Here is a 243793-nt window from a genome sequence, read left to right as displayed (position 1 = left end):
TCTCCCCCTCCAATTTCCCCCCTTCATTTTTCCCTTCCTACTATCTTCTTCTTCTTTTTTTTTTTTTAACATATATTATTTGTTTCAGAGGTACAGGTCTGTGATTCATCAGTCTTACACAATTCACAGCGCTCACCATAGCACATACCCTCCCCAATATAATGTTTCTTGGTATGTTATTGACACATGAAAATTTAATTGCTCCCTCTAACTGCTATGTAGAAACACAGGGCACACAGGCGTGGCTCCAAGGAAATTCTTGCTATGTTTCTGCAATACGTATGCAATTTTCTAGAAGTTTTTAATAGAATCTACGTATTAGGTTAAGGAAGTTCCCTTCTATTCTCAGCTGGCTGAGAATTTCTGTTATGAATGCTTTTGAAATGTATCAATCCACAAAGAGATCTATTGAGGAGATTGTGTTTTCCTCCCTCATCCATTAATACATTAAAATCACATCACGTGTAAAATCACATCGCATGTAGGAAGTGATTTTTGAGTGTTAAACCACCCTTTCATTACAGAAACAAATCCAATTTAGATTTTGGAATTTTTCAAGACCTTTTTTAAATATCTTATTTCCTTTTCTAAGTACACAGGAAAACTCGGGTGTTTTGCTTTTGAATGTTGGTGTTCTTTGGTTTTTACTTGATGAGCTGGTTGAGAAGCTGGATGGGGAGTTCCAAGGGGCACCACCTGACATCCTGCTTTGCTGAACATTAGTCCGGGACCGGAGGCAGCCCTGCCTGCTTGTTGTCACTGTGTGTGACATCGGGCAGCAGGAGATCAAGCAGGCCCCTGGGGCAATTCTGTCCAAGTCACCCAGCGCTCAGCTCGTCCTGTACACGCACGGATGTCCAACACAGGAAGTGCCCTTCTGCCACATTCTCTTTCAATCCTTAGGAAGCACACCTCATCTTTTTAAAAACAGTCAACAAATGACAGCTGACTCCTCACCTTTCCAAAAACTTAGGGGAGGAAAAAAAAAAGCAGAGTGGATCGGACTTAAAGCTCTAAATCTAGACATTTTCCAGGCTTTACATTTTTCAGCTGAATTGAAGAATGCTAAACTATATACAGCAATGTATAATATAACATGAATATAAAAATGTATTGAATGGCTTTGGAAAGATTGGCAAGAATCAAAACATTATCAATGAGCAACTGAGTGCTGACATGCATTCCTTTTTTTTAAAGAGTTCCTCTTCTTGTTACCAAGTTTTAAAATCAAATGATGAATACATGCCTGTGTTTAAAAAGCCAAAGAGTGACAGGGGATGCCCGGCTGGCTCAGTCGGTGGAACATGTGACTTGATCTCTGGGGTGTGAGTTTGAGCCCCACGTTGGGTGTAGAGATGACTTAAAAATAAAATCTTTAAGAAATAAATAAATAAAATAAAAATAAAAAGTCAAACAGTAGCAAATTTACAAATAAAGAATAAGCTCCCTCCTACCACATTTCCCCAATTTCAAAAGCTTTAGGAGTGGAAAATCACACTTTCCAGTTCCTCTCCATCTTTGCAGAGATTGACAACGTATTTGCAAGAGAGATCAGTTGATTGGTACATTGACAGATCAGTAGCCAAATGAATGGTTCTGTCTCTTCACACTAGACAATTCTGTGTAAGTCTGAATTTAAGTTTTTTTTAAGGTTTTTTGTTTTTGTTTTTGTTTTTTTAGTAATCTCTACACCCAGTGTGGGGCTTGAACTCACAACCCCAAGACCAAGATTCACATGCTCTTCTGAACCAGTCAGGCAGACAGGAATTTAAGTTTAAATGTAGGTTTGTACCTGACATTTTGAATGTTTCCTCTGACATCTCCTGTAACTTGTGGAAGTCATATAAGAACATGAAACTTATCAGAGAAAGACATGTATCACATGACCTCACTGATATGAGGAATTCTTAATCTCAGGAAACAAACTGAGTGTTGCTGGAGTGGTTGGGGGTGGGAGGGAGGGGGTGGCTGGGTGATAGACATTGGGGAGGGTATGTGCTACGGTGAGTGCTGTGAATTGTGCAAGACTGTTGAATCACAGATCTGTACTTCTGAAACAAATAACGCAATATATTTTAAGAAAAAAGAAAAAGAAGAAGATAACAGGAGAGGAAGAAAAGGGGAGTATGTCAGAGGGGGAGACGAACCATGAGAGATGATGGACTCTGAAAAACAAACTGAGGGTTCTAGAGGGGAGGGGGTAGGGGGATGGGTTAGCCTGGTGATGGGTATTGAGGAGGGCACGTTCTGCATGGAGCACTGGGTGTTATGAACAAACAATGAATCATGGAACACTGCACCAAAAACTAATGATGTAATATATGGTGATTAACATAACAATAAAAAATTAAAAAAAAAAAGAACATGAAACTTGCATCCACAGAACAATCCTTCCCAAAATTAAAAATTATTTACAATCTGGCATTTGCCATGAGTGACCGACATCACTTTCAATTGCATCAGTTAAAAATGAAGTTGCTCATTAAACAACAACAACAACAAAAAAATGAAGTTGCTAATAGTATAAATTTCAGTGACCTAATAAATGAATTTGCATGAAAATGAACGAGAAAACCTGAATGATGACTTAAGATATCCCATAAACAAATTACTATTTATTGTGTTATATAAAATTTTGGCATCAAAAATGTGATGTTTTGCAATTTGTAATTTTAGGTTAATACTCAACTATCTTTCTTACCCCTATTTTATAAGTAATAACATATTTTTGTTATAAAATATATAATTTTTAGTTATAAAATATATATTTTAGTGATTTTATCATCACTTTTTCCTGCTTTTTTGAACAAAGGACCCTGAGTTTCTGTTTTGTAGTGGGCCCTGTAAATCATGTAGCTGGTCCCTGTTGGAAGGTTTGTTGCACTGTAAAGACTCACAGACCCATCCCAGCGTGCCTGAGCAGAGAGAGCGGGAAAGTGCATGGAGTTTGACCTGTGTCCCCTCGAATGTGGGAAGGAAAGATATGAAGGTGGAGCCTAGTGCCTACTCCCCACCAGCAGGGTGAGGGGAGACAGGGTAGCAGGGGAGAAGTCTCTACCCCAGCCATGACAAACTAAGGATTTATGAGCTCCCCAAGTAACAGAGCCTGGAGGAATTCTCAAGGCTAGAGCCACCTTGAAGGGCCCCACCTGCCACCTGCCAGTGTGATAGAACAAAGAGGCTGCGGGTGGGCCCTGGGGGAAGAAGCTTAGGAGGAGAGCCACAGAGCTCTGCCAAAGAGCACATCCCCCAAATCAGGAGCGAAGCAACACAGAAGGTCCCACGAGATCGCTCTGAATAACCACATCTGGGACCCATGTGAGGGATAGGCTTTAGGAGACATCTAGAGAGCTGCCCTAATGGGAAAGTGTTAGGCAAGAAAGAAGTACTGGGGTGTCACTGATGAAGACTTCACCCCTCTCTTGCTAATCCCCTCTTTTGGCCAGAAGGACTTGAAAAGTTAGGGGATCTGCCCATGCCACCCTTCAGGATGGTGTGATTACAGAAAAATAAACTGTCTCCTGTTCATTCCTCCACTGAGTTCATGGAAGAAACCAGTTACATATGTACCTTAATGCACACATTTTTTTTTAAATAGAAATAGATCTGGTGCTACCCTATATTTTCATATAATAACATATCTTAGAGCTGGTTTCAGTACCCAAAGGGTTGCCTTATTCTTTTTGATGCCTGCATAGTATTCCACCTATAAATGTACCACAATTAACATAACCTGTCCTCTACTGATGGATATTTCATTGTTCTCCAGTCTTTTGCTGTAAATGTATTCCTTTCAAATCACAAAAACATGCATTACCTTCTTTAGTTGTACATCACTGAAAGAAAAAAAAACTGCATTGTGTGAGTCCTTGATTCATTTGTACAAAACAGCAAGGCTAATTTGTCCAGCGAACTCTTCATTGTTCCTGGGTTTTTACCCCCATGTCGTGCTAATCTAGCATTTGATGGTAAAAGAGAGTTGAATATGGCCATCGCTTCTTTGTCACTTATTAGCTTGGTGACCTTGAGTACATTGTTTAAATTTTCTGAGCTTCCATTTCTTTCTCTTTGAAATGAGGTTAATAATTCTTACCTGAAAGTGTTATTATAAAGAATAGAGATGATCTTTGGAAAATATGGAGCCTATGGTATGTGCTCAGTAAAGGCACGCGTTTTTATAAGTGTTGTTCTTGTTTGTGTGAGGATGTGTCTTCAGTGTAACAAATTATTAGCTTTGGTTTGCTTTTCCATCACTCATCACTCACTATGCATCTTGGCTGCCTTTGGCAAGGATACAGTTTTGAGGAATATAAAGATTTTAATAGTAAGCTAAGCAAAGGAAGTTGAAGGGGGAGATAAAAGTGTTTAAAGGTCATGTGGTTCAAAGGTAAAGAAAAGTATTCCTCTCTATTAATATCAATCACTCATTCTCAAAGTGTGTTTTGAAGATTCCTGGGGCGTTGGGGCATCTGGGAAGTCAGTAAGTTATCTTAGTAACACTAAGATATTATTTGCCTTTTTTCACTCCTGTTCTCTCACAAGTGCACAAAGCCTATGTGATGTGTGATATCACCACTGATTGAGTGTGGAAGCAGATATGAGAATCCAGCTGTCTTCTATCAAGCCAGACATCAAAATGTGTGTGTTTTTTTTTAATGTAAATCAATGCCTCTCTTCCCCTTGTTACTTTGGTTTTTTGGAAACAGAAAAAAATATGGTATTAATGTTAACATGTAATGGGCTTATTATTTTTAATGAATTAATAAATATTTTGAACTCTTCTCAGTTTTCATTTCTATCACACTAAATAATGGTAGATATGATTCACATGAACAATAGCTCTTTGGGGTTTTCAACAATTTTTAAGTGTAAGGGGGTGGGTCCAAAAATTCTGAGAGCCATTAATATAGTTGACATTTACTCATGATACTAGTTACATTTGGGCAATATCACTGTTCAAGAGAGACAAGAAAATGACACTTATGAAGAATTAATGGAAAGCTAATTTTTGCATGATTTTTCAATTATTGATTCTCTAAGTCAGTCAGTTGGCAAAATATTCCACGAGCACCTATTATGTAGTCAAGCATTGTTCTAGATGCTGGGAGAAGAAACATAAGACCCTGCTGTCACACTAAACGAGAAAAATATGCAGCCAAGAATACTATATCCAGCTAGGCTGTCATTGAAAATAGAAGGAGAGATAAAAAGCTTCCAGGACAAACAAAAACGAAAGGAATTTGCAAACACGAAACCAGCCCTCCAAGAAATATTGAAAGGGGTCCTCTAAGCAAAGAGAGAGCCTAAAAGCAGCATAGATCAGAAAGGAACACAGACAATATACAGTCACAGTCACCTTACAGGCAATACAATGGCACTAAATTCATATCTTTCAATAGTTACCCTGAATGTAAATGGGCTAAATGCCCCCAATCAAAAGACACAGGCTATCAGATTGGATTAAAAAACAAGACCCATCAATATGCTGTCTGCAAGAGACTCATTTTAGACCCAAGGACACCCCCACATTGAAAGTGAGGGGGTGGAAAACCGTTTACCATGCTAATGGAGACCAAAAGAAAGCTGGGGTGGCAATCCTTATATCAGACAAATTAGATTTTAAAACAAAGACTGTAATAAGAGATGAAGAAGGACACTATATCCTACTTAAAGGGTCTATCCAACAAGAAGATCTAACAATTGTAAATATCTATGCCCCGAACATGGGAGCAGCTGCTTTTATAAGGCAATTAATAACAAAAGCAAAGAAACACATTGACAACAATACAATAATAGTGGGGGACCTTAACACCCCCCCTAACTGAAATGGACAGATCATCTAAGCAAAAGATCAACAAGGAAATAAAGACTTTAAATGAAACACTGGACCAAATGGACTTCACAGACATATTCAGAACATTCCATCCCAAAGCAACGGAATACACATTCTTTTCTAGTACCCATGGAACGTTCTCCAGAATTGATCACATCCTAGGTCACAAATCAGGTCTCAACCGGTACCAAAAGACTGGGATTATTCCCTGCATATTTTCAGACCACAATGCTTTGAAACTAGAACTCAATCACAAGAGGAAAGTCGGAAAGAACTCAAATACATGGAGGCTAAAGAGCATCCTACTAAAGAATGAATGGGTCAACCAGGAAATTAAAGAAGAATTAAAAAAATTCATGGAAATGAAATTTCAATTTCATTGAAAAATTCAATGAAAATGAAAACACAACTGTTCAAAATCATTGGGATACAGCAAAGGCAGTCCTGAGAGGAAAGTATATAGCAATACAAGCCGTTCTGAAGAAACAAGAAAGGTCTCAAATACACAACCTAACCCTACACCTAAAGGAGCTAGAGAAAAAACAGCAAATAGAGCCTAAACCCAGCAGGAGAAGAGAAATCATAAAGATCAGAGCAGAAATCAATGAAATAGAAACCAAAAGAACAGTAGAACAGACCAACAAAACTAGGAGCTGGTTCTTTGAAAGAATTAACAAGATTGATAAACCCCTGGCCAGACTTATCCAGAAGAAAAGAGAAATGACCCAAATCAACAAAATCATGAATGAAAGAGGAGAGATCACAACCAACACCAAACAAATACAAACAATTCTAAGAACATATTATGAGCAACTCTATGCCAGCAAATTAGATAACCTGGAAGAAATGGGTGCATTCCGAGAGATGTATCAACTACCAATATTGAACCAGGAAGAAATAGAAAACCTGAACAGACCTATAGCCACTAAGGAAATTGAAGCAGTCATCAAAAATCTCCCAAGAAACAAAAGCCCAGGGCCAGATGGCTTCCCAGGGGAATTCTACCAAACATTTAAAGAAGAATTAATACCTATTCTCCTGAAACTGTTCCAAAAAATAGAAATGGAAGGAAAACTTCCAAACTCATTTTATGAGGCCACCATTACCTTGATCCCCAAATCAGACAAAGACCCCATCAAAAAGGAGAATTACAGACCAATATCCTTGATGAACATGGATGTAAAAATTCTCACCAAATACTAGCCAATAGGATCCAACAGTACATTAAAAGGATTATTCACCATGACCAAGTGGGATTTATCCCTGGGCTGCAAGGCTGGTTCAACATCCGCAAATCAATCAACGTGATACAATACATTAACAAAAGAAAGAACAAGACTCATATGATCCTCTCAATAGATGCAGAAAAAGCATTTAACAAAGTACAGCATCCTTTCTTGATCAAAACTCTTCAGAGTATAGGGATAGAGGGTACATACCTCAATATCATAAAAGCCATCTATGAAAAACCTACAGCGAATATCATTCTCAATGGGGAAAAGCTGAGAGCTTTTCCCCTAAGGTCAGGAACGCAGCAGGGATGTCCACTCTCACCACTGCTATTCAACATAGTATTAGAAGTCCTAGCCACAGCAATCAGACAACAAAAAGAAATCAAAGGCATCCAAATCGGCAAGGAGGAAGTCAAACTCTCACTCTTTGCAGATGATATGATACTGTATGTGGAAAACTCCAAAAGACTCCACCCCAAAACTGCTAGAACTCATACAGGAATTCAGTCAAGTGGCAGGATATAAAATCAGTGCACAGAAATCAGTGGCATTCCTATACACCAACAACAAGACAGAAAAGAGACAAATTAGGAGTCGATCCCATTTACAATTGCACCCAAAACCATTAGATACCTAGGAATAAATTTAACCCAGGAGGCAAAGGATCTGTACTCAGAAAATGATAAAATACTCATGAAAGAAATTGAAGAAGACACAAAGAAATGGAAAAACGTTCCATGCTCATGGATTAGAAGAACAAACATTGTGAAGATGTCAATGCTACCTAGAGCAATCTACACATTCAATGCAATCCCCATCAAAATACCATCCACTTTTTTCAAAGAAATGGAACAAATAATCCTAAAATTTGTATGGCACCAGAAGAGACCCCGAATAGCCAGAGGAATATTGAAAAAGAAAAGCAAAGTCGGTGGCATCACAATTCCGGACTTCTAGCTCCATTACAAAGCTGTCATCATCAAGACAGTATGGTACTGGCACAAAAACAGACACATAGATCAATGGAACAGAATCGAGAGCCCAGAAATGGACCCTCAACTCTCTGGTCAACTCATCTTTGACAAAGCAGGAAAGAATGTCCAATGGCAAAAAGACAGTCTCTTCAACAAATGGTGTTGGGAAAATTGGACAGCCACATGCAGAAGAATGAAACTGGACCATTTCCTTACACCACACACAAAAATAGACTCCAAATGGTTGAAAGACCTAAACGTGAGACAGGAGTCCATCAAAATCCTAAAGGAGAACACAGGCAGCCACCTCTTCGACCTCAGCCACAGCAACTTCTTCCTAGAAACATCGCCAAAGGCAAGGGAAGCCAGGGCAAAAATGAACTACTGGGATTTCATCAAGATAAAAAGCTTTTGCACAGCAAAAGAAACAGTCCACAAAACCAAAAGACAACCGACAGAATGGGAGAAAATATTTGCAAATGACATCTCAGATAAAGGGCTAGTATCCAAAATCTATAAAGAACTTATCAAACTCAACACCCAAAGAACAAATAATCCAATCAAGAAATGGGCAGAAGACATGAACAGACATTTTTCCAAAGAAGACATCCAAATGGCCAACAGACACAGGAGAAAGTGCTCCACATCGCTCGGCATCAGGGAAATCCAAATCAAAACCTCGATGAGATACCACCTCACACCAGTCAGAATGGCTAAAATTAACAAGTCAGGAAACGAAGGATGTTGGCAGGGATGCAGAGAAAGGGGAACCCTCCTACACTGTTGGTGGGAATGCAAGCTGGTGCAGCCACTCTGGAAAACAGTATGGAGGTTCCTCAAACAGTTGAAAATAGAGCTACCATATGATCCAGCAATTGCACTACTGGGTATTTACCCCAAAGATACAAATGTAGGGATCTGAAGGGGTACGTGCATCCCAATGTTTATAGCAGCAATGTCCACCATAGCCAAACTGTGGAAAGAGCCAAGATGTCCATCGACAGATGAATGGATAAAGAAGAGGTGGTATATATACACAATGGAATATTATGCAGCCATCAAAAGGAATGAGATCTTGCCATTTGCAATGACGTGGATGGAACTGGAGGGTGTTATGCTGAGTGAAATAAGTCAATCAGAGAAAGACATGTATCATATGACCTCACTGATATGAGGAATTCTTAATCTCAGGAACAAACTGAGGGTTGCTGGAGTGGTGGGGGGTGGGAGGGAGGGGGTGGCTGGGTGATAGACATTGGGGAGGGTATGTGCTATGGTGAGCGCTGTGAATTGTGCAAGACTGTTGAATCACGGATCTATACTTCTGAAACAAATAATGTAATATATGTTAAGAAAAAAAAGAAGAAGAAGATAGCAGGAGGGGAAGAATGAAGGGGAGTAAGTCGGAGGGGGAGACGAACCATGAGAGACGATGGACTCTGAAAAACAAACTGAGGGTTCTAGAGGGGAGCGGGGTGGGGAGATGGGTTAGCCTGGTGATGGGTATTAAAGAGGGCACATTCTGCGTGGAGCACTGGGTGTTATGCACAAACAATGAATCATGGAACACTACATCAAAAACTAATGATGTAATGTATGGTGATTAACATAACAATAAAAAATTAAAAAAAAAAAGACCCTGCTGTCATGGAGCTTACCTTCTAGACAGAGGAGATAGTAAATACGTAAACAAATAAACAAACAAGGTAATTTCAGGTTCTGAGACTGTTTTGAAGTAAGTACACAAGCTAATGTGATCAGAATCCCTGGGAATGGGAAGCCTGAGTGGGTCAGTTGGTTAAGTGTCTGACTCTTGATTTTGGTTCGAGTCGTGATCTCAGAGTCAGGGGATCCAGCTCTGTGTGGGGCTCCAAGCTCAGTGCAGAGTCTGCATGAGATTCTCTCTCTCCCTCACCCTTTGCCCCTCCCCTTCCTGCTCATGCTCTCTAAATAAATAAATAAATAAATAAATAAATAAATAAATAAATAAATAAAATCTTAAAAAACAAAAGAATCCCTGGGAGTAGAAGGAATTGGTCTACGAAGTCATGGGAGATTGCATGCCTGGGTCAAGAGGACCTAAAAATCTATACTATGTTCATGGATTGAGAGAAAAGAAGAAGCATAGCCTATCACACAGAGCCAATGCACATAATAGTGCAAAATAAATGATTCCTGTCCTTGGTACGGGATAAATCTCTTTTTAAAAACCAACTCTCCCACCATTCCCTGGGAGTTGCAATTCTTTCAAGAGCTCAGGAGAAAGAGATCCTATCAGGAATGCCAGTGGAAGTTAGTGTTGATGTGCTCTGGGATGAAAGACAGAGGCAGGCAGAGCATTCCAGAGAGTGAGGTCAGACAAGGGTCATCTGTAGATAGAGGCTGACTTAAACCTCCACATATGGGAACAGATGCCTGTGGAGAAAGAAGAGATGAGGGCCTAGGAAATAGCTACCTTAAATATTTTAAGATACGTTCCCGTACACTTGATATCTTTCCTAAAGGCTCTTCCACAGCCTCTGGAGCCAAACTTCTATAAAAAATTAGAAACACACCAAAGGACGTTTCTGACCACAGAGAAGTCCGAGTCTTACCTACCTCAGAGACGCAGCAGTGAAAACTCTCAGTCTCGTTTTTGTAAAACATGCCAGCTTTCTGTTCCTCGTGCATATTTGCAATCGATAAGCAAAATAGGAGATCATGTAGATAATAGGTACCAAAATAAACTGGTGCGTTCAGCTTTAGCCAATGAGCATTTGCCAGTTCAGGTTTCCATTTATAACGGAGGTTCTCACTCACCAGCAATGTGGGACATAGGGCTGCTGCAGCCAGCTCCAAGCACACACACCAGCCTCCTTTCTAGTAGTGTTCCTAAAATCAAAGCAATACTCCAAACATCAAACCAGAACATTTCACTCCAATCCTTCACCAACTGACACATTTTTCACTACATCTTACCTCCTCTCGTGGCTTCAGCGACTATATCTTCACCCGTGAACCTGGATCTCTCTCTCTCTCTCTCAATCCCATAATAGCTACCCTATGCCCAGATGTGCCCATATACCTACCCGATGCCCAGATATGCCTTTGAGACATTCCTTCTTGATGTCACACAGGATCTTCATGGTTAAAGGAATGACTTTGTCCTTTGTGTCGTTAGTTATGTGGTTAGCACCCATTTTCACCCTAACAAGAAACCCGCCCAATGGAGTGCCCCAGCTGAATTGAAGCTGGAGTATAATCATGTCCGGGTGCAGCTGAAGACCATGTTGCAGCATCAATAGGTTTCAGCTAGGAGAATAAAAGAAGAATAGAAAGAACAGGCCAGAAGGGGCAGCCCAGGGCCGGCTTCAGATATTATTCCCTTGACTTGGCCCCGTGGACTCACATTTCAGCTTTATATGTTGAAGCTGACTGAGTGTCTATAGGATACAAGGCTTTGTTGCCCAACTGGCAGAGCATGACCCAGGATGGGCGTAGGAGCCTTGAAAATACAGCATGACTTTGGCTCATGGCGCGCGCTGGGGAACCCAGGACTCCTTGGGTGTCCCAAGAGTTTACAACTTTGCAGATATGGCATAAAAACTCAGTGTTTTTCACACCCATGGGGATGGCTAGAGCAATTATAAAAAGATTGAAAACAGAAACTAACAAATGTTGGCAAGGACATGGAGGAATGGGAGCCCTTGTACGTTGCTATGGGAACGTAGTATGTTTCAGCCTCTGTGGAAAGCAGTTTTTCAGTTCCTCAAAAAGTTAGGGGCCCCTGGGTGGCCAGTCGGTGAAACGTCTGCCTTCCGCTCAGGTCATGATCTCAGGGTCCTGGGATGGAGCCCCGTATCGGGCTCCTTGCTCAGCGGGAAGCCTGCTTCTCCCTCTCCCTCTGCCACTCCCCCTGCTGGTGCTCTCTCTTGCTCATGCTCTCTCTCTCTTTCTCTCAAATAATTAAAAAAAAAAAAATCTCAAAAAAAAGTGAAATATGGAATTACCATGTAATCCAGCAATTCCACTCTGAGATATATATATATATATATACCCAAGAGAACTGGCAACAGATACTCAAATAATCACCTGTACACGCAGGTTCATAGTAGCACTCTTCACAATAGCCAAGAGGTAGAAACAACTCAAATGTCCATCAGCTGACAAATGGACAAATAAGGTGTGGTATATACATTTAATGGAGTATGATTCAGCCATAAAAAGAAATGAAATCCTGACTGACACAGGCTATAACATCCATGTAGGATGAGCCTTGAAAGCGTTATGCTACATAAAAGAAGCCAGACACAAAAGTTCACTTATTGTATCACCTCATTTATAGGAACATTTTTTAAACATATTTGACAAGATAGTCCTCAGTGCTTTCATTGATCATACACAAGACATTTCAGGCAGGGTGCAACATCTCAGCTTTAGATTCACAGAATGCTAGAGTGGGAAGTAATTATTTTGTCCAACTTTTCTTAAACTTTGGGTTCTCCAAAATACTGGGGGCAGATAAAGTTGTAGGTAGAGACCACCAAATTCGCCCAGTCGATGCTAATTTTCTTAACTTGGTGCAGCAAGGGAAAGCGTACACACCAGTGAACCATAGGGTATCTCAGTAAGAGGCTCTAGGAAGGGGCTTCTCGTAGGGTTTGGGTTTGCACTAAGTGATTCTAAGGTGAGAAGGGTAGGGGAAGAGACATCAGGCCAGGGTTGGAGGTGGTCATGAAGTGGGTGGTTTAATAATTGGGCATCTCACAAATCTCTGTTCAGCGGGTGGGAGGGATGGAGTGAGTCTGCGGAAGGCATTGATAAGAAAGACTTAATCACTCAATGTTAGTCCCTTTGTGGCCTTGGGAAAGACACTGTTTTCTGTTGGCTTTTTGCTGGCCTCATTTATGACTGTTGGGAACATCACAGTCTGCTTATCAGGGCTGACTTTCACTTTCTTGGGTCCCACAAGAAGTTAGCGGCTGTTCCTAGAAGAATGAGGTCTATATAAGCCTAAAAAGAACTTGTTAAACAATGTTAAACGATACACTGGGCTTGCTGGAGTTTTTAAACGCGCTAAAGGGAACTGTGAATCTACCAAGACACCTTTCATTTATTTTCAGCATGACTCCCTGAGAGATTCTGTTCAAATATAAGTCAAAATGCCCAGTGGTTTCTCGTCCCACATGCCCAAGCATTACTGTTCTGACCTCTTCTCCTCTGCATTCACCCCCCCCCATCTCTTCCCCTCTTGTCATCCTCACCTCCTCCATGCTCCTCCTGGCCAGAATGCTTTGCCCCACACGTTCCCTTCTCTCCTTCAGGTCTTTGTTCAAATGGAAGCCCCCAGTGACACCTTCCCTGCCCACTCTTCATCAAACCCTCCCCTCCCCCACACCACCAAATGCTTTATTTTTCTTCTTGGTACTCATGGCCATCTGAGATACTCTCCACTCTATTTTTCTTGCCTGTGGTCTCTCTGCCCATTTAAGCAGGGATTTTTATTTATTTTTTCCCCATGTTGCATCCCCAGGACCTAGACCCCTGGCAGGCACATAACAGGCACTGAATAAAAATGTGTCAAATGAATGAATGGGCCAACCTCTTCCAAACTTCTCCTTCTGCAAGAGAGTGGTGAGTGAGGCCTCTGTATTTTCCGTGTACAGAAGGTAAAGAGGTTTTGGAAGAACACATGGTAAGTCTGAGACTCTTCTTCCAGGGTTTCAGGATAAGCTCCCCACGTCTTCTCACTCAAGCCAGTCTCTCCTTCAAGGTCCACCCACCAGGCTGGAACTGAACACCACATGTCACTAGATGGCACTGTTCACCAAGAATCATGGGATTCTCGGCCCTCTCTCTGGCTCCCCTAAGGCCTTTGAAATCACGTTCCCCCCAGAGATGAAAAATTCTAAGGAACGGTTACCGTTCTTCACAAGGAATGGTTACTGTTCTTCACACCAGCTCTCTAGACCAGGAAGAAACCCAGAGCCCTAGAGCCCCACTTATTAACTAGCCATCCTCGCCCATGAGCACAAGTTAACACTTTACCTGGGAGCAAAAGATGTTTCTAGATATGTCTAGTATAGTACCCGTGGCGAATCTAAGCAAAGCTTTGGCCCCCTTTGAAAAGCTCCAGGCTTGATGCCTTCCCCTTGCACTTGGCCTGTGGCCCTCTTGGCATAATGCTGCCTCCACATCTCCACCCTTGCCTCTCTGTCCCTTTAGAGAATGGTGTACAGGTTAAGATGCCAATTCTGTCGCGGGCTTTGAGGCACCGCATTCTGAGAGGAAGCATGGAATGAGAGGGGACCCGGAAATGCGGTGGAAAGGTGATTGCAAACCGTATCTCCATCACAGACTGCCCCAGGACCTTGAGCAACTTAACTGCGACATCTCTCAACCTTGGTTTATGCAACTGGGTGATGGGGATAAAAATCTCCAGGACAGGGCATAGTAAGCATTAAATGAGAAGATGTATGAGGCTTCAAGCCAAGCTTTCTATAAAGCTTTGCTTTCCATTTCCTTTCCAGATGTCACCTATATTCATACTCTCAAACTTAAGTCGGGGGGGATTGGGTTGACCTGACGAACACTTCTCTAGAATCCTGGCTGGCCTTAAGATGGCCCAGTGAACAAAAGTTCCGTGATCCAACCTCTCTACATTGCCTTGACTAATAGACCGTTAGCTCAAGGTATGTCTGCAAAGGCACACATAGAAAGCTACTGTCTTCTTGAATGTTAGCCAATGAGCAGGTATTTATGGAGAACCTGTGATTGCCTCAGCATTTTAAGATTCTTCTGGGGGGCGCCTGGGCGGCTCAGTCGTTGAGCGTCTGCCTTCGGCTCAGGTCATGGTCCCAGGGTCCTGGGATCGAGCCCCGCGTCGGGCTCCCTGCTCCGCGGGAAGCCTGCTTCTCCCTCTCCCACTCCCCCTGCTTGTGTTCCCTCTCTCGCTGTCTCTCTCTCTCTGTCAAACAAATAAATAAAATCTTTAAAAAAAAAAAAGATTCTTCTGGAAGCAAAAATAAGAGAGATGGCGGAGAGAATGTAGACAAGGACTCCAGTCCACTCTTTAATGAAATACCATTGTTTCTTGCTCTTGAGAGGAAATATATAAGTCAAGAATACTAGAACGGTTGTTGGTTTTTGCCCCCCATCCTCCCTTTTTTGACTCATTAAGCCAGATATAGTGGTTCCATTTGGGGAGCAAAGGCACATTATAGGGACTGTTTATTCACTGCAGCCTGCTGTTTAGCCATACCTCTGGCTGGGTACTTCCTGTTTGCCAATCTGATGGATCACCTCCTTTCCCAGAAATCACCCTGCGTTCCAAGCCCTTACCTCCTACCCTAGAATAGTAAGGTAGGGCTGACCCCTTGAGCCTGTGACACATCACCCTTCCCTCTCCGCACCCCCAAGTCTTACCTATTTTGCATTGTCCCCAGGCCCTTCCTCCTTCATCCTTTTCTCAAAGTACTACCATTCACTCGTCCATTCTGGTTCTACTCTTTCTCAGCTCGCTCACGTTCTGATTGCTGAAACGTATCGGAAAAGGAAAAGGAGCTTATTTCCTATGACTTGATTTTATAAAAATAGAATGGGTTTTATACAAAGAAGGGAACAGGATTGGTATTTGCTCACCTCGTAGTTACTCTTATTATAGACAGTTGGGTGTTGTGGGCAACGATATTGGGTGACATGAGGGTTGCATCAGACAGGATGTGTCATTTCCAACTTCCCCTGTCATTGCCCTGTGCACTCCCCAATCAAAATTTTAAAATTACAACCTGATTGCTGCACAAATGGGAAGGCTTCCCATCAGCTGAATTGTGGCCTGCAATTTTGTATTACCAAGGATACTTAATTCCCAAGCTCAGCTTTATGCTTCCAGATTTTGCTGATTTACCGTTTCCCTAGAAATAATAGACATTTTGTCTGGGAAAAGATAGACACTTAGGCGTTTCAATTGGAAGAAGGACAAAAAGCTGAAATCTTGTTTTTCTTGTGGTAAAGTGTTGTAGTCCCCTCTTCCTCCAGAGAGTCTCTGCTTCTGTTATTTGGTGTTGAAATTTCTGTTCCAAGAATGTGGAAGGATAAGGACGCCATCAACCCAGCATTTAAATCAGGAGTTTCCTCTCCCACAGAACCTAGAACTAGAACTTAGAAAAAGAAAAATCAGCCTGACATTAAATGAATCGAACACCTCTGAATTTATTTGTAGCATTTTCTTTGGATTTTTTTTTTTTTTTTGAGGGTGGAGCCTCTCAAAGAGACTGCTTATGCCTTGAACGGAGGTCACACACTGGACCTCCACAAACCACATCCAGCCAGCCGGTATATTTAATTTGGCCCACACAGTGTTTTTTTAAAAATAAGAATTGGTCATCAACATTTTAAATTTTTACATAAAATATAGGTTTATGTAAAATAAATATTTATTTAAAATTTATTTATATAAAAATACAGATTTCTGTATTATCTTGGGAAAAATAAAACCAGATGAGGCAGCTCTGGGATGTTATTTCCACATGGGTGGTGGTGGATGGTGAACCACTAACTCAGTGGGAAACATCCAAGGGGAATCATTCATGGGAAAGATGGGGCTGGGAAGATGATCAGTTTTTACCTGTATCTCTAGGCCTGAACCGTAATCCCAATCAGCATTCAGTTCTGCTATGTCAACATGTAACTAATTGCATCTTCCTGAATACCTGCCCAAGCATCTAGTTTCTGAAAGCAGTGCCATGAGCTTCCACCTTCCTAACCATGGAATCCCGATTTGACTCTTCCCTCCTCTTCCCTGCCACACCACCCCTCCCCCATCAGCCACCGAGTTCTGTGGTTTATTCTCCCCAAACTTCACTGAGCAATGTGCTAGCTATCAGCCACACTGGTACTTAAAATGTGGCTAGCGTAAATTGAGATATGTTCTAAGTGAAAAGGATACATTGGATTTTAAAAATTATGCTAAAAAATAATCTAAACTAGCTGATTAACACTTTTGCATTGATTACCAATTAAAATGAGACTTTTGACACATTGTGTTCAATATACTATTAAAGTTCATTTACTCATTTCTTTTTACCTTTTCTAAGGTGGCTTCTAAAAAATTTAAAATTACAAATGGGGTTCACATCTGTGGCTGACATTTTCTTTCTTTCTTTCTTTGGCTCATTATCTTTCTTTTGGAAAGCATTGCTGCAAAATATCTCTTCATGTGACATGTTAGTGGTGCTAATTATAGCTACAATGGCAATCATATTACAATATATAAGTATGAAATCAACATGCTATATACCTTAAGTTTACACAATGTTATATGTCAAATATATTTCAATAGAAAAAAATTTCTCTTGGGTTTGTCCTAACCTTCCTAGCCTATATCTCACGTCCCTTCACTCCTAGAATTTCACATTAGTCTAGGCTTTTCCCCCTTTTAATCTATTCTGCACACCCTGGCCAAGTTTATCTGCCTAAAACACTGCTTTTATCATGAAACACTCCTGCTCAAAAACTAACACCAGCTCCCAACTCTAGCCCATAAAGCCTAAACTACTGAGAATAACAGCTTCCACTATAAAAACCTTATTACACACTTTATTTAGTTCTCCAAACAGCCCAGCACCTAGTCTACCAGACTCCTGGTTTTCTAAATGGGTGAGCTGGGAGTGGTAAGGAGAAGCACCTTTGATCCAAGAGGTAACAAAAATGATGCAGTTAAAGCATCCAAACAGAAGCTGTTTTCACTTAGGATGGTTTATACAACACCTCACAATCAACTAAAGAGCAACCAACATCTGTGGATCTACGAGCTGAACTATTTTTACATCATTTGAGAGAAAGAATAATAGCATTGAGTGAAGAAACTGTTATATTTGCACTTCAGAAAACCCAAACCAGAAAAGCTTACATGAAATAGTGCTCTTCACTCATCCATTATAGGTTCGTATACACACATATGTATATATAGCTTTGTCACAAAATAGATAAATTTTAATTATGCCAATTTGAAATATTGTGGCATAACAATTAAAATGTCATCTCAACTTGAAAAGTATGAGTTAAAAATTCATCAGGAATTATATAAATCCAAAACCAGCAGAGCTACTGATTTATAAGCTGTGTTGGGTATTCTACATGGCAACATGAATTTAACCTGGGAAGAGAGACTCTTGTCAGGATTCATGTCAAATATGTGAGTTTTGAACTGTGCCATCTTCGAGATCTCATCCCTTTCACCAAATACACCACCTTACACACATTTTCTTTCATTTTTTTTTCAACTACAGATCAAATGGATTTTGCCAAATTTTCCAACAGAGTGGTTTGGTGCACCGGTCTTGATACCAGACAAATCCACCTTCTACCATTTGTTGTCTTACTTTAGACAGGTTATTTAGCTGTTCAGTTGACCCTTTATAAAAAATTGGGTATAAAACATATTTTCCCGTTTTATAGGAATTCAACGAGATCATCTACACAGTTAAGACAGTTCTTGGCATGTAGGAAGAGCTTCTCTACTGCAGGGAAATCGGTAAGATAACCAGATCTGTCCGGCTTTAGCATCTCCATTTTAAAGAAACTTTTCTCTAAGCAGCTTGAAGACTCTACAGAAGGGCGGGGCTTTGGCGTCTCACGCTCTCTACTAAACTCTGTAAGTTTAATAGACGGAGAGCTACTCGTGACCGGGGTTTGGGCGGGGTGGGACCAAGCGCGTCAGCCCGCCGCCCCCGCCGCCCCCGCCGCAGCCCCACGGCAGATGCCCAGAGGCCAACAGGTCGCGCCTCAGCTGCACTCATTCTCTCCATCTCCCGCTTCGCAGCATCTGGCAATGACAACACCACCACGTGGCCTGCAGCCTTGCGTCACGCGCCTTCGCCCAATGGAGAGCAGTCTCACCGGGCTGGGGGCGGGGCGCCACCGGGGCTGGCCCTCCCGCAGCTGTCGTCAATTGGCCCAGGGGGCGCCGTGGGCGTGGACTCGTAGCCAATGGCGGCCGGGCGTGGGGCCCCGCCCCCTCAGAGGCTTAGGTTTGGCTTGGACCCGCAGGAGGGTCCTGGCCGGGCCTGGGCGGAGCGGAGCGAAGCAGGGACGGGGCGGGGCGGAGGGGGACGGGACGGGGCGGGGCCAGGAGCGGAGGGGGGCCGGCGACCCGGCCCGCCGAGCCGGCGCCAGCGGGCTGCTGAGGTGGCTGTCGCCGGCTCGGAGCTGCGGCTTCCCCGGGTCGAGTCCCCGATGGAGGCCGAGGCGGCGGATGGCCCCCCGGGCGGGCTCGAGGCGGCGCTCAGCTGCTTCTCTTTCAACCAGGACTGCACGTAAGCAGCTGGGGAGGCGGGGGAGGAAAGTCGCGACCAGGGGTCTTGTCCTGTCGGCAACCTGTGGCCGGACAGGCATGGGCCTACGCCCCAAGAGGGCGTCGGCGGCCCGGCCCGGGCGGCCCCGGACTGGCTCGGTCTGGGGGGCGGGGGGCTCCCCCTCCCCCTGTGGGTGTTCGAGCGTCCCCAACCCCGCCGCGGGCCGAGGGCCAGGAGCGGCCCGCCGAGCAAGAAGGGAGGGAGTTCGCGAGCGGAGTGGGGCGGGAGAAGGCGATGGAATCCAGTGGGGGCAGAGGTTAGCGACCGGAGTGGGGGTCTGGGGAAGGAGGAGAAGCCAAAACAAAGGAGAGGGGAGGGGAGGGGGGAAGTTGCGAGTTGACCCAAGGCGAGGTTGTTGGGGCCCAGGAAGATGGGAATCCAGGAAAAACTTTCCCATTTGTCCTTGAGCATCTCAACGTGGCATCTGGGCAGGGCCTGGGACAAAGAGGCAGCCTATCCCTGTGGCCAGGCCAGCCCCTGTCCGAGCCCAGCCTAGGGCATCTCGCCTGCCGGCTAGGGGTGTCAGAAACCTTTCCACCCCTCTCACTGTTTCCCGTAGCGCCCCCCTCGGCCAGGCAGCATCTCCTTCTCCGAGTCCAAGAGCCCTTTCCCGGGCCCAGGCTGCCTTCTCTGAGAAGCACGAGCTCCAGTTGCTTATTGAGTGGACTTTTAATGTTTCACTTCGATGTGCACATTTGGACTTTGGCCAGAGAGTGAGTTGCAGAACTGTATTGCAGACATCTCAAGGATTCACTCCCTTCGAAGCAAACGCCTGTTTCCTTCCCTCTTTTCAGAGAATTGTTAGACACCAGTCCTGGGGACCATATGGAATAATCTCTTTGGAATGTGCACCCAGAGCATCAAGCAGGGATGACCGCTTTCCAGTTTCCCACTTCCTGCTGTACCAGTTTCTGTTGTGTTCCTTGTTTGGAGGCGGCTTCAGGCTTGTGCTTTGGCTGCCTGTGACCGGGCTGTGCTAATATTGAACATTCAGTGGTGTAATTAAGACCATGCTGTACCATAAGTAACTCTGGCTTTCATTCCCTTTGTATTTCTGTTTAAAAACACCCTATGCCAAACAATATGCCTTTGTTCGAAAAAACTATGTGTAATCGGATAGCTGGACAGCTTGGTTAGATGAGTGACTTTGAAGCTTTTTTTTTTTAACCATAATCGACAATAAGAAATACATATTACAACATCCCATAATACCCACATACATAGAATATCCCTGAAAAGTGATTCATTAAATAGTGTTTACCCCTGCTATGTGTGACCCCTTCTCTTAAAGGTATTTGTAACTCACTGAACTGTATTTAAGATCAGCTGATGGGTTGAGACCTACAGTTTACAGAAATGATGGTGTAGATAAAATTCTGACATTTTGTAAGTAGCATTTTGCAAGAGAGAATGGCTGTTGAAATAAGTGCCAGAAGGTTTTCCTTCCCAACTGAACACAGGACAAGGAGGGGAGTCAGTTTGCTTACTGGAAGTAAATGTTTTAAATTCTGCTTTGTAACATTGTTTATTAGATTTTTTTAAAGAGATGTTGATTTTTTACTCTAGCTGAGTCCCAACTTTCTATAGCAGTTGGGTAAGAATGTTATTTTCAAAGCTGTTGGGTGCCTGGAAAGTTAATTTCCTTGTCTCTACTGTCAGTTCTGTTTTCTTGGATGAAGGCTCTGCTGGACAGCTCTGTCTCACCTATAAATAAAAGTTTTTGTCACAGTCAGTTGCTTTGAGCCAGAGAGGGTATGACATTGGATTTTAAAATAAGTCAAGCCCCTTACGAATGCATTTAGGAGTATCAGTGTGTCTTTTTCTCTAAGTGCAGGCTGAGTTTGGAATCCAGTATTATAACTAAACTTCTTCGATCATACTTCACGTTTGGCACTGTGCTAGACACTTTGGGTACATTTTTTCATTTGATTGGCAGTATGTATTTGTCCCAAGCCCTATTCCTGTGAGAGGTGATGAGAGTTTTTTTCCTGCAGGAAGGCCCTATGAATTAAATAAGGTTGTAGTTTGAATTCCTTGATTCGGCATCTTTTGTGGCCATTGATCATTTTAAACATGATAGTAATCACACTGCCATTTTCTCATGTATAAAATCCTTCTGTTCTAGGAGCAGGGCTTATGTTTGAAAATTATTTTAAATTGCCAAAAATCTTTTGGTTCATATCACAAGACCCTACTTACGTTTTTTTCCCCTTACTTGCAAGCTTTAGAAACCTCAGTTTGCTACTAAATGTATCTGTATTTATGTGAAAAAGTCCATGTGAAAAAAGTTTAAAACCAGCAATCTCTATGGAGTGTATTTTAAAACACTTTTTTTTGAATCATAGGAATAAAAAGGAGGTTTTTAAAGTTGAGGTATAACTGACATACAGTATTATATTAGTTTCAAGTGTACGACCTATTGTGATTCAACATTTGTATACACTGGGAAATGGTCACCACAACCAGTCTACTAAACATCTGTTAACTTACAAAATTAATGCAGTATTAGCTACTGTATTTCCCATGCTGTACATTAGCCCCCATGATATATTTATTTTATAACTGGAAGTTTGTACTTCCTGATCTCCTTCACCAATTTTGTTCCCCCCCCCCCAATACCCCTCTCATCTGGCAACCACCAATCTATTCTCTGTAACTATGAGTCTGGGTTTTGTTTTCTTCTGTCCATTTTGTTTTTCTTAGATTCCACATATAAGTGAAATCATGTGGTATTTGTCTTTCTCTGTCTGACTTAGCATAATACTCTCATCCATGTTGCTGCAAATGGCATGATTTCATTCTTTTTATGGCTGAGAAGTGTGTGTGTGTGTGTGTGTGTGTGTGTGTGCGCGCGCGCGCGCGTCTTTATCCAATCATCCATTGATGGACACTTAGGTTGTTTCCATATCTCGGCTATTGTAAATGATGCGGCAATGAACATAGGGGCGCATATATTTCTTTGAATTAGTATTTTGATTTTTCCTCCAGAAAGATACCCAGAAGTGGAATTGCTGGATCATAGGGTAGTTATATTTTTAAGTTTTTGAGGAGACTTCACTCCTTTGAGGAGTTTGCATTCCTATGCATAGTGTATGAGGGTTGCCTTTCCTCCACATCCTCGCCAACACTTGTTATTTCTTATCTTTTTGATAATAGCCATTCTTACAGGTATAAGGTAATATCTCATTGTGGTTTTGGTTTCCATTTCCCTGATGATTAGTGATGTTGAGCGTCTTTTCATGTGCCTGTTGGGCTGTCTGTATGTCTTCTTTGGAAAAATGTCAATTCAGATCCTCTTCCATTTTTTAATCAGGTTGGGTTTTTTTTGTTGTTGTTAAATGAATTTATATATTTTGGATATTAACCCCTTGTTGCAAATATTTTCTCCCATCCAGTGGGTTGTTTTTTCATTTTCTTGATGGTTTCCTTTGCTGTGCAGAAGCTTTTTAGTTTGATGTAATCCTATTTATTTCTTTTTGCTTTTGTTTCCCTTGCCTTTGGAGTCAGATCCAAAAAACATCTCTGAGACCCATGTCAAGGAGCTGACGGCCTGTGTTTTCTTCTAGGAGTTTTATGGCTTCGGGTCTTACGTTGAAGTCTTTAATCCATTTTGAGTTCACACTTGTGTATGAGTATCAGATAGTAGTCCAGTTTTATTCTTTTGCCTGTAGCAGTTTTTTGCAGTTTTAAGATGCTGCTGGCTTGCCTCTCCAGTTGCTGTTTGTCACCATTAATGCTGTAGTTCTGGGTGCCAGACCCCAGTTCTGGGCACGCTGCTGCTCTCGTGCAAATGTCTAGCACACCACTTTGGCCCCCCCGCAGGTTGGAGGGCTGGGAAACAGAAGCGTCTCCCTCCCCGTTAGAAGTTGACAATAGTCTCCTCTCCCTATGTCCCAAGGGATAGCAAATGTTTGGGTACAAAAAAAAAATTTCAGGGAAAATCATGTGACATCCTCTTTTTAATTTTTAGGCTAATGAACAAGAGCCTTGGCCATCCAGGCTTGCCCCAGTAAACTGCTAATATTCGTATATGCTTACCTGTGAAGAACAAATCTCACCTTTGCCAATATTTGCTTTAAATGAGGAAGCTGGGCTAATTTTTAGGTCCACTTAGGACTATTTTAAGGTCCACTTCAGCTCTGACATCCCATTTTCCCAGGGTGGAAGTGCTCAAGGTCAGACTGCTTATTCTGAGTGTGCTCTGGGTAAGATTTTGCTCATCACTGAAGTGTTGAGGGCAAAGCAGGAGAGAGCTGGATGGGGATCACAGCTGCTGAACAAAATTGACTCCTTTGCTTTCATCCTAAAGCCAAGGAAACCTGGGTTTACACTCTGTCTTTTTTTTTCCTTTAAAGATTTTATTTATTTATTTGACAGAGACACAGCGAGAGAGGGAACACAAGCAGGAGGAGTGGGAGAGGGAAAAGCAGGCTTCCCGTGGAGCAGGGAGCCCGATGCGGGGCTCGATCCCAGGACCCTGGGATCATGACTTGAGCCGAAGGCAGATGCTTAATGACTGAGCCACCCAGGCGCCCTACACTCTGTCTTTATCTATTGGTTGAAAGTGAAAAAATAAAAAAACAAGTTGTTTTTTGGGTTTTTTTTTTTTTTTTAGCCCATATTGTTCCAGATGCATGTTTAGTTGTTGTTTTGTTGGTTGGTTGTGATACTAGCTTTGTGGAACATGGTATAAAGCAGAGTTCTCAACCCTGGCTGCACATGGGAGTACTTGAACTAAAAAAAGAAAAAGAAAAATAGAGAGAGGAAGAGAAAGAGAGAGAGATGGCGGTGGGAGAGAAAGAAAGAGAGAAAAAGAGAAAAAGGAAAGAAAGAAAGAAAGAAAAAGAAAGAAAGAATCTGATTAAAAAGCTCAAGGTTGGAGGAACAGGAGTAAATAATCATCAGTATTTTTTAAAAGCTTCCCAAGTAAATTTAATGTACATCTGGGGATGAGAGCTACTGGTATAAAGTATCTGGGATGTTTTCATGGAAAGCAATGAAAGGATGCATCCATTAAATTGTACTTACTAATGACTATGCCTACTCTGATAGTGTATCTATTTTTTAAGCAAAACAAAACAAAACCAGGAAATAGAAAATTTACCTCTTGGTAAAGTACCTCTCAAACAACCAGAAGACCCCTCATCGTGTTGGGAGTAGCTCCAGGATGAATTTTCTTAAGCATTCCATTTTTCCTATTTCTGCCCAGTTGGGAAAGCATAGTCGCTGGTAGGTTTGACATTTCTTTTGATGAGTTTCAGATCTCTTACCCATCTGAGTCTGTGGTTGTCTTTGCCCTTTTCCCTTTTAATGTACCTGCCCACCTGACAACTATTTAGATAGTTATCAAATACCGAAATACCTGAGGATGGATGTTTGTCCACTATGAGCCTGGGAGGAAAGGGAATGTCTGTCTTGGGCAGCTCTGTTACCTGGAGTACAGTACCTCTTGTCATTCCCATGCTGTCATTATCTTCCACAGATCCCTAGCAATTGGAACCAAAGCCGGTTATAAGCTGTTTTCTTTGAGTTCTGTGGAGCAACTGGACCAAGTCCATGGAAGCAGTAAGTGTGTGTGTGAGATCTCAGGGACACCAAATCCTCCCTCTAGACTTTAATCTGTGGTGCTCCTGAGCTGTCTGCATTTTTCTCCCTTAACTGTCAAACTGAAGGAGTCAGTATTTTTCAGGTTTAAATATAAATCATTGCCTCCACTTGGTTTAAAAAAAAACAACCCACAAGTAAGCCCTTAGATTTGGCAATATCTTAGGTAACGTTTTCTTTTTATATTAAGAAATCCTTGGTTTGAAACCATAATGTTGACATTTCTTCATATACTTTTATGCCCAGCCATCAGTTTTTATAATTGTCAAACCGGAAGGTCACTTACGATTTTTTTTTCGCCATTATATTGGCATAGTTGAATATTGTAACACTCATGGTCATGGAAGTATTTTCTTTGTTTTAATAAAGCAGTATGATCCCATTTGCATAGTTCATACTGAAGATGTTGAAATACTTCTAGTGGATATCACAAAAAAAATGCAGCTTAGAAATGTGACTCTCTTATTTTCTCAGGGTAAGTAATAATTTATGCCATCATAATAGTGAAGAATACACAATCTTTGGATTTCCTGGAAAGAAAGTGGTTTGGTAAATAAATACCTTGGGTCCCTAATATATTTGTAAGATATTATTTTTATTACACCATTTTCGTGAATACTTCGCTCTGTATCTGTCCTATGTCACTCCCTATGGGACCTGCCTACACACAAGGAAGGCACACGTACAAAAAGAATGCTCTCAGAAAAACACTGAGGTGTCTACCTATGGGCGCTCGGAGGTTTACTTATTTACCTTCTTCCGGAGTATGGAAGTACTTCCCTGGTCATGACGCAGATGTCCAGATTGTCTTCCACAAGAAAGGGATTGCAGAGAGGGCCAGGGAGCACAAAATGAGGAGGGGTTACAATTTAATTAGGTTGCTGTCCCCACCCTGCCACGGCCATACCCGTAGTACCTCTCAGCAATAGGGACCAGAATTCTGAAAGCAGAGGTTCTCCAGAGTAGACACGCCTTTGAAACCTCTCGTGGAGAAAGGGTAGATTGAGATTGTCCAAACCTCCCAAAAATGTTTCCCTGAGCAAACAGTGGTGCCTGAGGGCTGATTCTACCTCACAGAGGGCATCCAGGGAAGCTCTGGGAAGACCTGACTTTGGGTTCTGGTCACTAACGTTTTCTGTAGGTGTTGGAAAGGGCTTTGGAACTGCTACCTTGGGAGGCAGATAAAGCTTCACGGTGGGGGGAAGGAAATCATTGTAACGGAGGGCACCCAGTAGCTAGACCCCAAGGCCGTTGGCTGACTGCAGGGGAGGCTGAAATCTGTGTGGCCACGGGCTGCTTTCCTTCCCAGCCGAGATCCCGGATGTCTACATCGTGGAGCGCCTTTTCTCCAGCAGCCTGGTAGTGGTGGTCAGTCACACGAAGCCACGGCAGATGAACGTCTATCACTTCAAGAAAGGCACGGAGATCTGTAATTACAGCTACTCCAGCAACGTCTTGTCCATAAGGCTGAACCGGCAGGTATGTGGGGGAGATCTCTCGGGTTGCAAGGCTTCTGCTCTATGGGCACCCAAGATAAAGAAGATGAGTATCTTTAGAGACGAACATTTCTAAACCACACATCCGATTCCAAAAGCGATTCTAAGACTCGGTTGGGCCTACTATCACGGGGACATGGTGAGCCTACTCCGGGCACCAATTTCAGTGGTGTGACCTCCCTGGTCCTTCTGCCTCGTGTCCCTTCTTGAACACTGGCCCCTGGTGGAGTGAATCCTCTTCTGCTGGACACAGGCTGGGTGGAAATCTGGCTCTGACACCGTCCCGTGAGCTACTTCGTGGGCACTGAACGCAGAAGAACATCTCTCTCTGGTTTGGGCCCTGGATGGTGGCGTCCACTGCACACAGGCAGCAATGCTTCTCAGAATGAAGCCCCTGAGGATGAGCGTGTCCCCCGCCGCCCCAGGCTAGCTCTGAAGGCAGTTGTAAAACTGCCCTTCTCTTGCTCTGTCCTTGAGCTTTCCCAGTGATCCAGGTTCCCAGGCTCATGCTCCCACCCTTCTTTCCCCCAGCTCACTCTTACAGATCTTACTTGTAGTGGTTGGTTGGTTGGTTGGTTTGAAGATCTTTCTTTCTTTCTTTCTTTCTTCCTTCCTTCCTTCCTTCCTTTCTTTTTCTTTCCTCTTTTCTTTTCTTCCTTCCTTTCTTCCTTCCTTCCTTCTTTTCTTTTCTTTTCTCTTTTCTTTTCTTTCTTTTCTTTTCTTTTTTTTTTCTTTTCTTTTTTTTCTTCTTCCACAGAGAGAGAGCCCAAGCAGGGGGAGCGGCAGGGAGAGGGAGCCCGATGCAGGGCTCAATCCCAGGACCCTGGGATCATGATCTGAGCCAAAGGCAGACACTTAACCAACCGAGCCACCAGGCGCCCCAGGAAGGATTACTCTTATCTAAAATACACAATACATTCTCTTTAAAAATAGAAACTCTCCTTAAATAGGGGCACCTGGGTGGCTCAGTCATTAAGTGTCTGCCTTTGGCTCAGGTCATGTTCCAAGGGTGCTGGGATCTAGCCCCGCATTGGGCTCCCTGCTCAGTGGGAAGCCTGCTTCTCCCTCTCCCACTGCTTGTGTTCCCTCTCTCGCTGTGTCTCTCTCTGTCAAATAAATCAATAAATTCTTTAAAAAAAAATTCTCCTTAAATAAATATTTGGGGATATTAGCAAAGTTTCCCTTAAATCATTAGATTTTAAATCCTATAAGGGCAGGCACTGTATCTCTTGTGGTCACTCCTGTGGCCTGGTAGGAAAGGCAGTGCCTGGGGGAAAAAAGTGCTCAATGAATATCTGTTTCCCGACTGCCTGTTAAATAAGTAAACAGAGAGATTCTTTATATGACCGTGCAGATCTTTCTATTTAATTAAAGATTCCCAGGATGGTGGAGGTCATTGCATTCATCAAGGACAACGTTTTCTGTCTTTTTACCTAAGCTATTAAATGCTAATAATTTTTTTTAACAAATGAGACAAAGTGCTCCTTCGGTTTATAAGAGGGAAGAGATTGTTTCTTTGAGTTGGCCGACTACTTTGATTGGATACCCACCTATGTCTATATAAAGCAGTGTGGTAGAAAAAAGCCGGAGAAGTAGGATGTGGGGGTATTTAAGTAAGGAGCAGGAGTAAAGAAGGAAATAGGTCCAGGCTCTTGGCCAGGGAGGGAAAGGCATTTGAGAGTTTTCGACTTGAAGGTTTTTAAGCCCAATTCTTGGCTCAAGGGCTCTCTCTGAAATCTGTCGGTAGCACATTAAATTTCATTGCAAAACTTTTTATTTTTGCATACAGTGATAGCCGATATATGAAAATTAAATCTCTGTTTTTGGCACCTGATTATCTTTTTAAGATTGTTCTAGCCTGGGGCGCCTGGGTGGCTCAGTCGGTTAAGCGTCTGCCTTCGGCTCAGGGCATGATCTCAGGGTCCTGGGATCGAGCCCCACGACAGGCTCCCTGCTCAGTGAGGAGTCTGCTTCTCCCTCTGTCCTCCCTCTGCCCCTCCCCCTGCTCATGTGCTCTCTCTCGCTCTCTCTCTCGCTCTCTCTCTCAAATAAATACATTTTTAAAAGTCTTTTGAAGAAAAAGATTGTTTAGGCCAAAGTCCTATAAAAATCAGAACCCTCAGATAGTATTTATAGAATTTATTTCTCTCATTTCTCTCTTACTTGCTCTCTGACATTTTCATTACCAAAGGGGACAAAGGATTACTCAAGGGTCTGAGTCTGCTAGCCTTTCCATGCCACCCTGTGCTCAGTATAACATCCATGACTTTTGCGGTTCTCCTCCCCCAGCTCCTTAAAACGTCAGTGCTCCTAGCGCTACTCAGCTGTCAATGGCCAAGTTCATTGGAACCCGCTCAGATACCTCTCTCCTTCTTAGCGTTTCTTCTCCTAAGGAGATGATTTGAAACAGGTCTGGAACGTGTTTGGGGTTTGCTTTTCTTAGAACATCCAAGGCTCTGGCCTTGGCAGCTTTGGGGTTGGGCACCTGCTGCAAGCCCCGTGCCGGGCCGTCGTCCCTGATGCCCGGGCTCTGCCGCCCCCTGCAGGAAATGAACGGGAGTGAGAGCCGCGCGTCCTGCCCGCGGTGGGGTTCATGGGGTCTTTGGGCAGTGGGGTTCCTTTTTTAAAAACAACAGGAAACCATCAAAGATTTGTGTAGGGAGTTTTGAGCAGAGAGCATCCCTATTTTCTTTTAAATACATAGAAAGGAAGACATTTAGTAATTATGGTATTTTCCACTCTCAGTTAATGTTATGCCCCTTGTCCTTAATTGAGGAAATGTATTGAGGTATGAAGACGACGCACCTGATATATTTCCATATGTAAACTTTGACAGTGCTCCGACCATCTGTTCTGAGGGGCCCTGGTTATCCAGATGAACATTCCCTGGATTGAAGCCTCTGGAGCAACATCTAAATCTGGGGTGCTTGAGGGCAGATGCTATCAGTATTTTTATAATCACTCAAAGGAGTTATTACTTCTAAATCCTAGCAGAGTTGATGAGAACCAAGGTGACCGGGACCGAGCAGAATTGAAGCCCCACCCAGGGTTCTGCTACGATTGAAAACTGGTTGCTAAAGAGCAGTTTCCAGGGTCATGCTGGCCCTGGAAGTGTGCTTGCACATGAACTTGAGACATGGTGCCTCCTTGCTCCCCCTCTCTGTATTCTGTTTCCCTCCTATTTAAGTCTTGTCCATGGCCAGCAGGGATGGCCTGAAATTCACCGACTGGGCCGCATGGCAGCTGGTGCTGTGACAGCTGGTGGGACAGAGGCAGACAGACGGGGTGAGCTGGTGTAGGGGCTGTTCCTACAAGAGGCATGCGCTGAGGACCCAGTGTCCTGGGGATTGGGTGTGGGGACACGGGAGGACATCAGAAACCTAAGAACGTAGGCATAAGAGTACTAGAGTCCAAACCATAGACAGTGCTGGCAAAAGACAAAGTGATCAGGTAAATCAGGGAATATGTTTCACAGAGAAACGCTAATGTTTGCCATCAATTTTTTTTTACATTTTCTTTTTCTGCTCGGTAAAAGTGATGGTCTCCATTTTTCTGAGCTGTGAGAAGTCATACTGGGAAAACAGTAGGGCAGGCTTTTCCCTGGAGGAGGGCCTACCAGGGTTTTTTGTAGCATTTTTAGGTGCCTTCCTTTCCCAAGTGTTGTCTTTTGGGATAAAAGGATCTGACCTGAAAACAGAGGCTCTCAGACTCAGGTGTGCATCACAATGACCTGGGGTACTCGTTTCAAACCTCCCAAACCAGAATTTCCAGGGAGAGGCCAGGCCTTGCTCCTCAGGTGCTCAGCTGGCTCATCAAAGCCTGAGAACCACTAACTTAGAGGAAGCTGAGTCAGGCTTGTGCAGGGCCTGTGGGCAGCTGCTCGGGGTGAGGAAAGAGCCGCCCAACCAAAAAGTCCTTCCCGACCCACAGCCCCTCACCGGCACCCAGCATCCGCACTTGGACTGAGCTATGCATTCCGTTCCTTTGCACACCCAACGTCAACCCTGTGGGCTGTTTCCACTTGGTAGAGAGCATGGCCATTGGGAAGCAGCTCTGCACCTGGCAAGCCTCATTTGAAAAGGAAGAGAAGGGCCTCCCTGCACTGGAGAGGGAAAGGAGCTGAGCCTGGGGTGGGGTGGGGGGTGGGGGGGGTCACTGGAAAGATCACAGGGGAGGGGGAGGGTGCCCTGGGGCTGGGGGTGCACATGAGGGCAGAAGGGCTTTCCGATTCCCTTTACTAGGGCTTGAGAGAGTATGCGGAAGTGGGTCTGGAGAGTTGAGTGGAACGAAGGTAAAGTTGGCAATTCTTGGGAGGGAGTAGAACCTAAGATTGGTGGTACGGAGGGAGTAAAGAAACCCATGCCTGTGTAAGACAGAGACATCGTTATGAACATTGGAAAGGGAGCCTGTCTGACAGGAATAGGAACCAAAGAGGTTACCAAAAATTGTCCTAAATGGCAAAGGGAGTCTGATGAGGAAGTGTTTGGGAGTCCCTGTTCTAAAGAGGGGAAAGTACCACTCACACACAAAATCTCAATTTCTTTTTTTTTTTAAGGTCTTATTTAGCCGCGCTCGCGCATGAGTGGGGGCGGGGAGGAGCAGAGGAAGAGGGAGAAGCAGACTCCCCACTGAGAAGGGAGTCCAACACGGGGCTTGATCCCAGGACCCCTGGATCATGACCTGAGCTGAAGGCAGATGCTTAACCAACTGAGCCACCCAGGAGCGCCCCCCCCCAAAAATCTCAATTTCTAAATGAAAATTTTTAAGATCTTGTATTTTATGCTTCTATTCAGGTGGCTGACGTGTGTGTGCATGCGCACTTGTGCATACCTAAACGTAATCTTCAACTCGATCATCAAAATTCTTCCACCTTTAGGCTTAGAAGCAAGTTAGGGCTCACATGAAAGATGAGTGATTTCTATTGCAGAGGCTGCTGGTGTGCCTGGAGGAGGCCATTTACATACACAACATCAAAGACATGAAGCTGCTGAAAACTATCCTGGATATTCCTGCAAACCCAACAGGTGAGCTCCAAAGTCAGGGGAGATGCACCCCATCCCCAAATCTCCTACCCAGCTGCTCCTTTCACAGGCTGGACTCCCCCCTCAACCGAAAACCCGAAGCAGTATTCGTATGGGTTTCGAGTCTCAGTGGTGTTTTACCTTGGAGGTTTGTCTTTATGGTGGCAGATCCCAGTTATGTTAGGCTGTGCATCCTTCAGGACTGCAGCCTTCGAGAAACCCCTTTCCTCTGGGGCCCATTCTCTGCAAATGTGTCAAGGTGCTTAAGGTAGGCGTAGGCGATTTCGTGCATCTGATATTAAAAGGTGTTTACCCCTAATTATTTTCGGTGGTTGTTCAGTACAGAGTAGGTGTAATAATTAGAAGCAGGTTTTGACTTGGTGTGTCTGCACGAGTAGGAGAAAGGCTCCGAAGAATGTGTTTTATGAAGCTACAATGAAATCTCTCTACTTGGGTGATGTGCTAGGGTACTGGTCTTCACTAAATCCCTCGGATACCACACTGTTGAACCAGTCCCCCATGTGAGACTGGGATTAGATAGGATTTGGTAGATTGCAAGAGCAGATGATGTGTATGAGCTCACTAAGCGAGCACTAAATGAGAAAGAAGCTTGGTTGTGTGGGAGGGTGGGGGGTCATCACACCAGAGCAATTGGTGTGAATTGAATTCCAGTTTAGTATCGGTCAGTAACTGCTTCCATTCACGGCAGTCTCCTAATTCTTTGACTTTCACTGAATGTCAAGGTCTGTATGGCCCAACCCAAGTCACTGAGGCTTTTTGGGCCTCAGAGTTTTTTACCTGTAAAATGGCGTGGGAATACCCGTCTCGCAGCATCAGCTGGGAATTACAGGAGCTCATGTTTGTGAAAGTGGCCAGCGCACAGCCCGCCGTGCAGTAAAATTTCCTATTCCTGCTTCCCTCCCCTCTTCTCTGTCTGTATGATAAATCTCAATTATATAGAGACCCTCTTTGCTGTCGACCTCAGTGCTTTAAAATTTCAGCCACGAAATAATATATTTTCAAAGATCAAAGCCATTGAGGCCGTTAGAAAATTCTGAGGTGACTTTAAAGCGTATTTCCTAAAATGGAGGATGGTAAGTGAAGGAGCTGCGGATGGTCGGGTTTTGTTCTAGGCGTGAGGTCGAACTGGTTTGCAAAGGTACAGTACTGAAGAGGCACTATGTGCCCCGGCCGACAGGGGGTGCTGTCGGGTGCAGCTAGGGCATGCAGCCCGCAGGGCCCCGGAATCTAGCCACACCAGTCCCCGGAGACAGGCACTTTGCAGGGCCGGGACCCAGGGTGGGACTGTGGGGTGCAGACAGCGGAAAGGAAGATGTGCTCTTCTGCGAGGGCAGGCAGGAGAGGTGCTGCCGACTCAAAGCAGAACTCACAGCAGGAGTGGACCTGAGCTGGACCTTGATGGATTTGGACAGGGACCATCCAGGTAGCCAGGAACCTGGAAGCTCTCTCAGTTCTTCAGTTCTCTGGGAAGATAGGAGTCGGCATAGTCAGGGCCCTGCCCAGTGGAGGGGCCGGTGTGTTAGCGCTGCAATCGCTTTCCTTTGCTTCTGCTGCCACACGATCACCCCACGAGACAGCTCTGCCTGCCTGAAGGACTGGGCCCTTTCCTCCCGTGAAAAGCAATTTCTCCCCATCTACTCTTAATTGCTAGTAAATGGAGCTGTTTTCCTTAGCTCAGAAAAGTCACTGGTTGCCTCTTTCTTTGCAGTTTAAACAGGGAGAAAAAAAGGTTTGAAAGGGTGGGCCTTTTTGTATTTTAGAGAGAACGGGTATTATTTGTAAAGGAATAATTTTATCTCGAGAAAAATTAGAAACGGTGGGAGGTGTTTTCTCCGTCTCAGATAAACGTTATGAATGGATTCAAGGACAGAGCTAGCATTTCCTTCTGAAAGACCACAGGCGGGTTGAAAGACCAAAATATGTCTTCTGACACCTTTGATGTTCCTTGGAGAGATACAGCCGAGACTTTTTCAAATCCTGAAATTTATAATTATCATATCAACTTCCACTGAGCTCCCTTTGTTCTCCAGTAAAAGAGAGATGATAATGGTTATCCCACGAGTTATTTTGGGGAGGATTAACTGAGGGCAGGCAGCGAGCAGCCCCCCGGAGAGCAAAGATTAGGCTCACTCCCTAGCCCAGCCCCTGCCTGGAGGGCAGCCTGACCATGGTCAAAGTTACACTTGCCGGGACAGGACCAGTTCCTCGCTCAGCGGACTCGGAGCTGTCAAACCCAGGAATGTAAAATTTTCAGAGACCAAGAGTCTCCTTTATTTGTTCCCATCCTCTCATTTATTTTCTAAACGAAAACATAAGACGGAAATTCGGGCTCTTGATTTGATCAGGGCTTCATGGGTACACAAGGGGAACAGAGTCCCTTGTCCAACTGGCTGGAGCACACCGATGCTGAGTGGATTGTAACCTAGTGAATTATAAATAAATGATACACACAGAGCTCTACCATGGCTTCGCACTGGTATCTACTGCGGCTGTAAATTTCCTTCCTTGTGTCTGTGTTGCGGCCATTCCCGCTGTTTCCTTTAAAGGGTTTGGCCAGACGGAGCTCGAAGTTAATTTCCTGCCAGCACAGCATCTGTGTGTTGAGCAGTGAGGGTGGAGATCTCCACACAAGTTCAGCCAACTGCAGACCTCGGCTGTGCCATAATCTTAGGACCTTCTGCAGAATCCCGAGGGAGCCATCTATAGCACCCAGCAGTGCGTGTAACAGAACAAAGTAGCGGTTCATTCCCCAGCCAGGGCTCTCTCTGAAAAGGGCAATACAGGTGGGGTAAATGGCTCTTGTTTGCAGTCGCCTAGCACACTTGCAAATACAGAGATTTCCTTCTATTTTTGAAAATTGGAAAGCATCTTCTGAGACGTTAATCAACCTAGGGGGAACTGCAATGTATAAATCACTGTTAACTCGCTTTAAGTTTGTCAAGTCGTACTATAAATACCAACAATGGGGATGATTTAGAATCATAGGACTTCCTTCTGATTCCAGCCGATGCTCCCATTGGTTCTTGCCCTGATAACAGGCACTTCTGTTCCAGCTGCAGAAGAATTACAGCCAAACAATTTCAGGGAAGTTACAGCCGGCAGTGATTTATGAGAATGTGTGTCAATTTTAAAACAAATCCAAAAGCCATTTCAAAACCTGATTCCTCTATAGAAAAAAGACTGGAAGAAAATAGGCTCAAATACTGAGAATAGTGAAGAGCCTCTGGATTTTAGAATAATGAGTGCTTTTTTTTTTCCTCTTACTTTATATTTTTTGGACTCTGCAAATCTTTTACACTATGACTTTTCTGTTATAAAATGATATCAGAGACAAAGGCTTATTTCCTTCCCGAAGACGGCTTTGTGTGACACCTGTCATGGAAACAGAAGACAGGTAGAATCGTAATATCCAAGCCTGAAGCAAGCTCTTGATGCTTTCCTCGGGGGCTTCCAGAAGGAACAAAAATGCATTCTTGTAGCTGGTTGGATTTGTCTGAGAACTGGAGCATAGGAAATCGAAGGAACTCATGGTGAGCATTTCTGGGGACCTTCATTAAGTCTGAGAAGGTTGGTGTGTAGGATCCCTTGGCTAAATTCAGGTGGATTGGCAGAAGTGCAAGCCTGGAGGTGAAGCTCTCAGGTAAGTGGTTATGTGTCAGAGTCCGCCTGTGCTGCATCATCCTTTCCCTGTTAGAATCTAGTGTCATCCCCCTCTCTGTTAGACACTACAGAAGGTTCGAAAAGTTTAAGCTTTTCTTCCCTTCTGGGATATTTACACGCGAACAAAAAAAGCTTGGAAGGTCAACTCACACCTGTCAGAATGGCTATTATCAAGAAGACAGAGATCCAAAGCGCTGGCGAGGATGTGGAGGAAAGAGAACGCTCGTGCGCTGTGGGCGAGAATGCAAACTGGTGCGGCCACTGCAGAGCACAGGACGGAGGTTCCCCAAAAAATTAAGAACGGAACTACCACATGACCCAGCAATTCCACTTCTGGGTGTTCATCCGAAGAAAATGAAAACAGTAACCCAGAAAGATAACCTGCACCCCCATGTTCAAGGCAGCACTATTTAGAACAGCCAAGACATGGAAGGGCCATGTCCACTGAATGAATGGGTAAAGAAAATGTGGTATATATGTATGTACAGTGGAATGTTATGCAGGCATTAAAAAAAAAAAAAAAGGAAATCTTGCCATTTGGGACCTTGAGGGCATTATGCTAAGTGGGCGAAGTCAGACAAAGAAAGACAAATACTGCAAACACTGGATAATTTCACTTAAATGTGGAATCTTCAAAAAAAAAAAAAGATACAAACAGACTGGTGGTTGCCAGGGGTGGGGCGTTGGGTGGGGGGGATGTGAAATGGATGAAGGGGGTCAAAAGTTACAAACTTCCAGTTATAAAACAAATAAGTCACGTGGATGTAATGTCCAGCATGGTGGCTATAGTTGATAATACTGTATTGCATATTTGAAAGTTGATAAGGGAATAAGTCTTGAAGAGCTTTCATCACGAGAACAAACATTTCATGACTGTGTATGGTGATGGATGTTACTTAGACTCACTAGACTGTCACTCCCTCGAGACACAGTATAGACAAATATCCGATCATTAGGTCATGCATCGGAAGCTAATATCATGTTGTCTATGTCAGTTACACCTCAGTTAAATTAAAACAAACAAACAAACTACAGGGCAACTGGAAGTTATCTGTCCAAGCTTTCTGCTCAAACACCTCCTCGTTCTCCCTGCCACAAAGATGGGCCTTGATATTTTCAGAAGGAGGATGTAAGTAAATGAAGATTTGGCATCTTAGAATGTTAAAGCTGGAAAGATCACTGTAGGTAGCCCCCTCATGTCATGGATAATAAACAGGTGAGCCTCAAAAGGCCACAAATAACCCAGCCAGAGTCCTACAGTGGATGGCAGACCTGGATCTGGACTCTCTGTCCTCAGCCCAACTCTGCCAAGGAAATATTCTTAAAACCCTGCCTTTTTTTTTTTTTAACAGCTTTGTTGAGCTATAATTCACATGCCATATGATCTGCCCATTTAAAGTCCACCATTCAATAGCTTTTAGTATATTCATAGAGTTGTGTAACCATTACCACAATCAGTTTAGAACCTTTTCATCACCCCAAAAAGAAACTCCATAGCTCTTAACCACCACCACCACCACCACCCCGTGTCCCCAGCCCCAGGTAACTCTAATCTACTTTACATCTCTCTAGATTGACCTATTCTGGATATTACATATACGGGAATCATATAATATGTGGTCTTTTGTACCAGGCTTCTTTCACTTCCATGTTAAGAGCATGTATTTGTTCTATGTCTAATAATATTCCATCATAAGGACATTATTTACCCATATTCACTAGTTGATAGATGTTTAGGTTGTTTCTACTTTTTGACTCTTATGAATGATACTGCTTTTTATGTGGCTGGTGTTTTAATTTCTCCTGGGTATATATAGAAGTAGAATTTGGGGCTTATATGATACCTCTGTGTTTAACCTTTTCAGGAACTGCCAGACTGCTTTCCAAAGCACTGCCCCATATTACATTCCCAGCAGCAGCGTAGGAGGGTTCCAATTATCTGTCTTTTTAATTATCACCATCCTAGTGGGTGTGAAGTGATACCTCACTGTGGTTTTGATTAACACTGCTTTTTTTAAACCTACCTGCTCAGAAACCTCCAGCACGTACCCACTGCATTTGTAAGGTCTTAACTCCTTGGTGTGGTCCTCAAGTCCTTCCCCAGTTGCCACGTCCAGTCTTGCCATCTCTTCTGCTATGTAGCCCTATGGGAACCCACCAGGCAAGCCAGCCCAACCTCCCCTGCTCTTCCCTTCTGTTTCACAAGACCAGAATGCCTTCCGCCTGCTAGCTGCTCTTGAAATTGCACTTGGATTGCAAGGAGCCCAGATAAGATGGAGAATTGAGGTTCCCAGAGCAAAACTGGGAAGATATGAGATTCTAGACTCTCTCCCTAAGGCTGGGGCTGAGAGGGATCCTGTGCAGGCAGGGGTTACAGGATGCCAGAGCATGCAGGTGAGGGCTCTGTGCTTAGTCACTTTTCTCCCATAGTTCTGTGTGGCAAGTGATAAGAGCAGAGCCCTGGCTTTGTCCTCATCAAAGCTAGGGAGTGGGAAGGAGGACCTTGGTTTCAGTTCTCAGTGTTGGGTTTTCTTCTCTGCTCCTCCTCCTGGCAGATTAGGTTGGGTACATTTTAGCCTGATGTCAAGTTTTTCTTATACCTGTAGAAGAAACCTGTTTAATAGACTAACTTGTGGGGAGCCTGGGTGGCTCAGTCGGCTAAGTGTCCAACTCTTGGTTTCCGCTCAGATCTTGATCTCAGGGTCGTGAGTTCAAGCCCCGAACTGGGTTCTACACTGGGCATGGAGCCTACTTTAAAAATGTGTGTGTGTTTGTGTGTGTATACACATATACACTAACTTGTAACAAAGATGTCAATTGCTTTTTTCATTTAAAAAGATGTCTCTCTTGCCTAATCTCAAAGTTCTTATTCTGATAATGCTTTTGGTTCTAATAATTCCTTGAATTCACTTCTGTCACACACACACACACACACACACACACACACACACACACACACACACCTACCTCTACTATTAATCCAGACCATTGCTGTGAAAATGCTTTACTTAAATACTTTTAGAACTCCCCCCCACTTGAGTCTCCTTATAAACGAAAATGATTTATGTCGGTTCAGTGGTGTGACTGGCTGTTTACTCTTCCAGAATATTGTCAAAGCACCTTAAATCCAAAATGTCCTCTTTCTTTAGTTTGTTTCAATGGCAGACCTCCATCTTAACTGAAGATCCAGCCCTCAAATGAACTTCTGTCTCTAGAGCTGCTCATTTCCCTTATCAAAGCAGACATTTGGCTTAGAAATGGACAGTTTCTAAATATGTCCTTCCCCCCACCCTCCACCTCCTGGGTTCTCCAACTTGATATTACCGGCCAGCCGCGGGTAGTCACCTGCAGGAAGGCTAAGTTCACAGTAGGAAGATTTATTGCCAAGAAGAGTAAATTCTCTCATAGCCTTAGAGAGTAATGAAAGAGAAATAGATGTTGTTTCAGAGCCCTGTGGCAAAACGTGAGGAAGAACTTTTCAGTATTCCGAGTTCTGACTGCTTTGCTGCAGAGAAGACCCAGCCAGTGTCAAGTGTGAATTTACTTTATGGGATTCCCTTGATCACGAGAATAATCCACCTAAAGCTCGGCTAAGCCGTTCCTCCCCTCGCCAGTAGGTGGCGCTGTAGCCGCGCTGTTTTCAGATGCCCTTTCCAGGCCCGATCTCTCCCGGGGAAACTGCTTTTCATCTGCCGTCCATTCTTTGTCAGGTCTGTGTGCCCTCTCAATCAACCATTCCAATTCGTATGTGGCCTATCCTGGAAGCCTGACTACAGGCGAGATCGTGCTTTACGATGGACACTCCCTGGTGAGTTGGCAGCTCACCCGGCCGGCTTCACAGAGCAGGGCGGGATTGCTGCGAGAAGTCCCGCGAGCTGTGTGCAAGGGGAGCCGAGGCAGCATCACTCGGCATCACTCGGCATCGGGCGTGCAGCTGGCTGTCATCTTCCCGAGGGCAGGAGGAGGGATAGAAACAGAGGCAGAATCTAGGTAGACCAGAAAAGGACATACAGCTATATGGCCTGGTGGAGAGGGAGGGAGACACAGGGAGCCCAGCAGATGAGGGAGGGCATCTCGGAAGAAAAGAGGAAGGGGAGGGAGAGGAAGTGTATCTTCTTGCTTCCCCAGCATCAGTATTCATCTTCCCTTGTCACCAACAGAAAACAGTCTGCACGATTGCTGCCCACGAGGGGACGCTGGCAGCCATCACCTTCAATGCCTCGGGCTCCAAACTAGCGAGCGCTTCTGAAAAAGTGAGTGCACTCGCCGTGCCTTCACCAGGCTCCGCTGTCGGGGCCCCGCTCTCTGGGCTCCGCCGCCGGGGCTCCGCGGTCGGGGCTCCGCGGTCGGGGCTCTCCTGTCGGGGCTCCGCTGTCGGGGCTCCGCTGTCGGGGCTCCGCGGTCGGGGCTCTCCTGTCGGGGCTCCGCGGTCGGTGCTCTCCTGTCGGGGCTCTGCTGTCAGGGCTCCGCTGTCGGGGCTCCACGGTCGGTGCTCTCCTGTCGGGGCTCCGCTGTCGGGGCTCCCCTGTCGGGGCTCTCCGGTCGGGGCTCCCCTGTCGGGGCTCCGCTGTCGGGGCTCCGCTGGATGGCTCCCTTGGGGCCCAAGATCTGATGAGCTGGGCCTGGGGACAAGGACTGGCTAGTCCCCAGCCTACTTGGAATCCATTTCCGAGGGGGAACCTCTGCCCCGTGCATGCTGTGTATATGGATACGTATTAACTCAACAGACAAAGGCCTAGGCTATGCGAGATACAAGATACTTGACAGAGAAACTTGTGGTGTTATTGAGAAGCGTGCTCGCACAGGTTCCCCAGATACACCCTGAGGCTGCATTTCATAAACCGTGTAAACAACATGTTGTGCTATTTAGCAGGAGAGATTGATCTCTTCTGACTGGAATGGCCAGGAAAGGTGATCGAGTTGAATTTCAAATGTCGTGAAAAACATATGGATTTTGAGAGGCTGAGACCGAATATTCTAGGAAGCGCAAGCATTGTGAGCGTCCACACACACAGAGCCTTGGGTAGGGCGGGGAGGGAAAAGGGAAACCGTGTTTCACACATGGTCCAAGAATTACTTCTATGGCAATATACACACAAAAAAGCCTCTGTGTCCAACACTCTGTGCTTCCCCGTCAGAGACAGATGTTCTGGACCAATAAAACAAGGTCCTTTCGGAAGGGACACCTGCATCTGAAGCCATTAATGGTGTGAAATGTCCCCTTGCTCTCTTTTCCAGGGCACCGTCATCCGGGTGTTCTCTGTACCTGACGGGCAAAAGCTCTACGAGTTTCGCAGAGGCATGAAAAGGTGTGCGTTCACTGTGAAACCCGTTTTACTGTAGCCGCCCAAGTCCCGCAGGGGACGGCTGGTGGCCATCTGGGGGGGGGGGGGGCGGGAAGGGAGGAGCTTAACTGCCTGAGACGCCGTGCAGGGGTGCTTAGTAGACCTGAGAACACGGCCGCTCTCCTAGCACAGGACCTCAGCCACAGGAGCCCTTTGTTGATGTGCGAGGGCAGCTAGCAAAGGAGAAGTGAGAGAGAGAGAGCAAGTCACCATCCAAAAGTAATTCGTCAGGTGTGAGGGGATGGGACCCTAGGGGCTGTAGCATTTTGCCTCGGGACCGATGCACAGAGCTGCTGGAGAGCATCCAAGATGACAGGAAGGGGCCGTGCTTTGTTTCTTCCCCGCCCGAGACTGTGACCCTTTACGAATCTTCCCAGTGTGAATTTCTAAATATGAATGACACAATGTCCGGGGGATTTTAGAATACCTAGACTCTCCAGGACACACTGAGTTTTCTTACACAGCTGGTTTTGAACTGGACAGCAGTCACCCTCACCTTTCTGGCTCACGAGTCTGTCTCTGCGTCACTGTGCTCCTAGGTACGTGACAATCAGCTCGCTCGTGTTCAGCATGGACTCACAGTTCCTCTGTGCCTCAAGCAACACCGAGACCGTGCACATCTTCAAGCTGGAGCACCTCACGAACAGGTCAGACGTCAAATCCGCGAGGGCCAGAGTGGCCGGCCTAAGTGATTTCTGCTCTCTCCGAATGCCACGCGCTCGGCCTTCCTGGCTAGGTCTTCCCCGAAGGGGTGGTGTCATGCCCTGAAGCACAAAACCCGGGGCCACCCCACCCCCACAGAGTTCACACCCTGGCTCTGCCCTTGGCTGCCCCGTGCTAGGAGACCCAGGCAGGTAACTCAGTGTTTCTGTACCTCGGCACAAAATGATCACCGATGCTTCTTGGGCTGGTTGTGAGGACTGAGTGAGTTCTTGAGCTAAAGTGTTCAGTGGGGTGCCAGGCACCCAGGAGACAGTAAGAATCGGGCGGCGAAGCGCTGGGACAGTAATCTGCAAATCCCCGCCACCCTGCCCACCACCGAGTGCGGCGCCTGGGGCCGGAGCGCTGCGTGCCTTCAACTGTGGGTATTCCTTTCCTCTTGCTGCCGCACCAAGTGGCCACGGGCTTCATGGCTGAAGGCAGCACACACGTTCATTATGTCACAGTTTGCTAGCCCAGGACGGCTCGGCCGAGTTCTCCGCCCAGGGTCGCCCAGGGCGGAAATCCAGGTGCCAGGCAGCGCTGCCCTGATCTGGAGCTCCGAGTCCTCTTCCAAACTCAGTCTTGTCCCTGGTGAGAATTCTGGTCCTTGCGCCGGTGAGGTCCCCGCATCCGGAGTGGCCCTCTGCTCAAGAGGCCACCCGCTTCCCTACTCACGAAGCCTTCAGTCCAGCAATGCCGCACGGATTCCTTCCTGTGCTTTGGATCGCTCCAGCTTTGCCTTCTGCCTTCCTGGTCTGCGGCCGGGGGGAGAGACCTCTCTGCTTTCATGGGGTGCTGTGATTAGATCAAGCCTCACTGGATAATCTCGCTGCCTCCAGTGATCGGAGCCATAGAACATGATGCAGTCACCGGATAGCTCCTTCGTCACCGTCAAATGTTTTAGGGATCAGGGCATGGGATCCTAGGGCCTTTCCTAGGAATTCTGTGGTAGCGTGTGAGCACCGGAACCCAGCGGTCACTACCTGCTGTGTGCATGCGCACGCCTACCCTTGGAGATATCTCACACTGGAAAGGATCCTCCTTCCCCGCCCCCCACCCCACCGTCATTGTCCGTGGCAGTGTCACCCTGGCCAGCCCTCTTCCCAAGGTCAAGATCCTGCTTCTGGTAGCATAGCAAATGCTTCAGACGCCCCATGTCTCCTGACTCCTTAGTGCCATGATGGGAAATTGAAACATGAGGTGTTAGCGATGAGCTCAGTGACACACGGAAGGCAGGTGGTGGAGTTAGCGATGACAGTGACTCGTATGTTGATAGAGCGTTATGTAGTTTATAGTCTTTGCACACACTGCCTCCCTCCGTTCCCCACAAGAGTCCTGGAAGGCAGGAGTAGAAGTTTCATCCCTGAGGCAGCTGGGCTTCAGAGCAGTTCCACGTGTTGCTCAAAGCCCGTCCCTGCCTACAAGTCCCAGGGTCCACATGGAAGTGCCACGCTTTTACACCCCGCCAAGCTTCTAGAGCTGCTCCAGAGCAGAAAGTCCAGGGGCATCTAAGAAATGTCCCAAGGACTTACACGCTGGGTTTCACAATTGTGCCAAGAGAGGCCCCTCTTCTGTAACTGAAAGAATTCTGCTCCTAACGTGGTAGAACATCTATGAGAAAGAAACTTTTTCCACCTAATTTCAGGATACGCTGCCCCGCCTCTCTTCTGTGTGTTCAGTATAGCAGGTCGGTCCGACATGTACCCCGCTACTGTTATGTATGTATTAGTGTGTGTCTGTCTGACACCCATACCTGGCTTCTGTCCCCCTTCCTCTGAAACTCCATCCAAGGGCACCAGCAACCAAGTCAGTAAGTGCCAAGGATTTTTCAGGCCTGGTTCCGTCTTCCCTCCACAGGCTAGTGCAATGCTCTTTCTCGGGAAACCTCATCCCCCCCCACTGGTGTCCGAAACCCCAGGGGCTGCTTCCTCCCGGCTCCTCAGTCTTCCTGGAACCCCGTGAAAGTCCCCCCTTGTTCACGGGCATCCCAGAGCTCAGTGTTTGTCCTGTAGTTCTTCTAACCCTGCACGGTTTCCCTAGAGCTTTGATCTGTTTTCTGGACTTTTCTATCACTTTTCGGACAGCTTGTAAAACGTAAGCCCAGATCTCTTCGGGAGCTGTTGTGATAGTTGGGAGCACAGGAGGGCGGCTGGGCTGCTAGGATGCCCTTCAATCCCGAGGCGCCGTGACAGAGGGCCCCCAAGCCACTGCTTTAGCCCTGTCTGCATCTGAGTTCATTATTAGGGCTTCAGACCGGAAGTTGCCATTTGAACTCATTTTCCTGCCCAGGCTCTCCGGTTTCCGTCAGTGATCCAGAGAGCTGGGAACAGCCCCTTCCTCCCCCGAGTGGCTCTTGACCTTCCCCTTGGCCATCCATGAAGTATAAGCCGCCACGATGGCTCACACTGGCCTCCGCCGCCCCATTCCTCTGGCTGCTGCCCCGAACCGAGCCTTGAATGTCTCCTGTCTGCTCGGTCATGTCTCACTCCTTCTGGGTTCTCCTTACCAGTCCGTCCTGTATCTTCTCAGGGGGCTAGTTTTCTGGAAGTGTTCCTTTAAACCTGACCCTCCCTCCTCAGAAACCGTTACCCCCTGCCCCTCAGCTCTGGGAATAAAGTTCCAACTCCACCAGCCTGGCGTTCAAGAAGGCCCCTTCCTGGTGCACCTTACCTGCTGCGCGGCCTTCCCGCCTCGGGCACCTCAGCCAGACCAGCTTGGCCGTGGCTCCCAGAGGCCCTGCTCACCTGCCTCTATCCGCGGGGCCCTCCTGCCTTCCTGTCCCACCACACCCCACAGCTGAGCTGGACCTGCCTCCAGAGCCCAGCCCCGTGGCCACCAGCCCCAGAACACCCCCAATCAGTGCAGACACCATCCTATCAAATAGCGTCTGCCGTGGGCCAGGCACGATGTGAGCCGTTCGGCTGGGGGTCACCTGTTCGGTGCTCATGGCGGCCCTGCCAGGTGACGTGTTCACTGACTGAGGTTATCCCAGTTTCCCAGAGAGGAAGATGGGAACTGGGAGGCGAAGGAACTCCATCCACCTCTCCCTCCTCATGGTTCTGGAGTAGCTCCTACCTGCACCCTCCACGTGGCACCTCACATTTTATATCTCTGTGCCGTGTCTGCCCCAGGAATGCAGAGCCTAGGCAGTATGTGTCTTTTTAAATGCCACCCCTTGGCACAGAGCTCCAGGGCAAGCAGGACAGGTATGTTTCGTGATGCTCAGGATCACAGATTAATGGTGGAACCCCTAAAAGGGGCCCTCGGTTTCAGATGGGAACATCAAGGCCCAGAGGGGTTTGTTCAGAGACCACCTAGCCAGTTGGTAAACAGAGTGAAAAATAAACGCCGTGCTTCTGAGCTGCAGCGTGCTCACAACAGCGTGCAGCCTTGGGCCCTGTAGACAAGTGGCCTCGCAGCAGGTGCTCCCAGGAGCGCGTGTGGCCACCCTGGTCCCTGATGCGCCTCCAGTGTGCGCAGCGTGAAGGCAGGGGTGTGCTCCCACCCATTCCCACCTCTCAGTGACAGAGCAGCCAGCCCCCTGTGTCCGGCAGACACCCTGCGATGGAGTCTGATGGCTGCAGGGGACGCACCAGCTCCCTCTGAATTATCTCCACCACTGGGAATCACTGGGGCCCCGGGTGGCTTCAGGGCTGTAATCAAACACCGCCCAAAGCACCTTGCCCGGAGGTTTGCTTCCCACTCAGTCTGGCTAGGGAGGCCTTGACCCTGAGAGCACTCTGTTCTTCCGTGCGCCCGGGACAGGCCTGAGCTTCATTCTCAGAGTCCAGATAGCCTTCCCATCTCCCTTGGCCCCCTTCTGAGAAATCTGGAAATCAGACTAATCATCGCATGCAACTTCTTTAATGTAGGGAAGCGGTAGCATGGGGAACCTCTTAGCAGCTGTGCAATGGCCCTTCCGAAGGACAAACGAGCCCTCGATGCCCTTCTGGCTCTGCCAGCACAGTACGTCCCGAGCTGTTGCAGTGGGCGGAATGTGACGCTGAGGCCCGGTTCCTTCCTGTTGCAGTGAGCGCAGCTCTGAGCTTGGGCCTGCAGAGAGTTGGCTCGATGCCCAGGCCTGCGGGGCTGTCTCACCTCCACCTGTGCCTTGCTCCCCCAGCCGACCAGAAGAGCCTTCGACCTGGACTGGCTACATGGGAAAAATGTTCATGGCTGCTTCCAACTACCTCCCCACCCAGGTGTCAGACATGATGAACCAGGACAGGGCCTTCGCCACCGGACGTTTGAATTTCTCTGGGCAGAGGAACATCTGCGCCCTCTCCACGTATGTACGGCCCCGCCCACCCCCCACCGGCAAAAACTTTTCCTGTCTGTTTGCCCCGAGCACGAAATCCCCAAACACGTGCAGGGAGCCAAAGGACAGATGGCCAGGAGGAAGGGTGAGCAGACTCGAAGCCTGCCGTGTAAAGTCGGCGGCTTTTCCTCCCCGGTCGGCATGCGCGTTCTAGGGGCGGGGCGGGGGGCACGGCAGGAAGTTGGCATGGGAACCCCAACTTTCTGGTGATAACGACACTGTCTTGAAAGCAGTTCCCATTCTTAGATAACTCTGTAACAAGGCTCTAGTTCCACGGTCCGGCTTCAGACACCTCTGGGCTTGGCAGATACTTTAAGTGGTTTAAAGGAGTTTGTTAAAGAAGCTAAACATTTTTTTTTTTTAATTTGATCAAACTAGCCAGCTACGCGGTGAGCCAGTTTTGTCCTTTGTCCTTTCTGTCACCATTAAAGGCGGGAACCCACGTAAGCCAGGGGCTGTGTCCCGCTCAGGTCAGCGGAGGCTTTTGCTGGCAGTGGCTTTTCACAGAGGAATAGCATGCATGCACCTCCTTTTGTCTCATTCCCACAAGTATTTTCAAAGACAAGAAATAATCCTCGAGGTAGACCACCAGGGTCAGAATGCCGAGAAATAGCCAGACACCCAGAACCGGGGGCCCGCGGGCTGGGTACGGGTCTCTGATGGCAGGGGAAGCGGCAGGGGAGGCTTCGCACTTGAAGCTGCTCCGTTACCCGGCTCTGTTGTCATCACGGCGCATGTTTCTTTCCCTTGGCTCTTAGGATCCAGAAACTGCCGAGGCTGCTGGTCGCATCATCCGATGGGCACCTTTACATCTACAATTTGGACCCTCAGGACGGAGGAGAATGTGTCTTAATCAAGACCCACAGGTGAAGAGACTGGTTTTCACAAAAGCCTTTGAAGAGCTGGTTGGGGCGGGTTGTCACGGGGCCAGGAACGATGAGCTTCAGGGCGCTCGCTTGTCTTCCTCCCTGGCCTTCTCAGGGGCAAACCTCGAGAGGGCGCCCGCTTTGTGCTGGGCTCAATGTCAGGCGCCCTCACCACCCGGGACGCTTCTGGAAAAGCCCTCGAAGAAAGGGAATGTCTCCCTGCGGCCTTTTCTCATACATAATGGGTGCTCAAAAATGGTGCCCAAACTGAATCGAGAAGTTCTCTTGATGTCTGTGACCGAGAGCAAGGCGACCTCTACCTGCTGTGACAGGACAGCACCAGCTGCCCCTGCCCCCTCGGCCTCGGAGCACCCCCCTTGCGAGCGTGGCTTAGCGTCCTTGCCAGGTGCATCAGCAAGAGCCGAGGGCCGATCTTCGCTCAGTAAATATAAGAGAAAGGGGTCATTGTGAAGTTGCGTGATTGACCCCTGGCCGTTCAAGGTCACTGGCAGGTCACGTGACCCAGCAGTGTCCGTCTGGCTCTATAAGCTCGAGTGGGCAAGCCTGAGCTTCCTAGTGCTTTTCCTTCTGGCCGTACCCTGGATATGTGATGATCTCTCTTTTCTCCTCCTTCCCCTCGCACCCGCCCCCCCCCAATTGCTGCAATTAGCTTGCTCAGCTCAGGAACAACAGAAGAAAATAAAGAAAATGACCTCAGACCTTCATTACCTCAGTCTTACGCAGCAACTGTAGCCAGACCGAGCACCTCATCCGCCTCCACGGTGCCAGGTGAGTGGCTGTGGGGGGCCTGGCCGGGGCCTGGCCGGGGGGCGCCACGGGGGCGCGTTTCTCACAGCGCTGTCTTCTCTGTCACCTGTGGACGGAACGCTCTCCCTGAGCCACTTACCTCCTCCCAGGGGCGGCCACAAGAGCAGCCTTTTAAAGTCAGGTCCCTAAACCTGGCAGGCAGAGCCCAAAGTTGTCGCCTGCCCCACAAGTAGGGTCAACCGTTGGTCTCTCTGAGAACTGCCAACAGGTGGAGAGTTGGAGGGGCCTGCGGTAGAGGGTGAGTCAGGACAGCCCCCTCCGGGGGCACAGAGGCCACACCTGGTGGGGATTTTGACTCATCTGAAGCAGTCTCTCCGTTCACAAAGGCAAAGGCCTCCCATCCAAGTACTAACCAGGCCCGACCCTGCTTAGCTTCCAAGCAAAGGCAGCTTCCCGTGGCTTCCCTGGAGGTCCCGCCCCGGGGTCATTGCGTAAGAACAGTAGATCGTGGGGGCTTCTCTCATGTCTCATTCTTGGTTTCCAGGTTATTCTGAGGACGGCGGAGCCCTCCGAGGAGAGGTTATTCCTGAACATGAGTTTGCGACGGGACCAGTGTGTCTTGATGATGAGAATGAATTCCCCCCTGTGAGCATTAGGAATCCCTAAAAGAGTGGCTCAGTCTGTGTGCTTAGAAGGAAACGTTCACCTCGGGCAGGAGGCGAAGTCACTTTCCCTGTTCTCTGGCGCTGTTAACAGCTAACCTCCCCTCTAACAGCCAGAAAGCCATAGCGGGTGCCCTATGCTGCAGGCCCCACAGACTAGCCGGCAGGTGTCAGGCTAAAGCCAGCAGCATTCGAATAACCGAATACTAATCCAGGGAGTCTCAGCGGCCTCACTACATTCGGAGGCCTGGAATCCTTAACTTGGCTTCCTTGGCAGTCTCTGTGCTGCTCACAGGAGGAATTCGTGCCTGCATAAACTCCCGTTTTCCTGAGGCTCCTTTAAGGATGTCCTTGCAGAATACTGCTGCCTTGTTGCTAAAGACGGTGATCTAACAGGGCTGGGTCCGCTGTGCTCAGCAAGCGAGCTAGACCCCCACCCTCCTCCAGCTCTCACGGCTCCCTGGGCTGACCCCAGGCTCCCTGCGGCCATGTGGAGGGTGGGAGGCTCAGTGGAGCGCTCCCCTGCCTTTCCCTGCATCCTGCTTCAGCGGTTCTGGCAGCCGAGTGCCCTCCAGGTTGGCCGGGTGCAAGGCTTGGCTTCTTCCAGCATCCCCGGCCGAAGAGCGGATTCTCGCCCTGGGGGGCTGCCAGGGCCTCCTTAGCTTCTGACGCTTCAAGCTTCCATTTCAAGCAACACGCAGACGGCTCTCATGAGCTGAGGTTAGAGAGTGGCACGGATAAACCGAAAATCGTTTGGACTTGGAAGCCGTGTTTGGGCCCAGACTTAAGAGAGCTGACCGAGTCACCCTCCTGGAGCCAGACTGGGCGCTGCCTCAGGGCCCGTTAGGTCCTGGTCTGTGGTGTTTTCTCCTGAACGTTATTTCACGTCAGTTGAAATTCCATTTGCAAAAGGATGGGGTGCAGGCCTAGTTTCTTTCTTGTATAAGTCCTGGGACAATCTGGTAAGCCCAGTCAGCTTAAAAAAAAAAAAGGCTGTTTTGGGGCCCTCCGTGCATGACAAGAGGGCTGGGTTTGGGATTGCCCATAAAGGCTCCGTGGATTGCAGCTTGAGATTTACAATTCTGGCTTTTAACAGATTGCCAAACCCAGTGCCAACAAGTCCAGTTTATATTTTAGGGGAGAACAGTGGTTCTTTAAAATACTCATTATAAATATAAAAATAGCTGTTGGCTTGCTGCCTCCTGATAAACCAGTTGTTTCGCCTTTGGGTTCTCATGCCCCGACTAGCCATAAGGGGAGTTCTTCTGTGCCCCCCAAAAGTTGGCGGTCATTTACCTGAGGTTGTATCTTCTAGGAACCAGAGCAGAGCAGATGCAGTGGGGATAAATTGTCCCACTCTGTCCGGGTTTAGAGCCTTCACCCACTAGGTTCCGTTTCAGTAATTTTGGTGAAAGTCTGTGACTGCTACAAAAGACTATTAGGTTATTAATTAGATCCTTAACTGTCATCAAAGTAAACCCTACAGCCTCTTGTACTTACGCAATTAGAGTACTTCAGATACCGGCTTTCAGGAGGTGGTCCCCTGCCAAAGAAAACCTGTATAAAATAATAGGTACACTGTGTAGATCATTTGTTTGGAGTCAAAAAAAAAAAAAAAATGGAGATGCTTAAAATCTAGTGGTAGAACTTGTCGAGAGGCCTGTTCACCTAAACACTGCCAGGAAGCTGGGTATGAGCCACTTGTCCTGTCTCTCTCTTAAGGACCAAACGTGTGAAAGTTGGTTTAACTTGCATCCGGGATTTTTATTTAGACACAAGGAAGGCTTCCTGCCAGTGAGAGCATTGATCACTGAATGAGATCCGTGTTAGACCCTAGAGCCGGTGGTTGGGGTCATGGAGGCCCTCAGACCCCAGCCCTGCCCTCCAGCCTCCAGGCAGACGGGGAGAACAGGACCGAGCTTCTGCACGCTCCCGATGTCGTGGCAGATAGCCTTCTCCGTCTCACTACACGGGGGTCAGAGGCGTGAGGGCCACGGGGATGTCTTCTCGACACGGACCATCTCACGCCCTCGTTGGCAACAATGTCCAACGGGAGAGGAGGTGCCGTCCAGCTCCTCTCCTTGTCCTGTTCTGCATCAGTATGCCTATTACGGGTACCGGGCCAGAATTCACACCTCTACCCACATCCCTTCAAAACTTCCGGGATTGTGAAAGGGTCTTGGAGTCTCAGCTTGGTTTAAATCACTTCTCTTTCGGTTCAGATCATGGGCTTGCCCGGCTAATCTCATGAGGGGCTCCCCGGGCCTTTGCCTTCAGAACACAGGCTTTGCGAGTGGGTCTTTTTTTTTTTTTTTTTTTTTTTTTTAGTATACTCACACTTCCCTGGATATGATCACTCTTATCTCCTCAAGATTTACTTTGCTCCATAAACAATGAGAGAAGAGAATTGATCATTTCTGGTACCTTAGAAAGGTGCCATATCCGGGAAGCAGTTTTTATCGCAAGAACACGCCAACCTTTACAAGTCTGCGTATCCCCTGACACTAGTCTTATTCTTGTGAGCAAGAGAAAGGGAATTGGGACCAAGGGTATTTACTGACTTTTTAATAGTGATTTAGCAGTCCGTGTTTACAAGTAAGATGAGCCTTTAAAAAAAATGCATATGCATATAAATACACATACACACATATTTTATACAGAGTATTTTTTTGAAACTGTGCCATACTCATTTGCACCTAAGTAAGATGGGTGGATTTTCTGTGGCCATTGAGTGAGGGTCAGTCTGTGGACATACGGAAAAACTCTGCAGTGCCCAGCCTCCCCCCGCTGACCCCACATGGGCACAGATCTGTTGATAATGCAGCCTGCCTAACCGCCTCTTCCTGGAAAGAGTAAGGCCATTCTGTTTTGATTTTGGTAGATAATCTTGTGCCGTGGAAGTCAGAAGGGCAAAACGAAGCAGTCATGATGAGAAGCGCACCTCAGAAATCAGGACACCCCCTATCAGGTGGTTTTGGAGAAAACAAGGAAGGTGGAAGAATGGAGTACAATTGTGTGTGCACAAAGGGGGGCAGGTGCCACCGCTTAAGCCACGGGACATGGTTCACGGCTCTCCAAGCTCTCCTCTGCCCTGGTTGCCAGTGGGTACAGGAGGCGCTATATACACATCCTGCTATTCGAAATATGTTACAACCATAGTGTCAATGCTAACTAACCATATTGGTCTATAACCGGAACTTTATATGTTAAAGGGCATCCTTTTGAAATGTATGCCATGTAAAAATGTACTTATAGGAAATCTCTTTGAATTGTATTTCTTGTATATTACATACATAGAGACTGTTTTCAGCCAGGCAAAGTATTTTTGCAGTGATGGCAATAAATCATTTATTACCTTTGAGTCCCATTTAGGATGCTAATAATAAAATCATGGCAATGCATTTTTGAGGTTTTAAATTTTTATTTCTTACTGGTTTTAGGAAGCAGGAAGGATGCCTAAAATCTTTAGAATACAGTCGTTTGATCTTTAACAGGGGTGGAGGGAGGCGTGCAGGGCCCTGGATTTATCTATGGGCTCTTCTGTGCTGAGACCCGGAAACATCTAACTCTGTCCTAAGTCTGCATCCGTGCTACTCAGGGCACCCCCCAGCAGTCACCCAGAAATGGAGCATCTCAGGCCCCACCCAAGACCTACTGAGTCAGAGCCTGCCCTTCCACGAGCTCTCAGCTGACAGGTATGCATATTAAAGATGGAGAAGCAGTGCCCTAGATCCCAGCTGGGATGAACCTATCCTAAAGCGACCAGCCAAACTGGGTACAGAAAAAGGAAACTAAAATGCATTTAGTGCCTGTGCTGTGGCAGGTCATGTGGCAGGCATTTTCGTAAATCACCTTTTGTCCTCAAAATCAGCTCACAAGCTAGGTTAAATAATCGCCCACGTTCAAAAGCCAGGGTCCTGAACCGGGGCTAACTCCAAAGCCCGGGTGCTCTCTGCTTGAGCTCCACATGCGGGAGGGACCGCAGGGGGCGCAATGCAGGGGCTTCGGGCCCAAATTCTGAGACTTGGTTTCTACAGCATCTGGAGCTGGAACTTGCCCTCCCTTCCTGACATCTTCTGCCTGGGAGAAAAACTGGTCCTCTGGCAACGGCAGGCGACGTGGTGGGGATTGCAGCAGGGGGTCACGGAAGGATCACGAGTATAATCCGCTCTGGAGGTGTTGTCACCAGCAATGTCTCGGAGAACATCTGCAAGAACCTCTCTGACCTCGGGCACTACGCCCTGGTATTCGGCACTACGTCTGTCTAGAGGCACAGCTTCCGCAACATCATCTTCTAGGTTAAAAATCAGGGGAGGCTCATGATGCTGCTCAGGCCCCACATCCCCATCACAGGCTCTGGCTCCGCCTAGAGGGAAGGTGACAGCAAATACCCCATCAGACCCAGCTTTGGCCTTATACTGGAAAGAGGAGAACTGTGATTGATTATACAATAATCCAACCATCCCAGGACCTGAACATTCAAATGATTGTTCTGCCTGTCAAAGAAACCACCTTGAGATTTTAGGTGCTCATTCCAGTGATGCTCCCACTGGCCAGAAGGACTTCGAACTTCTCCCGGACTTGCCTTCAGAGCCGTTACGACGGCCAATCAGGGATCTCTCGTCTCCACCCTTTGCGAGGAAGATTTTTTTTTTTTCCGAACATTGATTTCTTGAACACCAAAATCCTCAATTTGGTGGACTGGGCAGGGAGGCAATGTGAGTAATTTCACTTTGGGTTGCAGTTGAGATTTGTGTATGAATTCGAATCTGGCTAGGAAGGCAGCCTCAGGAGAGGAGTAACAAAAATGGAGTCATGGGCCACATCCTTAGCTGTTGATGATTCAGGTGACTTTTTTTTTTTTTTTTTTTTTTTTTGCCTTTTCCTTACAAAAAGTAGTTAAGGTATCTGGCAGAAGTTAATATAATACAATTAAATAAACAAAAGGAATCCAGGCAAAGGACAGCCATCGGAAAGACAGCAGTTCCTGAAGCCTACTTTGCCTCTGAGCTTCCTAGCAGCCAAACAATAGGGTAGAATCTTATCAGTTACTCAGGGGAAGCCAAGGTCTTTCGGGCCCTGAGGTATGAGAGAAACTTTTCCAGGAGCTCCTCCTCCAGGGAGAGAACAATGGGCAAATCACACAGCCTTTAGGCAGCCGTCCTTAGTGGTCTTCCTCCTACGGGTGACATTCAGGTCGTTCAGCAGAACGTTAAGAGTCCCTGTCTTTGCCTAGAATTTGGAGTCCAATTTGGCTCCTCTTCACTGGCAGTAAAGGGCAGCGAATGAGGTTTGCAATCAGTCAAACAAGGGCTGGGACAGACGCCTCTTATGAAAATGTAAGACTTCCACTTAGAGGATCATGGAAGAGCTTGCATGGAACCAGCCCTCCTATGGATAACACTTCTAAATTCTAGGCAATACATTTAGGGAAAAAAAAAATTGAAGGCACCAGCAAATGACCAAGGCAGGCAGAAACCGAAAAGAAGTTGATCATTGAAAGACAGAGGCCACAGGGGGTTGGGTCTGCGTCTTAAAGAGTTTCCCACCCCGCCTAGAGACACCCCTCAGCCTGTGCAGCAGGGAGCAGCTAGATCCCAGGGAGAAAGGTGTCATCTCTTTGGCTTGAGGTGTCCGGGGACAGAGCTCAGGGCTGCCAGAATGGGGGAAAATGGATGAGTAGAAATCTCAGGAAGGAGGAGGGAGCCAGAGAGGAAAAGCCTCAAAATCCGTGGATAAACTCCCTCCACATGATTCTCTAATCTAAGGTAGTAGATGTCAAGACATGTCATTTATCCAAAACAGTTTTAAGTAATAAGGATGCGGATTTTCAAAGAGAAGGGGAAGGGAGAGATCAGAACAGGTCCCACCCTTCCGCCCCAACACAAACCCAGCTGTTGAGAGGTCCGTCCTCCCCATCCTCATGCTCACGCTCCTGGGACTTTGGTGCCTCCTCAGAAGAAGAGACCTCCCCTCCCCTGGGTATCATAATTCCCGTCCGATTGAGATCGTTTAAACGGTTCAATTACTTCATAGTCACATTCAGGATTCCGATCCTGTGGTGCCAAGGGCTTTCTGGCAGGGCTGTGACTTCTGAAATTAACTCAGCCTGGAGAAGCCATACCTCTGAGATAATGTAATGTAAGGACTGTAATCTAGAAACTTTCCCATCTGAAAGCATAACAAATATCTGACTGGTTTGTATTTTAGGTTTTGGAGGATCAATGATTCTTGTGGCATTTTTAAGATCCCTCAAGTTATGAACTCAAAGAACTTGTTTTGTTTTTATGCCACATTTTCTTCAGGATCACGTATTTATACTCAGGGAAAATCATTTCTTTACTATATAATTCTTTGGAACGCTCTAACACGAAACAACTGAATCAAATTGGAATCTGCACCAGGTCCCGGATTTTGTTTTATTTTTGTTTTGTTTTTCATTCACTAAAAGAAAAATGTTAGGGTCCCTACGAGGTATGAGATGCTGTGCTCAGCACTTGAAGACAACAAAAACAAAATATCTTTACAAACCTCAAAACTAGTAGGGGAAATAAAACATGGACCCCCTCCAAACCCCTCCAAAAAACCCAAACAAACATGTACCCAAATGACTGGCATGTATGGCAGAATGTGATCATTATCAGTTTTTCCAAATCATACCCAGCCGGGAAGATGAGAGAGAGTTTTATGACCGGGGTACTAGAATTTGATGTGAGGCCTTTGCAGCTGAGAGAGGTTTTGATATGAGGCCAAGGAAGAAGGTCGTTGCTCTTGGAGAACTGACCCTGGAAAAGTGTGGGGACCCAGGCTGGAAGGACCCTGAACTCAGTGGGCAGCAAGAAGCCACTGGAAGATTCTGAGAACCATCCTGACCCAGTATCACATTTCTACAATATACATTTAAGATGGTCAGCGAGTGAACCAAGATGCAGAGAGACTTCTGTCGGTTTGCTAACTCAACCTCTCAAGTCTATTTTCTGAAACAGTCTATTGTCCAGTAAATTACACTTTAAAATATCTCTGAGCTCCCATTTCATGTTCAGCCAAACTGGCATTTAAAGCATAACAATGGAATGAAACATTCTTCGGGTGGAAAGGAACTGTGTTAAGTGTGCTGACTAGTTCCGAGCTTGCTAGAAATGTCAGCCAACGGTAGAAAGCCCTTGTTTTCCTATTTGTGGGGGCAGACAGCCTGTGCTGGGGGGCCCTTGGGTGCTGAGAGCTCCCTGAAGGAGGGCGGCCCACACTCACTCCTGGAGGCCTCAGGGAGGATCCGGGCAGGGGACACCAGACTCACCGCTGATGTAGAAGGCCTTATAGCGCCCCAGGCGGACCGTCTGAAGGGCTCCATACTCTCCAGCCGCCCCACTGTTGGGGTGAAACAGCACCTGAGAAAGAGGAACAGAGCTTCCTAACCAGGCAGCCATGCTGGATCCTCCCTGGAAAGCATTCCTTTCTCTGTCATAGTGTCTGGCCCACCAGCCCCACCCCACCCTGGCCCGAAACAGTGACCAACACGGGCCTCTGGGCCACACCGGCCAGCCCCCCGGGGGGCCTCCATGAAGTAGCTATTTGGCCAGTTAACTAATCAGAGTGGGCTGCCGCTGTGGTCAGATTCCTAGGCCTGGTACCAGCTACAGAATGCACAGGGTCCGGGGCAAAATCAAAGTGAGAGAAAGCTTGTTCAACATTGAAGAATTTCAAGATGGCACAGCACCTGCTCTTGAAACCAGCTGCAGGGCTGTCCTAAGTGCAGGGGGCGGGGGGATGTGACTGCGCCGGGTCACACACCTGCTGGGGCCCCAGCCCTCAGGTTCAAGACAGGGCCTGGGGACCTGCCTGTCTCACAGATCTTCCCAGGGATTCTGACACAGGTGTCCCTCAGATCTCCTTGGAAAAACGGCTTCTTCAGCATCCAGTTGATTTTCTCGCTCTCCCTGGAGCAAGGGTGGCATAAGAAGGCATCCTCGAGGGGACAGCTCCGCATGATTTCTCCAGAACTGGGCACAGCCTAACACGGATGTCCTCACCTTTGACTCAATCCCACCCCACTCGGACTGAGGAAATCCTCCCTCACCAGGCCATCGATGAAAGAATCACCCTACAGAGCGGAAGCATAAAATTCGGGCTTTGCCAAGGGCGGGATCTGGTAGAAAATAAATGACCGGTGTCCTTGGTCAGTTGGTGGGTTTGGGCTGCAAGCGGGAGACCGCCCTGGTATGAATCATGACCGATATATATCACTGGAAAGGCGCTTATGTGATTCAAAGTTTCCATGGGGCTTAAAAAAAAAATGAGAAACATCTGTTGGAGCAGTAAATAGCTGTCCCCCCAAGTTTCCCGGCTCCGGGAGGATGCCGAGGGCGGGGCTCCTCCCACACCTGCAGCTTCCGTGCTCTGCTCTCGTGACGGTCCCCGCAAGGCCCCCAGCCAGCGTGATGACAGCAGGCTCCTTCCAAACAGGAAAAGAAGTCGTAACTCAAAACCCACTCTTCTGCCAGGCCTGCAGGAAGCCAAGCCCGTCACTGCAGGAGGCCGTTCAGTTTCCTTCTGGAGAAGGCAGGAAGTGGGGGACTTGGAAAATCGTCTTGTCCACCGACCTAAGACGCACTCAGACATCCAGGAAGTGGGAGTCGCGCTCCGCTGGTTCAAATCATGGACATGATTTGAGCCTCAGTCACAGACACTCCATCAGGGTGGGCTGCCACGTCCAGGATATTTATGCAGCGTTACCAGAGGCAACTTGCAAAATCCAAGAGGAAAAGGAAGCAAAATTTCAGGTTGGCTCCGGCCGAAACTGGGATGGGTTTTGTTTTCTTTCGTGCAGACTGGCCAGGGCGGTCTTGTTTCTATCAACAGAGGAAGAAGGTTGGCAAATTTACACATGAATCACCGCGGAAGATGGGTCCTCTCCCCGGGAGGGGGGGGGGACACCCTGTCCGAATTTCAAAGATGACTTTATCTTCTGCAACCACAGTGCACCTTCTTCATTGCCTTTCCTACCTGTTTGCTTTGTTTCATTTTTGTTTTGTTGTTTTAAGCAGGAGAGCATCTCCTTGGGCCCGGGAGGCTGGCGTTATGTCACACACACACACACACACACACACACACACACACACACACACACACACGTGTGCACGTGCTGGTGGGGCTGCAAAGCTCTGTCTCCAAATGTGGCCAGCCACTCCGCATGGTGGCTTTCACCGCTAGGGGCCTCCCTAAGAGAAGTGATGGGACTTCCAGAGCCTGCAACCCAGCTCCCATCTCCTGGATGTATGGCCTCCAGGGAGGTGCCACGTCTTTCAGGACCCACAGCTGTCCCAGACTGGTTTGGACCGGCAGATGCAGAGCCATTAAAGAAGCCTTCCCTTTGTTGACAATCTGTGGACTTGGTGGCGACCTGGAGCTGCGGTAGGACTTGACCCGTGGGGACGTGACAACGTCCAGCTTCCATTCGGGACTCAGGCAAACACAAAGTGGGATACCTGAGGTAGCCTCCCTTCCCCCTGCTCGTGGTTACCCTCAGTGCCCAGATGCAGACCCAGGAGCAAGACCGCGGCAGGCTGGTGGGGGATGCTACGGGTTTTAAACACCACCTGACGTCCCTAGCGACCTCAAAGGAGACAATGAGAAGACTGTTCTGTAGGAAAACTCGGTAAGCCCGTAATTTGCCTTTAAGTAAACCCTCCACATCAGGCCAGTGGGCCTGTGGCTCTAGGTGGCTTGAGCTCTTCAACTTGCGGTTACTTCATTTGCAAAACAGGGAAGAACCCCATTGCTGAGCGTTATTTGCATACTGTTTTTCAGATGATCATCTAGGAGTTACTTCGAGCTTCTTGAAACTGGAGTGGTTTTCTAAACCACGCCATGTTAGAACCCTCGTAAGCCCAGGACCCATCTAAGTGTGAACACAATTAAAGTGTATTTCTTAAAAATTCCATGGGGAGCCATGAAGGTGTGTATACACATACGCATATGGATGTATAGCTGTAAGATCGATCACTCACTCTACCTCCTGGCCTCTCTTCAGCAAATTCAAGATGATCTACTCTAGTCTTTTCAGCAGGTGACCGGAAAAGACCAGACTCAGGGCCAACAATTACCTGTGTTGCCCTCAAACTCCAAATAAACTTATCTCAAGCGTCTTCACAAACACTGTGGGAATCTAGCGCTCTAGGAGGCTGGGTGGGGCCCGAAGGTGCCAGCACCCGAGCGCTTTTGCTTTAGAAGATACCATCAGCGGCTTCCGGTAAGCAGTGCGTGGTGGCTGTTTCCTCCTGGGCCCCGGGGTGTGGTCAGGGAGCCGACCAGCCCCACTAGAGCTGCGTCCCCACACATCATGGGTCCCCACGAAAACCCCCAACAGTGCTGTGGCTAGTGTCTCGTCTTCCTGCCTGGTTCCCGGGCCCACCCCCGTCCGCCACTAGACCAGTAACTGTGAGGCCCTGAGCCTGGGCCTCGGTGACTCTGCACAAAGCAGCAACTAGAGAGAGAGTGAGTGCTCTCAAGGCTGAGAACGGAAGTAAGCGTGAAGGAGCTGGCTTCCACAGGCAGACCAACCACGTCAAGGAGCCTGGAGTCCTTGAAGCACTTCCTGGTGACCCCAATTATTCTATTAGTAGCTGTGGTAATAAACACTCGGGAGCACCTCTCCACTGACGTCTTCCATAACCCCCCAGGGTCACATACTGCAAACCTCCAGCCCAAAGGCGGAAACCATCTTCCTGCTGCTTTACTGCCGCTCAGCCGTAGAGCTCAGCCTGGAAGGGTCTGCAGCTCTAGAAGGTTCCATATTGCAGGAGAAGCCATGCTTCTTCAGAGGGCTTTTCAGGCATGTCTGACAAGCCCCAGAAACTGCATGAACGCTCACAGAAGCACGGGAGGCCCTCTCGGGGCCACAGTGCTGGCCTGCTGCTGGCCAGCTGAGGGGTGGGGGTAGCTTCAGTGACGGCCACCGTACATCTGAGCAGCATTTGAGTCACTTCCATGTGACCCTCGGTAAAGACATAAATAGACCCTTTGATGTGTGGGTCCCAAACTGAGAAGCCATGTGCTCGCCAGGCCCTACAAAGGGGTTTGGGGTTCCCTCCACCCACTTCCTCTTCCTTTGGGTGAAAGGAAAACACACGGAAATGACATGGAAAGGCCATCGGGCCCAACACTTCCTGGCTGTCACTGCCCCTGAGCGCCTCAGTACACACAAGGAGGGGACCCTGTGGTGCAGGGGCTGCAAAGTCACAGGCCAGGCCCTCTGGGAGCTGGGGGGGGGGGGGCAGGTGGGGAAGGTCAGGGGCATAAAGCCCTCGTTGGCACTGCCATCCAAGAGCTGTTTCGTTTATGTGTCTGTTCATTCATTTGTTCATCAGATCCACGTTGACTGCATGCTGGCTGGGTGCCAGGCACTGTGATGTGCACTGAGAATTCTTGGTGAGATCCTTGCCTTCTGGGAAGTTCCATTCTAGTTGGGGATCCCCACGATACACAAGTCACTCACACTACTCAGCCATCTCATCCAACAAAAACGTGCCAGGTGCCTACGATATGTCAGAAAACTTAGTAATTATGAAAAAAATCCTGTGTTATAGGGAATCAGCACGCCTGTATACCCGCTCTAAGCCAAATTGTTAAATGTAAGTCTGGATTGGCAAACTGGATTGCTCGTAGGGGAAGAGGGGGAGAGGAGTGGAAAGAGAGGTTTGTCTCAAAGAGGTCGTCCATCAGACTTTCTCAAACCAGGCCTGGAGCAGCCACCTCCATGCATCATCCAAGGATGGTTCTCTTTGCACAAAGGTGGCCCTGGATGAGAGGCAGCAGGCCAATCTCCTGAAGAGCCTGAGCAGAGCACACACCTCCTCTACTTACCCTGTGCCCAGTCTGCAACCAGCCAAAGAGCACCTCAGACGCATCCAAACCGTCAAAGTGCCGGTCCTGGGGCAGGCTGGCCCCAGCCAGAGCTACCACAGTGGGGAAGATGTCCAGCACACTGCGGGAAGAACAAGACAGCGTTGGCCCCAACTATTCCCAGACTCTCCCTGGCCACACCGTGGTCAAGGCCCACCCAAACCAGCCCAGACTGAGCACCCACATCCTCCTTCATGGCCTGTCCCCCTCTGTTTGCCTCTCCTTTCTTCAGGTTCCACCTGGATTTCTGCTCCTGGAAGAGGCAGAATGGCACAGTGGTTGTGCACTCAGACCCTGTGGCTGAGAGTTACCTGGCCTCAAATCCCAGGGTTGCATCTCTCTGGCTTCTCAATGCCTCAGTATTCTGTTCTCTAAAATGGACATGATGATAATAGTGCCCACCTCACGGGGTACTGTGTGGATGAGACACACAGAGATGGCATGTAGAAGACCTCTGAACGGACTCACTGGGTGTTTCTGTTATAGTTATTCACAAGAAGGGCACCTGGGTGGCTCAGTTGGTTACGCATCTGCCTTCGGCTCAGGTCATGACCCTAGGATCCTGGGATCAAGCCCCTCGTTGGGCTCCCTGCTCAGCGGGGAGTCAGCTTCTCCCTCTCCCTCTGCCCCTCCTCCCTCTTGTGCTCTCTCTCTCTCTCAACTAAATAAAATCTTTTTAAAAATCAAAATAAATTATTCACAAGAGCCTCCCTATGGACCTATCTAAGAATGAAGGGGTTCTACCTGTCACCAGTTAAGCCACAGCCACTAGCTGAGAGGGGACAGAGTGTGACAGGTACCTGCTAGAGAACGTTCACTTCATTATTCCTTCCCTGGGTCTCTGTGTCACAAATATTTAGTCTTTGTTTAAAATGCCATGGTACATGAAACATTCCACCCCTTTATCTCAGTTACTTTTTCCCCATTACAAAACAGTAAATGTTTACGGTAGGAGAAAAAAAAAAATAGAACATCCAGAAACATAAAAGACGGAACAATGCACGAATAGTGCATTACCCAAAGCTAGCCACCGTTACCATTTTGGTGGATTTTGTTCATGCGATTTTTTTTTTAAGTCATGTGGTACAATTTTACTTTATTCTAGGGCACATCTCCTGCCAGCCTGCTGTGCTTTGTCAGAAAAAAAGCTCTCCAGCATAAACCAATAGACTGTCCTTTCAACAAAGCTGTTTAGATCCAAGGGCCAGGCCAACTGAGTCAGTGGGCTGTGATGCAGTCAGGAAGGCAGGGCCAAGGCGAGGGGTACTCCCCCGGAGAGAGGCCCTGGTTTGCCTGAGGCTGGGCACAGCACCGAGTTTCAGGCACACTTTTAGGGAGGCCTCAGAGGACACATCTCCCACTGTCACCACCCTGAGGTTCCGGGAGGGGTTCTCTGCCCAGCAAGAGGGGCTGTGTGGGAAGGGACTGAGCTTCTGCCCACAGTGTGGCTCTGCCTACAACCCCAGGGCAGAATCTCTCCCTGGACGATGGCATAGTGTTTCTGGTTTGCCTTCAGCTTTCACGGTTCACACAGCTGGTGGCTTATCTCTAGAGATACGTGTTCCAGGAGGTGGCATCCCACATGGGCCAAGTCAAGGAGTGCTGAGTAAGCACTAACAGAGTCCAGCACAGTCCAGAAACCTGTCCAGAGTCCAAGGATCCTGGGACAAACTGGGCAGCACAGACCACTGCAGTGCAGTCTGAGAAGGCCATGGTGGCCGGGGGCTGTTGGTTCGAGCTTTCTCTAAATTGCACCCCGAAGGGAGACCGGCGTCACAGATGGGTCACATCAATGAGCCAGAAAAACGGGATCTGTGTTCGACTGGAACCTATGGCATACTTTCTCTTTCCATCTTACGTTTTCTCCCCGGTATCAGGAGGCTTCACATCCTCTAATGGAAGAAAGCATGAAGTCTAATGTTCTTGGGACCCTAGCATCTCAGAATTGGTCAAGGTCCTCAGAGGTACCTTGCCCACCCAGAGCATAAAGAAAACCTTGGCCCATGAGAAAATCTTCAACATCTCTGATGACTTGCCAAACCAGCACTGACTGCCAAGCCCAGGCTGTCCCCCAGTCTTTCCTTCCGTGCTGGGGGAAGCCAAGCCCCCGAAGTTAGCCCTGGAAGAGGGAGAGATTCCTGGGCACTCACGGCCCCCGTGCCATCCCAGGGCTCGGCCCCCAGCTGAGGCGTGAGCGTAGAGAAAATGTCGGTCCTACACCAAAGGAAGCCCAGCGACTCCCAACCTCAAAACCCACCCAAGAAACTGGTCCTGAGAGTCTTTAAAGAGACATTAAAAAAACCCAGAACCTACATTTTCAAGTTTCTGCGGCTGATGCTACTTGGGATGGAGGCTTTGTGCAGGGCCACATTCTGACTTTTGTGGGCTCTTTGTGGGCCCTGTCTTCCATACAAAATATTAAAAATTCGAGTTCACAACCGTGTTGACAGAAAGATGCATAGGGAAACAGTATATATTAAACCATTTTCTTCAACCTAAAAGTTCTTTTTTCTCCTTCTGATTTTAGAAGAAATTAAAAATCTCCTGCGTCCCTAAAAATCTCATGGGCCTGGCCCTGCCCCCCACCCCTGCCCCGGACTAAGGGACAAGTCGGCCCTGCCTTCTGGAGGGAGGAAAACCCACTTCCCTGGGCCTGCGCTTTCTCTGCACAGTGACACAAAATGCTGCCATCAGAGTGGGCAGGGGGCCACCTTTGCAGGTTCTGCTGCCCGTATGAAAATAGCTTCTTTCTTTCTTAATATGGCCTCAGCCAGCCCGAGCACTGAAAGTTGTCCAGAGGGAGTACGCGTGCTTGTGTTCCTCTCCGAGGTGTTGCCACAGGAACCTGGGCGCGGAGAGCCGGCGATGGGGACAATGCCGCGGGGTCCGGCCAGCCGAGTACAAGGGCTGCCAGGAGCTCGCCCAGGCAGCCCAGCAGCAGCAAAGGACAAGTGTGGATGGGAACTGGGGCTGGGCCATGCTGGGCTGTGCTGCGGGGAGAGCATCCCAGGGCAGAGGGAAGAGCTGGGAAGGGAAGAGTTTCCTAGAAGCCGGAGACATTATAACTGGGGTAAGGTGGTGTGATCTGAAGACGGGAAGCACGAAGGGCAAGGGGGATGCCAAGGTAAGGACCGGGGGTGCGTGGGCCTGAACGCAGAGGGAGAGGACCGCAGAACTTCCTCCAGGTCACAGGAGAGTGGGAACCGTCCCTAGGACGGGGGGGGGCAGCTCCTTGAAACATTTAGTTGCAAGTTTCTTCCTGTTGTAATTCCATCTTGCGAGCCCTGGGAAAAGTAGGAACACACCCCTTCCTGGCCTGAGTCACTTGGCGAATGGTGGAGGGGCTGCAGCTTCCCCCAGGGCCCTGTCTCAGGTCCCTCTTAGAGGCAGGCAGACCCCACAACACTGTTTCCAGGCAACACGGGGGTCCCAGAGTGTCAGGAGCCCCCACCACAGAGCATGCACATCCGCTACCCGGCAGAGCACAGCTAGGAGCGGGGTGGGTGTGAGACCTCTCCCCATCTCCCGCTCCACCGCCCACTGCCCACGGGAAAGAGTGGGGGACTTTGAAAGGAGGTGTGTGGCTAGACCTTGCCCTCGTGGTGACACCTAAACCACAGGACGCTGACGCAAGCATGGTCTTCTTGTAGCTTCGACTTCCGGGACAGGGCCTCGGGACAGGACAGAGGCAGGCGAATCACCCTCCCACACAACTGACAGCACTTCGGGTATCCCAAGAGAGCCACCAGGCACCCCAGGGGACTATCTGCTCTCCCCACTGAACAGAACCTTTAGCTGTTTTTCCAAATGAGATCTGGTCACCTTGTACTTGGCCTAGGAATCTCTGAGGCTCTGTTCTGAACAGAGATGGCAGGCTCCCAGCTCAGAGATGCAGAGCACAAACTTCACCTCTTTTCACCAGAAATCGCATTAAAACTGGTTCTCAACCAGCACAAGTCTGTCCTTCCCAGGCGTACCTGGTGCTGCCTGGAGGCCCTTTGGTTGTCACGACTGGTGGTGGAGGGGCCACTAGCATCTAGTGGGTAGAGGCCAGGGACATGACTCGACATTCTACCGTGCACAGGGGAGTCCCCCACAGCAGAGCATGATCAACATTGCCAGGGTTGAGCTGCCCCGCCTTAGAGCCTGAGGTTCAAACCACCGGGCCCTTTGATGGACGCTGCCAAAGCCCTGCCCTCCTGAGGGTGAGTTAGCTCCTAACCGTCAGGAACTTTCTGTCTGGTTTGCTCACTACTCCATCGCCGGTCCCTAGAGCAATGCTTGACCCACAGCTGGACACAACCATAAATATTTGTTGAATAAAGGAATTCCCCTCACTCTGTTATTGTGTCCCTGGGCTTTGGAGTTCAGGACACGTGTGAGACCTTTCTTTGACCTCGTTTCGTCACATGGGTGTGCAATGGAAGAGTCACAGTGTCTCTGAAAGGGAACCAACGGAATTAGTCTGCACCCCTCGTCCCTCGTCCCCCACCCCCAACGCACGCTTCACTCTTCTGTATTCATGTGAGTATTTAGATCAACCTGTCTCTTCTCATCATGGCTCAGGGCCACCAGAACTGAGGTGTAAGGAACTCTGGCCTTAGCTCTGAATGGCTCAGGGGAGTTATCTCTGTTCTGGAAGATCTATATCCCCCCCCCGCCGAGGAATCAAGTGCTAAGCACTCTGGGTGCTAGCGCCTGGTTGGGCGCCCAAGGACAGGAAGTATTCTCATCAGTTTCTTGAAAATGGGTCATAAGGCTCTTCTCCTTAGAACGAACCCTGAAGGAGTCATGGAAGAGACACCTGATGGCCCTGTGTCTCTGGCAGGAAGGACACTCCACCCAAATTAGCTCTACACGGATGGACTTATGGAGGGAAACAGCAAGGGGGTGAATCCTACGGAGACAAACTTCCCTGCTACAACTAGGTCAACTTTAACACCCAAGAAAATATCCTATGGGGAGCTGATGGGGTGTTATCAGTCTTGTCCTGGTAAAACGCCAGGGGCCCCCAAACAAATGTTATCTTGTGCCAAGACTTGCTTTTTTCAGTCACCAAACTATTCCCTAAGTCATTTGTCCCCTCTGAGGCCCTGAATCGTTAACGCGATGGTGCACTGTTTTTGTGGTGCTGTGGTTGACTGTAGGTACAAAAACCCTTCTCAGATGAGAAGCACGCGCTTGGTTTTCGGTGATGGAACTTGAGAGATTGCCCAGTAATTCGTGCATGTGCGGCCCAGCCTGTGAACACTTGGCCCGACTGCACCAAGTCAGCCCCATAAAAAGCAGCCCGTCTGGCCCTCTTCCCAGCCGGCCTGACATCAGACTCCAGCCCACGCTGTTGCTGTCACACCTGCTGGCAGCACCCCCCCCCCCCCCCCCGCCGACAGCACGCTGCCCCCTCCTGACTGTATTGTACAGGGCTGACCTGGAGTCTTGGGGGCCCCCAGGCTGCCAGGGATGGCGCCTACCCCCCCCCCCGCCGCTCCCCCACCCCGGCCATCAGAGCTGTTTACCCTTGCTTTCCCCTGGGCTTTGGTCTTTCCCACTGCTCCCCACCAGGTCCGGGGATGCTGGAAGGAGCCCAGGAAGCTTGTTTTCCTCTGTGAGGCTGTGTTCCTTAGGCCACAACCCATTCAGCTATTGGAAGAGCCTAGCAATTCCATCTCTAACCAGACAAAAAGCTCTGAGCACATGAGCAGCACCCAGGCCCCCTTGTCAGTGAACACAGAGCAGAACCACGGAGAGGAGGTCCCCATCCGAAGGAGTGGCAAGTTCCCGTCGTAAGTCTCAGTTATGGAGGGCTGCAAGCAGCTCCTCTCAGAATGGCACAGCACAGCCGCGGGCCGTGCCAAGGAGACTCAGGCTCCGGGATCTGCCTTCATAAGGAGATAAGGGCGAGGGAGGGAGACGATCTTATTTACAGTCATCCTTCTACTTAAGGGAGCAGCCCGTGAACTCACCCCACTGGAGAAGCTTCCCTGCCAGAGGTAGGAATGGCCTCACCTACAGTCCATTCTTTCCTTGCCAGCCTGGTGGGGCCACCTCCTTCTCCCTCCCCCTCCAGGGCAGGTGGACACCTAGATTCCTTTCTTGGGCCCCATGATGGCTGGTGACACGCTGGCTTCACACGGGCGCCCTGCAGCCACCTGCCCTACCCCCGAGGATGGAATGGTTTCAGTGGTCTATTCCCTCCCTTCAGCTGAGCCCAGACCCAAAGGCGAGATGCGGATGCGAACCTCTCTGCCCCCACAGTGTCAGCAGACACCACCCTGGCTCGGCATCAAGACCACGAAACCCACCCAGTCCCCTCTTCACTCCAACATGATCCCCAGAGGACGGCCTGCAAAGAGCCACTGCGGCTTTAACTAGCACCGGGGATTGCCTACCGGGAGATGGGAGCTGTGGCACTCAGAGCTCTGGGGGTACCTGGTAGCACCTGGCCAAGGCAGGTGGCCGAGGAGGCCGCTCTCCTTGAGGTATCTACCACTGAGGCGTTGGTCCATGATTTTCTTGCTCTGCATCCCAACATTTCAAGAGAGTCTGGGTTTCATACCTTAACAAGGCGGTGCTGGTGACATTGACAGGAACTCTGCCGGGCCAGTAAGCCAGAGCGGGGACCCGGTGCCCTGCTTCCCACGTGGTCTGCTTGGCCGGACTTCCCCCTGTGACGGGACACATACAGTCGGTTCTCCGGGACCACGGTCCTTTCCTAAAGGCATCCTGAGAGTCTCAGATCACTCCCACAAAGGAAGGACTTCTTTTATAACCAGCTCTTTTTACCGCTCTAGCTCACATCTCTCATTCCATGTTCTTATTCTTATTCTCCTGGATTCAACATAGGTAAACAGTTGCTTCTGTCACTCTCTATTGAACCATGTCACTTTATTTTTTTCATGACAATTCTAATACTTTGAATTGTCTGGTTTGTTCATTGACTCGCTGATGGTATAGCTCTACACCATGAGACTCCATCAGTCTCATACACCCAGGACATAGTACATATTTAACAAACAGGTTGTATAAAAAGGACTTTTTTTTTTCTTCCTACTGATCATAATGTGACTGTTTAGGATTTAAAAAAAAAAAAAAAAAAGACAATTATTTGAAAAGAGAGAAAGGCTGCCAACTCCCCCAGCTATTTAATCTGCTCAACGCCCAACAACTGATCTGGCACAGACTTTATTGTTGTATTTTGGTTTTTGCTTCACTTCGTTTTGTTTTTCTTTTGAGTTAATGAGTCGTTCTTGTGTCGTGGAGACAGCATTAGTAATAGCTCGGACCTCTTGCCTCTTGGCGGGGGGCGGGGGGGGCGGCTGGGTCGGGTAAGAACAATCTATGTGCAATCTATGAATTTCCGCTTTGGTAATTAAAGGAATTATTTTCGTAACCACGAAGTCAAAAGTGACCACCAATATAATGATGACCAGCGGGCTGGAAGAGATGAGGTCATGTTTTATGGAAACATCCTGAAATCATGTAGCATTGAATTAACCATGACCATCCCCACCACTCCCACACACACCCCACCCTCATCCTAGATGAGCCAAGGATTCCACAAAGTTAGCGTGTAGAAAGCCCTTCCAAGGCAAACACTGTATGTGGCTCACACATATCGTGGTCATGCAACTTCCCCATGTTTGGCTGGTGCGAATAGGAAAGCAGTGATTATGGGCGGGATGGGGGCTACGAGACCCAGGCGTCTGTCGCTCTGTACTCACACAGCTGCAAACAGAACCTTTGATGTCCCTGGCCCAGCACACCCCACCGGAAATGCTCGGCATTCTTAGGATTTTCTCATAACCAGCTTTGGAGTCCCCCAAGTGTTGAAGTAAGAAACAAAACATAAAACAACTCACGTCTATAGACTGTTTATGCTCAGGGGTGTGGGACTCTCGAAACCAAGTGGAGTTGGGCAGGCTGAATGGGAAGCGCTCGGCTCTTTGTGGAGAGCCGCCCTTCCCATAAAGACGTACAGAGCCCACTCTCAATTTTTCACGCACATGGAACAGGGAATCCAGAGCTGCAGCAAGCCTGAACCGCACTCCCACGTGGCTTTGGAATGCATAACTCATGCTGCAGCTCAAGGCCAAAGAGCAGAGAGGAAGCATCCCCGACTGCATGTGCTAGAGCCCTGCAGATAATTCTACCACCCCCACGCCCAGGGACGGGCATCTGTATGGAAGCTGGTGGTGGGGGGGCGGAAAGATGGGTGAAAATAGGGAGCCTGTTTTTTGCATATCCACGCTGCACAAAATTCAAACAGACTCTCTTCATTTCTGAGGCCAGATGCGAAGGACAAGTGAAGCCTCCAGTTGGAAGAAGCGAGCCCAGAGTTCCAAGGACAGTCATGCAGGAGACAGGAGTGAGTGAAGGCATGGGGGGGGGCGGGGGCTGGGGCACCAGGGCTGGGTCTCTGCCTCCAGCATGTTTCCAGAAGAACAACTAGCACCTCCTTAATACTTTTGCTAATTGGCCTTCACCACTAGGGGTTCTGTTGTGCGCCATGACCTTTTGTGTTGCTCTTTTTCAGGCAACTGGTTTTCCTAATTCGGTTTTCAGAGAAAAAAAATCGCTTGATACATTTGCCTTATTTCAGCAGCGGGTTGAAAGCTGGAGGGATTAGGAGGAATCCAGCCAGCTATAAAAAGTGTGTGTGTCCACAGAGTGGACAGTCCACACGGAAAGATTCTGGAGTTAGGAGAAAGCGGATGGCTGTGTATGGCCACTTGAGGAGCGACCCCCTCTGGGTCGTCAGGACTGGCCAGCCAGTGATGTCTGCACTGTGGCTTCTGGCTTTAACAGGAAGACACAATTACATATTCCAGCCAGACCCACAGATCTCCTCCTATAGCGGAATTTTATCTTAAAGGAGTCCAGAGTGTGAGTAAGCAATTATAAAAAAGATCCACCTTGTTGAATCATGACATTGTACACCTGAGACTAACAGAACACGGTATGTGAATTACACTTCAATTGAAACAATTTTTTTCTTAAATCCCCCTCAGCGTGGAATTGTCTCGCTCTGAATCCCAGTATCTCATTGGCACTGCTAGGTGGACAAAATTTAAAAAGATTCCACTAGCATCCTCGGTGGGTCCCCAGAGTTGTGGCATCTGATTATCAGAAACATCTAACAGTGTTTGTTTCAGTTTATCTGCACTAGCTAAGGCTGAGTCCCAGGATAGCTGCCCCTGGTCCCCCAGTACTCTGCAGTGATACCTGCTCCCACTAGTGGAAACTCATTCTGAGTAAAACATGGTAATTACAGTAACAATAATATCTCCCATTTATTGAGCCCTCCCTAAGTACCAAGTTAAAGTACCTCTAAGCATAATGCTAAGTGCTTCCCTGCACTGTCTCATTTAATCCTAATGACAACCTTGCAAGTTAGGCACTATTATCCCCATTTTTTAGATGTAGAAACCGAAGCTCAGAGAGGTTAAGTCATTTGCCAAAGGTCACACAGCTAGCAAATGCCAGTGCCAGGATTTGAATCCAGGTCTAACGACAGAGCCAGACCCTCACCCATTATTCTAGGACAGTGGCTCCCACCCATCCCTGAATGCATATTCGGATCCCTAGGGGGGCTTCTAAAAAACACCTAGGCCAAGTTTCCTTTCCCAGAAATTATGACTTAATTTGCCTGGGATGGTACCTGGACATTAATATCTTCTAAAGATGATACTTAGAAGTTCACTCCTGGTGACTTAATGTAGAGAGAGCCCATCTAGGACAAGGGCTCTCCTGGTGACTTAATGTAGAGAGAGCCCATCTAGGACAGGTCACTCCTGGTGACTTAATGTAGAGAGAGCCCATCTAGGACAAGGGCAAGGATACCGGGTAAGGGGCAAAATCAGGAAGTGGACACAGTGCGTTTCAAAATTAGATGTGGCTTATCTCCAATTTTAAGCATAAGTTTTTGGGTTTTTTTAAAAAGATTTTATTTATTTATTTGAGATAGAGAGAGCACGAGCAGGGGGAGGGGCAGAGGGAGAAGGAGAAGCAGACTCCCCACAGAGTAGGGAGCCTGATGTGGGGCTCCATCCCAGGACCCTGGGATCATGACCTGAGCCGAAGGCCGACACTTAACCGCTTAACTGACTGAGCCAGCCAGACGCCCCTAAGCATAAGTTTTATATTGCCCACACCTTTATACCTTTATGCTGTAGGATCATAAATGTAAGCCTATTAGCTACAGGAAGTGAGCATAATAGCTAAGTCCATAAATTGAACTTCTATGCACTTTTTGATTTCAAATTAAACTTCTGCGCACTTTTTGATTTCAAAAGCTCTTCGTCACTTCAGATAAACCTTAGTACTTTGATCAGTGGCACCGGCACATTACAAGTGTTCGTGACATTTGGCTTTCTATGGAGAAATGCATGTCTTATGGGCGTGAGAACACATTCTAGTGCACTTGTGGTTAGTTATGACTCTAATTAAGGCAGAACCTCTTACTTAAAGCAATAAATATTTAGCCTCAGCAACCAAAACATAAACAGAACCATGATTCATGAATTTGCTTTCTTCTTCTTCCCTGGCTGCGGAAGTGAAGTGGCATTCCATGATGCACTGAGGACAGGGAAGGCCGAGGAAGACTCACCCCCCACCCCACCCCACCCCCCGCCGCCCCGTGCGCTGGGAAGTAGAGGTCTTTCCCAGGAAGGACACCCTGCCATGCTTCACAGAGTCACAAAGGCAGCCTGGCCAGTAAGGAGGTTCGCAAAGTTCTCAGTACAGAAGAAGCACCGGAAGGGCCCCCAGAGATTCTAACTTAGTAAGTCTAGGGTGGGGCTCTGATTCCAGGTGATTCTGATGCCAGTGGTCTGAGGACCGGAGTCTGAGAAATATTAGCAGGGGAAGTAGGAAGATGAGGGTGCCTTTGGAGTCAGGCAGGTCTGGGTGCCCTTCCCTTCTCAACGTGTGGCCTTGGGCAGAATTCTTAACCTCCCTCAGACTCCATCTCCTCAGCTGTGAAGGGGAAAAATGACTGCACCTATCTCATGGGGTGGTGAGTTACAGAAGATAATGCATATAGGGTGCCTGGGTGGCTCAGTCGGTTAAGCGGCTGCCTTCGGCTCAGGTCATGATCCCAGGGCCCCAGGATCCAAGTCCTCTGTGGAGCTCCCTGCTCAGCAGGGAGCCTGCTTTTCCCTCTGCCCCTCCCCCCCTCATGTGTGCATGTGCACGCGCGCTCTCTCGCGCGCGCGCTCTCTCTCTCTCTCTCTCACATGCGCTCTCTCTCTCAAATAAATAAAATCTTAAAAAAAAGATAATGTAGATAAAGTTCTGAGCCAGCTCCTTTGGCATAGTGCCTGCCGGCAGTGCCCAACAAATGCCATCCAAAAAACCAAAAACAAGCAAACAAACAAAACTACCTAGAGAGAGAAAAACAGCAGAAGTTGCACACACTAAATCCGGCCCTCTGACAGTTGGAATTGGCACAAACAGTGTTTTCTGGACTAATTTTTAATAGACAGGGCCCTCTCTCCAGTTTACTGAATCCCTAACACTGCCCACGACTTCGGAAAACAAACATGCTTTCGTTTATATTACCTGCCTGGCATTTGTATTTGTGACTTGGGTAGAAGGACAGGCCTGTCCTGAGCAGTGTGCATTCTATAACCTTCTAAAGAAGCAGGCTTCGTTTCTAAATATAAATACGTGTCCTTGCCAAGGATACCCATAGCACACTAGTTTTCTAGAAACATAGGGCAGACCAGCCTCTGTTTGGAGCGAGGACTCTGGCTGGCCTGGGGTGGCCTTGAGCACAGTGATGGGGACATTCCAAGCCGGGTGGCCAATGTCCCAGAAGGAGACACAATTTGACTTCCACTGGGTCCCCACCAGCTGGCCCTGCCCACCCCCCTCCCCTCCGCCAGGGCCAAGAGCCAACATCCCCTGTCTCTCTCTCCCTCACCCAGCCCCACCTCTGACCTTTCTGCACCCCACCCCGCCCCCAAGCAGAACAGAAGGCCCAGGATGCGGAGCCTGCTTCCCAGTGGGAAAGCTTATGCAACAACCTGATAGCATCAAATTACAAACAACCAAGGTCTCCTAGAAGCTGAGGATGCCAAATTCAACAGAATGTTTCCTCATCACCAAGGGGGAGGAAGGAACAGTTCTGCTCTTCAAATAAAACAAGAAAAGATTTTCCAGACAGAGGAGCAGTCAGTTAGGGGACAAACAAGGTGCTGGTTCTGTCCGGGGTAGGAAATAGGTCTGGAGTGGGGAAGGGAGGGACAGCTCCTGTGAGCCAGGGCCGCCCTGGGGCCCCGGGGGGCTCCACATCAGCTGTGCGCATGCCCCTCAAGGCCCTCTTGGTTTGAGAGGAAGTAGGGGCGCTCTGCTCTGTCCCCAGCCCCCTGGTTAAGTTTCTCCTCAACCCTGCAGGGCGCAGGCCAAGCCCAGAGGAGCATCCTCACTCCTGCACAGGGTGAAGGGATGGCTCCAGGAGACACTGCCTCATCCCATCAGCTGAGCAAGGCGGCTCGGCCAGGAAAGGAAAGGGAAGACAAGGAGGGGGGCCTCGGGCCCCGGGAACAGGGGAAGGCAGCGCGTGGCCTGACGTAGCAGGCTGGCTACGGGGAGAAAGAAGCAGGGCTCTGGGTACTGTTTGTCCTACTCTGTTGCGAAAACATTGACTGCCTTCTCCCTTTCATCTGCTCTCAAGACCGGCCCCTTACAGCAGGATGTGCAGGCATCCCACTGAAGAGGAACCTGGATGAGGAGGAGCAGGTGGTCCAGAGGGACCCCCAGCCTCCCTCCTGTGACCTGAGCCCCCTTGCCTCGCCCCTTCCACCCCAGGGCTCTCTCCCCCAAGCAGGGAGGAGGAGGAGGAGGAGAGCTGTGGAGGAGCCGGAGGGGAAGCTGGTTTGGAGAATGAGGAAGGGGAAGTGTTTACCCCTAGGCAAAGTTCACCTTCAGGCTTTCCTGAGAAAAGAAGAGAATGGCATCCGGCCCCCTCCCCACCGAGAATTCAGTGCTGTGCCCCACCCCACCCCCAATTAAGCTGAATGTGTTTATGCCTCGCCCCCCAAAAGAGTGTTCTCTCTCTTTTTTTAAGTTTATTAATATTATAATGTTATTTGCTATGAATAGGTTAGCTCTGTTGGATCAGAGGAAACACACACACATGATTTAGCTGTGAAAATTTCCATTTTCTGGTCCTATGTAAAAGCAACATCTAGAGCAGCAGAGAGAGGGGGAAAAGTTATATTTTCAAAAATAGTTAAGCCAGACTGTTTCCTGGAGATACTTCATTCATGTTTCATCCTCAGATGCTACTGGCTATTTCTGGTAGGGCCAGACATTAATACTGACCAGTTTAGCTTTCCTGACTGTTAACCAACTATCCCACAAGGAACCGGACTTGGGCTGAAGACACTGTGATGACCCTTGGCACACACATATTCCAAAATATGTGCTCCAAGTAAAAAGATCCACATTCACCAGAGCATGAAATGGGGAGACTGCAATCCAGCTTCAGAGCAAAGCTTCCCAAGATGGAGGCTCAGAACACTTGGAGAGGCATCCATATGTTATTTAAGTTGCTCACGGCCTTCGGTGGGGCTAGACACGAACACTGACCGGTTTAGTTTAGTGAACACTGACTGGTCTGGTTCAGCAGGGAATGAGGACATGGAGAATCATGGGGGTTAGGAGCGGACACACACAGGGCTGGGTGCCTCGTGGGCAGTACCGCAGTTGATTCTCCCAGCCGTCCTGCGAGCGGGGTCTACAGCCCCACCTTACAGGGGAGGGAACTGGGCTGTCCAGGGGAGGGGCCCAGTGGGCACGGATTCTTAAGCTGAGTCAAGACTCGAGCCCCAATGGGGCTTCCAAAGCCCTTAGCTCCCTCCACCTCTCCATTCTGCCTCCTGCAGATTCAGAAAGATTCACATTGTTCCACGGGCGAAAGATTTTCTTTGATGACCATGGGGTCCAAAGAAGCAACACAGGATTTTCCAGACGGCTGAGCAGTTAGCTGGGTAAAACACGGTGTGAGTAACAACCATCATGCAGGCTGAGTAATGAGCTGGTGGAAGTCAAATGACACGGCCCCCTTGACCAATGGCTGGCCTTGGAAAGCCCTCTGCCCTGCTCCACCTCGGTTTCCTTGTGTGGCCGACAGGGTGGCTGGAATAAAGATTGCTGAGGTGTCCTCCTATATTGCTGGGGACTCTGTCACCTGCTGTTCTCATTTATCATCCAGGGCTTGGTGGAAATGAGTCTAGTCTTGCCCCCTCCCTGCCCTCAGCCCCGCTGATGTAAGAGGGGTCTTTTAAACCTGAACAAGGGGCCGGGAAGAGTTGGAGAAGGGGGGGGTGGGCAAGTGTTGAAGGTGCATGCAGTTTTCACTGGGCGGTGGGGAGAGGGGGAGGGAATGTCTGGGGATTCAGCAGAGGTGATGGCTGCACCACGCAGTGAATGTGCTCAGTGCCACTGAACTGTATACATCAACAGGGTTAATCTTATGTTACAGAATCTCACTTCAAATAAAATGGAATCATGTCGCCTTTACTCATAAAACCTTTCCAAGATTCCACATTTCTTTAGAATTAAGGCCAAAATGGTCTGAACGAAAACAAAAGACCCCTGACCCCCAGGCCTGGCTCTCCCTTTGGCCTTGCCTCCCCCTACTTTATCCACTCCCGCGAGCTCCAGACAGCCCTGGCCAGGCTGCTCATGGCCCCCTCCCCTGCGAATCCCTAGCTGTGGCCTACTCATTCTTCAAAACTCAAACCACTCAGGGAAAGCCTTCCTGTCTCCCTCTGGTGTGGGTGAGATGCCCTTGGGCTCCCCTTTATCTTGGACTCCTTACCCCGGATTACAATCTCCTGCCTCAGTGGAGGCTCCCAGCACTGTCCAATGGAAGTGCCTCCCATGATGGAAATGTTCTCTATTCGCACTGTCCAGTATGGCAGCTACCAGCCACATGTGGCTTCTGAGCCCTTGAAGTGTGGCCAGCGTGCCTGGCGTACGAGACGGGGTAGCTCTCGACAGTGGCACTCAGATTTTAACCTGCATCAAAAAATCACCCGGAAGGACACAGTAAAACACAGATTGCCAGGATCCCTCAGAAACTGACTCAGCAGGTTCGGGGAGAGGTCCTAGAATTCACGCTTCTAACAAGTTCTCAGGTGGCGCTACCGCTGCGGGTCTGGGACCATAATGACTACTGGTCTCAATCTGAAAGTTGCAGACTCATACGGTTTCCACGTGGATATTCCGGCTTGGTGGCTCCAGGGGCTGATCCCTGGACCAGCCACCTCAGTGTTGCCTAGGAGCCTGTTAGAAATGCAAAATGTCCCTGGCCATCCCAGATTTACTGAGTCCAAACTGCAGGATCCCCAGGGGACTGTCTGCACATTAAAGTCTGGGAAACACTGCTCCAGACCGTCACTCCTTAAAGCCAGGGGCGTTATTGATCTTTGCGTCCCCAGCACAGAGCCCGACGCGGGGCTCGATCCCCCCACCCTGAGATCACAACTTGAGCTGAAACCAAGAGACAGACACTTAACAGACTGCGCCACCCAGACGCCCCTCATAACTGCGCTTCTCCCGGGGCAAAGTACTTCCCTCAAAGAACAGCCCCGCTCCCCATCGCTACACCTAATTCACTATTTCAGAACTGTCTCAGAAAGGGGAGAGAGACAAGGTAAGGCCTACATAGGAGATCAGAGGTCATCCTAGGGAACAGAGAGCTATCCACAGAGGAGCCTCCTACTGACGCAGGTTTACCCGCCCCATCCGACGTCTCCATAGCCTTCTGGAATTTGACCCTGGAGAGTCCTGACTCCAGGCTCTTTCCAATTGAGCACTGAAGCCAGGAGCCTGGGGCTGAGGGTATTCCAGGCACTCCAGGTACGGAGAGGAGCAATTATAATCAGCTAACGCAAAAAAAAACTGCTCCCAGCTCCCACCTATCTCTCTAGCCTGTTGTTGCAAGGACGAGGCACATTTACACCTCCTCTAATCCTGGCACCTTTTTCTCCCCGTTTCTCCAGAGAGTGTTCCTGACCAGGACCGGTCAAAGAGGTCAATAAGTATGAAGAGAAACAATGGATGAAGATGAAGCCGGCTGGTCATGGGGCAGGTTAGGGGGAGGTGGCACCCAGTTTTCCTGACCCCCAACTCGGAATCTCCAGGCACAAGACCTGGCCACAGACGCTCTCACCTGTGAAGTTCTCGAGGCATCTGATTGGACCGACACCAGGTTAAAGGTGACAAATAAAAATGAATGATCAGCACTTCCTTCTCGCCACCAGCCATGAGATGCACGAACGTTCTAGTTTCTAGGTAACTACAAATACTCTGCCAGACTTATAGGAAAAGCAGTTTGTGTCCTCTGACCTGGAGACTGTGGAAGCCATAGCTCTGGAGCTGGGAAAACCTGGCCCAGGGAGGGGGGGATCCCCCCAACCCCACCTCTCAACCCCTGGGACACAAGCACCTTCCAAAAGATTTATTTTAATCCTTTAGGACACAAATAAGACCACTTTGTTGCGAGAAAAAAAATCACAGGTAAACCTTCCTTCCCCCACCCAAAGGTAATCACTGCTAATCTTTCGTTAACTTTTGATACCTCTCTCAAGACTTCTTCTGAGAATTGGTATGCTTATTTTCATATAATAAAATCAAACTTTATATATTGCTTTGTAACCTGCTTTCCTCACTGAAAAGTATCTAAGGTAAATGCTTCCAGGTCAATAATATGCATCATTTCAGCGGTTCCTTAGAATGTCCTTAAATGTGCATATCACCATTTCTGTACACACTCCTCTCTTGCTGGACACTTGGGTAATGCCCAACTATTTTTTTTTAAACCGGTATGATGACCATACTTTCATATGTATCATTGTGCACCTGCCTAATCAGGAAGAACTCAGGCATCAACAGGCATATTTTCCAAGCCTTTGGTCCTTATTGCCAAACTGTCCCCAGCCCAGCAGCTATCTTAGAAAGTGAGGTCCTGGGGCACCTGGGTGGCTCAGTCGTTAAGCGTCTGCCTTCGGCTCAGGTCATGATCCCAGGGTCCTGGGATCGAGTCCTGCATCGGGCTCCCTGTTCAGCGGGGAGCCTGCTTCTCCCTCTCCCACTCCCCCTGCTGTGTTCCCTCTCTCGCTGTGTCTCTCTGTCAAAAAAAATAAATAGAATCTTAAAAAAAAAAAAAGTGAGGTCCTTGGGGGGCAGCTTTCCCAGAGCACATGGGCACTGAGCTGGGGGCTCAGGGAGGTTTAACTGGAAAGAGTGTCATGTGGTGGGGAGATCACTGACTTTAACTTGGGGAGCAAGCCTGGCTCCCTCCTCACAAGCTGTGTGACCTTGGGCAAGTTCTTAGCCTCTCTGAGGCTCTCCTTATTCATCTGTAAATAGAGGTGTTACTACCTACCTTCCCACATTGTAAGGTTCAGGGATAATGTGTATAAAAACCTTGCGTATTTATGCCCTGGATGTTTCCTGAATGAATGAAATGATTCATGGTTGGAGGGATGGAGAGACGACTGAAAAAAATAAAAAAGGAAAGCCAAGAAAGCAAGGAGGACAAGCAAGGGCAGGGGGATGAAAGTCAATATTAGTTGGAAGGTCCATGGACTGAGGGCCCGTCCCCTGAGGGAGTCCAGGGGCAGTGGGAGGCAGGAGGAGAGAAAGGGGTGGTCCAGGCTCAATAGAAACTCTCATCTCTCAGTTTATTTCTTCCCCACGAGCTGGCAGCTGGTGATCAACTTGTCTGTGTTTTGTAATGCTGGCCAGAAGGCCTACATAGGAGTTGGTCATCCCAGAGACAGACCCCACAGCCCGACCTAGGCTCAGCAACCCCTGCGGGATGCACCAACCCCAGCCGAGTCCCTACCTTGATGAATTTGCCACGATCCAGTAAAGGGACCCACGCTACCTGCCAGCTCACACTTCTGAGCCCACGGGCCATTGTCTCCTGGAAACCAAAAGAAGCAACATGTAGCAATCAATAGGCTCGTGGACGCTTTTGCCGATTCTCCCTCCCTGATCCCATATCCCTGTCTCAGTAGGAGAAGAAACTGTAAAAAAATATGATCCCTGCCCCTGAAGAATGACCTGTTATATGAGGCCTGCCTCTGCTGGGCTCTTAGAGAGGTGGGATTTTCCCTGCTCCAAGCTAGCCCCAGGGTGAGGTTCTCGTCTTAGATACTATTACCTTCTCACCTAGTTTTACAACTGTCTTAGCCCTGCGGCTCTTTCTTGAGCGCCTAGGATGCACCCCACGCTTCCCTGACGTTATCTCATGACTGTCCAACACGCTATGCAGTGGATGCTATTGTGAGCTCAGTTTTGCACAGGAGGAAACAGGCTCAGAGAAGGTAAAGAGCCTTTTCCAATAGTAAAGGACAGATTCAGGCCCGGGTCTCTGCCTGCCCTGAAAGCAGTGCTTTCATCCCGGGACCCACAATGCCTCAGTAGGCCCTCTAAACAGCTCACTAGCTCTGCCCACTCAGCCAACAGGTGACTGGTGACAACTGGAGTCTTTGGGACCGGGAAGACGGTGAGGAGGAAACCTGAGAAGCACCCGAGGACTACACAGGTTTGCAATGTCAAAGTCACTGCCCAGATGGCCCTAAATCAATACAGAGGAGGCCAGCAGGGTACCTGCTATCTCTGCAAACTTTTCCAGCGGCTCAGCCTTGGAGGCCCCAGTGGGCAGGTGCTCAGCACTCAGGCCAACAAACACTAGCAGGACGCCAAGTTCAAAGCAAGCCCCCTGCCCTGTGAAAGAGGATCGCTTAGCCGGATTCTGCTCTTCAGAGGGGGCGTGGGCAGGGTTATCCATCAGATCTCAGTGAGCTGGCTGGATGTGACTACTTCACCTGTAAACCAGAGGAATGTGTTTTCTTTTGCTGTGCGGTCAACTTTGTCCTTGATCTGGCCCACCAGGCTGTCCATCTCCCGGAGACCTGCGCCATATGGCCTTCGGCCCCGTGGGTCTGCTGAGAGCTGCGTTCTGGATAAGGGCACGTGCATGTGGGCCAGGCCCACGTATAGCAGGAAGGGCTTTCCACTGGTGCTGAAACGGGAGAGGCAAGAGGTAATTCTCCAGAAGGCTCTGCTGGTTTGTCCAGGCTCTCCATGTCTCTCCTTTGCCTCATAGAAGAGCCGCAGAACGCCTTCTGCCCCGGGAACTCAGGAAGTACACATCAGTCTACAGCCCTACAGGGGCATGTGGAGGTCATCTGGTCAGCCAGTTAAAAACCGGGAGTCATTGCAATAGTTGAAAACCGTCTCTGCTCTTTCAAAGCATCCAGGCCATCACATCCCTTCCCAGCCTCGGCCCTTTCCAGAAGATGCATGGATGACTCGCATTGATCACAGGCCATTCCAAGGACGCACGTGACCACCGGGAATATCTAGATCAAGGCCCTGTTAGAGACCCGGGCTGCTGGCTGCCCCCGTTCTAACCCTGCTGATTCCGCTCTGGGGCGGGGAGAGAGCCTGGGGGTCTCTGCTTCCTGTTTGTCCCCCTCCTCAACCCCTAGGCAAGGAACAGGATCCAGCCAGCCGCGGAACTCCAGCCTCGACCCTCCAGAAGCAGCAGGAACCTTCATGGAGCCCCCTCCCACAGGCCACACCTTCAGGGGAGGGTGTCTTTGGGGGGACCAATTAAGTTGGTACAGAGAGGTGATAGAAGTGTGGGTCTTTTTTACACCAGCTCCCCCAGAGATAAGATTTTCAAGCTGGCCCTCGATTATTTAGCTTACCCCAATTTACACCACCCTGCATCAAGTCCTCTGAGTGCTCCCCGGCTTGGCCTCAAACCGCGCCCTGCGGATCCCCCTGCGTCCCGACTCCCGGGGCCCCCTAATCGGGACTGTGCGGTACTCAGCTCTCGTCATCGACAGCCATAAAACTCAGGACACAAGTCCCACAACAGGGGCCTCGACTCCATCTTAACCAACAGTTTCTCTGCGACATTTCTAGGGTTGCGTTGCCCAATGCAGCGGCCACAACTCACGTGTGGCTGTTTAGGTTTCAAGGAATGAAAATTAAATAAAACTAAGAATTCAGTGTCTCACCTGCTAATTCACAGATGAGCCTTGAAGACGCTAGGCTAAGTGAAAAAAGCCTGGCGCCAAGGGACAAGCACTATAGGATTCCACCGAGAGAAGGTCCCGAGAGTGGTCAACTTTGTAGAGATAGGAAGTAGAACACTGGGTACTGAGACCGGAGGGAAGGGGAAATTGGCATCCAACAAGTACAGAGTTTCAGTTTGGGATGATGAAAAAAAGTTGTGCGGACGGATAGCAGTGATGGTTGTATAACAACGTGAACGTACTTCACGCTGCTGAAATGTACACGTAAGAAGGTAGATTTTATGTCATGTATATTTATCACTATATGTGCATATATAAGAATTCTATATATTATGTGATATATATTATCTATTTAGTTCAGTGTTTCAGTTGCCCAAGCCGACTATTTCAAATGCTCAGTAGCCACAGATGGCTGGTGGCTACCATCTTGGACAGCACAGATAGAGAACATTCTCATCCTTGTGGAGAGTCCCATTGGATAATGCTGACTTAGTGTCTGTTGCCTGCTCTCCCGGGGACAATAACGTGCAGTCGTATAAGCTGTGTCCTGCAGCAGGACATCCTGCTGACAGAATGACTAGATGCCTAATTCCAGCCCACGGTCCCCTGGCCGACCTAGGTGCCCCGGCAGAGATGAGCAGCCACCCAGAGGGGGCGCCTGTTTCTAACAGGTAGATACCACACGGCAGTGGCATGCGGGCTGGAGCTGGCTCCAAATCCAGGAATTTCGCAAGCCAGTTGTTACACATGGCCACCATTAAAAATTAAACGATATCAACTTACAATGAAATAAATCACGTGAACAGCAAAAGTCCTAAATTCTTACGATTTATCGCATCCTGATTACTCCACGTCACTTGACTATTATGCATGCGTGCTCTTGAGATTATCTGTTGTATCTGTGGTGCAAATGCCATCCGACCGTGTCCTCTAGCGCACCTCTTAACAACTCCACATTCAGTGACATCGTGTCGGTAGCCTGAAATTAGCCAACGTGAGACTATTCACACCACAGAAACGGGCAAATGTTCCAAATCAGGGCCTTTTTCCCCCCCGAGTGCTGGCTGTTACTTATGTACCAGGTTGCGGGGCGGGAGAGGTCCTACTGCCCACACTTTGTCCCATCCCCGTGATTATGCTCTAAACTCCCACCCGTTATCAAAGTCCCGTCAGCACCCCAGGCCAGAGGCTAAGAAGCATGTGCAAGGCTGAGCAAAAGCAGCACAGACAGACAGAAAGCACAACCTCTGGAGACCTGCATCCAAATCCCTGGGATTTTTATTTCATGGCTGTGTGACCCTGGGCAATTAACTTCACCCCGGTCATCTCTACAACGGGGACGATTATACCTCCCCGACAAAGCTGTGGTTATTAACAGTCTATAGGGAGCACTCAATAAATGGTAGCCTTTTCATGGACAGTTCTGAATAATACATGATGCGTGGTGCTCAGGGATGTACCTCTTTACCTGCATCCTGATGCCATGCCAGCATTCAGAAAGATAGCCTTGTGCGAAAACCACACACACTGGTTCCCTGGGCGCAACTATCCCCCAAGCCAGCCCTTCAGTATGCTCCTGTGCTGTACATAAAAATAATAATATAATAATGAAGAGCAGAGGAAGTCTGCTGCTTTCTAAAAAAGAAAAATGCTGTTTATAAGACAGTATGATTCCATTTTTGTTAAATATATATATCCATATATATATATATATATATGTTTATGCACCAGCACAGAATGAGGCTGGAAGAACTTGCTCAAATCTACCAAAAGGGGTTATGTCTGGGGTGTGGTATTCAGGGTGGTTTTTTAGATTTCTAAAGGGGACACATATGATTTGTGTGGCAAAATGAGTGGAGTAGTGAGCAGAGAAGGAAAAAAAAAAGTTAGATGTCAGAGACGACATTCCAGGAGAGAGAGGATGGGGCAGGGTATGGTGGTGCGCTGAAGATTAAAACCCAGGACAGCAAAATCTGGACAAAATCATCTGATCTGAGATAGAAAGACCTCTCATGAAAGGTCCCCAGTGTGCACTTGGCCAGAGAGCCAGACCTGCAGGTGGAACCAGGAGGGGTAGGCATCTGCCTGGTTAGCTTCCGGCTTGGACAAGGGGTCTCTCTGGAATGGACTTGCCTACACATTTCTCCATCTTTCTCTGGGCTTGCGTGGTACAGACACCGTTCTCAAACCCAGACGTGAACCCAGTTCCCTGTTTAGAAGCACACGGGGGGCTCCGTTGCAGCCAAACCCAGCAGCCCAGCACTCGAGGCCCCAACCCAGGTTGGGGCCCCTTCCAGCGTTACCCTCCTTCCTGCTCACAGACTCTTTCTCTATATGCCAACTTCCCAAACACCTCACCTTCTGCCTTCCTATGCCTTGGTCATGCTATTCCTCTCCTGGCAGTAACTTCCTGGCATCTTGCCTAAAAACACTTACTCAATTCTTAAGATCCAGCTCAAAAGCCACCCACCAACACGCCTCCTCCGCTCCCAGGTCTCCCACGGATGGCCTCCTGCTCCCTGCCCCTGTCTCCCCTTCCCTCACCGTCCTCATCAGCACTGATAATACAAATCTGTTTCCCTACTAGCCTGCGAGCCACTTAAAAGCAAGAACTGCTCTTATTCACGTCTGTATCCCTAGCACAGCACCAGCACATCTATAGGGCAAGATAAAGTCACTCACTCACTATTCACTCCTTCAGGGAATGTTTATTAAGCTCTAACTAGGCCCCAGGCACCAGGGATAGAGCCATGAACATGATCGATAGGATTTCCACCTTCTTGGAGCTTCACAATGAACTGGAAACAGGAGAGGAAAGTGCAACTAAAAAATGAATCAGGTCTTTATTTACAAATTAGTAGGAGTGATGGAGAAGAACTACATACAGGGGTGCTGTGGGATGGTGTAATGGGGGAACCAAGCCGGGGTTTGGGGTGAGGCAAGAGATCCCTAAGACGGTGAGGCCTACAGGACGGTGGGGGGGGGGGCGGTGGGCTACAGGTGGGCTGTGCTGGTGGCCACTGGGGGCAGGCGGAACAGCGCTGGGGAGAAGCTGCAGGAGAGAAAGAGTCCAGGCCCCACTGCCCCACTGTTTCTTAGCTCCTTCTCTGCCTCACTCTGTATCCATCAGAGCACTGGCACAGAAGAGAGGGGAAAGCAGGGGGTGGGGGGAGTGGGCACGAGCTTATGGCTGAACCCGGAGCCCTGCTGCAGGTGGCAGGTTGGTGGGTACAGGTGGGCGCTGGGGGAACGGAAGGCGCGGGGCAGACCAGCAGGGGGAGGGCAATGCGAGGGCGGGATCGAGGAGTCAAGTCCGGGAGGGAATCAAGGCCTTGATGCGGGTCCTTGGCTCCCGTCCAGACCGGCAGGGGGGCTTGTCTGTCACCTGTGTATTTCTGGGACCTAGTTCTGAATGATGAATGCTCCGCCACATTGACCATGCACTCTGATTTCAGATATCCTAAGCTATTGCTCAAGCCTGGGCCCAGCACACTCATCCTTGTCAGGCCCCATTTCCCTATTCAGGCTCAGTGTGCTGTCCCAGACCCTGGGGGGCAAGAGGACCGGCAGCTCCATGAGCCCGGAGCCCATGACACCTACTCTCTCCTTTTTTTGTCGGTTAAGAGCTTGGCCTGCTGTTTAAAACACCCAGATCAAGGGTTAGTTTTGGGCATGCTGCCAGGTCAAGGGTCTAAATACAACCAAAGATCTAAGTAGAAACTTTCAAAGAGTCTAGGGATGGCTTCTTGCCAAAGAGAAGCAGGAAACCCTACTCTTGGGACTCCTGATAGTTTTGACACACAGGCCCAGGTTTGCGGAGGGCCTGGCCCTGGGGGCAAGGGTCATAGAGGAGGCGTGCAAATCTAGGGGCCCTTTCTTGCTGATGCTCCAAAAACCATGGATGAATTGGCAAGTCAAATCCTAAAGAAATCAGCGTGCCTGAGGATTCTTTTCTGTAAGGTTAAAAGGCAATGGGATTCATGTGACTTTTCACTTAATAACTAATTAATAAATTAGCAAACTCTTCACCTTTTTCATACGGTAAGGAGGCTGTTCGTGGATTTGTCTGTCTTGGAAGTGATTAGTTAACTGGTGGGTGACCAGCCCCGTGCCCACGTGAGAGCATGAAGCAGTCTCTCGTCCCCAGCGGGCTGCCACTCCTCCTCTGAAGGCTCTGTGCTGTCCCAAGCACGGAGGACTGAACTGTCCCCACCAGTCACGAAGCATCCACCTGTCCCGGGGCACAGGGACCTGAATCATCTCGAAGCTCCAAGGAGCACAGACGTGTTCAACCCTCCAAATGGGAGAAGGGGATTGCCTGTTTCATATCAGCCACCTGACAAAAAAAGCCAGTGTTTCTCAGAAAGCCCCGAAAAACTTTTAAGCTGGGACCCCTGAAGCCCCAACAGGCTGCTCTCCAGATTTAGGCCGTAAGTAGGTTTTATTATCGAGAATAAACTGCTACCTCTGCTCTGCCTGTTGCCCTGCTCTCTAGAAACATCTGTGGTTGAGCAAGGGGTTGGGGGGATTCCTGTACATTCAAAGACCGATATGCTCAGTGAGGCACAGGTGGAGTCCATTTTTAATTCTGCACAGGCAGACAGGCATGCGACACGTTTTTTCTTGCCTTCTTAGGCTAAGGCTGCAGGGAATACCAAAGAACCTGCTGGAAGATGTCCCACCTCCCTGGAGGAGTCTGCAGTCTTAGGAGAAAGAGGAGCTGAGCATACCCAGGCTCATTAGAGGTCAGAGCAAAGGCAGCTGTGAAGGGTCAGGGTGAGGCCCAAGTGGGCGAGGCGGGGCGACCGTGGGTAGGCACAGGCCTGCACCCCACCGTCTGTGCATGCGCACCCAGGGGTGCGGCTGGGTTCTGCTTTTAGTGTTTTGTTATTTTTTTTTTTAAGATTTTATTTATTTTTTTTGACAGAGAGAGAGAGAGATAGTGAGAGAAGGAACACAAGCAGGCGGAGCAGCAGAGGGAGAGGGAGAAGTCTGTCACTTCCAAGACAGACAAATCCCGCTGAGCAGGGAGCCCAATGTGGGGCTCGATCCCAGGACTCTGAGATCATGACCTGAGCCGAAGGCAGATGCTTAACGACTGAGCCACCCAGGCACCCCTGTGTTTTGTTATTTTTAATGAGTCATTTCTAACATTTAAAGATGAGGAGAGTTCACACATGGACCGGGTATCTTGTGTGTCCTGTGAAAGAGAAGGATCTGACAGTCTTGGCTCCCATCCCCTAAAGAAGCCACAGACAGCCGGAGCTAGGCAGCAGCTGCTCTCTTAGAGGGGGCCGGTGTTTCAAGTTCGCCACAGGCCCTACCACTCCCTAACGCCTTACACGCAGTCTGCTTCCCTCTGGAAGCTACCAGGGCCCTGTAGATGCTGGAATTTGTAACCCCCGTGCATTATATTGAATAATGGCCCCCAAAGGTATCTGGGGTCTCATCCCTGGAGTCTGCGAGTGTTACCTTTTACGGCGAAAGGGAAACATTGCAGATGCAATTGAATTAAGGATCTGGAGATAGGGAGATTGTCTTGGATTCACCTGGAAGACCCTAAATATAACCACAAGTGTCCTTAAAAGGGGGAGCAGAAGGAGATTTGGCTACAGAAGACAAGAAGGCAAAGGGACGACAGAAACGGAGATTAGAATGGTGGGACCCTTAGCCAAGGGATACAAGCAGCCACCAGAATACGGAAGAGGCAAGAAACATTCCTCCCCTGGGACCTCCAGAAGGAGACAGCCCTGCTGATATCTTGATTTTAGCCCCATCAGACTCATTTTGGCGTCCAGCCTCCAGATATGGAGGAGAATAAGCTGCTGTTGTTTTAGCCAATAAGCCGGTGGTGAGTTTGGTACCACAGCAGGACGAAGCTAAGCCACTCGGCCCACAAGTGAATCAACAAATGCTCTGAGTGCCCAGAACACAGCAGCAGGCCCTACCATCTGGGAGCTTAGAGGAGAGGACAGAATGACAATGACAACAGAGCATGATCTGAGCCAGGGAAGGGAAAGCTTCTGTGAACTCAGGGAACATACCTGCAGAGCTTCTAACCCAGGCCTGGAGATTCCAGGGGAGACTGTTCTCCAGTTTCATTTACAGGGAACATGCATGCGTCCATCTTTGTTGGGCAGAGGAACTCCAGCATGGCTTGGAGGGGCGCTGAGGCCAGGGGGCATGGGGGGTGGGGGCCGGGGGCCAGCCCCAGGGGGCCAGCCCCAGGGGGCCAGGGGACTCTTACCTTGCATGCTGGATGAACTGGGTCGCTTTCTCGGCATATTTCTGTGCCAGGCCACTCAGGTTCACAGGCTGCTCCACGATGTTGAGGTTTTCATAGAGAGGAAGGGCTACATCAGTGTAACAATCCCTCTCAAGGTTCCTGTGTGGAAACCACAGACGGTATTCTTTTCCACCACCTACGTAGCCGCGGTGTCGAACAAGATGCTTTTATGCAGCAATGCACATGAATACAAAACACTTAATAACCTGGCCCCAGATGATTTTTCCCATCTGCCATTTCCTCCAGTGGAAAACCAATAAAATACTTTCTTCCCTTTCCTTCTAACAGAGATTTATGCTCCTCGGACAAGCCTGGCCACTTTGCAAAGCTCACAAAGACATCCGTGAGCTACAGACGTCATTACTCCCATGTTGCTGCAAGAGAAGCTGAGGTCCAAAGAAACTAACTTACTCAAGCGGGGTCCCAAGGCCAACCAATAGCCGCCATCCCTGGCTCTTTCTGCCGACCTCCCTAAATGATGACTTCTGTCTACGGGGCGCAATGCTGGGTGCTTTCCTAGGTCAACCATCCAGACTTGACATGACCTGACGGCTGACCGTAACCCAGGTGGCTGGGGACAGTTTATACATTTCAAACCATGTTTGGGGGATTTGGAGAAGCTTTAGCCACTGGAAAAAGTGGGAGTCAGACCAGTTATATCTCCTGGAAAAAACCAAACTCAGCCCACGGTCTTAAGAGCTGGAGATGAATCTGACCCGTGAAGGCCCCCACATGAGTGGCTGAGTAATGACTTTGGCCATGACCCGTGGGTGAGTTACCTAAGTTCTCAGAGCCCCAACTCTCCTTATCTGAAGCATGCCCCTGCCCTCTGATGAGGTCCTGGAAGGACGAAAGAAGACAGTGAGCATTAGCACTCTGCCCGCTGCCCAGCATACGAGCACTCCACCAACACTTAGCCCTCCGCCGTGGCCGCCACAGAGCAGAAGCTCAGAACCATGGCGGGGGGGACATGGGGGGGCAAAGGAGGGGACGGGAGGCATCTCAGGGAGGGAAACTGTCCTCGTAGGGCAGGGAAGGACTGGAAAGAGAAGAAAATCCCCCATCACACCTAGATGCATACACTCCCCTTCCAAAAGCTTAGGAGACAAGGTCAGACTGGGGTAAATAATCAAGGGCCACTATTTTTGGAAAAGGGAAGAAGGATTATCACCGTACTAGGCATCATAACGCTAACTTCACCGTCCGTGTCAAGTTTTTCAGGTTGTTATGACTTGGGGCAACTCCACCGTCACCTACAATCTCTCCCCTTCCCCCACCCCTACTAAGCCGACCCTTTTTTTTCCTCTTTGATTTAGCATGGATTTAAAGGGGCCTGGATGACATATGGCAGGCCACGATATGGCCAGGTGTGCCCACAGCGGCCCACGGGCTGTAGCTGGTAGGGAGGGCAACGAGACAAGCTATAACTTCACTTCTCCCATTGCCACATGCACGCGAATCCCCTGTGCAGCCGGTGAAAACGCAGACCCATACCTGGGGCCTGGGGGGAGCAGGGGTCTGAAATTCTGCTTTTCTTTTTTTTTTTTTTTTTAAGACTTTATTTATTTATTTGACAGAGGGAGACACAGCGAGAGAGGGAACACAAGCAGGGGGAGTGGGAGAGGGAGAAGCAGGCTTCCTGCCGAGCAGGACCCTGGGATCATGACCTGAGCCGAAGGCAGACGCTTAACGACAGAGCCACCCAGGCGCCCCAAAATCCTGCTTTTCTAACAAGCACGCAGGTGATAACCACGCTGCTGGGCCGGCGACCACAGTCTGAGTAGCACGTGGGCTCTGGACTCAGAGGGACCCCGACTGAGATCATCACCTCTACCTCTTACAGCTGCAGGGTGACCTGGGCAAGCGGGTCCCTTCCTGTACCTTTACAGGTTCCTCATTCTAAAATCAGGATAAATACCTGCCTCACACAGTGGTCATGCGGATTGCAGATAAGCATGGAGAGTGCCTAGACTGGAACAATCCTCAATACGTGGCCATTATTATACTGACTATTGTGTTATTAATGAGCCAGCGGAGACTTGCCTTCCCCAGTGGCTCCGACACCTGTAACCTTATAAATAACCACAGCGCACGGGCTGAGCAACCAGAGCACCTGGTGTGTGCTGCTTTATTGCCTGAATAAAGTTTAGCACCTTTTTCGGATAATAAAGGCACTGCATGCTCACTGCAGAATATTTGGAAAATACAAGGAGAAAGAAAGAAGAAATGAAAACCCCTCAGTCCCGCAACCGGAGGGAATGCACAGTTAGCACTTCAGCTTATTTCCTTTGAGTCCCGCTCAGTAGGGCTGTGAAGGTATGGATACGGAGGTAGCTAAGAGCACCTTGCTGATGGCTTGTTTCCTGCTTCTTTCACATACTAGTATGTCCTGAGCATCTCCCCATTTCAGGGAAGAGGATTTTCAAGCATCCTGTGGAGTGACGGCATGGCATTTCGAAGCCAGAATGCTGGCTTCTTTGCCAGGGGAGGAGGGCGACGAAGCTTGTAAGGAGCCCTGTGTGTTTTCTCCCTCTCTCTGTCCCGCTTATGTCCAGTGTCTAGGCCGGGCGAGTGGCCCGGCAGCGAAGGCAGCAGGCAGAGGTGGAGCAAGGCCCCACCTGGGTAAGTCCAAGGCAGCACCAGCCTCTTCCCAGGTGAGCTAAACAATAAAATAATTTTGTTGACCTCACCTTTGCTAAAGGTTTTCTTATACTGCATGCGAATAATGCATTCAAATTTGCACTAAACATACTCTTTTTTTACTGGCTTAGCTGTCTCCTGTGGCCTTCCTCATTTACTCCTAATGGACTACACCCTGGGGACCTCACTTTGCTCTGGAGCCCACTGCCAGTTGCTTGGATGGGATTACCTTGCTGGTCGATGGCCCCGTGGACACGCTGGACAAGGAGGGTGGTTGCAGCCCGGGGTATCCGTGCAGCCCATATCATGGCTGTATGGGATTCCAAAGTAGTAACCAAAACCTGGAAGGGAAGCAACCGGTGAGCACCCCCACTTGGCTTCTGTTCTATGAGCCTGCATTCTTACACCCAGGACAAAAATTTAATTTTCCATGATTTAATACTGCAGCGCTATGGAGTATGCAATTAAAAGAGGATTTGATTAATATCCCTTTGTAGTATGCAAAGAAAACACTTTGCTGGGTTCTGGCTGTAAGACTAGATTTGCAAAACGTCTTGGGATTAGAGTTAACCCAGAGTGGGAGGAAACGGAGAGAAGTATTGCACAACTACCGTCCCCAGGGCACTTATGAACACATTCAATAAGTAGGTGGTGAAAATCAAGTACATGAATGGCACTGTAAGGAATAAAATAGACTGCCCTCAAGGGCCCGAAGGGGACGTAAGAGATAGAGATTAAACTATAAGAGGTCTGGATGAGGGTAATGGAGTTCCAGGACAGTGCGCCTCGGCAAGGGTACAAGCAACAGGAGGGGATACAAATGAACTCGGAGATAGGAATCAAGAAACCTCGAAGTGCCCAAGCCAGCAGGTTTTTTGAGACCATCTGGTCCAGGGACACAAATGTATGGCAGGTGCTCTCTCTTCTCAGTCCCAATGGCAGACACCACAAATCCAAAATGGCACCACTTCCTGCTGAGCAGGATCCAGTCTCAGGATCCATTCCCCACACCAGCACAGGTCTCCAGAAATATGCACGCAAGGTGTCAACACCCCAATCTAGTTCAACCTCCTCATTTGTCAAGAGGAAACATCACCAGGTGGGAAAAGTATGTTCTGTGGTCATTTTTAGTGGAATAGCCAGGTCTTCACTTCCTTCACCTGCCACTCTTCACAAAGCACATATGCAAGATGCCAGGGAAGTCCAATTGAGAAACGGGGCACAAGGGAAGAAAGGGGGAGGAAGGAGCACCAGAGAGGAGGAAGGAGTGGCACAGGGTGTTGGCCGGTGGGAGCCCGAGGCTGAAGGCTGGTTGCAGGCTGATTCTCTAGAAACCGTTCCCCAAATGCAAATATCTTCAGACGCTTACGTTCCCCCATGTCTAGGAGAGAGCACTGTGGCCTCTTTCCATGGAGCTAGAGGGAGATATTGGGGCGGAGTGGGGAGGCGGAGAAGTCTACAAAATAGTCAGAGAACCACCTTTAAGGAAAAGGCCACCCATTTGCTTGTAAAATAGCAGGAGCAGCTGGGATGCAAGCGCCAGGGAGGGACTGGGGAGAAGCCTGAGCAGCTGAGATAATGATAAATCACTTTCAAGAGAAAGCCTGTGGGTCCCCATCTGAAATGGGAGAGGCCGGTCGGGGGATAGCAGAAGCAAAAACCACAACTTTGGAAAGCCATCAATAATTCAGTGAATTGGACATTCAGAGAACGCACCAATCAGCAAACTGATTTTCAGATAATTGGCTCAGGCAGCTTGACCTTGGCCTATTCCCCAAGGTCAGAGAGTCAAAAGTCTGAAGCAGTGAACAGCGGCAGGAAGAAGGTAAGGGGGAGGCTCTCTGCTCCTCCCCGTTCGACAGACAGCCGCGTATTCTGGTGCAGTGCCAGCCGCGTCCCTGACACACGATGGTGAAGGTCAGAGTGAACGGATTTGGCCGTATTGGGCGCCTGGTCACCAGGGCTGCTTTTAACTCTGGCAAAGTGGATATTGTCGCCATCAGTGATCCCTTCATTGACCTCAACTACATGGTCTACATGTTCCAGTATGATTCCACCCATGGCAAATGCCACGGTACAGTCAAGGCTGAGAACGGGAAGCTTGTCATCAATGGAAAGTCCATCTCCATCTTCCAGGAGCGAGATCCCGCCAACATCAAATGGGGTGATGCTGGTGCTGAGTATGTTGTGGAGTCCACTGGGGTCTTCACCACCATGGAGAAGGCTGGGCTCACTTGAAGGGTGGGGCCAAGAGGGTCATCATCTCTGCTCCCTCTGCCCATGCCCCCACGTTCGTGATGTGTGTGAACCATGAGAAGTATGACAACTCCCTCAAGATTGTCAGCAATGCCTCCTACACCACCAACTGCTTGGCTCCTCTGGCCAAGGTCATCCATGACAACTTCGGCATCGTGGAGGGACTCATGACCACCGTCCATGCCATCACTGCCACCCAGAAGACCGTGGACGGTCCCTCTGGGAAGCTGTGGCGCAACGGCCGAGGGGCTGCCCAGAACATCATCCCTGCTTCCACTGGTGCTGCCAAGGCTGTGGGCAAGGTCATCCCTGAGCTGAACGGGAAGCTCACTGGCATGGCCTTCCTTGTCCCCACCCCCAACGCGCCCGTTGTGGATCTGACCTGCTGCCTGGAAAAAGCTGCCAAATACAACGACATCAAGAAGGTGGTGAAGCAAGTGTCAGAGGGCCCCCTCAAGGGCATCCTGGGGTACACTGAGGACCAGGTTGTCTCCTGCGACTTCAACAGTGACACCCACTCCTCCACCTTCGATGCCGGGGCTGGCATTGCTCTCAACGACCACTTTGTCAAGCTCATTTCCTGGTATGACAATGAATTCGGCTACAGTAACCTGGTGGTGGACCTTATGGTCCACATGGCCTCCAAGGAGTAAGAGCCCCCTGGACCACCAGCCCCAGCGAGAGCAAGAGGAAGAGAGAGGCCCTCAGCTGCTGGGGAGTCCCTGCCCCAACTTATCCCGCAAAACACTGAGAATCTCCCGACCTCCACCATTTCCATCCCAGACCCCCTGAAGAAGGGGAGGGGCTTGGGGAGCCCTACCTTGTCATGTACCATCAATAAAGTATCCTGTACCCAGCCAAAAAAAAAAAGAAGGTAAGGGGGAGCATCTCCTGTTTGGGTTTATGGCCTCCTTCCGTGAACCCACTGGACAATTTTTACTTCTTACCACACTGGACATGTCTGGAACTCCCAGGGGCCAAATGTTTCCTGAGACGTGGACACCGAGGGGCTCATGATGAGAAAGCCAAAAGGGCTAGCAGACACCAAGGCGGGGGGGGGGGGGCAGGAAAGACGCCAGGAGAGAAGAATGTGGACCCATGGGAGCCCTAGGTCCCCCAAATGCACCTCAGTGACGCTATGAATGAAGATGTCCTAATTCAGAAGGGGTATCTCCCTGAAGCAGGATGGCTTGAGCACTAGTGGAATCCTTTTACATCAAGATCTTTACCTTCTGTCTCCCAGGTAACAAGTCCCCCAAAGAATTCTTACCACGGAAGTTGGGGTGATAAGAGCCATGGTGTCCGAGATGCCATTTGCCTGCAGGAAAGCAAGAGAGAGACTTTCAGAGGAATCCCCACGGGTCTCCCAGTGCCTCTGGGGAGCTGAGCACATACGCAGTCCTCCACCCGTGTTGCCCTTTGCAGAGGACAAGCAAAGAGAGGATGCAAATGCTGTGTGAAAGTCAAGCCTCACTCTCTGGGACTGAGAGGGAGCCCACAGGGACACAGAAAGCAAGGATGACTCAGGACCTACGCAGGAAAGCACACAGAAAAAAGGAAGGCAAGCCTTTACTGGGGGCCCAGAGACGCCAGCAGGCTGAGCTTCTGCCCCTCAAAGAGGGTTCAGTGCCCACAGCAACCGCACGCTGCCCATTGCACCTGCGCTGCCCTCCCGTGCCCTGCAGGGGCCCGGAGGACAAGCAAGGGCCCCAGACAGCCTTGGAGATGCCCGGTTCCCTCCTGGCTTCGTCATCTTCCTCTCTGGCCACGCTCAGCAGCCCACGGAGGCTGGACGAAGACCACCTCCCCCTTCCCAGGGCTGACCCTGGGAAGAGACGCCCGCCTGGACGTGCACGGCTGCTTCTCGCTCTGCACATGTGTTTGGTGCGGGAGAATGGGCGATGTGCGGTGGAAGCTCTGACCATGTTTGAACTCTCGGACCTGCTCATTCCACTCTGAGGAGTAAAGACCCCAGGGAAACCACCCACGAGGCAAGGGGCAGAGAAAAGAATGCGGTCCAAAGATCTAAACAGTGCCAGCACTGAAAAGCATGTAAGGGAAAGAAAGAAACGAGCAACAGTGAGAGGATGGCCAAGTAAATTATTTACATGGCCTCGACAAAACACTACCAAACTACCTTTTAGAGACAAATGCATGTAGGAAAAGGTAATAATCAGGGAATCCAGGGAAAGGGCAGATGAACGTCTATTATTCCCTTTTTGCAACTGCTCTGTAGGTTTGCGAAAAAATGTAATATAAAGCAGAGGGAAACGGATTAGGCACTATGTGGAATGCTTGGATTAAGCATTACATGGAAATCCAAAATTATATTAAAGTGTTTAAGTTATTTCTAAAATTATTAAAAGTATTGCAAATATGTAAAACTGTATTACATAGAAATATAAAATAACAGGAAAGGGGTTCAAAGGAGGACCAAGGGGTATGTATGCCGGTGGTAAAAACACATGGCGGTGGACCAATGTTAGAAGCGAAGTGTGGGTGGGGCAAAGGGGCTTGATATTCCCTGGTGGGGTTTTTATTTTTCCCGTAAGCATGCTTATAGGGAGTTCATGATGTCAATACATGGATGCGGCTGAACATCCTCTCTCTAACATGCAATGAACGGTGAGGGGGAAAGGGGGGGCAGCTGAACGGTTAATATATAATCAGTGGCTCCCTTGGAGTTCAAAGGCATGAAGAGGGGAGGGCAAGCGAGATCCAGCTCAGCTCAGGAAGAACCCGGCCCTCTGCTGCCTCATGAAACTTGAGAGTCAGAGAGCCCCAGGGGCCAAACCCTTCCCAGCTGTGAGCATGACTCGGACGCAAGTGATGGGGCCGCCAAGCGTACTCAGCCCACCGTGGGGGCTTCACAGTGAATATACCTCGGGGTACGGGCAGAAAGGGAATGAAAAGACAGGATCCTAATCTGGACCTCCTCCCACTGGGGCTTGCCCTCCTGGGACAATGAATGCTAAGCTCCAGTTTGACCTGCTCTAAAAGCATGTCGGGCTCCTCGACCCAGAGGAGGAGGCGGGGCCGACACCTGAACCTGGAGCCTCCAGGCACCAATAACACCCTTCCTCACCACTTCACGAACGCATGGTGGAGGGAGGCAGGAATTCCACTGGACCCAGCTCTTGCGAAGGCAGAGTAACAAGCACCTGCAGCCCGAGGCTGCTGTTGGCACTGCTGCGTTGCCTTGGCCTCTGAGGGGAGGACCAGCAGTGAAGCAAAGCATCGGAGCGAGGCTGGGCAGTCACACCTGTCTGGACGCATCCGCTCCGGGGTAGGCAGCACTGAACCCGTCCCCTCACCTGGCGGAAACTCGGTTTCCTCACACACATAATGGGGGAAATCATCCCCTCGGAACGCATCTCCGGACCCTAATGCGAATAAACAGCCCAGGGCCAGGCAGGTAGGAAACACTGAATAAGAGGTGCCTACAGAAATAAAAGGAAAAAAAGCTGCGTACCTACCCTGCACCCCTGCCCGCACTCACCCAGCTAAGAGAACCCTGGTTTTGTTCCGGGATCAGAGACGCGTGCCCCAATCCGAGTCCTGAGCCCAGTCTCCCAGCCTTCCTTGCGGCGGGGCGTGGCCACACAAATCCACCAATAAGAGGTAAGTGCATTTCCGCACCGAGGGGTGGGCGTGTCCGAGAGAAGATTTGTTTTCCCGGTGGACGTGAATAAATGAGGCCCGTGCACCCTCTCCTCTGTTTTTCCTTCCTTGAAGGCGAATTATGGTGAATGGGACTGAAGCCGCGCTCTTGCAGCCAAGAAGCAACAGGCACGAGGACAAAAGCTACTTGTACTATGGATAGCGGAGCAGAAAAAGAGAAATGGTTTCCTGGAGCCGCCGAGCCAATGAAAGCAATCACTCACCTCTCAGCTTATTATAACGGGAGGAAAATAGCTCCATATATGGTTTAGTTCCCTGGTAGGGTCTTTTCAGTGACTTAGAGCTCAAAAAGCTTTCCGACCTTATACAGCAGGAAATAAACAAAAAGCAGACGGGAGCAGAAGAGGTGGCAGCATGCTGGGGCTACACAAACACAAGGCAGGCACCGCAGGAAGTGCTGTGGGAGATGGGGGTCCCCCGGCTGCGGGGCTCCAGTGGTACCTATCATCCCAGTGACGTAGCCAGCTTGCTGCAGCACCTCCGCCAACGTGGTCTCGTTGAGCGGCAGACCCCCCACAGAGGTGACCGCAAAGTTGTGCGTGACTCCATTGCGAAGGCCAAGCCGGCCGGTGAGCAGGGAGGCCCGAGAGGGCGAGCAGGTGGAGGAAGCTGCGTGGAAATCCACAAACCTGCACAGAAAGAAAAGGGATTGGGCTCCTTCCATCCACAGATAGCCAAACCAAGAGAAGTTCAATTCCTACCCAGTTCCCAGGACGCCAGTGCTGGGAAAAGCTCAAAGACGACCCCTTGAACGGACAGGTTAGGAAAATGAAGCTCAGCGAGGTAATGCAACTAATTCAGGGTCACACAGCTCATGCAGACTGGTTTGATCTGGTATATTTGGTGGATCTTCTTTATCCGAAAATTCCATATTTCGAATTCATCGACTCACTGAAACCCAACTGTATCTCCAAAATCAATACTCATGGTTTTGAACGGTCACTCATGGACATTCCAAGATGTTCTAAAACTTTGTGTTTCCCCACATGCACATCCCTACCTGAGGTTGACGAAGGTGACCTTGTTTTGGCTCTCATACAGTGAGCAAATGTCCTTTCCACAGTCTACTGAATGCTATAGTTTTTGCATTTTTGTGCTTTCTGTTGGTGATTTTGATGTTTAAAATGGCCCACACACATAAGGCTGAGGGCTGGCTACTTCAGCCTAATAGAGACGTGATGTGCCTTATGGAGAAAATACAAGTGTTAGATTAGCGTCATTCAGGAATGAGTTACAGGGCTGTTGGCCATATGAGCTCGACGTTAATAAATCAAAAACTATATTAAAGAAGATGTTTTTAAACAGAAACACACATAAAACAAGGTTCCGTGCTGATCTGTTGACAAAAACGTAACCAGAGGCTTACAGGAACCGAACTCTATCGATCTGGTAGGAACAAGTGTTCAGTATTCCTTAATTCAGTGTTCTCCGTGACTTTATAGAGTAACTACTGCCAGTAACAAGAACCAGCTATATATATTACACATGACTGGATGCTCAATCTTTTTTTCTGGACACTGTGGAGAAATATAAAAGAAGTCTAGCCATTTTCCTGCCATCAGGAATGTGATTAAACTTCATGTCACTAACATAAATGGGGCAACCGACCTTGTGTGTCTCCTGATAGTATGATACGAAGTTGATCTCATCGAGGATTCTTGTCAAGAACATTTAACCTGAATCTAATCAGACCTCTGGACCTAATTTCCAGGTTATAGGAAATGTAGCTAATAGAAGAACAAATTAAATGACACCACAAGGAAATAATCTAACAAACCATTCTACACATCCTATGACAACTGGTGTAGTTCTTCAAAAAGTCAATATCCGAGGGAAAAATGGGATGGAGGGGGGATATTCTCTACTAAAGAGACAAACCAAATGTAATACATGATCCTTGACTGAATCCCAGTTCAAACATGCTAACAGCACAATTGGGGGCTAATTAGGGAAATTTAATATGGACTGGATATAAGATGACATTGGGTGATCATTGTCCATTTTCTTGATTATGGCCATGTAGAAGAATGTTTTTGTTCTTTTCTTTTTCTTCCAGTTGTATTGGCATATACATTGTATTCACTGAAGGTATACAACATAATGATCTGATACACGTATATATTGGGAAATGATCACCACAATAAGTTTGATGAATGTCTATCACTTCCCATAACTATGATTTTTCTTTCTTGTGATGAGGATTTTAAGATCTCCTCTCTTAGGGACTTCCAAACATACAATACAGTATGGTTAACTAGTCACCATGCTGTGTATCACATGCATAGAGACTACTTATCTCATGATGAGGAGTTTGTACCTTTTGACCCCCTTCATTCATTTCCCCCCCGCACCCCACCCCCACCCCTGGCAACCGCCAATCATTCTCTGCATCTGTGAGTTTGGTTTTTTTAGATTCCACATTTACATGAGATCATATAATACTTGTCTTTGTCTATCTGATTCCCTTTACCTAGTATACTGTCCACAGCCATGTTGTCACACATGGCAGGATTTCCTTCTTTTTTACAGATGAATAATCTTCTGTTGTCTATGTATACCACATTCTTATTACATTAGGAATATTTTGTTATTACATTAAGGAAGTTATTACATTAAGAACGGTTTTATTCTCAAGAGATACATGCTATGGTGTTTATAATAAAAGAGCATGTCTGCACTCTTCAAATGACTCAGGAAAAACACCACCACCTTATTTACAGATAGTACAAACAAAAATGGCAAAATGTTAATAATGGTGGAGTATACTGGTGTTTGACTATTCTTTTCACTTTCTTTTATGTTTGAGATTTTTTAATATTAAAGGTTAATAATTAATGTTTAATATTATAAGTTTCAAAAGGATGACAACCCGGAGTCTAGAATGAGCAGGGCAGTGGCAGGATGGGTGGCCGGCCTGAGCAGGAGGGTAGGGAAGGTAGGGAGGGGCAGCTTAAAGTACAGCTCGGCGTGTCGGAACCACGCGTGTCCAGGGTGCCTGGAGCCGGGTCCCCCTGCTAAGCCGCCACCCTGGGCAGAGCGAAGCCCAAGGTCCGGTGGGGTAAGGGCCTGGCCCACAGATGCCAGGTCAGCAGAGCCAAGCAGGGCTTGGTGGCTCGCCCCTCCTCTCCGCATCTGACCCATCCTCACCCAGCAGCCGAGGGCAGGCCTTAAAGTGCCCCCTCTGACCACTGCTTAATGAATGAAATGATTGCGCTCTGCTCCCTCATGGCCCACCTTTTGGGCTTCTCCTTCCCTCCCCGCCGTGCGCACCAGCACACAGTCTTCGTCCAGGTCTGCAAAACGCCCGCTCCTTCCCAAGGTCAGCCTCCCCCTGGCACACTCTCCCCGATCTTCGCATGGGCTTTCCTCCCCGCCTCGGTTTTCCTGCAAGGGGGCCACTTCTGTCCTCTAATCAGGCACCCCCGGGGCATACTTGGTAGCACTGACCCCAACTCCAATTATCTGGTATGTCTTTGTGTCCTTTCATTCTGGGCCATCCTCCATCCATGCAAGCTCCCTGTGAGGGGGAAGAGGGCTTGGCCTACGTTGCTCATTGCTTGCTGCTCGCTGCTTATCTCCAGCTCCTAAAACAGGACTCTATAAATACAGGGGGAAGGGAGAGGAGAGGATGGGGGGAGGGGGAGGGGTCTTTCCTTCCCAGCAACTTCATTGAAAATGTAACCAAACCTCAAAATAAGCATCATTGGGAAGTGTGATGGGGGGCAGGGGGGCTCGCTGAGCACATTCACCAAAAGTTGTAAAGCTAACGTGCAGGCACGGAGGTTGCAAGCATAAGCATCACGCTGTGAAGCGTCACAATGTGAAGAGATAGGACATCAGGGGACCCACGGGAAAGCAACGGGATGAGGTCACAGAGAGAAGTGCCTGTTTAGACACTCCCTTCCCACACACCGCAGAGCCTGGCTCACCACCTGCCCCCTACATTAGGGCCTCAGGTCTCCACCATAACCCCACACCTGGACGGTGATGGCCCCCAAACCAACTGAAAGCAGCTCTAGACCAAGACTGGCCACTTGCCCAGGGGAGTCCACCCAGGGCCGTGCTTCCTGGCGGGGGGGGGGGTGGGGGGGTGGGCGCGGGCTTAGGGCAGCCTGGGGACATTTCCTTGTTTTCTGTGTTCTCCCAGAGGCCAGCCTGGGGCAAGAAAAGGGGGAAATGCATACAAATCCCTGCTTCTCTGAGCACACAATTCTTGCAGAAGACGTGTTTAAAAGGGACTCCACCAGCAGCCTCTCTCCTGCTGGCTGCCAGGTCCAACTGGACTAAAGAAAGCCCCAGGAGTCTGTAATGTTTCCACACCCCTCCAAGACGCCCTGGGGAGCTCCCCGCAGCCTGCTCACAGTGGACAGGGAGGGCCCTGAACACCCTGCCCTTCACACTGACCTTGGCATTTGCAGGGGTGATGGCCCTGGAGGGCAGTCAGGACTGCAACGCGGGTCAGCAACACAGTGGTTTCCTCCTCTCTTGTTCCTTTCCCTTTCTCTCTCTCTCTCTCTTTTAAAGATTTTATTTATTTGTTTGTCAGAGAGAGAGAGAGAGAGAGAGAGCACACAAGCAGGGGGAGTGGGAGAGGGAGAAGCAGACTCTCCGCTGAGCAGGGAGCCCGACGCGGGGCTCGATCCCAGGGCCCCAGGATCATGACCTGAGCCGAAGACAGATGCTTAACGAACTGAGCCACCCAGGCGCCCCTTTCTCTCTCAAGCCTAGGGATTATAACGAAAAACTTTTAACCTCTTACAAACTAATGACCAGGTGACCCAGCGATTCCACCACCAGGACTCGGATGCCCCACAAGAAGTGGAATCAGGGACTCAAACATGTACTGCCACGTTCATAGTCACAGCTGCATTATGCCCCATGGCTGAAAGGTGGAGGGGGCACAGTTGGCTATCTGCGGGCGGGTGGACAGACAAAATGTGGCCCATCCACACGCTGGGATACTGTTCATCCACGAAAGGGAACAAAGAAGCAATGACACCTGCTACAACATGGACGAACCCTGAAAACATGAGTTTAAGAAGCCCATCACAAAAGGCCATATATTGTACAGTTCCCTTTATATGAAATGCCCCAAGTCAGTAAATCCACAGAGATGGAAAACAGAGGCTGGAGGGAGGAGGGGCTTCGTGGGTATGGGGTTTCCTTTTAGGATGATGAAAATATTTTGAAACTGGATAGGGATAGTAGTTGTAAATATCACTGAGTCGTTCACTTTATTTTTTTAAAGATTTTTATTTATTTATTTGAGAGAATGAGATAGAGAGAGAGCATGAGAGGGGAGAGGGTCAGAGGGAGAAGCAGACTCCCTGCTGAGCAGGGAGCCCGATGCGGGACTCGATCCCGGGACTCCAGGACCATGACCTGAGCCGAAGGCAGTTGCTTAACCAACTGAGCCACCCAGGCGCCCAAGTCGTTCACTTTAAAATGGTTAATTGGGGGGCACCTGGGTGGCTCAGTCGGTTGAGCGTTTGCCTTCGGCTCAGGTCATGATCTCAGGGTCCTGGGGTAAGGTCCCACATCAATGGATCAGGCTCCCTGCTCAGCAGAGGGTCTGCTTCTCTCTCTGCCCTTCCCCCGGCTTGTGCTCTCTCTCTCTCTCTCTCAAATAAATAAATAAAATCTTTAAAAAAAATAAACTGGTTAATTTTATGTCATGAGAATTTCACTTCAATTAAAAAAACAATCCAAATCTTACAGACAAAGAGGAAAATGCCAGATTCTGGCTGAACAGACCCACGAAGCTAGGTGTCAGGTCTGCAGTTCTTCAGATGGGAAAATACTCATTTATAACCCAGGTGGTGATCTGTCATTTCATTCAATTTAGTCCCAAACTAATGATAAAGCAGCAAGCAGGGGCAGATCTGTGACAGATGCTGAGGAAGGACAGAAACAGTCCCCGTCCTCAGTGACCTTACAGTCTAGTTTCTGAACAAAAGCCTTACAGGTCATTTCTACTTTCCTAGGAACGGTTACACCCACGTACTTAGCACTAACTTTGGGCACGGCCCTTTACGAGGGTTAACGCATTTAACACGGCAGCCCCAGGATGCGCTGTTGTAAGCACTGCCGGTATAGATGGGGAGACTGAGGCAGCAGGACCCACGGCTGGACACGGTACAATGCCTTGTTCCCCAGGCACTCTGCTCCGTGCCGGCCCCCAGCCTTACACGGCACAGCTAGGTTTCCACGGGCAGTCTTTAAACTCAGGCCCATCCAATTCCAAATCCCCTGTGTGTGCCACGTAACCACACTGCCTCCATTAAGAAGTCCAGAGCGTGTCTGGAAAGCCGAAGCGAAGGGGCTGGGAGTGCCCACTCCACGGGCCTGACTTCGGAGGACACCCACCCCGAGAGACAGAGCGAGGTTTTTAAGCAGAGAAGAAACGTGCCCAGTCCCTCAGACTCAGGGGAAGGGAGGCAGAACAGGGCGGTGGCCCAAGAAGAAATTTCAAGGCTTCACCCAAAGACTGGTGTGGGCCACACACACATGCACACGTGCGTGCACAGGCACACACATCTCCAAATGCAGCTGGCTGTGAAATGAGAGAATTGCTAACTGGGCATCAGAAAAGCTCCTTGAAATAACATGACAAAACCCTGATATGATCAGTCCAGGTTTGGCCCCGGATCCTCCCATCCTGAAAACCTTTAAGAGAAAAACCAGACACCTGAACATCTGGCCTCCGTGGAGTCCTGCCTGAAAACAAGAGACCACACTCACCAGCTTTGACATCTCTTGAGCAAGCCATGCTTCTGGGAATTCATGTTTCCAGAAAGACGAGTTCTGCACGGGGCTTCCTCGGCTCCAGACATCCTCAGCCCACACCAGCGGGTTCCCCACAGCCTCCCCTCCAGAGAACTCACCCCGAAGATGGCTACACAGGTGCTGAGTGAGGCCTTTCTGCAGGCCTCAGGGAGCCCAGGGGCTCTGGCTTCCCACCCTCCCACACAACATTCCTTCCTGACCCTCAGTCCCCTGGGGCTGGAAGACGCATTCCGGCTTTCCCTGCCCCAATCCCTATGTGCCCATTTCCCAGGCACGGGCTTCTCCAAAGCACCCCTACCTGCCAGACATCCTGGGGCCCCAAGGGTCCTGAATGGCACAGGCAGCCAGCAACTCCCACTCCTCAAATTCCAAGCCAAGTTCCACCTTGCAGATCACACTGTTGCTCCCAAGACAGACACTCATCTCCGCCAGGCCTTTTCTGTTCTCTTCCTCCCAAGATTGAAGCTCGTGACCCTCGCAGCCCCACTTCTAAATATCCGTCCCTTGTAATAATTCTTATCGCTCACAGCTCCTGCGTATCAAGCACTTACTACAACCCAGGCACTTGACATCCATAGCAGGTGTGAGCTTCTGTTAACCCTGGATTCATCCGTTCTGTAAGCTCTGTGCAGGCCGGCCCAGGCTTGTTGGTGCCATCTATTTACTACAACAGAACCAGCTGCACAATTCGCAGGACCCTGTGCAAAAGAAAACAAGGGAGCCCTTGCTCAGAATTTACTAAGCACTTCAAGATGGCAATGACAGAGCTTTAAACCAAGGGCAGGGCCCTCCTAAAGCACGGGGCCGTGTGTGCCTGCACAGGGCACACGCCCATAGAGCCGGCCCTGCCCAGCCACATCAGTTCAGTCTAGGACCCCAGTCGTCCCTTGGCCCACCGGGCTTCCCAGAGCAAGAAGATAAAGGCCCACCAGTCTTGGGCCCCAGACGTCGCTCCCATGGGGTACGTGTTGTGTCCTCTGCCAGTCTCTGCAAGTTTAGCTGGTTCTGCACACCCGCTCCTCCCCTTCCAGTCTTCCCTATGTCAGGAAATAGTACTGCCTCTCACTCGGCTACTCAGTCCAAAGGAGTCATCTTGATTCCTCTCTTCCCTCCCCCTCCACAGCCAAACTATTAGCACGCTCCTGAGAAGACTCCACTTCCAAATATCCAGAATCTATCCATTTCTCTCCATCTACCTGCTAACATCCTCGTCCAAGCTACTATCATCTTGCACCCAGACTACCACCGTAGTCCATATTATAGTCTCCCCAGGGCCGCCATGTTGTATAACCCCAGGGGATGCCATTCACGCTGTTGTCCGGAGTTGAGCAGTGCACCATCTGTCCAGCTGTATGTGGCCACCCTGCTCCCCACTTCCATTCCTGCTCCCAATTCCCCCTCCCTCCCACCCCCATTTGCCATGGGGCAGCCAAAGTAATCTCAAAAACTGCTTTTCAGCTAACATTCATTTCTGGCCGGAAGCCCTCTCATGGGTTCTCACCACAATCTAAGTAATTCCCAAGTCATTATGGTGGCCACCAGGCCCTCCATCATTGCTGCCCAGCTCGGGCACTGGAGCCCACAGAAAGGGCCAAATGGGCCACAGGCTTTCCAAGATCGGGTTCCTCTCAGTCCCAGGAACAGCCAGATGGGGCCCCAGGCAACTGGAGGCCCAGGGCAGTCTTACCCCAGCCGGGTGTGTGCTCTGCCCAATTCCAGGGAAAAGCAGTCCTCTGAGAGCACAACGCGGAGATAGCCCTTGGGGTCGGGCGCCCAGCTGGTCACCTCCAACCCCGGGGAGCCTCAGTGGAGATCAGCCAGCCGCAGCAGAGCTTGCTGGGGGAGCTACGGGGAGGAACGCACGGCCCTTTCCAGTGGGCTGCTCACACTTTAGTAGAAGTGTTAGGACATGTGGATTAAAAGACAAAGCCCCATAAGAGAAATACAAAGCAAGCACTGTGGGAGGCAGAGTGATAGGAAGGGTAAACGTGGACAAACGAGGGTGTGTTAAATCCCAGCCTCCACTCCCTCCAGTGTGAGACTAGACAGGTAACTTCATGTTGGCCTCAGTATCTTCCTCTGCAAAATGGGCGTAACACCACCTGCTTCACCAGCTTATTTGAGGGATTCGGTGGGATGATGTGCACAAAGCACCTAACAGAGCTCCAGGTAGAGAGCAGGCTTTTAAAAACTCACGGTAGTCAAGGTAATTGGTGCCATGACTCGCTACATGGGGGAAGAGAGAACATTCCAGGTATGCAGGAGAGCACTGCCCTGGGCACCAATGGGTGGGACTCGGGGGAGGTGTGGCCCTTGGCTCCTGCTCACACTCCCCAGGCATCACCGTCCCTGCCACACGCATGTCACACGTCACCCCGGCCTCAGTGCGCACAGCACCAAGCTCAGCATCCTCCCTCTAAGACCCCTGTGTCTACCTTCCTCCTGGTAAACCCGGCTGGGACTGAGACATCATCTTCAAGTCCTTCTTTGCCACTTCCCACCTCCTTCAGCTCCTCCCACTCCCAACAATGCCACCCAGGATGTATATAGTCGTTGTCCCTCGCCCAGATCACTTCAGTGACCCTCCAAGATGCCAGGCTCACTCGCCCCAGCCCATGCTAGCAAGCAGACCAGTAGTGGGTCATGCTAACCCTGGACCCCAAGTCTTCAGTGACTTCCTTCTGCGTGGCCTCAATAACCCAACAGGCTCTGGCTCAACCTACCTCTTCAACCTTCTGAGTCCCTGCTACCTGACGTGGGTGGAACTGTGTCCCCCCAAAAGATAGGCTGAAGTTCTAACCCCCGTCCCTCAGAATGTGACCTTGTTGGGAAATAGGGTCACTGGGGATGTGAGCGGTTAAGGTGAGGTCATGCTGGGTTAGGGCGAGTCCTTCACCTCCTAGGACTGGTACCCCGATAAGAAGAGGAGAGAGACAGCGAGGAGCACGCCACAAGAAGACACAGAGACGCACAGAGGGAAGGTGGTCACACGATGACAAAGGCAAGGGATGGACACCGCCATGAGCTGAGGAATGCCAGGGGCTACCAGAAACTGGAAGAGGCAAGGAAGGAAAATATCCTAGAGGAAACACGGCTCTGCCAACATCTTCATTTATCGCTTCTGCGGCTGTTATAGGATAGGAGCCCAGAATGTCACAGTGAACAACATCAAACCCTGCCCTCAAGTCGCCCGAAGTTCAGTAAGGGAGGTGGACAATCCCAGCGTGTGAGAGAGCTCCAAGAACAGTAAGCACAGGGTGTTCTGGAAGCATGCAAGGTGTGCATACATGCGTGTTGAGGAAACAAGCACTTCTCAAAAGAAGCTACACGTAAGCTGAGACCTAAAGTATAAATAGGCATTAGCTTTATGTTTGTCTTATCATAATAAAAATAGCTGCCATTTATCAAGGGACTACCACCCCGATCGTATTGCATGTACGATTTCAAATGCCTAGGATTCCCATTTTACAGATAAGGGAGGTGAGGCAGAGAGAGTTTAAGCAGCTTTCCCAAGACCGTGCAGCTGGTATGGGTGCAGATGCACCTTACTCTGTCCAGTCACTGTGCCGTAGGCAAGACCGTACAACCCTATATTTGGGAAACGACAGAATTAGAACTTGAACCCAGGCCTGCCCAACCAAAATCCCATGCTCTTTTTACTCCCTTTACACCTGAGAGAAGGCTGGCCGGAACTGGGCCAATCCAGAGGTCAGTAAGATAAATCCAGAGGAAACTACCTAAGATAGGTGACTAGTCTTGGGCTAGGGAGGTCCTGAGACTCACCTCTGGTGGTGTCAGCCCCAAGAGCCTGACTCACATCCACACAAACCATGTGAGCCTAAGAGAGACACCGGAATGCCTGTCTCCAAACTAGCTCCAGGGATGAGGGCAGGAACCACAGTGTCAGAGGGATCAACAAGTTTCCTTCCTGGGCATGAATTACAGGGGAAATCAGAATCCAAAGTTTGCCTTGGTAAGCATGGAGTTAATTAATGCTAAGAGAATTCTAATGGATCACAGAAAAATCCTTGAGTTTGCTAAACTTAGGGAAATTCCGTCCTCTGTGGACCAAGCATTGTCAGTGGGTCTGGGCTGCACAAAGGCTGTTGACCACAATTTTCTTCCCTGGCACTCGGAACTGAAAGCCCTAAACTCTATATGGTGGTATTTGCAGGTGGGGGCTTTGAGAGGTAATTGGTTTTAGTTGTGTTCACAAGGGTAGAGTCCCTATGATAGGATTAGTGTTTATATAAGAGGAAGAGACCAGACATCTCTCTCTCCCCCCTCCATGTGACACATAGGGAGAAGGGGGCCATCTGCAGCCAGGAAGAGGGTCCTCAGCAGAACCCAACCACGCTAGCAACCTGATCTTGGACTTCCTAGCCTCCAGAACAGTGAAAAATAATTCCCATTGTTTAAGCCACCCCTTCTATTGTATAGTAGCCCCAGGGGACCAGTACACATGGGCAGAGCCCAAAACGCATTGCCTAGATGTTGTCCCTGCTTGCCTGTCTTTCACGACCATCCTGGGGACAGGCTCTCCGTGAACACACACCACCTCCCTCGTGGGAACAGCTTTCATGCATTTCTACGGCATGTGGAACTTCAAGTTCCTCCCCAGACTGTGGGTTCTGTGAGGACAGGGTCGGAGTTGCAAGAGCAGCTCCAAACAGTGTGCCTTGGTGACATGGAGCCACTCCAGCAAAATCTGGTGGGCGAGGAAACAAAACTTGAAGAGCTCATTTGGTTGGAAAACATACATTCGTCTGTTTTGCCCAAAATCGCTCAAGCTGATGCTCTTGAGGGTTCACTTCTTTCCCCACCTGTGTGAAAGTTCACATAGCTTAATGCTCAGAAACAATCTTCTCTCCCTTATTTCCAAGTCTCTGGGGAGCCCTGACTGTACCCTCACCACACCGCCCCCCAACAAAACCCTCACAACAAACACCCCATGCGGCCCAGTGAACTGACCTGCCCGTCACCTTTCCTCTCTCCCAGCCTCTGTCTCTGTTCGGCTGAGACTAATTAATAAGTGATAAAATGGTCTTGCTATTTGGAAAGCTCCTTTTGTTTTCTCCCAAATCTATCTGGGCAGGCTCAGGCCAGTTCACCAACAGGGGTCCTAATTAAAGTCTGAAAATACATTGTAAAGGCAAGCTAGAAGTAGAGAGCCAGACATTACAGCAGCCTGTTCAGAGGAAAATCAACGCAAATTAAGCCACAGCCAGACAGAAACCAAAGCAACTTGCCATCACATAAATTATGTGTATTAGAATCAGAAAACCTTGGTGCTGGAAACGCTGCCCCGGAAGGCCCTGGAGAGACATAACATTGTGAAGTTGAGCATGTCCAGCCTTCACTTATGAGGAATTTAAAATAGATGATAGGCTCTTCTGTGGTCACTCTCTCAATTGCTGTGTACCTGGAATAAGGGCTATCTTTGTTCCATTCATAATAGAAAGTCTTGGAGGCAGAAATAGGTTTCAAAAATTATTTGCCGTGGCCTTTGTGTGTAGACGGATGGGAGCGGGAGGTGAGGACTGGAGAAACACGCTAGTAGGACTCACCAACACAGCTTGGCCTCCATGTTGCCTTCTGTTAAATGGGAAGACCGCCAAGTCGGCACTCAGAAAGTTGTCAGGTGGGGTCACTGAGGTAACCGATACGCAGGCCCTTTGCAAACTACACACAAATGTGGCAGCGAAGAGTAAACCTGGTGTGTTTTACTCATCATCCATCCATCCATCCATCCATCCATCCATCCATCCACTCATACTCTTGTTCTATGCAAAAAAAAGATTCCTGGCAGCTGAGCTGGGTATGATCCTTGGCAATTTCCCCCTTTCCAACATTCTCGTTGTGGATATGAGTACATTCACGCTCAAGGAAGGACACACACAAGGCACATGACAAGACGTGTGCCCCCCCCCCCACACACACCGGCATCTCGGCGCCTCTTAGATTGGACACTTCCCCACTGCCACAACCCTGAGCCATGCCATCCTGGAGATTCCTGCAATCTGCCCCCTGCCCTCGCAGCCGCCAGTGTGGGCCACCCCTGGTAAGCTGGAGTGATCCATCTCAAATGCAGGCCGATGCCTTCAGTCCTCAGGGCCCCCACTGCCTCCAGGACCAAGTCCAAACACTCTTGAGCGTGCACATGAGATCCTTCACCAGGGGCCTCGTCCATTGGTCCAGCCTCACATTCCCTGTCCCAGCCACACTCAACCCCTGGAATGGCTGCCCTGGGAGAGCAAGGGCTTCTCGTTGTTTGGATCAGGGGTGTATTCCCAGCACCTAGGACAGTGCCTGTGGGAGCCTCCAGGAATATGTGTCCGGTGAAAGGGCACCTTTCATTTCTGGGTCTTTGCTCCTGTTCTTCCCTCTGCCTACAACACGCTTTCCTCCCCCTTCATCTGGCTAATTCCTACTCATTGTTAGGGTCTCAACAGTGAGGTCCTTTATCCAGTACTTCTTGGCTTCCCTCTGGAGAAACAGTCTCTCTCTTCCTGCGGCCCCACAGGACTGTCTTTACCATGCTTCTGCTCTGGGTGGGTTCTATCATCCGAAAGGCAAGAAGCCCAGCATGGACCCTTCTCGTTCTTGACTGTGACCAATGTATAAATAACATGCTCATTCTATCCCAGAGGATCCAAATTCAGTTCCATCCAATCCAGGTTATTAAAGCCCTGGGGCAAGGGGCAAGAGGTACAGGGTTTCCTGCTCATACAGCACATTTCCATTCTGCACACTAAAGGCTGCTTTTCTTGGGGTGTCTGGGTGGCACAGTCGGTTGGGTGACTGATCTCAGTTTCAGTTTAGCTCATGATCTCAGGGTTGTGATCTTGGGGTCATAGGATCAAGCCCCACGTCAGGCTCCGCGCTCAGCTTGGAGTCCGCTTGAGATTCTCTCTCTCTCTCTCTCTCTCTTCTTCTGCCCCTCTCTCTGTACTCTCTCAAATGAATAAATAAATCTTTAAAAATAAATACATACAAATAAAAGCTGCTTTTCTTGGCTTCTTCACCACCTGGCTGGAAGCCTCTTAGGGCACAGCTGGCTGGGGTCTTCTAGCATTTGTCCTATGATGGGCTCTTAGCAGAGATTCCTTGCCAAATGCCTATAGTTGGGAGACTTGAAAGAAGAATGAATGACAGCCGCTGGACAGGAATTTTGAACTTGCAGTTGTGAAGCAGGCTGGTACCAAGGCCTCACCAGCTAATATTTCAGTTCCTTTTCTCGAAGATTGGCTGTTATCTGGACGATTGTGTTCCTGTAGGTCCCCGTCTAATTAAACAGAACCACGAGACTAAACCCTGCAGAACCTTTTGTGTAGGCTTCACCTTGGCCCAGCTGGTAGGTGGGCATTGCATGATTTTATGTCCGTTGGACCTACTACCCAAGGGCAAAGATGTAAAATCACCTGTCCCGTGACGCTGAGCAAATTTCTCGAAGTTAGCGGTGGAGGTCACAGAGTAAGAGGCCTTTTCCCTCAACCCTCAGTCTGAATCACTGCAGGGGGAGGCACAGAGATGAAGCTGGAAGGGGATTATGTGGTGGGGACGGAATCTTTCTCTTACGAATATAAGTCTCACTCGGAACGTTCCTTCTACCCTAGCTCTCAGGAAGACCTCATTACAATCCCCTGCCGCTGTGAGTGCCCGCCTGGCTCCCAGCTTCCTTGGGATCGCTGCGAAACCTTTCGGAAGGCAGCAGGACAGCCGAGAAAACTCTGAGAGCTAACAGGATGGATGGGTGTTTGCAGAAAGCCAATGCTGAGAACAGAAATCACACAAGGTGTTTGATTGAATTGACAGATCAATTCATTCCTTCCCCGAGGCCCTCTTTCTTTCTTTCTTTTTTTTTTTTGTAAACTAAGGTTGTTTTCCATATCAGAGACCTTCTGTTGTTTTTTTTTTTAAGATTTTTATTTATTTATTTGACAGAGAGAGAGAGAGAGAGAGACAAGGAGAGAGGGAACACAAGCAGGGGGAGTGGGAGAGGGAGAAGCAGGCTCCCCGCGGAGCAGGGAGCCCGATGCGGGGCTCGATCCCAGGACCCTGGGATCATGACCTGAGCCGAAGGCAGACGCTCAACAAATGAGCCACCCAGGCGCCCCTGCCGAGGCCCTCTTTCTAGAAACAGACTCAAGCCCCTGGAAGCCTCTGACCTTCCAGTGGTGAATACTGATCTTTGGTTCCTGGCTAAGTCACAGCCTGTACTCAGCAGCGGCATTGACTTGATTCAGATTAGACCGGGGGCCCAGAAGGGCTGAAGCCGGGTGGAAGGAAATCAAGGTGCAAAGGTAACCTACTTCCAAGTCGATCCGCACAAGTGAATGTGCTTACGGTGTTCGGTCAACCTCACTTCTGAGCCAGCCGGGGAGACCCTCTAAGTGACCGGCCAGGATCTGGGCTTGGCTCGCTGGGCTCACTTCCCCCAAGAGAACTACAGGTCATGACCACTCAGGTGCTCAAACCCCAGTTTGGACACCCTAAGCCGCTGCTAGAATCCAGTCACCAGCCAGGAGTCACCGCTCACTCCCAGAATTGCCAAGAAGTAGTTGCTGGTTCATCACAAGTTGAAAGCAATACTGGCCCTCTCTGGTGTGTGGCTGACAAGCTAGTGTGGTATTATCAGGGTTATTCCCTGGGTTCTCATAATGATTTAAGTGATGCAACTATTTTCAGAGTTAACTCTCTTCCAGAAGAGCTGGAAGAGATGCCAATGAAATACTATTTTTCCCCTCTCTCTTTTAAAGTGTGAGCGATTCCCTCCTCTAGCCCACATGGTGATGCAAGTTGCCTTGGGTTCCCTTTTTCCAGTTGCTTGAAACGTTTTGAGTTTTAGCTCATTACTAAGTCCGTGGCCTTTTTACCTGAATGCCCAACATTTTGATTTTCCTTGGGTTATCTTACCGTTTTTAAACTTTCAATTGTTCAACAGCACCACTCAGCTCAGATTTGCACCAGACAGTGACAAAACGCCCAGCCCACCAGGTCAAGGGCAAAAGGCGCGTGGTCTGCTGAACCTACTGACAGGTGCAAGGGGCCCAGCTGCCTCGAAGTGCACAGGTGGGCTGTCACTAAACGCTCGGGAGCCCTGAACAGCAATGCCTTCCGTTAAAGAGACTTTCGCTGCTTTCCAGCGACTTTCGTTTTTTTTTCACAAATAAATTGTTTATCATTATTTTTAATGGAATCGATTTGCAAACTAGATAATCTGCCCCCACATGCTGGAAAGCGACTAGAGTACTATAAACACTTCACTCCTCTCTGGGCTTCAGTTTCCCTCTATGTGATAACAATGAGGACGCTCTTTGACCTGAGCTACCTTTTTAGTGACATAGCTCTACCATAACCCTCAAGACTGTGGGGTTTCAGGCCACAACCCCTCCTTTACCACTATGTAAACGGAAGTTAGGAAATCTGTAAAGGAACCAAAATTGGGGCACTACCAGCTCAGCCTTTCTTCCCCCAAGGAATCCTTTTGTTCTGCAACAATGATGACATCACGATTATGTTGTGAATGGTGCCCATTCCGTTGACAAATTTGGCAAATAGCATCTACCATAACCAAGTGGTGAGGGAAAAAAAAAAACCCACACTACTGCTGTGTGCTGGCAGGGAAACGTTATGGAGACATTTAAGTGTTGCCTTGGGGACTTGGTCTAAGAAGGAACAGACTCAAGCAGATCCCAAGAGGACAGCCAAGTTGGGGCAAGTGGCTTGACCTTGACTGCCTCACCTGTGAAAGAAGAGAAACATGGGGTGGTGGCTGGAATTAACCGGGGTGATGCCCAGAACCTGGCACCGCCCATGTGCTCAGCTTAGGTTAGCTATTACCACAACTGTCATGTTTGATTCAAATACAGATGTTGGCTCAGTGTGGACGGTCCACATAGAGATTAACAGGGATTTGTCTCTGGAACCTACTCCTCCTTCCACAATGTATCATTTAGACTTTTCGTTATGCAGAGTAGCTGATGCACTCCTCACCATTCAAATGGATATTATTTCTAACACCGATACCAAAAATAACCATAGCTCACATATAACCGTGTCTGTTGAGAGCCAGGCTCTGTGCTAACTGCCTGCATGGATTACTTAATTTAATCCCCACAATATCCTATGAGGCGGGTGCTACATAAGTCCCCATTTACAGACAAGGAAAGCAAAGCTCCAAGGGATATGTAATTTGTCCAGAGTCACACAGATGGAAAGTAGTACGGCCAGGATTTGAACCGGAGCCACCTGACTCCGGAGCATGACTTCTTAAGCAGGATATTTAGTCTTCAAAGCAACAATCGTTCATCAAGCCCCTGCTACACTACAGATTATGTGAGGAGCAGGGGTAAACATATATGCAGTATAGCTCATTGTTCTGGGTTGACTAGCATCCCCCCCCCAATTTCACGTCAACCCAGAACCTGGGAATATGACCTTATTTGGAAACTGGGCCTTTGCGGATGTAATCAGGTAGAGACGAGGTCATACTGGGTTTGGATGGGCCCGAAAGCCAGTGATGGCGGCCTTATAAGAAGAAGGGGATTTAGACATGTGCATGCAGGGCAAATCCCACAGAAGAGTGGGAGCAGAGAACGGAGTGATGCATCCACAAGCCCAGGAAGCCAAGGACCACCTGCAGCCACCAGAAGCCAGGAGAGGGGCATGGAACCGATTCTTCTTCGGAGCTTCCAGAAACACCCAACCCTGCCAACACCTTGATGCAGGACTCCTAGCCTCCTGACCCATGAGAGGATATACAGGAGCTGCTTTAAGCCACACAGTCTATAGTAATTTGTTGTGGGAGTCCGAGGAAACAATACCCTAATAGAAAAGAGACAATAAAAAAGACACTTTATCAAGTCACTTGGGGACCCTGTTTGGCAATAGGAGTTCTTCTCTGAAAGTCATGGTTCCCCACCGGCCGTGAGTAGGCAGGGGCCAGGCCAGCGATGAATCAATCCGTGGCCTCACAGGAAGCCTGCTTTCCTGTCAACAAAGCACAGAGAGAAAAACCACCTCGGACACAGACATCGGGCCAGAGGGCCGGCCGCCTGGCCCCTGTCACAAGGCTCAGATGGAGAGAATATTTTCACAAAGGGAGGAAAAAAGAGGAGAGCCCACCAAACGGTGCTTGCGTCTGGATCCTGAGGTGCCGTTTCTGCTCTGGATGAGCTGGGCGCCGGTGGGGACAGCTCAGAAGGGGAAGGTCCAGGCCTCCGAAATCTCGGTTTCAATAATGGGCCAGATACTTCCCCACAAACCCACTCGACACTAAAAGCAGAAGTTGTTAAGTATTCGGAATCCAGTTCCCTTTGAGGATCTAGTAAATGCTACAGATTAAATCTCTTCCCAGAAAAAGAAAAAAATTCCAACGTGCAAAATTTGGGGTGAGTGACATGTCAAGGGATCTTGACCTAAAGCCCATTCACCGAAAAACAATGATGTATAAATTTCCTCCTGGGCAATAGGCGCTGTGCTCTGTGCTAGGAACACAAGAGGGGCAGAACAGACGAGGCACTTTCCTTCCCGAAGGCCAGAGCTAAAAGGAAGGTGTGTGATTTTCCTTGGCTGCCACAACAAAGGAGCACAAACGGGAGGCTGGAAATGACAGAAATGTAATTCTCTCATGGGGCAGGAGGGCTGGAAGTCTGAAATCAAGCTGTCAGGAGGGTTGGTTCCTTCTGGAGGCTCAGAGAGAGAATCTGTCCCATGCCTCTTTCCTGGTTTCTCGCGCTTGTCAGCGATCCCTGGCATTCCCAGCTCGCGGACACACCACCGCATTCCCTGCCTCTGCCTTCCCATCACCTCCCCTGGGTGTCTCTCTGTGTCCTCGCCTCTTCTTAGAAGGACACTAGTCATTGGATTTATGACCCACCCTCAGTGGAGGTCAGATCCATAACTAAGGGGCACCTGGGTGGCTCAGTCGGTTAAGCATCTGCCTTCGGCTCAGGTCATGATCTCAGGGTCCTGGGATCGAGCCCCTGGTCCGGCTCCCTGCTCAGCGGGGAGTCTGCTTCTCCCTCTCCCCTTGCTGGTGCTCTGTCTCTCTCTCTTTCAAATAAATAAATAAATAAAATCTTAAAAAAAAAAAAAAGATCCATAACTAAGTACATTTGCAAAGTCCCTGTTTCCAAATAAGGTCACATTCTGAGGTTCCAGGTGGGCATGAATTGAGGGGGAGCACTCTATTCGACCCGATAGAGGTGGTCATACGGTTACACAGTCCCCACAGGGAGCCGGCAGAGAAGCGGGCAGCATCCGAGAAAGCTTTCCCGAGGATCTCTGGGGGCACGGGGGCCCCAGATTGTGAGTAGAAACTAACTACGCAGAAGAAGTAGAAAGCTCACCAGGAAGATGGAGTCACCTAGCTGAGGCCCAGACACAGGGAGTCACCGAGTGAACAGAGGGGCCGCGCAGAGAGCCAGGGTGGTGGAGGGGCTGGTCTTGTAAGCTGCTCTCCAGAGTTCGGACTGGATCCCTAGGGCCACAAAATGCCTTTGAAGGATTGAAAGCAGAGGAGTGTTCCTAGAAAAGTTCACTTCGGCTGAGGTGGGGCGGATGGACTAGAGCGGGGGAGGCCAGATGCAGGGACCCCCGAGGGTCTGCATCTCCGGGGAAGCTCCGGGCTCCTGGATACAAGTGGCTGAGATGCTGTGGCAAGGCCTCACGTGGGGTCCTAACCAGCTAGCTGGAACTGTTCCCACCGAGCTGGACGGAGGAGTTGAGCGCAGTGCGGGTGGGAGCTGAACTAGCCAGTCAGACTGCCGTCAGCCCAAGATGCATACCCAGAAGTCTGAACGCTCTGATATGTGGTCTCTTTCTGAGCGGAAAGGGGCTTATGAACATCCAGGCCTGTTCAAATGCACAAGCCCTTCCCTTTTATGGTCCCCTGGAGTTATGTGTGCCCTTCCCTGGACCAGTAAGTCCTGTCTGCTCACAGATAAGTCCTCCTACCTTTGTGTGTCTTGCTGACTCAGTCACTCTTCAAAGGTCACCTTCTCCCCTGAACCCCCAGTCTGGGTTCTGCAGCCTCCCTTGCAGACTCCAAAAGTCCCGGATGCAGGCTCATGTACTCGGTTGTAATGCCTACTTTCCTTTTAACCTGTCCCCTCCCCCAGACGATAAGTACCAGAGGTAACTTGTTCACCTCCGTATTCCCAGCTCCTAACACACACACACACACACACACACACACACACAATAACATATCAGATGGATGAATGGATGGATTTCTTCAAGATGCTGTACTGGCTTCAAGCCAAATTAGTCAATCAATTAACTAAGTCGACATGGACCCATCAGTTGTTCTCTAAGTGCCTTACGCTGTCCCCTCCCGCAGAGAGTCAGGCATACAAAAAGATGCTGGCTCAGCATCCTCAAGACTCACCTCATTCCTTCAGCAGCCATCTTATCAAGGTTGACAGTGTCCTTCGTTTCTGCCCAGTTCGCCCCCAGGTCCCCCCCACCCCATGTCATCTGCCAAAATGATCACGAAATTTGGCTTCTGGCCTCTTGTTTCCCCACTGAAGGAAAAATCCACAAGGGGATACAGGCCTCCCAAAAAAGTCACACCCACAAGCAGAACCTTTAGAAAAAGCCAGCCCATGGTGGGGAGGGGAGGGGAGGGGAGGGTAATCACTGTCTGGAGTAACTGTGAGCCACAGCTAAAGATTTTTCCGAGGGCTCTCTCCTGCTCCGTTTCAGGGCAGGGAGTTTGCAAGAAGATACGGTGGCGGCGGTCTTGTTGGGAGTGGTCCCTAGAAGGATGGTGGGGCTACAGAAGTGAGGCCCCCACCTGGAATCCTCATTCGAGAGAGTCAGGAAACTTGCAACCCCGAATGTGGTTTGCCCCTCTGCAGCTCCGAGGGAGGACCGGCTGTGTGCGACAATCAGCCCTCAGTGTCAACAGCTCTCTGGCCACTTAGCGAAGGATCCCTCTGTGCTCAGGGATGTCAGCGCCGTGCATCTGTTCAGGACTCCAGTTGGTGAGTGCAGGATAAATTCTCACATCTGCAGAACACCTGGACGTTCTAGAAGCCGCAGTCAGCCTCGAGTGAGTTTCTCAGTTCCAGATGGTTGAGGGCTTCGTGTTTCTGTAAGGTTTCCTGAAAGAACAAAAATTGACAAGAAAACAGAGTTAAAACTGCCAGTGCAGCTGTGTTTTCCTCAGTAGCTTAGGAAATAATCTCTTTTCCACGCCAACAGATGTTTTCCTTCTCACTTGAATATGTAGCTGGTTCATCAGTTTCTCCACCTGAGGAATCGTGATGATGACAATGTTTGCCACGGACCTATAATCACGGGGTTGGGAGCACTATTAGGGACGAGGTCTCTCAACTTACTCGCTACAGGGATGAGGACACTGAGGCCCGGTGTCCTGGAAGGGGCACGGGCCAGCACCCAGCTCTGTGAAACCCCAGTTCTTCCCCACCCCCACCCCACCACGCTTCCCTGACATCCCCAAACTAACCGTGACCTTATCAAACCCACCGAGAATTCCAGAAGAAAGAGTGAGACCTTTGTGACCAAGACATGATTCTTTCTAACAGTCATGCTGTCAACTCATATTTCTATATAAAATTCTTGTTGGAAAATGATTTGAGAAAAAAAGAAACATAAAGAAAATTAATGGTATAATCTAGGTGGAGAATATCCGGGTACTTGAGGTAGAACGTTCGATTTTGCTGTTTGAAATGTTTCACAATAAAATGTCAGAAACACCTTTCCAAAAAATGTTAACGGAAATTGTCCCTTTACATCTCAACAATGTGATTTTTATTAAAATCTAAAGACAGGCTCAACCAAGGCTTCTTACACTTGGATATACCTACAGATCAGCTACAGGTCTTATCAAATGCAGATTCATAAGAAAGGCTGGGGTATTTCTAACAAACTCCTAGGTGAAGACTATATCGCTAGACCTTAAATCACACTTGGAGTACCAATAGGCTTAGAAATAAAAACATCATGATTCTTGTCCAAGAAGAAAACGAACCTAAACTGGAGATGCTTAACCTACTGGAGATAATGCAACTTCAGTGGACAAGCATGAAAGCCATAAATCAGGTCAAATTTTGAAAAACAGGCATCAAAGGTTATGTTTTCAATGGCAGGTTGCAAATGGGAACCATAGACTAAAACCATATCATCCCTACTTCACTTGAAAGCCTTAAATTTACAAGGTTAGTAAGGAGGCACAGACTTGAAATTCTGGACCAAGTGAAAAAACTGTTGGGACACCCAAACCATTGAGAGGATTAGAGGGGAACTAATTTGTAATATATAAAGATGCTACTGGGGCTGGGATTATGATAGACGTGATGTGCAGTTGTGTATCTCTTCCCTTGAGGAAGGAATGCACAACTGAGAGAACCAGCCAGCCGGCCTAACTGCCAACGCAAGTGGATGGGGGTGGTTGGAGGTATGTAAATTCTGCAAGACCCAGATAAACTCAAAAGGTTGGGCAGATACATACTTAATCAAAATAAAAGGGAGTTCAAGTAAACAGTCATGGTCATCTGGAGGCCAGTGAATCAATTGTTCAGAAATGCAAATTCTTCTGTTTTCCAAGAGGAGACTTATTCTTTCAAACTCAATTAGATTCAACCGGTATTTGTTGATCTTGAGGCCCCAAAGACTTCTCCCTTTCTAGAAGAAGAAAGAGCCCTTGCACAAGGAGGGCACCCAACAAACACTTGTTGACCTGCTGGTTGATTCCCAGCCTCATTCTACTGGCTTCTGACCATGAGCAACAATCATAGGAGGCTTTTCTTCTTAAAGCTACTTAGCTTGGAACTCTAGAGTGGCCTCATTCTTCGTCAGTAATCCATTTTGGAATGACCCAACACGAAGGACTCCGGGGGAAAAAAAAAATCGCTTAAGGAAAAAGCTAAAATTAAGGTGGGAACATAAATAAACAGATTGTTTTTCTTAACAGTTCCATGATAAAACATTCCTTTGAGGATTTTCAAAGAGAATCATTAATACTTAAAAATTTCGGTGAATGGAAATAAGCTAATTTAGTCAGTACGCCATTGCATTATCCTTCATGCCCATACCTCCAGGGAGATATTTAATCTTTTCCCATTTATTTTTTTTAACTACAGTGAAAACGAAAATCAGATACTCAAAGAATGGATCTGAAGCCATGGACTTTGATTAAGATCCAGGCTGACATTACAGAAAACAGGATGGTGGTTCCTCAAAAAATCAAAAATAGAATGACCATATGATCCAACAATCACATTTCTGGGTATCTATCCAGAGAAATGAGATCAGTATCATGAAGAGATATCGGCACCCTGTGTTGACTGCAGCATTACTCACAATCACCAAAATATGGGAACAACCTCAGTGTCCACGAGTGAATGAAGAAAGAAAATGTGCTGCATATAGAGTACATACACAATGGAATAGTATTCAGCCTTGAAAAAGAAATCGTGGAAAAGAAAGTTGTTGCCATTTGCGAGAACCTCGATAAACCTGGAAGACGTTATGCTGAGTGAAATAAGCCAGACACAGAAAGACAAATACTGCATGATCTCACTTATATGTGAAATCTAAAAAAAAAAAAAAGTCAAACACATAGAAGCAAAGGGGAGAATGGTAGATGTTAAATGTCCTCACCACAAAAAATTTAAAACATATGTAACGGCATGAGGTGATGCACGTGCTAATGAGGCTGTGGACATCATTTCAAACTATTTATGTACACCAAAACATCACACTGTATGCAGTAAACACATACGCATTTTATTTGTTGATCAGACCTCAGTGAAGCTGCGGGAAAGCTTTTAAAAGATGCAGGCTGAGAACTTTGTGCTCAGTGCCTCATCCGAGGTCCTCTTCCCAACTTTCTTTATGCATCACCCTGCCCCTCTCAGAAGGGAGGGTGGACACAGACAGGGAGCATGTCTGTGGGCCTAGGAAGGAAAGGGGAGTCTTTGGCAAATAGAGCGTCCCCTCCTCCCTCCACTGGGCTGGAAGGAACTTGACCACCGTACTCAACCAACCCCCCAAGGAAGACCCATCGGCTCCATCCAAGCAGAACAAACTGGAATAGATCCCTGCTGAGCACAAGTATGAACCCCTGGCCATGCCTCGATGCTCCTCGGGCAGCCCGAGAGTGAACTTGAGTTGCCCCTCCGCTCAGCAATGACCTGTCTTCTTCTCTACAACCCCTGCTAGAAAACAAGGCTTCTGAGTCTGCTCAGTGTTGGCCTTTCTTTCGGTTCCGGGCTCGCTTCTGGGGAAAGGTGCTCAGGAGCCGCGGAACGACCGGGCAGGCAGCGGTCGGTCAGAAGGGCTGAGGATGGAATGGCATGAGTCAACCTGAAGACGGGGCTTGCGGTGTCTGAACCCCAGGCCTGGCTCCCTGAGGACCTCCCTGCGGCCAAGCAGCCTGCTAGAGGGCCTTGAGAACAGCTGAAATAACAAGAAGTTTGGGCAGAATTTCTGGCAGAGGGCTCTGTTGGTTTTCCAGAGACAAAGCTTCTGAGGAGCCGAGGCCAAAAAAGAGGCGCAGGGAGAGTGTGATGTGCAGGTGGCGGGGGTGGGGGGTGGGGGGGTGGCCAGGAGGCGCCTGGGGTCCCAGCTGCCCGCACGTAGTCTGCACCAATCCCCACCCACCCCTCCCCATGCCTTGTCATCCCTCCAGCAAACGTGCACTGAGCGACCCGTCTCAGTCTAGGCGCTGTGCGTAGAGCAGTGAAAGAAACACAAAACCCCTGCCCTCCTGCCGCTGCCTTTCTCGAGGGGGATGGAGGTGGGCGGGGGAGGGGGGTGGAGAAATGAAATGAGTAAAACGTCCGTGCGGGGGGAGAAAAACTCAAGGCAGGAAGCAGCTCACGAGGTGCACAGTGAAGGAGGTCAGGCGACAGCCTCATGGAGAAGGGGAACCTTCCAGAAGGCTCTGCAGGGGGTAAAGGAGGAAGCAGTGCAGCATTCAGAGAGGAATGCCAGGCAGGGAGACCAGCAAGGCAAAGGGCTGGTGCATGTGAGGAGCAGCAAACAGTGCAGGAGGGAGAGGGAGTTCTGACCTACATATCGGAGAATTCAGCCCCTGCTCTGCCGGGAATAAACAACGGGGTGGCAGGGAAGGGAAGATGAGAATCAGGAGTCAGCTGCACCAGCCCAGGCGAGCCCAGGTGAGCCCAGGTGAGAGGCAATGCTGGGGGTGGGGGCAGGCCCAGTGCCCGGGGTGCCAAATTTAAGGAGGCGGCGCTCCATCTCGGTACCCACCTGTGCTCTCAGGACTCTTAACAGCGAGCACCTCCTGGAATTTTGCCTCACCCAAATCCAGGTCCAAGTGGTGAGGAAAAATCCAGTTACCTTGGGAACCAAGACAATTTTTCAGGTTATTTAATGTCTATGTGTAATAAAGATCCTCGTGGAAAAAACAAACAAACAAACATCCTCGCGGTCCCTTCCTTTGCCCTGAGATCCTACCTAACATGTCAGTTCGGGGCGGCCCCAACTCAGAAAGATTGCTTTCTTAGAGTGTCACTGGGGGTCTCGGTCTTAGCTCAACAGAAGAGGCAAAGGCAATTTCTTTTTCTCTTTTTCTTTTTTTTTTTTAAGATTTTATTTATTTATTTGAGAGAGAGAATGAGGTAGAGAGCATGAGAGGGGAGAGGGTCAGAGGGAGAAGCAGACCCCCTGCCGAGCAGGGAGCCCGATGCGGGACTCCATCCCGGGACTCCAGGACCATGACCCGAGCGGAAGGCAGTCGCCCAACCAACTGAGCCACCCAGGCACCCTGTTTCTTTTTCTTTCAGTTTTATTGACATGTAATTGACATACAGCACTGTATAACTTTAAGGTATTACAACAAAATGATGTGACTTATTTATATTGTGAAATGATCACCGAAATAAGTTTAGTTAACATCCACCATTTCCTGGAGCACTGGGTGGCTCAGTCGGTGAAGCGTCTGCCTCTGGCTCAGGTCATAACCCCAGGGCCCTGGGATCGAGCCCCGTGTCGTGCTCCCTGCTCAGTGGGGAGCCTGCTTCTCCCTCTCCTCATCCTCCACTCATGTTCTCTCTCGCTATCTCTCTCAAGTAAATAAATAAAATCTTTTTAAAAAAATCCATCATTTCCTATAGATACAAGAAAAAAGAGAGAGAGAAATGGTTTTTCCTCATGGTGAGAACTTTTAGGATCTATTGTCTTAGCAACTTTCAAATAGACTGTATAGCAGTGTTAACTATAGTCATCATGTTGTGGTACGTTATGACCCCAACACTTATTTATCTTATAACGGGAGCAAGCCAGACCCTCTTGTAGGGAATCTTCCTTCTGTGAACCCAACAATTCCAGGAAGCTCATCCACATGGGGCATATGACATCCTGCATAGAGTTAGCTAGAACCACCTGTTGGAACTGTCACAGAAGGAAGCTATGTGGCAGGAGCCAATTTGGGACAGCAGAAGTGGCATCATGCCATGCCTCTGAAAACTCAGCAGCCCTGCAGAAATTATATCTGGGTCCCTGAACACATGTCAGAAGAAGAGAGAAAGTAGATGGCCCTCCGAATGACATCCTTTCCCTAAAATTCTATCCTCCACCTGAGAAGAAATGTCACAAGAAATGTGGTAAGACAGAAAGGACTCAAGGTCAATTACCTGAAATCCACTCCCTGTTTGCTAACTTTTTAAGGACTTTTTACAAAGCATATTTACTTATCATTTATAATAAGTAAATTTTACAGAAGTTGTCAAACATACAAAAGCTGAGAAACTCGTGCGTCCCGACCCAGCACCTCGATTCAACAGCTATCAGCACATGGCCAGCCCAATTTCATCTGTCCCCTCTTCCACGTGTCTTTCTCTCGTCCTCCACTTACCCTGGATTATTTTGAAACAAACCTCAGGTATCATGTAATTTCATCTGACATTATTTCTATATGTTTCCCTGAAAGCTAAGAATTCTTTTAAAATATGACTGCAACCCTATTCATAGCCACTTTTCAAAATAAACAACGTGTTAGTATTGTCAACACTCCAAGCAGTGTTTAAATCAGTGTTTATATTCTGCTGTCTCACCAATGTTTTATTTTATTTATTTATTTATTTTTTTTAAAGATTTTATTTATTCGTTTGACAGAGAGAGACACAGCGAGAGAGGGAACACAAGCAGGGGGAGTGGGAGAGGGAGAAGCAGGCTTCCCGCGGAGCAAGGAGTCTGATTCGGGGCTCAATTCCAGGACCCTGAGACACTTAATGACTGAGCCACCCAGGTGCCCTTACTTTATTTATTTTTTTATTGTAAACATTTTTACAATTTTTTTAAGACTCTAATCCAGGATCTACACAAAGCCCACCACACATTGCATTTGGTTCATGTGTCTCTTCTCTTTTCTTTGATAAGTTCCTCCTCTCTCTTCCCTGCAATTTATTTGTAAATAAATTCAGTTGTTTGTCCTGTGAAATTTCTCATTTTGGACCGATTGTACCCCATGGTGTGATTTAAAATGTCCCCGGAGCCCCCATTTCTCTCTTCACTGACTTGTAGATCTCCTGGTGAGATCGGATTCAGGTCTGACCTTTTTTTTAGCAGGCCCACCTCCTACCTCTTATCCTTCTCCCTGTCATGTTAAGATCGATCAGTGGTTTGTGTGTCAAACTTTCATTTTCCCCTGTGCCGGTTTTGTATGAGAATTGGAAAGTTTCTACTAAATGTCACGTGCTATCTTTTCTATTTTTGCAGATGTCTCCTGCCCCAGGATTTGTCCCACCTCTACAATGAAATACATGAGATTCTGTGATGAGTGGAATATTCATGTCTTCCCAAAATTTGTATGTTGAAGCCCTCACCCCCTGTGTGATGGTATTGAGATGGGGTCTTTGGGAGGGGATTGGGGTTGGATGAGGTCATGAGGGTAGGACCCTCCTGATGGGACTGATGCCCTTATAAGAAGAGACCGGAGAGGGGCACCTTGGTGGCTCAGTAAATTAAGCATCTGCCTTCAGATCAGGTCATGATCCCGATGTCCTGGGATCAAGCCCCACATCAGGCTCCCTGCTCAGCAGAGAGCCTGCTTCTCCCTCTCCTTCTGCCACTCCCCTTGCCTGTGCTCTCTTGCTCTCTCTGTCAAATAAATAAATAAAGTCTCAAAAAGAAGAAGAGGAGGAGGAGGGACAGAACAGACAGCTGGGTCTTCTTCTCTGGCAGGTGAAGACACAGCAAGAAGGTGGCCTTCTGCAACTTAGGAAGAGAGCCCTCACCAGGCACCAAATTGGCCGGCACCTTGATCTAAGACTTCCCAGCCTCCAGAACTGTGACAAATACAGTTCTGTTGTGTGAGCACCCTAGTCTGTGGTGTTTTGTGATGGCAGCCCGTGCCAACTAACAGATTCCAGCTTAGCTCTAACAGAAAACCTCTGAGGCTGAGGTGCGGGGCATAGGAAGTAGGGGGAAAGACCAAAACCTGGGGGGTTACAGGGGGGGATAATGCTCAGTCCTGTGAAGCGGTTACTTGGCAAATGTGCCTTTTAGGAAATTGATCTGGGGAGTGTGGTGACCTGTTTCCAGAAGAATGTGCGTCCAGGATTCGGCACAGTCGTTTCCTAGCTGTGTGGCTTGGATAAGTACAAAAAAACCAAAACAAAACAAAACAAAAAAACCAACAATAACTCTGCGCCTCAGTTTAACCACTTATCTGAAAAATAGAGCCACAGTAAACTTCCTCCCCGCCAAACACAATGTGAGGATGAAGAATCCAACACCAGTGTCTGCTCTCAGTAAGTGCTCAGAAACATTGGCTATTGATATTCTATACCCCTGTTGTGTTGAGGATAAAGAGATAGCAAACATTGAAAAAAGTACTATACTAGCCCAAAGCGTTACTAAAATTAATATGAAACAAAACTAAGCTGAGTGTCGATGGTGAAATCCGGCCTCCCTATAGCTATTGGCTGTCTTGGTCATCACTGTTTGCCAGCATGCTCTGCTGGTAGATCCTGAAGCCACAAACACCATGGTCACAAACAAGGCCAAAGGGAAAGTGAAGAGTCCTTCTGGTTTGTGTATTCAAAGCTCCAAACCATAGTTCCTTGTCACACGGTCCCGTGGTTGTCTGTGCCATTTTGGCTAACCCTGAGCTAGGTCCCTGTGTCTGGGCAGATGCTGGTGACAATTGAGATGGTCTCTGGAATACACTGCCTACCAGCAAATCTGGTTTTAGACAATTTAACAGCACGAGGTCAAGCCAAGAGGCAGAGCAGTTGTGAAGGAAATCTGCCCTTGGATGTCAACTGAAAGTGGGAGTTACATGTTAATATCGGAAACATCCAAAAAATTGATTTGCCAGTGACCCTGGGCTAGGTACTCCAGCCAGAAAAGTCACAAGTCTAGGCTGTAAGGTGCATCAGGATAAGAATGTCTGTGTTTTACGCGCTGCATAATCCTGGTACCTAGCCCAGCGGGAGTCCAATCAATATTTGCTGAATGAATGCCTCTAACATGAACAGCTATGGCCAAGCCTGCTCTGTCCTGCCCAGAAACTCAGCTCTGTCTCATCACTTCCCTAACCTCAGATGGCCTTTGTGAGCCCCCCCTTCTTCTGAGGTCCTCCCTCGTAAAAGTGCACTTGTGGAGAAGCTGCTTTAGGTAATAATCCACACGTGGGTCCTGTCTTCTGAACTAGACGGTAAACACTCTCAGAGGAGGGACCACACTCTCTGGGATGTGGTTCTGGGGCCTGGGAAACAACCGCATTCATCAGTGCTCATGAGTGGGCTGCAATGAGCAGAGGTTGCCCGGATGGAAGAGCGATGGCTGTGGGAAGGAAGGACGGACACTCCCTGTCCCCAGTCCTATAGTGGAGCCCTACCAAGCATCTGGGCTCCCCTAAGGAGGCCAGAGCCCTCCATGGACCACATCCACAGCAGGGCAGGGTCCCTCCTGGCCTCCTGTCCAGAGCACAGCCTGGAGCAGGCTCCTAGCTTCCATGAACCATCCGCCATCCCCTTAGCCATCTGGAAATGAGCGGATATGCGGCTCCTGAAGGGTTACAATCGAAGCTTAACACCGTGTATTGTTCCAAGGAGCCTCAGGACAGGCTGTGCATGTTTAGACAAGAAGGGGGGTGGAGGGGAGCATCTCCCTTTAGGCAAGAAATGTAGCAAGAAAGCAGGTTTTTATTCCTTGCCCTTGAGCAACGTGATGGGTGGGGCAACTTTAATAATTCTCCGAAGAGAGCCCGATACACTCATATACTCGGGTCAAAACCCAGCGGTCCCACACACGTTCCACCCTGGCCAGTTAGATTTCGTGACCGGCAACTGTGGCTTAAACTTTTAATACGTCGGGTATTTATTCCTAAAAGCAATGTGATGAAAATCACTTTGTTGCGACAACCCTGATTTTTGTATTGTGGTCAGTACTTTTACAGCAGGCTTGAGATGGTGTTTTAGAGCCCTCCTCAAGGCAATATTCTCTCTTTTTCTTCTCTCTGTAAGTTGTAGGAGGATGATATATAAAAGTATAGGAGCAGTTAACTATCAAGACTGAGAAGTCTAGGGGCGCCTGGGTGGCTCAGTTGGTGAAGCGTCTGCCTTCGACTCAGGTCATGATCCCGGGGCCCTGCTCAGCGGGGAGTCTGCTTCTCCCTCCCCCTGCTCTTGTTCTCTCACTCCCTCTCAAATAAGTAAATAAAATCTTTAAAAAAGAGAGATTAATAAGCCTAAGAACAAATATCAGTGTTAAAATCAAGTAAAACTCACTCCAGAGTTAATGAGATGTACCCAGTGATCCATCATCAACACTGCACTGAATGGCCATCAGGCATGATAGAGGTCAGATCACCAGAGGCCATGGGTGGGGAGGTGACTTTCCCATCCCCAAACCTAGCACCTCCTGCTCTTCACCGCTCCCCCTCCCCCTTGCCAGTCCTCATACGGTCTTTCCTGGTTCTAGGCCTCTCTAGTCCCCATCCTCCTCAACACCCCAGCCAAGAGTTAGGGAACCTCATCGTGAGCCAGGCACATCACTAAGCTGCTAAGCCCCTTACACACGTTAACTCAGTTAACCTAGTAAGACAGCACTAAGCCCCCCACATGACAACCCTATGCAGTATTATTATCCCCCTTTCACGGATGAGCAGACTGAGGTAGACAGAAGTTCAGTAATTTGCCCAGATAAGTGACACACTTAGTTGAGAGCAGGGCTGTGATTCAAGGCCAGGCTCCAGGGTCCACACCCAGGTGCATCTTACACCATAGCTCTCAATTATACAGACCCCAACTGGCCTCACGCGGACCACTGTGGTGACTCCCAGGTTTGTTTTCTCGCCCCAGGGAGAATTTATCCAAGAGGGTGCGGACCACGGCTTTCTTGTCCTCATATTAATATAGACCATACTCAGTGGCCTACACATTTTTGTGCTTGGGTATGCTCTAAAAGAACCTGGAAAAACAATAAACCCTCTCCATGTCAGTCAGCACAGGCTGCCATAACAAAACACCATAGACTGGGTGACTTAAACCATAGAAATTCATTTTCTGACAGTCCTAGTGGCTGGAAGTCTGGGATCGGGAGCCCAGCACAGTCTGGTGAGGGCTCTGTGTCTAGCTTGCTGACAGCTGCCTTCTCATTGTGTCCCCCAAGGCTCTCTTTCTCTTCTGTTAAGGGCACTAATCCCATCATGGGGGCCCCATCCTCACGACGTCATCTAACCTAATCACCTCCCAGAGACCCATCTCCAAATCCTATCACATTGGAGGTCAGGGCTTAGGCACATGAATTTGGGAGCAGCAGGGGGCCCCACAAACATTCAGTCCATACCATCCTCATGCAGTTTTAAGTTATGTTCAATGTTTCATCACAGTTTCAAAAGATATTGTTTCAACTGTATCCATAAATGATTTTTACTTTTACAGTAAAACTATTTTAAACCACTTTTTTATCCAGTGTAAGATAAACATCAGAGTAGTATGAAAACCCCATCATCATTCATTTAAAAATTACATGGGAACATTTCTCATTAGGTCAGGAATTTTCTTTTCTTTTCTTTTTTTTTTTAGTATTCAGATATTTTATTTATTTATTTATTTATTTTAGGAATTTTCTATCATTTCTTTCTTTTTCAAAACTGTATTTCCATTCTATCTCAGTACGATATACTTATATATTCAAAAGTACTTAATGATCCTATTTCTCTGAACACAGACTTTGTGTATAAATTGAAATTGTTATTTACACCTCAAGGTTAAAAAAAATCCCTTCTGGGTTGAATTGTTATCACAATTATTATTATAAGTGATCATTTATTATCAAACAACATATTGGTATATTTGGACAAGTTATTACTATTGCAAAAGCATCTTTACAAGATGGACTGGGGGATGGGACACAGTGACTTGAAGAGAGAGGCTTCCCTGGCACAGCATTTCCATATTCACCCCAGAGACATTTTCAGTTGGAACAGAGCACCCTAGTGAGATCCTGGCTCTGGTTATGTGGGAGAAGCCAAGCGTGCGAGACTAACCCAGCACCAGGCCTGCCCCGCAGTGGGTTCTTGGGCAAATCGGCTTTAGGACAGAGCTCATGTTCTGGAAAATGATTGCTCTAAAATTATCTGTGCCTCAGTCCCCTTGGCAAATCTGCAAATCTCCCCAGGAGCATGCGTGCCCATCTGAAGGGTCCTGCCTTCCTTCAAACTGTTAAATGTGGGGGTTGGGGGAGGCTCCACCACCCACCCACAAGATAAGCCCAACATATCTACCTGGAATTCTTACAAGGAAGTCTGGGGGCTTCTCTGCTATCTGCTATCTGGAGTTTTATTGAAGTTTTAAAGCAAGAATTTGCTTCAGTCAAATACACATGGGTCCCGTTTCCAAACCCACCCCCCCCCCCACACACACACCTCCTGGCACAGGCCCTCAGGTGAGATGGTGGGTGGTGGTGCAGAATCAGGGAGAGGAAGAGTGGATGGGTGGGAGACCAACACCTCCCAAAGGAGTCCCCCTCAAATGCTCCTCCTCTTCATGGCTGCTCTGAAGACCCAGCCCTAAAAACTGGTTGCTCCTCTCGGGGCTCCAGGCAAGATTCCTTTCAATCTACTTACCAAAGTTTAAAGTTCTCACGGGCTGGTAAATGCAGTGAGCTTATTTGCAAGCCAGGGTCATATCTGCCTAGCAACCCAACATGAAGACTAGAAGGGCTATAAACATAGACAGAGAACAGGCCGGCCAACTTTGCACAAAGGAATCTGTTCTCATGCAAATGACCTGAAGCAAGAGGGCTAGAAAGAGAGCAGAGGGGATAGCCTCAGGAGCCAATTTATTTCCCCAGAAGATGTTGACGGCCTTTTTAAGGGGCATCCTCACAGCCTTGCCCACTGCACAGGAAGGACCTCAGGGGCTCTGCTGTGCTGGGGTTACAGTACACACAACAGAAGAGGCTAAAGGGGGGGGGCTGAACCCTGAACTTAATATCCTGATTTTTCTGGTTCTGTACTCCAGACTCCAAGGGTTCTTTTGTTCGTATTTAGAACTAAACAGAGTTAGTTTTGTTTGGGGGGGTTTTGATTAGCATGGTAATGCAGTGCTTTCCCTCTCTTTGCTTTCCCGGGAGGAGTGAAAAAAGCAGGGGTGTTCACACTTGGTCTCACTAGGAAAGGGACCAAGGCGAAGGCAGCCTCTAACCAGGGCGAGCAAGTCACTGGCTTGTGGCTGGCAAGACTGGGCAGAGATTGGGTTTCCAACCCCACCCCTTCCCCAAAGGCAGGTGGCAAATGCCATCTCTGGATGAGCTTTAGTTACAAAAAGGGCCAGGGTGTGTCTATAAATGTTGTGAGACCTTGGGTGAAGCCCTCCAGGGCTCTGTGCATCAACTTTTCTCATCTGTAAAATGGGAGTAGTGTCAACTGCAGAATGTTACCAATGGGGTGAGAGTTAGATCACATGTATGGATGGCATTTAATAGTGTTGGGAACAAAGCAATCGTGCAAAAAATTAATAGGTCTAATTAATATTAATAAAATAAGCGATTTAATGTTAGTATCATCATTACAGTTATGCCTCCCCAACAGCCAGGGCTTTCACTCCGGCCAGATACTCAGATGTGACTTTCTCAATCATTCATTCACACCTAGAGCTTTTGGCATGATTTGCCTAATGTTTTAAATCAAGAAGCCCAAGCACCAGGAACTTCCAGGACTTGATTAGAATCACTCAGTTATAGGGGCGCCTGGGTGGCTCAGTCGTTAAGTGTCTGCCTTCGGCTCAGGTCATGATCCCAGGGTCCTGGGATCTGGGATAGAGTCCTGCATCAGGCTCCCTGCTCCACGGGAAGCCTGCTTCTCCCTCTCCCACTCCCCCTGCTTGTGTTCCCTCTCTTGCTGTCTCTCTCTCTCTCTGTCAAAAAAATAAATACAATCTTAAAAAAAAAAAGAATCACTCAGTTATAAATAATGGGCTACACCCATAGGTTCCCAAGACCCAACACAGTAAACACTGTGCCATATTAAAGATGACAATTCCTTAGTGAGCGCAGTGGCAGGTCCTAAGGCACTGTGAGATCCAAAATCTCAAAATTACACTCACAGTCGGTCCTGTTTTAGCACTGTTTTCATTTCAGTGATTAAAATCATTTTTTAAAAATCATCATGTGTGGATTCTTCCAAGAACAACTCGAAAAAAAAGGATTGCTTGCGGGGTGGGGGGATGCTGGAGTCAGCAATCGGTATGGTAAGCCATAAATAACAACAGTGAGAGCTAATGGGCACCAAGGGCTCATCACAGGCAGTCATTTTGATCAGCACTTTTCAGGCATCATAAATGAGAGCCTTCAATTCTGGGAATACCGATATTGACCCCATTTTACGGATTTGGAAACTGACGCTCCAAGAGGTTAAGTTACTTCCACAAGGTTGCAAAGCTCATCAGTTGCCCCCTGGCTGTACAGTACTGGCCCGTAACAGAGCACTTTACACGTGCACACCTGCTCCCCACCTAACCCACACCAGAGCCTGTAACAGCACACAACGACATTTAACGCAGTAGACCCTATCGCCAAGTCGTGAGAGAAATCAGGCAGCGACTGCAAAGGGATTTTTACTAAAAGTCAAACCGCCGACTCCTCCCGGTGGCGACCCCGCGTGCGCGCGCTCCCCAAGTAGGCTCTCATGAGTTTCTGACATCAGAACCACTTCTTCGAACCCCAGTGGAGGGAGCAACCCGTACCCAAGCCAACGGGAAAATTCAGAGAATAAGGTCTTTGCTTCCGAGCAGGTCTCAAACTGGCCCTGGATGGGTGAGGTGGAGACCAGGAAGCCAAGTCTGCGCCCCCGCGGGCTCCGAAATGCCTGGGATGCGACACACTGCTTTGTCCCCATGGCAAGCTCGTAACTGGTTTCCCGGGCATCATCCGCCGAGTTCGCAGTGACCTTGGGGTCGGGGACTTCGGGAGGAGGGGCACCGACTCCCTAATCGTCCGGGTCCCTCCCGTCCTGGGGGCTCTCGGAGGATTAGGCAGCCATGCACCTGTGTGCACGTCGCCAACCGCCAGGGAGGGAGGATGCGCGCGCGCCCCGACCGGGGATGCTGACTCAGCCCGGCAGCTCACATCCCCTTCGCGCAACGCGGATGCTGTTGCTGCCGCCGCCGCTGCTGCTGCAAAACGGGGAAAGCAAGGCACTCGTAGCAGCCGGGCCACTGGCTGTCTGGGGCTCACTGCGGCAATCCCTCCCCCGCGGCCCCACAAGGGGAACCAGGCGCGAGTTGACGAAATGGGGGGAAGTGGGTGCTGGAGGAGGAACCCGGGGTTCGCGGCGCCGCGCGCGCAGCTCACACCCAAACTGGAAGGAACCTGTTCTGCCCGGGGCGAACGCGGAGCCGCCGCAGCCGCGAGCGCCGCGCGGGTTTAGCCCCGGCGCTCCCCTCCCCGCCCGCCCCCAGCCAATCCCCAAATCCTCCAGGCGCGGGTGGACTGGGCGCTGGGAGCGCCGGGGCGCTGTGGGAAGGGAAGCGGCCCCGGGGCCCCGCGCGCGCGCCCGGCCAGGGGTGCTGGGGGAGAGGTGCTGGCTCCCCGAGCACGCCCGCGCTCCCCGCCGGCGGTGCAGCAAAGCCCCGGGGTCCGGTCGGGCCGGCGCGCAAGGCCGCGCCCGGGAGGGGGGGGTTGGGGGAGCGGGGCGGCGTGCCAGGGACCCCGGCCGCAGGGGCGGGGGTGGCCCCGCGGGACCCTGCGGTTCGCTCCAGACGTCGTTACCTTCCGTGACCCCCAGCCCAGGCCCCGGGCGGGCGCGCGCCCGGCGCGGCCCCGGTCCACGTGGGCCGGCGCGCGCGCGCCAGGCCGGCCCCCTCCTTGGCGGCGCTCGGCGCTCGCAGCACATGGTCGGCGGCGGCGCGCCCCCGAGGCCGGCGGAGACCGGCTGCAGCCGGTATAGGATAAGGGATAGGCAGCGACGCGGGGCCGGGGCGCGGGCAGCAGCACGCAGGGTCCGGGCGCAGGCAGCCGGGGTGGGGGGCGGGGGGGAGGGTGTGGCCCGGGTGTCCGAGGCGCGGCCGTGGGTGGGGGGGCCGGGGCCTGGGCGCTGCGGGCCGGGCGCCCGGTGCTCACCCGCCGGAGCCAATTTGCGGTAGGCTCGGGCCCACGCCCTAAAGGGTTAAACCTTTCTCATGTTACCGAGCGGCTTATAAGGAGGGGGAGGCCAAGCCTCCGCCTTATTGGGAGCCTTTTGGGGTTTATTCTCTTCCTTCTAACTTGGTGAGTTGGTTTTATTATTTTACATGTTTAAAAGTTTGATTGTGGGGTGTGGGTTTTTTTTTTTTTTTAATCTGTGTTGGGAGTCTTATTTATTTATCTTTTTGGTGGGGGAGGCGGGAGGAGACCACTTCACGTCTTAACATTTTGGAGAGGTTATTCTGAAAAATATTCTGACAGTTGGGAATGCCCAGGGCCACCGGGATGACGCGCTCTCGCCAGTGTGGGCAGCTGAGAGTTGAATGCCCATGGCCCTGGCAGTTGGGGTCCGGAAAATAACAAGAGGCAGGCTTGGTTTGGAGTGCCCCCCGCCCCGGATTAGGGGCTTCAGGCCATCGGGCGAGTAGGGGGAGCCCGGCTCAGCCCTGCGTGGATTTTCCGCATGAAGTTGCCTGCGCGTCACAAGAGCGAAATGTCAGAGGTACCTTCCCCAGGCTCGCGCGCGCGCGCGCGCGCGCTCGCAAGCTGGCCACTGAGGCAGCGCGAGGGCAAGTGGGAATCCCTGTGCACCCCCCCTTGGCACAGGCACCCGGGGCAGCCAGCGTGACCCCGCAGAGGGAAGGCAGGGATTGCCCTGCAGAGCGCGCGGATCCTACACCTTGACCGTGCGAGCTGTCAGCGCCTGACGGCTGGTCCCGCTCAACTTCCAAGGTTCCTGGTTGGGGCTGCCAACCGCAGGAAAGCGCCCGAGTGGCTGAGCAGTTCCGTAGTGGCGGAGGATGATTTTGCAGAGGAAATGGGTTCTTTCCTTCAGGGTTTTCCCCCCCCCCCTTTTCTTTGCTTTTTTTCTATTCTTAAAATGACCCCCCCCCCACTCTTCCCCAGCAGACAGGTGACAGAAGTTTGTTAGGTGGCACGGAAAATGTCACCCAACACGGCGTGTCTTTAGTCTCAGACAAAGCTCCCCAGAGCCAACTGGGGAAGAGCATTACAACTTGACAACCTGGAAGCTGGTTTTGTTTGCACTGTTAGACACGTCGTGCCATTTCCTTCTTGCCGGAGAGGGTGTCTACCCTGGGAATGAGATTTCTCAGTAATCTTAACTGTTGTGCAAATCATAAGATGAGTGTCTCATCTGCAGAAAAATACCAAGTGCTTATGCTGAAATTTCTAAGCGATGCATCCTCCCATGTCCCAAGCACCATTATGCGGCATTTTGGGGGTCAACAATACATCCTGCCCCAGGGATAAAGAAATACCTTTTCTCATAGTTAAGGGAAGGGTGGCCAAGACAGAGAGTTCCAGTTTGTAAATAAACAATGCAGCCAAGTGGAAAAGCTCCTTCTGTCTTAATGAGTACCACTAACTGTGAGTTTTCCTTCTGTGGTTTCCAAAAATGGACCTTCCTCAGTGGAACTCCTGAGGAGGACACTTAAAGTAGGGGTTCAGGTTTCAACATCATGATCTTGTAAAACAGGGGAATCGGTAGCTGATGACTCAGAGCTGCTGAGGCAGACCTCCAGGTTAGGCTGGGGACATTTTTTAAATAGAGAATTCAAATGAACTTCACCTAAATGCAGACTGGTTTTGACAACTGGGGCTGGAAACAACTTGTCGAAAGCTGTTCTCTCTGGGCTACGCCTTTCAGAAGAACAGAGATCGGTGCGGCGTTTGCCGAGAGGCTTGGCTTACCCCTGCAGTCATCACCATTTCCATCCAAAGGCTGCATTTTGAACTTTGCTCTGAACTGACCCTGGACTGACACTCTGACGGTCTATAATAATCCAATATTTTGCATTCTGGATGCCCCCAAATCCAATCTTTACTCAACAAATGGACTCATGGTGAAATCCCCAGGTAGAGCCGATTTCCGTGCCTTGGGAGAAGCCTCATTTATTTAAGGTTAAGACAGCTGAATACTCACCGGGAATACTACAAACTGCCCCCGTGTATTTGGTCATTGTATTTCCTTTGGGGAAACATGCGGGTGCAGGCGGGTTGGCTGCCAGGAACCCCAGTTGTAGCATTTTACAGTTGGGAGAGCCCCTCAAATCCGCAGTGTCTAATCCCTACTTTACAGATGATGAAATTTAGGGATTAAGTGATTTCCCCAAGATTGTGCAGCCAGTTAATGGTAAACAGATGTTCAACAAATAATGCCCAAGGGCTTCAAACCAACAAACCCATGGGCTTTGCCCCAAAGGGCTCAAGAGTTAAGAAGGATGAAAGTGTAACTCAGAGCAAGTCAGGCTCAAAAGCTGTGCTAAAACCGTAGCTTCTTAGGACAAGGTGAGATCAGAGATGAGCAAAAAACTCCTACTTACCGCTGACAGCACAAAATCAAGGAGCAAAGTGATTTGGCCCCTCAGGATGCCTCACCAGTTAGACCCCCACGTAGTAAAACCAATTTCCCTTTCCGTAAGCTAAAGTCACATCACCAAAAAAAAAAAAAAAAAAAAAAAAAAAAATGAACCAGACGGTTATTTTGTATTCTGGAACTCACAGAAGCTTCTAAGTCACTGAGTGCAAAGTTCAGGCCTTTGTTTCTAGCTTTGTGGAGGTGGACACTTTTCAGCCAGTTGGCCTATGGAATGAATGGACGTATAAAAAGGAGAGGAGACCAGGAAAGGATTTATTCTGCAAGCAGGGACTTCCTCACTTGCGTTTTATAAGGCTAGAGCAGGGCCCTGCTTCAGCAGCACGCCCAGACTCCTATGTTGTCTAGGGAACTTTTATTGAGCACCTACTATGTCTGAACATACTGCCAGGCTGTGGGTCTGGAAAGAGCTGCCGATCACCCTTCTAGGCGCTCGGACATGAAAAACACAAGAGTTTCTCATCCGGTATGTTTCAGAAACCAGGTTATTCTACAATTATTCTAGATTGTGGTCTTATCTTCAAAGCTAAATACAACAGGACATGCAATGTTTTAGGATGATAGAGGCATAATGTTTGGAGGAAGAGTGGGTTTGGGGGTGTCATCTTCCCTTTATGATGTTCCCAGTAATGATAAGAAAGCTCCTGTTGTCCAGAAACCTAACAATGCAGGTGAAAGTTCTGTTAGAATGATCTTGCTTCAGGAGAGTAGCACAGATGTAAAGCAAAGTTTACAAAAACAAAGGCATCGAACACCCAGAGGGAGCTCAGAAAGTCCACAGATGAGAGCAGTCAAGTCTTCCATCTAACCAGCCACTGCAGATCAGGTCTAAGCAGGGTCCAACTACTTTTCACCTCCATTTGCAAGAACCATCTAGCATTTGCACTTTTCTGCTTGCTCCCAGGTTCCCTGGGCCACCAGGTTTGGCCTGAGGAATCAGGAGATTCCAAGTATTCAGACTGCATGCTGAATACAAGAGTATGAACTGCCAAAGCAGAATGGAGCCTTAAAGAGCGTCCAGGCCAACCTCCTTTAACTAATGGAGATCAAGGGAGTTTTTGTCTCTGAAAGGCAGACAAAATCTCTACCTAAGACACCCCCTTCTGGGCCTTTTCCAAATGATGTCCCTTAGATAAGGCAGGACCCCGGGAGGCAGGAGACCTGATTCTGGGCCCTTTAGGTCAAGTGCCCTCTCTTGGGTTTAGTTCTTCCCCCTTTGCAAAATGAGTACGATTTTACAATGAGATGGACAAATGAGCTCCAAATCCCCTTTCCGAGTTAACATTCCATAATTGTAACACCACCAGGCTCCCGGTTGATGGGAACCCCACCTGTGTTGCACGTCCAAACCACAAATCATAAAGGACAAAGAAAGTGAGGTAGGCACCCATCACCAGAAACTCCTGACGATGGATAGGTAACACCCTCTTCATACAAAAACGGCAATCTTGTCCTACATGCAGACCCAACGTAAAGATTCTGTCTGTTGATCCCGTAGTGGTTTTAGGCTAGAGAGAAATTTCAGTCTGTCTGTTTGGGGCCTTGATCAGTTTTATCTCAATATGTCTTTATTCAGGTTGGTCCTGAGCCCTAAGGTCGTCTGGGCACCCTTCTGGGTTAGAACAATCGCGCCAGTAGGTCCTTGGGCTTGGTTACCACTTAGCCTAACTGCCTGTTAGAAACGTGCTGAGCTCTGGAAGGACGTGGCAAATGGTTTTACTATGAATTTCAGGCTTAGGGTTCCTGTCATTACCATCAACAGAGATTTAAGTCCATAGAGACAGAGACCATCCCTCTTGTCTTTCACTGGAGTATCCCTGGTGCCTAGCATAGGGCCTGGCTCCTCATAGGCACTTTGTTGAAAAACTAAATACCAACTGTGTGCAGGGTCTGGAGGCGGGAAGGGAGAAGAAGGTACAAAGAGTTCAAGGCCCCAGGATTTGTTTTCCTTGAGCTTATGATTTAATTGATCAAATAAGATAAACACATATAAGTATATAAACAATACCCCATCACTAAGGGATACCCATCACGCGAAGAGAACCCCCTAGGTTAAGTGGGTCAGAGGAAGCATTATGGAGGAAGGCACCTGCTGTAAGGGGGGCACCTAGTCCCCCGGGGGGTGAGCGGGAAGGGTGTGGCAACAGACAAGGTGGTCAGGGATGGGAGGGCAAGGAGGAATCCATTTGGACCAGGGCCTGAGTCAAGTCTTAGAACTGGAAGCAAGACGGCTACAAAGAGAGGGTGGGGTCCAACAATGAAGGCATTGAAAGCCAGGCTAATCCATGGGTTTTATTTATCCTTCAGAAAGAGGAACACCACTGAAAAAGACTAAGCAGAAAATGTCATAACAGTGCAGCATTTCAAAGAGATTAATCGTACTGGATGCACAGAACCAGTTAGGCTAGTGAAGGAGTCTGGGACTCCACAAGGAAAAGCCCAAACGAACAGCCTGGTAGCGGGGATGAACTAGAAGGGGTGAAGCTAAGGACCTAAGCTTTCCCTATAAGCTGTGGGCTCATACCGCTCTCCCCCACTCTCCCCTCCACCTCTCCCTAGGGATAAACACTCAGTACTAGATAGACCCTATTGCTGGGAAGTACTTTTATTTTATTTTTGGTGTTCTAGATCTTAAGCCCGGCACTGTCTCACTCCTGCCCCAGCTGGCTTCATCTTGGGAGTGCATTTTGAAAGTGTAATGAAAGAGGGGTGTTGTGAAAACTTCATGTGGGGGAGGGCTCCCCACTTCCATCTTAAATCAGCTGCTTTCCATGTTGGGGAGCACTAATGGCAAAACTGTTCTATCGATGCTCAGCCTACATCTTGAGGCATTTAACTGGCCTCCCCCGCTTTGCAAGTGCTCTCAGGAAGGACACATTGACGCACATCAAAATGCAGAGGTCTCTGCTGCAGAGAGCATAAGCTTTTTTAAGCATCTTATGCCCTATTTCATTCAATCAAATATTTAACAGTAAAGGACAGAAAGTGAGTACACTGTCCTTTTAGACACCCGGGCGATGGTGGGAATGGCGCCCTCAATAGGGTGAATGCTACTGAGTCAGGTCAGATTTGCTGCTTTTTTAGGATTTATAGAGTAAACTCAGTATTAGATCCTAATCCCAAAACTTGGCAAGTCGACTGGATAGATGGGGTTGTGTCCTCTTATTTTTCAGTTGCCCTGCATTATCAATAAAACCTGCCTTAGTACTTGAACAGAAGTTATGACCAGGAAAAGGACACCCACACATCCTGAAAATTCACCTGTATGCAACTGTATGACTGTAGAGAATTCTTAAATTCAAGTGTTCTAAGACCATGGACTCATGTATTATTATAGATATTAATTTGGGGTTGGGCTAAAAACACATCACTGTTTCTTTTATTTTTATTTTTTTACTTTTAAAAAATTATTTATATTTTATTATGTTCAATTAGCCAACATATCACTGTTTCAAAGTGCATGTAATTGCAGGGGCTCTGCAAATGAGTGTTAGAACCCAGCGGGGAAGACTCAGGTTCACCCATCCTCCCTCCAGTGTTAAATATAGTGTATCCCCTTACTAGTGGTGTTTCGGGCACAGGTCTATTTTGCTCTGATATTTGTTGCAGTTCAAATGGAAAAGCATATTAAGGTCGGGGTAACTTGCCTGCAAATTTGTAGCGCTTTCTTTGGTCACTGTATTCTAGAGTATTTGTCAATTGCTGATACATCAAGTGGTGATCAACTTTGAGGAATTTACTTGTGCTAAACAAACTCCCAGAAGACAGAGTTCTCACATGTAGGTACATCCACAGGGGACGCCAGATCATAATCAGACTGAGCGAGAAACGAGATCAGTGATCTGAATGGCTAGTAGCATCAGGCAGAGATGCATAGGGTGTCTATAGGATGTCACAAACACTTATCCCATAGAAGGGGCTAGATGGAATGTCAGTGTCGGCCTCTTAGCCTCCCAATTCCTAGGCTTCATTTCTGATCAACATGCCTTGTGATCAGTTCAAGCTTCCTTTACCTAACTTGTCTTCAAGTTCAAGGTCAGCATCAATACTTGGGTCTGGTGGCCATTCTGTGTCCTTTGGGCTGCCCCTACCTATGCCGTTCTGATTCCTTTTGTTTGTTTTTCCCATTTATTGTCACAGCTGGGAAGTCTTACTTCCCAATTCTTCGGGGGTTCCATCTACAATACAAATACAAAAGAATTTGGAAGTAACGCTCCCCAGCTGTGACCATTAAATAAATATGTAACTGTTATCCAAAGACTTTATAGTAACTGCACATTATTTAAATATTCATCACCCTAAGAAATATGGTACTTAGTTTTTGTCTCTTAACATTGGCTAAAGAGTAGCAGAAGCATCAACCCTAGTGCTGGTCTGAATTTTTTTTTTAATTTTTTATTTCAGATTAAGAATGACCCAGAAGACATCACAGCTTTGTTCCAGAGCCAATGTTTATACTCAAGTGCCTGATGGAGGATGGGGCTGGGTGGTAGCTGTGTCTTTTTTCTTCGTTGAAGTCTTTACCTATGGCATCATCAAGTCATTTGGTGTCTTCTTTAATGACTTAATGGACAGTTTTGATGAATCTAATAGCAGGATCTCGTGGGTCATATCAATATGTGTATTTGTCTTAACATTTACAGGTTAGTACCTATTTCTGTTTAAACAACATTTAACCATGTACCCCTTTTCATCGGCTTAACTACATAATGGTGCTCATCCTGTTTGCGATGCATTTCCTTCTATGACCTGTGGGCCCTTTCAAGCCTCAAATAAGTGATATGGTTTTCAGGGGTTTGCGGATGGCAAGAAACGAGAGGTGCCGAAGGAAAAGGCCTTATTTGCCACCCCGATGGCCTTCAGTGTATATACACATGCATTAAACACCTACTGTATGCACACTTTTAGGATATGGTAGATGACTTTGAGGCCCCCAGTAAACCTCCATCCTGTATAGTCATTTTCTAAAGACGCAACAGCAAAAGCACTTGGCATTCTCGGCTCTGGTCTCATAAAAACATGTTTGGCAAACAGGCTCGGCACATAAAATGTGGGTGCATGACAAAGAACGAGGGGGTGTGAAATAGGATAGAGCGTGAAGTGACAAGCCTCATTCAGAAGGGATGAATTCCAAACACCTGCTTCCCTAAAGGATTTCACTGGCTAGCCACCATGCAGAACTCCCACATCCAACAGCTTCAGAGAAAATGGAGTTTGAGTATAACCTGTAACGTGCTCATTCTCACTGGGTCCCCTACGGGCCTCATTCTCACGATGGTCCATCCGTCTGCCAGGGGCCACACGGAGGGCTTCCGAGAAAACACGCTACTGAACTCACCTCAGAAAGCTAACGGGGCTGACCTTACACTTCCCTGACTTTACCCTAATATCCTGCCAATGGAACTTTTACCTCTGAAGTTTTCTTTCTTTAATTCTAGTTAGTTTTCAGCCATAAGATGTCTTAAAAGAGGCAGCTCCCCTGTCCTTTCCTATCGAGTAACAAACTTCTCTTAACTGCTCCTAATAATCTGTCTTGCAAGCTTCACGGAAGAGTTCCTAGTTTGGGTTTAACTGAGTATTAAGATACTCAATTTTTTAATTGTGGAAAGTTGACTTTCTTGGAGAGATAACTGAAGTAAATTGAGCTAAAATTTTACCTTTGGTAATCTAAATAAAAAGAAAATGCCAAAGCTTTGCTTTGAGCTCTTTTATAACCGAAAACTATACGGTCAATAAGAAATTTCCAGTTAATACTATTATACCAGAAAATAAGTCTCCTAAATGCTATTCTTATAGTAGTTAATGCTTTGAGCCAACATACTACCTAAAGCTGATGAGGGTGGTTTCATTATGAGCTATATTCAATATTGGTTTATATTCTACTAACATAAGGGTTATATATGCACCAAACCCAACAAAATTTAATCTTTTCCCCTCCTCTATCCAGCATGTTCTGTGTTGTGCTTTTATCCAATTATCAAAGGTTCCCTCATCTCTGTATATTCAAGTCAGTATCAGGGTCAGCCTAAGTAACATATCGCTGGGAAACGAATTTATCAGACTTAAATGTTCTTCAGGATATGGAGTATAGAAGCGTAATGAATGATAATCCCTCAGCCACTCGGAATTATCTCTCTCACGGCTATCCTTCTTTTGGGGTGTTCAACAGAGAATTCACTATACTTTCATACCATTTTCAGAAAAGTCAAATGAAACTGAGCTAGAAACTGACCCGAAATGGAGCTTTTTAAAAAAAGAATCCAAAGCAGTGACTGTAGAAAAAGGAAACGATTCAAGCCATCATGGGAAAGCCCATTTTTATGACAGAATAACATACATTAAATGCATATCTAACTTTATAAGTGCTTATGGCGAGTTTACGTCACTTTCATCTAAAAATATCCCTGTAAGTTTTATACTGTTATTCTGGCTTTCTCTTTAAGAAGCCTAAAAAATACACTGTCCGGTTGAACAAATATAACCATTGTGTAAAATGCATTATATATCACACATCATCTTTCCATGTTCAAGACTTAAAAGAAGGAATCTTGTTTTTTAAAGGTTTTATTTATTTGAGAGAGAGAGCGCACATGAGAGAGCATGGGGCGGGGGGGAGGGCAGGCAGAGGGAGAAGCAGACTCCCCGCGGAGCAGGGAGCCCCACACGAGGCTCGATCCCAGGACCCTGAGATCATGACCTGAGCCCCGGCATCCCAAGAAAAGGAATCTTAAGAAAGCTAACGCTTATGCCTTTGGAGTTAAAATATCACATTATGGAGGCCCCTGAGTGGCTCAGACAGTGGAGCGTCTGATTCTTGCTTTCAGCTCAGGTGCTGATCTCAGGGTCATGGGATCGAGTCCTGCATCCCGCTCGGTGCTCAGTGCGGGGTCTGCTTGAGATTCTCTCTCTTTCTAAAAAATAAATAAATAGAATAAATAAGTAAAATCTTAACATAAGAAATAAAATCCCACATGATGGTCCTTATCTGCAGCTCCCCTTTCTGCTGTCCTGAGCACCCGTTTTGGACACCGTCTGGTAGTGATGGCAGGGGGCCTGCTTGTCAGCTCGGGAATGGTGATGGCCTCCTTCTCCCTGGAGCTCTACCACATGTACATCTCAATCGGCATCATATGCGGTAAGTGTTGCTCCCAGGCTCGAAAGAAATATCCAATCTGAAGAACAAGGAAGGGGAAGGAGGGGGTGCAGCCCAAACAGTACTTCTCTCTCCCTTTCTCTGTTTTTTTTTTTTCCTTTGAAATTAATAGTGTCCCAGATCAGTGGTTCTGAACCAGGCTGGATGGACTCCAGGGGATATGGGAACCTCCTCTCAGTGCCCCAGAGTTTCTGACGGGCTTTAAAAATATATATATTTACCCATGAGAAAGATAACTTTTTTGCGTGAGTTTGCAGCAAAAAGGCATCATTTTCATAAAGGAAGATTTGAGTTTCTTTAGCGGGTATTTCCACATTGGGAATGCGAGGCTTCCAGGACATAGGGGAGGGTGCAGCAGCAGAACTCTTTTCCCTTTAAAAGGAGTCCACACGTTACTTACAGATGATATACGTGTTTAGTGAAGATTCGCACTTTTCATATACTTCTGCACTTAGCAAAGCTCATTGGTTTCCAAATACAAGTCATCTTTAAAAACTATATTCAATAATAGTCTGTCCATTGTGAATTATAGAAATTGTTTTAATGCAGAAAAATAGGGGGAAAAAAACAGAAAACAGTTTTATACTCCTAGCATCCCCAAAACAACGGTCACATCTTCTCTAGACCTCTAATGAACCTATTTTATTTTATTTTATTTTATTTATTTTATTTTATTTTATTTTGTATTTTATTTTATTTTATTTATTTTATTTTATTTTATTTTATTTATTTTATTTTGTATTTTATTTTATTTTATTTATTTTATTTTATTTTATTTTATTTTATTTTATTTTTTGTTACAGCACCTTTTTTTCCAGAATGAAATTCTTGGCTCCCAGAACTTATAATTTAAAAAAATAAACGCCCCTCCCCTACCAAACAGTTCATAATGGCAGCTTCTATTTCCCCTTTTGCCCAGGAATTATTTCGGAAATGGACTGTTTGGATTTCCAAGAGATTAGATTGTCTGGTTGTTAACTTTTTTGGTATTATTTTCAAATTGTTATGCACTGTGACCAAAGTCCATGTTGGCACCTAATCTTTTGGAAAAGCAAAAATGTCTTTTTGACATGGCACAGAATATAAAAAAACTAAGTCATCCCTAAAAGTACATACATACATACATACATATGTAGCTTAAATTAAATGCTAAAACAAAAATAAACACAAAAATCCCTGATCTTTGAATGCACCCTTCTGGGATCAGTCCGTACGTGGTTCTGACTGCTCTTTCCGGCTTTCTTTCAGGTTTGGGATACTGCTTTAGCTTCCTACCAACTGTCACCATTTTATCTCAGTACTTTGACAAAAAGCGCTCTGTGGTCACGGCACTTGCTTCCACGGGAGAATGCTTCGCGATGTTTGCTTTCGCCCCAGGTAGGTGGACTGCAGTAGTCCACGGGGGCCGATGGGCTGGGGGAGGCCGCTCAGCTGCTCCTGCCAACAGTCAGCCGAGGGCTGACTTTAACTGTATTCACAGGGAAAGATTATTTGTCTTCTCTCCTCCAGTGCATTTGTAGGATCTGTCCTCCCTAATCCCGCTTTAGGATTTCAGACACTGTAACACTAATCTAAGTTGACATAAATAGGAAGATGCAAGACACATATTCAGTGGGAAGCCTTGAAACATCCGTTCCAAACAAAATAAATAAGATAATGATTTGAGATTATTCGTATTATTATTTCCTTCGTTAAACGTGGATTTAAAATATGCTAATGAAGCCAGTTTTATTATCTGTGTGTGGGTAATCTTTTTTTTTTTTAAGATTTTTTATTTATTTGACGGGGAGAGAGAGAGAGAGAGACAGTGAGAGAGGGAACACAAGCAGGGGGAGCGGGGAGGGAGAAGCAGGCTTCCCGCTGAGCAGGAGCCCGATGCGGGGCTCGATCCCAGGACCCTGGGATCATGACCTGAGCTGAAGGCAGACGCTTAACGACTGAGCCACCCAGGCGCCCCTGTGTGTGGGTAATCTTAACGGCAAAAACAAAAAAAATTTTTTTTTTTTGAGAAAGAGAGCACACACGTGCGTGCTCATGCACAAGGGGCAGAGGGAGAGGGAGAATTTCAAGCAGGCTCCAGGCCCAACCAGACACGGGGCTCAATCTCACGACCCTGAGATCGTGACGTGAGCCAAAATCAAGAGTCGGACGCTTAACCCAGGCGTCCTCACAGCAAAATTTTTATCCCTGTTTTTTTTGCTACCTCAACATCAGTAGGTGAATTACACCCTAACAGGTAGTAAACGGTTAACCTTGGAGACCCAGATTCATTTCTTTGCCATTTCTTGAAGAATGTGTCAGTGGATTACACTTTGTTCAAAGGAGATAATGTAGAAGTATTTAGGGGTGACATGTCCTAATGTCTGAAGCTTTTCACATGGTTCAGAAAAATGAATGTGTGTGTGCATGTAAATATATAGGAAGACAGGCAGAGAGAGAGAGAAGAAATGTTAATTATTGAACTTAGGCAAAGGGCAGACAGGTATCATTCTTTCCACTTTGCTGTCCGCTTGAAATTTTTCAAAATAACATGTTGAGGGGAGCATCAGTGCTCTGTGAATGCCCTGAGGGTGGAAACTGTATCTTGGTCAGCTTTGTTCCCTAGCATGGCGCATCTCCCTGGTACCCGGTAGGCGCTCAAGAAGTGTGAAATGGAGAAAGGAAGATTGCATCCACTTTTGCCAGATGAGTGTAAAGCTTTTCCAAATCCCCAAGCCTAGGGGCGCCTGGCTGGCTCAGTGGGTAGAGCCTGCGACTCTTGATCTCTGGGTGGTGAGTTCAAGCCCCACGATGGCCGTGGAGCCTACTTAAAATAAGTAAATAAATAAAAACTAAAAAAAGGGGGGCAAAACAGAACAACCCTAAGCCTAAAATATTTTGCAATTGGAAGTTTGCCACATGAATCAGAGGAATGGGAGGCATAAAAACATGCTATAAAGGTAAATGCCCCCTCCCCGCAACTTCTAGATACCCAGCTTAGCATGTCTTCATAGACATGCTCTCAAAGAATTAGACTATAATAAAATTCTACTGAATATCATTTGACCTTTCTGGGTTGATTACGAAGATTACTTTCAGGGTCTTGCGAGGCCTGCATTATTCAGTTGTCACTGTGGGGCTTTATGCTTCCTCTGGCCGTCGCGTCCAGCAGCCGAGGACCCTGGTCAGCAGCCGAGGACCCAGCTTCCTGGCAGGAAGGAGGAGGACTCGGGTAGTTCAGGACAGTCTGCCGAGCAGAAACCGTAGAACCCTGGCATCACTTAATTCTGGGATAATCACGAGCTTTTGGGGGTCTTCGTTTATCTTTTTACTTAACCCGTCACTACTAAGGATCATGAGTGCAGGGACAGTGATCGAGCTCAGAGGTTGGAAATTCTGTTTTTAAAAGGCCAGACAGTAAATACCATACGTAGGCTTTCAGGGGACTATGAAGATCTGTCAGAACCACTCAGACCTTCGGTAATGGCCAGAAGCCGCCGCTCCGCCCATCAGCCGAATGAGCGTGACTGCATTCCAGGGGAGCTTTATTATCAAAGACAGGCGGTGGATTGGGTTTGGCCTGCAGGCCACTATTTGCCAGACCTGCAAGTAGGTCACCAGCCGATTTCATGTCTTAGGCCTCCACCTGGCAAAACGCACCCTCCAAAGCTCTTTTGGAGACCTCGGGCCACCAAGCGTGGCTTTATAGCTAACCATCACTGCGCCCCTTTTCTCCTTCCCTGGTTCCTAAAAGCATCAACACCTAGGATAGAGGATATAGGGCAGGTGGGCTGCATTCGCACTGCTGAGTACATTTTTACAGCAGTCATGACAAGTCTGAATCCCCATTTCGGCTCGGTATTTCCTCCTGGGTCTTGAGTCTGTTTCTGACCTTCGATTTTATTTCCTCTCCGCTCCCACCTTATTCAAGCAATCACGGCTCTGAAGGACAACATTGGCTGGAGATACAGCCTCCTCTTCGTGGGCCTGCTGCAGCTGAACATCGTTGTCTGCGGGGCGCTGCTAAGACCAATTATTATCAGAGGACCAGGGTCCCCGAAAGCAACCGCCCATGAGAATCGGAAAGAAGTGCAATATATGCTCGAAAATGAGAAAACACGCACCTCAATAGACTCCATCGACTCAGGAGTAGAACTAACTACCTCACCGAAGAATGTGCCTAGTCATGCCAACACAGAACTGGGGCCAAAGGCCGACATGCAGCAAATCCTGGTGAAGACCAGCTCCAAGCCCGGCGATAAGAAAGCCCCTTTATTGGACTTCTCAATCTTGAAAGACAGAAGTTTTATCTGTTACGCATTATTTGGTCTTTTTGCAACACTGGGGTTCTTTGCACCTTCCCTGTACATCATTCCCTTGGGCATCAGTCTAGGCATTGAGCAGGAGCAAGCTGCTTTTCTGTTATCCACGATGGCCATTGCTGAAGTTTTTGGAAGGATTGGAGCAGGTTGTGTCCTCAACAGAGAGCCCATTCGCAAGATCTACATCGAGCTCATCTGCGTCATCTTACTGACGGTGTCTCTCTTTGCCTTCACTTTCGCGACCGAGTTCTGGGGTCTCATGTCATGTAGCATCTTTTTTGGTTTCATGGTTGGAACGGTAGGGGGTACCCACATTCCGTTGCTCGCCGAAGATGATGTCGTGGGAATCGAGAAGATGTCTTCTGCTGCTGGTGTGTATGTCTTCATTCAGAGTATAGCAGGACTGGCCGGACCACCCCTTGCAGGTAATTTAAATACACAAAAAATATGTACCCTTGTCTACTCTTGCCTTATGAATTGTGCTTGATTCTTGTTAGAGTCTTAAAAAAAAGAAAAAAAAAAAAAGACTGCTTTTTATAGTCCCATAGAATTTCAGAGCTGGCAGGATTAGAGATTACCTGAGCCAACTCTCTTGACTTACATATGAGGAAATTGAAGGTCAAAGCAGGGCAGCTAACAATGATATGGTAAATGAGTGACCAGGTCGGGATTAGAACGTGCGTCTGCGGTCCAGGCTACCCTGGGCTTTTTGCTATCATCTTGCCTTGGCTGTGCTAGAGGGGACCCCATCCATGTATCACCCCATTACCCTCTGACTTTGCTACAGCAGCCCCGAGGGACTTTTGTAAGTCACCTGCCCTTCTAAGGAAGGAAGGGTATGAGGGAACTGGGCACAGAGCGCACTCTGCAAGTACTTCATTGATTACTACACAATATTTCTTGTAGGAAGGACTTGGGTGTGCTTCATACCTTGGCCCTGAATAGGTCCTCAAAAGTTATATTACGAGGGAAATCCTACCACCTTTTAAAAGATCCCTGAAGTGAACCCAAGTGAAAATAATAAGGCTCTTCCCTCTGTTCAAAATATTTCCTTTTCAAAGAAGCACGCAGGGGCGCCTGGGGGGCTCAGTTGGTGAAGCGTCTGCCTTCGGCTCAGGTCATGATCCCAGGGTCCTGGGATCGAGTCCTGCATCAGGTTCCCTGCTCAGCGAGGAGTCTGCTTCTCTCTCTCTCTCTCTCTCCCTCTGCCCCTCCCCACTGCTCGTGCTCATTCTCTCTCTCTCAAATAAATAAAATCTTAAAAGAAAAAAGAAAAAAGAAGCATGCCTCTAACTGTCCCAAGTTTTATTCTCCACGAGGACAGATTAGCCCGTGAAGAACATGCTAGCAACACAGTGGCCTCCGCCGTATTTGTCCTGACTTATTTCTTCTCCCCAGTCTGGAAAAGATGCCCACCTTCAACACTCCTGTTTCTTTAGAGAAAGCCAAGAAGGCGAAGCCACGGAGAAGCTTCTGCCCTCGAGGGGAGCCTGGGTGAGCGCGGGGCTGTGCCCATGTTGTGCCCGTGTCGCTAACAACTGCCGTGCTCTCCCCCAGGTCTGCTGGTGGACCAGAGTAAGGTTTACAGCCGCGCCTTCTATTCCTGCGCGGCCGGCATGGCCGTGGCCGCCGTGTGCCTCGCGCTCGTGAGACCGTGTAAACAGGGACTGTGCCAGTGTCACCCTGCGGGCGAAGGACAGGCAGAGAGTCCTCGCGGGAAAGCTTTACAAGACATACCCGAAGACTTTCTCGAAATGGACCTTGGGAAAAATGAGCATAAAGTTCACGTGAAAATGGAGCCAGTATGACAGGCTTCCCAGGAAGGGCCACCACCCCGTCGGCTGAGGGGGGGGCGGGACACAGGGAGGTACTGGGGGCTAGCCACTCTCCCCACTTTTAAAATCTGCATTTTAAAGGGAATGTACACGAGAATACCACCAACATCATTTTTTTTTTTTTTACCTTTTAAGTTTTCCTTTTAGCTTGTTTCTTAAGCCAAAACAAAAACAACCCAGCACTCTTCTGTACGTAAGTCTGGTTGCATTCGGTAGCAACCCAGAGATACAAAGAAGGACCCTGTGGCTCACATTCCAGTTTTAAAATAGTGACGCGAATTGGTAAAGTGGTTTTTAAGAGCTCTCAAATGTGATAAAAGGCTATCTAACAAAAGGAAAGCTAGCCCAGGTCACTGAAGTGAAATTGGCCACTCAAAACAAACAAACAAAACTTAAATCATTTTTAAAATTTCTCGTTTTCAGAAATACGAGCAAATTGCTTGACACCCCTTGGAAAACACTGAGGTCTCCATTCACAAACAGTGGCCTCTCCGTTTTTCAGATATTCCGTGGGAATGAAGTACAGTTTAAGACCAAACATTTGGCGAATAAGCAGAAATTAAAAAAAAAAAATCTATAACTTTGAACTTCATCAATGTGAAGATTACCACTTCTTTTTATGGCCAGTCATTACCAGAAGTATTTCAACACAGAAGATAATGACATTCAAAAATGTGTTTCCTGTTGCTTTTAATTATTCAGAAATATGTGACGGTAGTGTCTTTAATTTAAACCACTATTTATTATTAAGTTATTCTAGGATGATTAATCAAAAGAAATAAAATGAGACCTAAGCATCATTTTTACCTCCTTTTTGCAACCCTCTAAATGCCTCAAAGAATACTTACCTTGTAAAGTCACTCTCATAAGAGGGCCAAGTTCTAATGATTCTTCAATTTGATTAAAGGCCACATGTGCTATTTGAAGGGGAAAAAATAATCGCCTTAGCTTTTTAAAATAATTTGTTTTATCACCTAAGAATACTTGAGGATCTCCTTTGATCGGAATGATATTTCATTGAATTGTTGAAGCATTTCTGATTTTTTTTTAACAGCTAACTGTTGAAGCATTTCTGTATTTCACATGGGGTAGCAGAGACATGTATTTTTACCATCATAAGTTACAAGTTGCGATTTACATCGTATATAAGCCTTGATTGCTCTAAGTTGCCAGAGTTATCAGGTAACTGGTTGCTGTTGGTTTGTTTTTTTTGTTTGTTTGTCTGTCTGTTTTTGGAATTACACTACATGTATAAGTATTTCTCCTTTTCTCATTTTTCTGTAAAGAGGGCAAGTGTGACTACTTACTTATATGTACTGAATCTCACTCTCCAGGTGACGGTCGCTCTCTGCTCCATCTTTTATTCATCTTTACTGTTAATTTATGACAACTCAGGGGGAAAAAATATAACAAGCCTAGTTTGGTTACAGGTACACACAAGCTTGAATATTTCTCTGCACTGAAATGCAAGTGGCATAGCTCATCACCACCTGCTACATTTTGTATAGCATTTTATCAGCCATAGAAATAGGACAATCTGGAAAATTCTGGGGGGTGGGGGAGAAAAACGACAAAGTGTCTGTCGCAAACAGACACACCTAATCAAGGTGGATGTAGCAAATCTCTGTCACGGCTTGAGAAGGACTTTGAGCATGTGGCAGTTTTGCAAACTTCCATAACTTCAGCACTTTACAACATTTTTTACTATGAATGTTCAATACAATTGAATATTTATAACTGATTTCTGAGCAACCGGCTCTAAGTCCATTCTGTTAACTGCATGAAAAAAAAATGTATGCCAACTTAAGTATGTCAATAATCCGGTTTTAAATGTTTGGAAGAAAATCAAAACAGGATTGCTGATTTGTTCTGTATTCGTGACATTCTGGTACTTCTAGATTTGCAATAAATGTATGGCTTTTTTTATGTAGAGACTGATTAGTTTTTTTATAGACTCCTCGGCATTCATTGTTTGATCCAACTCAAGTTATAAAAGCTCAAGGAAGATTCACTTCAAATAAATAAAATTTTTTTCACCTTTCTGCAAAATCTTTGACCTCTACGGGAGACACATAACCATTTCCAAGAAGTGTTTGTTGAACTTAGTTGTTTCTTAATGAAAAAATATGAATGAAATGAGATCGTGGTCACCACACAGTAATAGCTAAGCCTATCAAAAGTAATAAATAGTGGAGACTGTCTATATCCAGTTACAGACTAGTCCTAAGAGCTACTCTGACCTCTAGGTGAACAGCATACTCTCCATGCCAGGGGTCAGCAGACTTGTTCTGGAAAGGTCCAGATGGTAAATATTTAAGGCCTTGTGGGCCATGTGGGTTCTGTCACGACTACTCAGCCCCACGGCTGCAGTGTGAAGGCAGCCCAAGACAATATGTAAAGTCACAAGCATGGCTGCTTCAATAAAAATTTATTGATGGATACTGAAATTTGAATTTCATCACGAAATATTATTTTGATTTTTTTTCAACCACATAAAAGTGTTTAAAAAAAAAAAAACCAAAACCAAAACCCTATTAGCTTGTGGTCCGGAAAGAAAAACAGGCAGTGGGCTGGATTTGGCCTGCGGTCTGCAGTTTCTGACCCCCTGCTCCATGCATCTGCGACCCTGGAAGGCTCAGCGCCACCAGCAACACCTCTCTGAAAAGGAACATTCTGACCCGTAGGAAAGGATCGTTGTGGTCAATGTGGCTTTTAGATCATAGGTGCCAGAGACAGGAAAGATCAAACAGCTGATGGCACGTTAATTACAAGTTTTCATTTCCTGGGATTAAAGAGATTCTGCTCCAACCTTGTTGACTTAATAATGTTTCAGTCTAAATGAAGACTACTTCCCTCCCTAAAAGTAGAATTATTCCAGTGGTAAAAATGAGTTAAGATCATGTGCTCTTTTAAGACAAATGCACCCTTTGTGGATACAATGTGTCCAAGCCTTTTTAACAAAGTTACCAGTTTTGTCCTCCTGTAATATGTAATGTATTGTACATTTCTTTGTCTTTCCTGCAGCTTAATGCCTGATGATAAAGTAGAAAATATGTCCCGTGTCAGGGTTCCCATGGCCCAGTTATCCATTCAAGTTACCTAGAAGTATTTATTACATTTAGATTTTCATACTCTTTCTCAAAAATATTCAAAATCAGAAACAATCATGAATGCTTATTTTAAAAAAGCTCCCAAGTATCAGGCTCGCTAACAGGAATTTAAAGTTCAGAGACCATTGCCTTTAAATTTTAAACGGTTATGAGGTTTACTTGAAATGAGCAATTTATTTATTTTGGGGAAGGGGGCAGCAAAGCGAGGTTTATTGAGCCATGAGAAAGTGATCAAGTGATCCTACAAAGCTCCCAAGGAGGGAGGGGACCCGAGACGGTTGCCAGAAACGACCAATTTAAAGACAATTCAGACTTGTTATGTCCTAGAAGGTCAATCCCATAAGTACAGTAGCACTGAGAAAAGAGAAGCTGAACTTGTTTTCGGATTTGTCTTTGATAGAGATGCTAATCAAAGGAGGGCTGCAATCACGAACAGGTGGGCCAGCCGCTGTATAAGCAAGGAAACTAGCTCCCCCTGGTGTTCAGTTTCCGTAAGGACTCCCGGGGGGTGCAGAAGAAGAAAAGGGCCAAGTTTAAGGAAGGCACAACTCTGCTTTTCAAGGAAGAAAAACTCTCACATCCAAGTCAAAATTACTTCAGTGACCATGCATTTCCTAGAGGGAAAACTGGACAGCAAACGTGATATTCCAGAACATTTCATCTATAAACGCGTTTTAAATAGAGCTCAACAAATATTATGGAGAGAAAATACACATTGTGGCGATGGATTTATATTATTTAGATACCTTTCCAGCAACTCAAGAAAAGCACGCCAACTGTCCTAGCAACCTACTCCGCTAGAATTCAGGCAAAACTGTAAGCACCTTCTCTACACTGACAGTTCCTGTTCTAGGATCCGACTGTGCAGCTGAGCTCCAGACTCACACAGGCCCGTGTGACAGCACCTGGTGCCAACTAGGCATTTCCAATTTCACGTGTCCTCAGAACTCTTGACCCTCCTCCCCAAACCTGCTCCTCCACAAATCCTATTGACTTTACTTTCTAAATATACCCAGAACCTGCTTTTGCCAATTCCACCAGTACCCCTGATCCAAGCCAGTATCGTCTTAGCTGGATTATTGCAATCATCTTCTAGCTGGTTTGCCCAATTCCGCTATTACTTTGATTTTCCTGCTTTAATTTTCCATACAGAAGCCTTACGATAATCCCTTGAAGGCACAAATCAGTCATGACCACATTTAAAACCTAAAATCCCTAACAATGGGTTCTTCGTGAACTTCCTGCTCTTTCTTCCTTGCTCCCTGATACTCTAACTGCACTGGACTTCTTGTTCCTTGAAAACATTAGCCTCATGCCTTAGCATTTTTCCCTAGTCCACCCTTCCCTTTGACGTGTGCATGATGTGACCCTGCAATTTGGTCTCCTCCAAATGTTCCTGAGGAGGCATTCCTGACTATCCTATCTAAAACAGTCCTTGTTTCTACCCTTTACTCTGGAAAAAAAAAAAAAAAGTTATACAAGTATTTGTTTTCATTCATTAACCAGGTCTCCTCCATTTGCACCTCAAGATAATGGGTTTTTGTTTGTTTGTTTACTGCTACTTCCCAAGGCTTTGAGCAGGGCCCCACACAGAGTAGGTGGTGCTCCAAAAATATTGTTGAATGAATGAATGAGTTCATTTCTCATTGGCTTTTTCAAGAGGAAAGAACATGGTACTGATTTACAATTACAGCTCAAGACAGTCTGGTGCTGCTAGAAAGCAGCTGGGTGGCCCCAAGACACTTGAAAGCACTGTGATCCAAGCCTACTGTCCCAACAGCTGAGGATGGGTCTCTAAGTGTCCGGCAAGAGTGCTGTATGAGCCAATCAGCTGTAAGGATGAAAACATAGATCCATCCGAGACTAAACAAACGGAAGAAATTATCCCAAGGGTAGGTGTGCAGATGGAGGGCTCAGTTTTAACATATTGCTGGAGCAGATTTTGTTTTAACTTAATCTATTTTCTAGTAGTCTTTTTTTTAATGATGCCTTTTTTTTTTTTTTTTTTTAATGCCTCCATGGGTAGCAAGTGCTTTTCTGGATATTGAATGTCTTTTTTGGTGCTAAGGCAGAGTACATGGACTGATATCTCTGACTTTGAGCAACCCCAAATGTCCCCACTTGAATAGAAAAGAGGTTGAAAGAAAGTTTAATCTTGTAACTCTTCTATAAACAATCTGGGAGAGAAAAAAAAACCGGTTAGGTTTCTGGCTCGTGGTATTTTACTTATGAGGTCATGCAGCAGAGGGAAAACAAAGCAGAATTCGTAATTAGGGAGACTTGGACCCGGTCCATCTTTGCCATTGGTGCTACTGAGAACAAGTTTACTTCGCTACTGCAGGCCTGTGTCTTCACATGTGAAATGAACTGAGCAAGATCCACATTATTAACACTCTACAATTCTGCATTCCAAAAATGAAAACGCGTTAAGAGGACAGACCAGGCCTTTGGCAACCGGAGACGGTAAAAACAAACAAACAAACAAACAAAACAAAACAAAAAATACAGTGCCGCGGGAAATAACAGCAAGATCTAAAAGCCAATCCATCAATACGGACTCCGTAGAGTGTTCACATCCTCTCGGCTTGAATGCCAACTCTCACTGTACTGCCCGAAGACACGCAAAACCTTTTCCTCTAAAAAGCCTTTCCTATGAATTCCTATTAATTCAACTTCAGAGGTGCATCTTGCCGTGAGCAGCAGGAATCGGTACTAAGCTAGAGCTGCGCGGTCCAGCCCCTTGAGCCACGCGGGGCCGTTGAGCACTCGCCATGCGGCCCTCGGAGCGGAGAGGTGCTCTCAGTGTCGAGTGCACACTGGAGTTCGAACACTTAGAATGAGAGGTGAAAGTAAGCTCTCTCCATTTTTATTTCGACCACAGGTTGAAATGGTAATATTTTGGATGTACTGGACTAAATTAACATGTGTGACTAAGCCTAATCTCACGTGCCCCTTGCTGCACGAGCTCACGTGGCTCCCCAAAACGTTAAGGTGACATCTGCGGCCCGTGCTCTCTTCGTAGGGGACGGTGCTGCTCTAGTTTAGGGACCAGAGCCGCGGAAGGGGCTCAGCCGCGGCCTCCGGAAGCCAGCGCCGCGCACACGCGCCCCCGAGCCCGCTCGCTCGCACTCACTGCTCCGGTGCCCGCCGCGCCGATCTTGCCAGGCTGCCCGCGGCTCCTGCGCCCCCTCGCTCCGGAAGCTGCGCTGCGGGCCGGGGGCGCGGGCGCGGCCGGGGGTGCGGGCCGGGGACGCGCCGCGCGGGCTCGCGGCGGGGCGGGGCGCCGCGGGGGCGTGGACAGCGCCGCCGTGGAGCCGGGTGGCGGGGTGGACGGCGCCGCGGGGGACGCGGGGGACGGCGCTGGGCACCCCCAGCGCAGCACCCCGACCCTCGGCCGCGCGGGGTGCGGAACGGACACGCGCTCGAGCCGGGGGGCGGGGAGGGGGTGCCTCCGGGCTTCAGAAGGCGAGGCCGGCGAGGCCACGGTCTTCTGTCCGGCCGTCGGCCGTCGCCGTTACAGGGCTTTGCGGACGAAAACGTTGACGCTTCGTCCTTCTGTGGACCGGAGACAGACGACTAATTCCGCAGGCGCCAGCGCCAACAGATTTTCACATTCGCTTATTTCTAGAACGGTGTTAAGACCGTGGAAAACTAATTCTCTTCACTCTTACCTTGTTCAGCATTTGCAAAGCAAGCTCTGCGTGGATCTGTTACTGACAAAATTATTTCTCAAAACAAGATTTACCTATAGTACATAAAATTTCGTTGCAGTAAACAGATATTCTTAAATTTGACCCTAAGAAATTGCCCAAAAGTAAATACAATGCATTATACACACTTAATTGATGATTGCTGAATAAATGCCTATCACGTAAAACTTAACATTTGTCCAACTTTTAACAGGACTGAATGATTTCTTTAAATAGACTTTTTTCCTCGTCTCTCTGTGCAGAGTAGGTACAAATGGACTTTATGTCTTGTCCAGATAACCACACCCCCTAATTTACACACCTAGCCAAATCTCAATGTGTAGGTTTGTAACTCATGCTGACCTATAGGCCTAAACTTGTGCTTACCTCGTGGGAAAACAGAACAAACCTGAACACAGTGGACAATAATAGTACAAGGAAATAAAACTTGTAACAGAATCCGTAGAAGTCCATGCTCCCTTGGATTCTCTTCTCATAACAACCAAGTGTTCGCCCTCCAATGAGTGTGAACAATCATTTTTCTAAATGACCTTAAGAGGTCTCATCAAGTAAGAAAGTGAATGTAGTAAGGGAAAGCATGGATTCAGTTAGAATATGTGCTTTAAATCACACTGCGTAAGTAACAGGGAATTTAGGTTCCAAGCTTCAAAATTTAAAAATACCTGTAAGTTTCACCCTCCAGGTAAAGATGGGAATGTGAGAAAATGCAATCTGCTCACCAGCATTCAATCAAATGATCTGACCTAATTCCGAGATTTCTGAGATACACTGATCTCGCTCGAAAAGTCTGCGGTTTTCAACCTGTTCCCCACGGAGGAAATCCAGCTGATGTTCATAGCCTTACAGGCCAACAACGGGCATTCCTGACCCACCAACGGGACACCCCGTCACACTCTCCCTGTCAAGTAAACACTTCACAATGCAAAGTGAGAATGATACAATTGTAGGAATAAACCTAACACCTGCTCCAAGCCTGTAGGCAAAGTGGAACACTCACAAACATAAGGCCCACTGTAACAAATCATGAGCAAGACCCTTCACAAATACTATGTCCATTGTACAAGTGCCCTGAGTTTCACTTGTAAATATTCTTGAGAGGTCACATTTTATAAGCTGCCGAAACCCCATGTGAACTATTGCTTCTTTCAGGTTCAAGGGACAACCAGCAAATAAAAGGGAGACCAGGCAGCCCCCCTGGCAAGGAGAGTCCACAAATGAGGGATCTAGAGCAGGCGGACCACCTCTTCCAAGAAATGAACCAAAAATCAGCCCCTGGAAATTATGTTCCTTGGAAATCCTTTCTTGGGACACATACAGCGATTTTTGTATTTACTTATCTGCTAGTCCTAGCTCTCTTGTGAGACATAAACATATTTCAAGAATGGAAATGATGTGCTCGCTACCATGGACCAGGCTACTAAGACAGAACAGAGAAGGTGTATAGTTTTTAGCATTCCAGATAAGCCTCATTTCAAAGTTCAGGTGCTTTAAAGAAGGTTCCATTCTGTTACTTGACACAGGGCAGAATCAGTAAACGGTCTGTTCTAATGAAGTACTGCAACCAAGTGAAAGCGTAATATGCAAGGTGTTTATTGTAATTACTCCTATGTGAAGGTCCTTATTTTTGGACAACAGCAAGGCATCTTATTATCCACTCTTTCCATTCCTTAAAGGCTTCCACAGGTTTTGGTAAATTCACATTGTCTTCCCGACTGTGTCCCCTGCTGACTCCAGGGATGTCAGCAGACTCATCATCAATCCACTTCACCAGTGCCTTGAAAAACAAAATCCAGATTCACGTGTTAACAAATCAGGGCAAAAGAGTTTGAGGCAGGAGAAACACGTTGGCTTCGAAATCACGTTATCTCAATCAGTGACTTCTGTTACCCCGGGAAGATGTTCCGTCTGATAAAGATGTTTGTGAATATGGAACAACACATACTGGGTGAAGGAGCAGTTACCAAAAATACACAACCTACGATTACAAATGATGGTCAGAAGTGTGTACAGGAGGAAAGATGAAAGAGAAACGCAAGAATCCTCACAGGTTTTTCTGGATGGGAGGATTATGCTTTTCTCAACGTGCCGAAGGTTCCACAGGGCACTGGGCAAGTGCTTTCGAGCTGATGTGGAAATGGGTCATGTAAGTGTGCACACAGGTGTAGGCAGACACACGCATGTAAACATCCCTGCGTGAGCAGTCACACCCACGAGGTGGTAGGTGATGACTACGGACATGTCTGTGGGCATGCGTGCACATGCACACACGTACCAAGATTACGTGCTTTCCCTCTTCCTCCTTAAAGAAACTCATCCTTTCCTCTGCGTGAACAGCATACCCCTGTCCCATATTTGGAAAGATAAAGCATCTCCACATATACTTGTGGTTTTAAAAAATAATGAACTCTGCCACACACATCAACATTCAGCCTGTTCTCCCCAGTCGAGCGAAGGGGGACCACAGATAGGTACCTCCTCCACCGTCTCTCACTGAACTGCAAGGGTAAGGCACTCAGAAGCAAGGCAGTTTTTTAGAGATTTCTTCGCGTGTTTTTCTTTTTTTTTAAACCACAGCTTCCTGCTTATCTCTGCACTAATTTCCTCTTGTAAATTATAGCTCCCGAGAAGGGCCTAATAGAAAATGGCAGTTTGCTACTTATATAACCACTTCCCCCCTTCTTTTTCTTCCCCTCGTTTACTTGGTATCTCTCTATTATGTTGAAGCCAACAGCGCACCGCAGCTTGCGTAAACAGATAGGGCAAAGGTTGAGGGGGCGCCGGTCAGCCTCTTCCAAGTGGTTGGAGCCCTGCATGAGGCATGCAAGCCACTGGCAGTGTCGAAGTCCAAATATGTGTCCGATCTCATGGGTTAAAGTCTGCAAGACATTCACAGCAAGGCTTTATAGCGCCACCATCGTCAAAGAGTTAGACCTGCCTTCTTTTTCTTGCTTTTCCAAGAAACAAATTTATAGGAATCAACTCCCTTCCCGTCCTCACCAAAAACTTCAACCTGCCCAAAGACTTAATCCCCCATTTCCCTAATTGTCTTACTGCTTTCCTTCCTATACTTAATTACTTCCCCCGGAGCAGGGTTTCGCAGCCTTGATACATGTGACATGTTGGGTGGGACCACTCTTTGCGTCACCACGGTGGAGGTGGGGGGAGGACACAGCTGTCCTGTGCACTGTAGGATGCTTAGCACCATCCCCAGCCTCTACCCACTAGTACCAGGAACACCCCCAGCCCAACTGCAACAACCGGAAGTGTCTCTCGACATTGCCAGAAGTCCCCAGGTGGCCAAATCAGCCCGCGGACAGTTGTTGCTGTAGACCAGAGGATGGGACGCCTGTTAGGCTTCAGATTCCGGCTATTCCCCCAGAGATGCCAAGTCAGCAGGTTTGGGAGGATGGGGGCTCAGTCTGCATGTTACCGGGCAAACCAGGTGATGCTGATGTGGGGGACACACTCCGAAAACACTGTAGCTCTCAAACCCTAAGGAGGAGTACTTAGGAAAACAGAACTTCCCAGCTGCAGGTAAAGCCTCTGTCTCTGGCTACGAAGACCGGGGGGGGGGGGGGGGGGGGGAGGAGAACATGACGGTAATAGACTGGAAATCAGGAGATGGGCTTTCCAAAGAGCAGGGGTTGGGGAGGTATCAGGAACTGTGAGCAGAACTAACCGCAGGAGAAGGCAGCTTTGGGCCAAGAGGAAGCCGTCCTCAAGACGCCTGAGAGCAGAGGCCTCCAAGAGCCACTTTACGTGATGACCACAACAGCTTCAACGAGTCACTTACCTTACTCATAGCAGAATTCTGGAATTAAACTAGTGGCGAGGATGTGGGTACAGTGACAGTTGCGTATCACTAACAGGACAAAAAACCAGCACTGATACTGTAAATTTCAGTATTAAGGTATCCATTCTAATTCTGTTTCTGTTGATAACTTCAGTCAAACAATATCCACCAAAAGTATACGAGTGATATAAACTCATTTATAATACGACGTTAAGGACTGTTGATATACAATTCAGGGAATTAAGAGCTCTTTAAAAAACATTCCTGTTAGATTTGTTTTTCTTTTTTTTAAAATGACTCACCTTACAGGAACGAAGCAGCAAAACACTGGTCACTTCAGGAATATAATAGTTATCAAAAACGGAATAGTCGCTTGAAGATACTTTCTGCAGCTTGTTCACTTTGCCTTCATAGCGTGAACTGTAAAAATCACTACCATATCTGGCAAAGCTGAATATCCCCACACCTAGAAAAGGAGGACAAGCAACATCAGAATGGGAGTAAGATTCCTGAATGAAAAACCAAAAAAGAGAGGCTGTTCGCGCGTCTAGTCATTGGGTGCAAATCTGTGCTACTGTGTTCACGGTCTAATATGCTTAAGGTTTGCCAAGACAAAGAAGGGCTTTTTGCTCCAGATTTCCCCACCAAAATCTTCTTCTGCTATCCACACTGCGCTGCCCTGTAAGACTCAAGGGTCTTGAGATCAAATTCTTGAGAAATAGAAAGCTCTAGAATTCCCCCCACACACACAAAATTAGTCTTTTTTCTCAAAGAGTAACCCAAATCAAGGACTCCAAGAGGAGTGAGGAAAAATGGTGACACACATACCACACATCCATGACTTTACTCTTTAAGAACACAATAAACAGATCTCTAGGTCCTACAGCGCAGTGAGGGTTCTTTCACTGCCCTGATGCGTGGAGACCATGTTGGACACCATGCCTTCCCACAGAACCTCTACCCCCCTCCCCCTTCTCACTCAAGAGCACGACTCTATGTGGCTGCTGTGGGGTGACCAGAATAAATACCCTTGTAACTGACTTCCTGTTACACCGAAGCTTCTCTCAACCAACCCTGCACACATGAGAACAGGGTTTGCTACACAATACATTCTAAAGGGCATGGCTTTATAATGGGACTTACGTTGTCATTTTTATTTATGCCTATTTCCGCTGTTATCTGAAAATAATAAGGCTTTTTTTTTTGTTAAAGAAATGACTTCATAGTAAGTCTGTCCAATCCAACTTGATCCCAAGAGAATGCTCCTCACCCCACCCTTCAAAGTGTCACCTTATATTTGATATTTAGAGAGAGAGCGCATTCTGAGAGAAAGTTAAGGAAAAACAAAATCTCATGTCACAGCTGACCTCCTCTATCCTCTGGCCAACCAAGTGTGGGCATAATTTCACTACAATACCGTTAGCAAGAACATTTTTTCTTTCTAATAACCTTATGGATGGAAGATTATTTTTAGTAATTATATATTTCTCCATTTTAAAATCCCCATCTTTGTAAACTTGGGAAAGTACACTCACTTATAGTAAGATACTATCTCACTGCATGGCAGATCAATGCTGCTAGCTTACACCTTCTTTAGACCATTTAATATTTAAGAAACTTACTAAAATGGGGGGGTTTAAAGTAGAAACATTTTAGGAGAATGCCTCCTGACCTCCTCAAACGTGCGTAAGATAAATTAGCTAGCAATGTCTAAATTGTTTTAACTTTTTTTTAATGTTTCCATCGCTGTCAGATTAATTATAAAAGGGGAGATAAAAATTTAGTTCATAAAAGTTTATTTCTGATAGGGGCGCCTGGGTGGCACAGTCGGTTAAGCGTCTGCCTTGGACTCAGGTCATGATCGCGGGGTCCTAGGATCGAGCCCCCTGAGCCCTCCCAGTCCCCATGTGGGGCTCCCTGCTCAGCGGGGATGTCTGCTTCTCCTTCTCCCTCTGCCACTCCCCCCCCGCAGCTTGTGCTCTCCCCCTAATAAATAAAAAAGCTTATTTCTGATAGAAAGATAGCTCTTATAAAAATCAGAAAGATAGCTGTGGCCAGAGTGTCCAATAGAGTGTGTTGATGGGGGTTGGGGTGCTCTAGGAATGTAAACGGAGAAGTCACCAAAGAAGGAGCAGAGGGAAAAGGAGGCTCTACGGTGCCCTGGGCTCCCACCTCGAATGAATGTCTCAGAAAGAGAAATATCTAATAGAAAAAAACATTTGTTAAAGAAAGGGCCCACCCCCAACAAACCCTGAGGCTAACGTTACGCCTGGACAGTCCACGAACCAGTACCCCAAAGGCGCTGTCGCGGATACCTACTCCCTACCCCCAGAGCGCTAATGGACGACCACTCCCCTTAGTGCACTGGACTTTCCCTTTCAAACCTGTCAGATCCTAGGGGACAAGGGTAGAGAAATTATAGCAAAAATGGAGGGGTGGGGGGAAAAGTGGAGCGAAGGCAAAAAGAAAAAGAAAAAAAAAAGGGGCAAAAATAGGATTTGCTTCCAGATCCTTTCCTACCCTATTACCACGCAGAATTCCTAATGAGTCAAGTTTTACTGTATCTCAAATTGAAAACTGAAGGTGACTTTTTATAAAAGTAAAATAAAATGTCATGAGAAACAGGATAAGAAGCTTACATACTTGTAAATCAGCCTATGGTTACTCTACCTAGATAAGAGAACTATGAAGAGAATTGAAAAACAATTAGCAAGATTTTCACTTACCTTAATGATAGTACAAACACCCCTAACGTTTTTAATTCACCTTGCCCCTGAATTACTGACATTTACCATCTGTTGTGCTGAATGTCTATATAGATGCCAGGCATATATACACACTTTTTATGTATCAGCACTGTTAGGTAAACTATCTTAAAAGGACTCTCTGAAATAGTTATCATTGGCCTCAAAATCATGTAGGTAGTGAAGGGCTCAACAGATGGATCATCAGAATCCATCCACAGCATACTACTTCCTAAGCACAGCACGATGCACCAGAAATATTATAGTCATAAGTATCAAAATGATAATTGGCTGGGATTTCTTCCCTTTATCAAGTTTCAAATATTCTCAAGTTGAGGAAATTTCTACTAAGTGTCAAAAAGGAATACCATCTGTCAAAGAGGCCTGTCCAAAGACAAAATTCCAGGAGTCTCGTGGGTAAAGATCAATCATTGTTATTCCCACAATACAGAAGGCATCTCTAGGTTTCTTCTTTTTTAGGAACCTCAGGATGTGCCCTATTTGAAAAAAAAAAAAAAACATACATGTGAGATATATATATATATTCATACATGTATCTATCTAATATCTCCTTTACTCAATTTTAAATTGTAAAGTTGTTTAATTCACCTGCATGAATTTGTAGGTTTTGTGTGTTATCATTGATTCTAAAGGAACACCTCGTTACAGAGACAGGAACCGGTTCTAGGAGTTTCACCGTCAAGCCATAGAAAAATGCTTCACAGTAGCCCTTGAGCCACTTAATATATTCTTCACTGATAATTCTGGTGTTTCCTAGAGATCCTAGAAGATGGAAAAAATGTAAGACAGACTTTAAGATGATTAAACATTCAGTCTTTATCTCATTCTATAATTAGAAATTTTATATTAGAAGCAAACTAACTCCAGATTTTCAATAAACCTTTATTACTCACTGACGTGAACATGAATTACAAAGAAACAAAATGTCCCCCTTTAAGGTGATTTGGGTACAAAACTTCCCACCACTGTAATGAATGTCAAAAAATGATAAAACTGCCTACTTGAATAAGAACAACTGGGCTATCCCTGGCAACAGCCCCGTTGCAAACCAACCCAAATCCAGCATGTTACCAATGTATACCAATGCATTGTATATAAATACTGCGCTTCTCTGGAGACGGTGCCTTTCTAGAAGGATCACTGAAAAACTGTTCGAAGTCCTGGGGAGGCTCGGGATGGGAGATGATCCAGTCTGATTCCGAATGCAAGGTAATGGGTCCAAACAGATCACTGTCTGGCTTGAAGGCTTTGTTCAGCAAACGCCGTTCGCCAGCATCTAACTGCTCATACTGTGACACAAGCGTTGGGTTCTTTGAGATGAGAGCTGTTTTTAGAGTCTGTTCAGAGTGCTGTACTGTTTGCATCTACCAGGAAAACACAAGTAATCAAATATACAATGCATATCCACTCCAATGACTTTAACCTGCCTATCTTCCACATACATCTCTAATTTCTCCCTAGAATGGAAAAACTGATTGCTCTTTTGTTGTTGTTGTTGTTACTATTATTCGTACCAAACAACTGTTTTTCTTCCCCATTTCCAATCAATTTCTTGGGGAGGGTATCTGAAAAAGTGAAAAGAAAAATCATGAAGTTCATTCCTCCTTCTCTTATGGAACCTGCTCCCGTTTTAAAAAAACCTAAGTGAATGACCTGATTTCCTGTTTCCTTCTGTCCTTGGGGTAACAATATTATGAACTGACTCATTAGGGCCACAGGAAAAATACTCATCTTGGGCGCCTGGGTGGCTCAGTTGGTTAGGCGACTGCCTTCGGCTCAGGTCATGATCCTGGAGTCCCGGGATCGAGTCCCACATTGGGTTCCCTGCTCAGCGGGGAGACTGCTTCTCCCTCTGACCCTCTTCCCTCTCGTGCTCTCTCTCACTCTCTCTCTCTCAAATAAATAAAAAATCTTTAAAAAAAAAAAAAAAAAGAAAAATACTCATCTTTTCCAAGGTGACTCAAAGATGTTCCAGACCACACAAAAAGAGAACTGAGGTAAGTCCTGCCATTTCTGTTATTTAACTGCAGGCTGGTAATAGACCTCATACACTGAAGTTTATTGCCTCAAAGTCATGTCACCCTGGGGAGGACATCAGGTGACTAATCAAAAGCCAGACTCACAATGACAGGTCTCTTCCATTCACATCATGTTCCTCTGTAGGGATGTCATTCTTTCTTCTAAATGCGTCAAACAGCTGTTCCACCACAAGGCTTCTGGAGTTAGAAAAGGTAAAAAAAAAAAAAAAAAAGGACTTCACTCTCTGGAACCTATCATCTTTCCTAATTCTCTAGATTTTTTCCCAGTTTAATGATTGACAAACTGATGGGAAAATTGAAGCTAACGTCTGTTCTGTTTGGACATCAGAATCCTGGGGTTCCAGAGCCAGGACGAAATTCCCAAACGGCGGTCACTATTGTTAAAGCTCTGGTATGTGCATAAGATCGTCCTCGCTGCTCCCCACCTGGGCTGACAGTTCACTTCTCCTACAGGACAAAATATCAAAGCAAAATGTGCCCTCCTATATGCTACCTACCTTTAGGGAGGTAGGCTCCCATCGAAGTTTTTGCCTTACAAGGACCGGCATGCCTGGGCCTGGGCCTGGTCGGGAAAGTGCTGTGCGGGGCGCCTTCACCCTAATATTAAAAAGGCAGTGTGAAAGGTCGGCCTTCCGCCAGCCTCCCAGGTCCACTCTGGGTGGAACCGCGGGAGGCAGAAGAGGATCACTTCTGTAGGTTGCAGGCCTGCAGTGCCCAAACCAGCACATCCTGGGCAAACCTGGACAAGTTGGCCACCCCCGCTGGTTGCTATAGAAACCCGCACCTTGGGCTGGGGCCCGTGCAACCGCGACCCGGTCCCTGGCTAGGGTGGAGTGGGGGAATCCCCCGCGGAGTCTCGCTTCGTCTTTCCGCCCGGAGGAAGCCTCCTCAAAGGGCCTTGCTCCCTGGAGACGCCCCCGCCCCCGCTGTCCTCCCCGGCTTCCGCCGCAGCGGCCCCGCCCACATCCTCACCCCTCCCCCACCGACCGCGACCAACCTCCACCACCAATCCCCCAGCCCGGGAGGCCACGGCCCGGATCTGACGGATCCACCGCACTGCCCTCACCCTGCCAGGCCTGGACACCGCCCGCCTCCAGCCGCGGCCCCCGCGCGCCCGCCCGTCTCGCCCTACTTCGTACCGCGGCCCCCGTCCCCCGCCGGCGCAACGCCACGCCCCACCGCGCCACGCACCGCGCCACGCACCGCTCCGCCGCGCACCGCCCGCACGTGCCACGCCCCCGAGCCGCACGCCCCGCCCCGCACGTGCCACGCCCCCGAGCCGCACGCTCCGCCCCGCCCCGCACGTGCCACGGCCCCCGAGCCGCACGCCCCGCCCCGTAGCGTGCGGCTGTCTGGCAGGCTCTGAGCTCTAGTTGGGGCGGCAGTCACGGTCATGGTCTCCGCAAGCTGGGGGTGGGGTGGCGAGGTCGCGAGGCGTCGAAGTCAGTCCCCACGGTCCCCTTCTGCCCCCTGGTCTCCGCGGGGGCGCAGCCACTGGTCCCTCCAGGGCCGCCCCGGGGCCGCGCTGGGTCCCGGGGCAGCTGGGGCGGGGTGGGCCTCGCGGGTTTGCCCGTTTGCGAAGGTGCTCAGCGGGTCGCGGGTTTGAGGAGCGCCCTCGGCGTGACTAATGTAACCAGCCGGGTCCAAAATAAGTCAGCCGTGGCCGCACGTTGACGTAGGGCCTGGGCGCGCGCCCGGGAGCCGTCCCCCGCTGGACTTTCCCTTCTTCGGCGGCAGCGCCCGCAGCGGCGTTGAGTGCGACCGCAACCGCGAAGCGCAGGTGGAGCGCGCGGAGGGGTCGGCGCGGAGGCGGGGACCGGGCCGGGCGACGCCCGCAGGGTGTCTCTCCACCCAGGGATGCGTCCCTCGGAGCCACGCTGGTGCTGAAAAGGCCGAATGCGTGTGCCGGAGGGAAGTAGGAAGGGGGCGGGCGAGCGTTAGCACTGAATCAGCTGTGTGGCCTTGGCTAAGTTAACCTCTCTGGGCCTCATGGTTCTCCTGGGGAAGAGGAAAGGAGCCAGCTCTGATCCCTAAAGCCCCTTCAGCACTGGGAGGTTGTTTATGAAAGCAGAGGATCCCCTGGCCCACCCCTCTATAGCCGCTTCGTGCATCCCGGCGCCCAGCAGATGTTAGGACATAGTATGTGGTCAGGCTGGCTAAAGCCCCCTCGTACTGCCAAGGACAAATCCCAACCTAATCAATCGCCATTCCCTCTCCCTTCAAGGGTATGGGCCTCCAGCAGGCCGCCAAACAAGCCCACCCACCCCTCATACCCTCCTTCCTTTCCAGCTCAGTTCAGTCTTACCCGGGTTCACCCCACGCTCTCCACTCCGTTTGACTCAGCAGCTTCCTACAAAAGAACCCCGGAAAAACCCTAGTCCATTATAAGCCTGTTTCTTCGCACCTCCACCTTTTCCCACAAGTTCTCTTCCCAAGACCTCACCTTAAGGGACACTCAACTTTCTTCCCTGAACATCACTTCTTCCTTCCCAACCTTCACTCAAAAATACTCCTGAGCCCGTTTTCATTTCCAAGCCATTGTCCTACTAGGACAAAGCAACCTCTATTCTTTTGAAGTTCAGGCCATTTTAAACCATACTCTGCTTTTTCTTCCTCCTAATTGTCCTTCTCTTTCTCCAGGAAGGATGCACAGGTTTTCTTGAGGACTTCAGCCCTGTCTGATAGTTACGTTCTCCACCCTTAACCCCTTGCTGTCTCTCCTTAGAGGACCATAACTTAATAAATGTTTCATCTTTTCAACTCCAGTGATCACCTCGGTCTCACGTTTGTTTACGCCCCCTGGATCTTGAAATGTCCAAATTCCTTCTTTGACCACATTGCCCATTTCCACCCTTACTTGAACCCATTCTTCAGTAAAATGCATTCATATCATGCCTGGTCTCAAAGTTTAAACTGAGAACATCAATGCATCACTCCCACTGTGCCTGAGATACTGCTTGGCTTTCTTGGACGTTGTGCCTTTTGACTGAATGCCTCTCTCCAGAGATCCCAAAAGTCAGTCAGTGTAGCACAGGGCTAAGATGGTGGTCTGGGTTTGAACCCTGGAACCCCTGTTCCAGCATCTATTTTTTAACCTTATGCATCTCTTCCCTGGTTTGTACAAGAGAGATAAAAACAGCACAGACCTTCTGTAGTTTTAGGGATCAAATGAGTTACTTCGGACATTTTACCTTTTGATCCTTTGGCCATCTGATGCCCTGAGAAGCTTCGTTGAGCTCAGTGTTCACCTCTTCTGTAAAGTGCTCCCTAACGCCACCTTCTGCAACACAAAACTCCCTCCTTCTGCAATGTTCATTGCCTTGTGCATATTGCTATGGTTGTCCTTATCTCGATAATTGTAACTTAGATCTTCAGTGTCTCCCTTTCTAAACTGTGAGATACTTAAGGGTAAAGACTTTGATTCAAGGTATCTGGAACATAAAAGTTACTCATTGGCTTTTCATTCAACTCATGTATTCATTAACAAGAATTTTTTTTGTTTTTTTTTTCATTTCAACTATTTAAATTCACTTTTTGGGTAAAAAAAAAAAGACTTTGTGGTTGCCCCCAAGTTTTAGAAGGATACGATATTGCTGTACAGTCTCAAAGTATTTAATACTTATTGTTAAAACAATTTAGTATCCCATGTTCATTAAGCTTTATTTTTAGAATAAAAAGAATATGTATCATATATATAATATGTAAAGTATATTTATATAAAATTTTTCTCTGAGCCATTTGAGAGTAAGTTGCAGGCATGATGTTCTCTTTACTCTTAAATACTCTAGCATATATTTTCCAAAACCAAGAACACTTTCATAAATAACCACAGTACAAGTAAAACACACCAGTATGAACTCATGTGATAATTGTACCTCTTCACCCTTTCCCCCAACCATTTCCCTACAATCTCTGAATTTTACTCACCAAGATTCCACTAGAGATCCATTTAGATTAGCAACCAATCTATCGTTCATTTTCCTAGTTCTCTGATTCTCTTTAAAAATTACTAAATATATGAAAATATTCCAAGTACATTTTTAAAAGCCAAATCATACTGACAGGGTTGTAATGAAAAGCAACAGCCCCACCCTATAGGCCAACTTCCAAGAGGCTCTCAGATGTTTCCCTTGGTATTTTTGTCTGTATTTCTGAACAGGATGCATATAATGAGATTTCTTGAACCATTGGTTTCAATCTATTGCTTTGTTGCCCTGATAGATGGGGGCTGACCTCATCTTACGCATCCTCACACTGCCCACCTCCCGATCTCTGCTGATATAGTGATATAACTATATATATATATATATATATATATATAACTATATTATACTATTTATATCACAACTTTGGATTGACTCTGTAGTCTGTGCTTCCATTATGATAATTATTCATTGTTTGCTGCAGAGCCAAGCAGTGTACTATGACCGTGCTTGCTTCCTTTTCTTTTAAAAATCTTTTATTTAGGGGCGCCTGGGTGGCTCAGATGGTTAAGCGTCTGCCTTCGGCTCGGGTCATGGTCCCAGGGTCCTGGGATCGAGCCCCGCATCGGGCTCCCTGCTCCATGGGGGGCCTGCTTCTCCCTCTGCCTCTGCTTCTCCCCCCTGCTCATGTTCTCTCTCTCTCTATCTCTGTGTCTCGAATGAATAAATAAATCTTTAAAAAAATAAAAATAAAAATCTTTTATTCATGTATTTGGCCGGGGAGGGGAAACAGAGGGAGAGGGACAAGCAGACTCCGAGCTGAATGGGGCCCCTGTGCTTGCTTTCTTGTAGAACTCTTTATTTTCACCTGGAGTTAATCATCATTTCCTTTCTGTTATTTGATTGATTTTCTTTTTTAAATTATGAAAGATCCATTTACCAAGTTTCTTAGGCCTCCTCTAATTCTTTATTGTTAAAAAAATGCTTCCCCATCTCTGTTACACCCTTGTCAATACCTTCTACATAGGCTAAGCACATCAGTTGTTTGTTTCCGGGAGCCTTCCTTCTGCAGCTCTCCATCCCCTGCTCCCATCTGAACCAATCCTCTCTGGGCCTGCTGTGTAGCTCTCGCCCTGGGACCGCAACTGTACTTGTCTCTGTGGGACCGTTTCTCCTAAATTCCGTGTCCTCCATCTTCTTGGTTTACTCCCTTGGTTGTAGTAGCACATGCCCTAGATCCTTTTGGAATAAAGATACATAGAAATAAATACTTTGAAATCTTGCATATCTAAAAATGTTTCTAGTCTACCCTCATGCTTGACTGAGAGTTTCCCTGGACTGGTGTGGAATTTTAGGTTGAAAATCATCCTGCCTCAGCGTTGGGAAGGGTTTGTTCCATTTCTTCCTGACGCGCAATGATTTTGATTCCTAATCCTTTGTATGTTACCTGCTTTTTTTTTTTATTTTTAGTTTCTTTAGGAAGATCTTGGAATCTTCCCTTTCTCCTTAGAGTCCTGAAGAACTCTATGGTTCTTAAGTATATACATTTTTAAAAATTATGTATCTATTTATTTTTCCAAAGATTTTTATTTATTCATTTGACAGAGAGAGAGAGACAGCGAGAGAGGGAACACAAGCAGGGGGAGTGGGAGAGGGAGAAGCAGGCTTCCCGCCGAGCAGAGAGCCTGATGTGGGGCTTGAACCCAGGACCCTGGGATCATGACCTGAGCCGAAGGCAGGCGCTTAACGACAGAGCCACACAGGCGCCCCTAAAAATATTTATTTATTTAAGTAATCTCTACACCCAACATGGGGCTTGAAGTCACGACACTGAGATCGAGAGTCACATGCTCTTCTGACGGAACCAGCCTGGTGCCCCTGTAAGTTTTTTAAAGATGTGACCTGGTCTGAGCACTTTTTTTCCCCGTTCATTTTGTTGGTCACTCAGTAGGCTCTTCAATCTTGAGTCTCTTATTCTTCCATTCTGAGAAATTTCTTTTTCTCCATATTTGCTGGATGTGGGAATTTCAAGATGAATCCTCTTTTTCTTATCTTTTCTTTAATATTTTTCCATCCACCTTTTTGTACCATTTTCTGAAGTTTTCTATCTTTTGAGTATTTTTTTTTCAAACATTCTATTCTTTAATAGCCAAATGCTCTTTCTTGTTCTAAACATTTATTTCGCACCTTTCCTCATTTAGTGGGTAAAATGTCTTCTCTTGTCTCTCTATGGATATGAACTATGCTACTTTTGAAGTTTAGTTCTGCTGTTTCCTCTGTTTGGGTCTTTTTCTTTCATGTTGGAACTTTCCACAAACATCTGATGATCCTTGGCTATCTGTTAAGCTTTCATCATGAGGCACACAAAGCTGGTTGATGGTTTTGTGTACATGAAAGCAGATTATCCACTGGGGGTTCTGGTGAGCTGGCAGACAACCAGCTGATTCACTGAGGGGAGATTCCCTAGTATCTGAACCTGTGACCGGACCATTTTTTCAAAAAAAAAAAAAGGACTGTTTCCTAACTGCTAATGTTCTGGAAACAGGGGGAGCATCCCACTAATGAGTGTGCAGTTTCTAAATCCTTAACCCACTTGTTTTCATCTTTTTTTTTTAAAGATTTTATTTATTTATTTGAGACAGAGAGAATGAGAGAGAGAGAGCACATGAGAGGGGGGAGGGTCAGAGGGAGAAGCAGACTCCCCGCTGAGCGGGGAGCCCGATGCGGGACTCAATCCCGGGACTCCAGGATCATGACCTGAGCCGAAGGCAGTCGCTTAACCAACTGAGCCACCCAGGCGCCCCTTGTTTTCATCTTTTATAACTTACTGCCCACAATGATTCTCAAATGTCACAACCAATCCTTTTTAAAGAATACATTAAAAGGGTTTCAGTCATTTACCTGCTAGTATGAATTCGTATGTGCTCAGTTTACTTTTCCTCTAGTCCTTAACTGATATCAGCTGCTCTGAGGAGATGGAAGTCTGACTGGTCAGGAAGTGGAAACAAGTAAGTAATTGAGGGTCACAAGAGTTCCTCAGCAGAAGAGCATCCCAGAGCCGATAAGGCAGATTGGGGAGGGTCCTGTGATCCAGGGGATTTGGGCACTGGGACCTGGATTTACTGGGAGGTGAGAAGATGGAAAAGAAAATTCACTTACATTTAAATTGTGCTGAGCCTGGGCTATCCCCGGAAAGCAAGAGTTGACTTGCTTTATCCCTCCAGCCCAGCAGACAACCTGCTCTCAAAGACCCAGCGCCCAGGTGCTATGGGAGAGAGACTACCCAGAGCAGCTGATACCAGCTAAGGGCTAAGAGAGAGAGTACTGTGCGAGGGGACCCTGAGAACCCAGTCACCCTGGCAAAGATAGATTTTAAGGAAAACACATTCTGCATTCCAGACAATCAACTTATAAATGATCTTTTGGACCAAGTCCTGCTTGCAAACTGAAGCTCCACTTGCCCACCATGGGTCAACTCTGGGAGTGCCAAGTCGGCAAGGCCATTAGCAGAAATGAAAAGCAAGATATATTTGAGTCCATTAGGTGAAAAGAGGATTTTTCTATCTTTTATTATTTATGATTCGTGACTTCAGTTACTGTTTCCCGGAACAAATAAACTGTTACAGTTCTGCTTCAACTTACTGGAGCAAATAGATGCTTATCGTCAATCACGTAGAAAATGCGAGGCGGTCTCTAAGGCTTTTGCTGCCTGTGGCCTCTTTGCAGGCCTTTGATGTCTTGTCAGGCAAGTTACTTTCTGTGCCTCAGACAGTTTCCAAAAGCTACCACAATCTGGGTGTGTGTGTACACATACACATACTCGCGTTCCCTATATCTGCCTTGCAAATGAATACAGTCAACTCTCAATGAAGTGAACAAAAGCTGACTTGAGTTTTTACTTTAGGAATGCCACTCCCCGAACAGGAGAACCCGGGGTTCCAAGCATCTTGGGGAGCATTTAGGATTACTTGAGTGGGAGCTACAGTTAGCATGAGGGGAGGGAGAAAGGCCAGGTCCAGGGGCCTCTGCGACCTCTGGAGGGTGCAGCCAACCTCCCTGCCCCAGGTGCCTCCCGCAGCCCCCCACCCCCCCAGGGACGGGCTCCAGCATTGCAACTACATCTGAAATTTTCGGTTTCCTTTCCCCTTCCCCTTTTTCAGTCTCCAAAAAGGCAGGAGGGGGTGCCGGGGGGAGCCTGAATGAGACACAAATGAAAGAGGAAGTGTCTCAGCACTAACCAAACATAAAACAGCCCACTCAATCGGTGATCTCTTTGGAAATACTGAAGACACTCTCTGCGTCCTTGTAGACTTTTCTGGGGGAGGGGACAGCTGCCACCCAGAAGCAGCCAGCTTCCCTCTGGTGGCCAGGTCACTGCGGGGAGCAGGCCAGGGAGACTGGGGAGTGGGGTGGGGGTGGGCTGCACCAGTTGCCGGCCTGGAGGTGCAAGGAGGAGGGGAGGCTCCTTGCCCTGGTGTGTCCTGCAAGGCCTTCTCCCTCCCAGGCACAACCCACTGAGCCCACACCCCGGAGAGGCCCAGGCCGTGGTAACTGCGGGTGCCCCCTGAGGGGGCTCCCTGGGGACCCCCGAGCCCTGGCCTCCCTTCACTCTCCAAGTCAGTCAGCATCACCCATCGGCCAACAGTGGGGCCCAGCCGCTGCCAACGGAGGGCCAGGATGGAGGGACCGACGGCCCTCTGTCAGTGATGGCGAGTGTCCGTGGCAAGCAAGCACGCGGGACACGGGGGGAGAAGGCCGCCAGGGCTGACGCTTGAGTCGGTAAAAACCTCGTACTCACATGCGACGTAATCACACATTCCTACTCGAGTCAACCTGATGAAAGACAGAAGCAAGACATGGAGGAAAATGTGAAAGGACTGAAAAGCAGACAAAAGGACAAATCACTCCTAGTCCTTCCGCCCACTGGCCACACCTTTAGACTCTTCTGTGGTGCGCACTTTTTCAGAATCACTGGAGTCACAGGAGACCTCCGAAGTCCTACACACTGAGTTTTCCATCTGTTCCTCTTATTCCAAGAAGAATACTTTGCGTACAAGGATGTTCATCACGGTGTTGTTTAAAATCCCAGGAACCGGGTGCCTGGGTGGCTCAGTCGGTTAAGCGACTGCCTTCAGCTCAGGTCATGATCCCAGGGTCCTGGGATCGAGCCCCGCATCAGGCTCCCTGCTCCTTGGGAACCTGCTTCTTCTCCCTCTGCCTCTCTCTCTCTCTCTCTCTCTCTCTCTCTCTCTGTCTCTTATGAATAAATAAATACAAATCTTTAATAAAAAAAAATAAAAATAAAATCCCAGGAACCTGAAAATGAATGGTCATCACTAGCATTTCAAGTCAAATACGTAAAATTATAATCTCACAAGAAAATACGATGCAGTCATGAAAAAGATTAATCTCATGCTATATTTATGAACATGGAAGGATGTCGCCAAGACCCTGCTAAATTTTTATAAAAAGGTTTTCAAGGGATGTCTGGGTGGCTCAGTCGGTTAGGCGTCTGCCTTCAGCTCAGGTCATGGTCCCAGGGTCCTGGGATAGAGTCCCACGTCGGGCTCCCTGCTCAGCAGGGAGTCAGCTTCTCCCTCTCCCCCTCCCCCTGCTTGTGTTCCCTCTTTCCCTCTTGTGTCTCTCTCTGTCGAGTAAATAAAATAAATCTTAAAAAAAAAACACACACAAATGTACATATTTTATATGTAAAATTTACTGGAGGTACAAATACAAAAATATATAAATGACCTTAGGTATAAAATTCACATATTGGGCATAAAATTCACATATACATGTTAAGTGTGTGTATTAAAAACAAGTTAAAAAATCGTGTTGCCTTGAATTTGCTTTTTAAAATAATGATGCTGTGTTAGGTTTTAAACATAATGATATTTCCACTGTGCAGAGAAAGCAGCAGTATTTGGGGCTGAATCTTGGAGGAGTAGGGACTGGCCAGGACAGGGCGGTCCAGGCACAGGGAACAGCATGTACCAAAGGCACAAAGTCACAACAAAGTGTGGCACGTTATCAGCCATATCACCCCTGGCATCTGACACCACGGAGCATTCTGCCTGGAAACTCTCCTCTGTGCCTTTCTGGGTCACTGTTCTCTCTGGGCTGTCCAGTGGCACTGGTCAGCCACACAGGCACTGGGGGCCCTATGGGAATGAGGTGCAGGCCTAACACTTTGGGAGTGGGAGAGGTTCTGTAGAGATCATGAGGGTTAAACCAAACTACTTCATAGTATTCTGGAAGCTCAGGCCGGTGCACCGCAGGCAGGGAATCTAGAATCCACAGTCAATGGCCTTGGGTTCAAGGCGAGGCACCACCTCATGGCCCCTCCCGGACAAAATGCTTCACCTCCCTGAGCCTCAGTGTCTTTATCCACAAAATGGGACAGTAAGAACCCACACACCATAGCATGGTTGAGAAGATGAAGCAAGACTTGGGAAAGTCCCTTACAACTATTTATTATCAGAAGAAGCTGACCACATTACTAACAGCATGGCAAAACCCCAAAGGCAAAAAAACGCAAAGCCCTGACATTTTAGCAGGTCATTTTTTGCTAAGAAACCAGCACTCACGACAAGTCCTTGTGATATATCCTCGTGGTTGGACTTGTCGGTCACAAGTTCTAATTATGGAAATGCACTCTGACAAAACAGCCCGTTGGCATGAGTCACTGGGGTGGTTTTAAGTCTGTAGGCCAGAAACTCTCCTGGGAAGGATTTGGAGATGTGTATATTCGAATGAAAAGAAAGCAGTGATTTATAATCATTTTCAGCCAGGGGATTAATATACAGTCGTGACAGCGACCAGCTTCTGAAACAGCAGATGTAAAAATAAATTGGCCAGGTTCTCCCCCTTGTGCTTCCCTTTAGAGTCTCTGGTTTGAGGTATGCCCCTCCATTGATTCAGGATCCAGCCCAGTAACCTGGGTAAGGCCTTTTAAATGGTAATTCAAATCGCTTCAGTCCTCTCATCAAACGCAGAACGTGGAAAGGTTCTGCTTCATGTGGGTGGCTATCCAGTGGCTTCGAAACTGATTAGGCTTTTACTGATGGTCCTGGATGGGAGAGGGCGTGAGGATGTTTCTTTGCAGGTGAATACTCCTTACTCCTTCACATTTGGATTTCATAACTGGAGTCTTCTTGAGCTTGTTTTTCGAGTTGTCAAAGTATTTGTTAACATTCAAAGCTCTACTATGCATGATTCTATGGCATAGCCGTTGAGAGTACATACATGGAAGAATGTCCCCCAAACCTTGCTGAATTAAAAAAAAAAAGGTCAGGGGCACCTGAGTGGCTCAGTTGATTAAGCATCTGCCTTTCGCTTAGGTCATGACCTCAGGGTCCTGGGATCGAGTCCCGCATCAGGCTCCCTGCTCAGCGGGGAGCCTGCTTCTCCCTCTCCCTCTGCCTCTTCCCTGCTTGTGCTCTCTCTCTCAAATGAATAAATAAAATCTTTAAAAAATAAATAAATAAAAATTTTTAAATTAAAAAAAGGTTTTAAAAAAGTTTCCAAGTGTCTAACTTGAGCTTATATCTATAAAAACATGGGTGTATGTGTGTGTATAGAAAGAGGCTTGCCAAAATGTCAGTGATGGTTAATAAGCATGGGAAGAAGCCATGGGTCTGAGTCCCAGCCACGCCACTTTACTGAGTGTGTGACCTGGGACAAAATGTCACGACGTCTCTCAAGGTCGATTTCTGTGTTTCTGAAGCTGGGATGGAGTTGTTATAAGGATTACGTAAGATGGAAGAAGCACTTAATGAATGCTGCTTATTATGATCCTGCTTTTAGACCCTGAAGAAATGGATTCTGCCATTTGCCGAAGTAGACAGCCAGCCAAATGGAGTGCGGTAATTGAAATAAAACACAAGTTACTGACACGGGGTGTCACCTGGGGGTGATCCGGCACAAGAGAAAATGGTGCAGAAAAACCCCAAGGCCATTTAACGGTCACCCTGCGAAGGCTGAATACATACGGGTCCCAGATCAGCACGTTCAGTCCCAGGAGGCACTGGGACACCCAATTCTAACCAGTTTTCCTGGTAAACATGGGGACTTCGGGGTGACCCCAGTGGCCACTCAAAGGCCTGGTAAGTCCCTCTCCACAATGAGATCAGAGCACCCTCCATTTTCCATTGTTGGCCAGCCCCCCACCTTCCTGACCGGCACATTCTTAAGATATGTCACAATAGAAGGTTTGAAGTCTTTCTGTAAATATGCTTTCCTTATATTCTCCAATTGCAATTAAGTCTTGCTGAAGGACCCATTCTGACTTCCAAAGGTGACTTTACCTTTCTTTCTTCTTCTCCAGATGTGTTAGCTTTATGGTTTAACTCTCAAAGTAGGGTTTCCAGATACTGTGCAGGATTCCCAGTTATTTGAATTTCAGAGAAACAATGAATGATTGTTTGGTATGAGCATGTCCCAAGTGTTGCATCGGACATACTTATTCTAAAAAGGTATTCATTGTTTCTCTGACATTCTAATTAACTGGGCATCCTGTATTTCCATTTGCTAAATCTGGCAACCCTATCTCCAAGGGAAATCTTATTTTCCAATCTCCAAACTCTTGGAGGTGGGGGTGACCTCCTGCTGGCTCACCTCACCTATACACAGTTCTGGGAAGATAAGAAAGGTAATTCTATATGCACAAAGCCAAATTCCACACAAATAGCAAATACCTCCTCATGCAATGCACACTGCTGGGTGACTCAGGGAGAGTACAGTCTGGTCAATCACAAGCCCTGCCCTCGGGTGCTTACAGCGTGGAAAGCAAGTGACCCTGTACAGGGCCCACGCAGGAGCCACATGGAAGGTGCTCTGAGTGTTCCAAGCTCAGAGGAGAAGGAGATCACATTTGCTAGGAGGAAACTGGATGAAGAAAGGCTTGTTGCAGGGGTGGCATTTGTATGCATCTTTAAAAATATCAGCAGGTGGAGACAGTGTGGTCTGGCATGTTCAGTGGAGGGAATGACGTGAACACATGTAAGGGAGAGGGAGAGGCGTATTTGGTGACTTCCCTCCCTCCCTCCCTCCCTCCCTCCCTCTCTCCCTCCTTTCCTCCTTCCTTTCCTTCTTTCCTTCTTTCCTTCTTTCCTTCTTTCTTTCTTTCTTTCTTTCTTTCTTTCTTTCTTTCTTTCTTTCTTTCTTTCTTTCTTTCTTTCTTTCTTTCTTTCTTTCTTTCTTCTTTCTTTCTTTCTTTCTTTCTTTTTCTTCCTTTCCTTCTTTCCTTCTTTCTTTCTTTCCTTCTTTCCTTCTTTCTTTCTTTCTTTCTTTCTTTCTTTCTTTCTTTCTTTCTTTCTTTCTTTCTTTCTTTCTTTCTTTCTTTTCTTTCTTTCTCTTCCTTCCTTCCTTCCTTCCTTCCTTCCTTCCTTCCTTCCTTCCTTCCTTCCTTTTTTTGAAGTAAGCTCTTCACCCAATGGGGGCTTGAACTCACCACTCCAAGATCAAGAGTCACACGCTTCATCAACTGAGCCAGCCACGCACCCCTATTTCCCTGTATTTCACAACGCAGAGTACTAACCACTATATGATCACGGCCTTCCAGCATTTCAATAAAAAAGTGAGTCCTGGGCTCTCAAACCTCATCCGCTACTTTTTTTTTTTTTAATATGGCCTTTAGAAGTGTATAAGCTAAAACCTCAAATGAGACTCAACTTTCTCATCTGTAAAAGGAGAAGGTGGCCCAAATGCTACACTTCCCTCCAACTGATCCAAAGGAAAGCTCTTGGGGACAATGTGGTGCGGTATGACAGACCCACTCAGACGGCGCCATGGCACATGTGGTGCCCCTACTCCTCTCTCTCTCTCTCTCTCTCGAGAATGAACGTAGGTGAAGCAACTCCTGGGAGCCAGCCCTTAGGAAGGGCGCTGAGGGGTCAAGCAGCCCCTCCGTACCTCCAAGAGTTAGACTCCACCTGGAAAGATAAGACATGGAGAGTAGGTTGTTCCCATGGTGGCCGCCATGATCCACGCCCCTGGTAGTCACACCCCCTGACGTGGAGGGTATTCATCCTTGAGTGTGGGCTGCTTCAAACAGTGCAGTGTGACAGAGGTGATACCGCACAAGCTCTAGGCTTACGCCTCAGGAAAGCTTGGTGGACTCTGCTCTTGGAGAGCAGAGTTCTTGGAGCCCTGAGTTACCAGCTAACAAGTCTGACTCTCGGGCTGGGGAGGCCCCGGTGGAGAGGGAAAGGCCCCGAGAACTGAGGGACTCAGCCTGATGGGCACCCCTGTTCCCGCCGACCCCGCCACCCCCAGACTCAGGGGAACTAGCTGAAACCTCATGATGGAGACTCGGATGTTTCCCCAGACGGAGACCAGCCACCCCCCTGAGCCTTGTTTACATTCTCAACCCACAGATGCAAATAGCGTGGCTGTTGTGTCAAGCCACTGAGTTTTGGGGGTAGTCTGTTACACAGCAATAGGTCATGAAACCCCACAGTCCCAGGAAGAGGTAAAATGCCCAGAAAAATGTCAGGAATCTGCGCCATCAGGCTGGTCAGGTTTCTCAGGGTCAAAAGAAAGGACGGGCTCAGTTGAACCACAGGCAGAAGCGCTTCCGACTGAGGACCTAATAGGAATTCCCCGAGGACCCCAGTTTTGTAGTCTCTGGGGTGGGAATGGGTGACAGGCACCCACGGGGGTTTCTCAGCTCTGGCACAGAGCACCCCCGGCCAAGGGACCCAGCCTGACTTTGTTCAGCCGCAGCTGTGCCCACCCCACCCCACCCCCCACCAGCCGACAGGCAGTGGCACCAAGCGGGGCATTCAGAATGGGGAGCTTTGGGGCCTCCAAGTCAGGGGTGCCTCTGGGGACAGACCACTGTGGTGCCCCTGTCCTCCCTGCCACCTGCCAGGCAAAACCCGCAAGAGACAGGTGGAGCGGAGCGGGCATGGAGGCAGGAAACTACCCTATGAGGCAGCTGCCAGGAAACTACCCTATGAAGCAGGACCAAGGGTTCCAGAAGGGTCCATACGAGCAAGGGGAGCTAAATTCAGGGCTCTGGATTGGAGTGCGGGGCAGGCTTCGTGGGCAGGGCCAGGCACAGGATTGTGGGGTCAGGAAGGGACAGGGCATTCTGCACACAGGGGATGAGCCCCTGACCCACTGCAGCTGTGGAGGTGGGCTGCTTGGGGCACTGGGGGCCTGGGGAGGTGGGGAGCCAGAGAGGCAGGTGAGACACATGAATGCTGGGCCATGACAGCCCACCGCCCAGACTGCGATCGAAGGCCAGGCCTGGGTCTGGTTCATCATGGACCCCCCGCACCCCCAGCAGCTAGCACACCATAGATGCTAAATACATGTGTGCTGACTCGTTGCTCGTTGGACTCGACCTCTGCGTCACAGGGAGACACTGGAACTATTTCCACGGGGGTGACCCAAGTCAGGTAAAAGCAGTGAACAGACGCTGGGGAGACTGGCCCAAGGGGAGACTGGAGGAGGGGGTCCCAGGCGGCTTCCGCAGTCCCCGGTGGAGAGGAGGCGAGAGCAGGGCTGGAGGTGAAGGATCGGGGAGCACTGTCCTCAGGAGGACTCTTACCAGGATGGGCAGCTGAGCTCGGTGGGTCCTGGGGGCCTGGGGCTCTCATCCAGCCTTGCCATTAGATCAGCACGTGACATGGGCAAGTCACCACCTCTGTTGGGCTCTGCCCTGGCTCTGAGTCAAAAGCATTCGATGGGAAGTTTCCCTTCTGCTCAGAGACTTCGTGATTCTGAGATCTGTGACTCATATAAAGTGTGGGTGGGGTGGTCAGGGTAGGGAAGGCTCTGGGAGGGTCAAAGATAGCTCCAAGGAGGTATCATGGAGAAAATGATGCAGTTGCCACAGAGATAGGGAGTCAGAAGGGAGCCGGGCTGGGCGGGAAAGCAGACGTGTTTGCTGTTACCGAAGGTTGGAGAATAGGAGGGCACATCTCCAGTGCAAATGGGAGGTGGAGGCGTGAAATCACAGCCCATTGGAGCACTCTCCCCATACCTGCCCCCCCCAGAAGATGCCCAAGTCCTAATCCCTGGAACCTGTAAATGTCACCCCATATGGTGACAAAAGGTCTTTGCAGGTGTCATTACTTAATCATTATTTACGATCTTGAGATGGGGAAAACATTCTGGATATTCAAGTGGATTTGCTACTGTGACAGCAAAATACATTCAGGAAGGCACTTATAAATATATTACCTCAAAAAGGAATTAAAAAATGTAGACATCTGAATGCAAAGATGCAAAGCGAAAGGGTTGGGGAGAAAACCTGCTGTGTCCATTTGCCTCTGCCTTGTGCCCCGGGAGCTATGTAGGAAGCCCAGGGCCATCGTGAAGAATGGGGAACCATCAAGGCTTCCGTCAGAATGGGGAGTGAGGATATTCCAGCCCCTTCTGGGACAGCTACCAGGATGCAATGTAGCTCTGGGGACAGGTTGCTCTCTGTCTCGTCTCTGTCTGTCTGTCTGTCTGCTCTATCCATTCTCCAATTCACTACAGGGACCTAGTCTGATTAAGTAATAGCTTGCTCCATGAGAGGGTTCTGTTCTGGGCCACCCAGTCAGCTGATGGATGGGCCCATTTTGGTCAGGTGACCTCCCCTGATCCAGTGATGTCTCCATTTGCCCAAGGGGGGTTTGCAAGGGAGTCCTATCTACTGAGACGGGTCCCAGGAGGGACCCTAACTGAACCAGCTTCAGGCAGAGCCCACATCATGTTCCCCCTTTTCACTCTCTAAGGCCAAAATGAGATGGGGCAAACCGGGACCCCATTTGCTCTGTATCAATCTTGCCTGAATTATAAATGTTTGAAAAATGAGTATTAAACCCTTCACCCACTGAGGAATGTTTAGTATCTGCCTGAACATAATGCTAACTTAAAAAAATACCTATTTTTGTTTTCCCATAGTAAAAATTGAGTAGAGCTGAACTCTCTTGTCATTGGTCATTGATTGAAGTTTTTGTTTTGTTTAGATTTTATTTATTTATTTATTTGTGTATTTATTTATTTATTTGTCAGAGAAAGAAAGCACAAGCAGGGGGAGTGGCAGGCAGAGGGAGAGGGAGAGGAAAAGGGAGAAGCAGGCTTCCCACTGAGCAAGGAGCTAGATGTGGGACTCAATCCCAGGACCCTGGGATCATGACCTGAGCCGAAGGCAGATGCTTAATGACTGAGCCACCCAGGCGTCCCATCATTGGCCATTGATTTAATAACATCTTCTACCTGTAGCACTCAGCCAGTCAAAAGATGGAGGTGCACATGTATTCTGCTTACAGATCCTTTTAATACAAGGTTTAATTAATAGAAGATGGATTTTTCCATCCATACCCTCCCCCTCCCACCAAATAACAACACAACTCCTTTCTCAGGAACTTCCAGCTCAAGTATCACCTCTGGGTGGCAAAGGTAGTATGACAGCTGAGAATTTCACGCATTGGTTTCCGGTTTCTTCGAGGGGGAAATTGTTAAGGTGAAAAAGGAGAAAAAGAGGGTGATGGGAGGGCAGAAGGAAGACAGAAATCAAAGTGAATAGAAGAGAGAAATGAAGATAAAAATCAAGCATTCTTAAAGACAAAAGCAAGAGACACCCCAAGTCCTATCCCCTGCCTGCCTCTGTAGCGTTTCTGCATTTCATGTTTAATACCCAACGTACGTCAGTGGGTGTGACAGAGGAGGTAGTCGATGCCCAGAAAGGCCAAGTCATTGGCCTGAAGTCACACAGCTTAGTAAGAAAAGCCTGGATTTGAATCCAAGCCCGTCTTGCCTCCAAGATCACCCTCTTGTTTATCAATCACAGAAGCATCCCACGGTCATTCCTTAAATAAGCTTCCGGAATAAAAGGAAAAAGCAGCCCAGCAATTCTCTAGAAAAGTCATAATTTAGATTAGAAAGCTTGAGTGAAAAGAATGTAACAAGGTGTGTCCTGAGCTGGAATGGGCGGTTTGGACCCCTTGTTATTACTGAGCACAGAGGCCATTACAGAGATGGATCACATGCAGGCTGGCGAGAGCGGGCAGACCCGTGCGGCTTCGTGGTAACCAGGCCACTCAAGGATTGTGGCTGAGAGAAGAAAGCATCTTGACGTCATGGATTTGGCATAACTCAGCCCTTCGTGCCTACTGGTAGGGACCCCACTCAAGTCTAGGCTTTGAAGCTGTTTTTAATATTTACCACACCACCCCCAACAAGGCCATGATGTCTTTCTTTTTTCTAGATTTCTATTTTTATTTTTTTTTAAGATTTTATTTACTTATTTGAGAGAGAGAGAGAGAGCAGAAGTAGGGAGAGTGGCAGAGGGAGAAGCAGACTCCTCGCTGAGCCAGGAGCCTGATGCGGGACTCAATCCCGGGACCCTGGGATCATGACCTGAGCTGAAGGCAGATGCTTAACGGACTGAGCCACCCAGGCGCCCCTTTAGCTTTTTATTCTGAAAGATTTCAACTTACACAAAATTTGCAGGAATAGCATAATGAGCAATGAGTATTTTGCCACGGGCTTTGCCTGTCTGTCCCTCTCCACCTGTCTCCCAGGGAGAGTTCTTGTGCTCCCCCCACTTGTAAGCTCCACCGGGAGGCCCCCTGGCCTTTGCACATGCTGTGTCCTCTGCCTAGAATTCCCTATGACTTACTCATCTTTCATCACAGCCTTTCTTATTTTTGTGTGCCTTACTGGACACTGAACTTCTTGGGGTCGGGAGAGGGGGGATGCTCTCTCCTCTTATTTCTAGTGCCTTACAGAAGGCTGCTCAGTGGAAAGTGCTTTCTCATTCCTCTGCCATTCCATCTAGCCAGCATGCAGCCTCTCCCACTCCTCATGTCCAGGTATGTGTAAGTCATCTTGGAAGGCCTTCTCTTCTGCGAAAGTGTCCCCAATTCCATCCTGATGGAAGTAACTGCCTTTCTCTGAAGGCACTCGGCACTTTATCTAGTCCCCTTGAGTGGTATTTATTACTGTATATCTTGCTTTAATTATTTATACGCATTTATTTTCTGTCCCACTAGACTGTGTAGGCATCCTTTTTTAAAGATTTATTTATTTATTTGAGAAACAGAGAGAGTGTGAGCACGAGCAGGGGGAGGGGCAGAGGGAGAGAATCTCAAGCTGACTCCCGCCGAGTGCAGCGCCTGACGTGGGGCTGGATCCCACGACCCACGAGATCATGATCTGAGCTGAAATCAAGCTTAATGGACTGAGCCACCCAGAAGCCCCTAGACTCTAAGCATCTTAAATTCAATTCCATACGTGGCTCTCAACATATTCACGGTGTTATGAGAGCATTACTGCACTCTTACTTGAGAACAATATCATCATCCCCCAAAGAAGCCTGTAGCCGTTAGCAGCACTGCCTGTTTCCCCCAGACAACCATCAACACATGTTCTGTACCTATAGATTTGCCTATTCTGGACATTTCCTATAAATGGAATTAGATAACATGATTGTCAAGATGCAGCCCTTTATGTCTGGCTTCTTTAAGGTAACACAATGTTTTCAAGGTTCATCTATCTTGTAGCATGGATTGGTACTTTATTCATTATATTAAATAATATTTCATTGTATGGATATGCCACGTTTTATGGATTCATCATTTGCTGGGCATTTGGGCTGTTCCCACTTTTTGTCTATTATAAATGATGCTGGTATAAACACTCAGGTACAAAGTTTTTTTTTTAATTTTTTTTTAAGATTTTATTTATTTATTTGACAGAGAGAGACACAGCGAGAGAGAGCACAAGCAGCGGGAGCGGGAGAGGGAGAAGCAGGCTTCCCGCTGAGCAGGGAGCCCGATGCGGGGCTTGATCCCAGGACCCTGGGATCATGACCTGAGCTGAAGGCAGACGCTTAACGACTGAGCCACCCAGGCGCCCCAGGTACAAAGTTTTGTACAGATGTATGTTTTCATTTCTCTGCGGCTTATACCAAGGACTAAAATTGCTGGATCATATGGTAATTCCGTATTTAACGTTTTGAGGAACTGACAGACTGTTTTCCAAAGGGGTTATATACCGTTTTATAATCCCACCAGCGATGTCTGAGGTTTCCAGTTTCTCTACATCTTCACCAACACTTATGCCCATTTTTAAAAAACTCTAGTCATCCTAATAGGTATGAAGTGGTACCTCATTGTGGTTTCGATTTGTATTTCCCTAATGGCTAATCATGTTGAGCATCTTTCCAGGTCCTTATTGAACATTATTTGGACGTTGTTACAAAAACCTTGGTTACCTGAGGACTGGGATAAAGACAAGTATCAAGTCACTGGCAGATAAAAAACCTGAGGCTTGGTGGCCAAATGCCCTTTGGCGCCACTCATGGAGAGTTTTGAGCTGGCTTTTATAAACAATCATGAGGACATCCTTGGACAGAAGCCCTGTACTGCTAGAGAATGTCCCAGGACACACAAAACTCATTTTAAAAAAGCCCCTTAAGTCTAGGAACAGAAGTAAAACTAAAAGCCTAATTTTATAATGCAGACATAAAATCACTTTTGTTGTTTTTTTATTACTAAATGGATAAAATTATCTACCATCACGTTTTGAGATATCTTCCCCAAATGGAGAATTATTCATGCAATATCAGTGATCTGCACAATATGGGATCAGTTTTAGACCTTTCTGTTCTGTCCCATGGTGCCTCAAATACAGTGTGGTTCAATTCTCACGACAATCTGGAAGGTCTCCGAGATGTTGGATTTAGGAGGACATAGGAGGACCGCAGAACCAAGCACTGGTGTCTGGGAGAAAAAGTCAGGTTCTAAAATAATCCGAGTGGCAAGCATTTGAAAACGAAGTGGGCATCATCATTGCAGCCGTTGTCAGAACCGATCATGTCTCCGGTTTGCAGGAGAAGCTCAAGGAGAAAGATCTAGGGCAGGCACTAAGTGAAATATGCAACTATTTAAAACAATTATCCTTGGGACTCATGCTAATGACATGTTACTGAATCATATACCCGGAAAACTGACTAGACAGAAACATCACAATTATTTATAGCGGTTGTGATTGAGTGGTAAGATTAAGGGTGGTTTTTCACCAAACATTTTTCGTAGTATATGAAAAAAACACTTATACCAAAAAAGCTGTCGAAACAGAAGATGCTCAGAAGCTGCTGGGTTCTTATCTCTGCACTGATCACTGAAAAAACTGGTTCTTCTTGGAGGAAAAAAAAAAAAAAAAGCAGGGCGCCTGGGTGGCTCAGATGGTTAAGCGTCTGCCTTCGGCTCAGGTCATGATCCCAGGGTCCTGGGATCGAGTCCCGCATCAGGCTCCCTGCTCCTTGGGAGCCTGCTTCTCCCTCTGCCTCTCTCTCTCTCTCTCTCTCTGTCTCTCATGAATAAATAAATAAAATCTTTAAAAAAAAAAAGCAGAAGATCAAGCTGGGTTCAAGCCAATCCTGATGACATTTTGGTGACTGTTATGAGCTCAATGTTTGTTCCTCCCCTCCCCCCCAATCACACGTTGGGACCCTAATCCCGGTGTGACGGTATTTGGAGATGGGGACTTTGGTCATGACGGTGGAGCCCCGATGGATGGATTAGTACCTTTAGAAAAAGGGGCCAACTAGCTCTTTGTGCCAGTGATAAGTCAGCAGTCTGCAAAGCCCAGGGGGGGCCTCCCCAGAACCCCATCGCGCTGGCATCCTGATCTCGAGCTTCCAGTCTGCAGACTGTGAGAAGCACATTTTTGTCGTTCCTGAGCCACCCAGTCTGTGGTACTTTTTAGAGCAGGCTGCACTAAGATGGCGGCCACAACACAAATGAATCTGAAAGTGCCCATGACTTTCAGAGGCTGCCAGATCCTAACTTTCACTACCTCAGGAAGACTAACATGTCCTTGGTACGGGGAAATTCCCTTTGAGGGCAGAGCGCAGGAAAAAAAGTAGCAAAACACTGGGGGTCCGTTTTGTCAAAACCTGTTGAGTTCCCTTAACATCTTCAAAGAATTTTCCCCTTGCAGTCCCTCTTTATTTATTTGGAAAAAATAAAGACCTTATGATAGGCACTTTGTGCTACAGACTATAATATTATTATAGTCTTCTATTAACAATTTCTGTTACATGTTGGAATATTCTAGGCTTTCAAGAATCTGAATGTAGGAAAGAACACGGAAGCCATTAGCTCAAACTCCTGGTGTCTCAGATCAGCAGTCGAATCGGGTGCCCCCCTGAAGCTGGTGACAGTCAACTCGGAAGCCACTTCTTCACAGTCTGGCTTCACTCATGCTCCTGTCAAGACTTGACTGTGAGTCCCCTGAGAAGTGGACGCTGTGTTGGTTACTCTTAGGAACAGTCAGGTATGTCCAACGGGCACTCAGGGAGCTTAGCGAGAGCATCTGAACAATGATGAGTTCTTATCACCTTCAGGAGAGGAGCTGAGATGGGGACAGAGGTAGCTCGAAAATAAGGTGGAAGGCTTGAGGTGAGCTGAGAGAGGAAGAAGACGGGACAGGTACACAAAGGAAGGAGACTGCTCCTGGTCTTGGGGTGGATGGGGGAAGCCAGCGGTCTTCTTCAAGGCTGGGCTTGAAGATGAGCAGGATCTGGCACCCCCCTTGGGGGGCGGGGGAAGGGAGCGAACCAGAGAGAAGGGGGATGGGGGAAGAAGCCGAGCTAGTTTAGGTGGGTGAAGGGAGCTGGAAGGGAAGGAAGGTTGGTTGGCAAGGGAGGTTGATGCTAGATGCCTTGAACGTTGGGCAGGGGGTTGAGTGTAATTTGTCCAGTGTACTTTGGAGAGGGTTATGCTGTACAGTATGCCTGGGTGGAATTAGTGCTCTTGATTTCGATCCAGCTCTTAGCCTGGCATGTAATCCTCTTTACACGGATTCATAGCACATTTCCCCAAATGATAAACCTGCTACATACATGCAAGGATTGCATGTACAGAACTAACTTTAATACATGACGTCACCAATATCGCTGAGCCATAGGCCCTGTGATGCTTTTTTTATTCAGGATGAAGTTTTGACGAACTCATTCTGGCGTTAAAATAAAATAAACAAAAAGCTAGTCAAATCCCACGAGGCTTACAAGAGTTGGGATTTTCCATAGAAAAATGAAACAAACCAAGTATACTTTTTCACTCTCGAGGTCAGCAGTTTGACCTTCGGTTTCATCTTATATGTATGTTCTCCCTCTTCTGTGATGTTTGACCCAGACTGAAATTCAAACCAAAGCCTAAAGCTGCAGTGTAGTTAATTACAGAAGAATGATCAACTTTTAAAAAGACTTTGTTGCTTACGTTTTCCTATCATGTACCTCCACAGTTAAAGAAAAACCAACACCCTCCTCCACTCAGTATAAATGTTAATTCTGGACACAACCTCCCTCCCTATGCTTTTGGCCAACAGAGAAGCTTCACACAGCTGCCTTGAATGGTTAGTTTGTATCGAATCCTTGTTTGAGGCTTTTGTTGTCTCCGGGCCCTTGAAAAGGGACCCTTGTGAAATCTAGCTGCACAGTGTTTTCGTAGATGCGCCTTACTGCAAACACAGTACTGTATTTCGGTTGCCCCACTAATTTCTGAAGAAAAATTACAGCATATATTTTAAAACACTGTCCTCGGTCATTTGTTTTTTGAGGATTTGCCAAACTTCCTGTCACCAAAACAAACCTCTGGTTTAACCTATAAACTCTGAGTTTCCGGCCTTCTTGAAACCAGTCTCTGTGGGCAAGGGAACAGGTCATTTTGAGAGCATCTCATGCCAATTAACCATGATGGTACCAAAACATTTTACTGGACAATACTGGAGTCTTAGCTACTTCTTTGACAAAGGAATGTTCTTTTTTTCCCCAACAATAGCAGGAGGAAAAACAATTTTTTTTAAGACTTCTTGACTTCTTTTGGCGATTCAAATGCTTATGAGTTTAATTTCGATTTTAGAAGATCTTAAATCTCTCAAAGAAAGCCTTCAACAACCTGTTTTCAAGGTACAGATTTGTAGATAATTTGTAGATTTGTAGATATTTCTCAGTCCAAATTTTTCTATCTCCATTTTTCTTGGGACCAACAGTGAAATTCATGTTCAAGGTGAGGCCTTGGAACAGAACGTTTCTTTGCCGCTAAGGCCCAGAGCCAACCGGTTTGGGGCACAGCCATGGCTGGCCACCCAACTTTTATTCACACCTGCTGCACGATCCCGACTGTGGGGAAAGGTCTTTCATTCTGCTTCGGGCAAGAACACGCTGTTTTCGAGATATGCCACTTAAGCAAAGGTAGGAACAAGCCTAAAGTCATTTAACAACTTCTAATTTAGCTTAAGTTGTGAAGGGTAAAGATGAGTGGTATGCCGGATAGGATCTGATGAGGATGGTGCTTCGCCTCTGCCATCCCCCAAACACATAATCCGAGTCTAATCATGAGAAACACAGCAGGCAGATCCCAACAGAGGGGCCATCTACAAAACACCCAGCCAGCATTCCTTCTCAAACCTGCCACAGTCATCAAAAACAAGCAACGTCTGAGAATCTGTAATAGCCAAGAGGAGACAAAGAAGACAATTCTATGTAACCTAGTATCCCGGATGCATTCTGGAACAGAAAGGGGCATGAAGGAAAAACTAAGGAAATGGGAATGAAGAGTGGGCTTTAGTTAATAATAAAGTCTCAGTATTGGTTCATTATGACAAATGTACCCGACTAAGGCAAGATGTAATCACTGGGGCAACTATTTAAAGGGTGTGGTGTATTGGGGAACGCATGACCTTTGCAATTTTTTCTGTAAATCACGATCTAAAATAAAGTTTATTCAAACAAGAAAAATGAGTGTTAATATGTGGGTTTGTTTTTAAAACACCATTTCGATCACAATGGACCTAACAGCATTACTCCCGCAGGTGGATAAACCACGACTCCAAACACTAGTGTGGTTTAAGCAATCTTAGGAGGGGAGAGAAAAAGGAGTGGCTGCCCTTCCCCTCATTCCCATGGCCAAACACATTAAATGTCTGGGAGCTTCCTTGGATGAAGTCCACATCCCCATCTTTAGTAAGGACAAGTTTATAGATTAATAAGAAGGCAAAATATTGTTGGAGATCTGTTGAGAGATTTCAGTGCTTTAAATCACCATGCCTTTGCTTTTCAAACTTAACTATCTGCTTTACACTTTACATTTATCAAACTGTTGGTTTAAATAACATCGTGGTATAGAATAGTTTATAAATGTTTATTAAATGTCAGTAATTCTTACAAAGCAAATATTAATAGCAAGAGGCAAAATTTTTGCAAAATATGTACAAAAGTAAAAAGCCTTCATGACTAGCAACTCATGGTGTAATCTCAAACCATTCTTTCCACTTTCAGACCTCCTTTAGAAATAATTTATTGCCAATCCTGAACTAAAGCACTGACAGAAAAAAAAATGTACAACATCAGATAACGTGCTTCTTAGTTCCTGGAAAGTTATAAAAAGATATAATACGTATAAAAAATCCTAAGCCACAAATACTTTTATACAAAGCTAATACAAATCATGTTTTGTTGGGTACAGTATCTGTGAGGTTGTTACAAAATACACTTTTTGATAAGGCTTCTTGTGGTAAATGAGCTCTCAGGTAGAGTGGTACAGAAAAGCCATTTAATACATGTTGCCATTCTGCTTTCAAGTAAGAGGTAAAGAGAGAGTAAATGGTATAGTTTGTTGCATTGTTACATATACTTTCCAAGAGTTAATCTTTACCCGCCCCCTCTTTGTCCCCCCTTGGTACCATCATATGGGAATAACTGAGGACAGATGTATCACTTATTATGGCAAGAAATACCATGAACAAGCTTTCTAAATACAAACCCAAATCAGATACCCAGTAAGTAGCATATTTCTACCACGACATCCACAGATTGAAAATGTATGCATAGTGGGTCCTACCATACTTTGACCTGGACATTTTTTTTTTTTTATCAACAGATCTGGATAGGTCCCCAAACCTCCCATCAACCCAAAAAATACTGCCCCATCATTCACTCTTTTTGTTCCGTATGAGCTCTGGCATTTGAAATCAGACGGTTAGACCTGGATGCCACAAGAATGAACATATTCACTTACATGCTAACTATACATTCACGTACAGACACAAGAATGCTAGTGGTACAAACATTGTACTTCAAATGCTGTTAATAATCACTCACCAGCCTAAGGCTAACATGGCCTTGATGGGACTTGAAAAACCCATAAAGTCCAGCCTGTTTAAAATGTTCAGGTGTCAACTTATACTTCAATCTCTAGTATAAAGTTATTAAGCCCTAACCTCGTACCATAAGATAATGGCTATGTTATCATAACATTTGCCTTACTTGGAATGTGGAGACTCATACACACCCGCTCTCGTACAACCTCCCCACCCCCGCCTCGGTTCCTCATGCTTTACTAGGCTGAAAGGCCAGCCTGCATCCCATTAATAAAAGAAAATCAGTCCTTACAGGCAAGCGGCACACCCCGTGCATGAGCAACGGATGGAAGCGAACGTGCGGAAATGATGGGAAAGCGACATAAAGTGACCGAGAAGGAGAAGTCAAACTTCCGACTGAAAAAGACACGTGCAAACTTTCTGTGATTGATTCCTTCAATTAAACTAAAAGTAATAAGAAAGTAACAGAGTGACTTTCTCTAGATTTATTGGGGAGTTTGTTACAAATGTTTGAGCTTTACAGGCATGATTTCATGGATTCAAATAAGAAATTAAGAGTTAACACTGATTTTTTAGCCTTCTTATTACACAGACAGAAGTAACATTGCTACAAATTGCAATGGAGAGAAACTTGTTTCAGATGGCTTGGTTTGGGGTTTTGTCTAAATGGATCATTACATAATGAAAGCACCAATTTGAGGCCTTTTCGAAGGGTGATTTGAGTTTCAGAACGTAATAGATCATGACTTGGTAACTTCATTCTTCACATAAATAAGGCATAACCGGATATGTGTACTAAGGCTGAAAATACATTTTTATCAAAAGCATAAATGTAAGTACTTGGGTACACACTGGAAGTTCAGATTTACTCATTCTCTCTTACAAAAAAATGACAGGGCGCATGATTTCTGTTGCATCTAAATCAATACTTCTAATCATTTCTGGTATTGACATACACTTACTTCCTTCTACTTTAAACCAACCACTGCCACCAGCCGAGAAAGGATTTCCCTAAACAACCTCAACTTGAGATTAACCAGAGGATCTTCACCGTGTAAGACACGCCGGTGCAACTTCAAAGAAAACCAAACAGGCACGGGTGAGCTTTGTCATCCTGCTCACCTTCTCTAGCTGTGGCCGCTCTCCAGCTACCAAGTGCCTGTGCCAGACAGTAATGCTGAAGTGAAGACGTCCACGTCATATGGCGTTTGGCAGAAAGCAACGATTCGGGTTATTAAAAAAAAAATAGTATTTAAGTGGCAGAGGCAGGCCTTACATGATGTGGAGCCTCAGAAAACACTTGGCAAAACCTTTTCCCTATGAAAATCAAGGCCCAAATTTGTGGTATTCTTTGTTTTATAAGGCAACTCTGTATATTACACATTTCTTCAAGGCCAATGAGGGCACTTTTGTGACATTTCTTAAGAATTCAGTGAGAAGACATTTGGATTTAGGAACACAATGTAATAGAGAATTAGGCACATTTTGTTCCAAATCATAATCATTAAGACTTAAAAAAGCAAACAGACCAAAGAACTTTAAACCACTTTTTTAGAGATCAGGGGAAATTGGCATAGTGAAAGCAATGAGCACCTTTTTAATTTGGCTCACTAAATTTCATCTCCTTCTTCATATACTGGTATTTCAAAAGGATCTAGTTTTCATAATACAGGTATTAAGACTCCTTCAAATGCTTTTAAAGTACAGTCTATATAAAAATGTGAGTTAAATTCTTCAGACTGAGACTCACACTTCCACTGTCTAAACAAGCCGGTCATTAAGTAGAAGTACTCTGCTGCCTCAAAATACAGTCTAGATTTTATTTTAAAAGAACGTTGAGATATCTGAGACATCACAAACATAAGAAAATCACAAATACCCAAAAATAATACCGTATCTATTTGGTGTTTTAACATTTCTTGGTGGTAGTCAAAACGGGATAACTTGGTGATTGCTGCTTTGTCAGGCAGTATTTATGGTTTCTATCACAGATCTTAAATATAACTTAAATAAGACTAAGTTTCCCCTTTGTACAGGGAACTTACTTTAGCCTTCACTGGAGTTCAATGGTTTGGGCCATTCAGTTAAACTATTTGCACAATTTACACGTAGACTCTCCAGCAAAAAGTCCAAATGTTACTGTGTGCGTATTCAGATATCCGCTAGCACTTAAGTTATTCTAATTCTGTGAATTTAAACACTATATTCTTTTTGGCAAGAAGCACTGGATGTAGAACTATTCAAACATGCATGAACTATATACTATGAAGACTTGCATTATGATGCTGGGCTACGTGTCTGTAGCTCGAGGATGACCAAGGCATGGACACATTGGAAGTTACTATGGATAAAATGATGGTGGAACTTCAAATGCAAGAAAAGTCAGGAATGGTTAAGAACAATCCCTGGTTAGCTCCTTGAAAAGCCCTACTCTCACACTAGACAGCAGACAGACCAAGAGCCACGGTCTTGGAAAGGCTGCGTGATCCGTAATGTTGACCAATCTTTCAAGGACTTTCTAGCCAACAGAATACCTGAGAACACAGCTCTACAGTAAAGTGACAGATATCACAGTCTTAATCACAATTTTCAGGAAAAGGAGAAAAGCTGTCCCATTTTCCCAACTGTCACCAGCCTCGGGCATTTGCTTCTCCAGTCCCGGTCTCACACCACACTCAACCCAGAAGGCAGTATTCTCAGTACTGCAAACCAGCCCCTCTGATGAGTTCACTATGACCATATTTGTCCTCAAGGGTACGCTCTCATCTCATCTAAGTGGTGAGGAGAGGTCAAATGTAATCATCTTCCGGTGTGAGCTAAAAAAAATTACTACTTATTCTTAGAAGTATCCTCAAGACATTCAAAATGTACCTCAATAAAGCCAGAACTTCATAAGCAATAATGATATAAACATGTACATGTATCTTTTAGAGACACACCAAAAATAAACAGGAATCTCAAATAATGCCTTCTTGGGTCGTTTGACAGGAAAACACTGCCCTTGGCAAACTCCAACTAAACAAAAGCTCCCAGAAATGCCACAGCTGGAGTTGATGGGAACAGACAAGGGAACGAAAGAAAGATGTCTGTGATGTACAACAGTGCTTCTCCGCAGCCAGGACCCGAGTCCCCCGAGGCAGGGCACGCAAGTCTGAGCGTAAAGCACGTCACAGCCTGGAAAGGGTATGTTTATTCAGAAAGTTCTGTTATCAAGTGACCTGCGATTTTTACAGTTGCTGCTATGGCCAGAATGTTTCACATATGGCACATTTATTACATGAGACTTAAATATGAAAGGGCCCATTATATTCCACTGATTATTTTGCATCAAACACTCTTGTAGGGCCTTGGCTTGTCTCTTGCCCCCGTCCCCCTGCCCCGTACCATTTGTGAACCTCCATTAGCGTCAGACCAGGAATCCTTATGTAAACTGTAAAACACTAAGAACATTACCTTCAGAAACCACAGAAATTTTAAAACTAAACAACTGGCACTATGTAAGCAATTAAAAAAACACGAAGGCTAAATCTGTGTAAAGCTACAGAATGCCAGTCCTTAGATCAAACTTTTTTCCAACAGCCCTTTCAAACAAGGTCACCATAAAGCTAGGACAAGTATCACGGCCGTGCACAAGGCAGATAAAAGGGATCTTGCTTGTTTTAGAACTGAATATCCTTAACCTCATACCAATAAAGACTCGAGGACACCTTCCATACTTGGCACTACAGAATTCAGTTTGAGAAGTGGGAGAAGCTGAAGCCTGAACTCTACCTAGTCAGAGGCTTGGCAGGAAACTACAACCCCCTCAAAGGGAAGCCACAGCGAAACAGATCAAAGGCTGAACATCAACAGGTATCGGCAATGTGTTATTCAGCAGCTTTCGGCCACAAACCAAAGTCGGCAGGAGGAAGACTAAGATTTCCAAGAAGTTAAACTTAGAATCAAGATTTTTCTAATTCCTGTTGTAAACTGCTATTTTAAAAAACAAAACAAACAGAAAACAATCAAAAGGACAAAAGGTATTAAAACGGCCAGTCTTTTGTACATCACTGTAGCATGAGCTGCTTGAGGTTGTCGTGAAGAATGGTATCCTTCACGTCACGGAAAACAAGGCGGATGTTCTCCGTGTTGATAGCAGTGGTGAAGTGGTGGTACAAAGGCTTCTGCTGCTGGTCCCGGCGTTTGTTCCGGAAACATTCCACCAGGAATTTTTGGACGTCTCTTAAGCAGTGGGGATCCCCTTCAAATTCTAAGAAATAGTCTTTGATGCTCACAATTTGCACTTTCTCCTCAAGCAAATCTGTCTTGTTTAAGAAGAGAATAATGGAGACATTGCTGAAAACCCGGTTATTGACGATTGTTTCAAAAATGTTCAGAGATTCTGTAAGGCGATTGGTCAGTCGGTCTTCCATGAGCACCTGGTCAAACTCACTTGACGAAACAAGGAAAAGTATTGATGTCACACTGTCGAAGCATTCAAACCATCGTTTTCTCTCTGATCTTTGACCACCCACATCAACCATTTTGAAAGGAACATTTTTAATTTCAAAGTCGTACTCATGAATGCCTTTGGTGGGTCTCCTGGCAAGCAGAATATCTTGTTGTGATGGAATGTAATCCTGGAAAAGAAAAAAAACTGCTTTACACTTGGTAACCCAGAAGTAAGTAAAATTGCTAACGAACTAGCTGGTTGAGTGAATGGATATGCAAACAAACTTATCTTTTTATTTATTTTTTTAAAAGATTTTACTTATTTGAGAGACAACGCGCCAGCATGAGCAGGGGGAAGGGGAGAGGGACAAGGAGACTCCCCGCTGAGCAGAGAGCCCAGAAGAAGCAGACACAGACGTGAACAGGGCTTGATCCCAGGAACCAGAGATCAGAGATCATGATCTGAGCAGAGGTCAGACGCTTAAGTGACAGTGCCACCCAGGCACCCCACAAACTTATCTTTTTAAGGACTTCTCCTGGCTGCATTAAAGCATCGGTACTATTATTCTCATGACAAAACGCCAAGATAGATGAAAATGTTAGGGTAGGAAGACTGGTTCAACATGCTATGTTTTTCACTCCTGCGGTATCTGCAGATTGAAGTCGTACCTAACAGGTGTCCCCTCGTCCCGCCCACTGCTATGTATCTACCTTTACTGTCACTCCTCAAGGCCCTCTGCTCCGGCCAGAGACCCTACTCCTCACTCGACCACCTGCTCCCTGCCTTGCTGTGAAAGGGCAGGAGGGCTGAAATGCTGATTGCTGAGGGTCAGCTCCCAGTGCAAGGTTCTGCCTACCTCTCTCTAGCTCATTCTAAACGCTCCTTTCCTGTGCCCCACCTTTGCAACTAGGAACTCGCACAATGGTCCCTCCACAGCATCGCCGTGGCCATACCACCCACGTGGCCAACGCTGCTCGGACTCCAGCCAGCACACTGACTTGACTTCGGGGCGCCTCCCAGGTCCCCTCCCAGCGTCCAGCCCGAGCAGCTGTGCTCCCGCCTTCTCACCTCTGACACAAGTAGTCACTCTGTCGGCGCCTTGGCCCGTGAAGTGAAGGTGACCATAGAGGGCCGACTGAGGCCAACCAGCCTCAGTGGGGGAGCTTAGGCAAAGACCCCCTCTCTGGGAACGGGACCAGTCAGCTCCGAGACCCTGGACAGACAGAAGGTGCTAGTCTCACGGGTCACCGGCTACCCCGGACAGCGGACTTCCGGATGCAGTATAACTGGTTCTTTCTTCTTGGGCTAGTGTTTTTCCAGATCATTTTGACTTAGCTCTTTGGCAATACTGAACATGAGAATTTTTTAATGCTCATCGTCAAGGTCAAAAAAAAAAATTTTTTTTTAAATCAAGGCAAGATTTTAAAAACAACGCTGATGGTTATGATGCTGTATTTTATACTTTCCCAAATAGCGTGATATAATTTTGAAATTTCACAACATGATTATTTATCTCCTCAAAATGGCGCAATGGAGTTAAGAATAAAAAAGAAAAAAGTAGGCAGTTCTCAGTTACCTGAAATCCACAACCACTTAGTAAATAGCGCTAGGGCTTCACAAAACATGTGTTTCTAGGCTTCCTTTTAGCGCCTGTTCACATATTTAACTACTTGACCTATCATCAGCACATCCACATAATTTTTAGCCTGCCCCTACTTTTTTGCTTATCATTTCATCATGAACTGTTACACGTGCTGATATAGTTGTATTTCACTTCACAGAAGTATAAATAAATATGCCAAATGAATGAACGTACTACAATTTACATAAACATTCCCCGACTAGTGTTCACTAAGGTTGTTTCCAATTTTTTACTTTAATAAAAATTCTGCAATTAAAATTCTCACACCCATACTCTCCCCCCGCCCCCCTTTTTGGACTACTTCCTGAGACTAAATAACCAGGAATAAGATCGTGAGGTCAAAGATTATGAACATTTTGACGACCCTGGACACTTAGAGCCCAAGTGCTTTCCAGAAACTCCACACACACATGTATGAGCTGCTGCAGAAACAAGCCAGCCCTGAGTTGTTTTTTAATTCTCTAATTCCATAAAAATTTCAAGTTCCAACTGCCTCACTTAGAGGCTCACAGTCTGGTTAGGAAGCTGAAGGCTAAGTCCTACGAAGCCCCCAAACCAGGACAATGTAATCAAGTGCTAACTGGTCTGGCGGAACAACAGTGATTCGAGAACTGTTAAAGTCCAGAGCCAGCGCTTCACAGACTAGCTGTGTGACCCTGGCCAAGTCACTTAATCCTGCTGTGTCTCCACTTCCTCATCTGTGAAATACAGACAATAATATTCACAAGGGGGATGTGAGGGCCAAATGAGTTCAACAGGGGAAGTGCTCAGGAACCGGGCCGGGCATAGTGTGCACGCCACGCGGTCTAGGTGTGCGGCCGTGTCTCCCGCTGGCCACTCCCCCCTTGCCCCAGTCCTACATCATAACCTCATAACTTACGGGGAGCTTCCTCACTGCCTCCGATCCGAACTTTGCTGACTGGCTTTCATGACCCGCGTTACTCCTTGTTTTCTGGAACCGGCAGACTCTGCTCTATGCTGTCCAGCTTGCCACAGAGCCTAGCTTCAAGACCTGCCCAAAGCTGCACATCTTGGTACCATTACATGACCATTCACTTGCACAACTGTGCAACTACAATGAACAATGCATCCAGACCCAAGCTACTGCCTTCTAGAAATGTGTTAGATTTCTAATAATAAGTTAGAGCCAAGAACATCACAGGTCCTTTGCCAGATGGATGTGCCTCCTGACATTAAACACATCCAGCTGTCCCCCATCTCGGTGGGCCCCATCTCCTCTTTACATGGATCTAACTCCATCTCCCCCTTCAGACAGTTCAGATTCCCTTATTCTTCTGGGCTAGCTCCAACTTCCCCGGCCAGAACATTACTCTCCATTCTATGGACTAATACTGTCTTCACAATGAGTATCATTTAATTGTCCTCTGCTTGTTTTATGTATGTTATAATTTTGTCTCTGACTAGAATGAGTTCCTTAAAAACAGGGATCAAGGAACAAAACAGCTAATGAGCCTTTACTACTACATGCAAGGCACTATTCTGAATACCTTACTGAGTGCTATGGACTGAACTCTGTCCCCCCAAAATTCATGTGCTGGAGCCCTAACCCCGAAGTGCCTGTATTTGGGGTCAGGGCTTTTTTACAGCAAATAACTAAGGGGAAACGAGGGCACAGGGTAGGGCCCTAATCAGACAACCTTGGTGATCTTCTAAGAAGAGTACGAGAGGTCTGTCTTTCCAGGTGTGTGCGCTGAGCAAGAGCCGCGTGAAGAAGCCCCAGAGAGAAGGCCACTGTCTGCAAGCCAGGAGGAAAGTGCTCCCCAGAAAATGACCACACTAGCACCTTCATCTTAGACTTCTAGCCACCGGAACCATGAGAAGTAAATGTCTACTTGTTGAAGCCACCCAGTCTGTGGTGTTTTGTCACGGCAGCCTGAGCAGACGAAGACATGGGGTTTATTTCATGTAATCATCCCATAACCCTATGAGCTCTCTTACTATGCCCATGATGTGAAGAAATTAAGGTGCAGAGATGCCTGTGGTCACACAGAGCCAGACTGTGAGGGAACAGGGCTCAGGACCCAGGTGGTCTGGCTGCAGAGCGCATGTCGTTGACCCCTGTGCTGTTCCACATGGGGCTGGGCACACAGCAGGGCTTCAGTGGCCCTGGGACTTCAGTCAGAGACAGAGAAGCAAATGCAATCCCGGGACTTGTCCGACATGCACAGAAGGAATGGCCCACCTGTGGCATAGCCAGATTTATTCTTCCCTCCTTTACACCCACCTACTGATCACAGCACTCTTCATTTTATTCCAGATGTGGCCTCAGAACTGTTCTCAATGTAAGACTCTAAGCAGCTAGTACAGATTGACTAGAGTTGGCCTAGAGTCATTCATTCAAGAGTCATTCATTCGCTATTTGTTGAGTGCCTACTGTATGCCAGGCACTGTCACTAGGCCTCAAGAACTCAATTCTTCACAATCAAGAGATGAGGTCCTTGCTCTGATGTCAAGAGGGAGGTAAAAGACGAGTAAACGTATAAATAGATAAGCCAACTGCAGAAAGAGCAATGATCTTTGAAAAAAAGCAAGGGCTGATGCTGAACACAAGAGGAGGGTCCTACTTTGCAGGGTGTGCTCCAGGAAAGCTTATCTGAAAAGGCAAATTGAGAAGAGCAGGTCAAGGCAGCCCTGTTTGGATGGGAAACATAAAATAACTCTTACTAGGGCTCTCTCCATTTGGCCTATATGTAACTTTTTTTTTAAGGCTCACAGTCTAACCAGATGGAAAAGAGACAATGAAATAAAGTCTTAATACAAAGTTCCACTGGTGTGGCCTGAGTGAGTAAAAATCCATTAATATGGAGATCCCAACTTCTGGAACACACGTGTCTAGGAAAGAGGCAAGCGAAAAAACACACTGGCTTAAGGACTTATAGATAAGCACAATTTAGCAAAATCCAAAATAAGAGAATGTAAGATTTATCTTGCAAAAAGAAGGTACATTTTCACATGTCCTGGACATACCAGTACGCCACTTTCCTACTTGCAATGGGTTTTTCATTTTGTGCTTTCTTTCGGTTTTATTTTTAAAGTGACTCTCAAAGAACCCGTACGATTATATTAACATGTATTACAGAAATCTGCTTTAAGAGGAGGCATATAATGTTTCAGAAAGTCCAGAAGGTAACACATGACTCTAGGGCAGTGATATTCAAACATTTTCTGAGCACAGCAAGCCTTCTTCCAGTCTTTGGCCTGCGTCCACCCCGCGGAACACAGAGCAGCTGCCGTGCCTGCAGGAGGCCCAGGCAGCCAGAGCCAGCCACAGTGCCGGCCGAGAGGAAAACCGTCCACTCTCCCTCCAAGGGTGACTCCTTCTCCTACTTCGTGGAGTCTCTTCAGCAGGCCTTTTCTGAACTGAAAAATACCATTTGCTAAAAGGTTTTGAAATCAATCAACCCACTGTGTTCTGTTCCTGCTGACCAAAAAAAAACCCAAAACAAAACACCCCCCCCGAAAAGACCCTGAACTAGAACAGATAATGTGCAATCTCATTTTCAAACATAAACTTCTTTCTCTGAACAGTTTCACGTTCATGAACTAGTGGGCAGGGCACTCCTCAGGGAAATGGCAGAGATCTGGATGACAGAGGGAGAAAAAATGAAGCAGCAAGAGTCGGAATACTGCCACTCGGAAAAAGGAAGAAGCAAACAGCTATTTTAATACATAATTTTTCTCAACCTCCCCACTAATATCCTGACTACTGCTTTCAAATGGCGATAAACATAACAACTTACTGCTTCTCCAAGTTTATCCAAGTTATCCAGGAAATATTTTACAGATTCACCCTAAAACAAGAAGAAAACAAATAGTCATTAGGGCTTAGAAATGGAAGATTCTGTTACAACAGTTTACATTAAACTGTCTGGTTGTACACTTAATCTAAACACAGTTCGTTTAGTCACAAATTTCAGACCAGACCACTGACCCCACTAAGAACGTATACGGTGTCTGCTTCTGCCCCATGCTACAGGCTGGGTAATTTCACAAGTGCTTTCCAGAGGCGGTGCCCCAGTGACCATCTCCGTGGACAGGATGACAACATGGACGCTTAGTGATAGAACAATCTAGGCATCCAAAGGGAAGATGTAATTAAAAGGTGAAAACTGCTTATGAGATAAACATACAGTTTAAGGGGGCTTCTTTTTGTCTACATTTCCGTACCTTAAGTGTATACCAATGGTGGTTATCATTAGTGACAAGAGCAAACCAGAGATGAGGTGAGGACACTGTAAAATCAGTAACAGGCACCTGCCTGGACAGACACACCTTGCTCCAGAAGATTCTGGATAACACAAGCTTCATGTCTCCCTTAGGTCTTTTCCTGAGTGACCAGCCTACTCTCTCTGAGCCCAGATTTCTATTAAACCTCCAGTCAGTTTCGAATATCTAGAATATACTCCTAAGAGGAAATACTTAAACAGAAGACGGACAGAGAAGAGGGGAGCCATTTGGGGCAAGAAGGGCTCTGTCTTTCTCTCAGGATGCTGTCCCTGTGTTTTCTGTTCCTGCTGGATTTCTATTACCATAGCACAGTACCCTGCCCCCCCCGCCCCGACCCAGCCCCGCCCGTGGCTGCTTCCATAATTTCCTGAAGGCAGTGCTTCTTTAATGCGTAGGAGAAATCACCTGAAGATCTTGGCTGACTACAGGTTCTGATCTGAGGCTGGGGGGCGGGGGCGCAACCGAACAGTACTTTCTGCAGTTCAGGTGACTTCTGGGACCACACTGGGTCACAGACCTTACAGAAGTTTCTCAATTTATTTTGGTCTCAGAATCCCTTCACACATCTTAAGATTCTTGAGGCTCCCAAACAGACCTTGTTTATGTGGGTTACAGCTATTAGTATTTACCATATTAGAAAGTAAAACTAAGAAATTTAAAAAATATTTTATTTAAAAATTCATTTAAAAATATCAGTAATAAACCCATTACATGTTAACACATTTTAGTATAGCTCGATAAAAGACAGTGAGATACTCATTTGCTTCTGCATTTGAACTGCTACTATACGTTGTCCTGGCTGAGTACATACAGAAAATCTGGCCTTTCACAAAAATATAGTTGGAAAGGGAGCATTTTAATAAAATATTTTCAGACAACTTTAGATATTTTTGCTACTATACCAAAACTTGACAAGTGGTAGTTTTAAAAAAGTTAGCTCACTGGTTTACCCTGTACTTAGAATGGATCTTTTACCTGACCACTATTTTGTAACACCAGGCACCGGTCATAGGAACAATGGTGGGTGACTGAGTAATGCAGAGCTTCCAAATGCTAGCATGTTTCACTACACCATAGTAAGAAAATCATAGTCATGAGTGTCTCTTTCACCTCTCACGGAAGTCTGACAAGCTCACAGTGGTGGGCCAAAACAAGTTCTCCTAAAATTTTGATTTCCACTTCAAAGCTCAAGCTTTACCAATGGCAACAAATACTCTCCCGTACTTTCCTTGAAGTGATAGGCTAACTTCACTTGTCTGTCCAATGCCCAAGTCTGAATAAGTTGGTTGGTTTCTCGAGTAAAAACGGTGTTCCATGATTCAGCTCACAATCCGACCAGGTGCAAAAGCGCTTTTCATCCTGAGTCAGTACGCCGCAGGGGCATTTCCATGTGCCTCCCAGCCCATCACACAGTACAGGAAAGACATGTGGACTCAAAGGTCGGGATTTAAAACAATTTTTAATGCTTGATTAGGGATAATCTTAAGTGATAGTGGGGGGTGTATGTGTGAGAAATGACAACCACAAGTGCATGGCGGTGAGGCTACAACTTTGGGGGGTGGGGGGCAATGCCTGGACCTGTGCTAAGGTGCTGGCTGTTCACAGCCACTGCTGTTCTCTCTGTACCCTCGGGGCCAGTGTGAACACAGGGAAGAAGCGAAGAACAGCTTAGTACCATTATGAAGAGTGCTGACTTGGAAGACTCCCTTTATAGGGTGTCTGGGACCCCCAGGGATCTGTGGGACATACTTTGAGCATGGAGAAGTACACAGGTGTACTGAGGTGCCTGAGGGGAGTGCCTGGCTGATTTCCTCACGATTGGAAGCAGTGATAGATGGTTTTGCTTTTTTCTGGACCTTATAGAGTATTTACAGCATCTAAAGATAATTTTTACAAGATGGGAAAAAATCTTCAAGGAATTCATTTTGGATTAATGAAGAGATTATCTGGGCAAACTTGTAGGGATATTTTTTGCATTTTGTCATGAGTTTTGCTGAAAAAATTAATATTTTTGTGTTTTGACCAAGATCTACGGGCCAAAGGGAATCTGGGCTTAATCTATAAATCCCAATTATTTACTTATAGAACTGTTTGTACAACCCAAAAGTATTTAAAAAGTAAAATTCAAACAAATAATGATTCTGTTATACTGAAGTAGAGTCTCTTGGACAAATATGATAAGAGATAGTCACTCTGTTTATGTATGAGTCTAACAAAACTGTTTTCCTTTCCGTAACGTGTATATTAAATACTTAACGTAATGTCAGATACCTTAAATGAAATTTAGCAAGTTTCTAAAAAAAAAAAAAGGTGCTTTTTGACTGGCAGTGTTGTATATTGCATTTATTGGCTTTTTCCTTGATTTTTAGATTTAATATAAATTCACTGTGGAAACTGGTAACTAGTAAAAGGAACAAAGGAGGAAAGAGGTAATAGCCACCGCCTCCACCACTCAGGGAGGGTCACAGTTAACACCTGAAGACATCTTCCTCCGAGCACCTTGTGTACATTTAACACTGTTGAAATAATACAGACAAGTCTGTGTCCTGATTTTTCCACTTAAATAACTGTTAAGTGAATTTAATGGTCAAAATAATTCTTAGTATTTATTGTGTAAAAAGTTAAATAAAACCGCTGATGTAATGTTGAACATTTGACTTTTTTAGTAAACATTTTTAACATTTTAAAAAATAAATCATGTTGTGATAAACAGCCTTGAGCATAGCTGTGTGTGCCCTGCGTGATCTCAGAAGAAGTAGTAAGGCAAAGAAGTTGAACATTTCTAAGATGCTTACTACTCACTGCCACAAAGGTTCTAGTTGACTCTCTCCTACCCGACAGTGTGAAATTACGATGAAAATAAACGAAGCCGAGAGCAGAGAAGATGTGTTTTGTAGATGTGTCTGTAATAAACTAAGGTGCAAACTCTGATCGGCTCCACACTGTGATCCCCGATGCTTCTCATTTCAGACAGCCCAGAGCAAGGGGGCTCTGTGTAGCACAGAAAATGACAGGTTCCATATCCAAATTGACAATAAAAGTTCAACTACACAAAAACCTATTTCAATTAGTACTGCTGTTTATCTTAGTTAATGGCGAAATAAATGAAAGTTAAAGTCACCTTAACATGAGCACACTGTCTAAAGCAGCAAGCTCCCCCTTTCCTCTTTCAAAAAGTACATGCTTATAACCAACCCATTGTTTCTGAGGGTATAGAGAGAGGCTGGTATACTCATTCTAGCGACCTTGCAAATTCAAACTTTTTAGAAAGTTATGAGTAGTATGGGTGAAAACTTTTCATGAACTTTTACCCATTCTAAGGAATTTACTGAACATAAAGAAAATGTTACAAACAAAAAGATATTTTACTCAGTACTACCTATGATAGCAAGATTTGGAAGTCCATTTTTCCATTTATCATTAGGGGAATGATTTAATAAATTTTGGCATACTAATATAACAACATTATATGTCATCAAACAATAATTATTTTGATATAACTGCCACATATGAAATATTTACACCATTAGATGCTAAATTAAAGTAGTAGATCACAAAGTGAAGGTTACAAAGAAATTACAACCCCTTATCTACAAGTGTTTTGGTAAGCTTGGCTCCCAACACTTAACTGGGAGCGAAATTTGACCTGAATTGACCTTAGGTTCTTTACAGTCTTTATTTCTCCCACGTAGTAAAACTATTCAAACATTGTGCTGCAAAACAATGGATTTTACGTAATAAACAGTACACGCGCTGTATTATCTTTCTGAAATCCAAAAAGTTCGTAATTCCATTAACAAATCCGGACTCAAGGATTTATAAGAATGGATCTGCGCTACGTGTGCTTTACCTGTGCTACCTAAATATAGGAAAGGCAACTCTGTAGCTCAAGGACTGATTAAATCCTCTTTTCAAAAAAAGAAAGAAGGAAAAGAAAATTGTTCCTATTTGTTCTTCCGTTGGTATTATAAATATTAAAAAAGTGGAAGTTCTTTCCCCAGATGTGTCCTGATTTAAGTGCATTCCCTAAGAGTGGATCTGAGAACTTTTGGGTTCAAATTACTACAGGCCTCTCTGTTTACTGGGAAGTCATAATTTCACCCAAATCAAATAATAGTAATTAGAAAAATATGCATGTGCTCCGTTGTTAAATTTCAACTTCTACTGAAGGAAGTTTCATCAGTGTAACTTACACAGTCCTGTTGTGCACTTGAGACTGTACAAAATATTTATAATTCACTTTCACACATTTGAACATGTGGGTTATCTCTAGTATTTAAAGTCCCTACCACCAACTGACTATACTGTGACTACGCTCTGCCTTCTCCACTACTACTCAGTCATTATCTATTCAAGGAGTGTAAATACTTCAACATATTATTCCTATGAAAAATACATTATGGTTAAAATAACTCCCCAAACATAAAAAAAGGATGTTAATTCACCATTTTATTTTATTTTTTTTAAGATTTTATTTATTTATTTGAGAGAGAGAATGAAATAGAGAGAGCATGAGAGGGGGGAGGGTCAGAGGGAGAAGCAGACTCCCTGCTGAGCAGGGAGCCCGATGCGGGACTCGATCCCAGGACTCCAGGATCATGACCTGAGCCGAAGGCAGTCGCTTAACCAACTGAGCCACCCAGGCGCCCTGTTAATTCACCATTTTAGACCATAGGTGATACTACTGATCCTTCCGTTAGGTAGAAAACCGAGAGTGGGACACAAGAATGACTTTAGTACTTCTTTTTTAAATTAATTTTTATTGTTATGTTAATCACCATATATTACATTTGACTTTAGTACCTTTTAATGTGCATGGCTGTAAACTAAAGCCTCCTTCTGTTAAGAGGTCAGCCCCCCCCAGATTAAGCTATTGTGAAACAAGCAACTTTAAACCCATGCACACACAGACATGAGCACGTGTGCGCGCGTGCACACACACACGAGCACGTGCAAACACATGTGTGCTATAAAAAGATGAATACTATCATAGGAGAAATTTCCCACAGTAGTATTAGAGGGTGTTACTGGGGAAATAAAAAATGAGAGAGAGAGAGAGAGAGAGAGAGAGAGAGAGAGAGAGAACCTTTTTACAGTCTCAAAAAAAATCCCAAATTAAAAAATATAAAATGTGTGTTGTTTGCAATCTAATCACGAAGGACATGGAAAATGAATACCGGAGTCTCTTCTCAATAAGCCCAAGAGCTTCTGAAGGTCACCTTCTGTTCATGCTTTACTGCTCCTAAGCAAATTTTATACCTAGTTCAGCACCCAGCACCTGGGGGCCTCCTCTCTCTCCTCCCCAAGAGTGGTTAATGGAGTATGAACTACCAGGGGCAAATTTCCCTCAAATATTTTTTCCTAACAGTTTCAGAAATGATCAAAAACTCTTCTAGTTGTCTACTATTAACGTTAAGGAAAATATGTGAATTTTTAGTCCTTTTCTAACACTAATCTGGCAAGTTTCTAAACTTCTCCAGGCCTCAGTTAAACCGTCAATAAAATGAGGAAGTTTCGTGGTTTCATGGATAATTACTGAAGTTCTGCTCTACGCTGACAATTTCAGTTTGTACAACTGATTTAAAGTTCTCCTTTCCCCATCTCTCTGCGTCTATTACTCTTAAGTCCACTTTTGTTGTGACTCATTATTCAAGTTACGTTGTTGCTTAGTCTCCTGGCTAATACAGAAATAAATAATTCCATATATCAGGCAAGAAATATCATGGGTCTAACACTCACTTCTTGCTGGTTATGACTTGAGACTCTATTAGAACCTTCCTCAGGCTGTCTTATGTTACTAAAGAGAAATTTTCATCAGCTGCAAAGAAAAGCGGTTAAGTCACACTTACGACTTTTAAAATGTGAGATGTTTCATGTCATCCCTCAGTCCCTTTTTCCTCTGTTCAGAACACTGACATGACTGTCTCGGCATGGCATTAGCAGCCAGTGGGCCTCGGTTCTAGACACCAGAGAGTACCCCTCAGCTTAAGTCACCTCAAGAACAAAATGGTAAGAGAGGTAATTAAGCTCCAGTGTCCCGGTGAATTAAAAAATCCTATTAGTTCTACAAACTGCATTTTGCAAGTCGTGTCTAAAGCCCGAACGGGCTCAACGTTACCCCCCATCCACAAGAATGATGTGTTACAAAGACTCTTTCTTTGCTTGGCATAAAAGAAGTCAGAGGCCCTGAGTTTAAAGGTAACAGAGAAGCTGAGAACACAAATGAGAATGTAATTTTTATGAAACAGATGTGTAGTCATAGTATGGAAAGCTTGGCAGTTTATTTGCCTAGTCACTGAACAAGTGACAAATGTATTCAATATTCTCTTCTGCAGAGCTAAATCGTATAAAAGACAGCACTTAGAATCTACAACTTTAAAAGGATGTGGAATTTAAGCTGGACTTAAATACAATTTTTAAAAAGCAAGGCATGCATATTTTAGATAAGGCAGCTTGGCAATGTGTAACAGGAACGTTAAAAATGACCCTCATTGCAGGACTCGAGGAAAAATCTGTGCGAGTACGGCAGTGGTAGTGCTGCTGTGGCAGAAGGAAAGGCTGCTTGAGAGCTACGCGAGTATTCCTCTTACGGAATGTTCTAGAGCAGGGATCCTCCAACTGTGACCGGCAGGCCAAATCCAGCCCACTGCTTATTTCTGCGTGGCCCATTTCTAAATGGCTGGGGGGATAAAAAAATCAAAAGAATACTTCATGACATCTGAAAATGACATGGAATTCAAATTTCAGTGTCCATAAATAAGCCTGGATCGGCTCACGACCTGGCTCGTCTGCTGACGCACTGGCCAGCGTGCTCCACACCGCAGCGGTCACGACACGGGCTGTGTGTGCAGCTCTGCTCACGTGGCACGACATGACGCCCTGACGTAATCACAGTCCGAAACTGTCTCACATGTCGCCGGGGGCGCCACAGTATGACTCCTTTTTTTTACTAGTGCATATCCATCAGGACAAAAAGCAGAAGAGCACTTTAAATGTCCCACTTTTGAGGCATAATGGAATGTGGGTAATTCTGATACACCAAATTTGATGGAAAAGCACTGTGTTTATTATGCAGTGACACCGTGGCTATGCTAAGAGAATACAATGTACGTCCATATTACCAGACTGAACACTCTTAAAAATAATCCCAACTCACAGGAAAGCGACAGGAGAAAAAAAAAAATCACAAAATTTAAAAGGGGACTAGCTCATCACAGCAGGATTTCTTTGCAAAAGTAAAAGATGGAAATAGACTGAAACTAAAGTCAGTTTCCAAGTGGTTCACGTTTGCTGGCCAAGCAAGGACTACCATTTACTGCTGAGTGGTTGTTTACTCCAGGAATCAGCGCCAAGTCTGAAGGGACTGAAGAATTAGCCTGTCCGAACAGTCTGTGTGGGAGAACTACAGATGAGAATACTTTCAAAGAAGCTGAGAAAACTCTAAAGCAGTATAACCTAAACTGTAATACGCCAGGGTGTGTTACAACTGACGGTAGTAAAAGTATGTGCGCAGCAGAAAAAAGATAAATTTAGAAAGACTAAAAATGACTGCGCATTGCGTGATTCGGTACTTTGTGGGAAGCAGATGGGTCTATCATGTGTTTTTGAACCAGTGAAGTGTCAATAATAAATTTAATTCACTTCCCATGGACTTATATGTCATCAGTTCCATGAATTTTTGTAAAAAATAGAAGCTGAATATGCTGATTTGTCCTATTACACAGTTCAAGAGCTTAGCAGAGATAAATTTTTACTGAGATTTTCGGAACTAATGGATGCAACTGAATTTTTCCAAATAAGAACGAGGCTCAATCACTAATGCAGACCATGAATGGCTTTGGAAATTAACTTTAAGGAAGACCTGATTATATATCTTAAGGAATTCCACCCCACATTAAAAGGCAAAACAGTTTTTGCAAAACTTATACTGTGGTAATTCATTTCAACAACTGGCATTATTTTAATCATAAGCAATGTCAAACTTTTATATAATTTCTTTGCTGTCAAAAGTTAAAACAAGAAGTGAGACCTCCATCCTCACACAAATTTGCAGCATGTATTTTTCCAAAATCAAACTATAGTTCCTGCAGCATCTTTCAGACCCCAATGTAAGTAGAAAGGATATTTTCATATTTTAAAAATCCACTTAATTACAATGAGGAGCTTCCACCTAACCGCCAACTGGAAATGGATAATTTGCAATGTAAATGATATGCCAAGAGGCAAACATCGAGAAGAATCTAACAGAATTCTATAAATGCCTTCCAAGCAATAACTATGCTCAATTAAAATCATATGCTCAGGGGCGCCTGGGTGGCTCAGTCAGTTAAGTGTCTGCCTTCAGCTCAGGTCGTGATCCCAGTATCCTGGGATCCAGCCCAGAGTGGGGCTCCCTGCTCAGCAGGGAGTCTGCTTCTCCCTCTGCCCCTCCCCCACAGCTGGTGCTCTCAACTTGCTCTCTCTCAAATAAATGAAATCTTTTAAAAAATTTTTAAAAACATCATATGCTCCTTTGGCAGTACCTGTCTGTATGAAAAGACATTTTCTTCAAGGATGAAATGTATAAAATCTCACTTGGCAGCTCCTATCTGTATGAAAAGACATTTTTTTCAAGGATGAAATGTATAAAATCTCACTACAGATCAGCATAAATGAACATTTGCAACTTATTTTGATGATAGGGAACAGTAAAATTCGAACCCCAATTAAGCAAAGTGTTATTCATCTCCAAAAGAATCCCACTCTTCTCATTAGTAAGCCTATATACTACAAAATACTGTATACAATTTTTATTATTCTATTTTGAATTTCATCCATAAAAAACTTGTGGAAATTTGTTTCCTCTTTGTGTGTGTGTGTGTATACATATATATATATATATATATACCTACATAATGCCCTTGATTTTGTCTGCTGGCATGCAAAGTCTAAAATATACTCCCACTACTGGCCCTTTTCAGAAACAGTGTTTTTTGACTCCAGTCCTAGACCCACGAAGGTCCTACACCTGGCACTGCGTTAGCACTTCTAACGGGCTTGTTAAAGATACTGAATCCCTGGGGGCCGGAGGAGGGTTGTGGGGTGAGTGGCTCAGGTGGTTAAGCGTCTGACTCTTGATTTCAGCTCAGGTCTTGATCTCGGGGTCGGGGGATCCAGCCCCGAGCCCCGTGTCTCTTTCTCTAAATAAATCTTTTTTAAAAACTGCAGATCCCCAGGTCCACCACAAATCTACCAAAACAAAAATGTAAGCTCTAAAAGAAGGGACTCTAAGGTAGTCAGTCCAGCCTCAGTTCAGATCTGGACACCCATTTTACTCAAAATTGGATTTTACATCAACATTTTCATGACTTTTGGTATTGATTACACCAAATTGGTTGTGTTTTTTAAGCCTTGCAAAAATGCCAAGAATATTAAGAAACTAGATTAGAGGACGTGAGGGCGATCTGGCTGTGACATCTGTCACCCCACTGATGGCCAGGCTTGGTTCAGCTGATCTGGCCAGCTAGGCAGATGTCCCCTTCCTCCCTCACCGCTCCATGTGTGTCCCTCCCGAAGCTGTAAGCTCGAGGAGGACGACCTTCCCCGACAGAGGAGGACCATTCTTTGGTCAAGGGTACACGAGTAGCTGCACTTCTTGGCTAGAACCTCCAAAAACAGGCTCTCAAGAAACTAGATTAGAAACTTATTTTATCTTATTGTAAAAGTAGGTTTCAAGTATCACTTTCGTTCAACTACGTCTTACAAGTAGAACATTAGACCTTCCTTTGACAGATCTAAATTGTGACATAAACAGTGGACTTACGCCTACAAGTAGAGCTTTCCCTTTCTCTTTTTACATCTGATTTGGCACTCAGTTGTACCTTACTATCCTTCTAACTGCCTTCCTTCCCACATTCCTAGATCCTATTTTCATACGTCCGCCAGGGTCTGCAGCCTTCAGAGCTAACTCCCTGAGATTTTTATGGTCAAAAATTGATGAACCTGGTAATCCAAGTATTACACTGTTAAAATGCTATAAAAGCACAAATGACAAAAATGAGTAGAACCACTATTTATATTTTAGCATAGGATCCTAAAGAACTTGGAACCTCAATTAAACCTACAAAATTAATTTGCTCCTACAACAGACATTTAAACTTTGCATGGTAAGATAAAGCAACTCAAAGTGCTTAATAAGGAGGAAGCACTCTCTTTTTACCTGGTAAACAGGTACATTGTGGGATGAGAAGGTCAAATAAAGTTCAATCACACGGCGCACCTGGGTGGCTCAGATGGTTAAGCGTCTGCCTTTGGCTCCAGTCATGTTCCCAGGGTCCTGGGATCGAGCCCCACATGGGGCTCCTGGCTCAGCAGGGAATCTGCTTCTGCCTCTCCCCCTGCTCATGCTCTATCTCTGTGTCTCAAATGAATAACTAAAATCTTTAGAAAGAATAAAATAAAATTCAATCACATGCAAAAAAAATTTAATCACATGCGAAGTGTAAGTAATGTATCAGATTTTAGTTTACTACTAAATAAACTGCCACTGTTTAATCCTGTAAAATGTCTAGAATTTAACTACAGGCTAATTAAGTGTGCCTATAAGTGGCAGAAAACTCCCTGAAAAAAGAAGTCAATTAGAAAAAAATAAGTGAATTAAGAAGTATCCCATTTTTACGTGTGGAGGCCCTCTTAGTTATGAGACCAGCATTACCTAAAATAGTTTTTTTTTAAAGATTTATTTATTTGAGAGAGAGAGAGACAGTGCGAGAAAAGGGGGAAGGCAGAGGAGAGGGGCAAGCAAGACTCCCGGCTGAGTGGGGAGCCCGACGCAGGGTCGATCCCAGGACCCCCAAGATCATGACCGGAGCCAAAATCAAGAGTCAGAGGCTCAACCGACTGAGCCATCCAGGCACCCCTGGTAGTTTTCTGTTTAAAACTAAACATGATAGCACAAGAAACAGTAGAGAAAATCTATACTACCAAGGTAATTAAGCAGTGAGAAATTTTCTTCTGAAATCTAAGTATACATGTGATTCTGAAAATGAGAACTCAAAGTTAATATCCAGTTTCTCTTTATACAGAGAACCAACCACTACTCAAATGCTATAAACAGCAAAACATTTCCTGAAGTACTAGTAAACTACAAAATAGATGTCTGTGTTCTAAAATGGCTAAGTCCAATGATTTAAAGCTTTTTACACACTTTCCATGCATGTTAAGTCTTTCATTTGCAAGTTTGGAATACTTCAAAGAGGAAAAAGGATCAAGAGATAAGAGAAAAAACTAGAAATCTGTTTACTCCTCAAACTGATTACACCTGTGAGTTGTACTTGCCCCATCGTACTGCCTCGATTGCCACAATAAGGTTTTGGTGTCCCTGTAATGTGCAATTAATTTTCATCAGTCTGATAATCCCCCAAACTAAGCCAGATCAAAGTTTCCTGAATATTCATTAGGTAGGCTTCATTAAGCATATGTTTGGAAAAATCTATTCGAAAGAAAACATCCACTCGCCTTTAAAAGTGACCTTTATGTTTTTTTATTTTATTAAAAAAATTTTTTTTAAAGATTTTATTTATTTGACAGAGAGAGACACAGCGAGAGAGGGAACACAAGCAGGGGGAGTGGGAGAGGGAGAAGCAGGCCTCCCACTGAGCAGGGAGCCCGATGCGGGGCTCGATCCCAGGACCCTGAGATCATGACCCGAGCCGAAGGCAGACGCTTAACGACTGAGCCACCCAGGTGCCCTATTTTTTAATTTTTTAAAAAAGATTTTATTTGAGAGAGAGTACATGTGCACGCGCATGGGGTGGGGTGGGGGAGCTTCATCCCAGGACCCTGAGATCAAGACCTGAACCAAAGGCAGACACTTAACCAACTGAGCCACCCAGGCGCCCCGACATATATCTTTTTTTAAGTCAGTAATTTATATTTGTATCTACTAGTAATTTAAACCCTGCAAATATCATGGTGACGCCATATCTAAGTAAGGAGACTTTAGGGCAATATTCTATGAACAGACTTTGAGCAATGTGAGCCTTTCCACCTAGCATTTACTTATGGAAGTTTACAGTAAGAATCAAATGCCGAATATAAATAAGGTACAAAACGGAAAAAGTTTGGGGTTAAAGCTGGTTAATGAATCAAGACTCTTCATTTCAGTCTAAGGATGTGGCTAATAACAAAGGCAGACGACAATATTTTTTTTTATTATTTAAAGACTCAATTTCCCATGCCATTTGTCCTTTCTCTATTCTCTTCACACAGTCACATGAAAATGAGTTACCATGATACTGCTCTGCTCATGCTATTTATCTGAAATCTATGATTCTAACATTATACTTCATTTCTTAAAGGCAGTAAACATAAAACCTGGCCTAATTCTATTTTAAGAGTTTGTTCATAGCTTTGAAGATGACAATAAAGTAAGAAGAGCTTGAAACCATCGTATTTCAAATATCTGAAATATACTCCCTCTCTAAAGGCTTCCACGTCTTTCCCTCCATTAATTTTTTTCCTCAAACTAAAATATGATAAGGAGGCTAGCTAGCTTTACACACGGTGTAGGCACACGCACAAAGCCCTTCCCCTGGTTCTCAGAGTTGGCCATGGGCGGGCTCACCTCTTCTCTCCTTTAGTGTCCTTCCAACATTCTCCTCTCGCCTGCTCTTCACAAAGGAACTATTATTCCTATCTTTGAAATGACCTACTCTTTTTTAAAAAAAAATGGCTTTCCCTATTCATTTTTCTCTGGAAAAAAGCATTATAAAGTATTGATGGGATACACAGCACGTTTCGAATGAGGGTCATATTGACATCTTTATTATGAAAGCATACTTAAAGTACTATCATTCGTGCATTTTTGGTTCATGAGGAACAAGACAGTATTTACTTATATTAGAAATATATAAACTATTGTTCTTTGTCAAAGGAAAACAGGTCAATATTCAATGGACTCTTAACTGAATGCATTTTCAAATTCTGGCTAGCGTTTTCCATGTGTACCACTTAAAACTTCCAAAAGAGCCAAAAATTAGTCAGTTACATTGAAAACCACCCCAGTACTTGAAAACATTTTTCCAAAGTAAATACTTTTCCAGACTAATCTAAGATGGTTTATAATAGCCTAAACAGAATTTCTCCAAAAAAGTTTTGTCTAATTTAGGCAATTAATTTCCATGTTGCCTGCATATAAGCTGTAAAAACAAACTAGTGCACAAGATTAAAAATAAATTTTTGGACCAAACTAAGCTATCACTTTATTTTGTAAACTGCCCTTTCCTTGCCATTGCTCACAAATTAGTAAGTTCCTTTTTACATCCAGTTTTTCAAGGAGACTTATCACCAAAATAAATTTAAGGCTAATGATCATAGTTTTCTTAAGAGTATTCCTGTAGTCCTACCAAATTCCAATTCACACGTAACACAACATATACAAAGCAGTTTAGTAATTCTCTTACTACAGAAATCACAAAAAGGAACCTTACTTTTTTTTTTTTAAAGATTTTATTTATTTATTTGAGAGAGAGAATGAGAGATAGAGAGCACGAGAGGGAAGAGGGTCAGAGGGTCAGAGGGAGAAGCAGACTCCCTGCTGAGCAGGGAGCCCGACGCGGGACTCGATCCCGGGACTCCAGGATCATGACCTGAGCCGAAGGCAGTCGCTTAACCAACTGAGCCACCCAGGCGCCCAGGAACCTTACTTTTATTAGAACATTTCATCCTGAAGAAAGACAAAAGTTTAGCCGTACATTTACTAAGTATTTATAGATACATATGTATCTTCCACTTACCTGCATGTACCTAACACATACAAGCTGTTCAATTTTGTTATCTTAAGGATCAATTATTCTCTAAACCCTACATAAGAACTACAGCCCCTTCTTTAAAATAATAACAGGTTTCAGAGTGGAGGTCAGCATTCCTTTTTAAAGTCTTCCCTCAAAAATTAAACACAGATTTTATTTTTATTTTTTAAAGATTTTTATTTATGTATTTGAGAGCGCGCGAGCACAAGCAGGGGGAGAGGCAGAAGGAGAGGCAGAAGCAGGAGCCGGACCAGGGACTCGATCCCAGGACCCTGGGATCATGACCAGAGCCAAAGGCAGACGCTTAACTGTATTTAGGTGCCCCTAAATACAGACTTTAAATGTGAAGAAGCAGTTTAACAAGGCAGAGATGGAGGGCTAGATCCGACATTGCATATAATGCTGTTCAACTGGGTAGCAACATGGTAAAATTTGGCCCATTATTCCATGTTACCATTTAGCACCACCACCTTCTGTTCATAAAAAAATATATACAGGAAAAAATTTTACATTTAAGTTAAAAATTCACATCCATTTCCAGAAGAATGCCTTACCAGTTCTCTGAGAAAATCACCTCCTCCAAGAAATGTTAACACTGCAACATTAAATGAACAGGATATAAAACTGTACAGAAAGTACAGAAAAGTTTATCTCCACACCTCCAATACTGTATTCAAGTATCAGAAGGAAACATACCAAAATGTCAATAAAGATGTCTTAAAATAGTGGTTAGGGCTAGCTGGATGATTTTCTACAGTGGACATATATGTTTTAAAATTTAAACTTCAAAAAAAGCTAGTTTGGATTCTGGAGCCTGTAAATAATTTCCTCAAAAAACAAAAACAAAATGACTTTCCTATTTCTCAGATTCCACCTAATGATTACAGTAAAGAGCTTAGAGTTGTGAGCTCTGAAAAAATTCTTCGAAGTTAAAATACTTTTTTGAAAAGGGTCAATCATATACAATCCCGATAACACATAAAGAAACATCAAGTTTTGCCAGAACTAGAATCTTCAGTAGAACTTTTTTTTTTTATCAAAAAGAAATGACCTCAATTGTTAAAAAAAAAGGAAAAAAGAATTGTCTTCCAACACAGGACATACTTCCCAAATACAGTTTCAATTCCCCCTGCTATCTAAACAGAGGGGCCTGTAAGAGTCCTTGTGAATGCACACCAGATGGAAAGTTCTGTTCTATGATGATGTGCTACAATGCATCTTGAAATCCCCACAACTCAAAAATTATGCAGTAACTGCAACAGTAATTAACAATCAACATTAATAAAGAAATTCTATGCCTAAAATCACACAGCTGATGAGAGGAAAATCCCAATCACTTTATTCCATTTTAGTGTTCAATCCACCATCCCAAATTCTCTTGTCAACAGAGAAGCTCCACACAGCCTACAAGAGCATTAACTACCTTTCCCTTCCCCAGATCCAATCAATCATGTCAGACAGCAAAGCAATGCAACCTGTGAATGTTTCTAAATACCGATGAATGTGAGAAATAGTTCAAAATTTATACTGGCATATCAGTTCCTGTTTCCAAATCACTATTCAGTTAATTATACTATTAAGGGATGCAGGAAAGCATGGTAGTGAGTATCAGACATGGGCAATGGAGTCATACAGCCCTGACTTTGAAGAGTAGCTCTAATCAAAACTAGCTGTGACCTTAAGCTCTATGGACCTATGTTTTATGTACAAAATAAAGTGGACTGGACCCACTAAGGTCTTTTCCAGGTTAGTAAACACTTAGTGATTCTGCCTATGCTTGGCAGGAAAGCAGCAAATACAGTACACTATAGCATTTACCGTCTCACTGACAACCACTGTGGGTTGACTCCTCCGGCTCCCACCAGATTAAGAGCCCCCATTAAGGCAGCCGGACATGCAGTTCCTGAGTCCCCAGGGCCTACTCAGTCCAGAACATAGTGTGGGCAGGTATTGAATACGTCTGCTGAAGGAACAAAGGAATGAACGTGTTTAACTGATCAAGTTATTGCCCTCACTAAACAGAAAATGGTCATAAGTAAAACAATCAAGTACAAAATGAAAAACTCTTCTGTGTTTGCCTGGCCTAACGTTAACAGCATCATTACCTGGTATGAACTCTGCTTCTGAGACAGTGAGATTCAAAGAAATTGGTTAATATAAACACAATGTCCTCTTGAACTCTGAAAAGGCTTGAAAAAAACCCAACCTACCAAGCCAGGTGGTTGAAAGTACTGCAAAAGGGAAATGAGAACAGTCAGCTTAATCTCAACTGAATCTTCTCTACTTCCTCACCTCTCTTCCCTCTCTGAGCCCTGCCAGCCAGGCTTCTCCCTTACCAGGTCACCTGGCGCAGTCAGCGACAGCCTTCCTGTTGCCAAAATCAAGGAACACGTCAGTCTTCGCCTTACTACACCTTCAGTGGCGTGCGGCACCACCATCCACTTGTTTCTTCCCCAAAACTCTTCTCTGGCCCCCATGGTACTACACGTTCCTGAAATTCTCTTACCCTTTGGCCATGTCTGCCAGCATCCCCTTCTCTGGATGTTCTCAAGTGCTCTGAAGGTCCCTAAAGACTCCATCCTGAGCCCTATTCGGTCTGAAGGTTCCTAAAGACTCCACCCTGAGCCCTAGTCTCTTTTACACCCTCCCCCTGAGTAAATGTACACATTCTACAGACTTTAAACATCACCTGAATACAAGTAACTCCTGAATTTCTACCTACAGCCCAACGCTCTGTTCTGGATTCCAGACTCATGTATCAAACTGTCTACTTGACTCCATCTATATGTCTCACAGAGATCTCAACCTCGTATACCCAAACTAAAGTCTTCATCTTCCCCCTCAAATCTCTCTCACACAATCTTTTCATTTCAGCAAAAAGCACCACCATCCACCTAGTCATTAAAACCAGAAGCCAAGTCACTCTTAACGTCTGCTTCCCTCTCACTCTTCTCATCTCCATTCTCTCAGATCCCCATGATTCTCCCTACAAAGTGCATCCTGAAGCCACCAGTCTCCTCTCCAGCTTCACAGCTTCCACCCGACAAGCTGTTCCTTCTGCAATAGTCTCCTAACCCTGGAACTGCTTAGCATCCAGGGGTTCTCGACAACTATTTGCTGAATGACCACCGCTCTTCTCATTTGCCCCAATTTCTACACTCCAGCAAGCTTTTCCCCACCTACGTCCTGCACACACGATGCTCCTTCTGCTGAACCTTACTTCTCTTCACCTGGCTGACCCTTTCTCACCCACAGGGCCCTAACCTACAGGTCACCTCCTCAGACCATCCTCCTGTTCCCTCACGGCTTTCTTTTCTTGTCCTTCAGAACATTTACCACGTGTAATTCGTTATCTGTTCACCTATTAATGTAGCTTCCTCCAACTAGCAAGATCAATGAGAACAGAGATTGTTCTCATTTGATTCACTAGCAAATATCCAGCCTGCTCATGAGTAGGTGTTGAATAACATGTTACTGAATGGCTGCTGAGAGCTGCCAGTTAACTGTTATCAGACTTGTTAAAGAACAGATCTCTTGAAATCTGCTACTCAAGGCCTCCTTGCCCACATTGTCTTTCATGTTTGCTCTTTACTTTTCCTATTTGAGGAAAGAATTCAATTATCATAATGAAAATGGATACTCAGAGTAATGCTCTAAACCTTAATACTTGCATTTAGCACAAAATATAATTACATATAAAAATATAAGATGAAGGGCGCCTGGCTGGCTCATCAGAAGAGCACATGACTCTTGACGTCGGGGACGTGAGTTCGAGCCCCACGCTGGCTGTAGAGATCACTTAAATAAACAAAAATGTAAAAAAAAAAAAAAAGATGAACATATATATTCCCTTCAAAAGAATGCATTTCTACAGAATGAAAGTTTAGAAAAAAACAAAACAAAGAGCCTCCTTTTTCAAAACAAAGATATTTTACATTATGGCCCAATGTGCAAAATGCTGTTTAATAGGTAAAAATCTTGGTTTCTTACTAAGTTGTAACACCAACCTTAAAACTGGTTGCAACATTTGATCATAAGATAATTTTAAAAAGTCAAGGGAAAAATTAAGTACGTATAATTCTCCTTGCCCTATTAAAGAACTGAAATGTGTGACATCAATATGGTATAAAGTCCCTATAATTTTTGAAGCTGTAGTTAACAAACAAGAATACTTTTACTGCAAATGTAGCAAGTAACAGCTAAAAAGAGCAAATCGTTAGTACGGCAGTATTTTAACTCAATAGGCTAAATCACGTTACTCTCTTTTTAAGTATTTAAACTAGGATAAATAGTATTTGCAGCTTTGTGAATATACAGCATTCACTTATTTAGGCTTTTAAAAATCAATAAATAGGAATTTAGGGACCATCTTACACGGGAACAGCCATTTATCTAAAGCATGATCTTCTATTTGTGAGGCCTCCTGTAACTCGAAGTTGGCCTGGCAATAACTTGTGACTCTCTAGCAACTAGGAAAACCTAGTAGCTTACATTTTTCTTTTACTTAGTATCAGTAAGTGGATATAACCGCACTGCACATCATGAGGCCTAAATGAAAATTGCACGATGTATGATGACAGACACTCCTATTAAGCAGCTTGTCTTAACAGAAAATAATTCTTAAAAAGATTATCCGGGGAATAAGAGTAATCAGGATACTGAAAAGGAAAGTGAAAGTCTCTCATACCAATTATTCATTAGTCCAGCTCTTTTAACCTTTCTAGAAGGATGAGAAGAGAAAATGTCCTACTAACAGGCTAAATGTGGCTGCTCCAAGCTCAAGAAATCCAAAGACACTATTATATTTTAGCCATAGAAGAGTTTTGTTTGTTAGCTAACATTGTTTTTAAATGCCAAAACCAGTAAAATGTTTTTTTTCTTTAGGGGAGCAAATTTGAAATGTGTTTGTTTTGCTCCATAAAAAAACGGAGGCATTTCTCTGTTAGACTAGTGCTTTTACTTGGTTTTTATGCAAAATGATCAGAAGTTAGAAAATCTCACAAAAAGTAACATGAAATCTTAAAAAAAAAAAAAAAAAAATCACTCTGTATTTTGTAAGGAATTTTTTTTACCTTGGAAAAGCAGCCCAAATACCCTCTTCGACCTGCGTACCTGCAAAGCCTCGAGAGGGAGCGAACATGCGTGTGGCGATGGAGGGTCACCACAGAGATGGAGCAGGGAGGCCCATGCCGTGGGAGGGGCAGAGCACCTGCACCTCTGCCGAAGGCTATCCTACCGAACGGCCCACAGAAAGATAAGGATTTGGTTAATTCAGCCTACACATCAGATTAAAGACTAAGCAAAGTGGTATGAGAAGGCAACAAGAACTAATACCGCAACGCAGAGGAGCTCAATTCTCTCCCGGATGTTCTACCTTCAATAGAGACAACATATGGTGTAATGAGAATATGAGTCATATTCTGCATTTTTTAGAATTCAAGATTTTTATATCGGTAGTCAAGTTCAGAGAGTGAATCAAATCAATGCTTACAGGGCTTTATTCTGTTAAAAAGCTACTTATGGCTGATGCGCATATGGCTTATTAGGGATATTAACGGCTAATGTTAATAATACGGTTAATATGGGTCAGGCACTGTGCCACAGGCTTATTTTATTATGGATCATCTCATGCAATTTCTACAACAACCTAATAATAATAGATCTTCAGATAGTTCCCCTTTTACAATTTCAGAACAGAAAGGCTGACGGACTCGCTCAAGCTCACACAGTGAAGGGCAGAGCAAGGACACAAGCTCTAGCTGGTTATCTAGTCCCATGTTATCCCACTGCACAGCAGATAACCACATTGAAGCGGAACGTCATCATATTAAAACCATTTGTAAAAATGTTTTACAACAGGTAAAATAAATCAATGACTTTGAATATGGTTATTTTCTAATTTGCTGGGAAGGTACAACATTTCATGTAGCAAAACCAAGTACCTAGGTCTTATGACTTAGACCTAAAGCCTAAATAAATCAATGAAGAGTGATTCTACTACTAGTTTTCTGCATCTCTCGTATAATAGTTGGGGATGAAACAGTTCACCCACTGCACTGATTTAAAAATCTTTTTTATTCATTTTGCCAAGAGAAGAAAGAGATTAAATTGGAAAGATTAAGATAAACAACTACTATCACTCACTGCAACAGATTGGTAAAGGCCACTAAAGTCCTTGATCCCCATCAGTCCATTCTAATAATGCTCTGCTAATGTGGATATAATAAATTCTCTTGAAAAAAAGCATCTTATAAAAAAAATATGTTCACAATGACAAAAGTGAACTCTTATCATACAGCTGGAAAAAAAACAAAGTACTTTCAAACAAGGAAATAAAAATAATTGTCAACTTCCAGAAATATGCACTTAAAAAAAAATAGGCAGTTTCTAACTGGAACAAAAACTTAAGACAAACTGCAATCTGGAATGCTCACAAGCAGTATAAAAACTGGGACAGCTACATGAGAAACACTGCAAAGAGCTCATAAAATAACAGAATACAAAGGTTCTGATAGCCCCTTCTTCACACCAAGTGCAAAGCTGGGCAACTATATGCCAGACAGGCCAATTTCCAAATGACACATGCCTAGAAAAATATATAGCTGCCTGTCAGATAATAGGCAGCTGTCATTACAATTTTATTTTTCAGGGCGCGCGCTACAAACCATGCTCACTGATGGGACATCAGGTGAGGAGCACTGCTATAGTTTTCAAGGAGGTCAAGGGTCAAACCACCTTTATCATGATGAATGGCGGTTAGGATGAACTGTGCCACTAAGCAAGTAAATCTACCATCAAATGTCATTTAAGATTTATATCATAACTATAATCTAAATTAATAAAGAAGGAACGGCACAAGGACATTATGAAAGTTCAGAACAGAAGAACTATGTAATCACCAGTGCAATGCCATGTACTCTTAATAAAACCTTACACATATTTAAAATAATGTGCTAGAACTTTCTAGCGGAGTGTTAATTATTTGTGTGCATGGGTGTTGGCCAGAAGAGGCTGGGCATGGAAGGAAAGAATGCTCCACGGCTGTAATGCTCGAGTGCTCCACAATGGTTCACTGACCAGCACTGCGGACCAGGAGTCAGCAGATCAGGGTTCCAGGGTCTAGTCTATCCTTTCACTAGCTGTGATCTGAAGCATCAAGACACCTCTCTGCCTCTGAATTTTTTAATCTGTGAAATGGAGACAACAGCATGTATTTCATTCCTCTCACAGTGTTTTTGAAAGATTATATGGTAACATGTGGATAGGGCTCTGAAAAGTACAAAGTGATTTTTATAAAACATAAGGTATTTAAAAGTGATATAATTATGAGCCCCTGAATCAGTTTTCTGGAGAAAGAAAAAGGCACCTGTTCTGGGCTAATATGACTAGGTGCCCCAGTTTGGTTGGGCTGCTGCCATCTGTGAACGATGAACAGGAAATATTCAATCCAGGGAGGCCTTCGGCAATTATGCTTTTCTTAAACTAGAGGTCACAAGCACTTCTCCCAGGCTAGGTCCACTCTAGTAAGGAATTCTGAAACTAAAAATCTAGTTTTCATAACAAAACCATTTCCTTGCTTCATCCCTTAGTTGTTTAATGAACATTTTCAGAGCAGCATGAATTACTATACCAGTAGCTTTATTTAGCAGTAAAAATAAAGCAGCACAGTAGTTTACAACACCCCTTCAGTACCTAGAGCCCAGACATCCCATAGCTAGTTACGCTTTCACCAAAAAAATAAAATAAAAAAGATATAAACACAAACACACCGACGTAATACATCAAGAAATACATACCCATGTAAATGCACACACACACAATATCACAAAGTTGTATTAAAACCATAAGCACATGCCAAAGCATCCTCTCTGTGTTTAATGTACACTGCTATAGCTGTGGGTTTCTAAGATTTGGATAAAATGGAACCACTTTCATCTGATCAAATTCACCAAAAGGCAATTCGATCTGTAGAGACCTAAATTTTAAAATCTCTGCTGTTAGAATCTTTTTGTTATATATGCTCAAATGTTTTACCATGACCCTAGAATCAGGAGACAATAGGTTTTTTGCAACATGAAGTCAAAGTCCTATGCTGGTTTTATTCACAGAGAAAATAGACCAATTCCTTCTTCAACAGAAACATCATATTTTGCCACTGAAAGTAGTAATTGATTCGTTTTTTAAAGCCAATCCAAATTAGAGTTAAAGAATAAACCAATGCCTTTAATTCTATAGCATTTCAAATCTATTTTGCAGGACAAATAAATAAATATTTCAGTCCACACCGAAGTTCCTATTTTACTTAGTGCTCAGCTCTTTATAGGTCAATGCATGAGGCTAAATAGTTACTCTGTTGCCCAGACTGAGAGCATCTCTGTCTTAATGGATAAACTATCTCATCAGCTTGGAGAAGTGTAGCGATCATCCAGCACAAACTGTACTACTTGAATAAGAAAAATTAAATCTAACTGAAGGTACCACGGTAACAATGAAAATTACTTTGGTTTCAGGCATTGCAAAGAAAGACTGGTCATTACAGGAAGTTGTATTAATGCTGACAAGTTAAAGTGTTTATAGAAACTAGGAAGCTCTGGAGTGTCCCTCCCAGTCACAAACTTTCCTATCCTATTTAACCAGTCCTGTTAACGTTGCTTCTATTTCTGAATAAGTAACTGTATATTAAACATCCCAAAAAATTAACTGAAAATGATTCCTCGCCATTTTGTTCGTTTTGCTCTGTATCTGCAGTTATATCACTTTCCAGCCAAGCCCTGACTCCCATCTCTAGTCATCGAAGTTACCAAATTCCCCAACCATAGTCACACAGGTTTTTCCAGAGAGGGTGTCTCATTTGTGCAGTGGCAGGCCATAGTGAACGTACGTACAGCTAAAGCTCAGCATCACAAATACTTAATCCAGTACTAAAAGAGACCGCTTCTGAGTATGTATTATCCTGTGAGCTCGTTTACAAGAATTAGAAAGGTACCTTAAAAGCTAGAAGAGCAATGTAAATCTTAGATTTTTCTTTTTCCACAGTAAACTATTTAGCTTACCCATAATGAAACTAACCAGAAAAGGAAATGTTTGCCTTTGGGAACTTGGAAAAGAAAACATTCATGTTTGTATGCGAAGTTATTACTAACAAATGAATGGCTGGCTAAAAACCTAAGCTATGATTGATACCTACCCTATCCCTTTTGCCCCAAGGACTGATTATAAGACAGTTGTTCATCTTAAGCAAAAAAAAAGCCATAAAAAGGCTTAAAAACTGTTCCCATTAGGTTTTTTTTTTTGCATTTCAACTTGCATTAATAAATAATCGTTAGTTGAAACAAAAAACGACGAATTTTATTTATCTGCTAACTCTTCCCTTTCCCCCTGATGGTTTTACTTTTTCTATCCAAGATTCAAGAATATACGCTATTAAACATAAGAAGAAAAATTATGACTGTAATACAAGGACTTCCCATCTCCTAGAAAATTAACAAACTGGCATACAGAAATGATTCCTATTTCCCAGAAGACACTTAATGTGGGATGTTTCTTTTTTTCTAGAAGAACCTTACAATTCAGAGTGTCTAAAAAATGAGGAAATAAAATAAATGTCAGGCTTATGCTAGTGAGCAAGAAAAAGACAAACAAGGCATACCAACGAGCTTCTACTTTAGTGGGAGAACCAAACACAAGTGCAAACAAGTGGAGTACAGGCAACCAAAGGAGGGCCAGAAGCAAGCCCAGCAAGGAGGGCACAGGCAGGGAGCCACATTCCAGCCAGGAGAGCTGGAGAAAGCTCGACCCTAAGGCACTGTCCCTCTGGGGGCCGAGGAGCAAATTCACCCAAATCATCGATGACTATCTGGTACAAATACACAGCACTGGGCCCCGTCCCAGATTCCTGATTCAGATCCTCTTGTGATGAGAGTCTGGAACTCTGCTTGTTTTGTTTTGTATTAAACAAGCATTCCAGTGAATCTGATGCAAGGGGTCCATGGACCACATTTAGTCACACTGAAATGTGATTACCGTTCTTCTAAGGTAAGGATAGGACCTACTTAATACAGTAATGAAAAACCGTGACAGAAAGACCCTCTAAAGACAGCCACAGAAGCAGAGAATCAGGGTATGTGGAAACTGAGAGGCTATCGGGTGTGTGAAGTAGTCTAATGAATACATTATTGGAATTGTAGGTAAGCTAGGTAGTCTTGACTCAAATAAAGAGGTTGAACTCTGTTCTGGAGGTAATGGAGAATAAGCACAGCTTTCTGAACAAACCCATGTGGTGTTTGAACAAGATTACCTGGGAGTCCAAGCAAGAGCTACTAAGACATTAATGGAAAGGGGGGAAGGAGGCAGTGGATGCTAGAGATTTGTCAAGGGTGGGAAAGACAGGACTTGGGAATTCACTGCGTGTAGAGAAGAAAAGGAACTGAAGAGGACCGTGAGGAAAATTTGAAATGAGCCGGGTGCCTTCTCAGTGTCTAACACTGTGCCAAGCCCACACAGCATCCAAAAGCACGGAGTCATTAATTCATTGTAACACCTGAACTCCTTCTATACGTGACAGGCACCATTAACAATGCCAAGGATACACACAGGAAAAAAATTCCTGTCCTCCAGGAGTTTAAAATTACATCTCTCCCTGTTCCTCTTTTTTTCTGCCCCTACTTTTTTTTTTTTCTTTCTGCCCCTACTTTTTATGAGGAAAAGTATTTCTGGAACTCCTTGTGCTCAAAACCTCTGCTCCTAAAGCATCAGCTGGGTCAAGTCAACAACATGCCAATCCTCACTCTGGTTTTGGCTATTTGTTCTTAATGGCAAATATTTAGGAATGCTTTCTTCACTCCGATGACATGACAGTCTTGATACAAAACTGTTAGGATGTAAATGTCCAAATTCAAGTGTCGGTGAGGCCCAACTTCAATTAAATGGACTTATAGAACTTTCCTACAGAAACCTTTAGAGTTCAGCTGTTTATTTATTCATCCAATCAATATGAACCATATGCTTTTGCAGATGGATGTTCCTCCCCTGACCTGGAAGGATGAATAGCATCCTGAGAAACCTTAGAGTGGAAAGTGTGGTTTGTCAAGAAAATGAATTAAGAAAGGAGAATAAGCAGCCCTTAAAAACAAGAGGGAGGGTGACGAGAGACAAGAAGCGGTGTGTGGAGGAACTATCAGCTATAAAATAAGAAATACTGACCAAAGGACAAAAATCAACCAGAAGTCTGAGAATTGGATGGAGGTCACTTGTCAAGTTAAATTCCTGATTGTCAATATATAATGCTGCCAGCACCTCGATTTTAAAGTCTTTTTTTTTTTTTTTTTAAGATTTTATGTATTTATTTGAGAGAGAGAGAATGAGAGAGAAAAGAGCATGGCGGGGGAGGGTCAGAGGGAGAAGCAGACTCCCTGCTGAGCAGGGAGCCCGATGCGGGACTCGATCCTGGGACTCCAGGATCATGACCTGAGCCGAAGGCAGTCGCTTAACCAACTAAACCACCCAGGCGCCCCAGCAACTTGATTTTAATAGTAACATGAGATAGTCTTTGCCTTTCATTAATGGACAAATTACTTGACAAGATACACACGCCAAAGAGGAGAACTATACAAGACAGTACGTAATCAAGTGCTACGTTTGTATGGTGCCCATCAGAGCCATAATTCAAAGTAAAGATTCAAAATCAGTTTTATAAAAAGCTGTCACGAACACGTTTCTACAACTCTGAATAGCCAAGACTGTTTCCGAGTACAAACTGTAATAGCAAAGACTGCTGGCTGTGTACCTTTTTGTAGCCACACCCATAAATGTGGATCACTTTAATGCCAGTGACATCAAACAACTTTCTAAGCAGTTTTACTTTCAACTGTCACTTTTTTGGGATCATATTACAGTAAAACACTTCAAAACTGAACTACCTCCAAACTGCATACAGTCTAGATTGTTATCATTCCTGGGATCTTTCCGGTCTTCAGCAAAAAGAAACCCAGAATACAATCAAAGCATTCACGCAAAACACTTGATTTAAAAAAACCGATTTCAATCATTCTTTGTGTATCTTTAACCTGGATCAGATCCTTTTCTTCCCACCTTCTCTACAGTGCTGTGTAATGGCTACAAATTTTGTTAGTCTAAGATTATTCTGTTTTTAAAGAAACGTTTTCTAAAATAGGCTTAGAAACCTTAGAAAAACACACACACAGAATGCAAGAATGACTTAAATGTTATCAAGGACTTTAATCTCTTTATAAATTAATCTGTATCATAAAATGAGTACCTCAAAAGACTATATAAATGACACATCTGAACTAGGTGCAGTTACTGAGCTTTCAGCCTGAAAGTAAAAGAGCAATTTTTTAGAAGGATGAATATTGTTGCTGCAACTGAGAGGAAACTATTTTCAAAAGTAGAATAAAATTAGGAGAAAGTACCTAAGAAAATCACTATCATCTTACTTACAAAAAGGAAAAATGACCAATTAAACGTAACTCTTTCACCAAGTCTAAGGGGTTTCCCTTATTTTTTATCTTGTTTCAGTAAGAAGCTCATCTATATTACAATCCAAATTTCTGAGGCTAAAATGTTGGATAGATACATTTTAATGCGGAAGTCAATGAAAAAAGGTATGTTAGAATCAGCTACCGGAAAATGTCCTTAAAATAAAATGACAACAATGTAAAAGAACAAATCTCTTACCAGTTGAAATTCTCGACGCCGGTCATAGGCATTCTGTATACCACTGTCTGCCCATAATGCTCTTATAACAGGGAGATACTGCAAAAAAACTCGAGTTTCCACCATTCCTTGGGACGCCATGGGGGACCGGGTGTCAAACGCCATCATCTTGTCTCCGTTGACTTGGTTTGAGTTATCTCCCCACGGAATATGAAGCTTCTCTCGAGCATCTACCAGCACCCTCATACCTTTGTTTAAAAAGAAAGAGAAAGGTGTGCTAGGAGTCATTAGATATTCTCATTGATTCTATTCCCGAATTATTTTCTGAAGCTTCTGAACTACTCCAGGCCCACCTCCCCCAAAACTGGAGACCAACATAGAAACAAACACCCATAACTTCTCAGAGCTTAAAAAAACTAACACTTGTTCACAGTCATAAAATTAGAGCCTTGAAAAGCAAATATTATTAACACAATTGCTCTTTCTAAAGAATTTTAACGTGTTCTAATTTATAAAATAACTTTCTGTAAACTTTTAATAGAGGTAGTCACAAGAGAACCAAAACCAGTGAAGGAAAAAGAAATCACGCTGCACAGGCCAATGTCCAGGCTCTGGAAAAACAGTTGTAGCTAAGATTTTCTGAGTCCCTCAAAGAGACATTTAAGAAATGCCAAGAGTCAAACATTATCACTCTGACTTTGTTTGTTCCCTGAGCACCCGGCCTTACCCCAACACCGAGTGGTCTTTTTTTTTTTTTTTAAGATTTTATTTATTTGAGAGAGATCACACAAGGCAGTAGAGGGGCAAGGACGGGGGGAGAATCCCAAGCAGACGCCAAGCTGAATGTGGAGCCTGACTCAGGGCTGGATCTCACAACCCCGAGATCATGACCTGAGCCGAGAAAATCACGAGTCAGAGACTTAACCGACTAAGCCACCCAGGCGCCCCAACACCAAGTCTTCTAAGAACACATTCAAAACTCAAAAACTCCCAAACCAAGCTTCAAATCAGTTTAAGTCACAGGAAAGCCTTAGATTTCCCTAACAGGGAGGAAGAGCAACTGCAAAATGTATATAGAAACAGAGAATTCACCTCACAGAGATTAATTCAAACCCAGGATCTCTAATCACTAAACTGTTACCTTTGGTCCATCTTAAGTAACAGTTACATGGCTATTCAGGTGATTGTCTGGATGTTTTGCTGTCAATCTTCTGATCATGCCAACGCAAAAAGATAGATGTCTAGTGACTTATTTCATCTTATAACCAGTGTTCAAAGTAGGTCACACTTAGGACACAGTGCACAATAAGGACCAGGTGTTTACCTGGCTCATAATCAGTTAACATGCTGACTCTATTCATTGACATAATTCGTTAAGGTCAGCTGCATCAGGATACAAAGGTACCTTCAATTAAGGACTGGCAAGGCGGAGCCCTAAGCCTTGAAAGAGACCTTAATTAGTTTTGTGCTAAACAGTAAGAGGGGATAAATACAACTGTTTTATACAGCTTAACTGCAGCAGTGCCAGGGCTCAGAGCTGGCTGGCTGTGATCTGTGAGCTCCTGGCTTAATGCTCTTCTCCCCTCATTACCCCAGGACCCCCACCCCTGGGGCGGGGTACTTTTCCTCAACTCAATCCTGGGAGCAAAAAAAAAGTGATGAGAAGGAATTGCTTAAGAACTTCCCGGACAAAAAATTCCCGTTAAAGAAACCCTGCTTGCAAATCTGCTGAAATCTGTAGCAAACCCCTGGACAACTGCTACCCAGATGGTGGTTTCCTGATGCACCTGAAGTACCAGGCTCTGTATCTCAAATTTGCCAAAATGCCTTTTATAAACTAGAAAATGTTTGATACTAAGAAAAATGAACGTAATTGTCACTGAAATAAGTCCCATCTCCTCCAATTCTCTGAAAGCCCAGAAATAAAATTATTTTTGTATTTTTTACTTACAAACAGTTTAATTTTTAAAAACACCGTCAAGTAGCAGCAGAGCCTACGATCCAAGCCAACAGTGATTCACTGACTCAACCTGTACAGGCTCCGCATCACTTTTTAGGCCAAAGATTCTTCATACCAACACACGATTTCAATAGTAGAGCAAGTGGTGGTACTCCCCCCCCAACCCCAGTTATTAAGCCAAAAGGAGAGAGAAACGTGTTGCATAGTGATTATAGGCAAAACATCCTGCCCAACTGTGACAATGGGGCGAAAAACCACCGATGCTAATTTTTTCAGACCAACTGTATGGGTCTACTCTTTCCTGATGCCAGCACAGTACACGGAACTCCCTGAAGTTGCCTATCTTTGCCCAAAAGGGCCCAGGAACTGTCACCCTTCGCCCTTGACAAGTCTCAGGCAAAAGTTTCCTTACTGAGACGGTTCCAGAACTCCCTGGCTTTAGGAGGCGGCCAAAGAAGCAGGGAGCTGGGAGCAGCCCCGACCCCATGTGACTCGGGTCACCCACCCGGGGCGGCGAGGTTGGGAAGGCAGCGCCGGGGCGGCGGATGGGGGTGTGGGTCCGGGATTGGCTCTCAGGTCTTCTGGCCTCGTCTGGAGGAAGGCAGGCGCGGTCACCTAGCACCCCGAGAAGCCCGGCTCGCCTCACTTCCCTCTCGGAGGGGACGAGGCCAGTGGCGACGGGGGCTATGAGGGGCCAGCCCTGACCCCCACTCAAACGGCAAGGGCAAAAGTGGGGCGCCCCCGGGCATCCTTTCCCCTAGGGGGAGAGGGCACCCCGCGCAAGCAGGACCGCCGCCCGGGGCGCGCCCCCTTCGCGCCCGCCCGCCCGCAGGGCCCGGTCCTCTGCCAGGGACAGGAGCGAACGAGGGCGGTGCCCGGCCCCGCGCCGGCCGCCTCCGCCCTCCCCCCCCGCCCCGGCTCGGGCCCGCGATCTCCACTGCGACCCCCGCCCGGCACCTTTAATCACGTTGCTGTAGATGGTGGGGCGGAACTCCTCGCGCGCGCGCTGGTCGAAGTCCTGCCCGTGGATGATCCGCATCTGCTTCAGGAAGGTGGACTTGCCGCTCTCGCCCGCGCCCAGCAGCAGGATCTTCACGAGCCGCTTCACGTAGGTCTTCTCCCGGGACAGGCATTTGTCGATCTCCTTGGACTTGCGCTGCTGTTCGGCCTCGCCGCTGGTCAGCACGCAGCCGGGGAAGCACACGGACAGCACGGACCGCGACGGCAGGAAGTCCGCCATCTTGCCGCCGCCGCCGCCGCCTCGGCGGGCCCCTCCGGCTCCCTCCACCTCCTCCTCGGGCGGCGGGCGGCTCCTGCAACGAGGCTCGAGGGCGGGGAGCGCTGCGGCGGCCTGAGCGCGCCCGCGGAGGGAGGGAACCAGAGAGGTGACTCGCAGGGCGGGCCGGGCAGGGCGGGCCGGGCGAGCCGCGGAGGGAGGGAAAGAGGGCGGGCCCAGGAGGGGCGGTGGCCCCCGGGCGTGCGCGCGCCCGCCGCTTCCCGGGAACGCGCACGCACGCCGCGGCCGCTCTCCAGCCTCCCCGGCCTCCACGAGTCACTCTCTAGTCCGGGCGCCGGCGGGTGCCGGCGGCCGCCGCCCGGCGCGCGCGCGCGGGGCGGAGTGGGGGCGGGGTGGGGAGCGCAGCTGGGAATGGTCACGTGGTCTCCGGCCGGTCCGGGCGCGCGCCGGCGGAGCCGGACTTTCTGTTTCCCTTTAATTAGCTGCTACCACTGACGGGCAGAAGACTGCTTCCCGGAACCCTGGAGGCCCGAGACCACAGATCCAAGACACTGCCCTTTGGGCTCTCCTACCGCTCTCAACGCTCTTACTCGTGGGTGACGTGCCCGCCGCCTGCTGTCACCGTTCGCGCGCCTAATTTCGAGGCCCTTGGCTCAAGCGTTATTCAGACCGCGGGCGCGAGTCTGGAAAGTTTTAGTGCATTTTCTTAGGTGGTTTCTTTGACATCCTGCTCTCCCAAGCCCGGAGTGATACACAGACATCATCAGTCCTCCGCCCCCAACTCTTTTTGGCATTCCCAGACCCTGCAAAAGACTCTCCTTTCAGGGGAGGAAACTGGAGTTGATGTTAATCTGAGACGTGCTAGGAGGGGTTGTTAATGTTTCATTAATGTGGATTCCCACCCGAGTTGTCGCACTGAGGTCAGTGGATGGATGGTGGCTGTGGAGGGTGAGGTCATGGTGAAAATCCCCCTAAACCGGACACTGTGAAGCTGACTCTTCCCTACAAGGAAGCAGATAAGCAAACAGACCGAGGACCGGAGCAGGCAAATTTTCGGTTTCCTGCCAGATTACAGAGGATATGAACAGCCAAGGGACTTTTTTCTGTCCTAAGAGCCGATTCAGGCCGGGATACCTGAAAGGGCTGCTAGGGGACAAGCGACAAGTGACAGCTGCGTTGGTAACCTACGTAGCAAGGGCCCCAGAAGCCAGCTTTTTTATTCTCAGTATTTAGTTGTAAGTGGAAACAGCTGGTTTGGTTTGTCTCTTCTGGGCAGTGCAGTGGTAGCGCTGCTTGATCTGGGCCTCTGTGGCTGGAAGCTACCTATGTGTTGGGGAGTTGAGGTAAGAGGTCAGCACTCTGAGTTGCCCATGGCAGGTTTAAATTAAAAAAAATCAGTGCCGGGCGCCTGGGTGGCTCAGTTGGTTAAGCGACTGCCTTCCGCTCAGGTCATGATCCTGGAGTCGCAGGATCAAGTCCCGCATCCGGCTCCCTGCTCAGCAGGGAGTCTGCTTCTCCCTCTGACCCTAACCCCTCACATGTGCTCTCTCTCTCTCTCTCATTCTCTCTCTCAAATAAATAAAATCTTAAAAAAAAAATAAAAAAATCAGTGCCAGTCTACTGTCAGGTTGGCTTAATGGCTGAGAAGCCTCATGACTCAGTAACTAGGCTGCAATAAACAATGGCTAGAGTAGGATTATGTCCTGTTATCCTGGCCAAGCCCAGAGGGTGGACAATCTACAATACACAAAGTAGGGTAGGTAAAACTCCAGTATCTGTGGATTGACAGGGTCAGAATCACGGGGTGGTGCCTTCACACAAAATGGATGGTAAAAGTCTGACCCTGGATGGAAAATCTCTTTAGAGTCTCAGTTGTGTTCAGGAGGCCCTGTACTCCAACCTGTGCCCTCAACAGGGGAGCAGGTTTGGCCCAGCCGTGCGCCATTTCTACATGGACTCCAGATGCTGATCTGAACTCTTCTGCACGATCCGGAGGGAAGCCTTTAAGTTAGGTAGTGAACATATTTTTTTTTCCTTTTTCCAAAAGTGCAGCATAATGGAGAACCAAGGATGCCTAGGAAGCAGGAAGGTATTCCTGCCCAGCCGGTTCATGTTGTGACATGCAGAGCAGCAGAGAAAACTCTTCAGAGCCCTGCCTGTAACCCTGTGTTGGAACAAGGTTGGCTCAGATCAAGCCTAGCTGCTCTAGTCGGTGTTTCTGAAAAATAGACACCTTTGGACCCAGCCTGAGGTTTGGCTAGAGCAGTCCAACTGCGTCTGTCTGTTAATCAAGCCACCTTGAAGTTATAAGCATAAAAGTGAGTTAGAGGTTTGGGGGTTCCTCAGAAAGTTAAACATAGAACTGCCATATGAGCCAGCAATTCTACTCCTAGGTATATATCAAAAATAGTTGAAAACAGGTATTCAGACCAAAAATTGTATACCCATGTTCATGGCAGTACCATTCAGAATAGCAAGAAGACGAAAACACCCCATATATCCATCAATGGATGAATGGATAAACAAAATGTAGTATATCCATACAATGGAATTATTCAGCCATAAAAAGAAATGAAATACTGATGGACGGATGCTATAATATGGACGAAACCTGAAGACGTTATGCTAAGTGGAAGAAGCCAGTCACAAAAGGCCACATATTGTAAGATTCCATTTATAGGAAATGTCCAAAACAGACAAACCCATAGTAACAGCAAATTAGTAGCTGCCAGGAGCTAGAAGGAGGGAAGAACAGGGAGTGACTGCTTATGGGCACAAGGTTTCCTTGTGGGGTGATGAAAATGTTTAGGAACTAGACATTGTGATGGTTGCAGAACATTGTGAATGTACTAAATGCCCTGAATTGTACACTTTAAAGTGGTCAAATGATGAATTTGATGTTATGTGAATTTTACCACAATAAAAAAAAAGTGAGGTGGGGAAAATAGTATTTTCTATAAATCATTTAACAGTGAAGCACCCACAGTGTCCAATAACCAATGAATGAACATGTGATTGTGTTTATTTTTTTAGATTTTCTTTATTTATTTGCAGAGAGATAGCACAAGTAGGCAGAGAGGCAGGCAGAGGGAGAGGGAGAAGCAGGCTTCCTGCTCAGCAGGAAGCGGGACTCGATCCCAGGACCCTGGGATCATGACCTGAGCCAAAGGCAGCCGCTTAGACTGAGCCACCCAGGCACCCTGATTGTGTTTATTTTAAAATGACAACGTAAGTTATCTGCACCAAAAGCAAATCTACTCTAGCAGCTGCTTCAGGTTACAGTGTAATGAAATTAATGATATTTTAATTTCCAGATAGATTGTTCATAACTGAAAAAGAAAATCCAAACTTTTTAAGGGAGTACAGAGTCTGCTGGTTAGAACTGAATCTGCTGGAGGCTCTATTTCCAGTACAGCCAGATGTTAATTTTTTGGAAACATCTGTCTTGTTGCTAGCCAGTTGATCCACATGCAAATGAGGGATTCAAATGCCCTGAGGAGCTGTGATAAAATGATTGAATGGTTGATTAGGTGTTATGCTCTATTCTTTCTGGAAACCCAACGTCTGGTGGCAAACAGTCTTGCAAGATAAATAGTGAAGGTGTGACTAAAAATGTACATTTCCCAGTGGCTTTTCTTCTCTGACGTGGTCACTTCGGGAAGGATACAAGCCCTTTCCAGCAATACTGGCAATTCTTGAAACTAACCACTTGCCACTCTTCTGTTGAAGCTGAGAGATAGGCTTCCTATCTTATAGTTGCAGCTTTTTTACAATTAAAAAAAATGGCATTATTTAGCTCATTTACCAAACTTCATGCCAAATAACTTTAGGCTATTTATAAAATGCTATTATCCAAAAAGGACAAGAATTTGTCACCCTCAGACATATTCAAAAGAATATGCCAGAGGCTCTAGGAACAATTCCAAAAGAGGAGTTAAAAAATTTTTTTTTTTGAATGACGGAAAATGCAATTTAAGTAAGTGATTCCCCTGTCCAGGTGACTATTCACCACTCAGGATAGGACCCATTTAGGTATGTTTATTTAAAAAGCAGTCACATGACTCGATGGTTAAGCCTTGTGCTAATTTTCTAATAAGGATGACAACACATCCAACATTCTTGTCATAAGACTCCATTGTGCCTCCTCAGTAATATAAAATAGGATTCTAATCCTTTCTTACACATAAAACAGGGATGGATTTTCCATATCTTCCCTTCCCATCCTAGAAAAGGAAGGGGATTCCCTAACCCTCCCGTGACACAAATCCCTTACATGTGTGCAATGTTTTAAAAGCCCCAAAGCACTTTGACCCACTTTATCTCATTCTCTGCTCACAATAGCCTAAGAACACCCAGTATCACCCTCGCTCCCCTACTGTCTTACACTGGGAGGCTGAGGGGAAGAAAAGTTAAGTGACACACTCTTAAGCCTCATTCAGCCTGGCTGGTTGCAGAGCCAGAACCAGGAGCCCCCCTCTTTTGACTCTGAATCCAGTGCTCCTTCTGATGGGCCACAATTGCCCTAGTGCCCCAAATGTCCAGCTGGATAAAGTTCAGACTTAAAAAACAAGTAGCTAACTAACTGTGCTTAACCCTGAGGAACCACAGAGTCCAATATTCTGGTTGGTTGGTTGGTTGGTCGGTTGGTCGGTTGGTCGGTGGGTCGGTCGGTCGGTTTATTTCTCCAGCCCCTTCGCAGCTGATAGTCATCTTGAAGTTCACCAGCTCTTAGGCTGATTTTGCTAAGATGTTCCATACTCTGAGCTCAGCCTCTGGTTTGTCAAATGCTCCAGGTGGCCGATGTAGAAATTCGAAAAGAGGAGCCAAGCTTATGGCAATATTTACATGATCCGTAAACCCCAGACGTTCCCTTAGCGTGAGTTAGATATGAAGAGGCATCTTTTTTTGTGTGATGAAATTTGCCTCTCATGTGGAAAGTTTTGTATGAAATGAGGCATGTGGAATTGCATTGTTGGTGGGGTTTTTTTGTTGTTGTTGTTATTAATGGAAAACATGACTTTAATTACTGGTTGTATTTTTCTCAGCCTCCGAGAAAGATCCATGAGCTGCTGTTAGCCAGCTGTGACCTCACTGGGCTTATCTGAAGTCAGAAGCCTGTGCTGTCTTCAAGACACATGCCAGCACCCACATAAACTCTTACACCTTGCTGACTGCCTCAGACTCATTTATGGGCAGTCTATTTATATGACACTAACAAAAAGCTTTGCCTGTAAATCTGAGATTCTTTCTGAGAAACTCAAAACATCCTGCTCAGTTCCTCTCAGAGCTTTTAAAGATGAGGGATACTTTTTAGTTTTATTGCCTATAAATGGACTGCCCCTTACCAGAAACAGGTATCTTGAACGCTAATTCTGTTTCTCCAGAGAGATGGAAGGCTGCGAAGTCTTTTAATTTATTCCTGCATCTTAACATCCTCTGCTCCCAACCGGGTGGAAGCAGTTTTCTTTCGCTCAGGACACTGGAGTGCAGGGAGCCTGGCTCCTGCAGCAAATTATGTCACCTGGCACCTCCATCTCCAAACTCCTGTGTCAGCTGCTAAGGAAAAGCAGGGCTAGCTCATGGCAGGATTCAGGGAAAGGCAGCTGCTGAGTCAGAATCACAGAATCGAAGGTCTAGAAGCTGAAGCACCGTCACCAAGGTCCCTGTCTCTTGCCTTCATAATTAGCTTTCTCCTGGCTGTGGGAGGGTGATGCCAGGCCTGCCCTGCCTGAGGCTGGGGGGGTGGGGTGGAGAAATAAAAGCAAGCAGAAGCTGCTCCCCTTGTCAAGCAATTTTGTGTCAAGCAATTTTGTACTTCGCGCAAGCATATCAGACTGTTTGCTGGTCATTTTGCTAGTTTCCCAGAGAGGGAATGTAGTGTGGGTGCAGGAACTTGGTGAGAACTCACCATAGTTGAGCCTTGCCCTTCATATCTGTAAAATGGCGGCATTTACACATAAAGATCTGTCCCGAGGATTTAAATTATAGAACAAATGCCCTCAGTCTCGGTCCATACATGAGAGTTTCAGTTTTAGAATACTGGAGGAAGGAGCATCGAAACTTCTTTAAGAATGCTTTGAAGGTTTAGGAATATTTTCCTGGTCAGAGGGGTCTCCTGATCTTTCCTGAGCTCTTCCTTCTGAGTTTAAAGGTATCTCTTCTGCTCAGGTTCATCCGTAGCAGCTGATGTGTTCCCCCAACAGGATCTCTTTCTGGTCAAGAGAATCCAATACAACAATGAGAAAATACGTATATGAGGGGTTGCCCCCCACATTTGGTCTCTGAAGAGGAGCAGGATTTATTAGTTCCCATCAGTACTGGGAGTGTAAGGAATCAGGTCAGAGAGCAGAGGTTCAAGTGGAAATGTTGACATAATGCATTAAGAACATGGGCTTTTTTTCCCAATCTGTAAAATGGATATAATCATCTTAGAGGTTTTGGGAGGAGTTATATAAAATGAGAGAGCAGGCTTTTGGTCAATGTCACCATATTTCCTTCTGCCAAAGTGTTTAGATGTTCAGTTGATGAACTGGTGTCTATGTCATGAAAGTTATGGATAATGAGGGATGCCTCGTGGACATGCATGTGGGTACCTCTGCCCATAAGCCCATGCATTGATCACACCTCCACCAACAGACACCCCTGGACAGTCCTTGGGCCTAAGGATGGGCACACCCGTGGTAGCGTCGCCCCTTAGGACAGACCCACATTCAGAGAAACAGACTTGGCCTGCTAGGGTAAGGTAGTGTGGGATCCTGGGTACCTAGCTTTTGTTCTTGCAGAAGCACAGTCTCTGGGCAGGTCCCTTGGTCTTACCCTACAAGTAGGGACAGCACCAGGACAGAGCCAGAACAGGACCCTCTAAAGCACAGGCGGAGCAGGGACATATAATGAGATCTGGGGGGGATATAATGAGATCATATCTAAATTGCCCCCATCTTACAGCCACGGGACCTAAACTAAACCTCAGAAACGGTCAATTTCATGGGCTCTTGAAGTGGATCCCAGTGGGGATAAATGGCTGAAACACTGCATTTAAGTAATTCCTGAGCCAGTCCTTGGCTGGGGACTTTTATGCCCCACTGGTAGGAGCCTGCTAAATTTCGGGGTCGTTACTGCCCTTCCCAAGGCCACTCTGGACAAGAAATCAATGAGTGCTTTATAGACTGGGAGATACATAATGAATGTGTTTTGGACCATTCCCTCAGTAGTTCCTTCACCCTGGATTTCTGCTAAGGTCCTCAGGGAAAGCAAAGGAAGTTACCACCTGGAAGTTAAAACCCAGCTCCAAGAGGAGAGGGAGCTGTGCAGGACTGCCCCAGGCAGGGTGCGGAGGGTGATACCCTTAAGGCAAAGCTCATCCTCTGTAATTTAGGAACTCTATATTTTGGAGGGCAGAAAGGGCTAGGTGCTCAGATTTAGAAAGATTAACCCCTATTGCCTTGGGCAGTTTTCTCTCTAAGAATCACACAGAGTCTCTGCTAATTTGTTACAACAATTAAGGAATTGGGATTGGGGGCTATTTAACTTCTCCTGGGACAAACATATTTGACCCAACAGACTCACGGGGGAAAGGCGCAATTGAGTTCTGATGGAAAATCTGAAGGAACTATAGACCTCCATTTCTGTCTTGGGTCTCCAAAAGATTTGCTCCTCCATGTCCCTATTCTTATTTAACCTTCTCCATAAATTAGGGAGCAAATAGTAATAGTGGGCACTTTATTGACAGCCAGCTAGGAAATGTTTCTGAAAAGCCTTCTGTCCAACCCCCAGTATAGCGCTGTCATGGAATAATAGCATTTTCTTAGGGAGACGTTTCTTTTGACCAATTACTCTCTTGGTAAATCTCATGCCCTTCCTAACAGTACCAGCCGTGTCTCTAGTTTGGCCAGCAGTGGTGATAAACACTGGAAGTTCTCCCCGTCTGGGTTTCCAGACTGACTATCTTCCCCTATCTCCCAAACTTCTTTCCCCAGCTCCCTTTCTTTGGGCTTCCCCTCCTTTTGTGCCCTCCCTCCACCTGCCTTATCCTTTCTTCCTTACTCCTCCCACCCCTTCCTTCCCCTCTTTCCCTCCCCATGTCGGTTCAAAGGAAGTATCTGGCCCCTTTGGTCCTACAGCATCTTTGCTTCACCCCATCACAGCACAGGTGGCACTAAGCTGTAATTGTCCCTCCCTCACCTACTGCTCAAGAATGCAAGCCCTTTGAGGCAAGGGACACAGCTAACTTATTTTGTTATCTTCAACATCTGGTGTGTCATATCCTAATGGCTTGCTAAATGTATGTAATTTAAATGAGTATGCAACCATCTGCCTACTTCCAAGTTGCTTTCCTGCGTTTCTGAGGGTGGCCAGCTGGATTTGCAGGCCTCCAGGACTGGAGGGATCTATACAGGGAGTAGGGAGGATACTTCTGGCTCAGACCGACTTGTCGGAACCAAGGACCTGGACCTTGCTACACACTGTGCTAACTTGGAATGGCTAGATAATATCACAATACGGGTTACTGAGTGACTTGAACTACCTGGAGGGCATGTGTGGGGTGGGGTGATTGGGACACATCATCACATGTTGGATGTCAGTCAAGTAGCCTGCTCATAGTGGGGGCAAGCAGGACAGTGGAGTTTGTCTGTGTGTCATGAGAAACTTGAACTTGAGCAACAGCCTATACTTAGTGGGTGCCCATTCTCATCAGGCATGAGCTGGGGTCACAAAGAACATCAGCGAGAATTGGGCAGGGGTGGGTTCAAATTCCAGCTCTGCTATCTCTTGTATCTATCATCAGGATCCTGGCATGAACCACCTAAACTCTCTGAGCTTCATTTTCCTTATCTGAAAAATGGAGCCAATTATGCCCACACCTCCCTGGGTTGCTGGGAGTATTAAGTGTCATAACATATGTAAAGCACGTAGCAAAGTACCTGGCCCCAAAGTGCTGTCAGATAATAGTAGCATTTGCTGTGAGGCATTGGGGGTTAAAAGCTGTTAAAAGGATTTTTTTATATAAAGATTTTAAATGCAAAGTTGCATATGCTAAGTTTTTTTTAACACTTTTTAAAAAGATCTTTCTCTCTCTTTCTCTTTTTCTTTCTTTCTTTCTTTCTTTCTTTCTTTCTTTCTTTCTTTCTTTCTTTCTTTCTTTCTCTCTCTCTCTCTCTCTCTCTCTCTTCCTTCCTTCCTTCCTTTCTTCCTTTCTTCCTTTTTTCCTTTCTTTTCTTCCTTTCTTTCCAGCAAGCAGGGGGAGGGGCAGAGGGAGAGAGAGAATCTCAAGCAGACTCCCTGCTGAGCACGGAGCCCAAAGTCGTGGGGTGGGGCTCAATCTCATGACCCTGACTGAGATCATGACCTGAGCCAAAATCAAGAGTTAAACACTTAACCAATTGAGCCACCCAGGCGGCCCACATATGCTAAGTTTTAAACGAACTCTACTGATCATTGCTTCAGGGATCTAGAGTCTAGAGCATGGCTGCCTAAGAGAAATGAAATGCAATCCACATATGTAATTTTAGATTTTCTAGTAGCCGCATTAGAAAAGTAAAAAAAAAAAAAGTAATTGATTTTAACAATCTAGTTTATTAAGCCCAATATACCCCAAATATCATTTCAACATATAATTGATACAACGATTATTAAAGAGATATCTTATATTCTTCTTTTTTGGTACAAAGTCTTAAAAACCCAGTGTGCACTTCACATTCGTGGCAATTTCAATTCAGAGGCTGAACTGTTATCAGAGAGACCTGGTCTGTGTTTAGATGTCATAAAATTTAGAGTTGAAAAAGTAGGTTCACAAAAGCAGATTCCAAACACACTTAAATATTTTCCACTAACTGAGTCGAGTATCAGTCTTTAAATTAATTAAATAAAATTTAAAAATGAAGTTCCTTAGTGTCACTTGCCACATTTCAAGTGCTCGATAGCTACACAGAGCTAGTGGCTATTTCCTGGGCCAATCCATGGGGAGTAGACAGAAGCCTTGAATGGCTGGTTACAAGGAAAGGAGGAAGGAATAGCATTCCAGGCAAGTGGAACAGCCTCAAGGTGGGCATGGACCTGGTGTGTGCCCCAGACAACAGGGGAGCCAGTTTGATCAGAACCAACCAGTTGAGGTTGAAGAGGCATGGTGGAATCAGGTTGGGAAAGGTTTGGATCCTGAGTTATGATGTTATGATTTTATTCTGCTGCTAAAGGGGAACCACTGGAGTATTTAAGATTTTATTTATTTATTTGTTTGTTTGTTTATTTATTTAGCGAGCACATGAGCGGCAGGAGGGGCAGAGGGAGAGAGAGAATCTCAAGCAGACTCCCCACTGAGCGTGGAGCCCAAAGTGGGGCTGGATCTCACGGCCCTGAGATCATGACCTAAGCTGAAATCAAAACCAGATGCTCAGCCTACTGAGCCACCCAGGGACCCAGTACTGGAGTATTTTTAAGCAGGGGGTTGGTGACCTGTGTACTGTTTTAGGAAGATCCATCTGGTGCCCATGAGGGGATGGAGAAGAGAGAGACAGCAACCCGGGAAAGCAGCTTGGAGGTGGCTGTGGTAATTCAGGTGCACAGAGGTAGCAGCTGGCTAGTGTGAAAGTGAAGAGAACCATCCAGAGACATTTCAAAGCCTGGCTTGTGGACTTAGAAAGTGATGAGGCTCCTCAGGGCAAGGGTGAGGAAAGGGGCAAGATGGTGGGAGGCTTGGGGGCTGCACACTTGGGGGACCGGGTTAACATGGAAAGGCTTAAGGGACCAGGGTGCTGGTGCCGATTATCAGAAAGCAATGTCCCTAAGACAAATGGCTGAATCCAGGCCCAGGAGACTGTGTTTTTTATGGATTTTGTTTTTAAAGCAAATGTATAATTTATACCACCACCTCCACCCTCTGAATCACACGGTGACCCTGGACTTTGCCTAGAGTTTCTGAGATTGTGGAAGACACTCCTTAGGTCTCGGGAACTCCTTGGGGTGCGGGGTCTAGGCCAGAGCAGAGTTTAGGACTTCTCAGAAGTCAGAGGAAAGGTCTGACTTCCACTCCCTGGCTCATTTTTCGTACCCCTGACGCCTTCTCTGGGAAAAAAAGCATTACTTCTGCCGTGAATTCAGGTTTTGTTAGATGCAAGGGGGAAGGCTCTGCTGGAAAGGAAGCTGCTCCCTGGGACCCCCTAATCCTCCAAGTGGCCTAAGTTACTGTCATCTCCTATCTCCGAGCCGACCAATGGCCCAGGTCAAAAGCAAGCCTGCTGGACCTGCTGGCATGCAGTCAGATCTGGCCTGGCTCTAGGAAACACACCCAACGCTGCATGGTCTGGACATGTGGGGAGTGCCTGCTTGGACCAGGCTCCGCGCTACACGTCGGTGAACACAAAGAGAATGAGTTTATGATGAGCTCACAGTGGGCACAGCCAACTGGTCAACCAGCCATTACTGTGCTAAGTGATGGCCCCAGGGACAGCTGCCTGAGGCCATGAGAGTTAGAGCATCTCCACCAGTCAGGGAGCTCCATGTGGGGCCTCTCTGGAAGCACAGTTTTGTTTTTAAGATTAATTAATTAATTTATTTATTTGAGAGAGGCAGTGAGAGTGCATGAACGGGGGGAGGGGCAGAAGAAGAGGGAGAAGCAGACTCCCCACTGAGCATGGAGCCCAATGCGGGTGCTCGATTCCAGGACCCTGATATTATGACCTGAGCTGAAATCAGATACTTGACAGACTAAGCCGTCCCGGCATCCAGGAAGCACAGTTTTGAAAGACGAAGAGGGAGTTGGGAAGGGGGAGCCCTATAACATCCAGATGAAGCCCAGGAGGCGTGGAAGAATAATGGACTAATAATTAGATCATGGTGGTGGTCACTGTCTACCAGCTCTTGCTAGAGGCTAGGCACTGTCCAAGAACTCCTTATCTGTTAGACTGCTCCCCATTTCTCAGATGGGGAAACTGAAGTTTGCCAGGGTCAGGCTCAAGGGCTGATGCTGATTCGAATCCAGAAATGCCCAGCTCGTGCCTCGCCTCTCAGCCCACAGTACACTCCAGGGCCGGCAAATCCCTTGGCCTCACCCTGGGAGCCCTTGGGGTCCCCACACTGATCTAGGAACGTTAGGTTTTATTCTTGTCTTGATAAGTGGACCGAAGTCTTGTCTTAGGATGGTCATGAGGGCCTCCCTATTGCTGATGGGAATAACCGGAAGGGTTGAACAGGTGGTTCCATTTAGGACATGAAGGGGATGCTTAAGTGATGGTCAGGGCCCTGCCCGGCACTGCAGTGACCAGTGTGGAGGCGAGAATGTGGAAGGTAGCTCCAGCCCCCAACGTGTCCAGCAGCTCCGAGCCTCTTGGCAGGGTGGGTCCCTGCAGGCACTTCCTCGAGGTGCTGGTGGGGCAGCAGATGTGGGTTTTTCTAGGTCAGGCGGGTCTATCTTCTGAAGGCCTGAGGATGCACAGTTTGTATAAACTGCAGACATCGAGGGCGTGCTGTATAAACACTGACTATCTCCCCCTCCAATGCTTCCTTTGGGGAGACTCCTCCTCCAAGTGGGATACTCGATTCCGACTTTCTTATCAACTTGAAGCTTCCTACCCTGATAGAAGGAAGCTATTAAAGTCCATTTCCTGGTATTGCCTTGACCTCGCCAGGGTACGCTTGCATTGAGGTGAATGTCCCTTAGAGGAGAGTATTTTTCACCTTCAAAAACCCATCACCCAGCCTCAACTCCCCCACATCAAACAAGCCTGCAGGCATTTTGAAAATGTGTTTAGCCAAAGCCTCATGCCCTTAACGTTGACTTCCTACCGCAGCTAGTTTCAGCCTATTTGCTCAGCTTGGGGGCCCAGCTGCCTCTTTGTTTCACGCCCAATGTCAGTCTCTCCCTTACTGTCCCTCCAACAGGTCCTGCTCACCCCTTTTAAACTTTTCTCCATACTTCCTGCCTCCCTCTCTCCCTTCTGGTTATGAGTCCTACCGTCCTCTCTTCCCAAGTGCTAACAGAAGTAAGGAATATGAGAAAAAAGAAATGGTCAAGATCTAGCTAAAAAAAATCCAAACATTCCCGAGCACTCCATTTTTCTCCCTCTCATCTGAACTCCTATGGAAATCATGTCTCTGCCACACGATTAGGGACTTGTGTCGCCAGCCGCCTCCAGGATGGCCCTCAGTGAGTCTCTACTGGTATTCACACCCTTGGGTAGCCCCACCTCCCCCAAATGAAGAGGGCAGGCCTCGCTCCCTTGGACCACTCACCGGAGGGGAAGCCAGCCACCATATTGTGAGGACCTCAGGCAGCACCCTGCAGGGGTCCATGTAACTGAAGCCTCCTGCCAAGAGCCAGAGCCAACGTGCCGGGATGGGAGCGAGCCTCCTTGGAAGCAGACCCAGGCAACAAACAGCTTGTCTGCCAATTCTTGACAGGCTCCAAGCTAGAATCATGCAGCGATACAGTGCTGCCCCGTTCCCGGCGCCTGCAAACTCTGAGAGATCAGTGTGTATTGTTGCACGCACGAGGCTGTGAAATATGGGGGTGATTTTTCATGCAGCAGTAGATAACTAACCCAGAACTTCGAAATGAAAATTGCACTAATAATGGCAGTTAGCATTACTGAGTGCTTGAGAAGTACCAGGCGCTGCTTAGCACTTTATATACGATAACTCATTTAACAGTAGAGCCAATAGTAATAATCACATCAATTAACACTGATCAAGTACCAGAAACCGCACTCAGGGCTTCACACAAATTCCGTTCAGTGCTCAGCAGTGGCCCTATGAAGTAGGTAGGATGGTGAGTATGATTCCGATTTTCCACTCCAAGAGAGTGAGACAGGACGAAGTTGAGTAACGGGTCCAGGGCACACAGAACTGAGCCTGGAAGCCAGCCTGGCTCTAAAGCCCATGCCTCCCATCATTTTTTCCGATGCTGTTTACACTCTTCTCTGTGGCTCTCGGCTCCCCCATACAAGCAGAATCTTTGCCCAGTGACTGTGTCTTTTGCCTTTGATTCTCCACCACAATGTGCATATAATAAGTGCCCAACAAATGCTTGCACATGTACTGCATCGCTTAGCTCAGCACTCATCCCTTCAGCCGGGTTGATTGTGGCACTTATCACACGTAAATACGGTAAAGCTTTTCCAGAGCAAAGCCACCACTGCATGAGACAATGTTGCTGCGGGAAGAAATGCGTTTCTGTAGACAGACTCCTGCAGGAGTTGGACCTGTGGCCATCCACGTCCGTTGTTCCTCCTAGGCTTCTCTCCTGCCCATTCCAGGGCACTTAGCTCCCACCAGGGGCCTGGTGGACATTAAAAGTACCTTCATCAGTGAGACGAAGCTCTGCCTTCGATTTCATTTGAAAGCACAATCACTCAGGTTCCACGTAAACATCAGCCCACGTCAGCTTCTGACTTTTGGTCTGGGGGTCCAGGCTGGGAGAGCCTGGGAGAAAAGAGGGTGTGAAATCTGTCCAACTGAGTCCCTGTTCAAGACCCTCACCTTGAGGAGCGCAAGAAGGAGCCTGATCGAATAGGTGTCCCACAAACCTCCTCTGAGTGGTTCCTTTGTGTCACTTTGCTCCAACATTGACCTGCCGACTCAATGATTGCTTTAAAAATTCAATTTATGGGGGGCGCCTGAGGGGCTAAGTTGGTTAAGTGTCCGACTCTTGATTTCGGCTCAGGTCATGATCTCAGGGTTGTGAGATCGAGGCCTGTGTCGGGCTCCGTGCTCAGTGGGGGGAGTCTGCTTGGGATTCTCTCGCTCTCCCTCTGCCTCCCCCCCCCCAAATAAATAAATCTCTAAAAAAATGCATTTACCATACATTTGTTGAGGTCCTGCTAGGAGCAGAACCCCAACCCATAAAGATGACATAAATATGACATAAATATGACAGGTTCCCTGCTTCCAAGGTGCTAACATCCCGCGAGGAAGACTAATAAAAAGTGGAATGTATCATCAGACCACTTTAAAGGCCTGGACACGGGAGGAGGAAGACAGTTGCTGGGCTCCTGTTTTCAAATAGGAACATCGTGGAATGGAGACAGAAGATGTGGTATATGTACACCATGGAATATTACGCAGCCATCAAAAGGAATGAGATCTTGCCATTTGCAACGACGTGGATGGAACTGGAGGGTGTTCTGCTGAGTGAAATAAGTCAATCAGAGAAAGACATGTATCATATGACCTCACTGATATGAGGAATTCTTAATCTCAGGAAACAAACTGAGGGTTGCTGGAGTGGTGGGGGGTGGGAGGGATGGGGTGGCTGGGTGATAGACACTGGGGAGGGTATGTGCTATGGTGAGCGCTGTGAATTGTGCAAGACTGTTGAATCACAGATCTGTACCTCTGAAACAAATAACGCAACATATGTTAAGAAAAAAGAAAAAGAAGAAGATAGCAGGAGGGGAAGAATGAAGGGGAGTAAGTTGGAGGGGGAGACGAACCATGAGAGACGATGGACTCTGAAAAACAAACTGAGGGTTCTAGAGGGGAGGGGGGTGGGGGGACGGGTTAGCCTGGTGATGGGTATTAAAGAGGGCACGTTCTGCGTGGAGCACTGGGTGTTACGCACAAACAATGAATCATGGAACACTACATGAAAAACTAATGAT

General features: G+C 46.7%; 5 protein-coding genes, 1 long non-coding RNA gene and 1 pseudogene across 14 annotated transcripts; 4 read left to right on the top strand and 3 right to left on the bottom strand.

Moving 5' to 3' along the window:
• The first annotated feature begins 19151 nt into the window (after positions 1-19151).
• On the top strand, positions 19152-51079 carry WIPI1 (WD repeat domain, phosphoinositide interacting 1). Of its 2 annotated transcripts, XM_027568387.2 has the most exons (13): positions 19152-19333; positions 24855-24937; positions 26286-26455; positions 31400-31496; positions 38885-38982; positions 39335-39427; positions 40413-40483; positions 41059-41166; positions 45345-45509; positions 46298-46405; positions 47076-47194; positions 47718-47818; positions 50717-51079. In XM_027568387.2, the coding sequence occupies exons 1-13, from the start codon at positions 19254-19256 to the stop codon at positions 50762-50764; spliced, it is 1341 nt and encodes a 446-aa protein (XP_027424188.1). In that variant the 5' UTR covers positions 19152-19253; the 3' UTR covers positions 50765-51079. The 2 variants fall into 2 exon arrangements, with proteins under 2 accessions (XP_027424188.1, XP_027424189.1); XM_027568388.2 differs by lacking the exon at positions 40413-40483 and having other exon boundaries at positions 45424-45509.
• A 755-nt stretch (positions 51080-51834) lies between these two features.
• ARSG (arylsulfatase G) lies at positions 51835-153086 on the bottom strand. Its single transcript, XM_027568381.2, is given in 14 exon segments — positions 51835-52201; positions 55133-55223; positions 59698-59818; positions 66293-66401; positions 77597-77677; positions 78585-78781; positions 86053-86190; positions 88961-89072; positions 92258-92305; positions 95110-95297; positions 114848-114921; positions 114923-115565; positions 119701-119790; positions 153016-153086. Coding segments are annotated over 12 exon segments (1638 nt in total). The 5' UTR covers positions 115067-115565; positions 119701-119790; positions 153016-153086; the 3' UTR covers positions 51835-51866.
• LOC113908213 lies at positions 62621-76297 on the top strand. The gene is made up of 3 exons (XR_003515390.1): positions 62621-62860; positions 68026-68101; positions 75750-76297. It is a non-coding gene; the product is annotated as an uncharacterized LOC113908213 (long non-coding RNA).
• On the top strand, positions 90603-91751 carry LOC113908212 (annotated as a pseudogene).
• On the top strand, positions 131001-148753 carry SLC16A6 (solute carrier family 16 member 6). Of its 2 annotated transcripts, XM_027568384.1 has the most exons (6): positions 131001-131169; positions 137888-138126; positions 140475-140618; positions 141885-142013; positions 144547-145362; positions 146495-148753. In XM_027568384.1, exons 2-6 carry the CDS (start codon positions 137895-137897, stop codon positions 146743-146745), a joined length of 1572 nt encoding a protein of 523 aa, XP_027424185.1. In that variant the 5' UTR covers positions 131001-131169; positions 137888-137894; the 3' UTR covers positions 146746-148753. The 2 variants fall into 2 exon arrangements, with proteins under 2 accessions (XP_027424185.1, XP_027424187.1); XM_027568386.1 differs by lacking the exon at positions 141885-142013.
• A 2072-nt stretch (positions 153087-155158) lies between the features above and the next one.
• AMZ2 (archaelysin family metallopeptidase 2) lies at positions 155159-163347 on the bottom strand. 7 transcript variants are annotated; one of them, XM_027567854.2, is made up of 10 exons: positions 162974-163126; positions 162687-162786; positions 162274-162366; positions 161665-161715; positions 161232-161514; positions 160739-160912; positions 160498-160626; positions 157688-157851; positions 156292-156468; positions 155159-155366 (listed from the first exon to the last, which is right to left on the bottom strand). In XM_027567854.2, the coding sequence occupies exons 4-10, from the start codon at positions 161686-161688 to the stop codon at positions 155211-155213; spliced, it is 1107 nt and encodes a 368-aa protein (XP_027423655.1). In that variant the 5' UTR covers positions 161689-161715; positions 162274-162366; positions 162687-162786; positions 162974-163126; the 3' UTR covers positions 155159-155210. The 7 variants fall into 7 exon arrangements, with proteins under 7 accessions (XP_027423655.1, XP_035580623.1, XP_035580622.1 ...); XM_035724730.1 differs by lacking the exon at positions 162974-163126 and having other exon boundaries at positions 161253-161514; positions 162687-162963; XM_035724729.1 differs by lacking the exon at positions 162974-163126 and having other exon boundaries at positions 162687-162961.
• Positions 163348-187247: 23900 nt separating this feature from the next.
• On the bottom strand, positions 187248-228206 carry GNA13 (G protein subunit alpha 13). Its single transcript, XM_027624886.2, has 4 exons — positions 227924-228206; positions 225028-225254; positions 198055-198105; positions 187248-192838 (listed from the first exon to the last, which is right to left on the bottom strand). The coding sequence occupies exons 1-4, from the start codon at positions 228204-228206 to the stop codon at positions 192266-192268; spliced, it is 1134 nt and encodes a 377-aa protein (XP_027480687.1). The 3' UTR covers positions 187248-192265.
• Positions 228207-243793: the final 15587 nt, after the last annotated feature.

This window comes from Zalophus californianus, chromosome 16, assembly GCF_009762305.2.
Source record: "Zalophus californianus isolate mZalCal1 chromosome 16, mZalCal1.pri.v2, whole genome shotgun sequence".
Taxonomy (NCBI): Eukaryota; Metazoa; Chordata; class Mammalia; order Carnivora; family Otariidae; genus Zalophus; species Zalophus californianus.
This window is presented reverse-complemented; position numbering and strand designations above follow the sequence as displayed.

What these genes read in the sequence shown, in the direction of transcription:
- GNA13 (XM_027624886.2), bottom strand. Translation starts at nt 228,206, where the DNA reads ATGGCGGACTTCCTGCCGTCGCGGTCCGTGCTGTCCGTGTGCTTCCCC. An exon ending in CTACAGCAACGTGATTAAAG is followed by an intron (nt 225,255 to 227,923) that starts GTGCCGGGCGGG and finishes TTTTAAACAAAG; the next exon opens with GTATGAGGGTGCTGGTAGAT. An exon ending in TGGATAAACTTGGAGAAGCA is followed by an intron (nt 192,839 to 198,054) that starts GTAAGTTGTTAT and finishes TTTCTTTTCCAG; the next exon opens with GATTACATTCCATCACAACA.
- AMZ2 (XM_027567854.2), bottom strand. Translation starts at nt 161,688, where the DNA reads ATGGGGAAGAAAAACAGTTGTTTG. An exon ending in TATTTATATACAATGCATTG is followed by an intron (nt 160,913 to 161,231) that starts GTATACATTGGT and finishes TCCATCTTCTAG; the next exon opens with GATCTCTAGGAAACACCAGA. An exon ending in AAACCTACAAATTCATGCAG is followed by an intron (nt 160,627 to 160,738) that starts GTGAATTAAACA and finishes TTTTTCAAATAG; the next exon opens with GGCACATCCTGAGGTTCCTA.
- SLC16A6 (XM_027568384.1), top strand. Translation starts at nt 137,895, where the DNA reads ATGACCCAGAAGACATCACAGCTTTGTTCCAGAGCCAATGTTTATACT. An exon ending in CTCAATCGGCATCATATGCG is followed by an intron (nt 140,619 to 141,884) that starts GTAAGTGTTGCT and finishes GCTTTCTTTCAG; the next exon opens with GTTTGGGATACTGCTTTAGC. An exon ending in GGCCGGACCACCCCTTGCAG is followed by an intron (nt 145,363 to 146,494) that starts GTAATTTAAATA and finishes GCTCTCCCCCAG; the next exon opens with GTCTGCTGGTGGACCAGAGT.
- WIPI1 (XM_027568387.2), top strand. Translation starts at nt 19,254, where the DNA reads ATGGAGGCCGAGGCGGCGGATGGCCCCCCGGGCGGGCTCGAGGCGGCG. An exon ending in CTGGAGCACCTCACGAACAG is followed by an intron (nt 41,167 to 45,344) that starts GTCAGACGTCAA and finishes TTGCTCCCCCAG; the next exon opens with CCGACCAGAAGAGCCTTCGA. An exon ending in ATGAGAATGAATTCCCCCCT is followed by an intron (nt 47,819 to 50,716) that starts GTGAGCATTAGG and finishes TGATTTTGGTAG; the next exon opens with ATAATCTTGTGCCGTGGAAG.